The sequence below is a fragment of the Clarias gariepinus genome, chromosome 9, assembly GCF_024256425.1.
Source record: "Clarias gariepinus isolate MV-2021 ecotype Netherlands chromosome 9, CGAR_prim_01v2, whole genome shotgun sequence".
NCBI classification, from domain to species: Eukaryota; Metazoa; Chordata; class Actinopteri; order Siluriformes; family Clariidae; genus Clarias; species Clarias gariepinus.
The window spans coordinates 4,401,806-4,679,631 of NC_071108.1; the positions used below are offsets into that span (position 1 = coordinate 4,401,806).

General features: G+C 39.4%; 9 protein-coding genes and 1 pseudogene across 16 annotated transcripts; 9 read left to right on the forward strand and 1 right to left on the reverse strand.

Annotated features, from left to right (window-relative positions):
* Positions 1–7,450: 7,450 nt before the first annotated feature.
* On the forward strand, positions 7,451–33,797 carry slc6a6a (solute carrier family 6 member 6a). Of its 2 annotated transcripts, XM_053503611.1 has the most exons (15): positions 7,461–7,608; positions 13,224–13,417; positions 18,020–18,249; positions 19,371–19,505; positions 23,873–24,107; positions 24,319–24,451; positions 24,712–24,846; positions 26,069–26,172; positions 26,334–26,458; positions 26,577–26,689; positions 27,342–27,479; positions 28,251–28,353; positions 29,287–29,387; positions 29,475–29,645; positions 31,025–33,797. In XM_053503611.1, the coding sequence occupies exons 2-15, from the start codon at positions 13,380–13,382 to the stop codon at positions 31,175–31,177; spliced, it is 1,914 nt and encodes a 637-aa protein (XP_053359586.1). In that variant the 5' UTR covers positions 7,461–7,608; positions 13,224–13,379; the 3' UTR covers positions 31,178–33,797. The 2 variants fall into 2 exon arrangements, with proteins under 2 accessions (XP_053359587.1, XP_053359586.1); XM_053503612.1 differs by lacking the exon at positions 13,224–13,417 and having other exon boundaries at positions 7,451–7,608.
* A 3,291-nt stretch (positions 33,798–37,088) lies between these two features.
* On the reverse strand, positions 37,089–73,189 carry grip2a (glutamate receptor interacting protein 2a). 5 transcript variants are annotated; one of them, XM_053504580.1, is made up of 25 exons: positions 68,398–68,704; positions 66,657–66,737; positions 63,467–63,547; positions 62,125–62,260; positions 57,542–57,687; positions 56,687–56,773; positions 56,470–56,545; positions 55,309–55,454; positions 53,529–53,676; positions 53,259–53,413; positions 49,709–49,837; positions 49,357–49,527; positions 48,041–48,224; positions 47,079–47,224; positions 46,839–46,919; positions 46,347–46,410; positions 46,067–46,212; positions 44,631–44,775; positions 44,214–44,353; positions 43,826–44,017; positions 42,998–43,148; positions 41,457–41,571; positions 41,021–41,185; positions 39,531–39,677; positions 37,089–38,332 (listed from the first exon to the last, which is right to left on the reverse strand). In XM_053504580.1, exons 1-25 carry the CDS (start codon positions 68,402–68,404, stop codon positions 38,099–38,101), a joined length of 3,273 nt encoding a protein of 1,090 aa, XP_053360555.1. In that variant the 5' UTR covers positions 68,405–68,704; the 3' UTR covers positions 37,089–38,098. The 5 variants fall into 5 exon arrangements, with proteins under 5 accessions (XP_053360555.1, XP_053360556.1, XP_053360554.1 ...); XM_053504581.1 differs by having other exon boundaries at positions 57,542–57,705; positions 66,657–66,741; XM_053504579.1 differs by lacking the exons at positions 66,657–66,737; positions 68,398–68,704 and adding an exon at positions 72,868–73,189.
* A 2,200-nt stretch (positions 73,190–75,389) lies between these two features.
* On the forward strand, positions 75,390–87,455 carry LOC128530421 (protein SSUH2 homolog). 2 transcript variants are annotated; one of them, XM_053504367.1, is made up of 14 exons: positions 75,390–75,416; positions 75,542–75,625; positions 79,274–79,345; positions 80,571–80,643; positions 81,471–81,600; positions 81,899–81,959; positions 82,942–83,063; positions 84,089–84,151; positions 84,255–84,337; positions 84,436–84,525; positions 84,650–84,742; positions 85,842–85,947; positions 86,116–86,223; positions 86,456–87,455. In XM_053504367.1, the coding sequence occupies exons 2-14, from the start codon at positions 75,601–75,603 to the stop codon at positions 86,594–86,596; spliced, it is 1,167 nt and encodes a 388-aa protein (XP_053360342.1). In that variant the 5' UTR covers positions 75,390–75,416; positions 75,542–75,600; the 3' UTR covers positions 86,597–87,455. The 2 variants fall into 2 exon arrangements, with proteins under 2 accessions (XP_053360342.1, XP_053360341.1); XM_053504366.1 differs by having other exon boundaries at positions 75,396–75,416; positions 79,271–79,345.
* On the forward strand, positions 87,372–98,231 carry LOC128530059 (protein SSUH2 homolog). The gene is made up of 11 exons (XM_053503768.1): positions 87,372–87,459; positions 91,618–91,675; positions 93,326–93,455; positions 93,879–93,939; positions 94,297–94,418; positions 95,461–95,523; positions 95,633–95,715; positions 96,022–96,114; positions 97,542–97,647; positions 97,768–97,875; positions 98,091–98,231. The coding sequence occupies exons 1-11, from the start codon at positions 87,372–87,374 to the stop codon at positions 98,229–98,231; spliced, it is 1,053 nt and encodes a 350-aa protein (XP_053359743.1).
* A 7,615-nt stretch (positions 98,232–105,846) lies between these two features.
* Positions 105,847–114,173, forward strand: LOC128530061 (protein SSUH2 homolog). The gene is made up of 9 exons (XM_053503769.1): positions 105,847–105,887; positions 107,788–107,917; positions 108,630–108,751; positions 110,425–110,479; positions 110,603–110,664; positions 110,842–110,934; positions 113,516–113,618; positions 113,765–113,872; positions 114,033–114,173. The coding sequence occupies exons 1-9, from the start codon at positions 105,847–105,849 to the stop codon at positions 114,171–114,173; spliced, it is 855 nt and encodes a 284-aa protein (XP_053359744.1).
* A 5,583-nt stretch (positions 114,174–119,756) lies between these two features.
* On the forward strand, positions 119,757–193,738 carry LOC128530693 (protein SSUH2 homolog). Of its 2 annotated transcripts, XR_008361145.1 has the most exons (14): positions 119,757–120,155; positions 120,263–120,327; positions 129,413–129,502; positions 130,657–130,732; positions 132,617–132,746; positions 134,668–134,728; positions 135,151–135,272; positions 135,877–135,939; positions 136,057–136,139; positions 136,295–136,387; positions 136,721–136,826; positions 136,915–137,022; positions 137,117–138,855; positions 193,555–193,738. XR_008361145.1 is itself a non-coding variant. In XM_053504756.1 (13 exons), exons 1-13 carry the CDS (start codon positions 120,133–120,135, stop codon positions 137,255–137,257), a joined length of 1,161 nt encoding a protein of 386 aa, XP_053360731.1. In that variant the 5' UTR covers positions 119,757–120,132; the 3' UTR covers positions 137,258–139,620. The 2 variants fall into 2 exon arrangements, 1 of the variants encoding a protein (XP_053360731.1); XM_053504756.1 differs by lacking the exon at positions 193,555–193,738 and having other exon boundaries at positions 137,117–139,620.
* On the forward strand, positions 149,875–165,947 carry LOC128530062 (N-acetyllactosaminide beta-1,3-N-acetylglucosaminyltransferase 3-like; annotated as a pseudogene).
* Positions 179,670–193,561, forward strand: LOC128530695 (protein SSUH2 homolog). The gene is made up of 13 exons (XM_053504759.1): positions 179,670–179,954; positions 180,041–180,096; positions 181,967–182,056; positions 183,834–183,909; positions 186,739–186,868; positions 187,126–187,186; positions 187,615–187,736; positions 189,026–189,088; positions 189,206–189,288; positions 189,495–189,587; positions 190,847–190,952; positions 191,048–191,155; positions 191,250–193,561. Exons 1-13 carry the CDS (start codon positions 179,932–179,934, stop codon positions 191,388–191,390), a joined length of 1,152 nt encoding a protein of 383 aa, XP_053360734.1. The 5' UTR covers positions 179,670–179,931; the 3' UTR covers positions 191,391–193,561.
* Positions 193,739–226,206: 32,468 nt separating the features above from the next.
* LOC128530063 (protein SSUH2 homolog) lies at positions 226,207–252,350 on the forward strand. Its single transcript, XM_053503770.1, has 21 exons — positions 226,207–226,294; positions 227,201–227,276; positions 229,278–229,407; positions 229,967–230,027; positions 230,995–231,116; positions 232,201–232,263; positions 232,362–232,441; positions 232,592–232,684; positions 234,119–234,224; positions 234,348–234,446; positions 234,676–234,812; positions 244,049–244,138; positions 247,232–247,358; positions 248,026–248,086; positions 248,297–248,418; positions 249,020–249,082; positions 249,711–249,793; positions 249,930–250,022; positions 251,411–251,516; positions 251,603–251,710; positions 251,934–252,350. The coding sequence occupies exons 1-21, from the start codon at positions 226,207–226,209 to the stop codon at positions 252,072–252,074; spliced, it is 2,049 nt and encodes a 682-aa protein (XP_053359745.1). The 3' UTR covers positions 252,075–252,350.
* An 8,723-nt stretch (positions 252,351–261,073) lies between these two features.
* On the forward strand, positions 261,074–274,072 carry LOC128530694 (protein SSUH2 homolog). Its single transcript, XM_053504757.1, has 12 exons — positions 261,074–261,112; positions 261,258–261,322; positions 263,835–263,892; positions 266,111–266,240; positions 269,801–269,861; positions 270,226–270,347; positions 271,747–271,809; positions 271,900–271,982; positions 272,128–272,220; positions 273,304–273,409; positions 273,557–273,664; positions 273,910–274,072. Exons 1-12 carry the CDS (start codon positions 261,090–261,092, stop codon positions 274,048–274,050), a joined length of 1,053 nt encoding a protein of 350 aa, XP_053360732.1. The 5' UTR covers positions 261,074–261,089; the 3' UTR covers positions 274,051–274,072.
* The last annotated feature ends 3,754 nt before the right edge of the window (positions 274,073–277,826 follow it).

Below are 277,826 nucleotides of genomic sequence, written 5' to 3' on the forward strand. Positions count from 1 at the left end.
TGATAAGTCTTTATTTCTTGGGATACACCTACCGACTTCAGGAGAGACACAGTCAAAAATACACACATGATGGGTGTCAGAAAGTTTTTCGTTTATTGTCAAAAAGAGAGCATATGTAAGCTCTTGGTTAGTTGCTCTGGAGATCCGGAGACAGACAAACAATAGGAGGCACATTAACATGATCGGGTTAGATCAGGGGTTCCAGCGAGCCATAGGATGTTTTACAGGACAAGTTATAATAAGAAAGGCAAAAGGGTTATATTATGGACATATGACACACAAAAAGAGAGATGTAAGTGAAAGAGACATGAGAAAGTTCACACAATATCAGAAAACCCTAACAAACTCAAAAACATGTAAAAAGAATTTATTTAAAAATTAATTGAATTAAGTAAGAACCTAAACACAATAAAGAATTAACATAACAGGAGGTATTGGTTGAATTGGTTGGAATGTGTGTTATTTTGCAGTATGCAAATCAATTCATGTATCAGGATAATAAAACAGCAGCAAACATTCAACCTGCAAACATTATTTTAACATTACCTGTAACTACTGTAACATTCCCAGCTTAAGTTCGTGTTTGCACGTGTTGTACTTCCTAAAAAGATTTTTTTTTCTTTCTCACAATGAAATAATGAAAAGAAAGACAAAATAAACAAATTAGCCAAATAATTATTAGTAGTGTTGATTGTAGCTATACAATACTTTGATAAAGTGTGATCAGGCAATGCTGATATTTTCCCAGAATACCAAGCAGGCTACAACGCTGAGCTATAAAGCACTTTTAAAGTATTATACTGCTTCAAACCCTTTTTTTTTCTTTTTTTTTTTTGGGAAATGGAGTTCCAAGTTTAAAGATTCAAAAGAACTTCTTGTTATTATCTGTCTTGTGTTCCCCTATGACTTTTTGGAGCTTCATTTACATTTACAGCATTTGGCAGACGCCCTTATCCAGAGTGACTTACGTCTTATCTCATTATACAACTTTGCAGCCAAGGATTAAGGGCCTTGCTCAAGGGCCCAACAATGCCAACTTGGTGGTACGAGGTTTTTGAACCCTGGGACCTTCCGATCAGTATTCCAATGCCTTAACCAATGATCTACCCCTGCCCTGGGTTTCATCCCACCTAACCCTCCCTCCCGCCCAAAAACATGTCAGTAGGCGAAGTGTGTGATTTACGTACTTGAGTCTTGCTAGACAATGACATCTAATACCTTTTAGCTCACATGCCCTGTGAGCGACACATAATCAGTTTTTATCTTGAGCTTCTGATAAGAACGAGGCCTTGAAATGAGAAACAGCTGTAATTATGTCAATGACCTCCTGGTAACTCACTCATTTATGACACTTTTGGGAACAACATGGGTGAAGTAAAGATAACCGGTGCAATGATTGTGACACTTCACTAAGATCTGCCTGTGGGATGGGAGGAGGCCCAGATGTTTTGTAAAAAGACCTCAGAGTTCTGAACATACAGTATCTGTTATACTTGTTAACATGAACAAGGAGATCAAAGTGAAGAATGAGTTACATAAGTAGCAAATCTATATAAATTCGTCAGTTGCTTAGCAAGCTACTGTAGTGAAATATAGAAACCATTAAAAAGTTTCATAAGTGCCTGGATGATTTCTTGCTCGAGCTTCGTCATCATCATCATTGTAAAATTGGTAAAACCCTTACACTGATAACTGCCATATTTGCATAAATTTCTTCAAATAAACCAGTTGTGAACAAAAAGTAAAAAAAAAAAAAAACAGCTCAATAACTACAAAAACTTCTGCAATGTGATTGTAATATGGTAATAACTCGAGTCGAGATGCTAAATCAACATTTTTCAATACAAAATAAACTAGACATTTCTGGTGCATGCTTCTGTTTTTTATTGTACTCCCACGAACGGTAGAATAAAATCTGATTGTCTAATTTAATCAGCAACCTACTGAAAGCCGCTGTTGTTTAGTAACCAAATAGCAATGGCAATCCATAGTGCATCGGAAAATGGTTTGTAAGCATAGGAATGTTTTTCTGTAATACACTAATTAAACTGGCACCAAAAGATTTTAAGCATTTCCCTGTACAACCAAACAAACATATACCTTTACAAAATATACGATCGTCTTGGTGTACATGGCACTAAAGGACATACAAAAACCTCCAAAACACCTTTTTTTTTCCTTTACAATAATCATTTTAAAGAGCTTGAAAGAGACATACAGTAGGTTATCCTGTAAGTGAATAACAATGGGTTTGTCACGTGACTTCAGCGCAGCACTGCTGTGTGTTGCAGCTGAGCTACAAATGAAATGGAAATGGAAAGATAAAACCGCACAAATAGGAAACGATCCCATGTGTAATTGAAGATCTGGTGATAACACACCCCATCGCTTTGGTTTCCAAGGCCGTGACGCAGCACGTGTTGCTCCTCTCCATGCTCGTGCTCTTGTGTCTGATTGGCTTCGCGCGTGCATCTCAAGTGCCACATCTTAGCTGAATAACATGTGATCAAATTCTTCCAGGTATTATAGTATAAAATGTTATTATTATTATTATTATTACTATTATTTTAAGTTTTTTTTTTCATGCATCAACATTTGATGCTTTGAGCAATTTCCCTCTAGGATTAATAAAGTTCTTTCAATCTTGAATCTTAAGAAAAAGTATTTTTGGTATCAAAGAAACATCAAAAATTTTTCGCTTACATGATTGATTATGATTTAAAAAAATACGAAAAAGGTTTGAGAGACTTTAAATACATGATCATAATTGTATATGATATTACAGAAATGTAAACTATTTATACAGTATAATGAAGTAGCTTTTTACTATATAATCCCCTGCTACACTAATGCACTTATCCCAGTGTTTCACTAGTGCTTTGATACCATCAAAGTACAAAGTTTTCTCAGGATGCCAAAGTCATGATCCATGATCGAACTGCCAGCGTTATGTCTGAAACACTAGCCTCCCAGGAACTCCTTTAATGCCCCGAACATGTACGCAGAAATGGCTTGGAGCGAGGTCTGGAATGTACGGGGTAAGTAAAGTATCATGAGAAAGTGAAGTATTCTGTAACAATCAGTTTTTTTTCTTCATTCATGAGAAATTTCATCACAAATCCCAGTTTAACTTGAACACCCCTCGTTTTATATATGCAGTCAGGAGTTTACATACTTATCATGATCATGATTCTCATGGCAATATTGGGCTTTTTAATGACGGTTTTTGTTCCAGGGAAGAATGATGCTACAACACAAGCTCCAAGAATTTGGTGCTTTAAGAATTTATTTAGGGTTTTCTTAAATTAACTCAGGGTCAAAAATATACATAGAGCGATGCACTTAGATATACATCGAGTATATCCATTACACAACCACCATACCCGTATGTATGCTTAAGGTAACTGCTCTGTTGGCCTGTAATTTCGTCCAAAAGTCTAGCTGATCATTTGAGGTTCTGCTGAAGAATTCTGATGTTCTACTCCTTCTTCCTTATTTCATCCACTTTGGTAAGCAGTGACACTGTTACTCTAGCAGCTTTCAGTCCATGACAGGCCTGTAGCTAGATAGTTCCCGGTCTGTTCCTGGCCATCAGAACCGATTTAAATTTGTAATCTGTAGTGACATCTGTAGTGTAAATCCACCATCCTCTTTCTCAGATCTAAGCTCCTTGGACTTTCCCATTCTACTGTGTGTTGCTCAATCCAGTGAGTTTTGACTCTGTATGTAATATTGTGTTGAAATCAGAAAAGCCAAAATAAAATAATAAGCAAGCAATGATGAGCGGCCCCAAGCACCTGTGCCATCGCCACCCAAGCGCACCACACAATCTTTAGAGGTTCTGCTGAAGAATTCTGATGTATTCCTCCTCCTTCATTATTCCGTCCACTTTGGTAAACAGTGACACAGTTGTTCTAGCAGATTCTAGTTCATGGCAGGCCTTTTGAGCATGTTAAGACCTCCAAAAAGGCAACGCCACCCAGGTGCACCGAACAACCTGTTTGTCTTTTGAGCATGTTAAGACCTCTTTTGAGCACGCTAAGACCCGGATGCTGATGTCACTGAATATGCTACAAGTTTAAGGCAGCATCATGGCTGGACACGTTTTTCTGGTGCCCCCGGACAGCGGTGGCACAGGTGCTTGGGCCGATCATCATTGCTTGCGTGATCGGCCCAAACACCTGCGCCATCGCCAGCTGTGCGCTATAGCCTGTGTGCTTATGAGCAGGCTAAGACTTCTAAAAAGCCCTGGTTGCTGATGCCACTCAATGGTTTAATGGCAATTGTAATGACGCAGGTGCTTGGGCCGGTCATCATTTGTTTAGGATGTGTGTGCGTGTGTGTGTGTGTGTGTGTGTGTAGGATAGGTGTGTAGGATGTGTAGTGTTTTTTTTAATATTTAATCCTGATGTCATAAATGTGCATTTTGCAAATTACCCAAAATATCTGACCTCGTGTCGAGTTGAGCCCATGACATACATAGTGCAAATTGTTCAGCTTAATGAGATCTAGAAGTGTACAGAGTTTCACATGTGTATGTGCAAGTGTGTATGAGCTATGCAGCGAAATCTCCTGTGAAGATCTTTCACATTTATGACATTAGTACTATTAAAACAGCATCATCAGAGCGATGGAGTCATAATCATGTCGTCATCACGTTAATGTCATAGCGCTTGGGCCCTGAATATAGTTATTCAACTCAATGAGAGTTTACTGGGTTATACATGTATATGTGCAAGTGTGTTATGTAGCAAAATCTCCTGTTAGAAATTAGGTGGGTAGACTTTTCATAGCTAGTGTATATCCTTTTATAGAGTCTGAATTGAAGATTTTACCTTTTAATACTAGAACTAGAGGGTTCACGCGTGCAGATCCTGACAGATGCGAGCTACCATTATGTGTGAAAGGAGTGTGCGGTCAACTCACCGCCGCTCCTTACGCTACTTCAATGTACCGTCAGCCCTTAATTCTGCCTGTTGTATGTGCTCTCGGTGTAGACTCGCTGCATTGTGATCCACGGTTTCGGTGGGTGGTTGTATGCACCATCGCTGTAGGTGCCCTACACTCTGACCCGGGGTTTCTGTATGAATGAGCTTAGCCTGGTGTACCTGTTTTCGCCACTGTTACTTTCAGCAAACAGCATCCTAACAGCTTGATGAGACTCAGTTGTGTCATTTGGTGAGCATGTGGGGTGTTAACACCAGATCCTTTTGAGAGAGAGAGATAGATAGTTAGAGAGAGAGAGAGAGAGAGAGAGAGAGAGAGAGAGAGAGATTTTAGGTTACTTAGGTTAACAGAAAAACATTAGCATCAACATGGCTGTGCCGGTATTGACACTAAGCAACACCACATGATATCTCCATTATTAACTTTCTTTGCATCAGGGTCGGAAGGAAAATTATTATTCTGTGTTAAATAATTTCTCAATGCTCTTTCTTTTATTTATTTTATTCTGTGGCTGATTGCTGTTTGTACACTATACCACAATACACTACACTATGCAGCACAACACATTACACTAAACTATACTCAGCAAAAAAAGAAACGTCCCTTTTTCAGGACTGTGTATTTCAACAATAATGTTGTAAAAATCCAAATAACTTTACAGATCTTCATTGTAAAGGGTTTAAACAATGTTTTCCATGCATGTTCAATTAACCATAATCAATTAATTAACATGCACCTGTGGAATGGTCGTTAAGACCTTAACAGCTTACAGAAAGTAGGCATTTAAAGTCACAGTTCTAAAAACGCAGGACACTAAAGAGACTTGTCTACCGACTGTGAAAAACACCCAAAGAAAGATGCCCAGGGTCCCTGCTCATCTGCGTGAACGTGCATTAGGCATGCTGCAGGGAGGCATGAGGACTGCTGATGTGGCTAGGGCGATAAATCTCCATGTCCGCACTGTGAGAAGCCTAAGACGGCGCTACAGGGAGACAGAAAGGACAGCTGATCATCCTTGCCGTGAAGACCACGTGTAACAACACCTGCACAGGATGGGTACATCCGAATATCACACCTGCGTGACAGGTACAGGATGGCCACAACAACTGCCCGAGTCACACCAGGAACACACAATCCCTCCATCAGTGCTCAGACTGTCCGCAATAGGCAGTCCATGAGGAGGAGATGCACTGCAGTACTTCAAGCAGCTGGTGGCCACACCAGATACTGACTGGTACTTTTGATTTTGATCCTCCCTTCATTTAGGGACACATTGGGAAACATTTTTAGTTTATGTCTTATGGTGTTGACTCTTTTAGTGTTCATACAAATATTTACCCATTAAGTTTACTGAAAGTAAAAACAGTTAAAAGTCAGAGGACGTTTCTTTTTTTGCTGAGTATATATTACTCTACACTATACAAACCCAACATCATATTACACTACATCACACTACACTACACAATAATCTGCATTACACTAAACTATATTACACTACACTATAAAAACCCCCACATTACATTACACTACACTATAATACACTTTACACCATAGTATATTACACTATACTAACCCAACCCTGAATTGGGCAAGTTTATTTGTGTAGCACATTTAATACTCAAATGTAATTCAAAGTGCTTTACTTAAAAGAGAAGAAAATAATTATAAAATAAAATCGAAAAAACACAAAAGACTTTCAAAATGATTTAAAATTTTCTTTAATAATAAAACAGTTAAAAAAAGAAGAAGTTGTACATAAAATACTGTACAGTCAGTGTGGACGTAGCACAGTGCTCATTTAATAAATGCACATTTAAACAAGTCTAGATTTAAATGTGACCAAAGTTTTAGCACATCTGACCTCTTTTGGAAGCTGGTCCCAATGATGGCATAAGAGCTAAAAGCAGTCCCCTTGTTTTGTGTGAACCCTTGGTATTTCCAACCTACTCGATCCTAATGATCTGAGAGGTCTGTTAGGTTTACTGTATATTCAGTGAGCATATCTGTAATGTATTAGGCCATTGAGTGGTGATGTAAGGACCCCCGGTGTAAGGACCTGAGGACTGGTGTGATGTGCTCGGATTTTCTGGTTCTACTTAGAATCTTGGCAGCGGGGTTGTGGTACAGTAAGCTGCAGCTGTCTAATGGTCTTCTTGGGAAGGCCGGTGACGAGACCATTACAATAATCCACCCTGCTGCTGATAAAGGCATGGACAAGTTTATCCAAGTCTTGATTGGAATCAAAAACATTTAATTCTTCATTACACCACAATCACTACACTATACTGTACTACACTGCATTACACTACAATAGAGATGAACAGGTCCAATGCATTAACTTTGTGTTAACTCGGATAAAACAAAACGCAACAGTGTGTGTGTGAGTGTGATTGTGTGCGCGCGAGCGTGCGCGTGCGCATGTCTCTTTAAGGAAAAACACTCCTGTTGCGTGGAGAGTCTGGTGTTTTTCCACTCTCTCCGATATTACCCATATAAGACACGAAGGGTAGAGGGAGAGGGCGTGAAGATTATTTGTAGTTGCCTCGCCGGTCGCGCTCGCAGACAAACACAGCGCTTCATACACACACACACACACACACACACACCGCACAAAGAAAACGGCAGGACGAGAAGGAACTGAGCAATAAATCCAGGACACAGGTAAATGGCATCCTGTATCATTATTAAATAGGGGCTTTAATTATTCTTCTAATAATAGTAATAATAATGATAATAGTACACCTGTTTATTATGAGCGCAGGCATGTTTGTGATTGTTACACTTTCAGCTGGTCTAGTTAAACTGTTTCTTCTGATCTTTCTACATGATTGAAGTTCACTTTATCCTTGACTCAGAATCCCTATACCCTCCCTCCCTGTTCTTTCAGTCTTTCTTTGAAAAGGTTCTATTGATAGAGTCTTGTGATGCTTGGTGCGCTCACGTGCTTTCATTTGGTTAAATCCTGTCTTTGATGTCTAGATTCTGATACAATGTAGATACTGATACGGATACATTGTAGCTACTGATGTCTTTCTTTGATGCAATGAATGAATTAAAAACTGTGCATGCTCTGTGCTTTTATCCGAGCTCATGCTAAGGATATAATTAGATTATAAAGTAGGTTAATAGCAGGAATCGGATTTGTGCGTAAAGCGCGCCCGCTCCCGTGTTCCGCACCTCCGCGGGGGGGCTGAAAGGTTTTAGAGCAAGGATGTTTTTGCACGCCATGTAAATAAGAAGTGTCACCTGGGTGTACAATGTGTGGTGGTGCTGTTTAACACACACACACACACACACACACGAGCGCGCGCGCGCGCGCACGCATACACACACACTCTTTGTGTTTGATGCCTGGCGGTGCGTCTGGTGCCTGTTAATCCAGGATGCTTCGTAAACAAACCCACAATGACTAGGTAGTGCACTAATAACTAAGAAGCACCGAAGTGCACCCTGCGTAGTGGACTAGCTTGAACAATACCAATATATTTAGGATGCGGCCTGATGGCTGGTTAAACGCGCGATAGACACGCTGGTATTGTTTATCACAGAGCTATAGAGGACTAGTGAGTTAGTACTCTAGTGATATGTGTAACAGTTTAATTTAGACTGAAAAGGTGCTAATTATCAACTCTGATATAGGATGCGCCACGTGACTCCGTCTCCTTTAATGGATCTTGTCAAAGATTCGAATCTATTAACTTGAAATGATTCCTTCTTCTGAATCATCAGCCCAATCGATTCCTTTGTGCACCCCCCCCCAGACGCCCCTCCCCCCCTCCCCCTAGACGCCCCTCACCCCCCCCCCCCCCCCCACCCCTCCACTCCACCATCAGGTTAGGATTATGCGACTTCTCACAAATAAAGGATTATTATTGGTCATTTTAACATTCAATAAAACACCCTATAGTATATTGTAAAATTAACAACAAGAGTTAAGATAATATAAAAGCCAAGTATTTTAACCCACTCTTGTTGTTAAAAGCCAAGTGGCACAGATCCATGCTAGCAACATGACATGGACCAGCGACGATATACTGTATATGCTTACTGTATGTGGGAGCCTTGCCGGTGTGTGTTAACCAGAAGGCGTCAGACGTTATGTCTGGTAGAACGAAAAAAGTATCATTAATTTTATAACGTGTAAATTTTACCACCACCTTCAATATTAGAATGAGGTTGGAAAAATGTAGAACTTTCCAAATCTGCATTTTTAATATATATATATATTATTACAGAAACAACTGAAAACATCCATAAAAACACGTGATCATGTTTATCTGTGCTATTTTATTGCCTGTGTGATTCATTATTTGCTCTGGCATGTTTGTATAGTTTGTTAAAATGAAATTCAGTTCATCATATTGCCCAGGTTGTGCTAAAAAAGTAAGCTATATCACTCTATATTGTACAATCCTGAGCCATATATGTGTTTTATAAAAAATCGCAAAATAATGCTTTGAGTTGTAAGGTCTAAAGCTTATACTGTTCAGAAACTAGCCTAGTATGAATTATTCAGTAACTACAGTGAAACTAATAGCAATGGGTAGTTACACGTGTAAGGAATCCGGGTCTGGAACTGCAGACGTGTCCTTCAGCTTCTCTGGGTTAACAAAGTATTGCCAGTAAATAAGGAACTGCATGGTGACACTTTGCCTCCAAGGTACAGACTATTTAGACATACCCTCAAAGGCACAACGGTGGTCCTTAAGGCCCAATTATGTACCTTAATCATGTTCCTTTGCCATCATAATTCTCTTGATAAGGGAACAAATGATGTGTGGGCAATACTGTATAAGGAGCACATCGGCAAGCATTTCCACCTTTAACCAGAAAGATAACACAAAAGGTTAAAATCTGATTTACAATAAATAAAAAAGTTCTAAATTGCTGGATGACTGTTTATTATCTCCGTACATGCACAACACAGAGCCTGATCTTAGCAAGTGCTTCCTTCTTCCTTTAAACGCAGGGTAAGTTTTACAATCCAGTGATCAGTAATCAGTAATGAGCAAACTTGGCTTACAGTATATAATGTGTATTATATACATTGTTCATCATTGGTAAGTTGGTTCTGCTTGTCCTTGATCTGACACGCCCCTGAATGTTCTCACATGTAAGTTTCCATATAGCCCTGGGTGGAAATATAAAATATATCGTACCTATTGAGAAAAGATAATATTTTGCAAAAGTTGTCAGAACAGTGTCTGATATGACATTAAAAGGGACACAATCACACAAGACACATACCCCAACCACTAATCCTACATTGACACTTTATCTTGGAATTTGGCCAAGAGAAAGGCATATGAGGCCAAATGCCTGACACAAAACCAGAGCTATTTTAATCTGTTCTGATACGTCACTACATGGCTGCTTGTCTTTGCTTAGTCAGATGAGAATTAAATAACCAGATACAGTCATTTTCACTGTCGGATAATGTGAAGTAAAATTCCCATGTTAAATTAGGTGTTAATTAAATTCCTCACACTGGCTGTTTTTGCAATGCTTTTTCTTTTCTGTTGAACTTTTTTTGTTTAAAAGTACAGCTGGTGTGTCTTGTCCCTACTGCCTCACTGATCCACATAGTACTGTTAAATTTGTTTATACAAAAGAGTGAGCGCTTCTGCTTTCTATGCCTTCCTCAGCGTGCCAGTTTGGCTATAGTGTCATAATGCAATAAAATCTAATACCCGCTTTAAACCTCAAGCTATTGCCATTATAAAGCCAAAATTCTTGCCAAAGTACCGCATCATAAACTTGCAGCACAACACATTTTAATAATAATACTACCTACAATATTATAACTCTGCTAATGCTTTACAACCATGATTAAAGGTCAGGTTAGTGTAAACATTATTTTCCAGAATGGTCATGCACTTAACTGCACTGAATCCACATGACATGCCCGTGCTGATAATACAAAGAATAAATTAACACCAGTTTAATGCAAGCGTTTATGAAAAGGTCTAAGTTGAAAATCCTATATTCTGACCGCAGGTTAATCTCAAGGGGTTAATTTGACTTGAAAGGTAAATCCCTCTAGGAATCCACCCTACTGTATGCATGTGTTTTGCTTTTCCTCTTGTAAGTTGGTTAGATCAAATATATAATTGCAAACATGTTTATGATATGTAATGTGATAATGATAGTTTTCGAATTAAATCCATGCTATTTTTATGTTTTTAAAATAAATGGTACTAAAAAAAGAGCTTTTAATATTTGTTAACCTACCTCATGTTTAACTCGTCAATACTACAAAAGTAGCTGAAGTACAATAGCTGAAGAACCCGTCGTTAACGGGAAAAGAGTTTGTTAAATAGTTAAAGCTAAAATGGGCAGATCAGATTTAATGTAAGTAGTGATGTTGTTATTTTAGGTTGAAGCCCACGTACATGGACGTATGGATTGGTTGCTCAATATTAGAATATATATAATATATAATATAATTAGGAAACTGTACAACATTGACCTAGTTCATGGCAAAATTTATCTTATTACACTCAATGGGAAGGAGAGGATATAGAGAGGTTTGTTTACGCTTTGTTTACACTAAGTTGTACTTCTTTTGTCATCAGCCAAATACACTTTCTGTTCGGGAATCGGGAATGTACAGACAAAATCTTTTTTTATTTATATGGATACATGTGTCTTTTTCAACATTTCCATGTTTAGCCGTATTAGCTAACAGCAAAGAAATCTAAATGCTAATTAGCTAATGGATGTAGTTCAAAACAAGTTGTTTCAGAAATATAAAAAATACATGTGTTTTTAGGAGGTCTAACATTAATAACAAGGTAGATTGCTAGTTCAGTCAGACCTTCGTTTTACTCAGAAGTAAACAAAAGAGTTGGTTTTAATGCTAAAGATAAAAAAAGCCCTCTAGCTAGCTAATGTTTAGTTGTCAAATTGATATACAGTATGAGAATTATATGAGAATTTATGTCCTCATACATTCCAAATACATTGCCAGAATAATTACCTGAGTAATAGGCAAGGTTGCACAAGTGTTTTAAACACCTGCGTTTTTCCGTTATTAGCTAGTTTCCCCAACATGACAGGCATGAGATCTGAAATTGAGCCCTAGCTAAAGGGCTTGTATTTCAAACTAAATATTTTCTTACACATTTTTACAGAAATCTATGTTATTATTTCCTTAGGGATGACAGATATTAAAATATATATATATATATTTTGGATTTTCCCCCGATTTTCTCCCTAATTTAGTCATGTCCAGTTCCTCCTTGTCACTAGGGGGCTCCCACATTAAGCTATTACCACTCAGTCAGGAGGGCCGAAGACTATCATGTGTTTTCATTCCAACCAAGTGATGGCAGCCTACCACGTCTTTTCAAACTGCTCGCTCACTCGGAGGACAGCGCTATCCGCTCCTTACACTTGCGCGAGCTCACAGACGCCCCTGATTGGCTGTAAAGCCGCGATTAATGTGTGAGCACTAAGTATCTCTCATCCCTCCCCTCAGAGAGAGCTCGGCCAATCAGCTCTCTCTAGGTTTGTCTATTATTTAGTACAACCTGATATTTAAACATTTACTAAGAGCAGGTCCACATGTAGCCGGGTGTTTTCATTTTTATACTTCGATTTAAAAAAAAATTCTGTCCACACAATCTACATTTGAAAAATATCTTTGTCCACGTGGAAAGGCAAACCGCCCTGTTAAGTGCTGTTAGGAGCATCCCTAATCAACACGGAGCCAATCAGAAGCCTACACAAAATGTCAATCCCGGTTCCGCTAGGCAGAAGTCCGACATGTCTGGTCCAAAACCACCTGCGGGATCTGTGTCGTCTGAGTTTTATATGTAGCTGCAGTGAGCTTCGTAATACGTTTAGGCACCTCTGTTTGTTAACGTAATGTGCGAGTAACTACTCGTGTATGCGCATGCATGTAAAAAGTCCAGTAAGTAACATTAACACAGTCCCTAGTTTTAAAAGTGTAGACAGTGGTAATATCAAAACATATTGGCACACACAGAAACACACAAAACGGATAGAGTATTAAATCATAAGAAAATGCAAAACATTTTAATGAACACTTATTTTTTTATGCCTTTTTTTTGCCTAAACTCGTGGTAATGACCTCCAGGGTTTATTTTAAATGACTTCAGAAATTTAAAACTGTATTTTGTCTTAAAATGATTATCTGTGGACGCCTGACACGAAAGCCGGCTGTTTAAGTGTCCTCAACTAATTTTCTGTATTTTGTTTCACATGATGCTATGTGCAACTGCCATGTTTCACACCATCTGTGCTGGTGTCAGGATTATGCTGTCCTTCTCCTGAGCTGAACTTCAGCCTGGTTTTGACTCTGGTAAACTCAAAGAAGCCTTGTGAATTTCTGCATTGGATTAAGCCTTGGGGTTGCCTGCTCCAGCCGAGTGATTTTGCCTTCGCTCTCACAGTAAAACCAATCCGATATGCCGATCGTCAGCCACCACGAGGCCGCCATGGCTGAGTAAGTCTGTGCTCCGTTTCTTCATTGGTTATGGCGATGCAGTTCAGTCCCACGATCAGCAGGCTGACTAGGTGCTTATGTTTCTGTGGGAGTGCTGATCTCTCTGACCCCCATGTTTTCCCTAGACGGTACGGCTTTTGAAAGGACATTCTTTTGGGATTTTCTCTGGATAATCACCGGGTTTTGCTATGGTCTTACATTTCTATCTGGATTCCTTCCATCTGATCTTTCTGCCAGCCTCCTATGGCTAATTGGACTCATTCTCTGTCATCTCACTCACTCTTAACAAAAAAATAATCCACCATGCACAAATGTGATAAAGTCCATTTGGAAATATCAGACCCTTTATCTCCTACATGTTTTCAGCTGGGAGAAATAGAAGAACCTTCACTTTGTTGCTCTTTGTAACTAAGAAGAGCCAGTTATTTTTGGTATAGTAAATCCTGACCTAATTCCCAGCCAAACGTTCGCAATACCAGTACAAGCAATTTTTTAACATTTAATGGGAAGCCTTTAGCGTATTCTTATTGGAATAATGTTAACCAGATCTCCAGAACCAGGAAATATGAACGTGACAATTTATATGTAGCATTGTGAATACTTCTTTTACCGCTGTACACCAAATGTAACAAATTGATACAATATCCTGTACATTTTCAGCATTTCCGTAGATTTTAGAGAAACACCTAAATTTATACAGCCTGAGATGGGAGGTTGTAATGGTTTATAGAACCATACCAATCATCCTAAAGGATAGTCTGAAGACTGGACCAAAAGAGAAAACAAGAAACGTACCATGAAAAAAGCTTCGGCTTTTTTGCACATCTTTAATGTGGACAATTTGTAAAATAGAATATTTATGAAATAACTAATTTAATGACACTATTATAAGAACCCTATAAGATTAATAGCTTAAAAGCTTCTCATTTGCATGTCCTCTTTGGTGGCGGGGGTCTTTACTGTTTACCAAAAACACCAGGCTTACACATGTGTACGAAATCCTGAAGTGTACTGATTTCTGTGCTCCCAAATTACACCGATTCTTTTTCACGACTCGTTACTAAGTGAATGATTATAGTGATTATACCCTATCCTGCCCTCTTTTATCCTTAAAGCCATGCCAAAAATAGAAATCTTTTAACCATAGATAAGTTTCTTTTCCGCAATAATCAAACCAATCTTCCCTGATAATCTTTATGACCTTATCCACTATGATTTATAATGGTGGCTTAAGGGTAAACACTGTTGCCTTGCACCTCCAGGTTCAGGGTTGGATTCCTGTGTGCACGCAGTTTGCTGGGTTTTCTCCGGGTGCTCCAGTTTCCTCCTACAGTCCAAAGACATGCATATTAGGCTAAGTCCTGTTCCCAAATTGCTCATATGGTGTGAAAGAGCGTGTGACTTTGTTTGTGTGTGCCCTGCGATGGATTGGCACCCCGCGACCCTGTCCGTATAGACGATGAGAGCGAGTAAGGTAAATACAAGTTTGACTAGGGACATATTTACAGGGATACAGGGGATTGGATCCGTGAAATACTGTTGAGCTAATTTTATTTGAAAATACTAGGGCAAAAACTACTCAGGCAGGTAGATACAAAAACATAATAACCGAGAAAATAAAAGAAAGAAAAACACACCTCTTTAGTTGATACCAACTATGTTTTTGAGTGAATAATTGTATAAAAATCGATATAACTCAGGTTGAGTTTTTTTTAGCATGCATGGTTGTGCCATTCATATTTAATTAGAATTAATTCTTAGTCCAGAATGTTTTTTGGTGATAAAGGAAAAGTTTGTGGCAAAAGCAAGCAAAGCATACGACGAAGACCTCCAAGTTTATTAAAGACTCCAACTAGAGTTTATATATCCCGAAATGTAATGCGTTTTTCTCCCACTACACCACATACTCATCATAAAACACTTCACTTACTGGGTAAAGCCAAGAGTCCATTTTACCCCAAGGGTTTATGGGTAAAGTGTAGCTGTAGGACCTGTCAAGTTATTCCCAATCTCGCCCTGAGCACCCTCATCAATAGTTTCTTGCACACTTTTGTTTACCAAACTCTCATGGTCTCCAGTCAAGACATACAGCTCCAGTATTATCATTTCAAACAAATACGACCACATCGGATCCCTACGGATCTAGAATAACTTCAAACCTACCTGTAGGGGGTAGGGACATTCCCAGACATTTGTTATTACAATCACACTCGCACTATTTGTTTATGCTGTTGTTATAGATTTTTTTCGAATTCAAAATACATTTTCAGAAACAAGGCGCCCTATGGTGATGTCTGCCGGTGACACTCATGTCGGGGTCTGTGAAATCTAAAAGGATATTCTGAAGCTACAGTTTTTTGGAGAGTTTTTTGTGTGTGTGTGTGTGTGTAGATCTTGAATAGGGACAATTTGCAAAACGTAGCATTTAGGAAATATTTAATATAGTGATACTATTTTGTGTTCTCTTTTATAAAATTTACCTGTAGGGGTTAGGGACGTTCCCAGTGTGACTTGTTATTACAGTCACACCCAGTTTATTTGTTAATGCTGCCATAATAAAGTTTTTTACTAATTCAAAATACATGCTTATGTCCTCCAGTGCCCCACCTGTAATGTTTTGGGGCAATTTAACCTGAATTCTGATTGCTAAACAATAAAACACAACCCCTGCATCTTTACTTTGATTAAAACACCAACATAGATCCAACAAGAAAACCCCTGAATTCCCTTAATATGTTAAGGTCAGCAAAGGTCAATTTATTTGATCAACTTTACAATAAATGGAATGCCTCGGTAAGTTCATGAACCCTACAGACACTTGATCACCTATAATTCACCAGGAAACATACAGTGCAGTATCCTGCAACCATACAGCCATGAAGAAATAGGACTGTAGCAATAAATGGCCATGAATACCCAGGATCTTGGTAGCCCACAACTCTATCTATATATCTACAGTATACGTTCATGACAGGCAACGGCCCAGGGAACAAAGAGCTTTGGGTACATAGGAGTCTCAGTACCGAGAAAGTTCAAAGGAATATAGCAATCTAGTTGCATACTGTAGGGCTTCGAGAATAAAGAACCCTCAGTTTATAGGGCATTAAGGGCACTGGTGGCTCAGTGGTAGGTGTTTCGCCTGCCATGCGGAAGGCCCGGGTTCGGTTCCCAGCCAGTGCCCAAACCCCAGTGCCGGTCCCAAGCCTGCGTTAAAAAGGGAGGATTGCGTCAAGGGCATCCGGCGTAAAACCTGTGCCAAGTTGTAGTGCGGACTGGGTATTCCGCTGTGGCGACCCCTTGCTGGGAGCAGCCGAAAGACCAACAACAACAGTATAAAAGACATTAGACACAATGTTTTTGTTGGTCTTTTGGCTGCTCACGGCAAGGGATCACCACAGTGGACCACCTGGGCCGCACATACAAGCTTAGCACAGATTTTTATTTCGGATGCCCTTCCTGATGCAACCCTCCCATTTTATCCAGGCTTGGGACCGGCACTGCAGCTAGTGGCTGGGGTTTGGGCACTGGCTGGGAACCAAAAACACAGCAACATTGATCCCCAACTATACAACAAACTGGTTACAGGATCATAGAACCCAAGGCTCACCCATGCCCACAGGGACCGAAGCCCAGTCCATCTGGTCCAATCCCATAAAAAAACTACATCAGTGCAGGCCATGATAGAAACACTTAGTGCACCACAACCTGCCATACACAGGCACCAGCAGACAAAGAGGCCAAGTCCATCGGCATGGACTCTGATCTCTTTAGATCAAAATCCAAATAAGCACCCATGGGATGCACCAGACAAACAAGTCTAATACCCCATTAACTTACAGCATCCAACGGGTCCGTTGCCAACATCCTGGTGCCAGAGTATACAGGTCAAATGGAATACACATCGGCCTCTGGGCTTAACCCTTGGTAAATTGGTGTCAATTGGTTGCAAAACAAAATATGACTTTTGCAATAAAGTTCAGTCTGAAGATTTAGCAAATCGTAACATTAATAACATTAAGGTTCACTTTAAATTATGATGGGACTTTATATTAAACCAACAGGCCAACCTCTAATCAACATGCAAACATTATTGGTATACCCCACCCTACAAAAACAGCTAAAAAACATTGAGAAGGTCATTAGATGAAGAAAAACCAACTCATGAAGCTCACTGCTATCTGCTGTAACTTCCCCAAAAGTTCCTCCCAGAGCAATGTGTCTCTCGAAACAATGGATCACCTTCAGTCTTACCTGCAGATATGTCGTGACCACATCAGGCTGACTCTCAGGCTGCGTCTGACGGAATCACTTTCCACCTTCATGTCCCTGACTTTGCTTTACTTATTCATTAAGCGTCTTTTCTTTTGTGGTTGTCCTTTTGGTGGATTTGGGATTTTTGGCTTTAAATATGTTCTTTTCTTTTTTTTTTTTGCATTGTTTTTGGAAAAAGTAGGTCTTGGACTGGACTGTGGGAAATAAGGGATGATGGGATAATATGACAAAATAATATCGAATTGTTGAATACTTTCGCAAAAGTACACAAACTCCAAGAGGCACTCGATGATTGTTGGTTTACTTTAAGATTTCTCTCTCTGTCTTTAGTATGGCACAGAAAGAGAAGCTGCAGTGTCTGAAGGATTTCCATAAGGACACGCTTAAGCCATCTCCAGGTAAAAGTCCAGGGACGAGGCCAGAGGACGAGGCAGAGGGAAAACCGCCACAGAGAGAGAAATGGGCCAGCAAACTGGACTTCCTGCTCTCCGTAGCTGGCGGCTTTGTCGGATTAGGGAACGTCTGGCGTTTTCCGTACCTCTGCTACAAGAACGGTGGAGGTTAGTGTTTACCAGTGATTTTTTGATGTTATTGTGTCTCATGTGGGTGTGTGTCATTATACTGTAAATGTGTCTAATATGGATGCACATATCCGTGTCCTCCACATACAGAAGTTGTATTTGTGTTTGTGTGTGTGTGAGAGCTTTCATCCATCTTTCCCCTATGATTTGGGAATGACCAAGGTGACTTGTGCTTCTCAGCAGTGACACACAGCTCACTCTGTTTTTCATAAATAAAGTTAACGAGGCCAGGTCTTTTTCAAACTCTGTGGTGTAAACATGATCTAAATATACTCATTCATTTCACCTTGATGTGAAGGGTGGCGTTAATGGGCCAAACCGACAGCCAGCCTTATGGGGAGAAAGAAAGCTCCAGTCTCCAGCATCCCTGAAACCACCCGTACCTCATCCTCACACTGAACTGTGTCATTATGTTAAACGTTTTTATTTCTCTTCAGTTCATTATTACTTCACTGCATCTATACAGTATGTCCGCCAATGTGTGCAACTATTCGTTACTATTTGTTATTTGTCGGATTGCGATAGAAGTCGTCACCACAAAACAAAGTGATTTCCCTTAAAAAATTGGTGTGTTTTTTTTTTTTTTTTTTAAAGAACATTAATAAGCCTTAATAGAAAAATAAATATAACATTTTGTTATGGAACAAAATAATAGAAAATGTAGAATCTAAATGAAAATTTTTTAATAGAAATGGGTGTAGAATTGATTTTAATTTAAAATCGAAATAGAATGTTTTGTTTATAGAATCAATTCCGATTCAAGGTAGAATTTTTGTTTATAGAATTGATTCTTATTCATAACCTAAATAGAATGTTTTGTTATGTAAACAATTCTGATTTAGATTTTTAGAAGATTGATTTATTTTATAATACATTCTGATTTAGATTCTAAATGATCCCCCAATTTTTTTTAAAATATAAAATCTTATTTACAAATTCGACTCTTAAGTCCTAAATCTTAAGCAATTTTTTCATTCCCTTATTATAATGTTTGTTTTCTCATTGTTGATTGTTTCTCACCGATACTCTTCACCTGTCTTACTATCCAAAGAGTTTCTCCTTCTCTGAGTCTGATCTCTCTCTCTCTCTCTCATTCGCAGGTGCGTTTCTCATCCCATATTTCATCTTCCTGTTTGGTGGAGGACTTCCCGTGTTCTTCCTGGAGGTGGCGCTGGGCCAGTTTACCTCTGAAGGAGGGATCACCTGCTGGGAGAAACTCTGCCCCATCTTCACCGGTGAGAGAAAGAGATCCATCGACTCCAAATCAGGGCGGGAGACAGAAAGCACAAGACGGGATGCGAGATAGGAGAAACAGATGGATGTTGTACAGGAGAGTTTGGCACCGTGTTTAAATGATGCATGAGATTTCTTATCCGCTATGACACTGCACGTTTAAAATAGGTCAGCTGTGTAATCATAGTCTCAGAAGAGATCATGATTACACAGAAATCGTTTCCTGTAATAATAACGGTCACGGTGTGACATGTTTGGTTTTCGATAAGCTCACGTCTGCCCAGAGCTGCTGGTGATATGACCGTCCAATCAAACACCCAGATTAGCAAACAAGCACTGATTAGATTATTTCAGTTTGGAAATCAGGCCATAATTGGTGAGCATTGTTGGTTGTTGTATTGTGTTTTTTATGTTTGTGTGTGACTTCCAGCGCCGAAGCGGTGCGAGCTGTGTTACTGGGGCAGTTTTGGTTTCCAGGCAGCAGCAGGAGATGTTGTTCTCTCTTTAGAATTAACTCTCAGCAGTGTTGTGTTTTGTATACACACTTTTGTTCACGGATTATTAGTTCCACCTTGCGTGTACTTTCACCCTGGAGTTTTTTTTGCGTGCACGTTATTATTGTCACATTATTCAGACCGAACGGATGACGCGCTCTAAGCGAACACAAATACGAACAGGAGGCACCCTGTTTATGTTGCAATGTGCTTTCATGTGGTTTTGAAAAAAAGAGTTGTGCCTCATGGGCTGTAATCACATGGGACACAACAAAAAAAGCTTATTTTGTCTTACATGCAGCAGGGTGAAGGGTTCCATGAGTAGGTTTTCACTCCCGCTTCCACTGGTAGTCCCAGGACCGAACAAGTTAGGCAGGGTTGTCTCAGGAAGAGCATGTGGTCATATTAGACATTCAGTACAGTGCTGTGCAAGCCCAGCAGCGACCTCATTTCCCCTCTCGTCTGTTCCAACCACTCAGCATTCAGCATCAGCAGTGAACTAATCACCAGCCTAAACATCTGTCATCATCTGCATCTGTTTCTCACTTAATCATGCCTTTAATTAATGTTTTTTTTTTTTTAAATGATTGACTGATTCATATGTCGCCGTGTGGATAAACAAACAAAAAAAACATTTTTCTAAAACTTTTCAGGCACAGGGACTGAACTGAAAATGACCCCTTTTCCACCAAAGTGAACCAGGTGCTGGTTTTCAGAGCTGGTTCAATAGCGAACTGCCTAAGAACTCGCAAAGCCAGGTTGAAGTTCACCATTGTAGTAACGTAGCACATGGACAAAGAGCCCATAACAATAACCAGGTGCTAGTGCTAGTGCTGTTGCTGGTCCAGTAGCGAACCGCCAAAGACCTGGCTTTGTTTTTCTAAGGGCTACGTAACAACAACGGCCTTTATCATCACTAGAAAGCGTTTGAGCTGCCCGCTGCATATCGAGTCCGTTTTTCAAAGATGGGGTTACAAACCTTCCATTGTTCCTGATAATCCCAACCCCAGCCCTATAAGCGGTTCTTTGTTCTAGCCCGGCAAAGTATTGGTGCCGCCATGGAACCATTTTTTTTTGTCTAAAAACAAAAAACTGGTTCAAAATTGGGCACTACCTCCGGGAACGTTACATCATCTTTTTTTAACCGCCTGCGCAGGATTGCTGCTAGTCCGTTAATATTTTAAGATAAAGAATAGACTAAATGTATTAGACAATATCACAGGTAATACAAAATAATACAAAATAGTAACTTGAAATGACAACAAACATATAACAAAACATCTAAGACTCATTGGTGCGGGAATTATTTGGTATCTGGTTCGGGCCACACCCACTTTCCATTTTATTTCAGATACAAATATTTGGCGCAATAAACACACACAGATAATCATTATGTTACACTCACACATCATGTAGGAATACTGTATTGTTCACATAATTTATAGGCATTACATTATGTTTGCTATACTGTAGCTCCTTATTCTTGCACAGTGCGTGTTGATTGTCCGCTACCGTACACCAGGGTCAGATTTTAGCCACAACATTGTTTTGCAATCGTGTAGATTATCAAGGTGCTCAGAGCAGTGAAACACACCCTACCGTGCCACTATCACTATCCAGTATGTACCTTTGAACCCTTGACCCATTTAAGTAAAGCATAAATACATAACCTACGCGAGAACACACACTCAAACGGACACACATACCTGGTTCTGTTACTATAGTACGGTCTCTGCTCTTGTCCTGTTTCAATGGTGCACCCACACACATATGCTGACTAACGCCCAGACCCCGGTATTCAGGACATTTTGGAATCTGCATTGCCATGGCAACAGCAGCCACCGATGACTAAGATAGATTTCTCGATTGGATCTCATCTGTTTGCAGCACGAATAGGAGTGAGAGACGGAAAAATGTGTTTTTTGAGCCCTTTCATTATTGTCCCAGTGCACATGGAGTCTCACACCCAAGCGATCATCATCGATACATCAAAACCCCTCAAGAAGCAAGAGCGCAAACATTAAAATGGGAGGCAAGGTCGCATGTTCCTGTACAGACTCCCCTTTTTGTTCTGGTAGGTAGAATGCCGTGGTAAAGAAACGTCATGGAAGACTGAAGCAGCTGAACATCCTCACAGGCTCACGCACACACTCGTACACACACATAATCACGCACTTTGGATTAGAGTCAGCTGTCGCAATTATACCTGGCCCAGTGCCTTTTGGCTGCCCTCGACTTTTACGGAAACGTTTAGAGGTCGTCAGGGCAGGAAGGCTGGTTGGTGCTCAATAGCAGAACGAACCCACCACACAAGCTGAAAATAAAAGGTGCAGCTGTGGCGCGCGTGTTAACAGATCTGGCGCCTGCTGGTGGCATGCCCTCTACATGGCTTTGGAAAACTCTGACTCGATCTGACACATCGCCGTCCTCAAACTCGACCCCGGTTCACCCCGTCTGGGATGACCCTGAACAGCGGGATGATTGCAGATAATCCGGGCGAGTCCGCTCTCCAGAGATTAGCGTCAGGGAACCAGCTGTTTAAAGACCAGAACTCGCTGAATCAATCCTCTTCGGTAGATACGACTGGTTGTCCAGATACAAATGTCCTGCATTGCCAGTTGGCTTTCCGAGCTCTCCACAAAAAGAAACCGATAAGCCAAACGAACCAGTGTGAACATGCATACTGTAAAGAGAACTCGCTGCAGACTTGTAATGTCCACACCCAACATTTGTCGGACAGTTTGAGGTCACTCTGACCTCTTGAGGTTATAATGAGACTTTTCAACCAGTTTCAACCACTAGTTGCTTTGTGATTAGAGTGTTAGCAGTAAGGCAGCACAATGGCGTTGTGGGTATCACTGCCGCCTTGGACCTACAGGGTTCGGGTTCGATTCCTGCCTCAGGTCTGTATCCATGGAGTTTGCATGATCTTCCCGTGCTTGGTGGGTTTTCTCCAACAGTTTAAAGACATGCAGGTTAGGCTAAATGGCGTTCCCAAATTGCCAGGAGGTTGTGTCTTTAAGTGTCCCCTGAGATGAATTAGCATCCCGTCCAGGGTATTATCCCGCCTTTTGCCCTAAGACTCCTGGGATTGCGTGACTGTGTACACAGGATAAGGTGGAATAGACAATGAGTGAGAGTACTTAGCACAGCTTATTTATAAAATAATTCCTCTTTGCAGGCAGCACAGTGGCCTCGTACCTCCAGGGTCAGGGTTTGATTCCCACCCTGGGTCTGTGTGTGTGGAGTTTGCTTGTTCTCCCCGAGCTTGATGGGGTTTCCTCCCAGGATCCAAAGACGTGAAGATTCGGTAAATTGGGGTGAATGTACTGTACGTGTGGTGTGTGCATGTTTGCCCTACGATGAACTGGCACCCTGTCCAGGCTGTACCCCACCTTGTGCCCAAAGTTTCCTAGGATAGGCCTCAGCAGTGTAGAAGATGTAGAAGATGAATATATGACTGAATCTTCAGGGGTAGCTCAGTGGTTAAGGCATTGGACTACGGTTCGGAAGATCCCAGGTTCAAACCCCGCAACCACCAAGCTGCCACTGTTGGGCCCTTGAGCAAGGCCCTTAACCCTCAACTGCTTAGATGTGTAATGAGATAAAAATGTAAGTCGCTCTGGATAAGAGCATCTGCCAAATGACTAAATGTAAATTTAAAGACCTTCTTTAAAAAAGAGACTTCAAAATCTACTAACGATACCACTCCAGTGCAGTAGATGGTGATGATGTTGATAACATGGTAAACATTTCCCTTGAATACCGCAAGACACAGATATGTTATAAAATGCACAACGCAAAGGTCATGCAACATAACGTTAGCTCTTGACTAATATTCTACATGTGTGTGTGTGTGTGTGTGTGTGTGTCAGGAATTGGCTACGCATCCATTGTGATCGTGTCCCTGCTGAACATCTACTACATCGTGATCCTGGCTTGGGGTCTGTATTACCTGCTGCAGTGTTTGCAGAGAGAGCTGCCGTGGGCGCGCTGTCGCCACAGCTGGAACACCGAGAACTGCATTGAAGACACCATCCGCAAGAACAAAACCCTCTGGCTCTCGGCCAACGTCACCAACTTCACCTCGCCCGTGACCGAGTTCTGGGAGTGAGTGCACGTGATAACATCACACACGTCACACAGTATACGTATTCAAAATGGACTGTGATTTGAATGAATAATGACTACATTCACATTATAAGCCACATTATCTGTTTTATCTCTCTCTCTCTCTCTCTCTCTCTCTCTTTCACGTTCCCTCTGTATCGCTCCTTCTTGTGCATGATTATCCTTTTTTCTCTCTCCATCTCTGTATCAGACGTAACGTGCTGAGTTTGTCGTCTGGGATTGATGAGGTGGGCGAGCTGAAGTGGGATCTGGCTCTGTGTCTGCTCGCCGTCTGGGTCATCTGCTTCTTCTGCATCTGGAAAGGAGTGAAATCCACTGGCAAAGTGAGACAATAGGACATAGGGAGGGAGGGAGGGAGAGAGGTAGGAAGGTATGGTGGGATGAAGAGATGAGGATGAAGGAACAGATGGACAAATTAGACATTGAACCCAAAATGTGTGTGTTTCACCAAAACAATGACAGATAGACAGATATATACAGAAAATACAGATGTAAAACTATACGTCTGTTTGTGTACACACACTATACTGAGTCATTACAGACATGTTTAACCCGTCTGGTTTAATCTGCGTCTCTCCTGTAGGTGGTCTACTTCACCGCTACCTTCCCCTTCCTCATGCTCATCGTGTTGCTGGTGCGAGGCGTGACTCTGCCTGGTGCTGCCGAGGGCATTAAGTTCTACCTGTACCCCGATCTGAGCCGCCTCAAAGACCCTGAGGTCTGTGTGTGTGTGTGTGTGCGTGTGTGTGTGTGTGTAATAACACACAACCAATAACAGTAAAAGTTTTTAGAAATTCTTCAGTAAAAACATAAATTGTGTGATAAGAGTGCTACAATTAATTAATTTAGATTTTTACTTAAAAGTAGCTGATAAGTTTTTCTATTCCTTTCTTTCCATCTTGTGCATTTTTTCTTTCTCTCTCTCTCCCTTTCTGTTTTACTCTCTCTCTCTCACTCGCTTTCTTCTTGAATGTACATTTTCTCTTTCTCTCTCCCTGTCTATCTTTATCTCTCTCTCTCTCTCTCCTTCGTATGCGTACTTTCTCTCTCTCTCTCTCTCTCTCTCTCTCTCTCTTTCTTATGCGTACTTTTCCTCTCTTTCTCTCTCTTGCTTTCTTCTTGAATGTACATTTTCTCTTTCTCTCTCCTTCTCTATCTTCAGCTGTCTCTCTCTTTCTCTCTCCCTGTCTATCTTCAGCTCTCTCTCTCTCTTTCTCTCTCTCCTTCTAATGCGTACTTTTCCCCTCTCTCTCTCTCTCTCTCTCTCTCTTTCTCTCTCTCCTTCTTATGCATACTTTCTCTCTCTCTCTCTCTCTCTCTCTCTCTCTCTCTTTCTCTCTCTCCCTCTAATGCGTACTTTCTCTCTCTCTCTCTCTCTTTTTCTCTCTCTCTCTCTCTCTCTCCTTCGTATGCGTACTTTCTCTCTCTCTCTCTCTCTCTCTCTCTTTCTCTCTCTCTCTCTTTCTCTCTCTCCCTCTAATGCGTACTTTTCCTCTCTCTCTCTCTCTCTCTTTCTCTCTCTCCCTCTAATGCATACTTTCTCTCTCTCTCTCTCTCTCTCCTTCGTATGCGTACTTTCTCTCTCTCTCTCTCTCTCTCTTTCTCTCTCTCTCTCTTTCTCTCTCTCCCTCTTATGCGTACTTTTCCTCTCTCTCTATCTCTGGCTTTCTTCTTGAATGTACATTTTCTTTTTCTCTCTCCTTCTCCATCTCCCCCTCTCTCTCTCATACACTGAATTCTCTGTCTATCCTTCTTTTGCATGATTATTTTTCTCTTTCTTTGTCTGCCTCTTTCTCTTTTTCCCTCACAACAAAGTTACATAATATTTAAATGTAAACATGTATGCATTATAATGAAAAGAATAATAAATTAATCTGGGATATTTAATCTCTCCCCCCCCCCCCCCTCTCTCTCTCCCTCTCTCTCTTTCTGTATCCCAGGTGTGGATCGATGCAGGGACTCAGATCTTCTTCTCTTATGCTATTTGTCTTGGTGCAATGACTTCACTAGGAAGCTATAATAAATATAAATATAACTGCTATAGGTGAGCACTCGGCCGTGGCTCCTTTCGAACTCCTTAAGCTTCAGTGTCAGAGGTCAGAGTGTCGATACCTGGACACTGTTTAGTATTCAGGCCTGAAGTTCACTATAAGTATTTATTAGCCCAGAGTATACATGTGTGTGTGTGTGTGTGTGTGTGTGTAGGGACTGCTTGTTGTTGGGATGCCTGAACAGCGGGACCAGCTTCGTGTCCGGCTTTGCCATCTTCTCCGTCCTGGGTTTCATGGCGCAGGAGCAGGGCGTGGCCATCGCCGACGTAGCTGAGTCAGGTATACCGGGGGTTAAAGGTCAACAATGCTCTAATCCTTTCGGAGACTTTGATTAACAGTAATATTTACAGTAGCCTTTATTAGTGCGTAAAGGTATTTCGGTGTGTATCACTCTCAGGTCCCGGACTGGCCTTCATCGCGTATCCAAAAGCAGTCACTATGATGCCACTGCCCACTTTTTGGGCTATACTCTTCTTCATCATGCTTCTGCTGCTGGGCCTAGACAGTCAGGTGGGTCTCCTGACGTGCACATGAGCATAAAATAAAGCACCCCAGGTCAAGGGTCACTAAGATCAATTTTGCAGTTTATACTAATCAGTAGAAACACAAAAAAAGAGGATGATGCCAAGAGATTCGAGTCATGTGGTGTGAGGTGTCTGATTGTGCTTGTTCTGCCAGTGTGCCACACAATGCTCTCGGGACACTCGAGCCGAATAAATGAGCCCTGGAGTGTGAGTGAAATGGTATATGCGTGTGTTATGACAGGCATTCATAACTCTAACATACACACGCTCAGTGAGGATATGAAATATTACCTCCAACTCAAGCCCTAAGCCTGCGACCAGACATCGGAGGGTGTGTGTGTGTGTGTGTGTGGGGGGGGGGGGTTATATATAGGTCTGGCTTCAGTTAGCCACTTTGCACATGACTTGATGAAGAGCCGAGGGTGTTGCAGCAGTTTGACAGATTGCACCATCGCACACACACACACACACACACACACACACACTGCGGTCCAAATGCCTCGGACCAGGTTGAAAAAACATCCTCAGCATGATTTGAGCGGCTGTTTAAATATAAATATCACTAAGTAAAAGTTTAGACAGTTTACTGTAGTTACATGTGTGTGTGTGTGTGTGTGTGTGTGTGTGTGTGTGTTCAGTTTGTAGAAGTGGAGGGTCAGATCACCTCCCTGGTGGACCTGTACCCATCCCTCCTAAGGAAGGGATACCGGAGAGAGATCTTCATCGCTGTCATCTGTGTCATCAGTTACCTAGTGGGACTCACCATGGTCACTAATGTAAGCAATTAGTCTGTGTGAGAGTGAGTGTGTGTTTCCCTAAACTGTGCATGAAAGATTGACCCTCCCTCAGACACATGGGCCACGCCTAATTTGCCAAAACGTACAGTCACATGGGCCACGCTTACTTCACTAGAACTTAAAGACACGTACTGTAGGTCGTACCTCCCTCACTGGAACTTACAGACACATAGGCCACGCCTACTTCACTAGGACTTACAGTCACATAGGCCACACCTACTTCACTAGAACTTACAGACACATAGGCCACGCCTACTTCACTAGGACTTACAGACACATAGGCCACATTAAACTTTACTAGAACTTACAGACACATAGGCCACGCCTACTTCACTAGGACTTACAGACACAAAGGCCACACCCACTGCACTAGAACTTACAGACACATAGGCCACACCTACTTTACTAGAACTTACAGACTCAAAGGCCACAACCACTGCACTAGAACATACAGCCACATAAGCCACGCCCACTTCACTAGGACTTACAGACACATAGGCCCTGCCTACTTCACTAGGACTTACAGACACATAGGCCCCGCCTACTTCACTAGGACTTACAGACACATAGGCCCCGCCTACTTCACTAGGACTTAGTCACATTAACCACGCCTCCTTTATTAGAACTTACAGACACATAAGTCACGCCTTTTTCACTGGCGTTAATAGACTTATAGGCCACACCCCCTTCACTGGTGTTAATAAAGGCATGGGCCACGCCCCTTCAACCGTTCTCTTTTTTTTCCTCCAGGGTGGCATGTATGTGTTCCAGCTGTTTGATTACTATGCAGCAAGCGGTGTGTGCCTTCTCTGGGTTGCATTCTTTGAATGTGTGGCGGTAGCCTGGGTTTATGGTGAGTTTTCACGTACACACACACACACACACACACACACATCAGAAAGCTATGTGAGTGAAACCAAATGACTCAAAGCACATTTTGTCCTCTATGCATGTGTGGGCGATGGATTTGAACCAACATTTGGCCATCTTGTTAATGTGCTCACACACGCACACACACACACACACACACACATTCACATCAATCACTGATGCGAGGTTCGCAGTGAATGTGACCTTCTACTAGAAGAACCAAAGACTTCAATTCACCCTCTCCTACACACACACACACACACACACGCACACACGCACACACACACACACACACACACACACACAAAACAAAGCATATTGTATTCCTGGAAGTGTAACTGTCAGTGCTGTGGTTTATAAGTTCTGTTTGTTTACTGCATAAATATTACACTCCCCTCTTCCCTCCATCTCCCACTCTCTGCTTTCTCATTCAATCTCTTTTATATATGATCATATCATATAAATATAAATATATCTGTAAATATGCGAATCAATATATATATATATATCAATATATATCATTGTATATCGTTAAATAAATGATTTAAAAGTAAACTTAAGTTGAAAGTTATCATCCGCACAACTCCTCACTACAGCTCTGTCCTTTGGTGAGGTTTTATTTATGATTCTTTGGTACAATATACTGTAGACACAGTGTGTCCCAAAACACATCAGAACATCGTTGAGGTAGACCTCCAATATGAGTTAGCTTTAGCTTTATAATCAGCTTTGTTGATCCGCCCTGGTTTATGATTTCTGGATATTTTAGTCATTACATCATATTTAGGATACACTTTGATGTAAATCGTTCTTTGATCTTGTATCATATGGTGGTAAGGATATTCATCAGCACTATGAAGACGATAAGGCTATTGGACAAATATGAATGTAAAGGTGTGTGTGTGACTGACTGCAGGCGCTGATAATTTCTACAATGCTATTGAGGAGATGATTGGCTACAGACCGAACGGTTGGATGAAATGGAGCTGGATGTTGATTACCCCTGTGCTGTGTGTGGTAAGTCTGAACAGTGTGTGTGAGCGTGTGTGTGAGATCCAATCAAGGAATGCATTCCAAGGACTTTTCTTCTCTTTTGTGTTTCAGGGCTGTTTTGTGTTTTCGCTGGTGAAATACAAACCGCTCACGTATAACAAAATGTACAAGTATCCCGACTGGTCCGTCGGAGTGGGTTGGTGTCTAGCTTTGGCCTCGATGATCTGCATCCCCATGGTGGTCGTCGTCAAAATCATCCAATCGGATGGCTCGCTGATCGAGGTGAATTCTTTTAAGGAACTTTGCAGGTGTGCTTTTAGAGGAAAATGATCAACCACAGGTTTGTGTGTTTAGGGTTAAAGTTACCATTGCAAGGTTTATGATTATTTATGTCATAGGTTTTATGCATTTATCGCTACAAATCAGTCTTGTTAAACGTCTGTGAAGCGCAAGGTTAACATTTACGTTATAGCGGCAATAAACAAGAGCTGACTCGTTAATGGAACTAGATCGTCTCGCAGATATTCTCATAACAATAAACAAAATCATAAACAGATAAATATTATGGCGCGTCTTTCTTCTATAAATCGAAAATGTTGTTAACGTTGGCAAACTGCTGATATGGAAAAACAATTAACCCCGTGGTGACAACAGTAGCTCCACTTTATGGTGGATTGTTTTTCCATAACTGCAGGCTGCGCTGTTTTACTCACTCACTCACTCACTCACTCACTTACTCACTCACTCACCCACTCACTCACTCACTCACCCACTCACCCACTCACCCACCCACTTTCTATACCACTCAGACTTAAGGCATGAGCAGGGGAAAACAATGGACGGGGTGCCTCTAACCTTTACTCCTCACCTAATAACTAAAGGAAGTTGCACAGGCTGTACAGTACATATCGCCCCTCCCCCTCCCCTCCTTCTTTGATCTTACCAGGAATGACATCACACAAGGCGGAAAACCTGACCAGTACGTTTATTGACAAAATAGAAAAAGGAAAAAGGTAGTGCTGGTTATGTCCCTCATGTGTGGACATGTTTTGTCTGAGTCACAGGTTTTTTTGTCACGCTGGAAATCCATGGGGACATCCCAAAATGATCGAAAAGTCGATTTTGCATAACATGTGCCCTCAATCAAAAACAATATGTGCCTTTATCAAAAACAAACAAACCAACTGTGATGCATAAAATTGTGAACTTTGTGTATTTCCTGTTGAATTGACTAAAACGTAAACGTTGTTCATTCATTTATATATATATATATATACACAGTACATGGGGCGTTCAAGTCAAACCAGGACTCAAGATGAAATTTCTCGTGAATGAAGGTGTAAAACTGTTACAAAAAGTTACAAAAGCCTTCAATCACAGTACGCTGATTTGTACGCTGGGATAAGTACAGTACATTAGTGTAGCGGAGGATTATATAGAGAACTAAAGGGGGTTTTTACTCTCATAACTTGTGTTCTGTTTTTTTGCACAATTAGAAGTCCCGGCTTGATTTAAACGCCCCTTGTACGTCTTCCATTCAAAAGCATTTTAAAATGCGTTGAAGTTTTGAGCTCGTGTATACTGTGCATGCCCGGCACGTCCTACTACAGTAGCATGAGTCGGACTTCTTGATTATCTTGTGTGTGTGTGTGTGTGTGTAGCGGATCAAGGCCGTTGCGGCGCCAGTGAAAGGAGCGAGCTCTCGTCCGAAAGAATGCGTCCTGAAGAACAGCGAGCTGCTCCACCCGCTCGACCCTAATGGCACTTACGCCCTCACCAAACCCGCTCACACCATCGTAGAAACTACAATGTGAGACTCTCTATGAGAGAACTGTGTTCCCTTTTATGCTCTTTTAATTGAAATGCCTTTTCTGTCATTTAGTCTGATCAGACTGCTTCATAGTGTGTTGTAGTTGTATTTTTACACAAGAAGGAAACTTTCCTAATAATATCTTTTACTGTTTAGGAATTGTATTATTATTATTATTATTATTATTATTATTATTGTGGTATTATTCCTGTCGTTATTATAATTTTTTTTTTAAAGATAGCTTCACTAATCAGCAAGTCCGTAGGTGACCGTTTGTCGCAGTGACCCTTATCGTACGTTGAGGTTTCCTGTACAGCGTTCTTCGTCTTGATGAAGCTGAATGTACCTCCGCTTTGTGCGGAAGCTCTTGCACTGCTTACACACACACACTCACACACATTTGATTTTTTTTAGGAGAGGGTTTAAGTCCTCATGTGTGTGCCCATTTTCTCAATGGTGCCCTTTTTAAAATCTTCTGTGCACTTTAGTAATCACTGCCACACACACACACACACACACACACACTCGCATACAGTATATATTCAGCCATCCTGTTGCTCTAATAAAGTAGGCAGCTGTGCTTTTTATAGACGCTAGTTATCACACGCTGCTCTTCTCATTTAAGAGAGGAGTTTAAATTAATTTCGTTTTAATTCAGGAGTGCCTGACCATCCTACTGCTGACTCCGAGCTATTTACCCGTAGTCCAGCAATATCTGTCCCCTTTTTAAAAAACAAGACACATTCTCATCAAATACATACCTTTGTTCATCTTTACCTAGTTCTAAGCCTTGATTACCCAAAAGCCCTCACGTTACACCATACAGCCTTGGGTCCAACATCCCTAGCGTGCACTGCCAGTCCGGGCCTTTAAAAACCTTCTTCTTTATGCTTTCTTATAATTTAATTACATCCTATACCAGGAAAATCCTTGTTTCTATTTGGCTGGTGCAAATGACTGACTTTTAAAGTAAAACCAATACTGGAATGATGTCATCTTCAATGATGATTAGTCTCTGGAACTGTCCTGGAGCAGTGAACACCGTTCTTCCAAAAGATGTAACTTTATTTGGTATTTGCAGCTAATGATAACAGCATCAATCCACTAATTCTCTCGAAGGTGTCCATCTGTCCATCCTTTACATTATACCACGTGTCCTGTACAGGGTGACGATGTGTATGGAGCCTATTTTAGGAACTTCCAGTAAGAACCCTAAGTTAAAGCGTGGGAAGGACGCTGAAACACAGAGTGGAGATGAGATCAGATCCAAACCTCATTGGCATTGGATGACTGATCAGAAGGTTGCAACCCGAGCACCCCCAAATTGCCACCGGTGGGCCCTTGAACAAGGCCCTTATCGCTCAACTGCTCAGATGTATGACGAAACAGATTGGAATGCCGATAAGGGCGTCTGCCCAATACTGTAAAGGTAACCCTGGAGGTAATGAGGCGATAAGGCTAAGCACGACATCTCCCACAAGTGTTCGTTCATTTTCAGCAAACTGTTTAGTGAGAATGCTTGTCCTGAAGATGGGGACAGGGAACATCTCACACCCTTCTAGAAGGGTAAATGTGATCGATCAGAAGACGTTTTGTTTTTCTTTTCAGTCGTTATATGACTACTGTACAGATGGCCCCAAGGGATGAAGTCTAGAGGTGTTAGGTCTGGTTCTGTCCAGTCTCCTGTGGCTGGTCCAACAAACTGGTCTGGAAAAGAAGTGTAGGAGTTTGAATTCTGGAAACAAGACCAAAATAAAATCTTTATTTTAATATATAATATACATATCATACCTGGACAGGGTGCCAACGACATAACCACACACACACACACTGAATCACAGTAGGCAATTAGAGCATGCCATATAGCTTACAGTGAATTTCTTTGAGCACCTTTGAGGTGTTACGGCGAACCACTAAGCCAGAGTTTAACTGATCAAAGAACAAATAAGGAATTCAGCGTATTCAACTAATTAATGTTTTCTAACCAATGATCAATAAGAGTAGAAACTGATACACTCGTACACTTATAATTGTAACCCAGTGTAAATCACCATAAACTGTATGAAGAATTTGATAATGTTATGTTGCTTTTCCATAAGTAGATTTGGTTCTAATGGCAGCAAGCACACTGTAGGACACACATCATGGCTGTATACTGTACCCAAACCACACACACACACACACACACACTCCTTCTATACTCTATACACTGTTCACTAAAATGCAATTTGCTCACTAGTATTTCCTCTCCGATCACATTTGCCTTCTGAATCATCCATGTTCTATGGTGCACTACGTCAGTGATTCGCCTCTATTTTTCTGAACACGTTCACAGATTTTTAGCAAAATGCTAGCCTAAACATACATTGTGCAATATTTGTAAAGAAGTGGTTTTGTCTTTTTTTTTTATTATTATTATTATTATTAATTATAATTTTCCGCTTAAACATGTGTGAAATTAACAATTTGAACGAGCGTTTAAAACAAGGTCCATTCAAACAAATACTGTTGTAACCTGAAACCTTTTGTGTAACCAAAGTAGCTTTGTTATGAACTCGTTTCAAGATGCATATTGCATCATTTAGATCTTAAATAAAAAAGATTTTTTTCCCCTCTGGGAATAAGAGTGTGTGTGTCTCTATGTTCTACTCATAACAACAACAAAAAAACAAAAACGTCCTGCACTGTAATATTGCAATCGCATCGGACTGCCTTCTGCTTTGATTACAGTCGTGGCATCGTTTTGATAAGCTGATGCAATGTCACATTAATTTTCATTCAGAGTCGCATTAAGATCTTGTATTGATGATGAGAGAGTCAGACCAGTGTGTGAAGCTTTTTCCAGAACATCCTTAAGATTCTCAATAGGGTTAAGGTCTGGACTCGTGTAAAAATGATGTCTCATGCTCCCTGACCCACACTTTCTCGATCTGAGGTGATTAATCCCAGCATCATCATCTTAAAATATGGCCCCTCCATCAGGGCAGAAAAAAATCCATTGAATCAGTCATTTAGTGCATTCAGCTGACCTCAAAACCTTGCTGAACCTAGACCTCACCAACTGAAGCAACACTGCCCCTACAGTAGCAGTGGTGGAAGGTTTGGATCATTTTACTGACTCGGTTCTTTGAATCTTAGTCGCTAAAATAAACGAATCTTTTTTTTTTTGTTATTTAGGTAATTTCGCTCTTTTGATCAGAAATAAAATAAAATGTTACATTTTCAATACCCCCAACACGTTTACATACACACATTTTGGCAGTAGTTTCAATAATAAAAATATTACAATGCAGCTAAGAACATATTATAATAAACATAATGAGCAGCTCACCTCTCATATCTTCTGGTCCGAATCGTTCGCTCTTTTGTCACGTGACTCTCAGACTCTATGCAGCGCATTACACAGGAAACAGAATTAAACGGTTCTTCTCATGAGTCTTCTAGACTGAGACGTTCGTTCTTTTGAATCTATTGCACTGCATGGCGTCTATGGGAGTCATGTGACAAAAGAACGAACGATTCGGACTAGAAGACTCAAAGGTAACTTACGCAATTCTGTTTCCTGTACATAACCTACGGAGGTTTTGCAATGCTTAAAATGCATGCATTTTTTATGTAAAAAAAATGACCGAATCACTTTCTGAGACTACTTGTTCTTCTGAGTCACGGTAAAAACTCTAAAAAGAACGAATCGTTCATGAATGACCCATCACTACGGCCCACAGGCTTATACCATAGGCACTAGGCGTAATGGGTGCATCACTTCATCTGCCTCTTTACTTACCCTTACTCTGGAACAGGGTAAATCTGGACTCATCAGACCACATGACCTTGTTCCTGATGCTCCATAGTCCATTCTTTATGCTCCCTTTTTAAATGTTATACAGCTGTTGAGTTCCAGTCCGATGAGTTCTCTTTGCACAAAAAATAAATAAATACCTTTTTTTAAACAACTAATTTAGGGAAATGACATTCTTTCATCTTGAGTATGCCCTTGATGATGGGTAGCGCTGTGGTGGATCCAAAGTCTATATGAATTTCCGTTAAGCTAAGTTGCACTTACATCCAGGAACCGTTCATAAGTTGTTCACGTCAGTGGAAAGCCAAGCAAAGCAAGTTCACATATTTTTTGGTGGGTTTATTTTGCATTTTGTGCAAGATTTAGTGAAGACATAGCATCATGGGTCCCAAAAATGCTATCAAAGACGGTAGCAAGAAGACAAGGGAGCCGCTTTCAGTTTCATTTTTTAAATGCCAAGAGGAATCATAAATTAGGATTAAATTGGGTTTAATGTGCATTTGTTTAATATTTGACTTCATTTACATGTCTCTAAATGTTTTGATTGTACAAAAATATGATTATAGTGTTGGAAATTCATAATACTTTAAACACTACTGTAAGTGTCAGGCAAGAATACAACCCAGATGAAGAGTCAGTTCATCATACACACACACACACACACACACACACACGTATTCCCACTTGTATTTACCCCAGAGAGAAATCGGAGTTGCCAGTCCATGCATGTTTTTGGAAAAGTGAAGGAAATCGGAGAACCCCGAGGTAATCGATACGGACATGGGGAGAACATGTAACGCGAGCTCGCGATAGATCCAGGAACCCTGCAGCTGTGGTGAGAACATCAATGCACCACATGCCACCCAACTCCGGGAAAAGAGGCTAGAAATGATTTGTATAAATTGTATTGAATGCTGTTGATTGTTGCTGATATTAAAAACAGCTTTGTCAGCAATAATAACTACCATTCACTGGGTTTCAGCTTCTTCTAACATGAGCTTTTAAACGAGTTCATCCACAGTTCAGTCCCCACTGCAGGCCTGTTCCATGAACTGACTTTCTACCTAAAATTAGCGAGTGTTTCAGTGGAATACTCAGAGCAGGGTGCGGGTTTACGATGGCACGTTGGCCTAATTGAGCTAACACTGGCAAACCTGTCAGCGCTCCTGGGTCCTGGTCCCACTGGGTACCTTGGGTCGTTACCTAAATGACTCTGACGCACCGGAGCACTCCAATTATAATAAATGAAGATTAAAAATGCGTAGGGAAGTTGACTGGGAAGTCAAAAAGAGCGAGGCAGAAACGCATCAATGTTCAAGTTGCGTCAGGCTGGAATTCAATTGAAATGTTTATTAAAAAATATATACTTATAAAAAAAAAAAAAATGAAACACTTAGTCCCAATTTGACTTGACCCATGCATACACATATGAGAGGTGTTCAAGTCAAACCGGGACTAAGTGTTCCCTTTATTCTATAATTGTGTGGAAGAAATGGCTAGAACTGTAAAATGTTTGTATTCTTTTCATTCTGTTTTTATGCACCATACCTTATTTAGTTTATTTAGTTAGAAAAAATATGTACATTCAATACCAAGCGAATAGAGTTAGGGATGAAGACGTCTTATATACCTCAAACTGTTAATACAAGAAGAGATCTAAAGAGTTTATCATCAGGGACTGGAAAACTGGTCCAGGTGGGTGGAGATAATTACAGGACAATCCTAGAGAAATTATTTTCATAATAGGTTTCATTAAATATTAGAGCTTGCCAAAAAGAACGGGATGAAGACGGCTAACATTTAAGGCTCGGGGTTATTGATCGGAAGGTTGGGGGTTCAATCCCCAGCACTGTCGAGCTGCCACTGTTGAGGATCAGATCAAAAATGTGCAAAGCTGATCAAGACATATTGCAGATAAGCTGCAAAATTGCTTTCCATTTTTTAAATATACCCTGAACACCTTTTCTAAACCGCATGTAATTAATCTCAATAAAGACTTTGATAATTATTGAATAATTTCCATACTTTTTCCAAAATGTCTTCTATCTACAGTATGTGTCGGCCTTTCCTCATGTCTGATATATATTATATATATAAAAAAAACTAAACAAAAAACAATGGCTTATATTCTTTATTTTGTTTAAAAAAGAAACAAAAAAAAAGAGGAACTTTTGCATCCATTAATAAAAGCATTCATTTCCATATACACATGATCAGATTGTACACTCGGACACTTACTGAACAGTGAAGGAATGTTCGTAAAACCACTGACCGGGGAAATCTGTCCCACTTTTAAAAGAGGTACAATTAAAACTAATCTCACACTTTAATAACGGACTTATCGCACTTACGGTATAAAAATGATCAAGCGAACACAGCCTTGTTTTCTCATAAGGACACATACACCTTTACATATAATCATTATGTACAGTACTCTTTACAGTACACATTCCCTCACACATTTCTCTGTATACATATAATATATTTATATAAAATTTAGACTCATTTTAATTGAGTCTAGATCCGCTCTCTCGGCCTCTCGAGCCAGCTTGAACTGAAGCAGGTTATATATATATAAAAAAAATGTTTTGAACACATTAAAGAAGCACCATAAATCATTTGCATTTACACATAGACAGAACAATAACCGATGGTGCGTAAAAGTTAGCAGGAGAATCTGTTTTTTTTTTTTTTTTTTTTTTTAAACATGACAAAGAATCTGAAGGTGAGCGTGAATCTGCTCTCTCTTTCTGTTTGTGCGTCATATTGTTTATAACCAAATGCATAAAACACTTCAGGACATTATAACCTAAAGTTAAAGTGTGTAATGGTGCAGGTGTGTGTGTGTGTGTGTGAGAACCTAAAAAACCAGTGAGCAAACCGAATAAAAAACTAAAATTAAACTGGATCCTTCAACAAAGTGAAACGTTTGAGTGGGTCGGAGTGAACCTGGTGATCTTTCATTTTTTTATTTTTTTTTAAAGTGGTGTCATGGAAACTGACCAACTGCGTGCAAGCGGTTTTAGTTGTGTAAGAAGTGAAATAAAAGAAGTGTGTGTGCACGTGTGTGTGTGTGTGTGTGTGAGAGAGAGAGAGAGAGAGACAGAAGACAGAGCGTGCTTTCTTCTACAGTGACCCGCCACTCAGTGGTATGACCTCCGACCCGAGTTCCGTCTTCATCGGGCTGCGGACAGGGACAGGAGGAAGCGTGTCCGAGAGGTCCCGGATGTCCTTAGGGGACCACTGGGGTGGCTGTGTGAGGGGGTTCCTGCTGATGACAAGCTGGAGCTGATCTCCTGACTCGGCAATCAGGGGCACGGCTAAGCAGCAGTCAAAATCCCGCGTGCGCACGTGATTCACCTGAGATGGAGAAACAAAGGCTGCGTTCACTCTCACACGGCGTAAATATGTAACTGTCCCCCATTAAAGTAGAATCATTCTCTATAGACAGACAACACGGATTAACACAGTCCATTTTTAGATTTATAAACATGTGACTTAAGGTTAAGTGCTTTTTGGTATCTTGTTTTTTTTTCTTCTCACAACATGTATGAAGGGGAGTCAAAAATTATCCGCACTCAGGTTAATATTATAATAATTGGTATATATTAAAACCTTTGTTGGCAAACAGAAGAGGTGTGTATATCTGCAAACAAAATCTGGAGTGAACGTTTCTTAAAGAGAATCATTACTGGTGATGAGACGCGGATTCATAACTATGAGCCTGAGAGTAAACAGCAGAGCACGCAACGGAAACATCCGACCGAGAAGTAGTTCAAAAGTCAAACATCAGCTGGAAAATTCATCAACGCTGACAGTTTTCTGGGATTCTCAAGGGCCAGAAGTATTGGAACATTAAAAAAAAGGGGGGGGGGGGGGGGTTCAACAATCAACAGTGCTTGTTACAGTGAGACGCTTATTGAAGAGCTGAAGCTTAAACTTAGGATTAAACTTAGAGGACTGATATCCAAGAGCAATCTTCTCCGGTCAACACTCTTTGAACACACTTTGTTTTGAGGTGTTAAAGCGTCCTCCCCATGGTCCTGATTTCGCTCCATCAGACTTTGACCTGTCTGGTCCCCTGAAAGCAGCAGTAGAAGAGCGAAGATTCACTTCTGATGAAGAAGTGAAGACAGCGGTGCATTCGTGGCTCACGGCTCAGAATAAAACATTTTAATGAGGGAATACGAAAGCTTTGTGACAGATGGACAAATTGTATTGAAAAGCGGGGAGACTATGTCGAAAATGTATGTTTTTGTCATTTCTAAAAGTTAATTGAAATAAATTCTACAGCCAGCCAGAGTGCGGATAATCTGAACTAAATCAAAAAACGACAAGATTTTAAAATGTTCCCCCATAATTTATCCAAGTGGTATTCACTTACTATTGAACATACCCAACTACCTAATACCATACCCATACCCAACCCTGACTAGCCATACAGTACGTCAAGGATTATCCTAATCTAGCAATTATGGAGCTTATCTAGCAATTATTCCTTGCGATACTGTTCTTGGAGTACACACTCCTGCGTGAGCCTTAAAAGAAGGTCTTTTACCTGAAGAATTCGGTCGTACGGCTGTAACCCCGCCTGATCTGCAGGACCGTCCGGCCGGATCATGTTCACATACACACCCTTCTCCAGCAAGCCATCGGACACACTGAAGCCAAAATCCCTGCTGTCTTCATCCTTCAGGACGCTGATCTGTGAGAAGAGGGAGGTAAAATAAGCAACCAGAAAAACTGACCATGAAATGAAAGTCACAACGTAAGAAAAGTTTATTACAAAGAACTAAAAAAGTAAGAAAAAGTGCGTTCCCGTTCATCCCCTCCTCCGAATTAGGGTGATAGCTGCTAGCTATTACGATGAAAAAAGAATAAAAAAAAAAATTATCCTTTGACTAGGATCCCCAAGGACACATGAATGTCTTTTATGATGTAGCAAAAAGAGCTCAAGTCAGTTTGATTTATTTCCTATAGTGCTTTTAACTTTGCAGAAATCAATCAAATCAGAATTCCTGACTTAACTGTTAGTCAGCACTTGGTCAGTACAGTAAGTCAGGGGTGTGTTAAGTGACTACGTGCTTCATGATTTGTGCACTAAATATGTAGCTAAATCCGTCTCAAACTAAATCCTGTCCATAAATATAGGCAGCGTTCAAGTCAAACCAGGATTTTTGATTGTGCAGAATAACAGACCACATTTATGAGAGTAAAACTAAATTTATTTCTTTATATAATCCCCTGCTACAGCAACGCACTCATCCCAAGATACCATCAAGGTTGATAGACTTTTTTTTAAAGACTTTTTTTTTTTTTTAACACTGGCCCCCCAGGAACTCCTTTAATATGGAAATGTTTTGGAGTGAGGCCAGGATTGTACTGAGAATATGGTAATAACACCCAGCTGATGTTCAGGTGGTGTTGGGGAATAATTGTGTGTACAGTTCACAAAGACGGATGCCTTTCTTCCGCAAGTTGGCATTTCAAGGATCAGGTGTTCTAATCGGTGGATTATTACCGGGACGACTGCAGTGGGCTCCGCGCCACCTCGGCTGGATCATCATTGATGTACATCTTTCTTTAAAACACTTGCACCATTCAAATGTGTTACTGCAGCTACAGTAAGAGTCTCATCACTGTACTGTGCTTAAAGCCCTCTGTAAACGCCAATCGCTTTTACACCTTCATTCACCAGTCCCGGTTTGACTCGAACACCCCACAAATGTGGATTTTTTTTTTTAAATACACTTTAAATATTGTTCAGGACATTGTTAAGGTAAAAAATAACAGTGAGAAAGTTTATATTTTGTAAGTAAATGGCAAAGATAACAAATAAGGACATACTGATCGTCAAAGATGGTCACCAAGATATTGTTAAACAGTTATAGGATTTTTTTTATCCTGTGATTATATTCATGTTTATAGACGACTAAGTGACATTTAAAAACCAGATTAGTAAGTCTGTGTGACATCAAGATATTTCTGGATATTTTCCTTTGCTCCAGGTGTGAGGATACTGTAAATCAGTGATGAAGTCGTTCGTACCTTGTGTAGCTCTAACGGCACGGCGGGGTTCGAGTCGTTGAGCTCAGTTTCTGTGCTGCAATCCCAACACTGCTTCAGGTTCAGTGGTGGAAGGTTGAGGTCACCGTCGTTACAGATCTCACTCTCGTCCCCTAAACTCAGCGTGCTGCCTGACATCATGGTGGCCTAGCGGGTATTCGAATAAGGAAAATAAATCACTGAATAAAACCAGAAAAATAATACAAATTATACAGTACATTCATATTTAAAATGACATTTTTTATACATATAAAATATTTTTCTATATTTTAATATTGTATAAACAATGATCAAAATTTATAGTTTTAAAAACAATTTTTTAAAATAGCATATATCACGTCATTTTATTACAAATGTTTTTTTCTTTTAAATTGTTTAGCATTAGAAATAAAAGCAGTTGAACTTCATGATTGTTTACCTCCAGCTCTCGGAGGATTTCTGATTGGCCGCACGTCTCCAGGTCCTGCAGGGCTTGCGACCAATAGCTCTCCTGAGAGTCAGTGTTGCCACGGCGACGCATTGGGCTAACAGATCTGCGTCAATGCAAAGGATCCTGGGTAATGCAAGTCCTGGTGCAGGAGATTCCCCCCCCTTCTTTCATAACAAGCTCTCTAAAACTCTAGCACCCTCTACTGAAACACTGCTGTCAAATCTCTAACATGCTTTACACAGCATGAGGGGAATAAGCAGGATATTTAAAAGCACACACACACACAGACACACACACACACACACACACAGTCGCAGTTGCCATGGCCTGTTCTGAGGCATGGCCAACATGTTGGAAAACAGAAGCGATAGGAAAGGATGATGCCGGAGAGCCGTGGGTGATTAGTAAGGCGGATGAAGGACAGAACACCTGAGAAAGAGAGAAAAAGAAGCACAGACAAAGAAAAAATAGGAGAAATAATTGTTGTTCTGTGCCACATACTGAGATTCAGTATTCATATTCACATCGTCTGGCACAGGAAACTAAAGAGAGAAAGGAAAATCAAAATGCACTGGTGCACAATCTTCCACTGAGTCAAAAAGACTTGAAACCTGAAGTAGGAATTGTATATATAAAATACAATATATAGTCCGGACCATACATTTTGAAACAGTTTTTTTTTTTTTTTGGCATTTGCACCTCTGCACACCACCACATTCAATTTAAAATTAAAGACTTCAAGACTTTCAGATTTAATTTAAAGGCTTTGACGGTAACCATTCAGGAATAATCGCAATTTTCTTGGAGGGTTCATAAATAATGGAACAAACATCTGACGAGCAGTTGCATGGCCAGGTATGGCTGGTTCCCATGACCAATCGAGGAGATACAAGGCCTGGAGGTGGTTCTGAGTGCTACATTTGCATTTGGTATCTGGTTATTTGAATTCTTTAAAAAATATATTTTTTTATTAAATAATAATAATAATAATAATAATAATAACCTTCAGGCTTCAAACCCATCGGGGCTGATTTGAAGTAAAGTGGAAAATTGCGTATACTTGTTTTTGTTGCCGAATAATAAGTTAATGATCAGAGCAGGTCCATGCAGTTAACACCAGAAGAGCAAAAGTCAGTTCCAACAAAGTTAGAGCAAAGTACAACATTCCCTTAGGCTCAACTATTTTATTAAGTGATTTATGGCTTTATTCTTGTTCTGTCAAATTTCGGTTAACTGAACACACAGATAAGAGCCCAAGGGAAAGCAGGCAGATCTGAGCTGTAAATGAGTGTGAGTAATTAAAACTACACACAACCGGTCAATAATGGTCTAGCAGGGATGGAGAAATCTCTTGATACAAATATGTTTAATAATATATTTAATTATATATATATATATATATATATATATATATATATATATATATATATATATATATTGGAGAGTGCAAGGAGGGGAACGCATGTTGAAAACCAGCATTGAACGAGTAGCTTATAATTTAAAATAAATAAATCTTTAAATAATCTTACCCATGATATTTCCAGCCTTCCTCTCCTGATTTCTCATCATGCACCGCAGCTCGGTGCGCGTCTCTCCTGGAGGTCAATGGGCTTCTTTGATTGGTTCGTTTCCACTCATTAGGGTGGACGGTCAGGTCAGATGTCCGATGGATGTAGGCACCTGTCAAGTACATATATTTTCTGGCTGAAATACTTCTTTAATATTCTTTTATATTTTTACAATTATGAAGCAATAGCATCATCAACTTTATACTGTATATACTTTTATATAGTTTTTTTTCTCCATTTTGGGTGTTTTAATAATAAAAGAGAACACTGAGAAAGTACTAAATAAATAAAAAAAGATAAATGAAATATTTTGATATTTTATTTTGTTACAAAAAGAAATGAAGAACATTAAATTGCACTTATGAGCTAAAATAATACAATAGAAATGCAAATTATATTATATAAGTATTGGTATTATAAAAGTGATACCAAATGAAATTTAAACAATTGAAACAATTAAACAAATGAAATTAGGCATTTTGTGGATGCGTACCAATTTTCATGGATGGGAATTGGATCGATCCTTACACTGGTTACTAACTAGAAGTACCATTAGTTAAACACTGTCAGGGAAAGCTTTTTGTTTGTTTGTTTGTTTATTTTTTCATTTTCTTTATATTAAATTTTAAAATACATTTAATATTCATAATTTTAAACAAATGTTTGGACAAATAAAATATAAATCCATCAAACACACGTCTCAGGATCTAACTTCAAAATAGATATTATTATTATTATTATTATTATCTCTTATTATTAACTCTTACTCACAATCGAGCCTAGCCTCACCTTGACTCCTATACTCAGCGTCGAGGGCGGAGCCATCCCATGAGTCCATGGCTGAGTCCATGCTGGGGGGCGTGGCTAGGTGGCGAAGCCCAGAGTGTTTACAGTGCCTGAGCGAATCGGAGCGGTCGTCTTCGGTGTCACTTAGACCAGATCCCGCCCTTATAGGACTGCCTGAGCTCGACTCGAACACAGCTGAGAGAGAGAGAGAGAGAGAGAAAGAGAGGAATGAGAACATGAGGCTATGAAGGGCACATCAGGATCTTCAGTAAGATTGCAGTAACCTACACACACACATACAGTCAATAATCATACACATACAGTACACTCGCATATACACCTATTTGTGCTGAAGATACCTGCTGTAAGTGTGCCAGCGTGTTTGACTTACATTCAGTTCGTTTTTTGATCTTGAGCGTTACAGAATCTCCGGCAGTCTGCAGCAGATGAATGGCTTCGCTCAGCGGCTTCCCCTTCAAACTCACGTGATTTATGGCCAACACACGGTCACCAACGTGAAGAGCCCCAGTCCTGCTCACACACACATATACACACACACAGACCTCTTTTGGATTTGACTTCCATGGCAACAGCAAAATAGCAGCAGCAGAAGGAGGACACCCCCCCCCCGAGACTTCACTGCTCATTCACACCCACATTAACGCAGAAAAGCCTGTTTATTAGCTGATTAGTTACATCAGGTTTGCTGGGAGCTGAGAAACACTAAGGCCAGGGGGTCCTCCAGGACCAGGGTTGAGGCCCACTGCAACATGTGTACATGTACGTACATGAGTAAGTGTGTGTGTACCTGTGTGCAAGACCGTTACGGGTCAGGCTGGAGATGAGAATCGGGTTAAAGGGTTCCTCCGTGCCAGATATGGTGATCCCTAGGGGACCGCCGTGTCTCTTCAGCTCCACGGTGAAAATCACAGAGCCGGACGACTCCAGCTCGTCTATGGAACATTACAGAAGATTTCACACTGGCTTGCAAAAGTATTCACCCGACCGCGGCACACGCATATAAATAGGTGCATTTCAATAAATTAGAATATCTTTGAAAAGTTGATATTTCGGTATTTAAATTCAAAAAGTGAAACTCGTATTATATAGATCCATTGAAATTAAGACTGATGTATTTCAAGTGTTTATTTCTTTCAATTTTGATGATTATGGCTTACAGCACGAGAAAATCCAAAATTCAATATCTTAGAAAATTTGAATATTGTGAAAAACCTCCATATTGGACACTCATGGTGTCACACTATAATCCACACAGACGTAACCGGGCCATGTGCTACAACTGTCGCATCCTGTGTGTCAAGCCACTCTTGAAGCGCTGTTCTGTTGAGGCAAAATTCTGGAGTGCTGTTCAGGGGGCCAAAGTCCTCCTTTTAAATGAAAGTAAATTTTGCATTTCATTTGACATCAAGGTCTCAGAGTCTGGAGGAAGAGAGGAGATGCACAGAATCCAAGTTGCTTGAGGTCCAGTGTGAAGTTTGCACAGTCAGTGGTGGTTTGGCTAGTCATGTCATCTGCTAGTGTTGGTCCACTGCTGCAAGGTCAGTGCAGTCGTCTAATGGGACGTTTTAGAGCACTTCATGCTTCTCCCTGAAGACCAGCTTTATGGAGATGCTGATTTCATTTTCCAGCAGGGCTTGGCACCTGCCCACACTGCCAAGAAGTTCTAATATCTGGTTTAAGGACCATGGTATACCTGTTCTTGATTGGCCAGCAAACTCGCCCGACCTAAACCCCCATGGAGAATCTATGGTGTATTGTGAAGAAGACGACGCGAGACACCAGACCCTACAACGCAGACGAGCTAAAGGGCAACCTGGGTTTCCCTAACACCTCGGCAGTGCCACAGTCTGATCGCCTCCATACCACACCGCATTGCTGCAGTAATTCTAGGAGCCCCTACCAAGTATTGAGTGCTGTACTTTTTAGTAGTCCAACATTTCTGTGTTATTGGTCTTGAGTAATATTCTAATTTTCTGAGACACCATGCACACAGGCCCCGAGGCAGAAATCAAACCCTGAAGGTGCAAAGCGACAGTCCTAACCACTAACCCGCCATATTATATAAGGCTGAGCCAGAAGCACATAGCAAGAAATGTAGCAAAGAGGGGGTGAATACTTATGCAAGGCACTGGAACTAAAGGTGACAAGCTAATAAAGTAAAAATAAAATATATATTAAAAAAAGGAAGATATTAGTATAACCCATCTTGAGTACGACACACACCCAAGTTGTCCTCGTCTTTCTGAATGCGCAGTCTGACCATGTCCTCAGCCTGCTGGAGGACCGCCATCGCCTCGTCAATTCCACAGTCCTCCAATTTTACATTGTTGATGCCCAGCAAACGATCGCCAGGCTCCAGGGTACCTGTTCTGTGACCATGCGTATGCATACACACAAACACCCCATACAGTACACAAGCATTAGCTGAAGTGTTAAACTGCATGAAAGGTCAGTGCATTGTCTCATATCAAAGGTCAGTCTCATTGTCTCATATCAAACCTACCTGTGAGCGATGCTCCCTCTCTTTATCTCGGAGATGATCAGAGGTCGGCCTGCCTTCTTGCTGGCTACGATGTTACAAACTTACTGTCATTTTAGAAAAACCCTTCAGTTTATATGGAAATTGCATAATATGAGTGGTGTTCAAGTCAAACCGGGACTTGTGATGGCATAAAAGCAATTGACATTTACAGAAGACTTCATGCACAGTACAGTGATGAGACTCTTAGTAAAACATGGTGCAAATGATTTAAAGAAGGTGGTATGTTCGTGAATGACGAGCCCGGCTGAGGTGGCCCGGAGGGCAGGGGGAGCTCAGTGGTTGGACTACTGATCAGAAGGTCATAGGTTCAAATCCCCAGCACACCCCAAGATGAGGATGTCTAGGAAGGTCCCGGTTTGACTTGAACGCCCTTCGTGCATTGGCGGATGAAGTAAGAAATAGTAGATCTTATGTATTATTAAACAATAGCGCCACCTCTTGGTCACTACTTACCACTAATAGTAATGCCCACCTCCACACCACGCCTCTTTGGCAGCTTCACGTGAAACGTACCACTGCTTGGGATTACAGATTCTGACAAAGGAAGTAGAAATAAATGAATATTTTTTATGGTTAACATCAGAAACTCGCTGACAAGCACAATCTTACAAAGGGTTTAATACAGGTGTACTTTTTAGTGTCAAAACCAGGTGTAGATGCAAGAATAGACACAACATGATTAAGGTACAGTACCTGCAACGTCAAACTCGACTTCTAGCGTGACCTGATTGGACAGAGCTGCGTCTCGGAGGAGCTGATTGGCCTCCTCCAGCGTTCCGTCATCCGTTGGGATTCCGTTTATAGAGAGGATTCTGTCTCCAACCTGCAGCACTCCACACCTACCATATAACCGAGTGTATAAATAACAACGTCTCTCACAACAAACAAACAATGATTTAACGACTAGCTTTTTAAAGTAATCATACCGTAGCCATGTTGAATTCCTGATTCCTGGTCACAAATAGTGCTAGTGATGATGCTAGTGATTGATTTGCATATAAATTAATTTAATATGACTCATGCATCAAAGGGGGGCATTTATTTTTTGCTAGCATGGTTTGGCGGTGCTTGTCCTCTTAGATCAAAGCATCACTGTTATCAATCTGCAGCTTCTCTTACATAGATCTATCCAATCCTAATGGGCGTGGTCGCTTCCAGTATGACTCCGCGTCGACTTGCAAGGCATGAGTGCTAGCTAAAAGATAAAAATGATCTAAATCATATGCTCTGGACGTCACGGTCACCTGACCCCAAACTTAAACAATTACGTAAGACATCGGGCCAGTCTTGGCTCTCCACCACAATCACCACTCAAACACTGAATACTGAACTAGAACCCGAAGCACTGAGCTTGTTTTAAAGTGCATTCATGTGCCTCCGGTCTTTAAACAGTGAAAACATAAATTTATGAAAAACATCCTGTTCTCATTTTGTTAATATAATCTGCATCTTGGGTATTGGATAATTAGCTCAGAGTGTTGTGCCTTCATTACATATCCTAGAGTCATATCCTATGGTCTTTGAACTGATCTACCATCTAAACCTTTAAATGAGGAACACGAATAAGATAACCATCGAAATCTAAACTATGATTAAACCATTTTTATATCCTAAAGAATGTCACATATAAGCACGTGTATATACACACACGTCACCTTTCAGCAGGTGAGTCCGGGTCTATGAATCGGACGCAGGCGGGTGCAGACAGCGGCTCCGTGGCAAACACTCCCCCCTGGAGCTGCAGGCCGAAGCCGGTGAGCGGATCTCCTCTGAGCACCACCTCATTGTTCTCGACGTGCACCACCTGACCACCAACACCCACCGTGCTGGAGAGAGACACTGACCATGCAGCAGAAAGACAAAGGAAAAAAAGCATAGAGAGAGAGAGAGATAGATCAAAGAGAGGAGAGATCAAATTGGATCAAAGAGAGATTAGACAAGACGGCAAGATAAACTATACCGAAAACCACAAACAGCAAACCAACAAGAAATAAACAGACTGAAGAGTGATGAGATGACATTGTGTGGCGAGAGAGAGATCGATATAGTGAGAGAGATAGATCAGACAAGATCGAAGAAAGAAATCAGATGAAAACAGAATCGATAGAAATAAGACAGAAGAAAGAGATCAAAGCAGAGTTAGAATAGAGAGACAGGAAAGTGATCAGTCAGAAACAAAAACAAGGGAAAGAAAAAGATCAGACAGTACCATAAGGAGATCAGACCAGAGATACAAAATAGAGAGAGAGAGACCAGACAAAAAGAAAGAGATCAGACAATATCGAAAAGAAAAATAAAGTGCAGAGAGAGATTAGACATTGACTTGATTAGATCAAAGAAATATATGACTAAAGCAGAAAAAGAAATCAGACCAGAGATACAATCAGACAAGAAAGCCACGAAAGAAAAGACCAGACAATAGCAGAAAGAGCAGAGAAAGAAGAGAATCAGACAAACAAAAATAAAATAAAGAACGAGGTCAGACAATACGACAGTAGAAGGAGATCAGACCAGAGATACAGAAGAGAAAGAGAGACCAGAAAGTGATTATACAATATAGGAGAGAGAGAGAGAGAGAGAGAGAGAGAGAGAGACCAGTTCTGATTTGATTAGATCTGAGAAGGAAATGATAAAAAAAAAAAAAAACACAGAGTGATCAGACAGGAAGCAAACAAATCAAAAGACCAGACAATACCAGAGAGGTATGGCCTTAATTCATTTAAATTAAATCAAAGAATGATATGATAAAAGCAGAGAAAGTCATCAGACAAAAAAGGGTAAAAAAAAAAGTGAGCAGAAAGAGATAGAGACGGACAAATTCCTAATTTCCATGCATACACATTCCCCTTGTGCATTTCAGTGGGATTAGACGGGTGTATTATGGTACACAAACTGTTTTGAGGATCTGTAGGAACAGTATGATTATAGTTGTTGGAAATTGAAGGAATAAAGGTAGAGAATGTTCTCTTACATGAGCTCTTGTGCTCGGCTCTCCTGGGCTTCCTCCTGGTGGTGGTGGTGTTGGTGCGTGGACTCGAGGGGTACGAGGGCAGAGTGCTGCAGGGGTACGGGCTTGAATACGCAGAGCCGCTCTTACCACTGTGAAAGCCTGACGTCTGAGACGAGCTGCCTGATGCCACAGCTACAGATCAGATCGGATCGGATCAGACATGTTTATTTAGAAAAGTTGTGTGTTAAAATGCTAAATCTTGGAAACATCCAGGGATGGGGTTGGGTTAGAGGATGTCACGCATGCATGCAAGCTACATAATGTATACAGTGCACACTCACAAACACACTAATATGCGTGATGGTGCACTTACATGTGCAGTGGGAGTGTGTTGGCGTGGTGTTGCTCCAGGTTGATGGGGCTTTGCTTTGGGTTGGCGCAGGGCCACTGAAGGGGTTAACACCAGACTCCCACTGCTGCTGGTTGCTCCTCTGGATACGCACTACACACACACAGTCATATCTGTGAGCCACCACTCATACTCATGTACAGTACCAAAATCAAACAATCATTTCGACAAGATGATCTTTTAGACATCGGATAAGAAATCCTGCTCAGGGAAAATATATATTTTTTTGTATCGAGAAGATTGTCCACACTGCTTAAGGCACATGTTCTGCACATTTCATCTCTCTCTCTCTTTCTTGTCTCTTACATTTCCTCACCAGCTTGGATAAAGCTGAGAGCAATGGAGGAATATACATTTTTTTGTTTTTTTTAAAAGAATAAATAAATAAATAAATAAAAACACGTCTATGATAGCTTCAACATAAAAGAAAACATTGGGATTAAGCTTTGTAAGAACAGACGTGTATGTTTCAGAGAGAATGGAAGAGAAAACACTAATGATGCTAAATTAATCACCAGCCTGCTCCACTAGTTAGTTAAAGCCACGCCCACCAGGACTAATCAAGGTTAGAAATAGTTTTTTTCTTTGGAAAAACCTTTTTTTTTTTTTTGGTGTACCCATGGTCACAAATCAGTGCAAGAAATTTCCATTTGGAGGAGCGTCATTAAAAAAATTATATATAAATATATATATATATATATATATATATATATATATATTGGCACCCCTCATAAAAGTGTTATTATATGCAATCATTTAAACCCTTGAATTTAAATTGAATTTATTAATTTATTCTTTTTTTATATCACTTTATCCAGCCATAAAATGATAACCATAGAAATCAGCATTACGCAGCAAGTGGACATTTTTTTTCTTTTTTTCTTGTAATTCATTTATTGGTGTGGCGGCAGAGTGGCATAGTGGTTGGTTAGCACTTGGTTAGTGTCCAAAGACATGCAGATTAGGTTAACTGCCGTTCCCAAATTGCTCGTTGTGTATGAACCCTACAATGGATTGGCACCGTGTTCAGGATGTACCCCACCTTGCACGCTCTCTAGGACCCCAGGACCCTGTACACGTGATAAAGCAGTATAGAAGGCACAGGGCTCAAAGCTGCACCAAACTGTGTGTGTGTGTGTGTTAATGCTCTAGCTGAAATGACTCTCAGATAGTGCGTTAAACGCCTTTTATTTCATTCCTCCTACTTTTGATCTGATTCTGTGTCTATGTTAAAGATCTACTCCCAAGCACCACGAACATGGGATGATAAGTTTGGGGATGGAGAGGGTTTCCATTAAGGGGAAAATCTACCTGGCTTGCAGAACTTCCTTATTCAATACAATAAAATAAAAAAAGGTAAAAAAAAAACAGTGAATTATTTCTTTCTCACTATTTTACAAACACCGGAATGTCAAAAAAAATACTAAAAAGTGAATTTCGCTTGCGTTTCTGAACCTTGGAGGATCTGAGTCACAAACAGGCATCCGTTCTGTCATTTCAATCCACTCTCTCTCTCTCTCTCTCTCTCTCTCTCCCTGGTGGCTGAAGCCCAGCACAGACTCCTCTCTGTGTCACATCTCCAGACTGGAAGCAGAGCTGTAAGACGGTGCCAGACATGCAGCGGGCGCTGAAGCAGATGCCCAGTTTTATCATCTGACAGATTTCTCGGTTTAGGTGGTAAACAGTGTAAAGAAAAACCTGGTTTGTGTTTGCATTATAGCTGAGATCTGTCACACACTCTGAGTGTTACACACTCCAACACTGGCTCTAGAGACACACACAGACTGCAGTGTTGAAAAATGAATACAAGAAAAGATAAAGATGCCAAAAACGAGTCAAAAATGATCCGCACTCCGGTTTTATTAAAACTTCTGTTGGTGTCTCATCAGCGCTTTCCCAGTCGCTGCGGTGCAGGTGTGTACGTATCGCATTAGGTCATTTGTAACTACGGTGCGAGCGAAAATGGATGCCTTGATGATCTGTATTGAAAGAAGAGCTGAGTGCAGTGATTTGTTTTTGTGGTCTGAGGATGTACAGAACCTGGAGCCGTTATTTATAAGCCTTTAAGAGCAGTATGGAGAAAGTGTTTTGTCACGTGAAGTGTGTATGCATGCAAGTTCAACACACACTGTCGACACACTGCGAAAACTTTGTTTTGAGATGTTAAAGCATCCTCTCTATAATCCAGAATCTCTAGAATCCTCTCAGAGAGCTCCTATCTTAGCTTAAAAAGTCCTAGCTGGGAGTCCTAGACTAAAAGTGATTTAGGAAACTTCTGAGTAAGGAAAGTACAAAAAGACCTTTATCTTAGTGAGGAGGTGTGGTCGACCCCGTTGCTAGGGATGACGCAGTAATTCAAAAACTGTGTATAATGTTTGTATATGAAGAAATTGTATAATCATGAGTCCAGGCCAACTAAAAGTTTCTGTTATAGGATAAATATCTTAAAGTTAATTAAAACAGCCGAATGTTGAAAATGGGTCTACTTTTGAAGCAACCGATTTTCATGCAGTCGTTAAGTTCTCACGTTTATTTACTGTATCATACTGATTTTATTACTCGTGATCCATTTTAGATTGATGGGAGAAAAAACGGCTGAGATCTTTACCAGTTCACATGAGTACAGGACAGTCGATTCCAAGAGAGATGGAAGGAATTAAAAACAAGAAAACCAAATTGGACAGAAGAGCAGTGTTTACTTTTAGCTTTACGTTCATTTCTTTCGTTCGCATTTCTTCTTTCCGCCATTGTGTCCTCTGCTATAGAAACTCTTAAGCCTCTAAAAAGTCCTCGTCTCTACTCGAGACAATTTTCATCTTAGGAGCTGTTTTTAGGTCTAAGACGTTTCGTAAATCAGTTTTATCTTTTCTAAGATTAAGTCCTAAATTTAAGGGGTAATTCTATAAAAATTTCATAATTAGAGTAAATAAATTTTCTTTACTTGGAGCAACTTTTAGGCTAAAGAAGGTCGAAGGTCGAGTCGGCTACATGACCTGTATTTAGTCTTCCAGCTGTGTTTGTCTTGAAACACAACTCTGTATCTGATCCTGATGTTCTATAATATGCCGTTATACATGTACAGCTGTGAACTGTAGACTGTTGATTCAGTTTGATATTATTTCTGTACATTGGGATTTTCTATTTAATTCAACAGCCTTTATGTCTCAAGCAGCATTAAAGCATTAAAAACCACAACAAACATCGACAGTAATAAACACTGAAATGCTGTGTGTTGATTGTTTAAATGTCGTGTGTCGTTGATCTTTTTCTCCCTCTGCAACCTTCTGCTTCACCTCCAGTCCAGCATCGTGGTCTTATATACTGTGTTCCGTGAACATGCTTGCGGTGTGTGTGTGTGTGTGTGTGTGTGTGTGTGTGTGTGTGTGCCCTGAGCGTTCTGTAGATTAGGAATGATTCACTGCACATACAACAGTAGCCCTTTAGCCACAACAAACAGTGCCAGCACAGAGGTCCAGGAGGAGCAGTGTGTGTGTGTGTGTGTGTGTGTGTGTACCCGTGTCATGTAAGCTGTGTGTTGAAGGCAGGATCTCAAGCTTGGTGACTTCGGAGGAGTTGGCCAGCAGCTGCTGAGCTTCCATTAAAGAACAGTGCTCAGTGCTCATGCCGTCTATAGCCAAGAGAATATCACCTACATGCAGAGCACCGCACCTGAAACACACACACACACACACACACACACACACACAGACAGAGGAAGAGACATTATAAAACAAATGGTGCTCTGTGTTTGTGTGTGCGTGTGTTGGAGAAGATGATGATGTACCTCTCTGCAACACTGGCAGGTTTGATTTTATGGATTGTAATGACATGTTTGTTCTTGTAGAGGGCACTGGTGAGGCTCAGACCCAGCACAGAGCCGGCGCTCTTCGTGATCTCCACCTGCAGAGGTCCTGAAGACTGTTGCACTGACTCTGGCCAAACACACACACACACACACACACACACACGCAGACATGTTCAGGAAACAAGTGGGAATTTTGTATGCTTTAGGCCACGCCCACTTGCCTTCTCCTTGCTATTCTAATCCAATGCACTTTTGTTGCACTTTTGCAGCGCTTGCCCTGCCAAATCTGTTAATAACAATTTTTTTTAGGGGGGGGATTTTTCCAATTTTCTCCCTAATTTAGTCGTAGCCAATTCCTCCCCGTCACTAGGGGGCTCCCACATTAAGGCTACTACTACAATTCAGCCGGGAGGGCGAAGACTATAAAGTGTCGTGACGTCAGCATCTTTTCGGACTGCTTGCTCGCGCACCTTCAGGGCCGGAGTAACACACTCGGAGGAAAGCGCTAGCCGCTCCTTCCGCGTGCGCGAGCTCACAGACGCCCCTGATTGGCTGTAGAGCCGTGATTAATGTGGGAGCGCGAGTACCTCTCATCCCTCCCCTCTGAGAGAGCTCGGCCAATCAGCTCTCTCTGTGCCTCCGGCTGTGAGGGGGAAAACAGCATCACCCGGGGTTCGAACCAGCGATCTCCGGACGAGCGCTTTACCACTGCGCCACTCGGAGGCCAAACCGGGACTTTTAACAATTCTGAGACAGTCCCTGCTACACTCATCCCAGTGTTTCACTAGTGCTTGGATACTATCAAGGTAGAACGTTTTCTTAGTACGCCCAAGCCAGGTTCGGACTGCTTGTATGATTCACGCCGGCCTCCCAGGAACTCCTTTAACATACTCAAACATTTAGGCATTTGGCAGACGCTCTTTTCCAGAGAGACTTAATTTATTTTTTATCTCATTATACAGTACATCTGAGCAGTTGAGGGTTAAGGGCCTTGCTCAAGGGCCCAACAGTGGCAACTTCGTGGTAGTGGGGTTTGAACCTGGGATCTTCCGAACCGTAGTCCAATGCCTTAACCACTGAGCTACCCCTGGCCCAGCTGAGTTCCTGTAATGTTTAAGTGGTGTTGGTGACTGATTGTACAGAAACCAGAGACAGACATCGCTTCCACAAGTTGGTGACAAGTTATACGTCGACTTTTAAGGATCAGGGGTTCCACTCAGAGAATGTTCATGGGAACGACTACGGTTGGGCTCTGATCCACCTCCACCTCCACCATTCAAATGCTTTTCTACAGCAAAGTGTCTCATAATCATACTGTGCACTGTATTGCTTTCATTCGCCAGAAGTTTTATCACAAGTACCGGTTTGACTTGAGTATTTACTTTCCATATGCATGGTTATAAATTTAACCAGCGATTGTGTGGATGTTAATAAATCTATAGCAAATCTCACTGTAACCTAGGTAACATTGTCGATGGTGTGATTGGTCCTGTTGATTTGATCTTGTGATGTGATCTCGAGGCTTGAGTTATAAGCTTCTACACAGCATTAAGATAAACATCAGGATGCAGATGTAAATATTTGGAGACTCGGGTTAGAGATCCAGATCCAGATGTGGTTGTGTTACACCACTGGGGTGTAGGTACTGATGATGTGTCTTACTGTATGGAAAGGTACCGTAAAGCCAAATTATAAAACGAGATGAAGCAGGGCTGAGTGGAGGTAGATTGTTCGCGCTTGAACGTGCACGTGCGCTCACCCATGACCATGATGTCGTACTCGATGAGGAAACAAGCCTCCTGGCTGCTTTGCATGAGTATAGTGAGAGCGTCGGCATGTTTCCGTCGGTTCAAAGCCACTCCGTTTACGCTCAGTACCCGATCCCCGATACGCAGTGTGCCCTCCCTGAAACAGTGACAGAGAGAGAAAAAGGGAGAGAGAGAGAGAGAGAGCAAAAGGGTTAAATAGATATGATTAGAAATGATTTTAGGAAAATGGAGGGGGAAGGAAAGATTGCATTGCACACCCACAGAGTGTGAGTTAGAGAGAGATAGAAGTTGCTTGTTGTAAATAAGAATATAGGACAGTCGAATATACAGATTAATGTACTATATAATTTCCCTTTTTGCACGGAAGATTCACGTAGCGACTGGCAATGTCGACTGGCACCTCCAGGGTTGAGAGTTCGATTCCCGTGTCAGGTCTGTGTGTGTGGAGTTCGCACGTGCTTGGTGGGTTTCCTCGGGGCACTCCTGTTTCCTCCCACAGTCCAAAGACATGCAGATTATGCTAACTGGCGTTTCCAAATGGCCCCTAATGTGAGTGTCTATGTGTGTGTGTGTGTGTGTGTGTGTGTGCGCCCTGCGACGGACTGGCACCTCAATCAGGGTGTCCCCCAAGTGCCTGTAGCTAGCATCTAGCTTCCAGTTTAGCATTGTGCAAAGTAAACACACACTCGCTTCAACACACATCATCGTTCCTCCAGAGTGTGATCCGTCCCCCAGTAACACTGAGCCGTGTAATGAGGAGGAACGTGATTCAGCTCGGCTGTTTTTAGCTCTCTGACGCCGTTTTGTCTATTTTTTACAGGATAAGAGTGTCACACAGAGTCAGGAACGGTTTAAAAACTTAATGTGTGTGTGTGTGTAATGCTAAAGACAGTCCTTACTTGGTCGCAATGTTAGCTTTATGGGGCAATCACAACACTAAAGGTATCAAACATGTTTTAGCTAATAGATTGTGTGTGTGTGTGTGTGTGTGTGTGTGTGTTTGTGCACTTCTCACTTACTACAATGACAGCAATGTATGCAACAGCCAGAGCAACTGGCAAACTAACCTCACAAACACATGCTCACACACACACACACACGCAGACACACACACACACACTCATGTGCACATGTGACTCAGATTCTCTCACCTGTCTGCAGGGCCCCCTGGTCTGACGTAGGTCACCACTAGAGGACGAGCCTTATGCCAGTCCTCATGAAACCCACCTGCACACACACACACACACACACACACACACAAAACATTTGTTTATTCCAGTATAATGAGAATTAATTTCCTGTTTTTTTTTTTTGTTTTTTTTTAAAGGCTTTGAGAAGAAAAGGGAAAAGCTACGAACACAGCTGTACCTCGGAGCACGAATCCGAAACTGTTCCCTTCTTTTTCCAGACACACCTCGATGGTTTTGGAGATGGCGCTGCTGGGACTGCTGGGAGCTGAAACACACAGACGGAGCGAAGCAGCTCAGCAACAACGAGACAGAAATAACAGTTGGCACCGTTCTCCGGAATAACACTCACCAACCTCCTCGCTCTGATACTGAGCCTACACAGTGACACGGTGTCCTGAAAACATGGTGCTACTGTAGCGCTAGCTCAGGGGTTCAAACCACAGGTGGGTTCCCACATCGGGGGGTGTTCAAGTCAAACCGGGACTTTTGATTGTGCAGACAGGACTGTTATGAGAGTAAAAACTCTCTATATAATCCCCTGCTACAATAGTGCAGTTCTTCCAATGTTTCACTAGTGCATCAGGGTATGATCAGACTGTCTGATGCATTAGTCTGAAACGCTGGCCTCCCAGGAACTCCTTGGCCCAAATATGTGGAAATGATAGTCTATCACAGGGCATGCACACACACACTACTGACAATTTGGAAATTCCAAATTTGCATAATCTGCATGTCTTCGGACTTGGTTTGAAGGAAACCCAGCAAGCACAGGGCAAAGACGCAAACTCTACACACCCTAAGGCGGGAATCGAACCCTCGATCCTGTATGTGCAAGGCGACAGGGCTAACCACTACGCCACCGTGCCACTTGGTTATGTAAGAGTATAAAGTTTTTATTTGAAATCTTCTGTAGACATCAACTTTCATGCACTAGAAAAAGTACCGGTTTGACTCGAACACCCTGTTGCGTTTTTGTGCACTGGTTTCAGGAGCCAGAAGTTTATAAGTGCTTTATAAGTCTCTCGGGACGTACCCAGAGGAGGCAGCTCATACTCGACCTCCAGCACCACCCTCTCTCCAATGTTTTTCAGCATGCTGATGATCTCGTCGTGCCGCAGCTTCGACAGGTTGATGCCGTTCACGGACTTTATGTAGTCGCCCGTGTTCAGCTGGTCACTCCTGGGACGAACACACAGACTGGGGTTTATAAAAAAAAAACACAACAAATTGCTCTGAATGCCTTTGATGATGAGCAGATTGAGCTGAAATGCGACGATGGTGTAATTCTGAGATTCTTTATTCAGATGGGAAGCAGGATTAACACAGCTTGTTCTGTCCGGGGCTTCACTGTGTCTTGTCGTATGTACTGTAGCTTGAGATCTGGCTGTGGGTTTGAACATAACATCATCCTTTAGGAGGAACTGTACTGTATAAATAAGGCAGGTCTGTGCGAGACGATAATATGACTTGTCACAGTATGACAAATCAGCTTTAAAATGCAAAGCAACATACTGCTATATGTGTATAGTGTGTAGTGTGTGTGTGTGTGTGTGTGTAGTGTGTGTGTGTGTATAGTGTGGCCTGAGCTGACACATAAACTGCTGGCATGGATGCTAATTTAGGCCTTTCTATCTCCCCTCCTGCAGCACTGTGCAATTGCCCGTTAGCACCATTAACACACACTCTCTCACACACTCCGCACATTCACTCTGCATTAAGAAGCAATTTACTGTAGCTAAACATGTCTATTTAGAATTGAATACAAACAAACACTCTAATTTTCTCCACTCTGGTCACAGATTCAGCTTTAACAGTATACTACGAAATAATACGATAGGGGTGATATGAGAGACGAGTGTTATTGCATCAAAAAATATAACAGCCAATCACATTTTAATATGCAAATGCAGGCGGGGATAGTGTTACTACACCTTAACCGAATTTGGAAATAGTCTTCAAGTTGCTTTTAATGAGCTTCGATACTATACGTATAAAATAGATGTATATATTTGAAAACATATCCATTACGTATGAAATAAAAATAGCTCATTAGATTTGACTTGTTTTACGGTTTATGATTTTACGAAGTTTTTTTTGGCCTGTTTTTTGTGGCTGGTTTGTTAAATCAGTTGTACTTACTGCACACTCAAACATACATATGGTCTACATGATTCCTGACACTTTGTGAATCATTTTGTGAATCCCCCTCCTGTTTTAATGACTTCCGCCCAGTTGCAACCCCCCCCCATTATAAAGTGTTTTGAGCGGTTAGTCATGCAGCAGATCAAGTCTGCCCTCCCCCCCTCCCTGGACCCCTTCCAGTTTGCTTATCGGTCCAATCGCTCAACCAATAATGCCAATGCTACGGCCCTCCACTGGAAAACAAAGACTCTTATGTTAGAATACTGTTCATCGACTTCAGCTCAGCGTTCAACATGATCATCCCACAACAGCTCACTCACAAACTGATCCAGCTGGAGCTCAACACCTTTTTGTGCAACTGGCTGCTGGACTTCCTGAGGACTGACAGACCTCAGGCAGCACGGGTCGCAAATAACACTTCCAGCACCATCACTCTGAGCACTGGGGCCCCCCAAGGATGTGTGCTGAGCCCCCTTCTCTTCACGCTGTTGACACATGAGTGCACAATATCTCACAACTCCAGCCTCTTTATCAAGTTTGCGGATGACACGGCTGCATTAGGTCTCATTAGCAACAAAGATGAGACTAACTACAGGACTGAGGTAAGTGGCCTGGCCAGGTGGTGCACAGACAAAAATCTCTCCTTGAACATGAAAAAGACGAAGGAGAAGCACATACTCAGCACTCTCCTCTGACCATCAATGGTATAATTGTGGAGAGGGTGAGCAGGACCAAGTTCCTGGGTGTGCACATTACAGAAGATCTCTCCTGGTGCGACATAGCTCTCAACATCGCCTAATTAATAACATAATAGCAACATAAATAAGCTGTATGCACTGTACATGTAGACGAATTGACAATAATGTTGACTTTGACTTAGTCAAGATCTGGATTCACTCCTTATTCTTTAGCTTTAGTTGAGTCCGTAAGTTCATTGAGTACTGTTTGGCTTGCATGGGCATTTCTAAGGGCATTTAACCACTCAATTTCTAGATTAAGGTGTTAAAGTGTTGTACTAATGATCCGAGGGCGGTGCCACTACCAAGTTGCCACAGTTGGTTAAACCTTATCCAAGACATTAATCACAGGACCAGGTTAATGTTAAAAGTGTCCACCTGAGTATGAAAGTTACAGAATATAAGTATAAAGGGTAAAGTAGGAAAAGGCTGTAATGTGTGCCAGGAGGATAATGTTCCCTGCGCTGTCCACCACGGAGCCTTACGTCATTGATCCAGACTTCCTGTTCTCCTGACAGTATTGACAACGCTGACACCTGACACGCCCCAGCGCCTGCCGCTCTGCCCACATCCCATAAAGCCTCTACTGTAATACCTTTCAGACACTTATCTGGCCACAAGGTTCAGTATCATGGAGCTCGCAATCTAAATGACTTTTAAATGGCTCTTGATAATAAACCTTTAGAGCATGCTATATACTGTATATATAGAGTGGGTATGGAGAAAGTATTCAGACCCACTTAAGTTTTTTACTCTTTGTTATATTGTAGCCGTTTGCTAAAACCATTTAAGTTCATTTTTTTTGACATTTTTGCAGATTTATTAAAAGAAGAAAAACTGAAATATCACATGGGCCTCAGTATTCAGACCCTTTGCTCAGTATTTAGTAGAAGCACCCGTTTCATCTTATACAGCCATGAGTCTTTTGGGGAAAGATGCAACAAGTTTTTTACACCTGGATTTGGGGATCCTCTGCCATTCCGCCTTGCAGATCTTCTCCAGTTCTGTCAGGTTGGATGGTAAATGTTGGTGGACATCCATCTTTAGGTCTCTCCAGAGATGCTCAATAGGGTTTAAGTCAGGGCTCTGGCTGGGCCATTCAAGAACAGTCACAGAGTTGTTGTGAAGTCACCATCATGCTTCACTGTTGGGACTGTATTGGACAGGAGATGAGCAGTGCCTGGTTTTCTCCAAACATACCGCTTAGAATTAAGGCCAAAAAGTTCTATCTTGGTCTCATCAGACCAGAGAATCTTATTTGGAGTCCATTTAGGTGTTTTTTATGTGTCTTGCACTAAGGAGAGGCTTCCGTTGGGCCACTCTGCCATAAAGCCCTGACTGGTGGAGGGCTGCAGTGATGGTTGACTTTCTACAACTTTTTCCCAGCTCCCGACTGCATCTCTGGAGTTCAGCCACAGTAATATTTGGGTTCTTCTTTACCTCTCTCACCAAGGCTCTTCTCCCCCGATAGCTCAGTTTGGCCGGACGGCCAGCTCTAGGAAGGGTTCTGGTCGTCCCAAACATCTTCCATTTAAGGATTATGGAGGCCACTGTGCTCTTAGGAACCTTACTGTAAGTGCAGCAGTTTTTTTTTTTTTGTTTTTTTGTAACCTTGGCCAGATCTGTGCCTTGCCAGAATTCTGTCTCTGAGTTCTTCAGGCAGTTCCTTTGACCTCATGATTCTCATTTGCTTTGACATGCATTGTAAGCTGTAAGGTCTTTTATAGGCGGGTGTTAAATATATGTCACAGCAAAGGGTGTGAATACTTAGGCTCAGGTGGTATTTTCATTTTTTGCTTTTTTAATAAAACCCACTCAGTCCAATGGACAATTCTTGTGAAAGTAGGCGATGTACAGTGACAAGAAGAGCCAAACTTTTCTGGCTTACTGGCTTGATATTTACATCTTTGATAAAAATAATAAATAAGTAAATAAATATCAAAGTGACCATAAAATATTGATTTCAAAGCTAATCAATTAATTCACTTTCTATACAGCTTATCCTATAGAGGGTTGCAGGAAGCCTATCCCTAACCAGGGTGCACATTTTACACTGAGGCATTTGCCAGATGCCCTTATCCAGAACTTACGTTTTTATTTTATTATACATCTGAGCAGTTGAGGGTTAAGGCCCCTTGCTCATGGGCCCAACAGGGGCAACTTGGTGGTTGTGGGATTTGAACCTGTGACCTTCTGAACCTTAGTCCAATATCTTAATCACTGAGCTACACCACACACTCACAGACCCTAAGGCGGGAATCGAACCCATTCAGTCTGATGTTAAAGTGTTTCTTCATTACACACGCACAAGCTCTTTTTTTTGGATGCCGGTACTGTTCATCACATTAGATAGTAAACTATTTGTCGACTGCATGTTCTGACCTAAATAAGTAAAGGTGAAAGTTAACAAAGTCTATCTGCAGAATGCCCTCATTCCAACATCACCTAGTGGGCATTTTTAATTAAATGGTGAGGTCTGGGTGACGTATTGCCAAACAGTAAATGCTCTCTGTGCTATACCTTGCCAATGAAACTTTATATATCAAGTCGAAATCATCCAGATGTACGGTATGTGTGCTGTTAGAGACATTTATGACAACTTACTGGCCAAAACATGCTGTACCTTAACAAATTTGTATTTGCCAGGACTGCCTCTTTTGAATATGAGTGGTGTTTATCACTCATGGAAAGTAAACATGAAGAGAGAGAGAGAGAAAGAGAGAGAGGCGTAACTTACCTTGCTGCCAGGCCTCCCGGTCTGAGGTTCGACACTCGAGGCTTGCCATCTTTATCCGAGCCTCCGGAGATGGTGAGGCCCAGACTGGAACCTTCTCTCTTTATCAACTCCACTGTGGTCAGCCCTCGAATCTCATCTATATTCACACACACACATAAATCATTTGTTTTTGCTTACATTAAAAGGCAGCTATTATGCAAAATGTACTTTTCCTGTTTTCAAAATTTATCTTCAAATATTCAAATTGTGAAAGAAAAATTAATTCCCTTTTTTTTCCTCTTTTTTTCATTTTTGTATTGGGTGGTGCTTAAACAAGCCAATTAAATTGTTCTCCTATTGTGACCTCATATGAGGAGAAACTCTGCTCCAGCTTGTTGCTCAGCTCCAGCTCTGATGTTCTTTGGAGGGGCGTGGCTCAGCAGTTGCTCATTTACACAGACACTATAACAGCATGTTCGGAGGAGGTGTGAAACAGAGCGGGAGAGATTACGGTATAAAAAACTGATATATAATCTGAGATTATTTTAGATGGAGGATTAACACACATACTGAAATAGAAAAATATGTGACCTTTAAGATTTAATCATGAAATAAATTGCTCTGTATCCTCCTATGTTCTATTTATGACCTCTTAAGCCTACCTTATAATTTCTTAATACATTATGACCAGATAGACAAGGACATCACCGGTGTTGTTTTTTGAAAGCAATTAAATTCTTAAATCTGATTGGCCAGATATCAATAAATTTTCCATAACAAGTAGTTATGAGAGTAGTATGGATTGCATGTTTTATATTAATGTGTGTATTATATAGGATCTTGTGTGACTTGACGCTCCACAGAAATCAAAAGTTGTGTCCACATCACACTACCTTGCTGTTGATTATTTTCCTATAAATGCATATCCTGTTCTGTTTTATACCTTGGATACTGTACTTTTAATCCTTTAAGAAAAACATCATCAGTACTATCGACAGCTACGGTATACACATCTATTTACTATTATACACATCATATGAATTTAGGTTATACGTGGATGAGGAGCATTTTAAAGATCCTTTCTTATGATCATTTCCCCTGTCTTTGCTGATCTATAAACAGAAGTTAATTTGTTCTCGCAAATCCTCAGGGAGCAAGAAAGTGTTAGAGAAACGAAAAAAGGGGACAAGATTTAAGCAGAGACTCTGCACTCTAAAGAGACTCTAAAGGAGTTCAGCATGAGCACTGGTGCGGACAAGCTGTCTGTTCACCTCAGCACACAGGACTGATCACAACATCTGTGTGTGTGTGTGTGTGTGTGTGCATACAGAATCCTGTTAATCTTATTTAACGAGAATTTTACCTGGAATGCTTCGCCTCTTTGGGACCACGCTGCTCTCGTTGGCTGCGCAGTCTTTATTCCCTTTAGGATAAGGGCCGTCATCTGGAACAATGAAATAATAATCATAATTAGTGCTGCAAGAACATCTGGAATTAAGGGAATGGTTTGGACAAATGTCCATAATTTTCATTTTGAACAAGTAGAAATGTTAAGGCATCTGTACATCTTACAGCTTTTGTTTATTGTAATCTTTAAATATTAAATAGCGAATAAATTTGGGGCAGCACAGTGGCTTAGTGGTTAGCATTGTCGCCTGCACCTCCAGGGTCCGGGGTCCCCCGCCCAACCTCTCTTTTCTCACACATCCACAATTTATTATTATTATTATTATTTTAAATAATTTTTTTAGTTTTTATGATTTTTTTTTTTATTATTATTTTTTTATGAATTTCTTTCATTTTTGTGAAGCTGCTTTAAGACAATGACCATTGTTAAAAGCGCCATATAAATAAAATTGAATTGAATTGAATATAAGGCAACATAAATAATTGTTCATAGCGCCAACTTGCCAGGGGCGACACTGACTCAGTGTGTTTTATATAGACACTCATGAAATCTGCCCGTTCTGGTGTAGTGATGGTGCTAAGTGGAGGCTGCCTGTCGCCCTACCCCTGCCATGTCCCTCAGTCTAGCAGTGAAATTTTACAGAGAGTGCCAAGTGCTGTAGGTCAGAGCTATCACTGCTACACACACACACACACACACACACACACAATGCAAGGAAGCACATGCCACACATGAGGAGCTCTAGACTGGCATCATTTATCTACATTGGAACAAAAAAGTATTTTTAAAAAATGCTCTCTGTTTATGTGTGCAAATAATCTGCTTATTTAAACCAGCTGTAAGTAATAAAAATTTAATTACAGCTTGTAACTTATACAGAGCTATATATATATACACAATCACCTAAAGGATTATTAGGAACACCTGTTCAATTTCTCATTAACGCAATTATCTAATCAACCAATCCCATGGCAGTTGCTTCAATGCATTTAGGGGTGTGGTCCTGGTCAAGACAATCTCCTGAACTCCAAACTGAATGTCAGAATGGGAAAGAAAGGTGATTTAAGCAATTTTGAGCGTGGCATGGTTGTTGGTGCCAGACGGGCCGGTCTGAGTATTTCACAATCTGCTCAGTTACTGGGATTTTCACGCACAACCATTTCTAGGGTTTACAAAGAATGGTGTGAAAAGGGAAAAACATCCAGTATGCGGCAGTCCTGTGGGCGAAAATGCCTTGTTGATGCTAGAGGTCAGAGGAGAATGGGCCGACTGATTCAAGCAGATAGAAGAGCAACTTTGACTGAAATAAACACCCGTTACAACCGAGGTATGCAGCAAAGCTTTTGTGAAGCCACAACACGCACAACCTTGAGGCGGATGGGCTACAACAGCTGAAGACCCCACCGGGTACCACTCATCTCCACTACAAATAGGAAAAAGAGGCTACAATTTGCACGAGCTCACCAAAATTGGACAGTTAAAGACTGGAAAAATGTTGCCTGGTCTGATGAGTCTCGATTTCTGTTGTGACATTTAAATGGTAGAGTCAGAATTTGGCGTAAACAGAATGAGAACATGGATCCATCATGCCTTGTTACCACTGTGCAGGCTGCTGGTGGTGGTGTAATGGTGTGGGGGATGTTATCTTGGCACACTTTATGCCCCTTAGTGCCAATTGGGCATGGTTTAAATGCCACGGGCTACCTGAGCATTGTTTCTGACCATGTCCATCCCTTTATGACCTCCATGTACACATCCTCTGATGGCTACTTCCAGCAGGATAATGCACCATGTCACAAAGTTTGAATCAGTTCAAATTGGTTTCTTGAACATGACAATGAGTTCACTGTACTAAAATGGCCCCCACAATCACCAGATCTCAACCGAATAGAGCATCTTTGGGATGTGGTAGAACAGGAGCTTCGTGCCCTGGATGTGCATCCCACAAATCTCCATCAACTGCAAGATGCTATCCTATCAATATGGGCCAACATTTCTAAAGAATGCTTTCAGCACCTTGTTGAATCAATGCCACGTAGAATTAAGGCAGTTCTGAAGGTGAAAGGGGTCAAACACCGTATTAGTATTGTGTTTCTAATAATCCCTTAGGTGAGTGTATGGCCTTGGTGGTCTACGGCATTGGTGGTGTAGTGGTTAGCACTGTCACCTTGCACCTCCAGGGACCCGGTTTGATTCCCGGCCAGGCTCGATTGCCGTCTAATCACTAGTAATGAGTAATGGAGTTTTCATGTTCTCCCTGAGCTTAGTGGGTTTCCTCCGGGTACTCGTTTCCTCCTACAGTCCAAAAATATGCAGATTAGGCTAACTGGCGTTTCTAAATTGCCCGTATGGAGTGTGTGTGTGTGCCCTGCGATGGATTGGCACCCTGTCCAGGGTGTACCCTGCCTCGTGCCCTAAGCCTCCTGGGATAGGCTCCAGGCCCCCATGACCCTGAATACAGGATAAAGTGGTGAGAAAGTGAGTAAGAGAATACGAAAATGAGGTGATTAAATGGAAAAATGATGCATTTGTCTTTTTTAAAAGTTAAATAAAATAAATTCTACAACCAAAGTGCGGATAATTTGTGACTTACCCTGCTTAGTTTTTTTAAAAATTCTTTACACAAGGAATACACAAGTGACTTTACACAAATCAATTAATAAGTCATAGTAATTTAGACTGTCGCACTCTGGCAGCCCGGCTTGTGATGACACCGTTTCAGATGTAGGTTAAATGCCGGATGTTCCTACTATGCTGGTGGCGCCTATTTTCAGACCTGGTTTTATTTATAGAGCCGACACAAGACCTGGTTAATATGTCTCTCTCAGATCTCCAAAGTTTTTCATAAGCACCCACAAACATCAGCGAGGAAAGTTCTAGACAGATGGTTTCATGATAAAAATGAAAATAAACTAATAAAAAAAAGAAGTTTGTCTGATCAATAACTAGTCATTGACCACATACCCTACTGTAGGAATAAGGCTTTCAATCCGTAAAAAATGCTATAAGAAGACCCGGTGTAGTAATTATTACAATATTTATAGCAGTTTTTTATTCTATTTCAAATAAAAAGATTATTATAGTGTATTGGTTTTATAGATAAAGATATTACAAAAAAAAATAAAAAAAAATAGACCAGACTCACCATTGCGGCCTTCTCTCCATAAACCACACAGCATGGCTGAAGTGTCACGTCTCCATGCCGTTCCACGCTGAGTTATGAGGCCTGTCTATATTCCACATACACGTTTGCTAAGCCACAGTGCAGTTCACAGCATCACACTAAGCATGCCACAGCATACGCATTCCAAATCAAGCCCAAGCTCCTCACTGTGTCAGGTTTAGGTTAAATTTGGCGTGTGCGTCAAGATCACTTTTCATTGACTGTGTGGAAAATTAAAATTTTTCAAAAGCAAATTTTCTTTGTGAGTGTTTTATAGTATAGTTTTAACGATTGAAAATAATCAAGTATATACTGTATGCATGTGTGCTTGTACTTTCATTAAAGTAGTAATAATCTCAATAGCTCTACAGTATTTATAAATGTGTTTTTCAAAAATTCCATAGCTAAATTAGTTTTAGGCTACATTTAAGTATTAGTTTGTAAAGAGATACCAATTCTCAATTTTGTTTCCTTAACAATTGGAGTATCATAAGAGATACTGGCTATTCATTCTCCAATATCCAAACTCTAGTTTATAAAGAGATACTGGCTTTTCATAATCTAATATCCAAACTCTAGTCTCTAAAGAGGTACTGGATATTCATACTCTAATATCCAAACTCGAGTTTATAAAGAGATACTGGATATTCATTCTTTAATATCCAAACTCTAGTCTCTAAAGAAATACTGGCTATTCATAATCTAATATTCAAACTCTAGTCTCTAAAGAGATACTGGCTGTTCATAATCTAATATCCAAACTCTAGTCTCTAAAGAGATACTGGATATTCACACTCTAATATCCAAACTCGAGTTTATAAAGAGATACTGGATATTCATTCTTTAATATCCAAACTCTAGCCTCTAAAGAGATACTGGCACATACTTTAATACCCAAATTCTTGTCTCTAAAGAGATACTGAATATACACATTATAATATCCAAACTCTAGCCTCTGAAGAGATACTGGCTATTCATAATCTTATATCCAAACTCTAGTCTTTAGAGAGATACTAAATATTTATAATATAATATCCAAAATCTAGTCTCCAAAAAGATACTTGATATTCATTCTCCAATATTTAAACTCTAGCCCCAAAGAGATACTGGCTGTTCATACTTTAATACCCAAATTCTTGTCTCTAAAGAGATACTGGCTGTTCATACTCTAATATCCAAACTTTAGCTTTTAAAGAGATACTGGATATTCACACTTTAATATCTAAACTCTAGTCGCTAATGAGATACTAACTATATATTCTCAAATATCCCATCTCTAGTCTCTCCACTATATAAACTGTAATCTCTAAAGAGATACTTCTTATTCATACTCCAACATTTAAAGTAAGTCTAAGTGTCTAAGTGTCTCCACAGTGATTATGGCTATTCATTGTCCGATATCCAAACTCCAATATCCAAATTAAAGTTTATAAACAGATGCTTCTTATTCCAACCACGAGTCTTTAAAGAGATACTGGATATCCATGGTCAAACCAAAATACAAACTTCAGAATCAAAACAATAACAGTGGATATTTTAGTTAAAATAAATTGAACGCACTATTCATTCTGAATTTAATGTTGAACAGTTAAATTAGATTAAGATACTGACAGCTCATGCCTTTACACCAGTTTCTGACTAGTCGAAAATTGGGAGAAGTACAATCCAAACCTATCCACCGCTTTACAGTATTGTATAGACAGACATGCAGACAGGTACTCACTATCCATACTCCAGTATCCAAAAATAGACTACTGTATTGTCCAAAGACAAAGGCTGTCCATGCCACAGTGTCCACACTCCAGAGTGCACTGTCTATCCGAAATATCCAAACATTAACCCCCAAACAGATCCTTCACCATCTATGTAAAGTCCAAACTGTAGACTCCAAACAGGAATAAATATCCACACAACACACGCCTTATCTCTTCCTCAGTCTCCAAACTCAGTGTCTTACTTCACCCTGCCTGATCTGGGTATGAGAGCGGAGACGAGCACGAGTGGGAAGCTCCATCTGTGATGGGAGTGTAACATGAAGAAGCAGGAATAAAGACACTGCTGCAATGAGACTCCAAGTGACTGAGCAGAGTGAGAGTCCATCCCTCTCTTTCTCTCCTCCTCTCATTCCCATCGCTCCTCCCTCACTTCCCGGAGATATTCACTCATTCACTCATTCACACATCTCTGTCCTTACTTTATTCTTCTCTGTTTATCACTGTTTAGACACACACACACATACACAAGTCATATGCCATGAACATTCATACTCAGTGTACTTAACCAGAACCAAACACACACACACACACGCACACACACACACACACACACACACTAAAGTCATGTGCCACTAACATTTATACTCAGTGTACTTAACCAGAACCAAACACACACACACACACACACACACGCCCACACACACACACACACACACTCATAGAAACGTAACATAGTGAGTCAACAGAGGGTGTTAAGAGTCAACACTTATTGTGATGGGCCACACACACACACACACACACACACACACACACACACTAAAGTCAGGTGCTACTAACATTCATACTCAGTGTACTTAACCAGAACCACACACACGCATACACACTCATACACACACACACACACACAAACTAAAGTCATGTGCCACTAACATTCATACTCAGTGTACTTAACCAGAACCACACACACACATACACACACATACACACACACACACACACACACACACACACACACTAAAGTCATGTGCCACCAACATTTATACTCAGTGTACTTAACCAGAACCACACACACACACATACACACTCACACACACTCATACACACACACACACACACACACATTAAAGACAGTGTATGTGTGGATCGGATGGTCCTGGAGCAGCCAAAAGAAAAAGAGCCAATGGTAGTTGCTATTTTTAAATATTTCTAGATATTTTTTAAATAAATTCATATTTTCTTTAAATCCCAGGACATATTTGTTGTCAAATCTTTTGCTTCACTCTTTTTATTTTTGCCCTGGACCATTAAAGCTAAAGCTAGTAACAGGTAACAAGTCTTTGTGAAAACCTTATGATTAGCATTACCAAAATTATCTGACTTCATCGTACTAAAGATCTGGATGTAGTTTCATTATTAATTACATTTTTGATGAACGGAAACTAAAGAAGGAAACATCAGACAGGATCCAGGGACCTTTAAGTGTACAGTGAATTATAACCAGGCTATTTGTCTTGCTCACTTAGTCACTCATTGTTTATACTGTATCCTGTATACAGGGTCATGGGGGGCCTGCAGCCTATCCCAGGACACAAGGCTGGGTACACCCTGGACAAGGCACACACACACACACACACACACACACACACACGCTAATACACACACCACATGCAATTCTGGAACAATTAGCCTAATCTGCATGTCCTTGGACTGTGGGAGGAAACCAGAATACCCAGGGGAAACCAACCAAGCATGGGGAGAACTCCATACACACACAGACCCCGAGACAGGAATCAAACCCGGACTAGAAATCACCACAATAGTTTTCACACTTACTGACTTATCTGACTGGTCATGTACACTAAATGGATTTATTACAATGTTTAATAATGCGAAACGATGTGTGGGAATAAAAATCCTTATGGCGCTAATAAACAATGAGGCTTTTCTTACACTGATAAAAATTCATTCTGGATTTTCTTTTAAATATATAGTTAAGATGGTCCATGGATGCGCAGCCTTTTTTTTTTTTTTAACATTCCTGTTTTTTTAACCAATTACACTCAGTGCTTATAAATAATCTTTTTATTGCTACTGTATATGACTATCACCACCAGCTAAAATATATGATTAACTAATTACACACATTATTGCGTTTAATTTCAGCCCACTGGAGGACAGTAAATTCAAACTACTGAGCGTAAATCAGCTCTGCTCGCTTTAACAGCACTTGACTGTCTGTTAGGTACGGCTCTCACGTTTCACTGTGTCAGAAGATCTTTCAGCCAGAGAGAGCAACTGGGTACTTCCTTTATTGACACTATGTGTATGTGTGTGTGAGTGTGTGTGTGTGTGTGTGTGTGTGTGTGTGTGTGTTGGTTTAGGTGGTGGTACTGGGGGATGATGATGATGATCTAGGCACTCCAGCGCTCACACCTGTCACTCCATTTGTCCATTTGTCTCTTGAACATTCCAGACCCAACACACACACACACACACACACACACACACACACACACACACACACACACACACACACACACACACAGTCAGCTCCAATACAGTCACTGCATACTCCCTGTCCCCACTCCGACATGTTGAGCACAGATAAAGAGATCGAAGAGACGTGTTCTTCTTCTCTTTCCTCTCCTCTATGATTTTGTCAGACAGAGATCTAAATCTGCAGACACTCCCGTCTGGCTCAAGCACTCGATCTCTGCTTAAGTGTTATGTCAAAACAGAGTAGATGTTAATAAAATTGTAATGAATTAGGCATCTTATTCGTTTGGTTCTTTGTTTATTTACATTCAAATTAATAGTCATGTTCATTCACAGCATATAAGGACCACACTTACTTTGCAACGTGTGGCCAAAAGTATTGGGAATGACACAGATATTTATTTTCACAAAGTCGGCTGCGTCAGTGTTTTTAGATCTGTTACTCTGGTATACTGACGTACAAGCATTTCATAAGTGTCACAGGCTTTTATTGACAATTACATTAAGTTTGATATTACCTTTCCTGTTATACTGAACGTTTCAGGCTCATAATACACAGTATGACTACAGATCAATGCCCGCTATCTGTTACCACCCATATGAGGATGGGTTCTCTGTTGAGTCTGGTTCCTCTCTAGGTTCTTTTCGATTGCCATCCCAGGGAATTTTTCCCTTGCCATAGCTTGCTCATCAACAATTAATAATTATATCAATAATTATGATTTATACATATTCCTTTACACTTTCCAAACTCATTTCCATAACGTTCTATACTGTAAATCTGCTTTGCCACAAAGACCATTGGTAAAATGACCATTGCTTCTAGTATAAATAAAATGTAAAGAATTGAATTGAATTGAATCCGCTATATGATTCAATAGATGAATGGCTGGATACATACTGTATAGATAGGTAACCTTGTTCAGCCATGCTTGAATCGTTGATAAATAACCTAAACGCTTGTTATGACCTTATGATGAAATTCTAAGGCTCTCCTAGAAGTAATTCTGGAGATATATTTCTGGTCAAGTGGTATTTTAGAATATATTTATTTAAACAAACCTTGTTTTCCACTTCATGTTATACTTAAAGTTATAAGAACACTGTTGCTAAGCAGAGACTAGCAAACGACTGAGGTTAGTTTTAGCTCGCGGTGACACGCTTGCTTAGAGGCTAGCACTGTCGCCTTGCACCTCCAGGGATTTGATTCACACCTCAGGTCTGTGCATGAAGTTTGCATGTTCACCTTGTGCTTGGTGCGGTTTCCTCTGCGTATTGCGTTTCCTCCCACAGTCCAAAGACATGCTAATTAGGCCTACTGGCGTCCACAAATTACCCGAAGACGAAGCTGCATGTGAACGTACAGTAGTACCACAGTCTAAAAAATGGGAATAAACCCAAGGGTAATCACTATTGGCCTTCACGGTCCCTAGATGGACTACAGAGCTTCCGAGATAGTTAGATGAAGGCTTAGCTTGGACATGTGTTGTGTTTTTTTTATTCCTTTCACAGGGACAGAATGTAAAGACAGTATAGATGTGAAATGTCAAGAATAACAAAATCTCTAGAATTATTATAAAGTTTATTAGTATACAGAAAAGTATACTTTTAATACTTTTGAACAGTAAATACATTGTTACAAACACCCCCATATTTAAGTTCTACTCAGGGCTTTATGTGATCCAAGATAAAAATGTTTACATTAACAATTAATTTAATAGATTTTTGATAGCAACACTGCCATCATGTGGTTTTTGAAGGATTGCTGAGACTTATAGATATTAAACATAACCTTTGTTTCTTATACAGGGAAAAAATATTGTGAAAACTTTTAGTATGCTAACACACACACACACACACACACACACCTGCATTGCATTACACGTCTTATTGAATATCATATTCACTTTGCATTTCCACCCTGACTTCATTCTGAGGTCACACACACACTGGTACACACACACACACACACTCACAAGTACCTTTCACTCTTCCTTTGATGACTCCCATGCGGCAGCGCAGAGAGAAGAATACCCTCCTCTTCCCCTTCGCTCCTGCACCCGATCCCTTCTTCACCGAGCTGACGGAGGAGGAAACTCCATCGGGAAAGCGTTTGGGGTTGATGCTGCAACTCAGCCGCCACATCTCAGCCTTTACAACCCACCGAGTGTACAAACAGCCATCTCTCTTCCTTTCCCTTCCCTCATCTCCCAGTCAGAAGATACACAGGAGATCCCATTTTATTTATTATCACATCGTCACTTGATGGGAAAAATGATAGACGTCAGCTCCGCAAGATGAAGCTGCTCGTGGAGCTGTGTGTGTCAGAGTAAATATGCATGTGTGTGTGTGTGTGTGTGTGTGTGTTTATGTAAGACGATTTCTGGCCTGTAGAGTAGAAAGCAGATGGAGAACAGCTCCCCTCTGCAGAGATCCAGTCTGGACAAACCACAGGAGCAATTCCATCCTGAGAGCTTAGCTTACAGCTGACTTCATGCATTACACATTAGGAGACATTACGCAATAGAAGAACTGACTTTATCACTAGTAATATAAATAGAATAGAAGAATCTGTCAGCATTAGTACAGAGAGGCCTAATATGATTATTTTATTTAACTATAATGAGTTATCAGAGATCCTTGGAAGATGAAGGATTACTCAAACACTTTGTCCATCTTTAATGCATGTGTAGAAATTACGTGATTACTGCAACCAAGATTCCTGCACTGAGAATCCCAGTTACTAGGGGCGTTCGAGTCAAACCGGGACTTTGATGAAATGTAGCATAAAAGAGAGTGACATTTACAGAAGACTTCAAGCACAGTACAGTAAAGCTGAAGGCACCTGCGGTAAAGCAAATTCAAATTCAAATTTTATTTGTCATACACAGTACGATATGCAGTGAAATGCTTAGACAACTGCACGTGACCTTAAAATAAAAGACTATGCGTAGGAAATAATTAATAATAATTTGCAGTCAGTGGTCAGCTGAAACCTAAAACCCATAGACATGACCAAGTGCTGCGGTTTCTCACTGTGGCAGGTTTTGCCTTTGCTTTGGACATTCGTTCACACTAGTGGCCACTGCACAACTACACTTCGTGTTTATTAGTTTAATCACTTTATCACGAGTCACTTTAAATAAATCACTTTTAAGCATATTTGCACTGCACAAGACACTTTAAATATGTGGATTGCACAAGCCTGGACATTACCATTTTTTTAATTACCATTTATTCTAACTCCATTCCACACAAAAATGACATATATACAGTATCTACTTGTACAGCTGTTCTTATTGTTCTATATTTCTTCATATATTTTTCTATATTGTGTATTTTTGTTGTACAGTTATTTTATTTTAACTTTAATTTTATATTTTATTTTATTCTTACCTAGTTAAATTTACCATTTATTTAATTTTTCATATATATTTTTTTTAAATAATTAATTATTATTAATATTTAAAAGTGTGATTTAATTACTTTTAAGGATGTAATAATGGAGAAACATTGTTGGCTGTAAATACATTTATTTATTTATTTATTATAATATATGAATCATAAATCATTTTCAGGCTCCAGTGAGTTCCTTTCATCTGTAAAAGTGATGCTAAAATGTCCTGTTTAGGTAAGACGCCAAAGCATGTGACAATTACATTTTATTTTAAAAGTTGTTTTTATAAATTATACAGTTTATTGTTTATGCAAAAATGTAGAATTCTTAAAATGAACATATTACTCATTAATTTTTTTTCCTAAAGAAAGAATCAAAAACAACAATAAAAAAAAGACATGATCATGTGTATTTGTGTTATTTCTTGATTAGAATGGAATCAAATTCAGTTCATCATATTGGCTTGGCTGTGCTAAAAAAAAGAACAGAAGAATAGACACTCACAATCCTGAGCCCTATATATATTTATTTAAAAAAAAAAACAGCAAAACAAATAATGTCTAAAATGCTCAGCTTTTTAAGGGCTACCAATATAATATAATATTATATTATATCTATTTATGGTATAATTTATATTTATATTATATTGTATATAATTTATATCATAGTCTTATTTTTATTTTGTACATACTTATTTTTTTATTTGTCTTTTTATTTTATAAAATTTTCCCTAAACAATCTGCACAGTCTGGAGTTAGTTGTATGTAACAAAGAAAATTCTTGAATCTGAGACATACTGTATGCATGATTAAGAAGATAATAAAATAATAATCTCCATGTCAGATGTTAGCTCAAGCTTTGTTACTGACATACATACAGTCATACAGTATACAGTATATTTAATAACTTGGTGATTGGTCATTCATTCATTGATCACTCATAATGCGTATTTTACTTTAATAAACATGATAGATATACAGTCCTATAGAGCTTGTGTACATTTTTAAGACAGAAAACTTGGTTGCATGATGTAAAAGGAAGTAGTCAGGACTTTCACAAAACAAACTTCATCACACCAGTGTGTGTGGTTTTTTTTGAGGCACCTGACAGTGTGGAGAGAACACCAGTCTTAAAGTAATATCAACTATCGATGCACTTTTATTCTTTGTAATATGTACATGTGGAGTTTTAAACAGTAATTTGATGATAATGGTATTTATTATTATTATTATTATTATTATTATTATTATTATTATTAGCAGTAGTAGTATTTGAAAGGGATTGTGGACCGAAACGTGCGACAGATCACTTTGGGAACATGGCTTTAGAAATTTCAGCACCAGGTAAAGCTGATTTAATCCTGCTAAGTTAAATATATTCAACTGTATAAATATAAGTATGTTCAACTATGTAGATATAAATATATTTTATAGCACATGATTAGTATTTTCACTTCATTTAATAGAATTATTTTACTATTTATTGTCATTTCCTTATGATAACTGTGCTTTGTTAAACGTTTGACAATATGTGGTGCAACTATAGTGGTGAAACGAGTTCGCTTCGCACCTCATAGACGTACAGTCTGGAAGTGGCAGAATGCTGTTGTGTCATTAAGGATTAGCCAATGTTAACACACACAGGAGAAGTTTTACAAGAATGGAAAGTTAGTTTAACAACTGATTTCCTCTGTGTGTGTGTGTGTATATATATATATATATATATCACCCAAAACCTATAGGGGAGGAGCAATGGAAATGTGGAAAGGTTGAGTACACTGTGTAAAGTGTGTAGAAAATGGAAAAGAGGACAAAGAAGAGAAAAGTGTTTAAAGGAGAAGAGTACGAAGAAGAAAAGGAAGGGCTCACGTTACTAAGCATACAACATCATCATCCAGTGATATGGCATGGGTACTGTACACTGTATGTATGAATTGGGTCACTGGTGTTTATTAATGACGTTACTGCTGCGCTTGTGTATACACTGAATATAGGAACAGTGCGTCAATTTATGTATATGTTGTTACATGCAAAAAAAATTTCCTCCTTTAGTGCAATGAATGTTCAGATTCTGATGACTCAGTTTCTGCCAAAGGCAATGTAAGGGTCCTCCACTAGAGGTCACTGTTTTTATTTTGTAGTTTTTGTTGGCCGACTCAGTTTCCCAGCAGGCACCTCGGTCAGGTGAGGCAGTGCACACCTGAACCGAGGTAGCCATCAATAAATCTATAAATAGCTGTTTAGACTGGGAAACTGGGTCGAGCATTTTTGGTACTACTGTACCACTGTCATTTATGTGGGCATTTTGGTTTGGTTTGTTTTGTTTTGTTATCTGTTTAGTTTGTACTTTGATTTTAGTTGTGTTGACTTGGGCTCTCTTATTGGCAATGTCTCTGTGTATGTTTTGTGTGTCTGTGTTTGTGGAGCTGATTCAGTCCTGTCCTCCTGTGTTCTTGTGGTTAGCTAGAGCAGGTAAGTAGTTAGGTGTGTGTGTGTGGCTAGGAGCATGATTAGCTAAATTCTATGTTGAGTTACAGTACAGGTTCAGTACTAGCATGCTTCTAGCCATAGCTCCTCTGTGTCTCTAGCTGTCCTGTGTTTCCTCTCCCCCTAGTGTCCCAGTGTGCCTAGGTTTAGAGTGCTGTCCCTCCTGGCTTTGGAGTAACGACTAGCTTGTGAGTGCCGCCTCGCTTAGTCTTGGAGGGCTGCCTCGCCTAGCCACTGGGTATCCTTTGTCTGTGTTTCTGTGCCCCTATTCCCTAGTGTGTTTAAGCTATTAGGTAAGTGTAGCTTAGTGCATGTTGGGGCTAAAGACATGCTTAGCTAGATGTATGTGTAGCTGACTGCCATGGTTAAGCTTAGCTTAACCATGTTTAGCTAAAAGCCATGCCTAGCTGATTGCCATGTCTTTAGCCCTTGTCCCGTCCCTCTCTTGGTCTCTCGTCTCTAGTCTTTACGTGTCTCCCGTTCTCTCTAGTGTCTCCCGTTCTCTCTAGTGTCTCCCGTTCTCTCTAGTGTCTCCCGTTCTCTCTAGTGTCTCCCGTTCTCTCTAGTGTCTCCCGTTCTCTCTAGTGTCTCCCGTTCTCTCTAGTGTCTCCCGTTCTCTCTAGTGTCCAGTTTCAGCTCCACGCCTCGTTTGTGTCCTGTTATGTGTTTGTCCCCCTGCCTGTGTCTCGCCACAGGACGTGTTTTGTGTCACCCCCTGCCTGTGTCTCGCCACAGGACGTGTTTTGTGTCACCCCCTGCCTGTGTCTCGCCACAGGACGTGTTTTGTGTCACCCCCTGCCTGTGTCTCGCCACAGGACGTGTTTTGTGTCACCCCCTGCCTGTGTCTCGCCACAGGACGTGTTTTGTGTCACCCCCTGCCTGTGTCTCGCCACAGGACGTGTTTTGTGTCACCCCCTGCCTGTGTCTCGCCACAGGACGTGTTTTGTGTCACCCCCTGCCTGTGTCTCGCCACAGGACGTGTTTTGTGTCACCCCCTGCCTGTGTCTCGCCACAGGACGTGTTTTGTGTCACCCCCTGCCTGTGTCTCGCCACAGGACGTGTTTTGTGTCACCCCCTGCCTGTGTCTCGCCACAGGACGTGTTTTGTGTCACCCCCTGCCTGTGTCTCGCCACAGGACGTGTTTTGTGTCACCCCCTGCCTGTGTCTCGCCACAGGACGTGTTTTGTGTCACCCCCTGCCTGTGTCTCGCCACAGGACGTGTTTTGTGTCACCCCCTGCCTGTGTCTCGCCACAGGACGTGTTTTGTGTCACCCCCTGCCTGTGTCTCGCCACAGGACGTGTTTTGTGTCACCCCCTGCCTGTGTCTCGCCACAGGACGTGTTTTGTGTCACCCCCTGCCTGTGTCTCGCCACAGGACGTGTTTTGTGTCACCCCCTGCCTGTGTCTCGCCACAGGACGTGTTTTGTGTCACCCCCTGCCTGTGTCTCGCCACAGGACGTGTTTTGTGTCACCCCCTGCCTGTGTCTCGCCACAGGACGTGTTTTGTGTCACCCCCTGCCTGTGTCTCGCCACAGGACGTGTTTTGTGTCACCCCCTGCCTGTGTCTCGCCACAGGACGTGTTTTGTGTCACCCCCTGCCTGTGTCTCGCCACAGGACGTGTTTTGTGTCACCCCCTGCCTGTGTCTCGCCACAGGACGTGTTTTGTGTCACCCCCTGCCTGTGTCTCGCCACAGGACGTGTTTTGTGTCACCCCCTGCCTGTGTCTCGCCACAGGACGTGTTTTGTGTCACCCCCTGCCTGTGTCTCGCCACAGGACGTGTTTTGTGTCACCCCCTGCCTGTGTCTCGCCACAGGACGTGTTTTGTGTCACCCCCTGCCTGTGTCTCGCCACAGGACGTGTTTTGTGTCACCCCCTGCCTGTGTCTCGCCACAGGACGTGTTTTGTGTCACCCCCTGCCTGTGTCTCGCCACAGGACGTGTTTTGTGTCACCCCCTGCCTGTGTCTCGCCAGAGAGCCCCTGTTAGCACAAAGTTAAGTATTGTTTGAGTTTGTTTGTTCCTTTGTTTGTGTCTTTATTTATACTTTGTGTTTAACACCAATCCTCTGCCTCTATGCCTGCTCCTTCCGCCCACGGCGTTCAACACCTGCCTCAACACCCCAATCATGACAGGCAAATGTTGAATAGTGTTTAGTCTGGTTCTGTAGTCCACATGCCCTGCACGTTTTACTGTTTTCTCTGCTCCATCACACACCCTTTCAATTGAGAGAAGACTGTTATTTAGTCGATGAGTTAAATCTGGTGTACTGAGAGCCTAGAAACACTAAAACGTGCAGGTCAGGTGGTCCTCCTGGATCAGGGTTAAGAACCAAAGTTTTATTTATTTGAAAAATATCAAATTATATATAAAGCATATGGAACCAGACATTTGGGTGACATTGTATGTTCTATATACATTTTGTTTATTAAAATAGTTCTGTGTTCATTTGCTTTGAGAGTTTAAGTCCTTCCTAACAGGTTTGTGTGCTGTTGTTGTTGCAGTAGAATGCAGCCCCAGCGTTCCCCCTGGCTATTACGACACAGTGCCGGGATACGAGGAGACGTTGGCTTATGGAGGTGAAGGTTGTTTAATAAACAAACAAATAGAGAAATTCTCTGAAATCATTTTTTTAAACAATTTTTAGCCTATTATTTAAATGTGTATTTTTTGCTCTGTGAAGCAGAAGCTTCCATTACCAGTTCACCTTTTTAGTCATCATTGGATTAAAGTTAGCATCATTTTTGGGTCTAACAAGAACTCTAAATATGGTTTGTTTCTAAACAATTTTTCTTTCTATTTTTTTTCAATATTTTATTTGGAAATTGTGACTTTATTTGTGTCTTTATTCCAGTGCCATTACTTTAGGTCACTGCTATTGGTAATTGTTACTGGTGTCATAATCACAGTCCTGTTCCAAAATAGCCATACATTTTTTTTTCCAAGATTTTTCTTAAAATAATAAAACCATAAATTTGAGATTCTTTGAAAATTGTGAACACATTGAAACACTTATTGACTGAAATTTTCTGCAATAAATTCTGCAATAATAAAAAAGTGCAATAATCTATAGAGACTCACTAGATGCCCTAAAAATGTTTATTTAGTTATCTTGGAAAAATATTTTATTTTGATTTCTTTTAATTATATATATTTTAATATAAAAAAATAATACAACTAATTAATTCGTGCTTTTTTTAGAATGTCTCTATGCAGCAATAATAAATATTTAATGCTTTATTTTTGTTTATCTTACAGTCAAAATGATAACATTTTGTTTTAAAAAAATCAGTCATACCTGTCTCAGTTCAGCTTTTTACTAAAACATTAAATTAGTCCATTAATTAGCCAGTGAGAATCATTCATAAACATTAAAACCACCACAGTTTGGGTTGTGCCACCGGGGCAGCTCTGACTCTGGGTGTTCGATAGGATTGGGGTCGGGGGAGTTTACAGTATTTGTAGTGTTTCTGGGAGTTTTTTTCTTTTTTTTTAATCAATTCAATTATGTTTGTATGGCGCATTTTAACACTGGACTCAAAGAACCCATCCTCATTTGGGTGATACCACATAATCTAATTTTAAATCCACTACCAGTCAAAAGCTCTGACACAAATGCAAAAAAAAAAAAAAAACCATGCAATAAGGCTAAGAGTGCAATTAGGTTTGCAATCACAAACTGTAACAGAAAACTGTTTTATCAGGTACAGTCCAAAGCCATCAACACACATATTAGTTAGAACCATCCCGAGTTTTCAAATGTTTAAAACTGAGAATTTTTTTCTCTTTCTCTGGTTTTTGCAGGGCTTCTTCCTCCCCCAGTGCCCTTGGCACCCCTGCCTGCCCTGTCCAACCTCCCTGCCCAAACCGACTGGAGGTACGTACTGTAATTCCTCACTAACTCTAATTTAAACATATATACAAGGGACGGTGGTGTAGTGGTTAACCCTGTCGATTCCCGTCTCTGTGTGTATGGAGTTTGCATGTTCTCCCCGTGCTTGGTGGGTTTCCTCTGGGTTACTCTGGTTTCCTCCCACAGTCCAAGGAATGCAGATTAGGCTAATTGGCTTTCCCAAATTGCCTGTAGTGTGTGAATGAGTGTGTATGTGTGTGCCCTGCGATGGATTGGCACCCTGTCCAGGGTGTACCCCGCCTCACGCCCTAAGCCTCCTGTGATAGGCTCCAGGGCCCCGCGACCCTGAATACAGGATAAAGCGGTATAGACGACGATGAGTGAGTGAGTGATATAAGGGATGGTGGGCAAGCGGTTAGCACCTTCAGGGTCCAGTGTTGAATCCCACCTCCCTTTTCCATATTACTAGTATTTGAGTAAGTGTGTGAATGTGTGTCATTGTGTGTCCTGCAATGGATTGGCACCTGGTCCAGGGTGTACAACGCCTCCTGCCCTGAAAACCATTGGGATAGGCTTCAGGCCTCCCATGACCCTGTACAGGACGACACTTAAACATTTTTTTAGGGTCATGTTGAATCAGGATGTTTATTTCACATAATTAATTTATTCTTATTTTAAACTGAAACTGAAATGTATTTTTTTTTTAAAATGTATGTGCAAATTTCAGATACTGTTTTACTTTTTGTGCTCCTGATCATGCCAATCTTACTGTTATGGTTAAAGATGGGACATGATTTTCTCCCTGATTTGGTCTTGTTGTGTTTTTTTGAATGTTTTTTTTTTTCTTCCAGTATAACCACCATTACAAAGGAAACTGCACATCAGGCGTTTATTAGCTACGCATCCGGTAAAAGCTGGTACTGCATGGGGCCGGCTCGAGATGGCATCATCACCAGCTTAGAGCCCTTTAATGTCTACAGAGTAGGAAGAGAAACATCTATATCTATGTCTACTTTACTTTATTTTTTACTTTTCTAAAATGAAGATATTTTATTACATAATTTAATGGAAAATGCAAAATTGTAACCAGTTTAGGTAGTACTAACTGTTTTAAATGTGTAATTTAGGGAAAATATTTTTTTATTCATATTAATGTTAATTCATATTAATGTTTTTCAAGATACTTTATTTATTTAAAAGGTTTATTTAGGTGATGAAAGAAAATGATTGAATTCTCTCGGCTTTAGCTTCATTCCTCTCCCGTTTCTACTCCTCACAGTACCGCTTGGAGACTTTTGCTGAGACAAGATCTACTGAATGGAGCGATGAACCGTATACAGGTAAAGAGCAGCAATTCAAGCTTTGGGTATATGAACAATAGGGCAATCTCCTTTCTCTTGGTGGCATGTGCTATGATTTAAATTTGTACAAAACTAAACTGACAGCTAAAAGCTGGCCTTACTTTTTAGTTAAATTAGCTGAAGATACAAAGTGTTTTTAAACAAAGCATCTTCAAACATGGCTTGTCTGGTGGATGAAGATGTGTTTAAATTGTCACAAAGCAGCTTTTCCAGAATCAAAAGAAAATTATGGAAATGTGTATGAAATGTGAGAAAGTGTATCAATCATAATGATCAGATTGTCCCTGACGAGCAAGCCGACGGCGACAGTGGCAAGGAAAAACTCCCTGAGATGGCAGTAGGAAGAAACCTTGAGAGGAACCGAACTCAACAGGGAACCCATCCTCATCTGGGTGATAACAGATAGCAGGGATGATTGTGCAGGCGTACTGTGTGTTAGGCAGCGAGATGTTCAATATGTCAGATGATGTGTTTAAGTTAGTATGGAGTCCAGTTCGTTATTGGAGGCTCAGGTAGACAGTAGGAAATTCTAGTCCTGACTATGGAGCGACAGCTGTCGAGGGTCCTCAGAGAACAGCTAAATGTAAGAGGTAAAGTAGGACCGTCCCCAATCACCACACGCATCCCAAGCAGAATCCAGAGGGTCGAGGGCGTCTGGATCACTGGGAGCTCAGGAGAGGCATGTGTACCTCAACAGAAAGACAGGGAGAGGGTGAGAGAAGAGAACAGAAGAGAAGTGAAAAAAAAGAAAACGATAGATAGATAATGGGTAGGTATGGTCACAGTGACATACTGTAATATATAAGGTCAATGTATATTTAGTGCAAAATGCAAGCAGCGACTTCGGCAGGACTAACTATGACAGCATAACTAAAAGGGAGAGCCAGAAGGAAACACAGACATGAGGGCTTTCTGAGATGTAAAGCAACCTGTCACTCCATCGTCAACAAATGTGTTTTAGGTCAGCCTGAGGATGCGTTCATCCAGCCTCCTCCAGCACCATGGACGTTCATAGCCCAAGCACCTGCTTTCTTCCAGGATCGAAGGCAGAACATCAGAGTGCCGTATACCTCCTCAGTCAAGGTAGAGAAACCAGGGAACTGAAACTTACTGAACTACTGAAGACAGCCCACTGTCCTCAGTAGTACAGTAAAATATATTTATTCATTTTTATGGTAAATCTGTAGCGAATTTGGTTCATACTGTACCATTAAAGTTCTGTTTGTAAATATTTTGCTTTAGGATTTTATAGAGCAAAATACACATTGTTTTGTGTTGTTTAAACCCATAAAAAGTGTTGTATCATTTTAATATACCTTTTTTTAAAATATATTTTTTCAGTTATGTTTGGTTCGGATGGCAGATGGTGTGATGGTTAGCACTGAGGTCTCGTACCTTGGTCTATGGTCGAGGTTTTGATTCCCATCTCAGGGAAGTTGAGATTCCCTGTGAGTGCATGTTCTCCCCCTAGTGGGTTTCTTTTGGGAACTCCAGTTTCCTCTCACAGTCTAATGGAAAGCGGATAAGGCTGAATAGCATTTCCAAATTGTGAGCTTTCCATAGTGTACGCACTTGTGTGCTCTGCCATGGATAAGCACCCAGACCCGCCTTGTGCCTACAGTGGATAGGACCCCCTATTAAAGAAATAGCACTGTCCCATGTACTGTATATGTATGTCAACACAGGGCCATCAGTACAATGAAATGCTTATTATGAGAAGAGCCAGTCAACCTGTATATGTATATCAGTGAGTGTATCTGTGTGTGTGTGTGTGTGTTATTGCAAGTCTATTAAAAGGATATTAAATAGGGGTACTGTCCCCAACTGATCATTAAAGACCTAGATACCTGTTCCAAACCCATCAGAAAGACCTGCTACACCCAGAATCCTGTCCCAAAATACCCATAATATCCCTAGACTTGTAGCGTGTAGTATTGTATAGTATGGTTTTCAACATACTGTTGTTTTGAATTCCATTCATTACGTTACTGTGCAATATTTCAAAACCAAATGTCTCTCATGGTGGCCACCAGTTGGCCTGATGGCTTTAAATGAACCATTGAATTGTCACTGATGAGTGTCTGTGATTTAAATACGATTATCCATAGACGTGCCACGTCTGTATGGGGAAAGGAAACATCCTCTGCCCGTCCTGTTCAGGCTCTGGGGACGTGAGTCATATTCCTAAACTTAAGTTAGTGTAAGCTATTCCACATTTTTACTCAATCTTACAATGTAAATTATGTATCTGCTGAAAATATGATCCATTTTTAGACAATGTGCACGTCGTGTTATGGAAGTGGGCAGTGCCGAGGAATAAAAATCTGCCTGATGTGTAGCGGCTGTGGAAGGCAAAAGTAAGCTACAGAACGCAACTAATACAGTTATGAGGATGTTTAATTTTTTTCAAAAACTATATACTGAATTTAAAACATGAATAAACATACAACAAAAGTTTTCAGACTATCTGCTGGACATGTGGCGGTTCTGGGTATATCCACGGAACTGAACTCTGCATCCCCTGTTCTGGCAGTGGAAGAAAAATGTACGCTTCATACTGTAACTATGGCACTTATAACAATGTGTCCCAATGCAACCTACTGTATACTGAACTAAATAACATACAGTAACTACACCCAAAGTTTTACAGTGTGTTTGCATGTGTGCAGCTGTGGCAGGTGTTACGGAAAATGCTTCTGTGTGTGTTCAAAGTGTGACGGGAGGGAAAAACTTCTCGTCTTCATCAATCTCAAGATACACTGGTGAGATCTTCAGCATTCAAGAAATTGTTTTTTTCAATAGATTAGACCTGCATTGCTATAGAGAGACTATATGAAACATTCAAAATCTGGTATACAAACAAACACATCACAGTACTTTAAATACAATAGTGTGCAAAAGTCTTGACACCCCCTATTTCTTCTGTTGTTTCTAAAGAGCCAGACTTTCTTGTATTTTTATTGTATATTTAAGGATTAGTTCTCCATCCATCCTAAAGAACTTTTGGTCATTTTCAGTCCAGACACACATTGCCACATATTGATAAATCGTTCAAGCATTAAAAAAAAACTTAAGGCATGAACCAGGTGCAGATGATGACAGATGATCAGGACAGTGATTAATAAACTGCTGATGCTGAATGCTGAGTGGTTGAAACAGACGAGAGGGGAAATGAGGTTGCTGCTGAGGCTGTTACATAAACAATACATTTTAAATTGGTTTAAAATCGCAGTAAAACTGTTCTTGTTTCTCTAATTTAATCTACATCATTTAGTTAAGTTAAGCCATGTACATTACAGCACAGTGAAATCCCTCCTTTGCGTATCCCTTCCAGCTGGGGATCGAACTGCCAATCTTCTGATCAGTAACTCGGGCCTCTGAGCCATCACTGCCCCAAACCATTGCTTTAGAAGCGGTGGGATTCGAACCCACACCCCAGAAGAGCCCGGAACCTTAATCCAGCATCTTAGCCCGCTTGGCTACCTTTATTAAACTTAGTTAAATATGAATCGTATAATGTATTTGTTACTTTAAATTGCTAGAAAGGATTACAACAGTTCTAAAACCATTTACTCTAAAACAGTATGTAGTAAACTTTTTATTATAAAACATGGACTAATATGCTTAAGAGTGATCTGCTCAAACGAATCATTCTCTACCTTCTACAGTGTATAGAAATAATTCATTCTTTGACACTTGTCTTCATCACAAATCTATTCAAGTAAAAGTAAAAAGTATGGTGCAGTAAAACTACTCATAGAGGTACATTTGTTTTTAAAGAACTTACTTAAGTAAATGTAAACTCGTTACTTCCCACCTCTGAATGATCTCAGAATTCAGCTTTTTCTTTGCTCTCCACAGGATTACTTATGAAAATGAGTACGTGACGGAGCAGTCGAGCGGTCTGGATCCAGAGAATCTCAGTAAGGTCTCTGGAACCACGATCTTCACAGACACCCAGTACATGGTAATAAAACTGTTTATACACACACACACACACACACACACACACACACACACACACACACACACAGTTCTAAGCATAGCTCTGGTGCAGATGGCCAAGAGACTGAATTATATTGTGGTGTGTGTGTGTGTGTTTGTGTGTGTGTGTGTGTGCACTTATGTGTTTTAGCTTCCCCCGTTGGTGGGTTTCCCCGATCCTTCAATAAACCAAGAGTCTCAGCGTTTAATACAAGAACATCAGTCCAAGTATTTCCAGACTTCTCGCGTTCTGCAGCAGGTACTGTTACTCTTCAGTACTGATATTAGCAGCACATTCATTTTCCCAGAGCAATTAAAATAAATAAATAAATAAATAATTTGAGTACATTTTTATGCTAGAATTAGAGTAAAGTGTGTGTCTTAGTAGTTACTGATATACGAGCTTCATGAGTACATTGAAACGGCTTTTTTGTTTTTTTAGCATAGTGGTTTTTATCACATTACTGATGTGAGAATGTTTCCCACTGCAGCGTCACACCATCGAGCTGATCCCCGTCACCAAGGTGAACTACACCTGGCATGGGGAGTCCTACACTTACATTGTGTTTGGAAACGAGAACAGCGTGTACACTGACAACTACCCGGCCAAATGCTGCTGCTCTGTGATGTAATCCTATAATTCAGCATGTTCCATATCAAAAGCACCAAATGACACAGAATATTAATCATCTTTACGCTGTTATAGTCTGTTATTGATGTTTGTAGTATGCATGTGTTTATCAAATATACCAAATATAGCAAATAATTATTGCTTTTTAGATATGTAGTTAAAGCAACTGTGGTTAAATATCAAGACTATTTTCTTCTCTACATAAACACTTTTTAATTCATTCACTCATATTCACTCTTCTAGACTTTATGCTTACTGATTAGCGCTTATTTACTCTTTTCAAAGAAGATCTATCCTTTCAATCTTTTATGTTATATTTGAAGCTGCATATTTTTTTCCTAAACATTGAAATATCAAGTCTAGCCTACTGTAGGCTTTAACTAACTGTAAATATACAATATACACACATTATATAAGGTGGTAGCAAAACGTTTCGTAAACAGACAGCAGCACAAGAGATCAGAAAGACCTTCAATGTGCTCAACCCGAAACCATTCAGTAACTTGTGCATGATCGTTATCGGAGAGCAATCCACAACACTGCTGCCGTTGTCAGTGTGTCATATGGAACAGTCCAGTATCCTCACCTGTGAGTTAAACATGCGCCGTAATTTCAACCAAACTGAAGTTTATCCCCAGGCTGATGAACAAGAACTGGGTGGATGACCCATCTTTCATGTTGAGGAATATTGGGTGTATGGGTACAACCCTGAGACAAAGAGCCCATCATGTCTACGACCAAAAAGGGCGAGGCAGGCCCACAGCTCATCCGGGTGCATGCTCAACGTCTTTTTCGACATTCACTGCATTGTTCATCAGGAATTCGTCCCCAGGGGCCAGACTGTCCCGACTGACTTCTGGGAAGGTATTTCACGAGGTTTAGGAGTGTGAATATGGGAATTTTTTACCATTCCTCCAGAAGCGAGAAGTCCTGACTCGCAGTCTCCGCTCTAATTCATCCAAAAGGTAATCCATCTGGTTGAGGTCAGAAAATGGCAGACGAGCTAATAGTTTTGGCAATATTGTATATATGATTATGTATACTCAGCAAAAAAAGAAACATCCCTTTTTCAGTACTGTGTATTTCAACAATAATGTAAAAATCCAAATAACTTTACAGATCTTCATTTTAAAGGGTTTAAACTATGTTTTCCATCATGTTCAATTAACTGTAATTAATTAATTAACATGCACCTGTGGAATGGTCGTTAAGACCTTAACAGATTACAGTAAGTAGGCATTTAAGGTCACAGTTCTAAAAACGCAGGACACTAAAGAGACTTGTCTACCGACTGTGAAAAACACCCAAAGAAAGATGCCCAGGGTCCCTGCTCATCTGCGTGAACGTGCATTAGGCATGCTGCAGGGAGGCATGAGGACTGCTGATGTGGCTAGGGCGATAAATCGTCATGTCCGCACTGTGAGACGCCTAAGACGGCGCTACAGGGAGACAGGAAGGACAGCTGATCATCCTCGCAGTGGAAGACCACGTGTAACAACACCTGCACGGGATCGGTACATCCGAATATCACACCTGCGTGACAGGTACAGGATGGCCACAACGACTGGCCGAGTCACACCAGGAACACACAATCCCTCCATCAGTGCTCAGACTGTCCGCAATAGGCAGTCCATGGGGAGGAGATGCACTGCAGTACTTCACCAGATACTGACTGGTACTTTTGATTTTCAGCCTCCCTTCAAAACTATAAAATAACATATGGGATTAGGTAATTATGTAACAACATCAAAAACAACAGTTAGTTGTTATTAACGCCCTCAGCATTCCTTTACAATGTAGAAAGAAATAAAAATTTGGAGCGATCATGGAGTTGGAAAGTGACCCCAAACTTTTGAACGGTAGTGTATACATGGACGATCACTATGTGATCGATGATATGGACTGAATCATGTGTTGGTGAAGAAAAAGGAAGGTGTATCATTACAAACAAGAGACTCATGTACATTTGTGGGAAAGAATCTAAATGGATGCTAAAATGTCCTATATAGTTAAGATACTAAATCATAAGATGTGATTTCATAACTGATTAAAATAAAGTGGTTTAAAAACCCTATACTTTATGCATCGGTATATCAAACCTGTGACACATATGTACGATTGATAAGATATTAAAATAATAATTTCTATGTCAACTCAAACTTATGTTATTGGCACGCATATACAGTATATCCAAAAACTTGCTGATTGAATACCATCACTTATGTGTATTTTCTTTATGGTATTTAAAGATCACATTTTGCTTTAATATAAATGTAATATACTGTACAGCATTCATACTGTAATTTTTTTTTTAATAACTTGGTTGCATGACGTCAAGGAAGTGGTCAGGACTTTCACACTATAAACCAGTGGGTTCTTTGGGCACCTGACAGTGTGGAGAGGGCACCAGTCTTAAAGATCAACACTCAATACACTTTTGTTCTTTATGTACATGTAAAGTTTTAAACAGTAATGTGATTATGGTATTTATTATTTTTGTTATTATTAGTATTTGAAAGAGATTGTAAAGCGACACTTTAGGATAAATTTTGGGAATATGTCTTCAGCAATTTCAGAACCAGGTAAGGCTGTTTTATTCATCCTAAGATAAATATATTCATCTGTATAAATATATAATTATCTACAGTATGTAAATATAAATATACAGTATGTTACAGGGCATGATCAGAATATTTACCTTAGTTAATGGAAGTTATTAGTATTTATTTCATCTTGATTAGTCTCCTTTGTGGTGCACCTATAGTGGTGAAATGAGCTCGTTTCTGGTAAGTCGCACCAGCTGATGCTAACACACACAGGGGAAGAGTTTTGCACGAATGGAAAGAAATATTAACCTATAATATTTCCTGTGTTTGTGTGTTTGGTTTGTTTGGTTTACCTCTTTTTGATGCCACTATATGTATGTATGCATATTTGCCCCTTCTTAAATTGTATTTTTTTATTTTTTCTTGAAAAAAAATTATATTACACAAAAATAACCCGAGAGACAATGCAGTTTGATAATTTTTGATTTTGATAATATTTTATTTAAAGATTTCAGTTATTGAGGGGAAAAAAGACGTCTAAATCTATCTGGTCCTTTGTGAAAAAGTAATTGCCCATAAACCTGTTGTGCCACAACTGCAATCTAGCATTTGTTTTAACGGCCAATGAGTCTTTTACATCACCCTGGTGGAATTTTGGCCCACTCTTCTTTGCAGAATTGTTTTAATTCAGTCACAGTGGAGAGATTTCAAGCACAAATGGTCTGTTTAAGGATCTCAATTGGATTTAAGTTCGGAGTTGAGTTTGTCTGGGCCACTCCAAAACCTTAATTTTGTTTTGTTTTGCCATTCAGAGGTGGACTTGCTGGTGTGTTTTGGATCATTGTCCTGCTGCATAACTTACTTGAACTTGAGGTCACGAACTGATGGCGTGAACATTTTTCTTTAGGATTTTCCAGTAGAGCAAAGAATTTATGATTCCATCAATTATAGCAAGTAATCTGGCTCCTGAAGCTGCAAAGCCCCAGAGTACCACATTACCACCACCGTTTCTGATTGTTGGCATGATGTTATTTTTATGAAATTTTTATTAAACAAACTAAGATGTAATGTAATGCATAGCTTCGAAAAGTTGAACTTTTGTCTTATCAATCCACAGAATATTTGCCCAAAAGTCTTGGGGATAATCAAGATTTTTTGGGCAAATGTGAGACCGGCCTTTGTGTTCTTGTTGGTCAGCAGTGGCTTTTTCCTTGGAACCTACAGTATGAAGGCCATTTTGATCCAGTATCTTTTTTATTGTTGAATCATTAACACTCGTTCTTTTTATGAGCTCCTGGATGAGTTGTCGTTGTGCTCTATTTTGGAGTAATTTTGGTAGGCCGCCACTCTTGTGAAGGTTCACCACTGTTCCAAATTGTCTCTATTTGTGAATCATGGCTCTCACCGTGGCTTCCTTAAGTCCCAAAGTCTTAGAAATGGCTTTGTAACCCTTTCCAGAACGATACATTTGCCAATTACTTCGTTTCTCATCTGTTTCTTTAGATCGCAGCGTAATGTGAAATCTTTTAGCGTGCTTCACTTTGTCAAACAGGTTCTATTAACGTGAGTTCTTGCAAATTTTTTATCACGTTTGATCATTTGTTTGATGATTTCAATCAATAAAGTTGGATAAATATGCAATCCCCCCCCCCCCCCCCCAAAAAAAAAACACTTTACACATACTTTTTCACAGCACTCTGTGCTTACAAATTTAGTACACAACGGGTCTGGAGTTGATTTCAAATGGTGAATTTTGGAGCCGTTCATTAAAATATGCTGAAAAACAAAACAAATGTATAAAAGAGCGCGCAGAAACATATGAAATGGCCAAATCAACAAAATAAGCCACTGAAGCCACTAAATAATTACATATACTATATTATTATGTGTTTATCATTTATGTGATATCATCTATCCTTGTCAAGAATGCTTTGTGCTGCATTGGTTTTTCTGTGGAACTGGACTGGATGGGCATGGGTGAACTTTGGTGCTCGTTATACTGTCACCAGTGTACTGATGTATTATCGAAAATCAGTGTAATTTTTTTCATAAATAAACAAACAAACCAAAGATGTAGTGTGTTTCATGGAAAATTTGCGGGGTTCTTAATCCATTAATTTTTTTTTGTATAGTACTAATGTTCAAAAGGAAGCTATCCTCATTTAGGTGACACCAAATATTCCAAGCATAAATAAATCCCTTTTACAACTTTGCTATGAGTTGATGAGTGCAATTGCTTAACAAAAATTTTTTTAGTTAACATAAAGTTTAATTTTATTGAGGTTACCTACTGTTCTATTCATAGAGTTTAGGCTACAGTATTGTTTGTTTGAGGATACAGTCCACAGCCATTTTTGTGAATTTAAAATCAAACCATCCTGATTTGTCAAATGTTAAATCTAAAAAAAAAGTGATCAACTGTAGTTTGTTTCTCACTCTGTTTTTTATGGAGTTTTTCTCTCTCTGTTTTTTGCAGGAGAGCTTTCTTATCCCCCTGTGCCCTCGGCACATCTGCCTGCCCTAGACAACAGGAAGTAAGCCCTTCTTTTAGTTTTATATTTTTGTGTAAAAAACATTTTAAAAAATCATCTGATCACAGCGAGTCGTAAAGCAAATACAACCTCAGGTAACAAAAACATGTAATTTTTTTTACCGTGCCTTTATTTATATAACAAAAATGAAGCCCCCCAAAAAACAACATGTGGACAATATTAAGTACCGGTCCCAAGCCCGGATAAAAATGGAAGGGTTGCGTAAAACCGGCGTAAAACCTGTGCCAAGTTGTAGTGCGGACTGGGTATTCCGCTGTGGGGACTCCTTCCCGGGAGCAGCCGAAAGACCAACAACAACAACAACAACAACAATATTAAGTACCTCTTATTGCTTTCAGGATTTAAGAAGGTAAGTTGCAGCCAGGTGTTGCTAATCATTAATCAGCCCTTTGATTAACAGATCATCAGCAGATGTGCAGACCTCTATAAAAGCAGAAGTTTCTGGAGCATTTAGGTGTGTGTTAACACAATGCCAAGAGGGAAAGACATGGAAGGATGGATATAGAGAAGAAATTGTTGCTGCACATTAATCTGGAAAAGGTTATAAAAACCATTAGTTTAACAATCTACAGTGAGAAAGAATATTCAAATGAAAAGCAATCAAGGCAGTTGCCGATCTTCCTAGGAGTGGACGTCCCACCTCACCCCAAGATCAGATTGCGCAATGTTTAAAAAAAAAAAAAAAAAAAAAAAAAACCAAGAGCTACAACTCACACCATAAAGGCCTCACTGAGCATGGTAAATGTTTAATGACTACACAATTGGAAGAAGACTGAACAAGCACGGTTTGTTTGAAAGCATTTTTAGGAAAAACCTCTTCTGTCCAAAAAGAACATGGAAACACGACTGAGGGTTACACAACTGCATTTAAACAAATGTTTCTGGAACAATGTCTTATAGGCAGATGATCCATATTGGCCTTAATGCACAGCACCATGCTTGGCGACAACCACACAGGATTTTATCAGAAACGTGGCTTAGTCAGACCTCAACCCAGTTGAAATGCTGTGAGCAGAGCTGTGCCTGAAAACCACAATGACCAAATGGCCACAATGACTAATGCATCAAAACAATGCAAGAGACTGAAAGTCACCACTTACGTACTATACTGCACCCTTCAGGCCAATGTCATGCGTAGAACTGAACAACAGCAAAAACTATTAAATGAGAGTGAACCATGGGTAGATGAGCCGAGCTCACTATAACAACACAACCATCAATAGTCGAGGAATTCCACTAAGAGGGCAAACACCTTACTGACCAGCAAATAGCTGATCCAACTTGAATGTTGACAAAATCCTGACAGACATAGAAACTTGAACAAAACTCTGAGCAGCAGCAGGTGATGCACATTGTGGACTAGATGTACAGGAACTTCGGTGACAACATAAGAATGGAATTTAGCCAAATGTGTCAATGTAATTTTCATGAGAAGAGAATATGACGTGAAAATGCAGATGTTGCAACTGTTAACTTACAACATCTGGCCGAATGGAGGGTCGTCAATAAATTTTTAGATATCTATTTATGTTCACATGTGATATAAACCAAGAATTTTGCAAATCTTAAATACTATTTTTTTTGTGTCTATTTATGCCACTCTTAAATGTTGTGTGTGTTCTTTGTTTTCAGTATAACCTCCATTACAGCAGAAGATGCACGTGAGGCGCTTATTAGCTACGCATCCAGTAAAAGCTGTTACAGATCTGCACCGGCTCGAGATGGAGTCATCACCAGCTTAGAGCCCTTTAACACCTACAAGGTGTGGAACAAAAGAAATTTGCCAAATTCCCAAATTTCCCAAAATCCCATTTCCCAAATTTAGTTTTTTTCAGTACAGAATTTCATAGAAAATGCAAAAGTCTCAAACTGCAAAGTGTTAACCATGACAGTTCAGGTAGTACTAACTGTTTTAACTAATTATTTTTAAATAATTTATTTAGGGAAAGTACCTCTGCAGTCCTATGTGACTATGGACCATGGAGGCCAATGGTGACCATTGTATTTATTCCTGTATTTACGGCCTCCAGTCATCCTTTTATTTAAATTAATGCTACAGTAATGTTTTTCAAGGTTTTTAATTCATTAATTTAATTGAGAGAACCAAAATAGTTTCTTGCATTTAATGATTATTATTGAATTTCTTTAACCTTTGCTTTATTCCCCTCCTGTTCCTTCCTCATAGTATCGCTTGGAGACTTTTGTTGAGATGAGATCTACTGATTGGAGTCATGAACCATATACAGGTAAAGCATTTCAAGCTTAGGGGCTCCTAACAAGACCCTAACAAGACAAGGTCAAGGTCTTTTTTCTCTGTGGCATGTGCTATGATTTAGATTTGTACAAAATTAAACTGGGAGCTATACATTACCCTTTTAACAACATTTTATTTCCAAGCTGAAGATATTTTTCAAACAAAACATCTTCAAGCATGACTTGCCTGGTGGACTACATAAAAAAAAGTTTAATCAGAGTGATGTTTTTTCTGATTAAATATAAGAAAAACACAGTAAGATGGACTATAATGAACCATGTCATCACTGTGTCATTAATTGTAATTAAATATAATTTTAAATCTCCCAATGGTGTGTGACGTGTTTCAGGTCAGCCTGTGGATGCGTGTATCCAGCGTGCTCCAACATTATGGAATATCAAAGCCCAAGTCCCTGCTTTCTTTAAGGATCAAACGCAGGACATCAGAGTGCCGTATACCTCCTCTGTCAAGGTAGAGAATCCAGAAAACTAAAATCTACTGACTTAAACTCTCAAAACTTTTATGCTGGCTGAACTACCACTGTTCTCAATTTATTTCAGTCCTCCGCTGTCCACAAGAGACCTTCCAGTAGGGGTGTAATGATGCATAATAATAATAATAATAATAATAATAATAATAATAATAAAAAATAAATAAATAAATAAATAAATAAATAAATAAATAAACAAAAATGAATAAATAAAAATTATGTGCATTATGCAGTTTACTTTGAGAGTCAGAATTCTAATAATTATGCATCTGTTTGAAAACTAGAGCTCGTAATCTGCACAACACATTGAGTTAAAATATTGTATCATAAGTACCAGGGAGGATTTTAATAATGTATTTATTCATCTATTTATTTTTCATATTTTCCAGAGTATTCATAAATACTTAAACAAGTCAATTTAGTTCCTACAATATTTTAAACAAAATTTACTCACACATCTCATCCTGTGACCTATACAAGGGGACTCAAGAAAAGTGGGGTACACCCTGGACGGGGTGTCAATTCATAGCAGGGCATGCACCCACACACTCCCTCATTTACTATGAGCTTGTGTGCCCTTTATTGTAAGAACTGAATTGATAGGATTCATGAAAACATTATCATTAATCGAGTCATGATCAGAGTTCCTAATTACACTTACCACCACATTCGACACCTAATGTAGATCAGTTCCAAACCAATCATTAGAGGTATACCTCTATCTTACATTAACCATTACTACTGTACTACCCCAAACCCCTGGTAAGAGACCTAGACTGTTCCAAACTCCTTTATGATGAGCTCCACCACAACCTATTTTTTTAGCCTTGTATTGTAAAGCATTGTTACTGTAGGTTGTCCACATGCTGTTGCGTTTCATGTCATTTATTACACTATGTTACAATGTGGTACAAAAACAAATGTGTCCCATAGTGGTCACTAGTTGGCCTGATGGCTTTACATTAAACACTGAATTTTCACTGATGAATGTCTGTGAATTACTGTCTATATGTTTATCCCTAGACCTGCCATGTCTGTATAGGGGGAGGAAAGAACCAATGCACGCTCTGTACAGGCTCTGGAGAAGTGAGTCATCTACTTACTTCATTATACATTACTCCACACTTACAGTGTACAACTGTATGTATAATACAATGTAAATGATGTGTCTACTGTAAATGTGACCCACTTTTAGCAATTGTGCCGCAAGTGTGGCGGTGCGGGGTTTTCCTTGGGATTGAAAACCTGCATGGCGTGTGCTGGTCGTGGAAGACTTTAGTAAGCTATGTACCAACTTATACAATTATACAGATGTTCCTAATTTAATTATGTACTGAATTTGAAACATAACTCTACATATGACAAAAGTTTTCAGACAATCTGCTTTTCATGTGGTGGTACCGGGTCATGCTACGGACCTAAAATTTGCATGTCCTGTTGTGGCCGTGGAAGAAGAACGTACGCTACGTATTCTAACTAAGTTATACAGATGTTCCCAATACAAGCATATACTGAACAACATAACTACACACAAGACAAGAGTTTTACAGTCTGTGTGTGTATGTGTGTGTGGGGGGGGGGCAGCTGTGACAGGTGCTGTGGACATGGCTCCTGTCAATGTGAAAAGTGTCAAGGGAAGAAAAATCTTCTTTTCTTCAACAAACTTAAGATCACGTGGTGAGATCTCCAGCGTTTAATGACCTTTTTTATAGATTAGACCTATAGGAAGGGAGGCTACATGAAAAAAGCACATCACTGTAAGGTGCATCGCAAAAGTATTCATACTCATTGAACTTTTCCACATTTTGTTACATTACAACCACAAACGAAATTGTATTTTATTGGGATTTTACATGATGGACCAACACAAAGTGAAACATAGTTGTGAAGGTGAGGGAAAATTATAAATGCATTTAAATTATTTAAATAAATATCTGAAAAGTGTGGAGTGTATTTCTATTCAGCAGTCAGATTGAATGGTGAGCGTCCGAGAACAGCAATTTTCAAGTCTTGCCACAGATTTTTAATTGGATTCAGGTCTGGACTTTGATGGGGCCGTTCTAACACATGAATGTGCTTTGATCTAAACCATTCCGTTGTAGCTCTGGGTGTATGTTTAGGGTTGTTGTCCTGCTGGAAGATGCTTCTCCGCCCCAGTCTCAAGTCTTTGGCAGACTCCAACAGGTTTCTTCTATGATTGCCCTGTATTTGGCTCCATCCATTTTCCCATCAACTTGGTCCCTGCTGAAGAAAAGCATCTCCACAAAATGATGCTGCCACCACCATGCACAGTTCCTTAGTTTTCGCTACACATACTGTAGCGTTTTGCATTTAGACTAAATAGTTAGATTTTGGCTTGTTGCAAACTGCAAACAGGAGTTCTTATGGCTTTCCTCCTGCCACTCTTCCATAAAGGCCAGGTTTATGGAGTGCACGACTAATAGTTATCTTGTGGTCAGATTCTCCTACCTGAGCTGTGGATCTCTGCAGCTCCTACAGACTTATCATAGTCTTGGCTACTTCTCTGATTAATGCTTTCGTTTCCCGGCCTGTCGGTTTAGGTGGACGGTCATTCGCAGTTGTGCTGTACTCTTTCCATTTTAAGATAATGGATTTGACAGGCTCCACAAGATGTTAAAATCCTGGGATATATATTTTTTAAATAACCTAACCCTGCTTTAAACTTTCCCACAACTTTATCCCTGACCTGTCTCGTGTGTTCCTTGGGCTTCATGATGCTGTTTGTTCACTAATGTTCTCTAACAAACCACTGAGGGATTCACAGAACAGCTGTATTAATACAGTTTAAATGACACACTTTTTATAATTTAGGAGAATTCTGAGGGCAGTGTATTCAGGGGGCTGCCACACTTTTTTTTTTATGATTTTTATTAAAAAAAAATTATTGAAAACCATTTATCATTTTCCTTTTACTTCCTATTATGTGCCACTTTGTGTTGGTCTATCATATAAAATCCCAATAAAATACATTTACACTTACAGTTTTTAGTTTTTAATTATGATACTGGCAGGTCTTAAACATCTCCTTATTTTTCATTTTTGTGACTAAAGTGTGAGATCTGGTGACGTTTCACTCTCCTCAGGACCACTGATAGAAAGGAATGCTTGGTGAAGCAGATGAGCGGTCTGAATTCAGAGATTCTCTGGAAGGTCTCTGGAAGGACGATCTTCTCAGACTCCCAGTCCAAGGTATTTAAACAGGTTTCACACCCACACACAAAGACATGTATAGTTTTAGTGCAGCTGGCAAAGAGACTGTATTATATTGTGTTTTGTGTTTTTGTGTATGCATGCATATGTGTTTTTCAGCTTTCGCCATTGGTGGGTTTCCCTGATCCTACAATAAACCAAGAGTCTGATCGTTTAATACGAGAACATCAATTTAAGTATTTCCAGACATCTCGCATTCTTCAGCAGGTACTACTACTCTTTAGTACTGATGTTTGCAGCACATTAATGTCACCAGAGAATCAAGTTAAAACAATTTCATTAAAGATTTCATGCTAGAATTAGAGTGAAGTGCGTGTTTTAGTAGTTATTCACATTAGAGCATCATAAGTTCATTGAAACTAAATTTAACCTGCATGGTGCTATTTATCACGTTACTGACCTGAAAATGTTTGCCACTGCAGCGTCACACCATCGAGCTGATCCCCGTCACCAAGGTGAACTACACCTGGAAAGAGAAGCCCTACAATTACATTGTGTTTGGGAACGAGAACTATGTGTACACTGACAACTACCCGGCCACATGCTGCTGCTCTGTGATGTAATCCCATAATTCAGCATGTCCCATATCAAGCAATTTCCCTCTGGGATTAATAAAGTTATTTGAATCTTAAATCTTGAATCTTGAAAAAATATTGATTGTCTTTATGCTGATACAGTCAATTATTGATGTTTATAGTATACATGTGATTAGCGAATCAAATAATTATGGCTTTTCAAATATGTAGATATTAAACTAAATATATAGAATATACAAATGTACATTATACATTACAAGTTCTAATTACTGTACTGAAATACCTAACTGGGGTTTATAAAGTTCGACATTCTATTTAGTAGTGTTTAATATGTGATTTGGGACTTACTGTAGTGACTTTAACTAAACACTGTAGCTTACTTTTTTTTTTAGATGAGCAGCTCTGTAATGTTATTTGCCAATGATGGGAATTTCAAATACTACAGTATAAGTGAGTCAGATGATTTTGCTCAGTTCCCCAATAGGAGGCGACTCTTTCAGCTTTACAAATTAACATTATTTCCAGATTTTCCAGGATTTAATGTTCTAATTTATACGTAAGCATTTTGTCATTGTGTTTTCGGTCATTTTCTACAGTATTTGTGTTTTTTGATTTTTTATTTCCTTTAAACGCTTCTACCTCTCTTTGAGTTCTTCCTTTTTTATTATCTGACAATACATCCTATCGCTCTCTGCCGGAAAGTTATAAAATTTCCTGCTCTTTTTTTCTTTGAATATCAATAGAACTTAAAAATGGCTGATGTTCTTTGAAAAGGTGTATCTGATTCCTCTATTTGTGTTTACTCACGACGTTGGCTTACGCCTTACTGTATATTCCTCTCTGTTCTGTGAATAAACCTTGTAACATTCTGACAGTGTGTGATTGCGTCCCCCTCTCTCTCCATATCAGCAAGCATGTTGACAGATCTCGCAGTTCATTTATCTTTTTTTTTTTTTTTACTTCTTACAGTTTAATGGCAAGGACATTTGTGGTAGGTACCTCGCATGCCATGCTGAAGGCCTGGCTTTGATTCCCACCCAATGCCCAAACCCCGGCCCCTGGACGCAGTGCCAAGCCTGGATAAAAATGAGAGGTTTGTGTCAATAAGGGCGTCCAACGTAAAGCCTGTGCCAAGATGTTGTGTGGATTGGATGGTCCACTGTGGTGACCCCTCGATGAGGAAGCAGCCAAAAGACCAACAGCAACCCATTGTAAAGGCAAAGTGCTGCAGAATCCAGCATAGCAGATAATCAAACAAAGTTTAATATTTTACAAGGATAATTTCACCTGCTATACCCAGGCCTGATTACTGACAGACCTGTTTAATCAAGAAATCACTTTAAAAAAAAAGCAACAACATCTAAAGAAATTCAAGAACAAATGAGAAACAAGGTAATTGACATGTATCAGTCTGGAAAGGGTACCAAGCCATTCCTAAGGCTTTGGGACTCCAGTGAACCACGGTGCGAGCCATTTTCCACAAATGAAGAAAACTTGGAACATTCCCATGAGTGACCGGCCTACCGAAATTACTCCAAGAACACAACAACGACTCATCCAGGAGCTCATAAAAGAACCCAGAACAACATCTAAAGAACTGCAGGCCTTACTTGCCTCAGTTAAGATCGGTATTTATGACTCAACAATAGAAAAGAGACTGGGGGCAAAAATAGCATCCATTGGAGAGTTCCAAGGTGAAAGCCACTGCTGACCAAAAAGAACATAAAGACTCGTCTCACATTCTTCTGGGCAATTATTCTGTGGCCTGAAGAGACACAAGTTTACATGCCTTTTTAAAAGGTGTGCATCCAGTTTCATCTGGTGTAAACCTGACACAGTGTTTCATAAAAAGAACATCATGAGAACAGTCAAACATGTTGGTGGTAGTGTGATGGTCTGAGGCTTTGCAGCTTTAGAGAGAGCAGAATCATTTGAAATGGCCAAATCAACGAATTCTTAAAAACAAAAACAAAAAAGACTTCATTGGTGATCACATTAATACCTGAAGACCACAGAAGCCAACTAAAATGGATTATAATGTGATTGACGATGTGAACTGAATTATGTGCTGGTGAAGAAAAACCCTTGTATCATCTGCACGTATGCAAGAACAATCTAGAGACCCCTCAAGAACAGAAAGGCCAGATTAGATGTTGCTTAAAAACCTGTCTAGTGCTGGAATAAGATTCTTTAGAGAAATGAAAATTCCATTACCTGAATAATTAGAAGAGATGAGTAATAGTGAAGAAATGGAAATGCCTACAATAGGTACCAAAGTATACCACATCAAACATGGTGGAAACTATACGCTATGACATGGGTACTGTATGTACCCATGGAACTGGGTCACTGGTGTTTATTAATGACTACTGTGTTTGTGTGTAGACTGAATATATGAACAGTAAATATTTTTATTTTTCATTTTATGTATATATTGTTATATACATTGTGTATATTCACAGGTATTTACTGAGAGAGTGGGATTCATAACATAGTACCAGGGTTCGAGGAGACAAATCAATTCATTTTTGTGATTTGACTTGATTTGGTGCCAGGTGTGCAGTAAATAACTTCCTTTTTCAATAAAGTGAAACTAATTTATGTTGATAATGTAACAAAGGGGAAGGGGGGCTGTACATTTGTGGGGAAAAAATCTAAATGGATGCTAAAATGTTCTGTTTACTTAAGATACTAAAGCATGTGGTGTGATTTTATTGCTGATTAAAATAAGGTGGTTAAAAAACCCTATACAGTTTAATTTTTTATACATCAGTATAACAAGTGTGTGACATACAGTATGTATGATTAAGAAGATAATAAAATAATTTCAGTTATTGATATTACATATGATATTACAGTATATTCAAAAACGTGCTGATTGGATGCCAATCACTCATAATGTGTTTTTTCTTTACGATATATAAAGAATACACTTTGCTTTAAAAATACATGTGATATACTGTTGATAACTTGGTTGCATGACATTAAGGAAGTGGTCAGGACTTTCACACTATAAATCAGTGGTTTTTTTTGGGGGCACCTGACAGTGTGGAGAGGGCACCTGTCTCAAAGTAAGATCAACACTCAACCACTTGTGTTCTTTGAAATATGTACATGGAAAGTTTTAAACAGTAATGTTATTATAATATTTATTATTATTGTTATTATTAGTATTTGAACGGGATTCTAAAGCAACACTTGCCACAGAGAACTTTATGAATATGTCTTCAGCAATTTCAGCACCAGGTAAGGCTGTTTTAATCATCTTAAGATAAATATATTGATCTTTATAAATATTTTTACAGTGGGGAAAATAAGTATTTGACACATCAGCATTTTTAACGATAAGGGAATTTCTAAGTGGGCTATTGACACAAAATTTCCATCAGATGTAGCCATCAAGACAAATATTGAATTCATTCAAAGAAATCAGAACATTTAAGTATACAAGTTAAGTCATAATAAATAAAGTGAAATGACACAGGGAATAAGTATTGAACACACTTTATTTAATACTTTGTAGAAAAATTTTATTGAAACCACTTTATTGTTTCCTTGGCCTTTCCCAGGCTCCTCCGAATGGTGTTTTGCAAACTTTAACCGAGCCTCAACATGCTTTTTGTTCTGCAGTGGAGTCTTGCGTGGTGAGTGTGCATGGATCCCATGGCGCTTCAGTGCATTGCTTATAGTTTTCTTTGAAACAACAGTACCTGCTGATGCAAGGTCTTCCCATCTGGTGGAAATTTTGTGTCAATCGCCTTACTGATAAAAATGCTGATGTGTCAAATACTTATTTTCCTCGTTATATCTATGTAAATATAAATATATATTATAGCACCTGATCAGTATTTTCACCTTAGTTATTGGAAATATTTTAGTATTTATTGTCTTTCATCATGATAAGTCTGCTTTGTGGTGCACCTGTAGTGGTGAAATGAGCTCGCTTCTGGTAAGATGCACCTCATGGACGAATGAATGCAAGGGGAATGATGTTGCATCATTAAGCATCAGCCAATCCTAACACACACAGGAGAAGAGTTTTGCACGAATAGAAAGGAAAACTAACAAGTTTCCTGTGTGTGTGTGTAAAACAAGAGGTGGTTTTGGTTTTCCTCATTTGCATGCCACAATTTATTTTTAATTTTTTTTGCATATTTGTCACACCTAAATGATACAGATCATCAAACTAATTTTAATATTACACAAAGATAAGTACAAAATGCAATTTTTAAATGATCTTAATTTTATTTATTAAGTAAAAAGCTATGTGGTCCTATGTGAAAAAGTTATTGTCCCCTAAAACTACTGGTTGTGCCACCCTTGGCAGCTACAATTACAATCAAACATTAGTTATAACTGGCAATGAGTCTTTCAGATCGCAGAGAAGGAATTTTGGGCCGCTCTTCTACGCAGAATTGCTCAGATTTAGCCACATTTTTCACAGTTTTCAAGCATGAACAGCCTGTTTAAGGTCATCTCAATCGGATTTAAATCTGGAAGTAGACGACTAGGCCAGTCCATAACCTTAATCTTTTTTTTTTTTCAGCCATTCAGAGGTGGATATCCTGGTGTGTTTTGGGTCATTGTCTTGCTGTCATAACCAAAGTGCCTGTTATACTGTTACCACTTTACTGATGTATAATTAATAATCACAGTCCATTTTCTGTATAAACAAACAAACCAGAGATAAAGTCTCTGAAATCTTCATATTCAACAAAAACATATTTTTCTCAAAATAATTCAATTGTGAAACATTCTGCTTATTGTTTAAACTTGTATTTCTTCTTTACTGAAGCAGAAGTTTCCATGAACAGACCACATTTTAGTCGTCAGTGTGTTCAACATTATTTCTAGGCCTATCCATTAAACAAGTTCATTCTAAATGTGATTAGTTTCTGATAAAAAAATTTCACATGTACATAAAGTTTAATTTTTTTCGATATTCAATTTTGAAAATGTGACTTTGTTAAAAATCTTTTTTTTTATGTATTAACTAATGCTATTTATCATTATGGCAGTGCCATTTCTTTAGGAACCTGCCATTCGTTTGTCACTGGTGTCATATGCACAGGCCTGTCCCAAAATAGCCTTAACAGCCGAAAACTTTATACCTATAATAATGAGTGAATTTAAGATCCTCTGAAAATTGTAAATTTTTTAGGTGCAATAATGTATTAAAATTCACCTGTTATCTTTAAAATGCCCTAAGACTTGTATTTAGTCATAATTTTTTTCTAGTTATTTTGATAATGACAAACATGTCACGTTATTGTCATGAACGGGGTGTTACGGGCTGATGTACGTGGGCAGAAAGGGCAGGCATAGGCGCAGAGGGTTGGTTCCAACAAAAAGAGACTTTAATAACAAAATATAAGACAAAACATGGAATATCATAAACAGAAACATAAATAGACTCTCTTTGCTGTACAAGAGTAAACAAAGGCTCTATGGCGAAACATAGGCTCTTTAGCTGTACAACAAGAAGCACAGTCTTTATGGCGAAACAAGAGGCTAAGGCCAACAAATCACGCATGGAGCTTAAACGGGTCTAGACGAGACAGAGAGACACGACAGGACTAAAGACACGGAGAGACTAGAAACAGGACAGGAGATGAGACTAAAGACATGGAGAGACTAGAGGAGACTAGAGGCTTAGAGAGACTGGAGACAGGATGGGTTAGTGGGTAGTTGGATTAGTAGCTACATTGTTTATTGTAACGTTGGGTGATGACCTGACCGGGTTAGTATCTCATGGTGTTAATGGCTAACCGGGTTAGTTCCTGACCTACCAAGGGCACGGAGACACACAAGGCTAAGCACACATTAAGCTAATTCCTACTAGAAGTAAACTCCGCTAATGGCTAAACCCACTAGCGGTCAAGCTCACATGTGGCTAAACAAACGAATAACTATACATGAAGCTAAACATACTGGGACCTAAACACACAAGTAGATAAACACACTGTCCTAAACATGCAGAAATCTAAACATCCAAGTAGCTAAACATACATAAAGCTGAACATACAAGGGGTTACACTAACACTAGAGACACAAAGAGTACGGACAAACACAAGACTTCACAAGACCGAATCAGCTCCACACACACTGCAACACTGGGGACTTCCATACGAATAACAACTAGAGCCTTGGGACATGCTCAACGGTTACATGTCACAACTAACCAAAATACAATATAAAACAAACCAAAACATACAAAAGAAAACAAACCAAATTGCCCACATAAATGACAATAAATACGAACAAACAATGCTCGACCCAGTTTTCCAGACTAAACAGCTATTTATAGGTGATCTAATGAGCTACCTCGGTTCAGGTGAGGCGCCTTCTGGGAAAATGAGTCTGCAAACAAAAACTACAAAAAACTCAAACAGTGCCCTCTAGTGGTAATCCCTTACAGTTATCACATCAACATAGGGTCGTGGTTCTCAAAGTGTGTAGCGCGCCCCACTAGTGGGGAATACAGACATGACAGGTTTGGCGCAATGAACGGGAGGGAATTAGTGGAAAAATAATAGGAAAGTACCTATTCTAATTCATGCTTTTCTTTATTGACAATAAAGATCGGACACTCGAAACTAAACAATCACACACAAAGAAATGGATCATTAATACAAGTAAATTAAAATAACATCAGAGGAAAAGTGGAACCATAGTGCAACAATAACGATTTAACGTCGGCATGTTAATTGCAGAGGAACAATATACTGTATAAGGAAACATTCGGTATTATATATGTAATTCTATTTTTTCCAATGTGTACGCTAATTTTTCTGTATTTTTGTTAAAATTAATATTTCATCACGCAGTCATGTCTGGCATTTCTAGTTTCTAGTGTGGCAACAAAGTTGCTTTTTGTTCCTTCAGGCGCTTCAGCCGAAAGGAAAACATGATGAAGCTTATGTTGCGCTTGGATTCATGGTGGGGATGGTGGGGGCAGAGGAGAGACCCATGTGTGTTTTGTGTCTTAAACCGCTGGCAGCAAACAGCATGAGACCCAACAAAGTAGGAAGACACTTAGAGACAACACACCCCAGTCACGTTAATAAGCCACTCAACTTCTTTGAAAGAAAGCTTTAGATAAGTGACGAAGTAAGCCTGTTATAACAACTGCACGTGTATTTTATCTGTTTTGAACTTGGGGTTATTTGATCTTTTTGGTTTTGGAATTTGATATTTTATTAAATAGCAAACTTGGCTGATTTTGTTATCATTTTGTTGACAAGTGGGGCTTGTAAATTCGCCCACCCCCTTAAGTGGGGAATGACAGAAAATGTTTAAGAACCACTGACATAGGGGAAATAAAGCATGAACTCAGAGTAACTCATTTTAATCACATACCTTTTTAAAATGTTAAAGGCTTTATTTCTGTGTAGCTGCCAGTCACAATGTTTTAAAAAAAGAAATAAAATTTGATTTAGTTCAGTTTTTTTAACTAAAGCATTAAACCGGTCTAATACTTAGCCATTGATAATCATACAGTAAAATACACAGAATCGCCATAACATTAAAACAATTAACATTAAAAGCGCCTATGTTTTAGTTTTTTTTTTTTAGGACAGCATTGACTGTTTTTCGGTAATTTGCGTTGCATTGGATTTTTTTTTCTGTGGGATCGGTCCTGATGGGCTGGCCTTTGGTCTCTATTGGTAAGGGTAAGCCAAGGTAAGTCTTGGGTGCCCATAATTCTTTCACCAATTTATGTGTTATGTGTTAATGTTATGGCTGATTAGTGTATGTTACTATTAATTTTATAAGTTGTATCTATATAACATCAGATTTGTTCTTATAAGTTTCTTATTAAGTTTTTATTATATTTTAATTTGTATTATTTTAATTATTTTTATACGCGTTCTAAAGTAGAGATGTTAACTGTAGTTATTGTATTATAATCTGTTGTGTTGCATTGTATTGCCGTGTATTTCGTTGTATTTGTATTGTGTTTCACTAAATGTAGTGTGTTTCATAAAAGATTTTGGGGGGTTGAAGAAAAAGTCAAAAGTGTTTTACTTAACATTAAGTTCCATTTTATTGAGGTTATCCACTGTTCGCTGATGGAGAGAAGGCTACAAAACTGTATCAGGATACAGTCCACGGCCATCTTCTCAAATTTTAATTCAAACGATCCTGCGTTGTCAAATGTTTATTATGAACAAACTGATCAAGTTTAATCTGTTTTCCACTCTGTTTTTCTCCGTTTTTTTTTGCAGGAAAGCTATTCGCTGCCCAAACCCATAGGAAGTAAGCACTTCTCACTAACTCTAATTTAAAGATCCACTATATAGCCTTCCCAGAAGAGTTCAAGCTGTTAAAGCTGCAAACGATAGGCCACATCATATTAAACCCTACGTATTAAGAATTGGATGTTACACAATTTCATATGCATGTAAAGCTAGGTGTTGCTAATCATCAGCTCATGATTAACTGATCATCAGTAGGTTTGGAGTATTCAGGTGTGTCTTAAAACATTAATCTGGAAAGGGTTATAAAACTCATGTCAACCCTACAGGCCTCACTGAGTATGGTAAATGTTCCATGACAGCACAATTAGAGGAAAACTGATCAAGCACGGTTTCTTTGGAAGGGTCACCAGGAGAAACCTCTTCTGTCCAAAAGGTACACAGAAACATGACTGAGGTTCATGAAACTGCAACTAAACAAACCACAAGGTTTCTGTAACAATGTCTCAGAGACAGATGATCCATATTGGCCTTAATGCTTTTAGCAGAAACACATCATACTCACTGCCAAAGAACGGCAGTGGAGTGGTGAGGATTTGGGCTGGTTTTTGCAGTCATAGGACCTGAACTTCTTGCAGTCATGGATTTGACTATGAACCCTTCTGTATACAGAGTAAACAACCCAACAGAATATAGTATAAACTCCCCTGTACCAGATAATTCTAGAAGCAAATGTGTGGCCATCTGTCCAACAGCTAAAACTTTGGTCATGTCACAGGATAATGATCCAAAGCACACATCACAATCTACATCAGAATGGTTAAAAATAAAAGAAACAAGGTCTTGGAATGACCTTGTCAGAGTCCAGACCTTATATATGTCCAAAAACCTTAATGATCTGAAGCAGTTTTACTAAGAAGAATTGATCAAAACTTTATGAGAGACTGAACGTCACCACTTAAACTGTGCCCTCTGGCACCAGCCTTACACAGAACAAAGCGAATGTCATCCATAGAATTGAACAACAACAAAAACAATTAACTGAGAGTCCTAGAACCAACGAAACTCCTTGAGTAACAGTGAGCTTAGGCAGCTGATGCACATTATGCACTAGATGCCCAGGATTTTCATAAGAATGGAGTTTAGACAAATGTACCAATGTAGTTTTTATGAGAAGAAAATAAAAGTAAAAGTAAAATGTAAAAGTAAGATGTAAAAGTAAATTAATAGCTAAAAACTGATTGTCAATCAATTTTTGGATATCTATTTATGTTCACGTGGGATATACAGATATGTTATAAAGAAAATTTATGTGCAAGATTCATATACTTGTTATTACTTTTTGTGTGACTGATCATGCCACTCTTACTGTTCTGTGTTTCCAGTGTAACCTTCATTACAGAGGAAGATGCACATGATGCGTTTATTAGCTACGCATCTAGTAGATGCTGTTACGGACCTGCACCGGCTCGAGATGGAGTCATCACCAGCCTAAAGCCCTTGAGCACCTACAAGGTTTGGAACAAAAAAAACCGCAGCTAAGTTTTACCCATGACGCTTCAATGCTAATTAAAAACTGTTATAATGCTAATTTTAATTGTAAATATATATATATATATATATATATATATATATATATATATATATATATATATAGGAAAAGTATCCTTTTATTCCATCCATCCATCTAGGAACCTCTGTAGTCCAACTTAGCATCATGGAGGGCAATGGTGACCATTGTACTTATTCCTATTTTTCACTATCGTATTGTTTATTTAGATGAATGCTAATGTTTTTCAGGGTTCTTAATTCTCTTTAAAACTTGGCTTAAGAGACAAAAACAAAGCATTCTATTGACTTTTGCTTTATTCTCCTCCTATTCATTCCTCATAGTATCGCTTGATGACTTTTGTTGAGACGAGATCTACTGAATGGAGTTATGAACCGTACACAGGTAAAGAACAGAAATTAAAGCTTAGGATCTCCTAACAATGACAAGACAAGGACAGGACATTTTTCTCTGTGGCATGTGCTGTAATTAATATTTGCACAAGGTTAAACTGGCAGCTACACTTTTTCTTACTTTTTAGCTAAATTGGCCCCAAAGCTTTTTTTAAAGCTAGGGATATTTAAAAAAAAAAAAAAAAAAGAAAGAAACATCTTCAAAAATGACTTGCCTGGTGGACTACATGTGGAAATTAAATATTAGTAATGTGATGTGTTTCAGGTCAGCCTGTGGATGCGTGTAACCAACGTGCTCCAACGCTATGGAATATCAAAGCCCCAGCACAGGCTTTCTTTAAGGATCAAACGAAGTACTTTAGAGTGCCGTATACCTCCTCTGTCAAGGTAGAGAAACAAGAAAACTCTTAGTCTTTCATGCTGGCTGAAGTACAGTACCACTGTTCCCAAATCATTTCCAAGTCCTACCACTGTCCACAAGAGACCTTCCAGTAGGGGTGTAATGAAGAATAATACTAATACTTATAATAATAATATTTAATAAATAGAAATTTATATTGATTGTTTATTTATTCATGTTTAATATACAGTGAAACCTCGGATTGCGAGTAACGCGGTTTGAGAATGTTCCACAAGACGAGCAAATATTTTTTTATACATTTTGATTTGAAAAAAATGAACAAGTCTTGGTTTACGAGTACCGAGTATCATGTATCACGAATGCGCTTCTTGTTTTGACGCCGAGCATCACGTGAACTGAGCCAACGGTTTTTCTCTCCCTTGTGCTGCGAAATTGTGGGTAATCGTCTTCCCTGCTGGGTCTTAGTGCTTGTCTCTCACTGGTATAATCAACATCCGACATGCATGCATGCATGTACTGTTTACTATAACACTGTGACAACGTGTGTGTAAAGCATATATTATTTTGTGTCTGTATGCGTGTATGTACAGCGCGCGTGTAAAGCAAAAGCAAGTCTCATTAGAGAGGTTAAAGATCCATTTTCTCCCTCTCTGTTTTAGCCTGCTCTTTGTGTCTGTGTGCGCGTGCGTTATTGGACACAGTGCCACACACAAACACACACACACACACACACACAGATTCCTCCTTCTTTCGCCGTCACAGACACACACACACACACGCTTTCTCTCTGCTCTACACAGAAACACTGCTCTGCCGTGATTCTTTTCAAAGGTAAAGTGCAGGTTAATTTGTTTTATTTTTACTTTACAGCAGTGATTCTGTTAGTGTGTCGCTCAATCGAGTGTCATTAGAGGGATTTCTTGTTTATTCTTCCAATAAAACAGCATTTACGTTGTGTGCGCGCTAATGTGTGAAAAGAGTGGAGGAAGGGTAATTGCGTAGGATAAGAAGGGGGAGTGAAGGAGGGGCTCCTTACTTTAGCTTGGACGGGGTACCAATCCACACAAGCACCCACACACAATCACTCATTTACTGAGAGCATGTGAGGGTGCATGTGTGCCCTACATCCAGGGTGTACCCCACCTCATTCCTGGGTTCCCTGGTATAGGCGGTAAAGTGAGTGAGAAAATGTTGTAGGAACTGAACTGATTTGATTCATGAAAACATTATCATAAATCGAGTCATGATCGGAGTTTCTCATTACACTTACCACCACATTAGACACCACATTAGACACCTATTGCAGAACTGTCCCAAACTGACCATTAGAAATCTACCACTGTCCCAAACCAATCATTAGAGGTCTACCTCTGTCTTAGTGTTACCATTGCTACTTCCCCAAACCCCGGTTAGAGACCTGGACTGTTCCAAACTCCTCTATGATGAGTTCAACCACAAAAAATACTATATTTATTGTTGTAAAAAAAAAAAAAAAAAAGACTTGTAACTAGAAGTATTGTGAATAATTGTTAGGTTATCAACATTCTGTTTTTCTTTTATGTCATTTATTACATGTACATCATGTTATAATGTTGTACAAAAACCAATGTGTCCCATATGGGTCACCAGTTGGCCTGATGGCTTTAAATTGAACATTGAATTTTGTCTGTGTCTGTGATTTATATGTGATTATCCCTAGACCTGCCATGTCTGTATGGGGAAAGGAAACACCCGATGCACATACTGTGCAGGCTGTGGGCTAGTAAGTCATATACTTACTTCATTGTACATTACTCCACACGTCGATGTACAATATACAATTGTATGTACAATACCATGTAAATGATGTGTCTACTGTGAATGTGATCCACTTTTAGCAAACCTTCTACATATCTGGGGGTGTCGAGGGTAGCTCGAATGGCTACTTTGGAGCAGTAATGTAAGCTATCCAGTTATACACATGGTCCTAATGTAATTATATACTAAATTTGAAACATAACTACACATATGACAAAAGTTAACAGTCTGCTATACATGTGGTGGTACTGGTTTTACAGTGGGTCAGTTTTACAGTGTGTGTGTGTGTGTGTGTGTGTGTGTGTGTGTGTTTGGGCAGATGTGTTCGGTGTTCTGGAAATGGATTCTGTGAATGTGAAAAGTGTCAGGGAAAGAAAAAACTCCTCTTCTTCAACAAACTCCAGATCAAGTGGTGAGATCTCCTGCATTCATGACGCATTTTTTAATAGATTAGACCTGCATTCCTAAAGAGAGGAAGGACTTGACAAATTTGCAATATGATATACATACAAGCACATCACAGTGTCTTATACTTCTTAAACTTTTCCACATTTTGAAAGGTATTTTATTGCGATTTTATTTAATATAGCACATAATTTTAAAGTCGAAGGAAAATGGTAACTGGTTTTCAGTTATTTAAATAAGAATCTAAAAAGTGTGGAGTGTATTTGTGTTCAGACTCTGTAAGTTATTAATTTGAAGAGCCATTATTTACTGCAGTTACAGCTGCAAGTCTTTTGGAGTATGTCTCTACCAACGTTGCACATCTAGAGAGTGCCTTTTTTTTTGCACATTCTTCTTTGCAAAATAGCTCCAACTCAGACAGATTGGATGGAGAGTACTGTACCGGTGAACAGCAATTGACCGAACAGTCTTGCCACAGATTTTTAATTGAATTTAGATCTGGATTTTACCTGGGCCATGAATGTGCTTTGATCTAAACCATTCCATTGTAGCTCTGGCTAAACATCTGGCTGTATGTTTAGCATCGTTGTCCTGCTGAAAGCCGAACCTCTGCCCCAGTCTCAGGTCTTTTGCAGACGCCAACAGATTTCTTCTATGATTGCTCTGTATTTGCATCTTTCCATCAACTTTGACGCCTGCTGTCCCTGCTGAAGTAAATAATCTCCACAACATGATGCTGCCACCACCATGCACAGTTCCTTAGTTTTCTGCTACACATCACGTTTTGCATTTAGACTAAAATGTTCTGACCGGAGCACCTTCTTCCACATGTTTGCTATGTCTCTCACATGGCTTATCGCACACTGCAAACGAGGCTTCTTATGGCTTTCTTTCAACAATGGCTTTCCTCTTGCAACTCTTCCATAAAGGCCAGAGTGCATGACTAATGGTAGTTCTGTGGACAGATTCTCCCACCTGAGCTGTGGATCTCAGCAGCTCCTCCACAGTTACCATCTTGGCTAGTTCTCTGCCAAGTTCTCTTGGCTAGTTCTCTGCCATTAACACTCTTCTTGCCCGGCATGTCAGTTTAGGTTGACGGTCATGTCTTGATAGATTTGCAGTTGTGCCATACTGTTTCCATTTTTGGAAGATAGAGCATATTTTTGAAACATAGCACTCTGTGAAATGTTCAAAGGTTGAGATATTTTTAATAACCTAACCCTGCTTTAAACTTCTTCACAACTTTCTTTGATTGTGTTCCTTGGGCTTCTTGGAACAGTTCAAGGTGTATGAATACTTTTGCATGGCACTGTAAAAATCTAGAAATTGTGTTTACAAAATTTTTTATAGTATGATTTGTTTATTTAAACCATCTCGGAGTAAATGGCAACTTTGTCGTAACATTTTATTATTAACATTTTATGATTACAGTGTGTCATACTGGCACATAATAATAATAATAATAATAATAATAATGATAATAATACATTTTATTTATAATGCACTTTACAATTAAAGCAAATCTTAAAGTGCTACAAATTATTTCAACCCAAAACCTCTGATAAAAAATACGTTTTAAGACCAAAGATATAAAATCATCAACAGTCTGTGGTGTCCTCAGATACTCTAGGAGAACGTTCCACAGTCTAGGGCCGCTGAGCAAAAAGCCTGATCTCCCATAGTATGAAGCTTGGTCTTACGAGGTTTCAGAAAATAACCTGAGACACAACGGAGGTTGCATGTAGATGTACAGTATGTGAAGTAATAAGTTCTTTGAGATAGTAAGGGGAACCCCATAAATGCACTGGTGGGTAAGAAGGGGAACCTTGTATTCAATTCTGAATAAAACAGGGAGCCAGTGAAGAGACTTAAGGATGGGCGTGATATGGTCAAATTTACGTGCTCGCATCAGGATCTTAGCAGCACAGTTTGGAATATATTGCAGATTTATACATACAATGTTCCTAGGTGAAAGAAAGATGTCTTACACAGATGTTTGATGTGAGCCTCATACGTCAAATGAGAGACCATTTTTAACCCAGATGTTTACAACAGATGTTGACAACAGGATCTCCTGACCAGAAAAGGTAATGCTAGTGATGTTAGATGTCCTAACCTGGTGTGGGGTGCCTACTGAAATAGCTTCAGTCTTAGAGCTGTTCAGCTGCAGGAAAAGTTTGCTTGATATTATGACATGATATTTTAAACTTTCTCTTCAAGAATGAGTTCATCAGAGGGACAACCCATGTTAGATGTTTTGGAGATAAAGTCAGAGAGGCCAGATTGAGGTGGTTTGACCAAAGAGGAGATTTATGGATGCAGTGAGAGAGGAAATGAAGATAGTTGGTGTGAGAGAAGAGGATGCAGAGGATAGGGTTAGATGGAGGCAGATGATTCGCTGTGGCGACCCCTGAAAGGGAACAGCCAAAAGACAAGGAAGAAGATTTTAAACTTTCTCTTACCATTTAAAAATAACTGTGGATGGTTTCTTTAGTTTTTAATTATGACACTTGCTGGTCTTAAGCATCCCTTTACTGTTTATTCCTATGACTGAACTGTGAGATCAGGCCGTGTTTCGCTCTCCTCAGGACTACTGATAGAAATGAATTGTTGGTGCAGAGAGGCAGTATGAAGTCAGAGAAGCTCTGGAAGGTCTCTGGAAGGACGATCTTCGCAAACTCCCAGTCCAAGGTGTGGTCTTTACACACACACGCACACACACATGGATGTACTGTAAACACAAAAGTTATGCTTACTGTATAAGCATAGCTTTAGTGCAGTGGTAAAGTATTATTTTGTGGTTTGTTTGTGTGTGTGTGTACGCATGTGTTTTTTAGCTTTCCCCATTGGTGGATTTCCCTGACCCTTCAATAAACCAAGCGTCTAAGCGTTTAATACAAGAACATCAATCCAAGTATTTCCAGACGTCTCGCATTCTGCAGCAGGTACTGCTAGTCTTCAGTACTGATATTAGCAGCACATTAATGTTACCAGAGAATCAAGTTAAAACAATTCAATTAAAGATTTCATGCGAATTAAAGTTAAAATTTAATCTGCATGGTGCTTTTTATCACGTTACCGATCTGAGAATGTTTTCCACTGCAGCGTCACATCATCGAGCTGATCCCCGTCACCAAGGTGAGCTACACTTGGAAAGAAAAGTCCTACGATTACATTGTGTTTGGGAACGAGAACCGCGTGTACACTGACAACTACCCGGCCAAATGTTGCTGCTCTGTGATGTAATCCTATAATTCTGAATTTTCCTAAGAAAACAATCACCAAATCACACAGAATATTACCGCGTCTTTACGCTAATAAAGTCTGTTATTGATGTTTGTAGTATGCATATGATTTTTTTACATAAACACTTGTTATTCATTCACTCATGTTCACTTATCTGGACTTATCTTTATGCCTAGTGCTAAGAGCTCATTTACGCCATTTAAAGAAGAACATTTCTATAATTTTTTTTCCTATATATTGAATTATTTGGTCTATCTTCGGCTTTCAAAATTATTTCTCATTACTTCTTTATCAGATGCATTTAGGTTTAAGATTATAAACCATACATAACCATTTTATTTTCCGATGACATAATTCGTTATTGTCGTAGTTTTTTCTTTAACTATATGCTGTAATGTATCATTTATAAAACTTCTTTATTTCCCTGGATGTCTATAGAACATGAAAATGGCTCATGCACTTGTGTACCTGATACTGTACATATTTACTTTGTTTACTCATGACATTAGTTTAAGACTTACAGTATATACAATACAGCAGCTCTTTGTTCTGTGAATAAACCAAAGAACAGATGTGTATGGAGTTTGTTTTCCCTTTACTTGGTGGGTTTCTTCTTGAAAACTCTGGTTTCCAAAGTCCAAAGACATGCAGATTAGGCTAATTTGCATTTCCAAATTGCCCATAGTGTGAGTATGTGTGCTTGTCCCCTGCGATGGATTGGCACCTCCACCAACATGTACCCCACCTAGTGGCCCAAATACCCCAAGGGTCCAGGCCTCCCATCACTCTAAACAGGATAAGCCCTATAGAGAATGAGGGAGTGAGATTATAGTGCAATGTTTCATGCTCTCTCGTGTGAAATATGAACACAGACTTATTTTTATTCACTGTAAAATGAATCAAATTATAACCAGTAATTTGTGTAAATTAAATATACTTAAATCTTACAATATAATAAATATTATACATACAGTTATATGTTTTTTTTTGTTAATCATATGTTTTTTAATAGATATATGGCAGTATCCATTATTTTCTATTGAACAGATGAGGAACTTTAAAATTATATCCAAATATGTAACAGTTTATGTAAAATACATCCAAATATATTTACATGTTATTGCAAAACACTGATTTGTTCCCAGCACTGCTGTCATGAACTCTTTGCTGGCGTGAGTGTAAGCGTGGCATAGTCGCAGAGGCAAGTTGTTGGTTCAATATATTCTTTTATTAAACACAAAACAAAAAGCCCTTTTTATTAAAGCACCTTGGAACTTTACTATAATAATTTCCACAACAAAACAAACAGCATTACACTCATAAGTATGCCAACCACAACAATAACAATTACAACAAAAGCTAGATGCCTGACTGAGGTTCAGTCAGGCTATTTATCATCAACATAGACCCACTGGGACTTACAGTAAACAAAACAAACATAATCAGTGGGCATTTTGGCACCCTCTAGGGGTTAACCCTTACAGTACCCCCCTTAAAAAATGCTCCTCCGGAGTGTTACTGGCGGTCCAGGACTCCCACCCCAATGTTCCGAGTTTGGTCGGCCCACTCGTAGGCGGAGTTGCAGGACCAGCAGAACTGGCTTCTCTAGGCAGAGCTGATTCTGGGCTGATGTCCCCTACGTGGAGTGAAGTAGCTGGCATTGGGGTCTTAGGAGCATGCAGCCCAGTTGACAAGAAGCCTGCAGAGCTTGGTGGCTGCGGGGCTGGCCGCGATGTCCACCGAACTTGGCGGCAGCGCTGATGCGACATTCGCGGGGCTCGGCGGCTGCAGAGCTGATGCGACGACTGCGGGGCTTGGCTGCTGCAGAGCTGAAGCGACGTCCGCGGAGCTCGGCTGCTGCAGAGCTGAAGCTGAATTGCTGCTCGTGGCTCTTGGAGGCTGCGAAGCTGAAACACTTGCTGAGCTTAACGGCAGCTGAGCTGAAGCGACGTTTGCTGAGCTCAGAGGCTGCGGAGCTGAATCAAAGCTCGCGGCTCTTGGAGGCTGTGGAGCTAAAACGACACTCGCGGCTCTAGGAGGCTGCGGAGCTGAAACGACGCTTACGGCTCTTGGAGGCTGCGGCGCTGAAACGACGCTTGCTGAGCTTAACGGCAGCGGCGCTGAAGCGACGTTTGCTGAGCTCAGAGGCTGTGAAGTTGAATCAAAGCCGGGAGGCGGAGCAAGGATGATGTTCTCCAGGGTGCTCCTTAACTCCCCACACTCGCTTTCCAGCAGAGGTGGCGGAGGTGGAGGAAACGCGTTGTCGTCGCCGTTCAGTAGCGGCGCATAGTCCTCCACGTCGAGCAGAGGCAGCGGAGGTGGAGGGAACACGTCGACGTCGCCATGAGAATAGGCGGAGGCGGGAAAGGGGATGACGATTATGACCTGCTGTGTTGCTCTTCTGAAGCTTCGAGCCTATCTCACGGCTCTCGCGAAAATGAAGCTGTCTGAGCAGGTTTTGGAGCTGTCTAGCCTGCTCCCGCAGGTCTTGAATGCGCTCCTCGTTCATCTTCGCCCAGAACAGTTCTCGGGTCCCTTCCTTCTTCTTCTGTCGTTCCTCCTGGGATTCCCTTTTGCCTCCGACGTGCCTGACCTCCTTAGCCCGGACCTCAGCGTCGGAGCATGAGAACCTGTTTCCTCTAGCTGCGTCACCTCTGAATGGAGTCCGCCGGATGTCGAGCCTTCAGCCTTCCCAGCTCTGCCGCGCCTCTCTCTCTCTCCGCTCCTCACTGTCGTCCAGCACGTCCGCCGGCTCGGGCGAGATGGTGTGTGCCTCACCTTCGAGCGGTGTCCGCTGGCTGGCGAGCCTGCAGCCTTCCCAGCTCTGCCACACCTCTCTCTCTCCTTGCTCCTCACTGTTGTCCAGTAATTCTGCCAGTTTGGGCGAGATGGTGATTGCCCCCCCAAAAAAAACGTCTAGGGGAAAGAACTCTGCTATGCCACTTATACAAAACAAAAAGCCCTTTTTATTAGAGCACCTTGAAACTTTACTATAATACTTTTCACAACAAAACAAACTGCACTACACTCATAACTATGCCAACCACAACAATAAAAATTACAACAAAAGCCAGACGCCTGACTGAGGTCCAGTCAGGCTATTTATCATTAACATAAATTACTTGACTCGATTCAGGTGTGTGCTCTTGTCACCTGACCGATGCCCCCTATGGGAAATGAAGTCCCACTGGAACTAAAACAAAACAAACATAATCAGTGGGCGTTTTGGCGCCCTCTAGGAGTTAACCCTTATAATTGCTCTGTGTAAGTAAGGACAGATTTAGGGTTTGGTGTCTTATGCCTAAAAATAAAAAGGTTGTGTGTAGTGTGTTAGAGGGAAGTATTTTTTGTTTATATAAGTAGGGTGTAGTTTTACACAAGAAGGTCCATTGATGCAAACAACTGCTGAATCAGTAGCCTCAAATGCATTTGATTTAAATAATGTTTAAAAACTATTTACTGTCACAAAGCAGTTTTACAGAAATCCAGATGGAGAGTTATATTTATTCCTAATAGACTCAAAGACCTCTCAGTGGTGAAGAAAGAACCTCTCCACAACAACAGCCCCTTCCTTCCTTCTGCAGCATGGCATGAGGGTGTCTGTGTGATACTGCATAGTGTGATTATTAAATTTTTTTTTTACAGTATTGAAGTGGAGAAGTGTAAGGGCAATATGTACTAAGAATGTCGTGTATGAGCAGATAAAGGTGAATAAAAGTGCTAAGACGGGCACAGGACACGTACATAAATAAAGTGTGTGCAAGTGTGTATGTGAAAAACATAAAAACCACACACTGGTGGCTGCAAATAGGAAGTGAGAGCTGTTTTGGTTTTAGCATCTGTTTAGATTGGTCCAATGTGTGCAAATCAATTCTACACTCATTCTTGGGGTTGTCTGTTGCTTTTGGGGGTTAAATACTTGAATTATGTGATTTTTATTAGATCTGAAATGCATTACATCTTACATACTTACATTTCCAAGGCGAATTCTCTCCATTGTTTAATCTTTAAACCATCAAAATATAATTGTGATATCAAAGGTTTTTTCAATGACCCTATATGATACAGTACATCCATCAAACATGCACGGTTAAGCTCCGCCCAATCAGTTCAGTTTAAAGGTTTCTAATCAAGTTTATTACTGTTGAAAAATACTATCAAAAATCACACCAGTTTGTCCCATTGCCGTCTCATTCAACACAAAGCGTTTAGCGTACTGTAGTGGTGAAAGTAACAATGAGCGCCCCAAAAGTTTAATATGCTGAAGTCAACTTTACTTAAGGTCAAGTAAAGTCTCCTTCGGAAGGGATGGGTTAGGGGTTTAAGGGTTTATTATGAAAAACCCTAATGAGAGCTAATGTACAGTAAACACTGTACTTTACATACTTGAAACATTTAAGGGTAACTACACTTTTACTTTTTATAAAGTCTAGATGTAAATCGGGAACTTCTACTTTTACTTGAGTAATATTTGCCCTAGGAAACCTTTACATTAACTCAAGTACAGGAGTTGTGTCCTTTGCTCTCCTCTGTTAATAATATAATTTGTAATTTTTCAATTATCACACAAGAGCAAAAGCACCGTATAAGGACAAAATGATGTGAAAATAGATTCAAAGCTAGAAGTTTTCTACGAACAGCTCTTTTGTGTTCGTAGTCACTTAGGGTATATGTTTCTCCAGTGGCTTCATGCTGATTGTAGAATAAATCAACATATTCGATTCCTGTTTCATGTTCTGTATGTATGCAGTCGCACTCACTCACTCATCGTCTATCTCGCTTTATCCTGTTTTTAGGCTGGCAGGGCCTGGAGCCTATCCAAGGAGACTTAGGGCACGAGGCAGGGTACACCCATACCTGTATGTGTATACATAATTCAATTTAACAAGTGCAAACAGACTGATATATTTCAAGTGTTTATTTTTTTTTTTCAATTTTTAATCCATGCTTATGGCTTACAGCTAATGAAAACTCAAAATTCAGTATCTCAGAAAAGTTAAATATTGTGAAAAAGTTCAATATTGGAATCCTTTTTTTTATTGAGGATATATTGGCAAACCCAATCATTGACACCCTACATATGTGAGAAAGATGTGAGACACCAGATACAACCAACAACTCAGAAGAGCTGAAGGCCGCAGTGCCACAGACTGATCGCCTCCATGCCACGCCGCATTGCTGCAGCAGTTCATGCAAATAAAGCCCTGACCAAGTATTGAGTGCTGCACAGTAAATGTTCATACTTTTCAGTAGTCCAACATTTCTGTATTATTATTATTTTTTTTTTAGATAGTGAATTTTGGGGTTTTATTAGCTGTAAGGCTATCATCATTCAATGATATTCTAATTCAGTGAGATGCACCTGTGTGTGTGTGGGGGGGCAAATTATTTATACTCATTAATAAAAACAACTGAAGTGAATCGTGTGTTCAGGATCCAGTATTTCCATGTCAGTACATCCTGTAGAACATGAAACGAAAGTGAAAGTATTTTTAATCCCTGTTCGTTTGAGGTTAAAAATAACGAGAAGAAAACAAAGCCCAGGCATATTTAGGATTAAAAAGACAGAATTAAAAAATACATATATTTTTATTTAAATACATTTTCTGTCGATTTTTATTCAAGCAAATACAGTATATTCGAAACCTCGCTGTCTGATTGGATGTAGTTTGTGGGTCAGGGGGTCGCGACGTGTCTTTACTAAATATACAGATCACATTTTACCTTTATGTAAGAAATATATTCAACTATGTATGCATAGATATTATTGGATATACACTCGTTTCCTTTTTTTGCATTTTGTTATAAATTACTTGTCAGTTATTTTTTAAATGTAAAAAAAAAAAAAAACCCTAAAGCTATTTAAGTCATATTGTGATCACATGAGGTGAAGGGAAGTCCTCAGGACTTTCACCCTACACTTCACAGCAGTGTGTTGGAGCAGTTTAATCCTGCAGATATGGAGAGGAGACCAGTCTATAAGTAAGATCAACACTTTAGACACGTTTATTCTTTGTAATATGTAAAGTTTTAAAGGGTGACGTGATGATTTTATTATATAAATGCTATTATTATTATTATTATTATAGTGATTATGGAGCCATAGGAGGTATCGACAACCCTGGGTACATGCCTTCCTCACCTTCAGCGCCAGGTACAGTTGTTTTAATCATCCTAAAATAGATTTATTCAACAATCAGATCACTTTATGTACATAGATTAACTTTCTATTTCTTCTAAAAATGGAGGACGCGTCAGTTGTATTTTGGTCGTTTTTCCCCTTAAAGGGACAGTGTGTGTGTGTTTTGTGTCGTGTCAGGTGTTTTGACACCTTGACAACTTCAAAGTTTGTTTCGCTACAATGGAACTTAGTTACAGCATCAGATCAAAGAAACATTTCGAACGGGTCGCGTGGACATTACCGAGCAGAAACGAATTCACTTTTGGTTAGTATTAATAGGATTGGTGGATTGCTGTGGCGTCATTAAGCGTCAGCCAATCATAGCACAGGAGGCGGGGAAAGCTGGACTAGGGCTGAATGATGAGGAATTTCTCACGTGTTGCACACTCAAAACTGACAAATAATAGGCAGTTTATTTTATATATACATTTGCACTCAAAATTAGGTTTTTGGACAAAATTACTAACTTGCAGCTGTTTGTAATAAATCAGTGAAACAATAGTGATTAATTATAAATATCTCAACACAAGTGCACCAAATTTAACACAAAATGGTCCCTTTTAATGATTACTATATACTACTGTTCAAATGATCGTTCCTGATTATTATTTCTTTCTACATTGTAAAGGAATGCTGAAGGCGTCCAAAAAATGCATTAATCTCCTTTGAACAGTTAATTTTACTATATAGTTTTTGCACATTAATCTGACAATGTTTTAATTTTATGGTCGTTTATTTTCATTTATTTCAGCTAATAAATCTACTACAAGTTTAAAGAACACACAATATAAGATGACACAAGACCCTACACGTGTAGCTTTTCTAATTACACATAAAATCTAAAGGCTCAGTGTGTTAACGTTTACGTTGCTTAAATTCAATCCTAAAAATATTTTTTAAATAATTGTAATTATAAATTTGTAGTCTAATGTTAATACTGTGATTATGAATTCGTTTAATTACAATGGTTCACTTGATTTTATCTGCAACTACATGCAACTATAGCCGAGCTGCGACTCATTAATCCTGGAGGGAATGAACTAAGGCCTGAGGAGTCAGTCTGTAGTTATATAGCGCCACTCAGCGGTAAAAGCCAGCAAACGCACAAACCCAAATGCAGTTGCCGTGCGCGGCGACGGTAAAAGTCGCATACTGCCTGTCCACCTACTGTATATATATATACTAATTCCTATAAATACAGTAGGAAACATATTATACAAGTTCAAAGTTAAAGGAACAGTGGCTACCTGAACGTAGCAGAAAGAGGAAGCTATAACCTTCCTATGCAACAAGATTCCAACAACTGCCTACAGAAAGATTTGATGGCAGCAGGTACTAAAGTTTCACTCTTCACCATAAAGCGCATACTGAACACTGAAGGTCACCCCAAGACGTACGCCGATGCTTCCCCTAAAACACCAGAAAAGTCACGTCCGATATGCACATAAAAACATTAAACAAAGGTTTGGCAATTCTGGTCTATGTTCTGCTGAAACAGAACTTGAACTTTTTAGCCCTATGAATCAGCAGTATGTATAGAAGAAAAATAACTAAGCTTATGCAGAAAACTGCATCCTGCCGACAGTGAAGCGTGGTGGTGGCTCTGTGATGCTCTGGGACTGCTTTGCTCGTTTCGGAAAGCACTGAAGATGTTTCATGAAGGGGTTGAATCATTGTGAGACTGTATTAGTCATTAAAAGTAGCATTTAGTGTTTTCATTTTGAAAAACAACTTGTCATATCAGTTATGTTGAGCTACTACTGTATATTTAAATTGCTCTTGTGTCATTGATTGCAAACAGATGCAAGTTAGTAATTTTAAAATATTTCGAGTATAAAAACCCCCACAACAAATAAAATAAAACAATGTTTCTGATTATAGATAATAAGAATTTAAGTAGTTCTTGTTTATCATGGATTGTAAACCCTACATACATAAAATAGTTTTTAGCTCTTTACTACATTTACTCCAACACTGTTGTACTGTCATAGGCATGAGGGTGCAGCCGGGTGTGGTATTGCATAAACAAGTCACACTTTTTTCATAAACCTAATTACATGTCACAAACCTAATCAGGGAAAAACTGGATTATAAACAAAATGACGAGCCAGCAGTCTCACGTCCTGTCTGCATTATATGTACAAAAGCATTCATTATTTTCAGACATACATTAAAAATTAATACAATTACAGAGGAATATTTGAATGTCTGTAAGATACATATATAAAACGACAGACAGAAGTTTTCAGATGGACATAAAAAAAAATCCTAATGTGAGCTTCTGGGTTTTGCATGAACACATAAAGCAGCGAGTGTAACAACGTTACCAGAAGAACTCTTCCATGTTTCCCAGCATGCACAGTAAAACCTACCAGCTGTATTACATTCAGTACTGTGCAAAAGGTTTTAAAATTTTATTAGTAAAACAGCTGGTTTTACCCAGCATGCTGGGAAACATGTAAGAGTTCTTCTGGTAAATTTGTCACACTTCTCTTCTCCTTTCTATTTTCATGTAAAACAGATGAGCCTACAGTAGGCAACTTTTGTTTCCATCTGCAAACTTGTCTGTCATGTAATATGTTGCTTTCTTTAAAGGCATGCAAATATTCTTGTCAATCATTTATACATTTGATAAAAGTATGTTTGGAAATAGTCAATGGTTTTGTACATAATACAATATTACAATCCAGTATATATTTATATATAGTTCTTAGTGCTTAATTTTTAATCAATTGATTAAATATAGTTAAGGCATAGTCTGTCATTAATCACCATTAATTACGATTTTGAAATACTCTAATTTACTTGTATTATCATTTATGCGTTAATATTGACAGCTGCAATATATCGATTTGAACTTGCAGATTGTCTTGACCATGTCTACATGCCTAAATGGACGCAGTTGCTGTCATGTAACTGGCTGATTAGATATTTGAATTAACATTGGTGAGTGTAAATGTACTATATGTAAGCTGCATTGCGATCGGCAAGTGCAACTACTGACATTTTTAGGGAAAACATAATACTACACATTGCTGCCATAGATCATAGGTCTTACACTACGAGTCAAAGGTTTGGACACGCCTTCTTATTACATGGTCTTTCCTGACTTTTATTAAGTGTGCCAGCGCACACTTATTACCCTTCTCCCCCAGAAATCATTGCGCAATCCATTTATTATATCCCTAAAACTTTGCAGCGTTTCTCGTCCCGCAGTTTCGAGACGACCCACACGTATGTTACACCGTTCCATGCGGCTCGCTCGGGAATGGTGTGCTATGACTTTTGGTGGGGGGCCATCGGGCGGTGCTCCCAAAATCCCCCCCAAAAAAAAGTCCCATAGACTTAACATTGAGGCCGGCCTCTACTGTGACATCATGCCTGTGACTATGATGCACCGGAAGGCTCCACCACGCAATGGATGGTATCCATGCTCATTGGGGGTAAACCGGCCATTGCAGAGGTACACTTATTACTTCGCTCTCTAATTTCTTTTTACAATGTAAAATCATCTCCTTTAAACAATTGATATTGAGATGTTCCAAAACTGGATTTTATTTTTAAAACATGAAAAAAAAAAATCCAGTATTGTTCTAAAATGTAGAAAAGAAATTCTAACTATACATTGTAATTAATATATAATGAACCCTAGTGGGCCAGTAGGCACCAGCAACCAGAAATAAGACAGAAATAAGGATTACATTTATCACATATTTTAAGTTAGCATTAACTGGCGATGTTTTCTTTGTTGACCAACGTAACCCAACAAAACTTGATACTTGAGTCTTTACAATAAATAAAACCAACGAAGAGAAGTTTTGCCTTACAGATGTTTTATTATTGCGTCACGTCGCATCAGCGGCGTTTGGTGACTTCAGAGTAGCCGCTACATTACGTCAACAAAGAAGTCGTTCTTGGCGAACAGAGCAAAGGGATTACATCGCGTTATGGAGTACAAGATTCTGCTTATTTGGAAAAAATAATTCTACAGCCGAAGAAGGTGAAACGCCAGCGCAAATCGATCAGCAAATCTCCTAGGAGAAGCAATCAAACAATCAGCGCATACAGTAGTTAGGCCTGCTGGGCTTCTTGTTACTCTGCTGTGCTGTTTTGGAAAGTGCACTATTTGATGCTTTTAATCCATTGCGGATAATCGCGCGGTATTATTGTTTTGTTTGGCTTCAGTCGGTTTGTCCAGGAGTCCGTTCTTCGTACGTCGCTAACTCGGTTAGCTGGATTTGTCCTGATCTTGGATTGTTTCGTTTTTCGATGCGCTTCTCGCATTTGCTGTCATAGCAACATATCCGTAAGCTTGAAGAAGGTTTATTTCATGTAAACTGGATTTAGGCTCCTGGCGGGTTGTGATTGGTTGAAATGGCGAGGTCACATCTGATTGGTTAAAGAGCACGACTCACGCGGACTGACGCACGTGGGAAAGGAAAAGTATCTTGCACATACTGTTTATACACACATAATCGCTATAATATATACTCAGCAAAAAAAGAAACGTCCTCTGACTTTCAACTGTTTTTACTTTCAGTAAACTTAATGTGTAAATATTTGTATGAACACTAAAAGAGTCAACACCATAAGACATCAAGAAAAAATGTTTCACAATGTGTCCCTGAATGAAGGGAGGCTCAAAATCAAAAGTACCAGTCAGTATCTGGTGTGGCCACCAGCTGCTTGAAGTACTGCAGTGCATCTCCTCCTCATGGACTGCCTATTGCGGACAGTCTGAGCACTGATGGAGGGATTGTGTGTTCCTGGTGTGACTCGGGCAGTTGTGGTGGCCATCCTGTACCTGTCACGCAGGTGTGATATTCGGATGTACCGATCCTGTGCAGGTGTTGTTACACGTGGTCTTCCACTGCGAGGATAATCAGCTGTCCTTCCTGTCTCCCTGTAGCGCCGTCTTAGGCGTCTCACGGTGCGGACATGGCGATTTATTGCCCTAGCCACATCAGCAGTCCTCATGCCTCCCTGCAGCATGCCTAATGCATGTTCACGCAGATGAGCAGGGACTCTGGGCATCTTTCTTTGGGTGTTTTTACAGTCGGTAGACAAGTCTCTTTAGTGTCCTGCGTTTTTAGAACTGTGACCTTAAATGCCTACTTTCTGTAAGCTGTTAAGGTCTTAAGGACCATTCCACAGGTGCATGTTAATTCATTGATTCTGGTTAATTAAACATGCATGGAAATTACATTATTGTTGAAATACACCGTCCTGAAAAAGGGACATTTCTTTTTTTGCTAAGTATATTATATTAGAACTAATAGGTTTTTTATTAGGTTTATTATTATCAAATATGATATTACTAGTATAATAAACCCTAGGCACGAGACAGCCGTCTGGACTATTAATAGAAATTCTTATATAATGTTTATTTTGTAACACATTTATTTTTCAGGGGTTTGTCATGAATATGCAAATAAACATTTATATATAATAAAAATAAATATTTTTTATAATGAAAAATTGGACGAATCTAATGATACTAATGATAAACTCTTGCAAGGACCAGACCTTACAAGCTCACTCATTGGAGTAGAGACAAGATTCAGAAAGGAACCAGCGGTAATTATGGCTGATGTGAAATCAATGTTCCATCAAGTAAAGGTGCCAGCTGATTATGTTGATTTGTTGCGGTTTCTTTGGTGGCCTGAGGGGGACTTAAGTCAAGATCCAGTTACTTTAGAATGTTAGTACACCTCTTCGGAGCGACTTCTTCTCCTAGTTGCGCAAATTTTGCTCCTAGGAAATGTGCTGAAGACCATAAAGAGCAGTTCAGCAAAGAAGCAGTGGATACAATCTTACATTCTTTTTACGTTGATGATTGTCTTGTTTCAGTTACTTCTACTGAAAAGGCAATACCTTTGTACCAGGAGCTTGTTTCCATATGTGCCAGGGGTGGCTTTTAGCTCACAAAATGGATAAGCAATAGCTGTCAAGTGCTACAGTAGATGCAATACCAGAAGATGAAAGAGCAAAGACCATAAAAGGCTTGAGCATGGATTTGGATTTTCCATCAATTGAGAAAGTGTTGGGGGTGCAGTGGTGTATTCAGTCTGATGCCTTCAAGTTCAAGATTGTAATAAAGGAAAGACCTCTGATCAGAAGAGGAATATTACTGTATTATCAGTTCCATCTCTGATCCGTTAGGAATTGTAAGTCCCGTGGTATTGTCTGCTAAGACAATCTTGCAAGAGCTATGTAAAGGAAATCTGGGATGGGATAATGTCCTTCCTGAATTGATGGCTCAAAAATGGATCATCTGGCTGCAAGAACTTCACCATCTGGTGAAAAACTTTAAACTCGCAAGATGTTTGAAACCTCCGAACTTTGGGGATGTCACTATTGCGCAGTTGCATCATTTTTCAGATGCGAGCAAAGACGGATATGGAACTGTGACATACTTGTTGGTACTGTACATAATGCACATTTACAATCACACTGTGCTTTTATTATGGGAAAATCAAGAGTGGCCCCAGCGAAGTCCATTACCATTCCTTGCATGGAGCTCATTGCTGCTACTATGGCAAGCCGTATGGATGTGTTGTAGAAGAGAGAGTTGCATCTGGAGCTGCAAGATTTTGTCTTTTGGACGGACAGTGCTTCTGGTCTCAAATATATTAAAATTGAGACTTCTCGATTTCGCATATTTGTAGCAAACCAGGTGACAGAAATCCTCAAGGCCTCACAAGCCTCACAGTGGAGATACGTACAGTAGGCTCCGCAAGCAATCCTGATGGTGTTGCCTCGAGAGGATTAACTGTAAGATCATTTCCTGAGAACAAAACATGGATATCTGATTCTGCTTTTCTTCTTTGTTCTGTAAGTGAGTGGCCTGATAATCTCATTGACCTTGAAAAATATAAAGTAAGTGACGTTAAAATCAAGATAAAGATTGTGCATAAAGATTAATTCCACACAGCTTAAAGAAGAGACATAACACGTTTGACTCATCGCTTTTCTTCTTGGTTCCGTTTGAAAATGGCAGTGGCTTGGATTTTGAGATTTAAGAATTTACTCTTGTCTTTTAGTCAGAAAAGGAAACAACTGAACTTAACTCTGTCTGATTCTGTTCTAAATGAAAAACAAGATGGTTCTTTGGAAAGAGAAATGGAGAATTTTAAAGATCAACTTGAACATCCTTACCTTTCAACAGAAGAACTAGAGACGGCTGGATTAGAAATTATTAGACTCAAAAAAAGATGTTTCCTGATGAGCTTTCTAGCCTTAAAAGAGGTGAAAGTGTAAAGAAAAGTAGCCATATCTATGGACTTTGTCCTGTTCTTGGAGATGTTTTACGAGTTGGAGGACGATTAAGTAGAGCATCAATGCCTGAAGCATCTAAACATCCAGCCATTTTGTCTAAGAATTCTCACATTGCAGACATTCTTTTGCGACATGTACACCAAGAAGTAGGACATAGTGGTCGCAATCATATGTTGTCCAAATTGAGGCAGAAATATTGGATTACTGGTGTGAGTACAGCCATAAGGAAAATCATGTCCAAGTGTATTGTTTGCCGGAAATTAAATTCACTTCCAGGATGTCAACAGATGGCAGATTTACCTTCAGAAAGAGTCATTCCAAATGACCCTCCATTCACTCGTGTTGGGGTTGATTATTTTGGACCCTTTGAGATAAAAAGCAGAAAAAGTATTGTAAAAAGGTATGGAGTAATTTTCACTTGTTTAGCCTTACGAGCAGTACATATTGAGGTGGCATCCTCTTTGGACACAGATTCCTTTATAAAGGATACTTCCTCCAGCACTGCTCGCCTCATCCCACCATCTCTCAGGGATCAAGGGCGGCATTCATCCAGGCTCTTTTCTGCACCTAGTTCTAACCTAGTTAACCCAGTGTAAGTATGTATCCAATGATGTAAACATTAATGCACTTTTTGTAAGTCGCTCTGGATAAGAGCGTCTGCCAAATACCTAAATGTAAATGTAAATGTATAAATGCACCTCGCCGTTTTGTTGCAAGACGTGGCCAGAACTCTGATCTGATAATGGAAGGAACTTTGTAGGAGCAGAGAATAAACTAAAAGTAGCAATACAGGAATGGAATCAAAGTAAGATCAATGATGTCCTTCTTCAAAAGGGAAATAAATGGACATTTAACTGGATCACATTACGAAGGAGCATGGGAAAGGTTAATCTGTACATGGCAGATTTGTTCTGGAAAAGGTGGGTTCTGGAGTACTTACAGCAACCTTAAGAGCGTTAAAAATGGGCAAGAGTGAAGCGTAATTTTAAACCAGGAGATATAGTGCTTATAGTTGATAACACAGCATCACGCAACTCTTGGCTTATGGGACGAGTAATTGAAACGTTTCCAGACAGAAGTGGATTGGTTCGTCATGTACAAGTAAAGACGAAAAGCAGCTGCCTGGAGAGACCGATAACCAAGCTCTGTCTTATACAAGAAGCAGAAGAGGGTTAACTTTACTTATTACTTGACACTTTTTTTTTTAAACTTTGACATTGACTTGTGAAGCCTGACAGAGTGAACCTGTAAAACAAACAAACAAACAAACAAAAAACAAACACTTGGACTAGTTAATGTTATGAACACCTTTCTGTTCTTTTTGAAGAATAAAGAAAATTATCAATTTGATTATTTCATGTCTATTTTGATGAATGTAATTATTATTTGATAATAATTGGGGGCTGGATTGTTGTGGACATGAAAAAGGTTAATGTGTTTTGTTTATGTCACATGTTCGTGGTGGAGAGTTACGTGAATTAAGAATACTAATCACCTGTGCCATTAGAGCCAGGTGGAGAGGGGGTGAGCAAGGACGATGTATTCTTTGTTGACTAACGTAACACAACAAAACTTGATACCATCAGTCTGTACAATAAACAAAACCAACGAAGAGAAGTTTTGCCTCACAGATGTTTTATTGTTGCGTCGCAAATGCATTCAAATGAGTTCTTGTTTTAGCCTCTCAGCGGCGTCTGGTAACTTCAGAGTATCCGCTATAACTTGTACAGTGTTTCTTCGATTTGAAATTTGACTAACAGGCTTGGTGTGTTTGTTTCAGCCATGTCTGCACCTGCTGCCCCATCAGCGCCCCCTGCTGGATTTTACGACACAGTGCCGGGGTACGAGGGAACTCTGGCCGGCGGAGGAGGTGAAATCTGTTTATTAAAAAAAAATAATAATACATACATACATACATACATACATACATACATAAATAAATAATAATAGCAATAAAAAAGTATTTATAATAATAATAATAATAATAATAGTAATAATAATAATAGCATAAGTAATATAATAATATCTAGCATTCATCCATCTAGTATCCATCGTTGACGTTTAAAGAGTTTGTAGAAATAGTTAAAAATAGTTAATAGTTACAAAATAAAGCTAACCTAGCGCTAACTTAGCTTGTTTGCCGTTTTGTATAATTATAATTTTTTATTTAATTAGTGGTCGAGATTTGTATTTAAAAAATATCCGAAAACATATTAAAAAAATACACATTGCATTTGGTGAAAAGCAAGCAGGTAATCCCGGGCTAGTTAGCTAGCTAATAATTTCATTTATTTTGCTGCCAAGTTGTAGTGGACTGAGTATTCCGCTGTGGCGACCCCTTTGCCGGGAGCAGCCGAAAGTCCAACAACAACAACTTTATCTTTTGATAATGACATCAATCAATAAGACGGCTAATTATTTCAGGAGAGATAATTAGCCGGGTTAATTATCTTTCCTGACTGGCCTTTCAGGAACTCCTTTACTGGCCTTAACCTGTGGAAATGCACTGTTTCTCCTGTAAGTTGGTGACAGAAGTAATTTTTTGATTTTTATAAATCGGGCATTCCATTCGCTGAATGTTCACGTGAACGACCGCAGTGGGATCATCATTCACGGACATACGGCCTTCTTTATACTATTTGCATCGTTCTAATGTTTAATGTGGACAAGATCGACATCACTGCACGGTGCTTGAAGTGTTCTGTAAATGTTAATCGGCTTCACGCCTTCATTCACCAGAAATTTCACCACAAGTCCCAGTTTGACTTGAACATAATCAATGAATTGGATAATTTATTTTAATCTATATAGCATTAGATTTGTGCTTGTATTCATATATGATCAGCATAGTTTTTTTCCTGTTCTGCAGTATATATGATGTTTATGAGCTGTAGGTACAATATTGTATTATATTGTGTGTTTTAGTGAACATTCTATGTTTTTTGTTTTATATTTTATTAGACAGACTCGTAAAGTCTAGCCTGTTTCTCTCTTTTTTTCTCTCTGTTTGTTTGGTGTTTTCAGGAGGGTTTCTTCCTCCCCCGATGCCCTCGGCGCCCTTGCCACCCACGGACAACCTCCCTGCTCAACGCAACTGGAAGTAAGCACCGTCTCACTCTCTTCTTAGAAACTTTTAATTTATAATAATAACAATAATTTAGTTGATTAATTAAACATACTATTTTGTTCATTAGAAACAAATTGGGGTCTTTGATAGCTTTGGTCTTAATAATCCTTATCCAGGGTTATTTTATAGGGTGTATTGTTTGTTTCTGTCTCTTTGTGTTTGTCCAGCAAGCAGTGTTTGCTAAATCATTGCCTTTTTATAACAAACCTTAATGTACCTTGCACTTCCTCAATACTGTTCTGTTGTTCCCTGTCCCAGCGTGAGCCAGTTATGGGCATGCTCTTAAATCTTTTACATTATTCACTAACGCCAAAGGCTTACTAGATAGGCGTCCTCCTCTTCTGCAGGTGTGTAAAGGAGCTTTACACAATCAAAAGAATTGTTACATTTATATAAAATGTGAATGTTTATTATTAAAAATGATAAGACTGTCCCTGATGAGCAAGCCGAGGACAACAGCGACAGTGGCAAGTAAAAACTCTCTGAGATGGTAATAGGAAGAAACCTTGAGAGGAACCAAACTCAACAGGGAACCCATCCTTATTTAGGTGATATCAGAAAGCAGGGATTGATCTGCATCATACTGTGTGAGACTGGAAGTTCAGTTTAATGGGAATATGTTTAAGTTAAAATGAAGTCCAGTTTGTTATTGGAGGCTCGGGGAGACTGTAGGAAACTCCAGTCCTGAACTATCGAGCAACTGAAGTCACAAGTCCTCAGAGAACAGCTGTCTGCATTAGCCGAGGCCAGAACCGTCTCCCGAGGAGGTTTGGATCACTGGCAGCTCAGGAGCGACATGTATAGCTCGACAGAGAGACAGGGAGGGGGAAAAAGAGGGAAAGAGATAGAGAGCAGAAGAGAAAGACAAGTAGAAAGCAGAAGGGAAGGTTAGATGGCATTTAGGTATGGTCACTGTTACACAATTTATAAAGTGAATGTATATTTAGTGCAGAGTGCAAGCAGGGACTCTGTCAGAGGTGAGAAAAGCATAAATTAGTTTTTCTTCATCATTTAGTGACAATATATTCCTTATCTTGGGAATATTTCTGAGGTGAAAGAAGGCTATCCTGGTAATGAGCTTCAAATGAAAGGCTGGAATCTACTGTATAATCACACCGAGGTCTTTCTGGAACAGAACTTAATGGAACAGAAAGGCCATATAACGTTGCCAGTGTGATAAAAAAGCTTGCTTCTAGCTGCTTGTGGTCCTATAACTAGAACTTCTGTCTTATTAGAATTAAGCTGAAGGAAGATCATTAACATCCAATCTCTTATGTCCTGCACACAAACTAAGCTGTTTTTTTTCTCATTTGGTTTTGCTGAGACATATACAGTAAATGTGTGTCATCAGCATAACAATGAAAACTTATACCATGCTTACGAATTATGTTGCCCAGAGGAAGCATGTAAAGAGAGAAAAACAGTGGGCCTAAAAATGAACCCTGTGGAACACCAAACTCCACTTGAGAACATGCAGACCATCACTACAAGCCAATATCACATCTAAAAGGAGTCCAGCGTGGGAGTCCAGCATTTTAAACGTGAGCAGACAGGCAGTTTGATCAAAAAAACCTTTTACCCTGATAGTGTCTAAGCACTAGTAAAACGCTGGGATTAGTGCATTAGTGTATTAGTGTAGCATGGGATTATATAGAGAATTAAAGGGAGTTAATGCTTTCATAACTGTGTTCTCTTGTTCTGCAAAATTAAATGTCCCGGTTTGACTTAAACGGTTCTTGTTTTAGCATTAAGGACGCGCAATTATCCGGAGTGGTTCATTAGCACTCTTATTAATTCATTTATTTATTTATTTATTTGTTTATTTACCCAGTGTTGTTGTCTGGTCTTTGTTTCCAGTATTACCTCCATCACAGAGGAAGCTGCACGTGAGGCGTTTATTAGCTACGCGTCCAGTAAATGCTGTTACAGCTCTGCGCCGGCTCGAGAAGGCGTCATCACCAACTTGGATCCCTTCAACACCTACAGGGTGAGGGAGAAAAAAAAATGTCATAGAAAATGCTGCAGGTAGTTTGTAATGAGGAGAAGTGAAGGTAGTGCTGTTCTAGTTAAAGCACTAATTATTTGAAAAGTTTTGTCGAGATAAATAATGTTTTTTTATTAAAGGTTTACAGTTACAGTGGAACCACGGATTACGAGCATAATTCGTTCCGGAAGTGGGCTCGTATTCCAAAACACTCGTAAACCAGATTTAATTTTCCCATAAGAAATAATAAAAACTTTAATTATTTGTTCTACAGCCCAAATAAGCATTAAGCCCAAATAAGATAAACGTTTCCCTTTGTGCACGCAGGCACTGTGTATGTGTGTGCGCGTGTGTGTGTGAGGCTAGAGTAGGTGGAGACTCTTGCTTTCAGCCCCTCCTGTCTCCCCCTCCTCATCTTACACATTAAAACTTTCTCCTCTCGTTTAAACACACACACATTTAGGAAAGGCTATTGTTCTCCTCTAAATTATTAAAGCTTCTTCGCTTCATTTATTGTTGCTCGCAACAGTGTAACAGCTCGTTAATTCATGCTTGTGTAATGATCAGATGGACAAACTGGTCGATGCCTGTTCTTTTATTTTCTGCATTGTCAGGTTATAGTACAAACTTTCGGGTGGATCCTGCACTTAAATCCAACTAAAAAAACTACTGGAAAACAAAACTCAGGCTCTATATCCTAGCTTACATCTCGCATTCGCATTCACACAAACCGGACTGCATTACCCACAACGCATCTCCCGCACTGCACTACACTTCCCTAAACAGAGGTCATAAATCAACGTCTCTCTCCCGCTACACTGTTTTATCTAAAAAAAAATAAAATAAAATAAATAAAAATCGCTAATGACACTCGTGTAAGCGCAAACTAACAGAATCACTGCTGTAAAGTAAAACAAACAAACAAATGACCCAGCACCTTACCTCTGAAAAGATTTGCGACAGAGTTTCTTCAGAGAGCAGAGTGTGTGTCTCTTGCCTTCATTTTGTGAATTGGGGTTTCACACACACACAGCCGGCACAGTGTCTAATTACGCTCGCGCGCGCACAAACACACACACACACACACACACACACACACACACACACACACACACACACACACACACACACATCTATTTGGAAGAAAATAGATTTTTAACCTCTATTGAGAATTTCTTTTGCCTTACTGGCGCGCACACACGTGTGTTTTAAAAAACAGTACATGCGCTGTACACACGCGGTTCCGAACACAATCTGTTTTACACACACACGTAGTTACAGTGTTATAGTAAACAGTACACGCGTGCACAGATGTTAATTATACCAATAAGAGACGAGCACTAAGACCCAAATCAAATTCAAATCAAATTCAAATTTTATTTGTCACATACACAGTCATACACAGTACGAAATGTAGTGAAATGCTTACACGACCGCCAGTGACCTTAAAAAGAGAATTAAAACTTATAGGTAATAAATATCAATAGACGAGATATGATAAAAAATTTAAATTTAAATAAAAATTTAACTAGAAAAAAATAGAACATGAAAATAGAAATATATTGTATGCCGTATATATTGTAGACCCAGCAGGGAAGACGATTCCGCAGTGAAAGAGAGAGAAAAACCGTTGGCTCAGTTGTGATCACGTGACACTCGGCGTCAAAACAAGAAGTGCATGCGTGATACATGATACTCTGTGCTTGTAAACCAAGACAATGCTCATTTTTCAAGTTAAATTTATTCAAAATCTTTGCTTATCTTGCGGAACACTCGTAAACCATGTTACTCGTAATCCGAGGTTCCACTGTAATTGAAAAGCTTGTTTAAGCAACAGGAAGAAAACAGTATCTAGCATGTAATGATTATGATTGCATTCTCTTGACTTTTCGCTTTAATCTCCTCCCGTTCCTCTTCCTCATAGTATCGCTTGGAGACTTTTGCTGAGACGAGATCTACTGAATGGAGTCAAGAACCGTATACAGGTGAAGAATAAATCCCCCCAAATACGGGAAAAACATCATTAGTGTCTGCAATGTGCCTGGTAATTCCCTCCCGCCTGAACATGCTTCATCTGAGAAATGTGGCTCAGTGGTTAGCACTGTCGCCTCGCACCTTTAATGTCCGGGTTTGATTCCCGCCTCCCACCTCCCCTGGGAGCTCCGGTTTTCTTCCACAATCCAAAGACATGCAGATTAAGCTAATTTGCGGTTCCAGATTGACCATGTGTGTACTGTATGTGTGCCTTGTGATGGATTGGCACACCGTCCAGGGTGTACCAAGTCACGTGCCCTAAGTCTCCTCAGATAGGTTCCAGGCCACTCGCAACCCTGTACACAAGATAAAGCAGTATAGATGATGAGTGAATGAGTGAGTAAAACTCCAGCTGGTGTGTGATGTGTTTTAGGTCAGCCTGTGGATGCGTTTATCCAGCCTGCTCCAGAACCGTGGGCGATCGTAGTCCAAGCACCTGATTTCTTTCAGGATCGAAAGCAGACCATCAGAGTGCCGTATACCTCCTCAGTCAAGGTAGAGAATCCAGAAAACTGAAACTTACTGATGCTTATCCTACCTTAACCTCTTCTGTCCCAAAGTCAACGTAGACACCTACCACTGTTACAAACTTATTATAAACACCGCTACAGGTATAATGGTGCAAATAAAAAACAATAATAATAATTTATTTGTATGATTCATGTGTCGATTCACATCACAGGAATCAGCATTCTATTAGTTATGCATTAAATGGAGTTGCGCAATTTATCAGGTTCAAATGTTCCCAGTGTTCTGGAAGGAAAATAGACACCTATATTTTTTCTGTTTCAAACCCCTTATAGACACCTACCACTGTCTCAGACTCGTCATAAATGCCTACCACTGTCTCGGACTCATCATAGACAATTAGAACCCTCCTAAACACATCGTAGACGCCTACCACTGTCTCAGACTCATAACTCATCATTAACACATAAATACCAGAGTTTTTTCCAGCTTATAATGTTTCAGATTTTCACCATAAAGAAGTCAATATATGTGACCTATTAGAGATAGGTATTACCAGATATTAGCAGATTGTAAATTAACCATGATTATTGCTGCATATATCATTTTATGTCTATATGATTATGTGTAGAACTGCCATGACTGTATGGGGATGGGAAAAAAGCCATGCAAGGACTGTGCCGGGTCTGGGAATGTGAGTTCAGTTTCAAATGTTACATCAGTGCATACAGTAAATATTAATTCATTCCCCATGTTATCATGCTCTTTCAGTGTTAATGATACAGTATGTCTCAATGCAATCTATTTTCAGAAAGTTTGCTGGGTTTGTAAAGGTAGCAGGAATCGCCATGGAAACGAACCCTGCTCACACTGTCACGGGCAGGGAAGAGAAAAGTAAGCTACGGAACCATTACACTTAGACAGGTTTTCCCAATGGAAACTTAACTACATATAGGTTTTTGTGTTTAACATGAGAAGAGGATGTTGATTTAATGTTGTACTTTAACCAGTTAAATAATGTTATAATAATTGTGTGTGTGTATTTGCAGCTGTGGCAGGTGCAGTGGAAATGGCTACCGTGGATGTACCCTGTGCCATGGAAAGAGACAGCTCCTCGTCTTCATTAAGCTCAAGATTGAGTGGTGAGATCTTGTTTGTAGTCGTACATTATTAAGATTACAGCTTGGGGATTTGTAGTGATTCCTGGTTTGCCAGTCTGGGCTACAAATTCTTGGAGCATTTCTGTAACTTGTAGGAGTGCTGTATGTTTCTGTAGCTAATTCCTGGTCAGATATATAATATAAATAAACAGATGTAACACCTGGGGTCCCGCCTTAAAGGGAAAACACTAAGACAACACTCCAGACAACTGAAGTTATAATATAACTGGAGTGTGAATAATTTCTGACTCACCCTTGATTTAAATATTCCTATGACTAAAGTGTGAGGTGTGGTCATGTTTTTGTTCTCCTCAGGACTACTTATAAAAACGATTTCCTGGTGGAGCAGGCGAGCGGTCTGAGGTCGGACAATTTCAGTAAGGTCTCCGGAAGGGTGATGTTCACAGATTCACAGTATATGGTAATAATAATAATAATAATAATAATGCAGCCACATTTATGCACATGGTAAAGAGACTTAACTAAACACTTTGGTGTGTGTGTTACAGCTGTATCCAGTGGCGGGTTTTCCAGACGCTTCACTGAGCCAAGCATCTCAGCGTTTAATAAGAGAACATCAATCCAAGTATATCCAGACTTCTCGCATTCTGCAGCAGGTACAGCTACTCTATAGTACCGACGTTAAAAGCACATTTTATTTGCATGATGCCTTTTAACATGTTACTGATGTGAGAATGTTTCCCACTGCAGCGTCACACCATCGAGCTGATCCCCGTCACCAAGGTGAACTACGCCTGGAAAGGGAAGTTCCACACTTACATTGTGTTTGGGAACGAGAACAGCGTGTTCACAGAGAGCTACCCGGCCACATGCTGCTGCTCTGTCATGTAATCCTATAAGTCAGCATTTTTTGAAATCAAAAACACCAAATGACACAGAATATTGATCATCTTTACACTGTTATAGTCAGTTATTCATTTTTTTATTACATATATATTATTAAGACTTATTCACATATTCTTATATTAAGACCTAAATCAAACATAAATTGGTAAAAGTCTCTGATTTGCAAGTTGACTTGGAGTTACTGTAAGAGTCGACTCATTCACAAACGGTACATTGCTGCCACCTGGCCAATCAGCTGAAAAGTGCATCCTTAGTGTAGTAGGCCATAATTAAATATCAAGACACTTCCCTTGTTTTCATTTGCACTTTCTTACTTTTTAGCTGGCGAAAATCGTTTTCACGCTGAACCAAATTTCTCGCAAAATTTCAGTTTTTAAGGTGAAAATTCCTAAAGCGGACAGGGCGTTCGTATGCCGAGCTACCACTGTATGAACTTTTTGATATGCTATTTAATACAGCGCAGGATGGTGTAGTGGATAGCACTGTCACCTTGCACCGGAGTCAAAGGTTCTATTACTACCTTGGGTCTGTGTGCTAGGCTAATCGGCGTTCCCCAATTGAATGAGTGTGAAAGCGTGTGCCATGCAATGGATTGGTATCACACACCATGTCCAAAGTCTCCTGGGGTAGGCTCCAGGCCTCCAGGCTATAAAAAATTAAGGTTCAGCATACATGTATGCAATGTGGGACGTACAGTACCCTATGGAGCCTGTCACGTCCTTTTTCTTTTTAATCATAAGCAGCTTTGTAACATTTCTAGCTAGTAATGGAAAATCTGTTGCTGAACCTTGTTTGTGAGTGACTCGGATGATTTGGATCAGCCCACTAATAGGAGTCGACCCAGACGTATCGTTGAACAAATCGGCATACATCTATTGACTAACAGTTATATCAACTAGGACTTAAAGAAAGGGCATTTAAAAACACAATAAGCTATACTTTATTAGTGGTTTTGTGTTCCTGTAGCCATGCTTCATTGCCATGTGTCCTGATGCACAAAGCATTTTTATATAATTTTATATTATGTGCCGTTTTAATGGTACATATTACATTAAATTGTACTATACAGTCTGTTAATCAGCTCTAAATACTAAACTAAAAATTGACTTCAAGACCTAAAAGTTACTCAAAACTCACACTTCTTTTTGACTAAACTGTTCATACGTTCTTTTAATATTCTTGCCAATATGCTCTACCATAAAGTGAGGGAGTTAAACTGATCACATTAATAACAAAACAGGAAAATGAACAAATTGCATTTGCATGCTGTTAAATTGTCGTGACAACTAGCAACACTAATTCTAGAAAAGGGATGAAAATGATTGTATGGCTATGAGTTATCCTTATCAGTTATTAATCATACATTATTTCTGTTATTGTGGTTTATTAGTTATTTTATTCTTGTTTAAATTTATAATGCAGAGTACATGCACGTGTCACATGGCCCTCTTAACCCAGACTTAATGATATTTAGAAGAAGCCTTAATTTGTCACATATACTGTACATTATAGCACAGCATTTGCCATCTTGTTAGGAAGCTGGGGTCAGAGTGCAGGTTAACCACAATATTCTGCCCCTGGAGGTGAGATCTAGTTAAGAATCATGCTTATTGCCCCATCAGTGTAGTCTTTTTTTTCTCAGTGGCCAAGAAGCTTAACACATTTGGATGCCAATTAATCCAAAGAGACGTACGGTTAAGATATACGATTTTCACTATCAATAGCAATCGTCCATTCAGTAACTTTTCAAATGTTCATGTAATGGCAGACTAACAGCTTTTATTATTCCTGTAATACTGTGTTTTTAACTGTTGGTGTTCTTACACAGCCAAATATGATGACTCTGTTTTCGTCATCAAAGTTTGACTTTTATTAGCACTTACAGCAGTAGACAGTAGCATTGTTCAATTCTCGATTGTGATTTGTCAAAAAAAAAAAAAAATCACATATCCACACATCTTCTGACATTTTAGACACATAAAGAAGACAGAGGCAAAACACAGCATTCTGGTTTCTCGGCAACAAAGAGAAAAAATTAAGCCATTTTAATTATATCAATTTACTGTTGATTGTACAGTAATCTTATGTCATCACACCACCTGGGCTTTAATTATTTTCCTATAACAGTTTGTCCAAAGTGATTTATTCCTTACAGTACTTACTGATTATCTACTTATGTTGTTTCTGTACAACTAATGTTTTTTTTTCATTTATGCTGTAAATTTTAGTATTACATTTATTCATTGTGTGTGCATGTACTCAGGAATATTTTGCATTTACATACTGTACCAATGAACATGAATTTATTTTTGTATTTTAATAAAAACAGCTTTGTATGCTTTTCCTTATGACAGTTCTGCATAATTGGTTCTGTCGAAGTTTATCAATGTAAAGTGTGTCAGATCTAAGAATTGAGTCATGTTCATAAATGACCAAGGACATAAAAGGACAAGACAGGACAAGATGAACAGCTTTAGGGTAAGCAGACACAGAGCATTGCTCAGGCTGAAGAACGATTTTGTCATTATGGACATGATGTTTTTCCAAAATATTTTATAATAATTTAAAACATATATATTTAACTGCACAAAGCTGGAAAGCGATAGTGGAGGCAGAGGGGGCCCCATGTTGGCAGCGGCTCCTGCATGCTCCCTCGAATTCTTTCCTTGCACTGATTGGCCAACTGGCCCTGTCCAGCATTGCAACCTACAGTGTGAGCAAGAAGCAACAAAAGATTGAGATGGTCATGCCGTGACATATGGTATAATATAATATGCCTCTGTGAGTCTGTGGGAACTGTACACAAAAGCATTTACCAACACTTGCACATCGAAACTTGGCTGGAAGATATTGTCACATTTTCTGTACAGTCACGACCTTGCTCCAGGCCATTTCCACATGTTTGGGCCATTAAAGCAGTTCCTGGGAGACTGGCGTTTTAGACTTGAGTGAGACAAACTCTTGAATGAGTGGGTGCTGTGCTTTGCGAAGTGCATCAGACATGTTTATTAAGTGCATTTCATGGACGCTTGATCAGATTGGGACCTGGACAATTTGGAGGCCACTAGTGCCCAGATGAGTCAGTGATTGTTAGAATTATTTTATATATAAAGGAGTTATTTCTACTCTCTTGCTCTCTTCCTCATAGATCTGATATTACCGTGTTAAATCTTTCCTGTTGCTATCTTCCTGTCTCCTCTTGCATCTGCTCCTTAAGGTGTGAACGCTCCCACGCTCACCTTCCCATTCTCTCTTCATGTCTCTCTCCCCCTCTCTGTCTCTCCCCCTCTGTCTCCTTCCCCCTCTCCCCCTAACTCGAGCCAACATCTTGTGATCTGTCTCTGGACGGACACCTCTCTATCTTCCTCTCCTTTGATTCTTCAGGATCTCACCAGGACATTTACAATGGTTCATGTTCTTTGTAGTAACATATGTCTATGGCACAGGCGTTTGGTCAAACATATATAAACCCCATCTTTTGCTGTTAATAAACAGAGACCTTTCTGACAGACAACGTGTGTGTGTGTGTGTTTGACTGAGTCTCTCCTGGCGCCAGAAAAGCTTACCGAAGCACAGCGGACAGACCGAGCAACTCGCCTCTCCTACTACGTAACTTTAGAAAAACTTTACAGTGATGTATAAAGGATATGAGTGATTTACATTTAGGCATTTGGCAGACGCTCTTATCCAGAGTAACTTACAAAAAGTGCTTTAAAGTTTACATCACTGGAGACATACTTACACTGGGTTAACTAGGTTAATAACTAAGTGCCATAAGTCCAACACCAACACAATTGGGAAGAGGTTTTTTTTTTTTTTTGGTTAGGGGAGGGGCGGGGAATGGGTTTAGTCCAAGTACTGGAGAAACAGATGCGCCTTGAGTCGTCGTTTAAAGATAGTCAAAGTCTCTGCTGTACGGACATCTAGAGGAAGTTTCTTCCACCACCTAGGTGCCAGAACAGAAAAGAGCCTGAATAAATGCCGCCCTCGATCCCTGAGAGATGTTGGGATGAGGTGAGCAGTGCTGGAGGATCGGAGGGAACGTGGTGCAGTGCGTGGTGTGATTAGAGCAGAGAGGTAAGTGGGTGCTGGGCCATTTTTACCTTTGTAGGCAAGCATCAGCGTTTTGAATTTGATACAGGAAGCCAGTGCATGGAGCGGAGGAGTGGGGTGGTGTGGGAGAGTGATGGCATCCTCTGTTGAGCAGTTTGGTGGTAAGCAAACTGTAATGGACCTAGTTTGTCAGGTAGTGAAGAGATGATGAAGTCCTTGATCAGCAGCTCCAAGACTAAAGTGAAGGGCAGTTGTCATTTAGTAAAGCAGAACGGAGTTTCTTTGGAACAGGAACAGTGATGGACTCCTCAAAGCATGTGAGGATTACCGATTATGATAAGAAGTGATTGAATATTTCTGTGAAAACATGTGCTAGTCTGCGCAGGCTCTGAGGACTGCTGCCTGGTTTCTTTCCAGAACACTGCTTTACCTTCTTCGCCACTTTGTATGAAGTATCTTTGTAGGAGTCAATATTACCCGATGCAAGTCCAGCGTTATAGGCAGCAGTGCATCTCTCAGATCGTCGCGGATAATTTTAACTACCCGGGGCAAAAAAAAAATCAGATTTGTGTTTTTTGCACAGTATCATCCGTTGATGTGACAGGACAATGACAGGTACTGCACTAAGGTATCTGAAGCTAGCCACTCTACCCACTGGGTTCACGTTGATCACGGGTGTCTGGTAGTTCCTCTCCTGCATTGTACTCCATTCCACTATCAGCTCCTGTGTCTTGCTACAGTTAAGGAGGAGGTTGTTCCTCTGGCACAAGTTCTCTGGATTTCCAAACTCCTACAAGTAGGCTGTGTCACTGATGTCAAAGGTCAGGCCCACCATGACAGTGTCGTCAGAAAACTTGATGATGGTGGTGGAGTTGGTCATGCAGTCAAATGTGTACAATGAGTACAGCAGGGGGCTTAGAACACAACTCTGGGGAGCTCCAGTGCTGAGGTGATGGAGGCTGAGATATGTCTGCCCATCCTTACTGCCCGTGGTCTGCCAGTTAGGAAATTGGAGATCGACTTACACAGAGATGGGCTGAGTTTCAAGTGCTCCAGCTTGGTGGTCAGTGTGGATGGAATTATGCTGTTAAACGCTGAGCTGTAGATGACAAATAGCATTTTAACATAATCCTTTTACTAGTGTCCAGGTAAGTGTTATAAATATAGTACTGTATAATTGTATATATAATTGTATAATTAAGTTGTTGAATTTATATGTGGCGGTGTGGTGAGTGTCTTTTCTCTATGTCGGGAAATTTAAACAGAAAATTCCTTTAGACCAACATTAAAAGACTGAATTACCGATTACGCCACCCAGGATTGGTTACCTGGGAAAGTTTAAGACACGCAGGTTTGAATCCCTCAGTAAGAACACAGGGACATGGATACAAAAATACAAGTTTTTATTTATAGAGGAAATTTCCAGAACACGCAATATCAAAATGACCGTTAAAACAGATTAAAACATCCCCAGCAAAGAAAAGAAATTGGAGCTGGGAGATTAACCATAGAGAGGCAGGCTAGGTACAGGACTACACTCCTTCCCGACAATAAATAACCACACGTGCACCAACCTCACACTAGTGAAAATGTAGTACCACTTCACACTTTGTAAATAAGCACGCCACTCTATAAGCAGCTAGCCTGCCTTCTCTCCATTCCCAGCTCCTAAAAGAAAAAGAAAGAAACAAATTTAATTACAAAAAAACAAACAAAACAAAAAGACAAATACAGCTGCAAAGCAACCTCCAAACTTGGACAAATAAAACTGAAGCGTTAGTCAGTGAATTACATTAAAGCAATGGCAGACAACACCAAGCAAAGCAGCACAAAACAAAATATAGAAATAGGCCAGCCCAAGGCAACAGCACAATCAAAGCAAAAAGCTGTTAAAGAAGAAAAGCAAAGCAGAAAAAGAAAACAAAAATAACTGTCACAAGGACAAAAACAAAATAAACCAAAGCAATCGACTGAAGCAAAACAGCAGTGCTGAAGCTGCAAGCCAAGTTGTAAGCGACACAAAGCCAAAGACAGGTGAGAAAAGCACGCTTGCCAGTTGATCAATTCACCTAAAATGTAAAAGGAACATTAAAGTGAAGATACAGCACATACCTGTGTGGCGGGCGCCAACGAAAATAAATCCTACCTACCACGCGATGCAGACCACATCCATCTGGCGGCCACTCCTTCAACAGATCGAAAACATAGGACAGATATACAGGTCACATCATATGCCTAAGGATCTTAAGCCTACTATACAAAGAGAAAATAAATCGGCATACCAACGATACGGTAGCATTCGTCTCCTGCAGTACACGCGCACAAATTGCGCCGCTCTTTTAGAAAGGGTAAATATACATAGACGGCAATACGCTGCTCCTCCACTGCCTCGGACACAATAAATATCCGAAAAATCGCCGGCTTTCCAAAAGAAAATCACTATTAGCGAGATGATAACATTGACAAAAAGGTATTCGGTAAAGACTACTCAAGTACTGAGTAACAGTTTCAGTTATGTCCGATTTATTTATTTTTTTAGAATAATTAAAATTAACATATCATAAAAACATACAATTAAAGTTAACATATAATCACACAAACTTTAAAAAAAAGCATTCTATACTAACCTCAAGATCCCACTAATAGCAGCATGGATTTATTCAATAAAATTTTATTTGTATAGCGCTTTTAACAATTGACATTGTCGCAAAGCAGCTTTACACAATCAAAAGAATTATTTAAGTTTGTTTGAAATGTGAATGTGTATGAATCAATATGATGATTGTTCCTAATTAGTGATGAGTCGTTCATTAACGATTAATTCTTTTTGAATGAATCTTTAACGTGACTCAGAAGAACGAAGTAATCTACTGGGCGCAAATCACCACAAAACCGCCGTAAGTTATGTACAGGAAATAAAATTTAACAATTCTTTCTCAATGACTCTTCTAGTCCGAGTCGTTTGTTTTTTTGTCACGTGACTCACATAGACGTTATGCAATGCAGTACACAGTAAAAACTTTAAACGGTTCTTAACGAATCTTAATGTGTTTATACATGTGTGTTTATACAGTAGGATGTGGGTTAAATTTGTGTTTTTCCCTTGCTCCCCTTCTGTAAGAGTCCTTAAACTAAATCGCGTGGTTATCCTGCCTACTCGCTTTCTTCCGCGTTTGGGTTTACCATCCACGCTACATTGGGCTAATCGCTAAAGCTACGTCGTCTGGTTCCCGAGGTTAGTTTATCCTGACACTTCAAGTCCCAAGTCGTTTGATCTTTCATCCCGTGGCTCCCATAGATGCTGTGCAGCCCAATAGATTCAAAAGAACAACTCAGACTAAAAGATATGAGAGGTGAGCTGCACATTCTTCTTATTATTTTTTCTTAGCTTCATTGTAATATTTTCATTACTGGAACAATAGCCAAAATTTATGTATTTAGACGTATTGAGGGTCTTCCCATCACTGTTACTAATGAGCAAGCCAAGGACGACACCGTCAGTAGCAAGGAAAAACTTCCTAAGATGGCAGTAGGAAAGAACCTTAAAAGAAACCCGAATCAACAGGTAACCCATCCTCATTTGGATGATAACGGATTCATGGGCATTCTGCAAAATTAAAGAAAGATGCAGTGAGCGTATGTAGGACAGATTCACAGGTAGGATGAATATATAGAACATGACCTGACCAGTCAGCTGCAATGACGTGGTTATTGTTATTGCGGCTGATTAGTCAAACGTAGTCATGTGATTATTCTTGCTGCGACTGATTGGTGAAACAGTCATGCAGTACCGGCTGCATGAGTAGAATAAATGGTTGGAAAAGTAATTAGTCGAGTATAGCTGAATGTACAGTAGCAAAGTAAGAGTAGCATGTCTTCTTCACAAATCTATTCAAGTAAAAGTAAAAAGTGTGGTGCAGTAAAACTACTCATAGAAGTACATTTTCCTTTTTTTTTTAAAGTTACTCAAGTAAATGTAACAGAGTACATATACACTACTTACAATAAGTTAGGGATATTGTGAGACACTTAGTGGATGTCATACATACGGTGTTTGGTTCACTTCAGACATTTTTAGGATAGGGAGGCAAGGATAGGTATTGGGGTGATAGACACACCTACATGAAAAACAACCAGAAGCGGGGCACCAGGATGGGTCAGACAGGTCCGGAGGGCAGAGGGAGTCTGGATTACTGGCAGCTCAGGAACGACATGTGTACCTCGACAGGGAGAGGGAAGGAAAGTGAGGGGGAGAGAGGGAAGAGAAAGAGCAGGAAAGAGAGCAGAAGAGAAGAGATAACAGTTAGGTCTGGTCACAGTCATATAATGTATAATGTAAATGTATATTTACTGTAGAGTGCAAGCAGAGACTCCGGCAGGACTAACTATAACAGCATAACTAAAAGGGAGAGCCAGAAGGAAACACAGACATGAGGGCTCCCTGAGATGTAAAGCAACCAATCACCTCACCGTCAAGAGTGATCAATGAGAGTGGGGAGGACAGCATCTAAACATACCAGTTCACTATAATACTCTACATCCAAAAGTCCCCCAGATCTGCTCCTTTACCTAAGGCAAATCTTATAAAAATGCTCGATTAAATAAATAGGTTTTTAGCCTGGACTTAAACACTGAGACTGTGTCTGAGTCCCGAACACTAATTGGAAGACAATTCCATAATTTTGGGGCTTTGTAAGAAAAAGCTCTGCCCCCAGCTGTAGTTTTCATAATACGCGGTACTAATAAGCAGCCTGCATCCTTTGATCGAAGTAGGCGTGGCGGATCATAAGACACTAGCAGTTCACTCAGATACTGCGGTGCAAGACCATTTAATGCTTTATATGTCAAAAGTAGTATTTTAAAATTAATGCAAAATTTCACAGGGAGCCAATAAAGTAAAGATAAGATAGGTGTGATGTGCTCGTATCTTCTGGTTCTAATGAGGACTCTCGCTGCTGCATTCTGGACTAGCTGAAGCTTGTTTATGCACCTAGTTAAACAACCAGACAGTAAGGCATTACAATAGTCCAACCTAGAGGTGATAAAACCATGAACTAGTTTTTCTGCATCGTTTAGCGACAATATATTTCATATCTTGGCAATATTTCTGACGTGAAAGAATGCTATTCTGGTAACATTATCTACATAAGCTTCAAATGAAAAGCGGAATCTATAATCACACCAAGGTCTTTTACTGTTGCACTTGATGGAACAGAAAGGCCATCTAAGGTTACAGAGTGATCTAGAATCTTACTTCCAGCTGTATGCGGTCCTATGAGTAGAACTTCTGTCCTATCTGGATTAAGCAGAAGGACGTTAATTAGCATCCAATTTCTTATGTCCTGCACACATTGCTGTATTTAACTTTAATAAGCTGGTTTATCTCGTCAGGTTTTGCTGAGACATATAACTGTATGTCGTCAGCATAACAGTGAAAACCAATACCATGCTTACGGATTATTTTGCCCAGAGGAAAGGGGAAAAAGCAGTGGGCCTAAAACTGAACCCTGTGGAACACCAAACTCCACTAGAGAACATTCAGAATAGTCACCGTTTAAGTCTACATACTGATACCGATCTGTCAAATAGGATCTGAGCCAGGAGAGGGCTGTACCCTTTATTCCTACTACATTTTCTAATCTGTGAAGAAGAATACTATGATCAATGGTGCCAAAAGCTGCACTGAGGTCGAGTAATACAAGCATGGTTACACAACCTTGATCAGAGGCCAATAGGAGGTCATTTACTACTTTAACGAGTGCTGTCTCTGTGCTGTGATGAGGCCTAAATCCTGACTGATACAGTTCATGTATGCCATTTTTATGTAGATATGAGCATTGCTGCTCCGCTACTATCTTCCAGAATCTTAGAGATAAAGAGGGGATGTTTGATATTGGCCTGTAATTGGACAGCTGACCGGGGTCAAGGTCAGGTTTCTTTATAATTGGTTTAATAACTGCTAATTTAAAAGATTTTGGAACATACCTAATGCTGAGTGAAGAATTAATTATTCTCAACAGGGGTTCTGTTATTGCTGGTACTATCTGTTTAAGAAAATGTGTCGGTACAGGATCTAATGTACAGGTTGATGAATTTGCAAAAGAGATGAGTGAAATTAGTTCATTCTCTTCAAGGGGAGTAAAGTATTCTAAGTTCCGATCTGACATGGCTAGTTTTATGCCTAATATTTGCAATTTTATTATTAAAAAAGTTCATGAAGTCCTCACTATTACACAATGTTGTTGTGGAGATTTCTGCAGTGGTCTTATTTCTGGTTAATTTGGCTACGGTATTAAATAAAAATCTAGGATTATTTTTGTTTTTTTCTATAAGAGTGGAAAGATATGTTGATCTAGCTACACTAAGAGCTTTTCTATAGTTCAGGATGCTCTTCTTTCATGCTATTTGAAATACTAACAATTTAGTTTGACGCCATTTACGTTCTAATTTCCGAGCGGTGTTTTAAGGAGCGTGTATGATTGTTATACCAGGGAGCGAGTTTCTTATCTCTAATACTTTTTCTTTCAACTGGAGCTACATTATCTAAGGTATAACGGAACGTCTAAATATTCAGTCGCCCGATCGAGTTCTGTGGGGTCAGACGGTGATCTAATCAAAGTTGGTAACTCTGGGAGATTACTAATAAAACTCTGTGTGATAGTTGATGTGTGATAGTTGATGTGAATGTACGCTTAGCGCGGCGCTGTGCGTACTTTATTACTATGAGACACTTAAATTGAGACAAGATAGTGACCTGATATAACTTCAGACAATGGACTCGTAAAAAGTTTTTTTATACGTAATCCGAAGAATTAAATCTAAAGTGTGACCTGCTTTATGAGTGGGTCCTACAACACACTGATTTACTCCTACTGAGTCCAGTATGGACATAAATGCTTTACGCACAGGGTCTTCCGGATTTTCAAAATAAATATTAAAATCTCCAGCAATTAACACTTTGTCTACAGAAACGACTAGGTTTGAGAGGAAATCTGCAAATTCACTAAGAAATTCAGAGTACGGCCCTGGAGGTCTGTAAATGACAATTAGTGGAATCGACTGAGCTGACTTAATATTTGTAGCTACACTTATGTTACTATAGAGAACTTCAAATAAATAAAATTTGTGTGCGTGTTTTTGTATAATAGTCAAATTATCATTGTGAATAACTGCCTAGAGCTGCATACTCGTCCTGTTTAATCCAGGATTCTGTTAAACATCAAATTCCTGATCCGTGATAATTTCATTAACTATAACTGCCTTAGATGCAAGAGATCTAATATTTAACAGTCCTAGCTTCAGATCAGAGGTGCCGGCTGCGCATTCAGTGTGATCTGACTTTCTGGGTCTTTCTACATTTTTGCTTAGCTCGGGGAACAGACACAGTCTCAATATGATAAACCCTGAGTGACGACTCTATACAGCTAGCAGACGGTTGGTTTAGCCTGTCTGTCTGCTCCCTGACCTGGGCTCTGGATTGTCACCGATTAACTAGGCCTCATCTGAGACTATGAGCTATACTACAGGAAATGAGAGCAGCACCTTCCCGAGTGGGATGGACACTGTCCCGCCCTAACTGGCCAGTTTTGCCCTCAAAGGTCTTCCAATTATCTATGAAGCCCACGTTAGGTTTCGGAGCACCACCTGGACATCCAGCGGTTCAGCTACCATAACCTGCTGTAGGCTATGTCGCCACGTCTCATTGTGATGGGACCAGAGCATATTACTTCATCGGACATTGCCTTCGCTTGTTTAAACAGCTCTGTAAAGTTATTCTTGCTAACCTCTGACTGACGAAGGCTTATATCATTAGCTCCAGCAGACGACTGTACCAGAACAGTATCTTCCACATTAAAAGGATGTGTGGGTGTTGTGAGGGTATTGGAGTCACATCAGCATTTTGTTTATAATGTTTAGTTAGCCATATGTACATTCAGATCAGTTGTTTCTCTCACGGGTTTGCCTTTCCTCCATGGCACGTGAAAGGGTCTATAATTTAATAATATAATAATATAATTTAATGTGGTGACGTGCACATCTTTTCTTGGTGTCATTCTCATTTCAGCTAGAACAGCAGGTAACAAATCAACCCAGTTTTTACTTTTCATAGTTTGCATTGCTTTAGTCAATTTTTCCTCCAGTGTCCTATTTGTTCTTTCTACTATACCTGATGACTGTGGATGATAAGGAATGTGAAAATGCCAGGACAGTGAAAGATATTTACACAAATTCTGTGTTACCTGTGATGTAAAAGGTGTTCCTTTATCAGTCAATAGCGCGAGGCACGCCATAATGAGGCATTATTTCTTTCACTAAGACTCGGGTCACCACCCTTGCATTCTCTCGAGCACACGGGAAAGCTTCCACTCACCTAGAAAACTTGTCGACCAAAACCAGAAGATATTTAAAGCATATGCATAAAATCAGTTTGCCACTCTGCAAATGGGGCAGTAGGTAACAGAAGACTTTCGTGTTTACCTAAACCCTTAGGTTGTTTGGAGTGACATGAATAGGCAGGATAATCTCTTAATAGGAGCGGTGGTAAAGCGATGACACAGTTCTTGGAAAGAGGAGATGGCGGGAGGTGTGAGTCGAAAAGGGTGAGACCAGGGCCTGGTCAATGCAGTTAATGGAGCTGCAACTGTACTGTAGCCCCGGATAAGGCAACGATAGAAATTCGCAAACCCAAGAAACCGTTGAAGCAGTTTGAGGGTCCTTGATGAATGCCGTCTTCCACATATTGCCCTCTCTGATACGCACCAAGTTGTAGGCGCTCCGGAGGTCCAACTTCGTGAAGACTGTGGCAACAGAGAGGGCGTCCAGGGCTGAGTTGGTGAGTGGCAGCAGGTGTCGTTTTTTTATGGTGATCTTGTTTAGCCCCCGATAGTCGACACATGGACAAAGTTCGCCCTCTTTCTTCTTAACGAAGAAAAACCCTGCGGCCGCTGGTGAGGAGGAGGGCCGGATGGTGCTATGACATAGGGCGTTGGCGACGAACTCCTCCATAGCTTGTGTCCCGGCGGCCGACAGGGAGTAGAGGTGGCCGCGGGGGGGAACAGAACCTGGCTGAAGTTCTATCGCCAGGTCGTATGGGCGATGAGGTGATAGGTGGGTGGCTTTTCTCTTGCAGAAGACTTTAGCCTGGTCTCGATAATCAGGTGGGATGGTGTCAGTGTCGACATCAGGGGCCTTGGACTCCTTGGAAGACGTCCCAGCCTGTGCCCGTAGGCAAAGTTCGGTGCAGGTCGGCCCCCATTGGAGGATACGGTTTTGTGTCCATGAAATGGGAGGGTCGTGCTGTAGCAGCCAGGGATAGCCGAGTATCACGGGAGGTGATGCGATAGGGGTGAGGTAAAACTGCAGCTGTTCCTGATGTTGGTCGAGGATGAAAGTGAGAAGAAGAATATATATATTATTTTTTTTAATATAGTAAATATAATGGTTTTTGTCTGCATTGCAACATGGACCATGCATACATTGCAATATATTATTAATTATAAGCACTATATGGAAATGTATTATTTAAAATATTGCATTATATTTTACAATATATTGCTATATATTTTTCTCTGTATGGGATGGAGTGAGGCATTTATTCATTTATCCATCTTCTATACTGTTTATCCTGTATACAGGGTCACAGAAAGCTGGTAGCCTATCTCTTAAGTATTTAGGTACAATTAGTGTACAGTACACCCTGGACAGGGTGTTAATCCACTGCAGGACACAGTGCTATCTACTACGCCACAAATGCTGCTAACATGAGCTAACTCCATTGTTAGATTTTATTTTTGTAACACAAATTATGCATGAACATTCATAATTATGTTTGCTATATGGTTGGCTACATGTTTTATGTAAGTATATTTTGTTTTCTGCAGTGTGATATATAGTAAATTTTAGACTACTACTACCAAACTACTGCAAAAGGTTGCCATGACAGTTACACCAAAGTAAAAAAAAAAATTATCATTAGTTAACAATAGCAGGAAGCAAAAAAAAAAAGGAAACACCTAACACAAATATTTAAAACAGGAAATACACTAGGCGAACAAGATAAAAAAGGAAAAGGGGGGCTAAAGACATTTAAATCACTCTCACTAACTCGTCGTCTATACCATTTTATCCTGTATTCAGGGTTGCGCTGAGCCTGGAGCCTATCCCAAGAGGCTTAGGGCACAAGGCAGGGTACACCCTAGACAGGGTACCAATTTATCGCAGGGCACAAATATACTCACACTCTCATTTACTGAAAGAAAACCCACTAAGCACGGCGAATCAAACACAGACCCTAAAGGTGCAAGGTAACAGTGTTAACCACCGTGCCACCTGATATTTAGTTAATACCTTAATAACATAATTTATGAACCTGTTATAATATTTGATTTTAGTGAAACTGCAAAATCCCAAAATAAGCTTTTGGCTGCCTTATCCTCACATTATATCTGTTATATAATGTAATTTTACATCATACTCATCATCATAATACACCTGTGTGTACAATATTTTATATATATATTTTTTTGTTTGTTTTCTTTTTTTTTTCCAATTTTCTCCCTAATTTAGTCGTGGCCAATTCCTTCCCGTCACTAGGGGGCTCCCACATTAAGGCTACTACTACCATTCAGCCAGGAGGGCGAAGACTATCACGTGTTTCCTCCGAACCGCGTGACGTCAGCCGACCGCATCTTTTCGAACTGCTTGCTCACGCACCGTTAGGGGCGGAGTAACACACTCGGAGGAAAGCGCTAGCCGCTCCTTCTGTGTGCGCGAGCTCACAGACGCCCCTGATTGGCTGTAGAGCCGTGATTAATGTGGGAGCGCAAGTACCTCTCATCCCTCCCCCCTGAGAGAGCTCAGCCAATCAGCTCTCAGCTCTCTCTGTGCCTCCGGCTGTGAGAGGAAAACAGCATCACCCGGGGTTCGAACCAGCGATCTCCGGATGATAGGGCGAACGCTTTACCACTGCGCCACTTGGAGGCCCCTGTGTGTACAATAATAATAATAATAATAATAATAGTTGCAAGCATGGCACAGTGGTGTAGTGGTTAGCACTGTCGCCTTGCACCTCCAGGGTCCCGGTTAGATTCTCGGCCAGGCTCGATTCCAGTCTCTGTGTGCATGGAGTTTGCATGTTCTCCCCGTGTTTGGTGGGTTTCATCCGGGTACTCCGGGTGTCCTCCCACAGTCTAAAGATATGCAGGTTAGGCTAATTGGCGTTTCCAAATTGCCTGTGGTGTGAATATGTGTGTGTGAATGTGTTGAGTGCATTAGTCTATGTGTGTGTTAACATTTGTGATGTGTATATGTGTAGAATAGGCCGCAGATGCTGAAAAAAAGCATTACCCTATGATGTTACTTAGTGTGATGTGAACGTGTCACTGAATATAATGACACTCAATATAATGCCACACAAAGTTATTAAACACTTTTTAGCATAAGTTTAAGGCATCGTCATGGCTGACATGTTTAAAATATCAAAAATCTCCCTATAGTTTTGCATATAATATATAATATGTATATATAATTTTGTATATAAATGTCTTTGGATCACATTGGCCCAGGTTGGTGGCGATCGTATAAATTTCCTAATTGTATTACATCAAAATAAATCCATTGGGTGCCTTTTGGCAAATGACCTAAAATAACTGACTTCCTGTTGAGTTGAGCACTATAGTTTATGTGTCATTGATATACTAGAGGTTTTACAAATTACTCCCAAAAATTTAAGGAAAAATGTGTAATTTGTGCTGCTAATATTATAGGGAGAGAAAAAAGGTAGCAAAAAGGATGATGTGGATACACGACAGCCGCTGCAACGTATTCCAGAACCTGAGAATCTGAGAGAAGGCAACACAGAAGTCATCAAGGGTGAGCAGTGAGGTGCTGGTAACCTGTAGGGAATATTTTATTTTTTAGTGTGTTTCATGATACTCTGTGTGCATGAGAACAGAGTGCTTTCTTTCATTGACCTCGACACGCTGCGCTATCAGTGTGCAGGACTGAATTGATTTCGATTTTCCTTTGTATTTATTATTTTGTATGTGTATATTCAAGTGAGGACTTTAATTTTGAAAAGCTGTTACATAGCTCCAGTAATAGGAAGTTCAATTAGTACTGCAGTGAGTCAGCAGAATGTTGTAGCGGTTCTGAGGCTCATTCAAAATATCATCTTTATCATCTTTCTTTGCTTCTGTTAGACACAATGTCTGTAAGAATACAATGTTAAGTATGAGATACATACTGTAAGTATACTTATATTAAAGCAAATTTCCCCATAAGAAATAATGAAAACTCCCTCGTTTCACAACCCAAAAATATTCATATAAAAATAATTAATAAAAAAAATTAATCTGCACTTTACCTTTGAATAGAATCGTGACTGTAGTGATTGAGACCAGAGAGAGGAGAGGATGAGGAGCAGGGCCAGTGTGTAGGATGACTTTCAAACACACACACACACACCAATTTACCTATGAAGACTCTCACTCTCACCAGCACACGGACACACACACTCCAGTTTGCTGACTCACACAAGTGTATGCATGTGCACACACACATACAAACATAAAATAAAAAATGCTTTATACGCACACACATGGCCACAGTGTTATACTTAACAATATATGCGCGCAAAAAGTGTTGACTATACGAGTGATGCACGTGCACTGAGACGATTACCCACAATACTGCTTGTATTTCAAGACCTCGCTTGTTTACCATGTTAAAATTTATTGAAAATTGTTGCTCATCTTGCAAAACACGTCAACACAGGGCCAACGGTACATACTGTAAGTTAGGTGATACCAGGCAATAGTAATAATGTCCACTGGATCCAGGCAGGGTGTCTTGAGGATGGGAATAACCCTTGGCTTCTCGAAAGCAGCAAAAACATGACCAGATGATATGGAATGGTTTATGATGGTTGTGGTGAAAGAAAGGGGGTCTTGTGAGATGGCCTAAAGCCATTGTAGAAGGGATTGGTTCTAATGCACACGTGGTGGGATTGAAGGATGAGATGATACATAATCTCATAAGTAAATAGATACTGTAATAGATCAAAATAGATAATCTCATAAGTTGTCAGGTCAGAAAATCCTGGGAGGGACATAGGAGATCCATGGATGAGGAGAGAGAGTAGAGGAAAGTATCAGTGGCAGTTTTTAGTGGTAGAGACAAATAGGAGTCTGGGTTTGGGAGAGATGATAGGGTACAGGAAGACACAGAGGAAGGGGAAATAGTTTGAAGGTTTTTGTGTACAATAGAGAGATTTTGGTGGTTGGCATTAGACAGGATAGGATGGTGAAGGATACCAGATAATAATCAGATTTATGAAGAGGAATAGTAGTGATATCTGTGACTGGTGAGGAAGTATAGATGATTGGAGTTTGTCAGAGGGAAGGTTGAAATCACCTGAAAGATCTTATTATCAGAAGAGAACAGATTAAGAAGCATGTGCATTTCATTCAGAAGGTTTTCTAGAGCACCAGGAGGGCAGTAGATGACAGTTATATTGAGATCAATTTGAGAAGTTACCTTAACAGCATAAAATTCAAATGACAAAAAACTGAGAGGAGACAGGGGGAGAGGTGTCAAGGACCAGCAGACCCATACCGCCGCCTTCGCCAGTTTCTTGTGGGGAGTGAGACAATGCATAGGCAGAGGATAGGACAGCCGGTGTAGCCATGTTCTGAGGAGATATCCAGGTCTCAGTTAGCGCCAAACAATCCAAAGAGTAGTGGGTGGCTATGGCTAAGATAAAACCTGCTTTCTTTACATTAGACTGGCAGTTACAGAGCCCACCTACCACCAGTGCAGAAGAATGAGACAGAAATTATGGGTAGATGTGGTTTTTGGGAGAGCTGCCTCTATTTTGTATGAGAAAGTGTCTCGGTCTGTGAGAATTGACAACAGAGATAGGTTGAACACACATTTTTAACTTCTAGTCAGGAATGAGGTCACTGTCTATGTAAACTATACAAACTGTCTGAAAATGTGGTGTGTTATGTAATGATCATATCACTCAACTTTCCATTTGAGTTAAGAGCAAGGTACTCACAATCCAAGGTTTTACTGTATATGTATTAGTATATACATATGTAACTGATACTGGAAAAAATACCTGTAAGTGCTTTTTAAACATTAAATGACAAATGCAGGTCAGAGAGATCAGAATTCAAAATAGAATTTACAGACACCTCCCCTACACTGTGTTCCATAACAGTATAACAAACTCATAAAAAATAAGTAAATTGTACTTAAAATTGTTTAACAGTTTATAAAACTTAAAACTTTTAAGTGTTTTGACTTCCAATAACTCAAATAAAATAGTTGAAGTCATTTAACTAAATTTTTTTAATTATAACTTCCAAATGATGTAATCTTATTACGAGACTTTCATTATTATTATTATTATTATTATTATTATTATTGTTATGATCAAAAACAGAAAATAATTGTCTTTATAACGCTGGTAGCATTATGACATTCTATTTTAAAAATGATACAAAGAGAAATAGTCTTAAATAGCAAATGCACTTTATAAAAATTTTAAAACAAGTAGGTAAAAAATCTGTACTATAGAAATAATCAACATTTAGTCTATCATGCCATGTCAGATTATTTAATGTTTTACATAAAATACTACACTTAACAGCGGATATAAATATAAAAACGTGCGCACACCATCATTTTGAAATGGTAAAGGAGCCATTGCAATACATGCAGGAGTTTTTCTGAAAATAATATTTCTGTGGTTGCTGCGGTTTGTTTAGCAGTTTTAATTTAGTAATACAGTGAAGGTACATTGTAACACTAGTTTAGGATTTAAAATTTTCATGTACATTTGTGTAAGGGCAGAAAACTGTTCTGTTGTACATTTCTGCAGTTTCTACATATTTATTGTGTCACATCAGTTTTTTTTTTTCAAAAGCTAATGGTAAGATGTTAATGCATGAGGATGGAATGGTCATTTATGAAATGTTGAATTATTATTGCGAAGTAAAACATTTGCTTCTGCATATGGAGTTGAAAAGTTTTTATATCTAATGTTTAAGAATGAGATTTTGTAAATGTAAATTTTGAGGTAATATTTCATAAGGGTTTTTTTTTTACTTGAAAATTTTTATAAAGAAAAAAGAAAATTATATGTTTTAGGGAATTAGGGCACTGGTGGCTCAGTGGTAGGTGTTTCGCCTGCCATGCAAGAGGCCCAAATTCGATTTCCAGCCAGTACCCAAACCCCAGCCACTGGTCACAAGCCCGGATAAAGGGGTTGCATCAGGAAGCGCATCCGGTGTAAAACCTGGGCCAAGCTTAAATGTGCGGACCTAATAGTCTGCAGTGGCGACTCCTTGCTGGGAGCAGCCGAAAGACTAACAAGATATGTGAATTAATAATTTTAGGTATTAAATACTTAAAAAGGAATAACAAACATGTAATACAGTATGTTTCTTTTTTTTGATGAATTTAATTAATTGAGCACGTTAATTGTTAACAAAACAGGTAATTGAAATAAATAATTTTTAGTTAATTTGATTTAATTTGTCCTTATATATTAATAGTTTATCTACTTAAAATTTTTTTTTTAGTTATCTTAACTTGTCTGGGTTTACAGTGTAGCAGATCATTTTTGTATATGGTTAAAGCAGTTGTGGGAAGGCGAGGGTTATCGACTATCATATAGCGTTTGCTGATTGTGATTATAATCTTGTTAGACCTGTGTGGAGCACCATGTCTTTGCAGGAGTATACAAGACCTACATACAAAATAAACAAGGTATACAAAATATTTCACAGTGTTAAACACTATGAAATATCAAATGCTAAAAACAAAATAGAGAATCTGAACACTAACTTGACTTGAGATTAATGGGTTCCACACTGTGGGGAAAAACCCTACTCCTGACTGGCCTAAAACACTAGGTGACAATTATCATAATAATAATCCTGATGCAGACTTAAATCCTTAGAAGGTTATGAGGCATTTACAGTAAGTAGATTGAGCATTATCATCCAGAGAGCGCTGGTTCGAACCCCGGGTGATGCTGTTTTCCTCTCACAGCCGGAGGCACAGAGAGAGCTGATTGGCCGAGCTCTCTCAGGGGGGAGGGATGAGAGGTACTTGCGCTCCCACATTAATCACGGCTCTACAGCCAGTCAGGGGCGTCTGTGAGCTCACGCACGCGGAAGGAGCGGCTAGCGCTTTCCTCCGAGTGTGTTACTCCGCCCCTAGCGGTGCGTGAGCGAGCAGTTCGAAAAGATGCGGTCGGCTGACGTCACGCGGTTCGGAGGAAACACGTGATAGTCTTCGCCCTCCCGGCTGAATGGTAGTAGTAGCCTTAATGTGGGAGCCCCCTAGTGACGGGGAGGAATTGGCCACGACTAAATTGGGGAGAAAATTGGAAAAAAAAAAAATAATAATAATAAATAAAAAAAAAAGTAGATTGAGCATGATGCAAATTTTCTAAAATGCTTTTGTGTTAGTTTTTGTAATGTCTTCTGTGTGCATTAGAGTGTTAATGATATTGTAAAATTCAGTCTTGGAGAGACCATGTCTGATACATTTTCCTAATGTACAGACCCACATTTTAATTATGCAATTAAATATTAATTCTAATCTATGTATTAAAACTGTTATTTTACATTTGCCTGTTGAATTGTACAAAGACAAGGCCTAGGATAGACTGGGGATTCCCCTGATCACTGTACAGGAGGTGGGAGAAAGGAGGATGGTGAATGACCCTCAGCCCCGTATGAAACAGTTTTATCTCTGGGCAGCTCCTTCAGTGACAGATTGTTGTGTCTGAAGAAGCGATATCGAAGGTCTTTTCTTCTGCTCTTATTAGACTGTACAGTCAGAGCTGCTCCCAGTGGATCTGTCACAGTAATGAACACTGTTTATACTGTTATATACTGGGGTTACAATCTTAAATTTCACAACATATTTACAATAGTTGCAATATCTTAAATATAGATACAATATCTTACAAGCTGAACATGACTCCTCCTTTTGCTCCTGCTGTTTTTCCTACTTTTCTTACTCAGCATTCTCCAGTCCTCTTTTAAGTATTTCTGTCTATGACATCATTACCTTCCCCCTCCTCTCTCTCTCTCTCTCTCTCTCTCTCTCTCACTCTCTTATGGGAGGGCTTATTCATTGGCATGGTTAACATTGTTAACACAGAAGAATACACAAACTGATAACTTTCTCTTCTTCATCTAACTGTTTTTAACACATATTACAGGTAAATACAATTTATTTGATTTGTTTTAGGTGTGTGTGTGTGTGTGTGTGAGAGAGAGAGAGAGAGAGAGAAACAGAGAATGAGAGAGAGCTTTCTTTTAACCTTTTTTCTTGTTACTAGATTTAATCTAAACTATTAAACTCAGTTTATCAGTAGATTTAGCTCTTAGTGTCGAGTAAAAAAGAAAAACTTTTTCTGTCAGAGTGAGTGTGAAATCTAAAGATATCTTTATTGACAATATGTTTCTTACTTTCTGTTCATTCATATTATGTTATACCTCATACAGGTCATTCATTCTTCATACCGCATGCAGCCAAATTGTAACATAAGTGCAAAGTTCAAGAAAGGGAAGATTTAAAGTATGTTTCCACCATCACTTTAAAATGTCCCAGAAATCATATTTACTGCAATGTGTGTGCGTGTGTGTGTCTGTTAGAGAGAGAGAGAGAGAAGTGTGTTTGTCACATTATCAAGAAGGACTTTATCAAGAAAAAAAGGTAAATTAAAAAAAAATTATAAATTAAAAAAACATTTATAAAAATTATATATATATATATATATATATATATATATATATATATATATATATATATATATATATATATATATTGTGCATGAATGGGAGGAGAAGCTAAAACCACTTCCGCATAAAGTAATTATTTTCTGTTATGTATTAAAGAATAACAAGTAATAAACTGGTTAATAATTAAATTGGTCCAGGTCAAAAATCAAAGGTCAAAAATTATTTGTTGTGTGCTTTTCTTCGCCCAACCCTGTTACAAACACTCAGGGACCTGAAAAACAGTATATTTTAAAATATTGCTTAATAAATCTTTTAGAAAGGAAAGTCCTATTCACATTAGTTTCTCATTTAATTTCAAATAAGACTTGCCTTAGATGAATTTACACAACTTTTGAAATCAATATTTTGAGACATTTGGATGTTTAATCATTCAAGCACCTTCTTTCTTGCCTTAATCCTCTTATGAACTTTTTTCTGGCACGGCAGCACCTCTGCTTTTCAGCAGCATTAAGTGGCGTGCCATAACTCTGTAGAAATCAATTAAAAAAACATTATTTAAGTCTTTAATTGAAAATTATCTAAACATAATTTTAACATATTGAATTAATAATTCCATCCAGGTAATTGGATTACAACATGTACATTACAACATGTACAGTAGATCAAACTAAATGGAATTATACATCTGATTTTACTATACAAAACACATTGCCCTTTCTAAATAAACCCAATGAAATGCAACCCTGTTACTCTAACCACAGTAAGAGAGCTGCAAATTAAAGCAAATTTTAACATCTATACTCTCTGGAATAGATGCTAGCTGTGGAATGTAGCATTACTTTCAAGGTCAAGGACAAACTTGTTTATACAGTATAACTAAAGAAAGAAATCTTTAAAATAATTGCCTTCCTCTAATAATATGAGTAACAGAGTTGTGTTGGTTAGAGTGACACACTCACTTAAGGTTTAAAAATATGAAAAATAAAAGTGAGGACTTACCTTTGGCAGTGGCTAAATGATGTTATTTCCTCTGTTTCCTTCCTCTGTTGATTGTTGAGTTTTTTCTAAATGGTTTTAGTAACAAGGTTGTGCACATGTTGTGGGACACAACTTCAGGGTATAATTACATTATATTTATTAAAAATGAGTTGATTGTTAAATGTTACAACAATTGCAAGAGACATATAACTGTTCTATGTGAAATGCAAGTTGGTCACCAGGAAGCTTTGACGAGAGAAAAAAAAACTAATTTTGGGGGGTGCTTAAAGGCTATTTGATATGGAATCCGTTTCTTTTTTTTTTTTTTCTTTTTTTTTTTGCAACAATATTCAGATTTTCTCTCTGGGCAAGTACACAACAAGTGCATGATTTAGTATTTTGCTCATGGATTATTTGAAATGACTGGGACTTAAAATTTCCTTCAATTCTGCAATGTATGTTTTACAGTATATATTAACAAAATATAAGCTTAATTACTGTAAATACCTTGTAATTGGATCCAAAAAACTAAGGAGTCAAAACTAAACCTGCATTTAAATATACAATTGTCAATACCATTATCTGATCCTTTCCATGGCTTTCATCTGGGGAGAATTATAAGAGTAGAATAAAAATCTACATAAACATTAGTAATTAAATAATTTAATAGTACTGTAGTTTTGTATGAGTATGTACCAGTCTCTCTCTCCCTCTCTCTCTTTCTCTCTCATACACACACGCGCACACACAAATAATCAAATCACTATTATGGCATTAAAATTTTTTTTTTTTAACCCTATTGTACCCAAGCATGTAGGTGAAAAAAACAAAACAACTTATTTAATGAATAATTAAATTACACAAATTGGGTAAAGAACTCGTCTATTATAATCATCAAAGCTGTCAGTCATTTCGAAAACTCCCTTATTAAACTGAATTCTTTTTCATCGCGTCTCCGCTAAGAGGATTTGTGCGTATGTATCATACCTTCAGTTTTCTTCTTTTAAAAAAAAAATAAGTCAAAAGCTGTGCTTAAACTGTTCTCTTGGCCGTTGCGAAAATGCAAACAGCAAGAAATGATGCAAACTTGCGTGAGCTTGTGAGCAGCACGTTACAATATTGAATTCTGATTGGCTAATTGCTGTTAATTATACTGTAGTCTGTAGATGATCATACTTAAAAAGGTTTAATATTTAATTTTTATGATAAATTTTACAATGGGGTGGTTTTTGTCATTTTTTTAACAGGTGAAATGCCAATCCCCCCTCAAATTCAGTAGTGGTTAACACTGTCACATTGCACCTCCAGGGCCCGGGTTCGATTCCCAGCCAGGCTTGATTCCCATCCATGTGTGCATGGAGTTTGCATGTTGTCCCTGTACTTGGTGGGTTTCCTCCGGGTTCTCCGGTTTCCTCCCATAGTCCAAAGACCTGCAGATTAGGCTAATTGGCGTTCCCAAGTTGCCTGTATTGTGTAAATGAGTGTATGTACTGTATGTGTGTGCCCTGCGATGGATTGGCACTCTGTCCAGGGTGTACCCTGCCTTGTGCTCTAAGTCTCCTGAGATAGTCTCCAGGCCCCCCGTGACCCTGAATACAGGATAAAGCAGTATAGAATAAGGGATAATGATAGGCCACATGACCTTTTTCCTTTGCTCCACAGTTCAGTCTTTATGCTCTTGAGCAAATTGAAGCCTTAATTCCAATATATTGAGTTTGCATTGTGGGTGTGGAACTGCTCATTACATCATTAATTAGAGTGTTTTACAGTTGTAACATATTTTTTTTATTTTAGCAATCTTCTTAATTGTTTTCTTTGCTTGATGTACAGTAGGAAAATAACAATTACTGATAATAATTTGACCCTTCTGAAGGAGAGGAACGTCCTCGCCATGGCCACAGGATATTTCTTCTGATATGGTTATTTAAGAAATGAGAAGCTACTCATAGCATCTGTTAGAGTTAAATAAATTGTTGCCGTTCGATATTTTGAGAGCTGAACATAATGATCCAAGTTGTCACCCAACCCTGAGCAAAGGAACAGTCGATCAACTACAATATTAAATACTTTTGTTCTCATCATGATGGCACTGAAACTCCCCTCATGGACAAATGAAGGGTGGCTACTGTACTGTTTTCCTCTCAAATGTATATAACGTGAGTATTTAACTGAACTGAGGGAGCATCAGAACCCTTATTTAACAACACCCATTCAGTTTCCCTTAGTTTGTCTTTTTAAAATAGCCTAGGAAACTAATTTTATGTGTTAATAGCCGGAGCTTTTCCTGAAGTTTGGGCAATGCCACTTTCAACACTTACCCCCTCCCGTCGCTCTGGGACAACTAAAGCTTGGAAACAGTACACCTTCACTGATTACATTGACACTGAGTCAACCACAGGTAATAGCCCTAGCATTAGATAAATGTGACTAAATTTAAGATATTTTAAGTGGCTGTTATTGTTTCAGTGTATGATTAAACTACAAAGTTTAGACTGTTGATTTTATCTACAATCCTAACCTCAGGAATGTTTTTCTCTGTAGTTTAAATACAATAAACTGTGTTTGGCTGACTGACTGAGAGATCACATTGTTACAACACCTTGACATAACACAACCAAAGCTTGTGATTAAAGAAATGTTTGAAAAGCCATTCCACAGTATTAGAGAACTATTAAGGAGCATCTGGACTAAAACAGGAAGACTTTTATTACAGAAGATGGTACTGTAGGAGTTAAAGCATAGAAAAAGACACTTCAGACCACAGTGTTCACATGACACGTGAGTCCCTTTTGTTATTTCTACTTTTGCATACACATTATTATATTTCCTATATTTTACTTCCTCCTGGCTCCTAAATCTAATTTCTGAAACATTTAGTTTCTGTGCACAGCCACAGTTACACTTTTTTGTTTGTTTGTTTGGTTGGGGTTTTTTTTGCTTTAAACAGAAAGTAACACTGCAGGTGCCACTACAGATTCTGCGTTTCTCAATATTAATGTTTTTTTTTGTGTGTGTTTCAGAATAACATGAAGGTTCTAAAGTGGATTAATGGTAAGTTATTTTTAACCTTATGGAACCATCCTAATGGATGTAAAGGAGGTCTGATGATAGCATAACCAGATGTTGCAGGAACACACAATCCCTCCATCAGTGCTCAGACTGTCCGCAATAGGCAGTCCATGAGGAGGAGATGCACTGCAGTACTTCAAGCAGCTGGTGGCCACACCAGATACTGACTGGTACTTTTGATTTTGATCCTCCCTTCATTCAGGGACACATTGTGAAACATTTTTAGTTTATGTCTTATGGTGTTGATTCTTTTAGTCTTCATACAAATATTTACACATTAAGTTTACTGAAAGTAAAAACAGTTGAAAGTCAGAGGACAGTTCTTTTATATATTATATATACTGTATATATATATATATATATATATATATATATATATATACTCCATATATACAATGCAGAGTTCCTCAAGGCTGAGTTTTGAGCCCTTTACTTTTTTAGCACATCGTATGGATGCTTTTTCTTATCAGAAATAATTAGTAAACATAACATTACTCTTAGTCAGAGAGTATTGCTGCTGAAGGGGAATAGAAAATATTTTCTTGTAGATTTAGAATTCACATTTTGGTTTTGATATTCAGGCATTTGCTCTTATCCAGAGCGGCTTTCATTTTTCTCTCATTATACATCTGAGCAGTTGAGGGTTAAGGGTCTTGCTCAAGGGCCCAACAGTGGCAACCTGTTGGTCGTGGGGTTTGAACCTGGGACCTTCCGAACCGTAGTTCAATGCCTTAACTACTGAGCTACCCCTGATATCTATCAGTGAGCAGTTCAGACCACACACTAAACTCACCTGCTACTTTTAATTCTCGACACTCAAGGATAATGTGTTTGACATATTGGTTTTACTTCTGAATAAAAACCTGATTTGGTATGTGATGTCTCTTTGGCAGGACCAAGGAGAAGGACCTTGAAGCTGGAGACCACTGTGCTGCTCACAGTGGTTGCTCTTTGTTTTTTACTTGTACTAAGGATAGGCTTGAAAAACAAGAAACGACAAAAGACAACTGGCAAACCAAGAATCAAATTTGAACCACAGGCGTTACCAGACCTTTCCTGGAATTTACCTCAGAAATGTCAGAGAAACGTCTCTGTGTCTAATATCACCGGATTTTCCACCTAAAAACTTCTTGTTTTACCGACACTGTCGGCATTTCCCGATGCTGCTTAACGTTCCTGGTAAGTGTGGCGGTCCTCATAACTCTGCAGATGTTTTCCTGCTGCTGGTCATTAAAAGTTCTTCACTCAACTATGACCGACGGGAGGTTCTGAGAAAAACGTGGGCTTCAGAAAGACTTCAGAGTGGCGTGTGGATCCGCACTGTGTTTACATCAGGAACCACAGGAAACGGTTTAGAAAAGGAAAGACTCAATAAACTTCTAGAACTGGAGAACCGTGAGTACCAGGACATAATTCAGTGGGACTTTCATGATTCCTTTTACAACCTCACACTGAAGCAGATCTTATTCCTGGAGTGGTTGGAGAGGTTTTGCCCTCATGTGCACTTCCTCCTCAATGGAGATGATGACATTTTTGCCAACACAGGCAACATGGTCCAGTATCTCAAAGGGTTACATGATAACGATGGAAGCAAACACCTGTTTATTGGCCACTTAATCCAATATGTGGGGCCGATCAGGGAACCAGCCAGCAAATACTACATTCCAGTTCAGGTCCATGAATCAGACCACTACCCTCCGTACTGCGGTGGGGGAGGCTTCCTGTTGTCACAATTCACTTCCAGAATCATCTACAACATGTCTCAATCCATCACCCTGCTCCCCATTGATGATGTTTACATGGGAATATGTCTGGAAAAAGCTGGACTTAAACCTGTGTCTCATATGGGAGTGAAGACAGCAGGTCTGCACATTCCCTCAAAAAAGCTGGACATATACGATCCATGCTACTACCGTGAGGTTCTCCTGGTCCACAGGTTCCTCCCTCATGAGATATTTTCTCTGTGGCATGAAATCCATCAGGTCGATTTGGTTTGTGGAAGGAGAGGATTTACTGTCCAGCCTGAGGATTAAGTGTCCTAATGATGCTCTGAGAAGTGTGAGAGACGTTAAGAAGCAGGAGGGAGATATGTACTTTCAGATCACATCTGTGGTATGTTCAGGTTGGACACCAATGCAATTCTTTTCATTTTAGTTTTTTATTAATGTAACAACAGTCACAGTGAAACAGATCCAAGCTGTTTGCATTAGTGGGACAAACCACAAGAGGAACTGCAGTTCAAGAACAGAACCGGAACTTTTATGAGAAATAGACTCATCCAATCAGAATCCAGCTAGCACACTGCCTCTGACCTCAGCGGAATGTACATTAATTAGCAACGTATTTTAATAAAATGCCAAAAGGAATACTGCACTACAGATGAAGCTGTTCTAGAAAACAAATCCACACTGTCTTGGAGGGATCATTTTGATGCAAAGCTTAACATGTGTCACCTAGGGCTTTTACACAACTGTCAGGGAAAATGTACTGTCTTTTGGGTGTGTTTTATAGCCCATATAATGGGTCTGGGCTCTTTTATACGTATTATTTTGTTATGAACCCCTTTGAGTGTGAGTATGTACTGTATTGCATAATTGCATTAGTTAGAAATTATTTTTTTTTATAAAAATGAGAAATAATGACATAATTTTAAAATAATATAAAAAAATGAAAAGTTGATAATAAATAAAAGCAAGTTTCAGGAACAAGTATCAGAGTTAAGGTATTGATATTATAATGATATTGATAATGAAAACGTCAGCGTGATCCTCAACTCAAAGTGTATGTGCAGTACAGTGACAGGAATACAGGAATGTAAAGGGTGTGAATGTTGTGCAAACAAGCCCAAGGTCTGTATTTAGACTAGATGTATTTGTATAAATAGTCATCCATGTCGACGGCCTGAATAGTCTGTGGAAAAAAGCTCCTCCTGGCGGGGACATTTTGCTCACATTAAGTTTGCTAACAGAGCTTATAAAAGATACATTTGGATAAAGATAAAAAAAAAAAACAGAACTGTGACACTGTGAGGTATGCAATCGGTGTATTGACGAACATTTTGTGTGCCGTCTCTGCAGGTGAATTCTTCTTTACATCTCCTAATAGCAGCAACAATGCAGCCTTGAAACAGTGATGATTTGGGTTTGTCACAGCCAACAGTGTCGGAAATAATACATCAAACTTTGCTCTTACAACAGAATGATCATACGCAAATTCACTACACGGTGTGAAAAAATACAAGCCTTACTCATGCACTCGTTGGTTTCCCTGGAATTGTGACCTTCACACACATTAAAATTATCTGTGTGAATCAAAAACATTATCACAGCATTAACACTCAAGTGGTTATGGATGCAACACGTTCATACATTTAATAGTTACATTTACTATTATTTGAAAAAATTACTGTAAATATAAGTAATATGTTATAAGCAGGACTTTATTAACATGGCATAACCATGGTTTTTCACAATCCTCTGGGTTACATGCAGCAAACTAACAAGTTGCACTGATAGTTTCACAAATTGCCATCCACTAGCTCCCTATCTTTGGATGTAAGAGTAGGGTAAAAAATTTCCTTTAATTGTTTCCTTATGTTTCACTATTTCCTCTGCAAGTAAACGCTCTTATTTTCTTCCCAGTTTTCCACTATTTAAAACTACAAAATCCTGTCAAAACTATAACATTCACTATAATTTCCATCCTTCTGTGTGGCTATCTGTTTTAAAAACAGTGACACACGCTTTCCTAAGAGCAGTCCTAATCCTTGCTGAAAGTAAGAGTAGGAAGCTTTTAAAATAAATTGTATTCCCTACTCTGAGCTCAGAATGTTTTAAGTCCTAAATTAACTTCCTAGAAGTTAATCACATTTATAGGAGTGATTCTAATACAGTAAATACAGGCCCTGATCACCAGGCTTTTTAATCAATAATTAAACCCACCACAACTGTTTAAACACACCATGATTATTAAAATTAATTACAGAACATTCAGTCATCATTAAGCCTCCACATGGTTAGGAGTGTGTGATGTGTTGACATTAAAGCTGTTATACTTGTTTTGTAAGCATGAGCTGGTGAATCAGGCTATTTTTGATTAAAGCAGCAGCTCTCCCGGATCCTGGTGACATTAAACACTGAAGCATAGCTGAGACTTGTGCAGGAAGTGTTTAAGGGTCAATTTACTGAAGCAGAACTGCTTTAGACTTTACTTTATATTAAAGATAAAGGTGCATGTAAGATCAGTAAATGTTTATTTGGTCTTTAGCCAAAATATGCCAGCGGTTTAAAATAGAATAATTAAAAATGACATGGTTAGGCGGCATGCTGTGGAATTCAGCAATGAAGCACGATTACTGACATGTTATGATGTAAACCAAACCACACAAACTAGACAACGTGGCCTCTCTGTGCTAAATGGTTCATAAGGGAATTTATTGTTACACCCAGATTTGGAGGCTTAACACTGGGTGGGCTCTTGGTATGGTTATGTTTCATAGACACAATGCCTTTTAACAAGAAAACATGTCTGCAACAGAGAAGAGAAAATAGAATAATAAGATAAATTATACTACAAAAACTGGTGAATGAAAGAAGGAGGAATATTCAGAAGAAGGAATCTATTAATTAGCTAAAGGCTTGAAAATAATATAAACTCTTCTTAAACTAACACAGAAATAAAAGATCTTTTGGAAAAAATGTCTCGGGTTACTTTGCTGTAACCCTGTTCCCTGAAAAAGCGGGAACGAGATGCTGCGTGAAAACGCTATGGGAACATTTTTCTGTGTTGCCGGTTGAGAAGCATGTGTGTATCAAACACGCCAAATTTTGGCACACATAACCTCGGTCAGTTGACGTCATTTGATGGAGCAGACCTGCAGATTATAAATAGGAGTGAACCGGAAACATTCCTCAGGTCAATTTTGTCTGAATGGACGTCCAGTCACGCAAGCAGTGCGGCATTGGAGCCCTCGTTCCCGCTTTTTTTTTGGTAGAAGAGAGCCTACGCCGTGGTAAAAAGAACGTTTTGAGTGTTGACAAATAAAGAGGCTACACGCCAGTTCATACATTTAATTCCAATGTGTTTATTTAACAAACACCACATGGTACCAGGAGTATACTGTCTTTTGATGCAACAGAGATGGATGCTGTTAAAACACCGGAATCTTTGAAACTCACCGGTAATGTAGATAGCAGCTGGCGGACATTTAAGCAGCAATTCGTGCTTTACATACAAGCAGTTGGCCTCGATGGTGAACAAGATTCACGGAAAATAGCGTTGCTCCTGACAGTAGCTGGACCTCAAGCAATTGAAGTATACAATACTTTTACATACGTGAATCCAAGGAAATATGAGGTATAAAGATGAGGTTATAAAGAAATTTGATAAGTACTGCTTACCAAAGAAAAATTAAACATATGAGAGGTATGTGTTTTGCTCACGTACTCAGTCACAGGGTGAAAGTTTTGATTTTTTTTTTTATTTGAAACTAAAGGCACAAAGATGCAACTTCGGAATCTTGACTGAATCAATGATCAGAGATCAAATTGTCTTTGGAATTTTTGACAAGAAAATAAAAGATAGATTGTTTAGAGAAACTGAGTTAACATTGGATGGTGCTGTCAAGATTTTCCATGCAAGCGAACTTGCTTTGATGCATTCTAAAACTTTCGGTGGAAAAAAAAGTACTTCTGTTGCTGACAGTCCAGTAGTTGGCGCTGTTACTCACAAAACGAAAAGATGGAGTCAAAAACCCACTTCGCAATTAAGCACAGATTCTTTTAGCTGTAAAAGATGTGGTTCAAAGCATTCAACCTAAACAATGCCCAGCATTTGGAAAACAATGTGCAAAATGCAAAGGCATGAATCATTTTGCTAAGCAATGTTTTTCAAAGAAAAAAGCAAAGCAATCAACAAATGTTCACGTTGTGGAAGAGACTGAATTGTCAGACACTTTCTTTGTGGGCATGATCAGTAGTGATGCAGAAACAGTACAGCAAGAGTATGAAACAAAAGAAAGAAATTATTCTGATATGAACTGTGTGTCTAAGGACAAATAGATCGTGTCGCTGCAGGTCAATAAAACTATTGTGCTGTTTAAACTTGATACAGGAGCAAAGGCCAATCTCATAAGCACAAGTGACTTAAAGGAAATAAAAATTAAGCCCCACATAAAAAGAAACCATGTGTCGTTTAAAACCTATGGTTAAAACACAGTGGTGGAAGAGAGCCTACGCCATGGTAAAAAGAACGTTTTGAGTGATGACAAATAAAGAGGCTACACGCCAGTTCATACACTTAATTCCAAGAGTGTTTATTCAACAAACACCACAGTTACAGCCAAGTAACCCGAGACGTTCCCTTTCAAAAGCTACACTCGATGCTGCGTGAAAACGCTATGGGAACGAGAATACCAACACCGCCGCACTGAAAATGTCTGGACCCCCAAGGTTGTGTAGCATGTGCGCACAAAGGCCAAGGAGGTCTCAGAGCTAGCTCTGGGAGGCTGACTCGAGGACCCATGAGCCCGGAGTAGCATGAACATCCAGAATATAAAATCTGACAAATGTGTGCGGAGAGGACCGCATGACAGACTTACTGCAGGGGGACACCTCTTGCCAGCGCAATAAAAGAGGCAATTCTCCTGGTTAGATGAGCCCTGATTCCTAGAGGCAAAGTGAGACCACGCGCCTCATAGGCTAGGGTAATAGCATCTCTCACCTTATGTGACAACTTGTAGTGGCGTCCCCACCACGGTTGCGGTCCCCTTAGCATATGAAAAGCTGCTCTGACTTACAGTATGCCACTGGCTAATGCGGTGGACGTAAATCTGAAGAGCACGTACTGGGCACAGTAAGTAAAGTCTTTCCTGCTCCGGAGCTGTAAAAGGTGGAGGACAGAATGCTTCGAGAACAACTGGGTGCATGGTTGAGAATGGAACTTTCAGAAGATAGTTTGGGTGAGGATGCAGAATAGCTTTGAGCAGCCCAGGGGCAAAGTCTAGCAAGATGGAGAGACTGAGGAGGCCTGCAGAACTCCAATTCTCTTTAGGGAAGTAACAGCCATGAGAAAAACCATCTCAAGAGTCAAAAACCTAACAGGCGCTGACTCTAGTGGTTCGAAAGGGGTGTCAATCAGACCTTCGAGCACAATAGATAAGTCCCCAGAAGGGACAGTGGCTCTAGTGGGCGGCCTTAACCGTTTAGCTCCATAAATAAAACGGCAACTAAAGGGTGCTTTTCCACAGAAACCCTGTCAGTCAGAACATGACAAGCCGAATTAGTAGGGCTAGAAGTAGGGCATAAGCCCGAGGACAACTTTTCTTGGCTAGGAGGGAGCCCTAGCACTTAAAATAGTTTCAGTTACACTGGCTGGTTAAGACCAGTATCTTTTAATTGTGAAGATGTGAAGGTTCCAGAGCTCGGGACGGGGATGAAATATTGTACCCTAAGCCTGAGACAGAAGATCCCTCCTCACTGGAATCACCCACGGTGAGCTGTCAAGGAGAGATATTAGATCCGAGAACCACACTCTGGTCAGCCAACGGAGCGCTATCAGTCAGAGGCGCAAACCCTGTTGACGACCCTCGCAAAGGCTCCCGGGAGCAGAGCTATCAGGGAAATGCATAAAGGCGTAATCTGGGCCACGTATGGGCCAAGGTGTCCAGACACAGGGGAGCGGGAAGAGTCAGAGAGTAGTAAAGGGAACATTTGCTGTTTCCTGCGAGGCAAAGAGGTAGATTTCTGCTACATGAAATCTCTTCCAGATTGATTGACTACTTTGGGGTGGGGTTTCCATTCCCCGTGTCACAGAGCTTGACTGGACAGCAAATCTGCTTCCACATTATATGCCCTGGAATGTAAATCGCCCTGAGGGACAGGAACTTGCCCAAAGCAGAACCTGGTGCGGTAGCTTATCCAAGCGGCGCAAGCACAGTCCGTCCTGGCGATTTATATATGAGACTACTGTAGTGTGGCCGGAAATAGAGCCATCATTTCGAGGCAATTGATGTGCCACACGAGAAGATAACCTCTCCAGCTCCCCAGGGCTGGACGGCCATCTAAGACCGACCCCAGCTCGTGAGGGAAGCGTCTGTCGTTAGCATCTTGCGACAACAAGATGGACTTAGAGTGGGAACCAAAGTCAGAAACCCAGGGTCTGAACCACATAGAAAGGGTACAAAGCCCCTGGAGTGTAACCTTTATTGGGGATTGGCCCTGTAGTGAAATCCCCTGGTTCTTAGCCACAATTGAGATGCTCTAAGTGCAGAAGGCGCAACGGTATCACCGTGGATGCAGCTGCTGTGAGAGCTAAAGATCTCTAAAAGTGATGAACAGTCACTTTCTGGTCTAGCTTGTGTTCCTTGAGGGTGTTGAGAATTTATTCAACATGAGCGGGAGACAGCTGTGCCCACCTTATGATCGAATCCCATTATTCTATATAAAAGTATGCGTTTTTTAGATCAATTGTCACAATCAATCCCTTAGTGGGGTTTGAGATCAATGACTTTGACAGTCAACATTTTAAAGCTGTATTTATTTATTTTTAGATAGCGAATGGCGTACGGCTGATCTACGCACGCCGTGATCCCCCCTCCTTTTCCTTCCGGAAAGGCGTGTCAAGTTTTTACAGTAAACACGCCGATTCAAGCCCTATTTATTTATTTACCTGGTTCCACTACTAGATGGCCCTTCGTTCTCAAGAATACGTTAACACAAGCCAGCAATTTAGCTGCGCTGGAGTTGCAATCATGTGATTTTCCAACCCTCCCCCGCCGAACTGACGCTACCAAACTGCACTACAGAGATGAAGATGGCGGCTCAATGGACTAGTCGCGGTAAGTGGTGTTTTGTTTTATAAAATTTGTTTGGGATTAGTTTTCAGTTTATTTCCCAGTTTATTTTTTTATTGGCCGTTTTGAAAATTACTGGCAGCACCAGCAGCACCTTCAATACTCAGTAAGTTATAGTTTGGCTTCAGAGATGAACTAATGCTCATATAATGCTTAACTTATTTGTATAAAAAGCGCATTAAGTAAATTCTCGGTTAATTTAATGCAGACAATAATACAGACAGACCGGGGTTAACGCAAACAAAGTTCACTGGTTAAAGTTAGCACAGGCAGTTTATTTACATTACAGAATTCCTAAAATAGTATTTTACACACACTGGTGTAGGTTTACTAATATCTTTTATTTTTATTACAACTAGATATTCTGTAAAGTTTATTTATTTTTGTTTTCACTAAATTCTCCTGTTGTCTTTAATCAGAGCTCCGCTGTGGAGGATTGGGGGGTCAGACGGATGACGGTTGGCCTTTTGGAGCTACTGGAGGAGCCTGAACAAGCTGTTGAGGGAGGTGTAGGAGGGATGACGTCACAGTGCAACAGCTTTAGAATGATGTTTGGTCAGGTCTACAGTATATTTTGAACATAGAATTGCAAAACGTCTGATACTTTAGGGGGGGACACAAAGAATCAAACTGTTACATCTTTAATATTTTTTAAAATTGATATTTTAATATAAAAGAACCAGATAGAGACTGATAAGCAGCTGGTGTTATTTTAATGACCTTTAAGCAAAAATACAACATGTATTCACCTGTTTTATACAAATTACTGTTTTAGCTTTGACTAGTTTTGAAAGAATAAATTTTATTTTTAAAGTCATGTGTGCGTGTTTTAATTGTTGGGGGATTGTTTGGGTATTTTAAAATGCATGTACTTCAATGGGCAAAAAATGGGAGACGACGTTGTTTTAAGTTATTATTATTATTATTATTATTATTATTATTAATATTATTAATATTATTACTGCTCATAGAAACAAATAAAAACAACAGTTAAACATCATGTCGCTCTGCCAATCCGCGACGTGCTGAAAGTATTTGAGGCCTTGAATTCAGTGTGTGTGTGTGCGCCTTGCCAGCGTACCTTGTGTTTCAATGGGTTCAACCTTACGTGTTTGAATTTAGTAGTTTCCGGTTGTTTATTGTATTTTATTGGATTGTTTATTATTTGTTGTGTGATTAAAATTTCTCTATAGACTTCTATCGAACTATGTGTGTGTTTACACTGAATGTGTTGGAGTTTGGTTTAGTCTACTACATGGCAAGTTCAACCCCATCATTAGGAAGCATGTTGGTGCTATGCTTTATATTTTACAACTAAATTAGTCAGTAGTTAGTTTAGGTTGAGTGTTACGCCACCCTTGTACTTTTGTTCCTTATTTTAAAGAAATCAGCGTTGCATGCGCTGAAGATTCCGGGTTTATTTTGTATTTCTTTTCTGTTAGTTAGTTAGTTAGTTCAGGATTGAGTCATAAGGGTTTTTTTTTTATATATATATATATATATATATATATATATATATATTTTGAAAAGCAACCTTTCACTGCAATTACAGCTGCAATTTTTTTTTTGGAGTATGTCTATACCAACTTTGCACATCTAGAGAGTGAATCTTTTTCCCATTCTCCTTTGCAAAATAGCTCAAGCTCAGTCAGATTGGATGAAGAGTATCTGTGAACAGCAATTTTCAAGTCTTGCCACAGATTTTTCAATTAAATTTAGATCTGGACTTTAACTGGGCCATTCTAAAACATGAATGTGCTTGGATCTAAACGATTCTATTGTAGCTCTGGCTAAACATCTGGCTGTATGTTGTCCTGCTGGAAGGTGAACCTCTGGTTGTTGTATGGTAATTCTGTGGACAGATTTTTCCACCTGAGTTGTGGATCTCAGCAGCTCCTCCAGAGTTACCATGGGCCTCTTGGCTAGTTCTCTGATTTACGCTCTTCTTGCCCGGCATGCCAGTTTAGGTTGACGGACTTTTTCCATTTTTGGAAGATAGATTGAATACTGTAGCACGTGAGATGATCAAAGGTTGGGATATTTTTTAATAACCTAACCCTGCTTTAAACTCCTCCAAAACTTTATTTCTGACCTGTCTATTGTGTTCCTTGGGCTTCTTGATGCTGTTTGTTCACTAATGTTCTCTAAAAAACCTCTAAGGGCTTCACAGAACAGCTGTATTCATACTAAGATTAAATTACACAGAGGTGGACTCTCTTTACTAATTATGTGACTAATTAGGTGGCAATTGTTTCCACTCAATTTCAGTTAGGGGTATCAGAGTAGAGAGGGCTGAATACAAATGCCCACCACACTTTTCAGATTTTTATTTGTAAACAATTTTGAAAACTATTTATAATTTTCCTTCCACTACACATTTATGTGTCACTTTATGCTGGTCTATCACATCAAATCTCAAAAACATACATTTTCATTTGTGGCTGTAACGTGACAAAATGTGGAAAAGTTCAAAGGGTATGAATACTTTTGCATGGCACTGTAAAAATCTAGAAATTTTGTTTACAGAATTTTTTTATAGTATGCTTTGTTTGTTTAAACCATCTCGTAGTATATGGCGACTTTGTCGTAACATTTAATTATTAACATTTTATTATTACAGTGTGTCATACTGGCACATGATATTTTAAACTTTCTTTTACAATTTAAAAACAACTGTGGATGGTTTCTTTGGTTTTTAATCATGACTTTATTATGACTAATGTGTAAGGTCAGGTCATGTTTCGCTCTCCTCAGGACTGCTAATAGAAATGAATTGTTGATGAAGCAGACGAGCAGTCTAAAGTCAGAGAATCTCTGGAAGGACGATCTTCTCAAACTCCCAGTCCAACACACACACACACACACACACACACACGGATGCAAACACAAGTCGTGCTTACTGTATAAGCATAGCTTTTATGCAGATGGCAGAGAAACTGTATTATATTGTGGTTTGTTTGTGTGTGCTTTCCCCATTGGTGGGTTTCCCTGACACTTCAATAAACCAAGCATCTAAGCCAAGTATTTCCAGACGTCTCGCATTCTGCGGCAGGTACTGTTACTCTTCAGTACTGATATTAGCAACAAAATAATGTTACCAGAGAATCAAGTTAAAACAATTTCATTAAAGATTTCATGCAAGAATTAAAGTAAAGTGTGTAAAATTTAACCTGCATAGTGCTTTTTATCATGTTACCTAAGAAAGTTTCCTACTGCAGCGTCACATCATGTAGGCTGATCCCCATCACCAAGGTGAACTACACTTGGAAAAAGAAGTCCTACAATTACGTTGTGTTTGGGTGTACACTGACAACTACCCGGCCATGTGCTGCTGTTCTGTGATGTAATCTTATAATTTTGAATTTTTCCAAGAAAAAACACCAAATGACACAGAATATTGATCGTCTTTATGCTAATATAGTCTGTTATTGATGTTTGTAGTATGCATATGATAAACACTTGTTATTCGTTTGCTTATATTCGCTAAACTCAACTTATCTTTATGCTGTGCTTATTTACGCCATTTAAAGAGGTCCAATTATGTCACTTTAAGGTTGCTAATATTGCCTAATGAGGTTTACATGTATGCAAGGTCAAAAAACACTTTAGTTTTTTCTCTAAAAATAGATTTAATTTTTACCGCCTTTTTAAATGATTCGTAAACGACTCGTGTGAAGCAGTTGGAAGATTCAGTCTGTCTAAACCCCTCCTTTCCGTGAGGCCTCACTGCTGTGATTGGTCAGATGGTGCGGTGATTTATGACTGGACTACCGCTACAGCGTGTGTCGGAAAACAAAACGCCCATGACCATAACTGAACGACGGCTCTGGAGACCCGTCAATACATAGAAAAGATGGCGTCGGTTTTATCGTGTAACGACCAGCTAATTTTATATTAACTGTGGCTACAAAAATTGAGAGGTCTTTTATCTTTGTGTCGGTGTTGCATTAAAGGCCAGTGAGCAAAAAGGACAAACACAAACAAGTAGATAAAGCAAACGTGTATTATACAAAACTAAATAAAGTAAACAAAAAAGGTGCACCACAACCAAACAAAGATATAAACAATATTTACAAACTATATATAATAAACAGTATGTGTATGTGTGCAAGTGAGGGGAAAATGTTCAAAGTCCGTGTTTATTGTATGTGTATTATCCGAGTGTACCGAGTATGGTTCGGTCTCACCGGGGTTAAGATGAGAAAGGTGAGAAATCCATAGAATATGTATTATTCTTGTATGTCCAGTCAAAGATAATCCGGTTAAAAAAATCTTCGAAAGAAAATGATCCACAACAATCTCTCCTTTCGTCCAAACAAATAACTTCAGCGCTATTCCACCATTACTACTACTCCCCCTCTTCGCCTCTACAGCAAACCCAGAGGAAAAAATGCTTCCGCACACGTGAAGTGCGCATGTGCCTCGCCACTTTACGAGTTTTAAGTTCAGTTTTGGTGAATGGTGAAGAATAAACAGTTAATAAGGGAATTTTGTTTGCTCACGTTTTTATTGTTTTTATATATTAAAAAGTGATTAAGCGAACCTGGCATGAATGCTCGGTCACATTAACAAGAGTGTGGTGACGTTAATTGTAAGATGTTCGTGACGTAGAACGTAGGCGGGCAAGTTGTTCGTGGCGTAGAATGTGGGCAGGCACATTGTTCGCGACATCATGCAAATATGTTACGGAGTGACGTGGATCCGTAACAGAGTAAAAATAGATTTGCTAACGACTTGTTTAGGCGAATGTGAGCCGATTTTTTTTAAAAGACAAAAACTCCATTTATCGTGCACTGTCAGCGTCACAAATAGTGCAGATAGTTTATGTTTACATACAGCTACATGACACACATGAAAGATAATATTTGAAAAAGCATAATAGGACCTCTTTAAAGAAGAACATTTCTATAACTCTTGTTTTTTTCTGTTGCATTTGAAACAACATTGAAAGCAGCAGTTGTTTTTTAAATAATTCAAACAATGTTGAATTATTTGATCTATACTGGGCTTTCAAAATTATTTCTCATCACTTCTTTATCAGATGCATTTAGGTTTAGAGTCAAACTATATATAACCATTTTATTTTTCGATGACATAATTTGTCATTGTAGTAGTGTTTTTTGGTACTTTCCCTTAACTATATGCTGTAATATATCATTTGTAAAACTTGCTGCTCTTTATATCCCTGGATGTTTATAGAACATGAAAATGTCTCCTTCCACTGGGATGTAGTAGAAGGTGTACCTGATGCCGTATGTATTTACTTTGTGTTTACTTATGACATTAGCTTAAGACTTACAGTATATACAGTTCAGCACCTCTTTGTTCTGTGAATAAACCAGAAAACAGTGCGTGGAGTTTGTTCTCGCTGTGCTTGGTGGGATTTTTTCTGGGTATTCTGGTTACCTCCTACAGTACAAAGACATGCAGATTAGGCTAATTTGAATTTCCAAATTGCCCATAGTGTGTGTGTGTGTGTGTGTGTGTGTGTGCTTGTGCCCTGCGATGGAATGGCACCTCCACCAGGATGTATTCCACCTAGTGGCCCAATGACTTTAAACAGGATAAGCCTTATAGAGAATGAGTGAGTGAGATTATAGTGCAATGTTTCATGCTCTCTCGTGTGAAATATGAACACAGACTTGTTTTTATTTACTGTAAAATGAATCAAATTATAACCAGTAATTTTTGTAAATTAAATATACTTTAATCTGACAATATATTAAATATTACACATACAGTTATATGTTTTTTTTAATAGATATATGGCATTATCCATTATTTTCTAATGAACAGATGAGGGACTTTAAAATTATATCTTAAATTGTATTTAAAATACATCCAAATACATCTACAGTAGATGTTATTGCAAAACACTGATTTGTTCCCAGCACTGCTCTGTGCAAGTAAGAACAGACTTAGGTTTTTGGGTTTGGTGTCTTATGCCTAAAAATAAAAAGGTTCCATGTGTGTTAGAGGGAAGTATTTTTTGTTTATATAAGTAGGGCCAGGGGTAGCTCAGTGGATAAGGCATTCGGAAGGTTCGGAAGATTCAAACCCCACAACCACCAAGTTGCCTCTGTTGGGCCCTTGAGCAAGGCCCTTAACCCTCAACTGCTCAGATGTATAATGAGATAAAAATGTTAGTCACTCTGGATTAGAGCATCTGCTAAATGTTAATGTGTGTTGATTAAAATAAGGTTTTTAAAAATATTCACTGTTGCAAAGCAGTTTTACAGAAATCCAGATGGAGATTTATATTTATCCCGACTTCTCAGTGGTGAAGAAAGAATCTCCCCAGAACATCACCCCCTTTCTTCTGCAACATGGCATGATGGCTGTGTGATACTGCATACTGTAGCGTGATTATAAATCGTTACAGTATTGAAGTGGAGAAGTGTAAGGGCAATCTGTACTAAGAATGTCGTGTATGAGCAGATAAAGGTGAATAAAAGTGCTAGGACGGGCACAGGACACGTATGTAAATAAAGTGTGTGCAAGTGTGTATGTGAAAAACATAAAAACCACACACTGGTGGCTGCAAATAGGAAGTGAGAGCTGTTTTGGTTTTAGCATCTGTTTAGATTGGTCCAACGTGTGCAAATCAATTCTACACTTGGTTGTTGCGGTTGTCTGATGCTTTTAGGGGGTTAAATACTTGAATTATGTGAGTATTTTTAGATATGAAAATGCATTACATCTTGCATACATTTCCGAGGCAAAAAAATCCTCTCCATCGTTTTATCTTTAAACCATCAAAATATAATTGTAATACTAAAGGTTTTTTCAATGACCCTATATGATACAGTACATCCATCAAACATGCACGGTTAAGCTCCACCCAATCAGTTCAGTTAGAAGGTTTCTAATCAAGTTTATTACTGGTGAAAAATACTATTAAAATCACACCAGTTTGTCCCATTGCCGTCTCATCCAACACAAAGCGTTTAGCGTACTGTAGTGGTGAAAGTAACAATGAGCGCCCCAAAAAGTTTAATATGCTGAAGTCAACTTTACTTAAGGTCAAGTAAAGTCTTCTTCGCCTCCCTAGTAGAAAATCACTTTATGAATTTTTATTTAAATTCTAATATCTTCATCTTTAAAAAAGGCATGTTGATGTTATATAATAATGTTAACATAGCTACTGTAAAAGGGGAAGATTTTTTGTTTTCTCACACTCAATCAGAGTTTCATTTAATGTAATCACAGAGAGAACATTTATTCTCTACCTCCAAATATTTAGATAAAACTGAGTTTACCGGGTAAATCTTGTGGAGAATCTTACAATGAATTGTAATGGGGGTAGCTCTCATTAATAGATTACTGAAGTCTACAGAGGGTGAGGAACTGCTCGTATGTCAACAGATTGCCAGATTTGTTGAACAAAGAAAGAATGTAAGAAATGTTATTGTCGAACCATCTGGGGAGGAGGGAGATTTATTACGAACCATAATTAGTTCATTGTTCCAAATGGGCATTTTGTGAGGAGAGAAGTTGGGAGAAAAACATAGTTTCCAGGCAAGTGTGTATGTGAGTGTGCGAGAGAGAGAGTTTACTGTACCGAGCTTCCTTTACACACTGGAGAGAGAGATAGAGAGTGTGTGTGTGTGTGTGTGTGAGAGAGAGAGAGTTAGGGAGAGACTCCTGCAGTTTCCCCCTCACTGAGCCCCAGCGCGTCTATTATCTTTACTGAATATACAGATCACATTTTACCTTCATGTACGAAATATAATTAACTATGTATGCATATATATTATAGCATATATAATCGTTTCCTTTTTTGCATTTTGTTATAAATTACTTGTCAGTTATTTTTTAAATGTAAAAAAAAAAAAAACCCTAAAGAAATTTGAGCCATATTGTGATCACATGAGGTGAAGGGAAGTCCTCAGGACCCTACACTTCACAGCAGTGTGTTGGAGCAGTTTGATCCTGCAGATATGGAGAGGAGACCAGTCTATAAGTAAGATCAACACTTTAAACACGTTTATTCTTTGTAACATGTAAAGTTATAAACATTGACGTGATAATTTTACTATTATTTAAAAGTGCTTATGGAGCCAGAGGAGGAATCGACAACCCTGTGTACATGCCTTCAGCGCCAGGTACAGTTGTTTTAATCATCCTAAAATAGATTTATTCAACAATCAGATCACTTTATGTACATAGATTAAATTTCTATTTCTTCTAAAAATGGAGGACGCGTCGGTTTTATTTTGGTCGTCTTTCCCCTTAAAGGGACTGTGTGTGTGTGTGTTTTGTGTCGTGTCAGGTGTTTTGACACCTTGACAACTTCAGAGTTTGTTCCGCTACAATGAAACTTAGTTACAGCATCAGATCAAAGAAACATTTCGAACGGGTCGCGTGGACATTACCGAGCAAAAACGAATTCACTTTTGGTTAGTGTTACTTTGTGGACCAATAGGAATGGCGGATTGCTGTGGCGTCATTAAGCGTCAGCCAATCCTAGCACAGGAGGCGGGGAAAGATGGACTAGGGCTGAATGATGAGGAATTTCTCACGTGTTGCACGTTTAAAACTGACAAATTATAACCAGTTCATTTTATATATACATTTGCACGCAAACATTAGGTGTTTGGCCAAAATTACTGACTTGCAGCTGTTTGTGATAAATCAGTGAAACAATAGTGATTAATTATAAATATCTCAACACAAGTGCACCAAATTTAACACAAAATGGTCCCTTTTAATGATTACTGCAGCCTCAGGATTATTCAACCCCCTGATTAAAGACCGGAACTTTCTAGAGGTTTATTGATTGGGAACTTTGACTGTAGAAATGACTAAAAAGCTAAAAGATAGTGGTCTTGCACAAACTAGTACAATCAATATATACAGTGTGTGTATATATAGAGAGAGATGAGTAAGTGAGCGATACTAAAGGTACTAATTCCTAGAAATACAGTAGGAAATATCTTATACAAGTTCAAAGTTAAAGGAACAGTGGCTACACTACGTGGACATAGCGGAAAGAGGAAGTTATCGCCTTCCTATGCACCAAGATTCCTGAGTAAAAAGTGAACAACCCTCAATTAACTGCCTACAGAAAGATTTGATGGCGGCAGTCACTGAAGTTTCACTCTGCCCAATAAGGCGCATACTGAACACTGATGGTCCACCCAAAACATACCCCGCTACTGCCCCTAAAACTCAAGAAAAGTCACCTCCGATATGCTAAATAAAAATGATACTGTATTAGTCATAAAAAGGTAGCCTTTAGTGTTGTCTTTTTGAGAAACCACTTCTTATATTAGTTATGTTGAGCTACTACAGTATATTTAAATTGCTCTTGTTTTACTGATTTACTACAAACAGCTGCAAGTTTTTAATAATTTTGAGTAAAAAAAAAAAACCCACAACAAATAAAATTTAAATATGTTTTTAATTATAGATCATAATAATTGAAGTAGTTGTTGTTTATTATGGGGTTGCCACAGCAAACCATCCGATCTGGACCAGTTACCATCTGGTAACATTAAAAAATAGTTTCAACCCTGTAAATTACACTAAGTGTCCATCGCCAGCTTCACCAGTCGCAGAAAGATGTTGGTGCAGTTAATTATTTTATTTAAAAATCAAACAAATCATAATCTGTTGATCATATGTTGTGTTTGTGGAACTGTGGTATAAAAATAATATCGCACTCGATGTCATGCTGTAGGCATGAGGGTGCAGCCCGAGTGTGCTATTGCATAAACAAGTCACACTTTTTTCATAAAATTTCTAGATTAATCACGTGTTAATATCGACAGCCGCAATATATCGGTTTGAACTTGCAGAATGAACTTGCAGATTGTCTTGACCATGTCTACATGCCTAAATGCACTCAGTTGCTGTCATGTGACTGGCTGATTAGATATTTGATTAAACTTGTTAACTTGTACAGTGTTTCTGCGCTTTGAAATTTGTCCTCCTGCTCTGCACTAACTAACACTTTTGGTCTGTTTTTTTCAGCCATGTCTGCGCCCGCATACAGATCAGCGCCCCCTACTGGATTTTACGACACAGTGCCGGGGTACGAGGGAACACTGGCTGGTGGAGGAGGTGAAATCTGTTTATTAAAAAAATAAATACATACATACATACATAAATAAATAATAATAGCAATAAATAAGTATTAATATTAATATTAATAATAATAATCATATCTAGCGTAAGTATTCATCGTTGATGTTTAAAGAGTTTGTAGAAATAGTCAGAAATAGTTAATAGTTACAAAATAAAGCTAACCTAGCGCTAACTTAGCTTGTTTCGTATAATTATCATTTTTCATTTAAACATTAAATAAAACATAGGAAATTTTCATTTATTTTACTGCACTTTTTAATTTTTATAAGAACAGACCTGTTATGATATATCATGAACAGCATCTTAACAGCTTTGGGGGAAAAAAGTTAAAGGTAAAGTTTTCCCAGGATAATCACAACCTTAATATTTCTTGTTATCGTTTACATAATCTTGGGAAAACAAACTTTATCTTTTGATAATGACATTAATTAATAATCCGGCAAATTATCTCAGGAGCGCTATGTGGAACGCTTTCAGGAACTCCTTTAACGGCCTAAACCTGTGGAAATGCACTGTCTCTCCTGTAAGTTGGTGACAAAAGTTATTTGTTGATTTTTATAAATCAGGCATTTCATTTGCTGAATGTCCACGTGAACGACCGCAGTGGGATCATCATTTACGGACATGCGGCCTTCTTTATACCATTTGCATCGTTCAAATGTAATGGTGGACAAGACCGCCATCACCGCACTGTGCTTGAAGTGTTCTGTAATTGTTAATCGGCTTCATATGGAATAAGATCACTGTCAAAAATGTTCGTGCGTAAAAAAAAGATTTGTGTGTAATTAGTTTTTTGTCTGAGCTGGATTTCAAAATCTACGGCCACGGCAACTTACAGATACGAGATTTTGTGTGTTTTTTACAATTCGAATCTGACCGTTTACAGACACAAAACTCGTTTTACAACTTCTCTGTTTCACGGAAGAATTGCGAAATCACGGCCACGAACGCTGTGCGTGAAACCACTGTTAAAAATACGTCATCAAGGCCACATGCACAGGCATTACTATCCGAGGGAAGAGGAATCGATTTGGCGATTGCCCCCCGCCTCTGTTTTAAACTCCTAAAATCTTACCTACTATAGTTAAAACATCTTTGTAATTTTACTTCTCTTAAACATGTCCGAATATGTGAAAAAAAAGCTTACCTGAGACGATGAGGGAGCGCTCGACTGCTGGTTTAAAACAGTGATGGGGAGCATGCGCCGAATCGATTCCTCTTCCCTCGGATAGTAATGCCTGTGCATGTGGCCTTGATGACGTATTTTTGACAGTGGTTTAACACACAGCATACGTGAGCGTAATTTCGCAATTCGTCCGTATTTCAGACTTGTATTCGTATCTGTAAGCTGCCGTGGCCGTAGATTTTGGAATCCAACTTAGACAAAAGACAGAATTACACACAAATCTTTTTTTTACGCACAAATATTTTTGACAGTGATCTTATTCCATACTTCACACCTTCACTCACCAGAAAATTCACCACAAGTCCCAGTTTGACTCGAACACAATCAATAAATTGGATAATTTATTTTAATCTATTTAGCATTAGATTTGTGCTTATAATTCTATATGATTAGCATAGTTTTTTTCCTGTTCTGCAGTATATATGATGTGTATGAGCTGTAAGTATTGTATTATATTGTGTGTTTTAGTGAACATTCCATGTTTTTTGTTTTATATTTCATTAGACAGACTCGTAAAGTCTAGCCTGTTTCTCTCTATCTTTCTCTTTGTTTGTTTGGTGTTTGCAGGAGGTTTTCTTCCTCCCCCGATGCCCTCGGCACCCTTGCCACCCACGGACAACCTCCCTGCTCAACACAACTGGAAGTAAGCACCGTCTCACTCTCTTCTTAGAAACTTTTAATTTATAATAATAATAATAATCCAGTTGATTAATTAAACATACTATTTTGTTTATTAGAAACAAATTGGGGTCTTTAATAGCTCTGCTCTTAATAATCTTTATCCGGGATTATTTTATAGGGTGTATTGTCTGTTTCTGTCTCTTTGTGTTTGTCCAGCAAGCGGTGTTTGCTAAATGATTGCCTTTTTATAATAAACCTTAATGAACCTTGCACTTCCCTAATACTGTTCTGTTGTTCCCTGTCACAGCGTGAGCCAGTTATAGGCATACTCTTAAATCTTTTACACTATTCACTAACTCCAAAGTCTTACTAGATAGGCGTCCTCCTCCTCTGCAGGTGTGTAAAGGGCCGAGGCCAGTAGATTGGGCACGGCTGGTGGAAATTAATTTTAATAGATCTTGAGCCCAAGGTCCAAAGACCAGAATGCAAGCCTGTAGTTGTGGGAGCGAGAAGAGTGTGTGGCGGACGTTTAATTAAAAAGTGGCATGTGAGCGGGGTGATGTCATGCGCTCTAGAGACCCGGGGCTCAAAGGCCACTGCAGTGGCGTGAACTGCAGTCATTCATGTGAACAGTCAGAGAGTGGAACGCCTGATTTATAAAAATCAATAGATAACTTGTCACGAACTTGCAGAAAAGATCCATCTGTCTGTGGGAACTGTACACACAATCATTCACCAACACCATTCGAACATTACTCCTTGGCTGGGAGTTATTGTTATGTAACCATATTCAAATACAATTTGCATTGTCGCAAAGCAGCTTTACACAATCAAAATAATTATTTAAGTTTATATGAAATGTGAATGTGTATTAATCAAAATTATAAGATTGTCCTTGATGAGCAAGCCGTGGACGACAGCGACAGGGGGCAAGGAAAAACTCCCTGAGATGGCAGTAGGAAGAAACCTTGAGAGCAACCAGACTCAACAGGGAACCCATCCTCATCTGGGTGATAACGGATAGCAGGGATTGATCTGCATCATGTGTGAGACTGGAAGTTCAGTATAACAGGAGATGTGTTTTAGTTAATATGGATTACTGGAGGCTCAGGTAGACTATAGAAAACCAGTTCTGAACTATCAAGCAACTGCAGTCACGAGTCCTCAGAGAACAGCTGTCTGCATCAGCCGAGGCCAGGACTGTCTTTGTGGAAAAGTGGAACCATCCTCAGTGACCAACAAGCATCCCAAGCAGACCACACGGGGCATCCATGCGACAAGACTTCCATCTAGAAGCAGGGAACCAGGACGAGTCAGACAGGTCCAGAGGGCAGAGAGTCTGGATCACTGGCAGCTAAGGTGCGACATGTATAGCTTGACAGAGAGACAGGGAGATGGGAAAGAGAGAGAGGAGTAGAAAGCATAACAGAAGGAGAGATGGCAGTTAGGTATGGTCACTGTTACACAATGTATAATGTGAATGTATATTTAGTGCAGAGTGCAAGCAGGGACTCCATCAGGACTGACTATGACAGCATAACTAAAAGGGAGAGCCAGAAGGAAACACAGACATGAGGGCTCCCTGAGATGGAAAGCAACCACTCACCTCACCATCAACAAACCTGAGTGATCAATGAGAGTGGGGAAGACAGCATCTAAACATACCAGTTCACCATAATACTCAAAGGGGTTTTCATAGTACGTGGTACTGACAAGCAGTCTGCATCCTTTGATCGAAGTAGGCGTGGTGGATCGTAAGACACTAGCAGTTTACTTAGATACTGCTGCGCGAGACCATTCAATGCTTTATACGTCAATAGTAATATTTTTAAATAGATGCGAAATTCCACAGGGAGCCAGTGCAGTGTGGATAAGATGGGGGTGATGTGCGTATCTGGTTCTAGTGAGGACTCTCGCTGCTGCATTCTGGACTAACTGAAGCTTGTTTATCCACCTAGTTAAACAACCAGACAGTAAGGCGTTACAATAGTCCAACCTAGAAGTGATAAAAGTTTGAACTAGTTTTTCTGCATCATTTAGTAACAATATATGTCTTATCTTGCGAATATTTCTGAGGTAATGAGCTAGAAAAGGCTGGAATCTATAATTACACTGAGGTGAGTTCTTTCACTGTTGCACTTAATAGAACAGAAATGCCATATAAAGTGACAGTGTAATAAAAAAGCTTGCTCCTACCTGCTTGTGGTCCTATGACTAGAACTTATGTCTTATCAGAATTAACCAAAAGGAAGTTTATAAACATCCGATCTCTTATGTCCTGCACACACACTTTAGTAAGCTGTTTTTTCTCATCTGGTTTTGCTGGGACGTAATTGTGTGTTATCAGCATAACAATGAAAACTAATACCATGCTTATGAATTCTGTTGCCCAGAGGAAGCATGTAAAGATAAAAAAGCATTGGGCCTAAAACTGAACCTTGTGGAGCACCAAACTCCACTTAACACATGCAGACCATACGGTCCTGACTTCACTACAAGCCATTTACACATCTAAAAGGAGTTCCTGGGAGGCCAGCGTTTCAAACGTGAGCAGTTTGATCGAAAAAAAAAAACTTACTTACCCTGATGGTCTCTAAGCACTATTGAAATGCTGGGATTAGTGCTTTAGTATAGCAGGTGATTATAGAGAATTAAAGGATGTTAATACTTTCATAACTGTGTTCTATTATTCTGCAAAATTAAATGTCCTGGTTTGACTTGAACGTCTCTTGAATATGTCCAGCATTAAGGACACGCAATTATCCAGAGTGGTTCACTAGCACTGTTATTAATTAATTTATTCATTTATTTATTTATTTACCCAGTGTTGTTGTCTGGTCTTTGTTTCCAGTATCACCTCCATCACAGAGGAAGCTGCACGTGAGGCGTTTATTAGCTACGCGTCCAGTGAATGCTGTTACAGATCTGCGCCGGCTCGAGAAGGCGTCATCACCAACTTAGATCCCTTCAACACCTACAGGGTGAGGGAGAGAAAAAAAAAATGTCATAGAAAATCCTGCAGCTAGGTTGTAATGAGGAGAATGCTGTTCTAATTAAAGCACTAATTATTAGAAAAGTTGATGTGTCGTTTTGTTTAGATAAATTATGTTTTTTTTTTAAGGTTTACAGTTAATTAAAAAGCTTGTTTAAGCAACAGAATAAAAACAGTCTCTTGCATGTAATGATTGCATTCTTTTGACTTTTCGCTTTTATCTCCTCTCTTTTCTCTTCCTCGTAGTATCGCTTGGAGACTTTTGCTGAGACAAGATCTACAGAATGGAGTCAAGAACCGTATACAGGTGAAAAATAAATCATTAGTGTCTGCAATATTGCAATATATGCCTGGTAATTCCCTCCCACCTGAACATGCTTCTTTTGAAAAATGCCGCTTAGTGGTTAGCACTGTCGTCTCGCACCTTCAATCTGATTCCTGCCTCTGTGTGCATGTTCTCTCTGTCCTTGATGGGTTTTGTCCGAGAGCTCCGGTTTCCTCCCACAATCCAGAGACATGCAGTTTAAGCTAATTTGCGGTTCCAGATTGACCATGTGTGTACTGTATGTGTGCCCTGTGATGGATCGGCACACCGTCCAGGGTGTACCAAGTCACGTGCCCTAAGTCTCCTCGGATAGGCTCCAGGCCTCTCGCAACCCTGTACACAAGATAAAGCAGTATAGACGATGAGTGAATGAGTGAGTAAAACTTCAGCTGGTGTGTGATGTGTTTCAGGTCAGCCTGTGGATGCGTTTATCCAGCCTGCTCCAGAACCGTGGGCGATCGCAGCCCAAGCACCTGATTTCTTTCAGGATCGAAAGCAGACCATCAGAGTGCCGTATACCTCCTCAGTCAAGGTAGAGAATCCAGAAAACTGAAACTTACTGATGCTTAGCCTACCTTAACCTCTTCTGTCCCAAAGTCAACATAGACACCTACCACTGTTACAAACTCATTATAAACACCGCTACAGGTATAATGGTGCAAATAAAAAACAATAATAATAATTTATCTGTATCATTCGTGTTGATTCACATCACAGGAATCAGCATTCTATTAGTTATGCATTAAATGGAGTTGTGCAATTCATCAGGTTCAAATGTTCCCAGTGTTCTGGAAGGAAAATTTATGTTTATTTACTTGGTTTTAAAAACTGGTGAACATGTGGTACATTTTGTTTGTAGTATTAAGATTCAAGATTCAAAGAACTTTATTAATCCCAGAGGGAAATTGCTTTGTCTTGGTCATACAGTTGCATTGATTAATTAAAAAATTAAAAAAGTAAAAGTACAAGAAATAAAAATGAAAAGAAAAATACAATAAATAGAAGCAAAAATAAAATTAACTATAGCACACTTTTTACATATTGCGCTAAAAATATAATCTGTATACTGATATTGCACTTGAAATGTGAATAGAATAAGTGAATAGTATAAGTTAATAGAAAATAATATTGCACAAATGTACTAATAAGATATTGCACTTGGACTTGGAACTTATCTTGAGTTGTGGGAACAGTAGTGACCGAAAGTATTATTGAGCATTAACTACTGACAGTCCCTATCCCTTAGTGAAAGCGTTACAGAGATGAGTTATATAGTTTAATGGCCATTGGGAGAAAAGATCTCCTGTGGCGCTCTGTAGAACACCTGGTCAATTATAATTCTTAAGGTATATCTTAATCATTAGAAACCTACAGCTCTCCTAAACTCATCATTCGAGACCTATATCTTTTACAAACTCATCATAGATGCCTACCACTGTCTCAAACTCATTATAGACACTTAGCACCCTCCCAAGCTCTCATAGACGTCCACCACGTGTATTTCTCTTTTAAATATACTGTATACTAAAAACCAACCACTCTCCAAAGTTCATCACAGACACCTATATTTTTTCTTCATAGACACCTACCACTGTCTCAGACTCATCATAGACAATTAGCACCCTCCCAAACTCATCGTAGACGCCTACCACTGTCTTAGACTCATAACTCATCATTAACACATAAATACCAGAGTTTTTCACAGCTTATAATGTTTCAGATTTTCACCAATATATGTGACCTATTACAGGCAGATTGTAAATTAACCATGATTATTGCGGCATGTACGGTATACTTTTATGTCTATATGATTATGTGTAGAACTGCCATAACTGTATGGGGATGGGAAAAAAGCCATGCAAGGACTGTGCCGGGTCTGGGAATGTGAGTTCAGTTTCAAATGTTACATCAGTGCATACAGTAAATATTAATTAATTCCCCATATTATCATGCTTTTTCAGTGTTAATGATACAGTATGTCTCAATGCAATCTATTTTCAGAAAGTTTGCTGGGTTTGTAAAGGTAGCAGGAATCGCCATGGAAACGAACCCTGCTCACACTGTCACGGCCAGGGAAGAGAAAAGTAAGCTACGGAACCATTACACTTCGACAGGTTTTCCCAATGGAAACTTAACTACATATAGGTTTTTGTGTTTAACATGAGAAGAGGGTGTTGGTTAATGTTGTACTTTAACCAATGTTATAATAATAGTGTGTGTGTGTGTGTGTGTGTGTGTGTGTGTGTGTGTGTGTGTGTGTGTGTGTGTGCGCGTGTGTGTGTGTTTGCAGCTGTGGCAAGTGCAGTGGAAATGGCTTCTGTGGATGTACCCTGTGCCATGGAAAGAGACAGCTCCTCGTCTTCATTAAGCTCAAGATTCAGTGGTGAGATCATGTTTGTAGTCGTATATTATTAAGATCACAGCTTGGGGGTTTGTAGTGATTCCTGGTCTGCCAGTCTGGGCTACAAATTCTTGGAGCATTTCTGTGACTTGTAGGAGTGCTGTATGTTTCTGTAGCTAATTCCTGGTCCTTTGTGGCCTTCTGTAGTCAATAGTAGAGACTCAAGGCAGGGCTATGGAAGAGCTAAGGCATATTTACGATAGCACCTACAGTGTATTAAAATATACTATTACACGCAACTGCAACATCTATTGGAGGTGATGTAGTGGCACCATGTCATGTGACAGTGAAGCACCAATCATTTAGTCTCTCTGAAGGAATCAGTAGACTTTAATAGTCACTATTTTTGAGTAATTCAGCTTATCCATCATCTGTCAACAAGCTTTGCCTCATTCCCTCATCATCCCTCATGTTTTAGGCTGAGCTGCGAGCCACGCATGCATCACTGTCTTTACTTCTTCATCAGAAGTGAATTTTCGTCCTCATAGGGCTGCTTTCAGGGGTCCAAACAGGTGAAAGTCAGATGGAGCGAGATCAGGACTATAGGGAGGATGCTTAAACACCTCAAAACCAAGTTTTTGTAGAGTGTCGACAGTGTGGGCAGAAGTGTGAGATGTGCATCGTCATGCAAGATCATAGCATCCTCTGTACTGTATTTAATCCAATGTTTAGACTTCAGCTCTTTAATAGGCACCTCATTGTAACGAGCACTGTTGATTGTTGAACCTTTTTTTTCCTGATAATACCTGTACTTCAATACTGGCTCTTAAGGAATCCCAGAAAACTGTCAGCATTGATACATTTTGTAGCTAATGGTTGACCTTTTAACCTTTTCTCGGTCGGCGATTGAGGATGTTTCCGTTCCGTACTTTGCCATTTACTCTCAATCCCAGAGTGATGGATCTGTGTCTCATCACCAGTAATGGTTCGTTTTAAGAAACGTTCACCTTCCTTAAAGAATCGGTCCAGTACCCATATCCCACGAATCACTGCACTCTGCCCTTCTTTCATGCAAATCACATGTGGCGCATCTATTTTTGCCACCACCGCAGTTACAGATGAACAGATGTAACACCTAGGGTCCCGCCTTAAAGGGAAAACACTAAGACAACACTGCAGACAACTGAAGTTATAACTTATAACCATAATATAACTGGAGTGTGAATAATTTCTGACTCACCCTTGTATTAAATATTCCTGTGACTGAAGTGTGAGGTGTGGTCATGTTTTGTTCTCCTCAGGACTACTCATAAAAACGATTTCCTGGTTGAGCAGGCGAGCGGTCTGAGGTCGGAGAATTTCAGTAAGGTCTCCGGAAGGGTGATGTTCACAGATTCACAGTATATGGTAATAATAATAATAATAATAATAATAATAATTCACGCCACGTTCATGCACTTCGTAAAGAGACTTAACTAAACACTTTGGTGTGTGTGTTACAGCTGTATCCAGTGACGGGTTTCCCAAACGCTTCACTGAACCAAGCATCTCAGCATTTAATAAGAGAACATCAATCCAAGTATATTCAGACTTCTCGCATTCTGCAGCAGGTACAGCTACTCTATAGTACCGACGTTAAAAGCACATTTCATTTGCATGATGTTTTTTAACATGTTACTGATGTGAGAATGTTTCCCACTGCAGCGTCACACCATCGAGCTGATCCCCGTCACCAAGGTGAACTACGCCTGGAAAGGGAAGTTCCACACTTACATTGTGTTTGGGAACGAGAACAGCGTGTTCACAGAGAGCTACCCGGCCACATGCTGCTGCTCTGTCATGTAATCCTATAATTCAGCATTTTTTCAGTCAAAAACACCAAATGACACAGAATATTGATCATACTGTACAGTATTTACGCTGTTATGGTCAGTTATTCATTTTTATATCGCATATATAATTATTAAGACTAATTCTCATATTAAGACCTAAATCAAACATAAAATGTTGACTTGGAGTTGGTCCCAAGGGTTGACTCATTCACAAACGGCACATCGCTGCCACCCGGCCAATCAGCTGATAACATTCTGTTATTAACCTTGGGGTTAAAATGGACTCTCATTTGACGCATGAGGCTTATATCAAACATCTGTGTAAGACGTCTTATTTCCACCTCCGGAATATTGCAAAACTGCATCCAGCACCCACTTTTGCAGATGCAGAAAAGTTAGTCCATGCGTTTATCTCCTCCAGGCTGGACTTCTGCAATGCACTTCTCATCTGTATTACCTGAAAAGTCCTTCAAAAGCTGCAGTATATTCAGAACAGTGCTGCTAGGATCCTGATAAGAGGGCGTAAATACAACCATATTACGTCCATTCTTAGGTCTCTTCATTGGCTCCCTGTTTCATTCAGAATTGAATAGAAGGTTGCCCTTCTTACCCACCAGTGTATTTATGGGGATGCCCCACCCTACCTCAAAGAACTTATTACCTCACATGCATCCGCACGCAGCCTCCGCTCTGCATCAGTACATCTTTTGAAACCTCCTAAGAGTAAGCTTCATACTATGGGAGATTGGGCTCTTTGCTCAGCTGCACCGAAGAATGCATCCTGGTGTAGTAGGCCATAATTAAATACCAAGACACTTCCCTTGTTTTCATTTGCACTTCCTTACTTACAGTTTTTGTGATCTTTAATTCTCAGACACTTAAGGCGAAATTTATTTTTACATTTACATTTTTTAACATTTTTTAAGGTAAAATAAGAAATAAATAGAAAAATTTCTTGCAAAATTTCCGTTTTTAAGGTAAAAATTCCTAAAGCGGACAGGGCATTCGTATGCCGAGCTACCACCGTATGAACTTTTTGATATGCTATTTAATACAGGCCAGCAGGATGGTGTAGTGGATAGCACTGTTACCATGCACCTCCAGAGTCAAAGGTTCTATTACTACCTTGGGTCTGTGTGCTAGGCTAGTCGGCAGTTCCCAATTGCCCGTATTGTTTAAATGAGTGTGAAAGTGTGTGCCCTGCAATGGGTTGGTATCACACATCGTATGCAAAGTCTTCTGGAATAGGCTCCAGGCCTCCAGGCTATAGAAAAATCAGGTTCAGCATACATGTATGCAATGTGGGACGTACAGTACCCTATGTAGCCTGTCACTTCCTTTTTCTTTTTAAACATGAGCAGCTTTCTGTTGCTAAACTTTGTTTGTGAGTGGATGATTTGGATCAGCCCACTAAAAGGAGTCGACTTGTTCGGGGCCCCAGACGTATCATTGAACAAATCGGCATACATCTATTAACTAACAGGTATATCAACTAGGACTTAAAGAAAGGGCATTTAAAAACACAGTAAGCATCACTTTATTACTATCAGTTGTTTTGTGTTTCTGTAGCTGCGCTTCATTGACATATATCCTGATTCACAAAGCATTTTTATATAGTATTATATGATAAGCCGTTTTAATGGCACAAATTATATTAGACTGTACTATACAGTATGTTATGTATAATAATCAGCTCTGAATACTAACCTAAAAATTGACTTCAAGACCCAAAAGTTACTCAATACTCACACTTTTTTTTTGACTAAACTATTCATACACACGCCTTTTAATATTCTTGGAAATCTGCTCCACCATAAAGAGAGGGAGTGCCTAGAACAAATAGCATTTGCATGCTTTTAAATTGTCATGACAACTAGCAACACTAATTCTAGAAAAGGGCTAAAAATGATTGTATGGCTATGAGTTATCCTTATTAGTTATTAGCCATTCATTATTTCTGTTAATGTGGTTTATTAGTTATATTATTCTTGTTTAACCTTATAATGCAGTGTAACCTTATAATGCCGAGTATATACAGTACATACGTCACATAGACTTCTTAACCCACACTTTATGATATTTAGAAGAAGCCTTTATTTGTCACATATACTGTACATTACAGCGCAGCATTTGCCATGTTGTTAGGAAGCTGGTGTCATAGCTGAGTTGAGTTGGAGGTGAGTTAAGGGTCATGCTTAATGAACCATCAGTGTCCTCTTTTTCCTCAGTGGCCAAGAAGCTTAACTGTTGAGTCACCACATTTGGATGCCAATTAATCCAAGGTGACGTATAGTTAAGATACGATAGAGGGGAGATCTTGCAGCGCTATCAGCTTTTCTGTGATTTGTCAAAAAAATTTGTTTGTTTTTTTTCACATATCCACACATCTCCTAGCACTGTGGCCTCACACCTCAAGGGTTAAAGGGTTCAATTCCCGCCTCAGGGTGTGTGTGCATAAAGTTTATAAAGTTTAAATTCAAATTCAAATTTTATTTGTCACATACACAAACATACACAGTACGAAATGTAGTGAAATGCATTATACGACTGCCATTGACCCTAAAAGAGAGTTAAATTTTACAAATAAGAAATAAATATGAATAAAAGAAATACAATAGAAATTAAATTAAAAAATTAAATTAAACTAGGAAAAATAGAACTAAAAATAAAAATAGTTTATAAGTTTATAAACCTTCCATAGTTAAAAAACATGCATATTAGGATAATTGGCATTTACAAATTGTCCCTGGTTGGTGTGTATGCTTCTGCCAATGGAAGGATTGCCACTTGTTTCGGGATGCACCCCACATGTACAGAATAAGCAGTATAGAGAATAAAAGAGGGAGAGAAGGAGTCTCCAGTGTCAGTGTGGTCCCCAGTTTGCAGCAGTTAGAGGTAATGCAGAAAGTTTTTAGACACATGAAGAAGACAGAGAAGTTTTTGCGTTGTTTCTTGGCAACAGAGAGAAAAAATTAAGCCATTTTAATTATATCAATTTACTGTTGATTGTACAGTAATCTAACGTAATCACGCTACCTAGCCTTTGATTATTTTCCTATAACAGTTTGTCCAAAGTGATTTATTCTTTACTTAATAATTATCTACTAATGTTGTTTCTGTAAAACTAATGTTTTTTTCATTAATGTTGTAAATTGTATTATTACATTTATTCATTGTGTTGCATGTACTCAGAAATATTTTGCATTTACATACTGTACCAATGTATTTTTGTTTTTTAATAAAAAATAGCTTTGTATGCTTTTCCTTATGACAGTTTTGCATAATTGGTTCTGTCGAAGTTTATCAATATAAAGTGTGTCAGATCTAAGAATTAAGTCATGTTCATAAATGTCCTAGGACATACTGTAAAAGGACAAGACAAGATGAACAGCTTTAGGGTATGCAGACAGAGCGTTGCTTAGGCTAAAGAATGATTCAGTTTTTTTGGACCTGATGGTTTTCCAACAATATTTTATAATAATTGAAAAAAATATATATAGTTAACTGCAATTCTAAATTACATAATGCAAAAAAAAAAATATATATATATATATATATATATATATAAGGCATTTTATATTTAAATAATAACATGTGTAACGTGTTTAACTCACAGGTGACTCCATAGACACACGGTAAGGCCTTACCGATTATTTTATTTTTAAAAAAGTGATAGGGTTTAAGGAGGGCGGACGGAAAACAGGAGAACAGTTAGGAGGATATGTATATGCGGGTCTGGAGGCAGTGTCCAACTGGCATGCAGGTATGAAGCTGGCGAGCGATAGTGGAGGACAGAGGGGGCCCGTAAACTCGGCTGGGAGTTATTGTCACATTTTCTGTACAGTCCTGACCTTGCTCCAGCCTATTTCCACATGTTTGGGCCATTAAAGCAGTTCCTGGGAGACTGGTGTTTTACCCTAAATGAGACATGCAGTTCAATCATGCCTCAGGAGAATTGAAAAAACTTTCTACGTTGATCGTATTCCAGCACTAGTGAAACCCTGGGATAAGTCCATTAGTCTAGCAGGAGATTATAAAAAAAAATAAAGGAGGTTTTTACTGTGTTCTAAACGTCCCGCATTTAATATACATTAATCAGGTAACATTAAAACCACCTAGGTTTTGTGTTCCCTTTGTGTCAACAGCACAGCTATAGCCCATTCAGAGCATGGCCCCACAGAGTCTCTGGGTATATTGCTGTGGGTTCTGTTGCCAGGGCAGTGGATCCTTTAGGTGCTGTGCTTTGCGAAGTGGATTAGACATGTTTTTTCAATGCATCCCATGGATGCTCGATCAAATTGGGACTTGGAGAATTTGGAGGCCACTAGTGCCCAGGTGAGTAAGTGATGTATGAAGGAGATGAGTAATGGCATCCTCTCTTGAACAGTTTGGTGGTGTGTCAGGAAGTGAAGAGATGATGAAGTCTCTGATCAGCAGCTCCAAGCACTTGCCCGTAGTGAGTCTCAAGCGCTCCAGCTTGGTGGCCAGTGTGGATGGAATTATACTGTTAAACGCTAAGCTGTAGATGACAAATAGCATTTTAACATAATCCTCTTACTAGTGTCCAGGTGAGTGCTTTAAATACAGTACTGTATAATTATATAGGATTACTGTATAATTGAATTGGAGAATTCATACATTTAGCTAATTCTATATAGAATATTTTGTTTACATAATTAAACATCAGCAGAGGTGGGTCGAGTAGCCAAAAAATGTACTCAAGTAAGATCAAAAAGGTATTTGGTGAAAAGACTACCCTTCTAGAGCTGGCTGTCCAGCCAAACTAAGCTATCGGGGGAGAAGAGCCTTGGTGAGAGAGATAAAGAAGAACCCAAAGATGACTGTGACTCAGCTCCAGAGATGCTGTCGGAAGAGAGGAGAAAGTTGTAGAAAGTCAACCATCACTGCAGCCCTCCACCAGTCAGGGCTTTATGGCAGAGTGGCCCGACGGAAGCCTCTCCTCAGTGCAATAGACATTAAAAAACACCCGGAGGACTCTAAAATGTTGAGAATTAAGATTTTCTGGTCTGATAAGACCAAGATAAAACTTTTTGGCCTTAATTCTAAGCAGTATGTGTGGAGAAAACCAGCCACTGCCTGGTTTTCTTCACACATGTCCAATAAAGCCCCAACAGTGAAATATTGTTAGTGGCAGCATCATGCTGTGGGGGTGTTTTTTAGCTGCAGGGACAGGACGACTGGTTGCAATTGAGAAAGATGAATGCGGCTAAGTACAGGGATAACCTGGACGAAAACCTTTTCCACAGCACTCAGAACCTCAGACTGGGTCGTTGGTTCACCTTCCAACAAGACAATGACCCTAAGCACACAGATAAAATAACGAAGGAGTGGCTTCACAACAACTCTGTGACTGTTCTTGAATGGCCCAGCCAGAGCCCTGAATTAACCTCAATCGAGCATCTCTGGAAAGATCTAAAAGTGGCTGTCCACCAACATTTACCATCCAACCTGACAGAACTGAAAAGGATCTGCAAGAAAGAATGGCAAAGGATACCCAAATCCAGGTGTGAAAAACTTGTTGCATCTTTGCCAAAAAAATCTCATAGCTGTATTAGCTAAAAAAAAAAACTACTAAATACTGAGCAAAGGGTCTGAATACTTAGGCCCATATGATATTTCAGTTTTTCTTTTTTAAGAAATCTCCAAAAATGTCAACAATTCATTTTTTTTCTGTTAATATGGGGTGCTGTGTTTACATTATGTACAAGAAACAGAATTGAGCAGTTTTTTCTTAATGACCCTTCTAGTCGTTCGTTCTTTTGTCACGTGACTCCCATAGATGCTATGCAGCGCAATGAGAGGTGAGCTACACATTCTGTTTATTATAATTTGTCCTTAGCTGCATTGTAATATTTTCATTGCGGTATCCCCATGGGTATCTGTGAATTTCTCCATGGGATCTGTGAATTTCCTCATGGGGATGAATAAAGTATGTATGTATGTATGTATGTATCTATCTATCTATCTATCTATCTATCTTTCTTTCTTTCTTTCTCACACACACATACACACACACATACACAGCGCCTGTACACAGGAACAGAAACACTTATCTGTCGGGAATTATTTTTTACCTTTTTGAAAGGTAAAGTGCATGTTAATTTGTTTTATTTTTACTTTATATTTTGTAGTAATTATTTTTATGTATTTATTTTTTTGGGCTGTAGAACGAGAATTTTAAGTTTCCATTATTTCTTATGGGAAAATGAAATTTGGTTTGCGGGTGTTTTGGAATATGAAATGCCTGTGGTGGAGGTCAGTAGGGAGTTGTGCGCATACTCAATTCAGAGGAGTGTCCTGCTCCACGTGGTTGCATCTCGTTAGCCATGCACCACCTTAGAGCCTTTTTCAGTTCCTTATCTGCCCATTTGACTGAGGGTAGTAACTAAAGGATAGGCTGGGTGTTGCTCCGATTAGTCTGCAAATTGCCTTTCAGAATTCTGCTGAGAACTGGGGGCCGCGGTCGGAGACAATGTCGGTGGGGAGACCATGCAGACAAAAGGCGTGGAGGATGATCAACTCGGCTGTTTCCTTGGCTGACGGGAGCTTCGGCAAGAAAATGAAATGGGCAGACTTGGAGAAGCAATCAACTACAGTATGGTCAGTATACAGGTATTGCCATCAGAATTGGGGAGGCCGGTAACAATATCCAGAGCAATATGAGACCAAGGCCGGCAAAGAGCTGGGAGAGGATTCAGTAAACCAGCAGGAGGTTTGTTGGTCGACTTGTTCCTAATGCAAGTGTCACAGGCTGTCACAAACCCCCTGAACATCAGCCTTTATAAATGGCCACCAGAACCATTGCTGAAGGAGGAATAGGGTGCGGGCTCCACCTGGCCTGACGAGCGTTGAGCCTCTTGGCTGATCTGAGGTACTCTAGGTTCTTATGGTCAGTACAGACTAAGAACAGAGCAGCAGTTTCCTCCAACCAGTGTCTACACTCCTCCAGTGCTAGTTTTACTGCCAACAGTTCTTGATCTCCTATGTCATAGTTCCTCTCTGCCGGGGACAGACGACAGGAGAAGAAGGAGCAGGGGTGTAACTTACTGTCCTTGGGTGATGTTTGAGACAAGATGGCCCTGACCCCTGACTTGGAAGCGTCCACCTCCATCACAAACTGATGGGAAGGGTCTGGGATGATCAGTATGGGTGCAGAAGTGAACCTGCGCTTTAGGTCAGTGAACGCATCCTCAGCCTGCCTGCTCCAGAAGAAGGGCACTTTTGTGGAGGTTAGAGCAGTGAGGGGAGCTGCTACGGAACTATAATTTCTGACAAAGTGTCTGTAAAAATTAGCGAACCCCAAGAACCGTTGGAGGTTCCATCTGGATGTAGGAGTGGGCCAGTCTTTGACGGCAGTTAGTGTAGATGGCTCCATCTGTAGGCAGGAAGGGGAGTTAATGAAACCCAGAAATGGCACAGAGTCTCTGTGAAATTTACATTTTTCTGCCTTGACATAAAGCTTGTTTTCAAGGAGTCTCTGCAAGACCTGTCGAACGCGCACTCTGTGCTCCTCTATAAAATGGAAGAAGATTAGAATGTCATCCAGATAGACAAAGACAGAGATATTTAGGAAGTACTTGTAGTGGCCTGTCGGGGTACTAAAGGCAGTCTTTCATTCATCCCCCTCTTGTATTCCCACCAGATGGTATGCATTCCGCAAATCCAGCTTGGTGAAAACACATGCTCCTTGCAAGAGCTCAAAGGCCGTAGACATGAGAGGCAGGGGCTATCGGTTCTTGATTGTGATGGCATTTAGTCCCTGGTAATCGATGCAGGGATAAAGGGACTTATCTTTCTTGGCCCCGAAAAAGAAACCAGCTCTCGCTGGGGAGGAAAAAGGTCGGATGATCCCTGCAGACAGTGACTCAGTTATGTACTTGTTTAGCCTCCCCCTCTGGGGCCGAAAGGGAGTATAAATGTCCTCTCGGGGGGGTTAGTACCTCGGAGGAGATCGATGGAGCAGTCGTAAGGTCTGTGGGGTGGCAGAGAGAGGGCACATGACTTACTGAAAACCTCCCGGAGGTCACTGTACTCAGGCTGGACATTGGACAGATCAGGAACTTTCTTATTAAGAACACTAGCAGAGAGTGAATAAGCAGAGAGTGAATGAGCTCTAGCAGAGTGAAGGCACGAAGACAGACAGGCAGGGCTTTAATCGAGAATGGTGCTTTTGGCCCTATCAATGTTAGGATTTTGTTTGCCCAGCCACAGATTACCAAGGACGACTGGAGCATGAGAGCTCTTCATAATGAAAAAGTCGATAGTTTCTACGTGGTTACCTGAGGTTCTAAAAGTGATGAGGGGTGTGCGATGAGTAATGGGAGATAAAGAGCTTCCGTCAAGGGCCTGGACAGACAGGGGGTTGTACGGGCAGAAAAGGGATTCCCAGCTCCCTACTAGGTTTGTAGGGTGCTCCCGAGAGATCAACTCATCCTTGACGGCCTCACTCAGCCCGTGAAAAAACACATCATACCTGGCACAATTGTTCTATCCGCAAGAAACCGCCAGGGTGCGGAACTCAATGGCATAATCATATGCTGAACGTGTTCCTTGGCGGAGTCTCAACATCTGCCCCCGCTGCCTCTCGGCCTGAGATTGAGCAGTCAAAGACTCTTAATTTCCTCAGTAAATGTTTGGTAATTGGTGCAATGGGGAATGGCATCCCAAAGCGCCATTCCCCATTCATGGGCCTTAGCAGAGAGAAGAGTGATGACATAAGCTATCTTAAAACGTTCAGTAAGGCATGTTGCAATTCGAGAGACAATGAGCATGAGGCGACAGACGAGGTTCTCGGATAGGCGTGGTGGGGAACTTAAGGTGGTGTGACCTGAAGCTGTTCGATCTGAAAAGTTAGTGCAGTGAGAGTGTCTGCCATAAGCTTAAGGTCTTGGTTGACCTGCTGAATTTTCCCTTGGTGTGTGCCAAGGAGGGTGCCCTGGGCCTCCAAGGCGGTTCTGAGCTGTCCTGGGTCTGCTGGGTCTATTGTGGCTGAATTATTCTATCACGGCATGTTCGTGTGAGGCAGGCTTGGAGGACCCAAAAGCAGACACAACAGAGTAGAGTTAATATAACTGATTTTAATGCAAATGTGAAAGTCAGACAAAGGGATAATTATAATCAAAAAACATTACTTGAAGTGAGCAGTGGCATGCCAGTGGCTGTAGGCAGGGGTTAAGGGACATGTGACACAGAGTGGCGCAGTGACCAGCAGAGGGAGCGCGGCTGAAAACGCTCAATTTGAGCAAGAGCTGCAGCAGAGTGAGCGTGGCTGTGTGGAGAGATGTAGGCTGCGCGCGTGCTGAATCCGACGCGCAGGTAGAGAGAGAGCAGCAGCAGAGTGAGCGCGGCTGTGTGGCAAGATGATGGTGTCGTGAAAATTAATTGAAGACTCAGGCTTTGGTTTCAGAAGATAACAACCTTTATTTTCATGCAATAACGTCTGGGGGAGACTGCAGAATCACACTGATCTCTGACTGCTCTTCCTTTAAATACACTCCTATACAACGGAGCTTATTCAGTATACAGTGATGTTACAACAGCTGGGTTTCCTTAAGTTCCCCCGTTCTATGTATATCTCAACTTCTTGGGCAAGCATGTTCCAGGAGGCCTTTTATGGTCAGCTTTTGCAAGTAAGATTCCTCATCCTATGTATAGCTTAAACTCCTAGGCAAGCACTTCTTAAATTTACTACAGAAAATGTCGATTATATTCCGATGGGTACCTTTTGTTCCTTTAAAGTAAGTGAAATCCCATTAAACCAAATAGAAATTACTCCCATAATGGCTGCAGCACACATGCTGAATCCGATGCGTGGATAGAAGGAGAGCAGCTGCAGAGTGAGGAGATCAGAGTTGCAGTAATCCTAAATAGGCAGAATCGGAATCGACAGTGGAAGCAATGGTTCAATGCCGGGTTATTAGTCAACGTAGCAAAAACATTTCCGATTCGTGAGGCTAAAGATGTAACCAGAAGTGAGAAAGGGTCAACAACGTGAGAGGCAAACGGTATTATTTCCAAAAACACTAGACATGAAAACACTGGCCTTGGAACATGCAATATTTTGGCAAGAGTTTGCTGTCCAAGAAAGAGTTATATAGGGTAAAAGTGATGAATGAAATACCGAGCAGGTGTGCTCATGCCGGAGAATGTGGTGGCAAAACCAAAGCCGTGGAATAGAATGTGGAAAGGAGTTGCAGGTGATCATGACTTGGCTCAAGACGAGGGTGTGACTTGGCGTATCGTTACAGTTTGTACATATTGTTAATACACTTAGGCTTATGCAGACAAAAAAAATGCTGTTTATTTCAAGGCAAAGAGTAAGGAGACTTTAGTAATAAAGTCAGGGCTAGCTCAGTGGTTAAGGCACTGGGCTACGGTTAAGTAGGTCCCAGGCTCAAACCCCACAACCACCAAGTTGCCACTGTTGGGCCCTTAACTCTTAACAGCTTAGATGCAGACACAGATTAGCTAATTCGGAGGACCGGGAGAATTCCCGGTGGGCTGGTCCGTTTTTTGGCCGCAAGGGCCGGTTTCCCCTGCTACCTGCACTCACAGCAGTCGCACTTTTTCTTTTTTACCATAGTCTCACTTTTTTATTCATTATTTTACCGCAGCTCCACTCTTTTTATTTATGTTCTCGCAGCCCTATGAGCAGACTGCACCCTGCAGGTTAATAATGACGTAATTATCATTTGACTCCCCCAACAGCTCAATCACTTGTTAAGAGATACGCGAGAGATGAAAAATTGATAATAAAAAGCGCAAAGGTGGCGCTAAAAAGGCCAGAATAAAAAAAAGAAAGCTCTAGAAACTGACGCGGCCAAATGTACTAAGCTGAGTAAATTTTTCGTTAAAACCAGTGGCAAGGAGAGTACAACAACACATGAAGATGATGAAACGGCCGGTAAGTTAACGTTAAGCTAGTTAGGAGCAGTGCAAACCACCGTTCATTTTTATGTATCAAACTTTTTCTTGTACTGTAGCTCTTCAGCAGCAGCTTCTAGTCCAGGTTTCTGCTAACAGTGAAGAGCCAGGCCCCGTAACGGTACCAAGCACCAGTCATGAGACCAACACACTAGAATGGGCAGGTAGGATTGTCATTGATTGAATATAAGAATTAGAAGAATTAATATTAATATGAATGAATATTACACCTGCTCAATGAAAAATGCCCTGAGATAATTAATGACATCAGATGATTCACCACATAAATAAATCTGACTTAGCTTAATCAGAAAGCTAAAATGGAGAAATTTGTGGTGAGAAATATGACCATTTTTAAAGTTCCATTTAGTGTCAGACGCAGAGCCAGGACCCAGTTGTATTATGCAAGAGACTGATGCTCTCAATGTGGAAAACACAGGTAAGCTGTTGTACCACAGTCTGTGAATAAGCGAACATGATGACATTAGTTAAAATATAACAACATTCTATGCTCAAGTGTTCCTAGTGACCTATTGATGCTTTCCACATATGTTAAAGCTTACAGAATGCTTTTTATTGTGATTAAATACAGGTGCTCTCGAGCTAGGAACAAGGCAGATGAAGATGATTCTGTTGATAGTTTTGATTACTTAGCTTGACCTCAGTCACAGGATATAGATTATAGTATCATTTTTTTCTTATTATCTTCAACAAACCACAAATGTTCCTATACCAAAGGTTTTCAATGTTATACATTATTTGATAGTTTGGATATTTATGAGCAGTAATTCCTACAGAAAATAGATTCTGATACTGTCAAACATTACATTGTGTTAGTCGTGATCTAAATTGGGCCGGTCTAAGGCTTGAAACTCCAGGGCTGAAAAGAAGGCCCACTCCAGCCCTGCTCAGATGTATAATGAGATAAAAAATGTAAGTCACTCTGGATGAGGGCCAAATTCTTTCTTTATTTAAATTTCATTAAAAATATTTTAAGAAACTAAATCTTGAATTGAAAAATAAATACAGTATCATGACTCAATTTGTGACCAGAATAAATCTTTACACCCCTGTGTACAACTTTCCCAAACACCTCACATTAAAAAGAATGATTTTTGTCCTCATATTGATTATATATTAATATTATAATACAATTTTACAAAAAATAAATGAAGGTTGTAGATGGAGTTCATTTTATTTAATGGGTTTAACATAAACATACTGTCTCACACTGATCATTAGAGATCTATGTCTGTCCTAAAGTCATCATCAGAGACCACTGCCACGAAACTCTAATTAGAGTCCTAATACTGTGCCAAACTCTTGATTAAAACCTATTGTACCACCTCCACTTTACTTTATCCTGTCTAAAAACCTATTTTTTTGTATGTAAAAAAAAACCCTAGACTAGCTTGTAGTAGGTGGTTAGGTTTTCAACTCGCTGTTAAAAGGTTTTCACAAAGGCAAATAGCAAATGTGTCCCATGGTGATTTACTGATAAGTGTCTATGATGATGATATGATTATCCACAGACCTGCCATATCTGTATGGGGAAAGAAAACAACCCATGCACAACCTCTATGTCCAGGCTCTATAAATGTGAATGTCATATTTTCAAACTTATTTTAGTATACATTACTTATGTTATTGTTATACTGAATATGTTATTTTAAAATGCTCTAACAATGTATATTATGTAATTGGTGGTTGTGGGGTTTGAGCCTTAAGTATCTTCTGTAAATACGATCTATTGTAGAAACCCTGCCGGAGTCGTGCCCCGACTGGGTCACACCTGAGATCGAAAATGTGCATGAGGTGTAATGGTAAGTTAGTTATGTGAGAAAAGTAAGTTATGTAACTAATACAGTTATGCAGATGTTCCTAATGCAGTTACAGTATACACTGTATAACATAACTCCACATATGACAAAAGGTTTCAGACCTTCTTCTATACTTGTAATGGTACTGTGTCACACTACAAAATTGGCTTCCTCCAGGCTTCCTGAAGTACTTTTTTGTTTCTTATTTTCAGTCCTGAGCAATCTCAGATCAGTTTTAAGTTTTGTTCACTAACCTATAAATCATTCAAGCATTCAGTATTATTGAATTAACAGAATCTCAGTAATGTTTCCAATAGACCAATACTCAATATTCCTTTTTTTTTTTTTTTTTTTTACATATGCAGAACATATGCGCGGAACGCAGTGATTTGGACACGAAAACCACTGCATTTTTATCTTCCCTTTAATACTGAAGTAATACTGTAGTAATACTGCAATATTATGTAGTAATACTGCAGCAATACCCACATAATGCAGTAAATATTAAACGCCTACTGCAGTTTATATAGTAATTGTACTGTAAATAACATTTACAGTTATGATTTAAATAAAGCTGACAAATTACAGTACTTAAAGTATTTCTACAACATGTTGTGCATTTCTAAACATGTGATGGAGTGTAATGCATTACAACAAAATTATTGCAATTAATTTTATTAATTCATTTGTAAAAGTCAATTAAGCAACACACTTAAAACATTAAAAACATTAAAAGCAGCTGGAACCCTGGAGACGATTAACTTTGTTTGTCAACTTTGTTTAAAAGTACTTTCAGTTCCCCTTCCTGCTGTTAATGATGTTCTTGAGGTGCTGAAACAAATGAAAAGCAAACAGTGGGACAAATATTCATTAAGAGTTGTGTATAAACCACATTTAAATAATTACAATGGAATAATTCCACACAGTATATATTTATCCTTACGTTTTACTGTGAAACGATCTGTTTCTGTCATTATCATGTTCTAAAATATTCATAAATAATGACTTGAGTTTGCCATAGTTTAGGACATGATGACAGAAACAGATTGTTTCTCAGTAAAAGAATGCAATGTGAATTTGATGACTTAACTTTAGCAGCGGGTGTTGGCTTTTAATATTTAAAAAAATTTTTGTGAACCTTTTTTTCTAAGGTAGTGGCCTGAAACTACTGGTTGATTACATGTAAAATGACCAGATATTATTAAAATATTAACAAATTTACTCACCTCTCACAGCTGCTGTTTGCTGGGCTGGGAGGGTCCCCCATGTCCCCCATTAGTGTCATGTGTGGAGTTTAAGGCTTTGCAGATTCTATTAACAAAAGACAACAAATAAAGCAAATGGTTATCAAAAAAATGCAGAGAAAAGTGTTTTGTTTTCCAAATTAGCACCATTGAATATATAAAAATAAAGTGGACCTTTGGGAGACTGTGTGAAATTTTTGATAATCCTGTAACAGTTTTTTAAGTAAAATCCAACCAAACCTTTGTTCACAGAGTGATGTCTACCTCCTGACGTCATGCTGACACTTGAAGACGTAAAGGTTTAAGTTTGACTAAAGAAATATTAATACGTTTTGAGAACCCCACGACCCCAAAAACAAGTCGTATTAAATGCCCAGGCAAATTTAAATGACCAAAACATGTCATAATATTAGTTTTAAGGGAAGGAAAATAAATATAAGAGAAAAAGTATGTTTCTACAAGGAGTAAAGTTTCCCAAGATCTATTGTTGACCTCTTGGCCTTCTCCCTCTTGCCCTTTCTCAGAAGTGAGGTCTGAGGTGATAAGAGGAACACTGGAGAGTGTGTACAGTAGTGCTACGCAAGACATCAACTTGCACTAATGCGGTCTATAGTTAAACTGGGCTATACGATCACGACAATGCCTTTAACACTGCATAGCCATACAATACAATAACTAGTTGAAAGATGTAAAAATATATCCAATACAATATTTTATGTTGTAAAATAATAAAAGTTACATAAGTTTCCACTCACCACTTAACTGAATGATGTTACAGGGACACCACTCAGGTTTGGCTTTGAAAGTCCTCCTCCACAACATGCTCCTCTTCTAGCTTGTTCCAGCTTGGCAAGTTCTCTTGGTTGAGATGTCATGGTTTCATTCTGATATGTCGCGAACGTGTACCATTTTATTAGCGTGCAGCTCTAAAGGCACGAGAATCACACCGTGCATACACAGGCTACTCGCTCCATAGTTCAAACTCTTGCTGAGGATTAGATGTGATCTTGCACTCTTTTTGGTTGACGAATACAAATTGTGCAGTTGTGCATACTGTATACAAGCACTTTAACACTGGAAGAGTAGTTTGTTTGTTTGTTCATTAATTTGACAGCGACATTGTACATTAATTCACATACAGTATCTGTAAATGTACCAGAATTAGCCAAATGACTATTTATCATCTGCCATCCCTGGAAAATAAAATTTCACCCTAAAAACCATTAACAATAACAATACATAACAATATCATATTATAATCATCAAATCATGAAACTACATAATATACCCAGTAAATTGGGATGTATATGTATACATGAAGAATATATTATATAAAACAAACACCAACCAATTTAAAAGGCCAACATAACATTACAAAGACAAGGAGAAAGTAAAACCAGGATACAGGGGGGGATCTCATTAATTGTGTTAACGTTGACAAGTCTGATTGTTGATAAACCAATTCTTCAGATTAATTTTGAACATTTTATGTTCAGAGTCCAGTTCTCGGATAATCACTGGGACAGAGTTTCATTCTTGTGCTGCATTAACAAACGGCAAAATAACGACTGACTGAAGGTACTTTTCCTGAGTTAAAGATTAAACAAAAATTTACATAGGTAATCATGTTATCCAAACTTAAAAGTTTTTGTAATATCCTACAGTGGTGATTCCTGTCAAGTATTTTCAAGGTTTGCTTATACAGAGATCCTAATGGTTTTAATGTAGAAGAGTTTGCATGTGACCAGGTACAAATAATACCGGCCTTTCTAAAAGAAATTAGAAAGACTAAATTCAACTTGATTACAAACCCTCTTTATCTGTGGTTTGACTGATGAGTCTACCCAAACTCCAAGATATTTATATTCAGACATGACTTGTAGCTGCTCCCTTGTCACAAAGACACCAGGCTTCACCCTGGGACTGTCCGATTTTGTAAAAAACATTGCTACAGTTTGGATACATTAAGTTGTAAGCAACTTTGGTTTAATCATGTTGTAACATGCACCATACAGTAGATTTTGTAAGTTTCTCACAAACTTCCTCACAAAAGTGAAAGACTTTTTCCTTGCACACATGCTGTTTGCTTCTACCTGCTTCCATCTGTTTCCTCTTAGTATGTGCCTGGAAATAAGATAAAGCTGACACTTTAATAAACCAAAAATTCAGAATCACAAACTACAATTGAGCCACACATCAAATTAGTTTAATGAAATTGGGCATTTAGTAGGATCCTATATCTCTTAAACCAAACAATAAACATGTTACCTATTCATATATTGTAATAGTCAGCAATTATAACAGTATAATACGTTTGAAAGCTGTACATGGTCTACATTTCAAGTCTCCTGACCTCATACTGTATGTTTCATCCCAGTAACCTGTACATCCCAGTAACCTGGCTTTCCCAAACTGAGATATTCAACCTCTCTTTATCTCAGTCGGTGATCCCTACATGCTTCAAAGAGTTCATCATAGTTCCTGTCCCAAAGAACCCTCATCCTGCTTCTCTCAATGACTATTGCCCTGTAGCCCTCACCTCAGTAGTAATGAAGTGCTTTGAACGCCTGGTCAGAGACTTCATCATTTCTTCACTACCGGACACACTCGACCCACTACAGTTTGCATACTGCCCGAACCGCTCCACAAACGATGCAATCTCTTATCTTCTCCACACATCACTCACTCACCTGGACACTAGGAAAGGGAATTATGTTAAAATGCTCTTCATCGACTACAGCTCTGCATTTAATACCATAATTCCCTCCACACTCACCACCAAGCTGGAGCACCTGGAACTCAGCTCATCAATGTGTCAGTGGATCTCCAATTTTCTGAACGGCAGACCACAGGCAGTAAGGATGGGCGGACATGTCTCAGCCTCACTCACTCTCAGTACTGGAGCCCCCCAGGGTTGTGTTCTGAGCCCCCTGCTGTACTTTTTGTACACCCACTACTGCGTGGCCACTACCAACTCCACCGCCATCATCGAGTTTGCTGACGACACTGTCAGGGTGGGCCTGATCACCAACAATGATGAGTCAGGCCTACCTAGAGGAGATTGGAAATCTGGAGAACTGGTGCCAGGGGAACAATCTCCTCCTGAACGTCAGCAAGACAAAGGAGCTGATAGTGGACTTTAGTACAAAGCAGGAGAGGAACTACCAGACCCCCATCATCAACAGGAGCCCAGTGGAGAAAGTTGACAGCCTCTGTGTTCACACCCCGCAGGACCTGTCATGTCACATCAACACCGTGGTGAAAAAGGCCCGGCAGCGTCTCTACCACCGCAGACGCTTGAGAGACTTCAGACTGCCCTCTAAGGTGCTCAGGAATTTCTACTTCTGTACCATAGAGAGCATCCTGGCGGGAAACATCACAACCTGGTTTGGAAACAGCATCATGCAGGACAGACGAGCTCTACAGAGGGTGGTGCGATCAGCTGAGCGCATCATCCGCACCGAGCTCCCGGGCCTGCTGTAACAAGGATGGACTCCACACAAAGGTAAGTTTCAAGATGAGTAGTTTTTATTAATGTCAATGTACTTAGCGGCAGGCTATGGCTATAGTGCATCAGCCGAGAAAGATACGATAGCATCAAAGGTTTACTTGTCAATTAGCGCGACCAACGGTTAACTCGATTCTTCTACGTCTTGCCTGAGGGAATACTACAAGACCTGGGGCGAACCTGGGGTTGAGAAGATCCGACGGAGACCCACACACCATTGTACTGCGGCGTTTACTCGTTCCGGGACGGTGATTGGGAAAGCTTCTGAAAACAGAGATACAGGTAAGTACACAGGTAAGTCTTTATCTTCTTACTAGGAAAGTCAGGAGATGAGTCCACACTCATGGGTACGAGCTGGGACGACGACTGAGCCGTGGTGTGTGGTCTTTATGTGTTCCGGTTGATTGGTGTCAGGTGGTTTTGATTAATATTCTGGTGATAGGGGTCGCTGTGTCTGACTGGTTTCAGAGCCTGGCCTGACTGTGACACCTGCACTCAATCTACAGCAAGCAGTGCTGGACCAAGGCCAGAAAGATCGTGAAGGACCTCAGCCATCCCAACAATGGACTGTTCTCTCTGTTGCGGTCTGGGAAGCGATTCCGCTCCCTAAAGGCCAACACAGAGAGACTGAGGAGGAGCTTCTTCCCGCAGGCGATAAGGTCTTTCAATCACACCATCACACAGGAGTAATAATGTTGCATCGTCACTTTTCATGCCATTGCCACTTTAAAAATTATATATATATATATAATTATTATTATTATTATTATTCCTATATTTCTATAATTTGTACAGTTTATTTTACTAGTTAAATTTATTTTCTTCGTATTTCTTTTTATTAATATTTATTCCTTATATATAGCTTTTATTTTCTTTTTAAGGTCACTGACGGTCGTACAAGCATTTCACTGCATATAGTACTGTGTATGTATATTATATATACTGTATATATTTTTTTACAGTATGTACATTATACATTACAAGTTCTAATTACTGCCAAACTCTCCTGGGATTTATAAAGTTTGAAGAGTTTAGTATGTGATTTAGTATTTGATCTTACCCTTTAATAACTAAAGTTATAACCAAAGCTTAGATGAGCAGCTCTGTAAAAAAAAAAAAAAAAAGTATGCAATATATAGAGTATTACTGTAAATTCTAGCATGCCAAGGCATACTTAAGTGTACTTGCAGCCAGATTAATATAATTGTACTTCAAAACTAGTATACTTTAAGTTTCCTGTTTTGGACCAAATACTTTTGGACTAAGTGCATTTAAGTTATTACTAGATTGGACAAAAGCACAATTTTAGGTGCATTAAGTATACTTTTGTGTGCTAAAGTAGAACAACGTTAAGTATAATTAGTAAACTTATTCTAGATATGGCTGTGTGTACTAACATACCTGACAGTAATTAATGAAATGAAAGTATATATTGTAATGTATTATATGTACATTACAGCAATTTTTTTTACTGTGTTACAAATACATAAGTAATATACTAGGAGTATATTCTTATTGCAGCAATAGCATGCTAGCATGCTATTATACATCTGGCCAATTACAAATACAAAAAGAACTACACTTTGTGGTTAATACAAATACACTACTACCGTATTGCAAAATGTGTTACTAGTACACTAAAATAGTTTAGGATAAATTACAAATGCTGAATGCATTTTCTACACTACAACATGTTTTTAACATCCATAATTATGAGGCCGATTTTATGCATGAGTTCAACAGATTTAATTTGCACAAGGTTACAAAATATATATATATACTACTACTATATAGTATACTAACTACTGTATAGTTTATTTGTGTTAAATAAACGTTGTTCAGGTTGTCTCACAAGTACACAAAATAAAATCTTATACTGTTGTCTAAACAAAGACAGACATTAGTATTGGAATATACAGGTACAGTATTAGTTCAAAAGTGATTTTTCTAGCTGGTACACAAAGAGTGAATACAGGCTAAGTGCTACAGAACATTATACCAGAAGCAAAGAACATAAAATTTAGCAATAACACATTAGACCAGTGGTTATTAGACCACCACTTAAGGGGGTGGGCAAATCTGCCTACTTTGTTGGGTCTCATGCTGTCTGCTGCCAGTGGTTTAAGACACAAAACACACACGGGTCTCACCTCTGCCCCACCATCCCCACCATGAATCCAAGCGCAACATAAGCTTCATCATATTTCTTTTTGGCTGGCTTTTTGGTTGATTATGCTTATAGTGCTGAATCGCCTGCTTTTTTGTGGTCCATGTAACAAATGTATCCATTGACGTTATTTTGCTCACTACATACAGTACGCTACTGACCCGGTTTGTGTCCGCGGTAAAGTTAGTTTGATATTTGCATCTCCGAATACAATAGCAACGTAAATAAACCTGCAAATAAGATACCCACATATATTTCCTCTCTATATTGTCTATAAGCTACATCCGTATTAAATTATACATGTTTAAAAGCATTAACACCATTATTCTCTACGGCGCAATGAATGAATTAGGGATCGTCGCAAAATTCCGCACACCAACAAAAAGCGTAGAGCGATATTGATCTTTCAATATTTTTTGTTCAGCGCCTGAAGGATCAAAAAGCAACTTTGTTGCCACACTGGAAACTAGAAATGCCAGACTAGTACTGCCTGATAAAATATACATTTTAACAAAAATACAGAAACATCAGCATACACATTGGAATAAATGAAATTACATATATAATACCGAATGTTCCCTTATATATTGTTCCTCTGAAATTAACATGCCGACGTTAAACCGTTATTGTTGCACTATGGTTCCACTTTTTCTCTGCTTTTATTTCAATTTATTGTATTAATGATCCATTTCTTTGCGTGTGCTTGTTTAGTTTCGAGTGTCCGATCTTTTTTATCAATAAATAAAAGCATGGATTAAAATAGGTACTTTCCTATTATTTTCCACTAGTTCCCTCCCGTTCATTGCGCCCCACCGGTCATGTCTGTATTCCCCACTAGTGGGGGGCGCCCCACACTTTGAAAACCATGGCATCAGACAATACATTCTATAGTTTAAACTATGTACATAATTACAAACTACATAACAAAAAACATGAAATTTACTTTAGGCCAATGAAAATAAAATAATGAAATGAACTAATGAACACAGTGATCCAGACGTGAATTCAAAGTAGTGTTGGGTTGTTCATGAAAATGCAACCACGGGGGGGCGCAATCCAGTGTCTTCTTGTGCCAGTCCCAAGTCTGGATAAATGCAGAGGGTTGTGTCAGGAAGGGCATCCGACGTAAAACATTTGCCAAATCAATGATGCGAATCACGAATATAATTCCCATACCGGATCGGTCGTGGCCCGGGTTAACAACGACCGCCACTGGTGTTGTTGACCTACAGGGTGCTGGTGGAAATTGGGCTACTGTTGGTCGACGAAGGAGAGGAGGAAGGCGTGTTCGAAAGCAGAGAGAGAAGAGGAAAGGCAAGAGTTTAGGAGTGATAATAGGGACTTTGAATGTTGGGACTATGACAGGGAAGGGAAGAGAGTTGGTTGATATGATGCAGAGAAGGAAGGTGGATATACTGTGTGTCCAGGAGACCAGGTGGAGAGGTAGCAAGGCTAGAAGCTTAGGATCAGGGTTCAAATTGTTTTACCATGGTGTGGATAGGAAAAGAAATGGAGTAGGAGTTATTCTAAAAGAGGAGTTTGTAAGGAATGTTCTTGAGGTGAAGAGAGTATCAGATAGGGTGATGAGTCTGAAGCTGGAAATTGAAGGGATAATGTTCAATGTTGTTAGTGGTTATGCCCCACAGGTAGGATGTAAGTTAAAAGAGAAGGAGAAATTCTGGAGTGAGTTAGATGAAGTGATGCAGAGCAGAGCAGAGCAGAGGACAAAGTGGTGGAAGCTGAGAAAGGAAGAATGTTGTGTAGTCTTCAGGGAGGAGTTGAGACAGGCTATGGGTGGTCAGGAGGGGCTTTTAGTTGACTGGACAACTACAGCCAATGTGATCAGGGAGACAGGTAGGAGGGTACTTGGTGTATCATCAGGTAAGGGGAAAGTGGACAAGGAGATTTGGTGGTGGAATGAGGAAGTCCAGGAGTGTATACAGGGAAAGAGGCTAGTTAAGAAGAAGTGGGACACTGAGAGGACTGAAGAGAGTAGACAGGAGTACAGGGAGAAGAAGAGTAAGGTGAAGGTAGAGGTGACAAAGGCCAAACAAAGAGCATATTAGGACTTGTATGCTAGGCTAGACAGTAAGGAGGGAGAGGTGGATCTGTACAGGTTGGCAAGGCAGAGAGATAGAGATGGGAAGGATGTGCAGCAGGTTAGAGTGATTAAAGATAGAGATGGAAATGTACTGACAGATGCCAGGAGGGTAATGGGAAGATGGAAGGAGTACTTTTAGGAGTTGATGAATGAGGAAAACGAAAGAGAACAAAGAGTAGAAAAGGTGACTGTTGTGGAACAGGAAGTAGCAAATATTAGTAGAAGTGAGGTGAGAAGGGCGTTGAAGAGGATGAAGAGTGGAAAGGCTGTTGGTCCTGATGACATACCTGTGGAGGTATGGAAGTGCTTAGGAGAGGTGGCAGTAGAGTTTCTGACAAGTTTGTTTAACAAGATCTTGAAAAGTGAGAGGATTCCAGAGGAATGGAGGAGAAGTGTATTGCTGCTAATTTTTAAGAACAAGGGAGATGTGCAAAGCTGTGGCAATTATAGAGGTATAAAGCTAATGAGCCAGACAATGAAGCTGTGGGAAAGAGTAGTGGAAGCTAGGTTAAGGGCAGAGGTGAGCATTTGTGAGCAGCAATATGGTTTCATGCCTAGAAAGAGTACATCAGAATCAGTATTTGCTTTGAGGATGCTGGCGGAGAAGTACAGAGAAGGTAACAGGGAGTTGCATTGTGTCTTTTTAGATTTAGAGAGGAGCTGTGGTATTGTATGAGGAAGTCTGGAGTGGCAGAGAAGTATGTTAGAGTGGTGCAGGACATGTATGAGAGCTGTAAGACAGTGGTGAGATGTGCTGTAGGGGTGACAGAAGAGTTCAAGGTGGAGGTGGGTCTGTATCAAGGATCGGCTCTAAGCCCCTTTTTGTTTGCTCTGGTGATGGACAGGATGACAGATGAGGTAAGACAGGAGTCTCCATGGACTATGATGTTTGCAGATGACATTGTGCTCTGTAGCGAGAGCAGGGAACAGGTGGAGGAAAATTTGGAGAGGTGGAGGTATGCTCTGGAAAGCAGAGGAATGAAGGTTAGCCGCAGCAAGACGGAATACATGTGTGTAAATAAGAGGGACCTAGGAGGATCGGTGAGGCTACAGGGAGCAGAGGTAAAGAAGGTGCAGGATTTTAAGTACTTAGGGTCAACGGTCCAGAGCAACGGAGAGTGTTCAAAGGAGGTGAAGAGGCGGGTACAGGCAAGTTGGAATGGGTGGAGAAAAGTGTCAGGTGTGTTGTGCGATAAAAGAGTATCAGCGAGAATGAAAGGAAAGGTGTACAGGACAGTGGTGAGATCAGCAATGCTCTAAGGCTTAGAGACAGTGGCGCTGAAGAAAAGACAGGAGGCAGAGTTGGAGGTAGCAGAGCTGAAGATGTTGAGGTTCTCTTTGGGAGTGACAAGGATGGATAGGATCAAGAATGAGTTCATCAGAGGGACAACCCACGTTAGATGTTTTGGAGATAAAGTCAGAGAGGCCAGATTGAGGTGGTTTGGACATGTTCAGAGGAGAGATGGTGAATATATCGGTAGAAGGATGCTGAGGTTGGAACTGCCAGGCAGGAGGTCTAGAGGAAGACCAAAGAGGAGATTTATGGATGCAGTGAGAGAGGACATGAAGTTAGTTGGTGTGAGAGAAGAGGATGCAGAGGATAGGGTTAGATGGAGGCAGATGATTCGCTGTGGCGACCCCTGAAAGGGAACAGCCGAAAGACAAAGAAGAAGAAGTTGGGTTGTTCATGAACAATTTGTTCTTTTTTATGTGACTTTATAGACATTACGCAGTATATTACACAGGGAACAGAATTAAGCAGATCTTCTCATGAGTCTTTTAGTCTGAGTCATTGTTTTTTTTGTCTCGTGACTCCTATAGATGCTATGCAGTGCAAAAGATTGAAAAGAACAAACAACTCAGACTTGGAAGACTCATGAGAAAAGACGCTTATTTTTTTCCTATATAATGCACTGCACAGCATCTATGGGAGTCACGTGACAAAAGAATGAACGATTTGGACCAGAAGATATAAGGAGTGAGCTGCTCATATCATAATATGTCTATAGCTGCATTATAATATTTTCATTACTGGAACAATAGCCAAAATGTGTGTATGTAGATGTGGGGGTCTATTTATTGGAAATGTAACATTTAATTTTATTTCTGATTAAAAGAATGAAATGAACTTAATGACTTTGTTCGTGGCGTGGTATGAAGAGCCGCACTACAAGATGTAATACCATTTATCAGAGCCCTGACGCAGGGCTTTAGAGGGGATCAATGAAATAGTAGATAAAAGTGCTTATGAAAGGCACAGGAAGACCTTCCCATTTGGAGATGGCATGGGATTATTAATTGGGGAACTTAAAAGAAAACAAAAGAAAACTGGAAACACAAAATAAACAGAGCTCCACCATCTACGTGAGAACGGACAGGGCTCTGGTAAGTAAAAATAAAACTAAAGATCCTCTCGGGGCATTCGCGCTTACCAAGGAATTATTTCACCAAGAGGGAGAGTTTGTGTTTTACCTGTTAAGCAGAGTGGTCATGGTGGTCTGATGCAACCTCTCTTTCTTGCCGGCATCTTAGGGAGGCAGAGCCTGGGTCTTTGCCTCTGTCTCTCCACTTTCTGCGCGCTTGAATTTTATTTTTATTTTTTATCTTTCTCTCTTGTCTTTCTTATCTTTCTATCTTGGTCTTACGACCTGATACCTTACCAGTGCTACCTGAATGATCCCTAAACAGTAACACTTAACCACGCTGCCAGGTGCCGCTGACAGCGGCGTTGCCTGGCAAACACGTGTATAAATAATGTGCGGTTCTGCCCCTCGCACGACCTGTGTCGTTCCAGTACCATCCCCCAGGGGTACTGGGGCAGACAGCGCTGGGACTGGGGGCCTTAAGGCAGCTTAGGGCGCACTGACATCTTCAGCACGGGTCGGCCAGTCGATGCCGGAACGTCTGGCCTGACGCTTACAAAGGCGGTTATCCACCCAGATAGCTAGCCTATAAAACTCCTCTAGATCCTTTGGACGATCATGTAAGACTAGCTCATCTTTTAGCCGCTTGGAGAGCCCTTAAACATATGCCCCTCTTGACGAATGGAAAGAAGGGACGACACAGTTTTGGGCACCAGATGTGGTAGTCTAGCCCCAAAAAAAGATTTGTTCATTTTGATCAATGAGATTCAAAGAACCGAGTCACTAAAATGATCCAAACTTTCTGATTGGCTGGTGTTGCCCCTACTCTAATCTCTGGTTGTTGGTAAAGAAAGAAAAAAGAAGCCCAGGCCAGGGAGCAGACAAACAGGCTACTACAACTGTCTGCTAGCTGCACAGAGTTGTCACTCAGGGTTCATCAGCTAAGCATCTGAGCCGTAGTCAAGAGAGGAAGCGTTAGATATGTAATCGGGAATTAAAGATTCCCAAAGAAGTGAGAGATCAAAGCACACCCCAGTTTCCTGGGGCAGAAACAGGGGTATGAGAAAGGACCTGGGCATAGGACGGCGTAACTGGGACACGTGGAATGTGGGGTTGATACGCCACATAGGTAAGGAGAGCAAGAGCTTAACGACGGGGAGTGAGTTTGAGGAAGATGGTCTTCAGGGGAATGTCTTGAGTGGAGAGCGTGAATCTTTAATTCCCGATTACATATCTAATGCTTCCTCTCTTGACTACGGCGCAGATGCTTAGCTGATTAACCCTGAGACCTGCCAGGTCTTCCTGCATCATTGAATTAAAGCTTGGGTGGATGTAACATTAACCTTCTTCTCTTGGGAAGGGTGGTTGATACAGCACTGTAATGGAGACAGGCCGGTAGATGATGTAACCTGGGAATTGTGGGCGTACTCTACCCAGGGCAGGAACTTGCTCCCCAAGGTAATGTCCTGAGATGTTATGCACCTCAGGGCGACCTCGAGGGACTGGTTCTTCCTCTCAGTCTGACCATTAGATTGTGGGTGAAACCCTGAATACAGGCTGGTGGCCCTGATCAGTTCACAAAAGGATCTCCAGAATTGAGGAGTAAACTGTGAGACCTGGTTCGAAAAAGAGATGCAGCTTGTTATCACGCGTGGTCCTCGAGGAACCTCTGGAATTCCTGTCATGAGGTAAGAGTAGGGCAGCTTGTGATGGCTTGGTGCTTGACGGGTTCCATCTTGATGCCTGCAGGCATGATAACGAAACAGGTTGTTCTCCAGGAGCCTCTGTAGCACTTGTCGGGCGTGGTGTTGGCGCTCCTTTAGGTCTCGGGAAAAAATCAGGATATCGTCCAAGTAGAAGATGATCAATGAGTTGAGGAAGTCCCTCAGTACATCATTGATGAGAGCCTGAAAAACTGCAGGAGCAATGGTAAGACCAAATGAGACCACCAGGTATTCATAATGTCCCGTAGGGGTGTTGAAGGCCGTTTTCCACTCATCTCCCTTCCAAGTGCAGACGAGGTGGTATGTAAATCAAGCTTGGTAAAGATTTTGGCTCCCTGGAGAAGCTCAAAGACTGTGCCTTTAGCAGAAGGGAGTACTGGTTCTTTACAGTTGTAGAGCGGCCACATAAAGGGGCATCTTAAATAGCAGGTAAATGATTAAGGAGCTAATGCTGCTCACCTGTACAAGAAAATTCCCTATCTGGTTTTACTTGTCCCCATAGACAGTGTTGGTCATGGGGTTAAGCTCTCGTGAGCATGCGCAAACGCACCGCGAGAGAACCCGGAAGCAGCCGGCACGGAGAGATGTACCTAGCGCTGTTGTTTTTGAGAGAGAGTTAGTTTGTTGCTTCCGAAGGATTATTTTTATTGCTTGGATTCATCTTGTTGGACACTCACAATTCACACAGTTCACAGTTTCACAGTTTCACAGTTCCGTTTCTCGAGCTCCCGGATTTGTCATCTATACCGGTGAGGCCGAGCCATCTCTCCCGTGCATCATTTCACCTATTACAATAACACTGACTCTGGACAATCATACACACACTCACACACCCGCATACATCCTACATATTGTTTATATTTGTATATATTTTATATATATTGGTTTTAGTGCACCTTGTTTGTTTGTTGGTTGGTTTGATTTGTACAATACACTTTGGTTTAGTTTACTACAAGCTATTGTGTCGCGTCTTTACTTGTCCCGCCTCGAATGCGCAATACCGGAAGTGTCATTTATAAGCCCGTATTTTGATTCTCGACCCCGTAGCATAGTAACTAGTGGTTTAATTAAATCCAAACGTTACACAATGATCTTGTTCTGGCTAACCCCTGCGGGCGATATATTTTCTGACCACTCCCTTGAGATTATGGTATTCTCAATTTGTGGGTTGTGACAAGTTAACCAAAGCAGACCCTGGACGATCGTGGCATGTGATCCCTCCATGATAAAAAACGAGGTCTGCTCTGAATGGTTACCTGAGACCCTCAAGCTGTGAAGAGGTGTCTTGTGAGTAATTGACAGGTCCAAGCATGGACCTTGAGATGAGTCTCCAAAGACAGCGAGGGAATTCCAAGAGCCTTGGCTGAGGCCACATTGATTAGCTTGCAGTCTGAACATGAGTTGATCAGTGCCTGCACCAGGTGGGTCTGCTGTCCATGGATGGGGAAGATAGGGAGCAGTCAGCGCTGCTCTAAGAGTCTTTTTGGTGTTCTCCCAGGTGAACTTGAGGGTTCCTCCTCTTAATGCACAGTTTTTAGATAGATGGCCTAATCTCCCACAGTAGAAGCAGGCTCCCCTTATTTGGCAGCACAGTCACTCCCCTGGTGAGATGCGGGTCCTGTTCAGCTGCATGGGTCTTTCCTGTTTACATGTTCTTGGTGAGGAGAGGGCGTTATCTGGGGCGGTGATTTCCTGGAGCCGAAGACACAAATCCACCAGATCCATGAGCTCTTGGGGCAAGGAGGGGAGCTCACGGGAGACAAGTTCATTCTGAAGTGCCTCTGTTGGGCTGTCAAAGAACCTATCACACAATGCTGGATCGTTCCACCAGTTAAGAGCACACTCTATGGCAAAGTCGTAAGCCAAGCAAGAACCTTGTCAGAGCTTCAGTAGTTTACATCCAGCTTCTCTGCCCTAATACCCTCCTTATTTACATAGAGAAGTCCTGGAAGTTGGAACAAGGGTCATGCAATCGGAGCGGGGTTATGATGTCAAAAAAGAGAAAGCACGAGATCAAAGACAGGAAATCAAATAAGACAAACAAATCCAAATCGTGAAACAAAAAATGAGAAACAAGAAAACACAATGACACTCATCTGAAACTAGATAGATATAAGATTTTTCACATCTAAAACATTTACTGATAAATTAAACTATCATGGACCAGGAGTTTGATATACTGTGTTGAACAGAAACATAGATTGAACAGAACGATTATGTAGCTTTAAATGAAACTAATCTGCTTGGGTATAACTACACCAGCCTCGGCTAACTGGTAGAGGAGGAGGCATCGCAGTTATGTTCAATGATAATCTATTCAGTAACATAACAAATGTAGCTACAAATATTACAGTAGCTACATACTGTAAGTCTCCTCAGTCGATCCTGCTAATTGTTTATTACAGACCCTGTAGTTACAGATTCTGTGAATTTGTAGATTTCCTCTCAAACCTAGTCGATTCTGTAGACAAATTGTTAATTGCTAAAGATTTTAATATTCCTTTTGAGAACCTAGAAGAACCTCGAACAACAACAAGAATTAGCTTCCACTGAAATTCTGCACCAAATACTACTTTTGACGTATAAAGCATTAAATAGTCTCATGCCGCAGTATTTAAGTGAACTGCTAGTGTTTAGTGTCCTGACTTTTGGGTTAAGACTGACCCCTCCTCCCACAAGGGTGACCCCATCTGTGGCTTAAATCACCACAAGCATTTTCACTTGCCCTCTGAGGGCTTTGTGGACCACTACGCCGAGGGGCAAGCCTGGCGACACCAAAGTGCATGTCTTTAAGCTCAATCTCTCATTCAGGTTTTAACTCAGGGACCATATATAAAGTCTTAGGCTCATGGGCAAAGATGAGGCTTCATGCCTATAGCTAGGGAAGCGACCAGCTGGGCGCTCGGAAGATATGAAACTCAACTGTGTAATCTCCAACTGATTGCCCCCCTTGACAATTTACTTACGCAGGGCTTCTAAAGGGGTCGGCTATATTGGAGGATGAGAGGGCACATCAGTTATGACCTTCCCATTTAGAGTTAGTGTGGGATTATTAATTGCAAACTACAAAGAAAACCAAAGAAAACTAAAAACAACTGTTTAAATTCAGTAGATACCTTCAGATCTGCCCAATCTGAACAGTTGTTTTAGCAGCAGATAAAATCGAATAAAAGAGCTAGGATGAACACATTTTTAAATCCTTAGACTATCAAAATAGGCCTATCAAGAAGGCCTTCTCTTCTGTCTATCCAATGACCCTATGCTATACAGTACATACCAGTTCGTCCCTTTGCTCTCATCCAATACAGTGTTTAGCATGCTGTAGTGTTAAACGTAATGATGAGTGCCCATCGCCCTACCACAGAAAAAAGTTTTAATGTGCTGAAATAAGTTAAGTTTTCTTTGCCTTGATAGTAGAAACTGACTTTATTTAATTCAAAATGTAATGTTGATGTAAACTTACAGTAGTTAAAGTACACATTGCAATATTTAACTAAGTAGCATAGTTTTTTTGCTAATACCAGATTCGACCAACCTTGATTGCATTATTTACCCTAAGAGAAACGACAACAGCTAAAATTTTAATTTAAACAAAGTTTTTAGGCAAACCAGCATTGTTAGTTTATAACAAAAAGTATCTTTTATGTGACATTGTAATTTACTTGTGTTATATCTCTAGCATTTCAATGTACAAGGTGTTATCAAAAAAATTTAAAACTAGCTCTGTTTACAAGCTCTCTTTTTTTTAACCAACATTCTTCATTAGATGCTTTCGAATGTGCTATTGACAGTCTGATGGGTTCGTCCACTGTGAAGACTGTTGTTTTATCTCAGAGTCGTACGCATACACCCAACACAAGTTTTATCACTGTTAATGATCCTCGATATGTAGGACGGGGCATTTATGGTACTCGGACAATGTTCTTGGCAGACTTCAACTCAATGTTCCTTCTGTTCTTGGGTTAGCAGCCTGGGGATGAACTTGGTAGCAACACGGCAAATGATCAAATCACTTGTGAGGATTGCGTGGATTGTTCAGTATGACACACTGACAATGGCAGCAATGTTATGGATTGTTCTCCGACAATCATCATGCACAAGCTGCCAAATGGTTTCAAAATTTTTGGGGGTTGAGCATATTAAAGGTCTTCCTGATCTTTTGTCGTCTTCCTGTGATGTTCTTCCAGTCTTAAAGTGCGCGTGCACTCAAAAAAACATCAAACGATTCATTGCAGCATTGCGGTGAATTAGCCGAATAATTTCAAATGTCCTTGTGGCAGATTTGCCTAGATCCACGTTCGCTCCTTGTTCTAAGATCAAATCGCAGATGCGATAACGCACATGGTCAGAATAGCACCAGTTGCACAGTTTCCAATGTACACAGGACGATGTCTTTTGGCACACTGACTTGTGACTGTGAATGATGCCTTGTGCTGCCATCTGTTACAAAACTAGTTACAAAACTAGTCTTGAAACTGTTTACCACCTCATATACATCTTCCAGGCATATTGTGTTAATGATTGATAATATACTGTACTGTACAATCTTTAATTTATCACACAAGAGCAGCAAAGCTAACATTATCTAGGATGTTATTCTTACCTAAAGATGTTTTTTAAAGCATAGTCTCTGTGGTCACCACACTTCTTTTTTAAAGACAATGCCAAATATTCTGCTGATCTGGTTAAAACTGTTTAGGGACAGTAAAGTGATGTTCAGTTCATTAGAATTTACCTTATAAGGTTAGAATCTGCTAATTGGTTAGTAGGTTCATGCTGTTAAAACATGAGTTGCAGAACTGTGTTATAAAAGGAGTTCTGTTGTACTACGATGTTGTTCTCAAGACTTTGTGTTCCTTTATTTTCTTTAAACCATTTTGCTTAGTTATCCATATTTACCATATATTGCTTTTCTTTGCTGTAGTTCTAATTAATTGCAATATAAAAACAATAAAAGGACCACGTCTAATCACAATCTGAGGAAACCAGTCCATAAGTAAGATCACTTTTATTCTTTATAAAATGTAATGTTTTAACCGCTGATGTGACGATTTTTATAATAATAATAAAAATAATAATGATGATGATGATGATGATGATTATTATTATTAATATTATTTAAAAGTGATTTTAAAGCGATAACCCTCTGTACATGACCTCATCACCTTCAGAACCAGGCGCAGTTATTTTAATCATTCTAAGATAGATTTATTCAACAGATTTATGAGTGTGTGCACCAGTTGCCTTGACACTTACACTATCAGAGTCTGTGCCGCTAAAATGTAACTCACAATCAGTGGAATGTTTTAGAAAGTCGCATCAGTGGATATATGTTACAGATTCCTGAGGCAGGTATTCGTGGGGCTGTAGTAAATGTGACGACCAGAAAAACTCATATTCTCCACCACGTCCTAACAGCTTTTTTTTAAGGTCTTGGTGCAATAGTCTTGGGTACATACAAAATACCAGCATCAACAAAGATGCTTTAGAAAAATTTTAATATTTAAAAAATTATGCAAAGAACATTAAAGAGTAATAAAGGAAACATTTTGTATGAAAAGTCTTTATTTGAAACAGAATCAGTAGTTTTAGATACAGATTTTTGAGATCCAAAACAGCTGTTAGGTTTTCCTGAGCAGGCTGGAGAAGATCAAATGTTCTTCTGGAACCTTTATCACACTCACTCCTTTCAATGTTCATCCAAAACTTAGGAGCAAACATTTGTGTTTTTTTGTTTGTTTGTTTGTTTCCAACTGAAAACTGGTCTGTCAGGTACAGTAGTATGTTGCTTTCCTTACCGGCATGCAAATATTCTTGTTATTTATTTTTATAAAATCAGAGCACCTGGTGGAAACCCACCAAGCACGGAGAGAACATGCAAACTCCCTCCACACATACATACACATCACAAATGTTAACACTCTCACACAGACACACGCACACACTTATAGACACACATCACAATGTTAACACTTACATCTCTCTCACACATGCATGCATGCAGAAACACACACATACATCACACACATACACTCTTACACACACACATCACATAACAAATATTAACACACAGAATCACACACCACACACACAAACATGTGCAAACACATTTACGTGTCACACACAGACTGACACACCCATACATCTCTCTCTCACACACACACACACCTCTCTCTCTCTCTCTCACACACACACACAAACACCAACAGTCACATGTCACACACACACACACACGTGCAAGTTGTGCGATACACTCGGATGGCAACAGGAGCCCAGTTATTCAGTTTTTTTTTTCAAAACAATTTAATTGAATAATTTTAATTTAATTCTCCTAGGGAATTTATACGATCACCAACAAACCGGGCTTATGTAATCTAAAGACATGAGGATGCAAATTGTAAACGGTTCAGCCGTGACGATGCCTTAAACTTACGCCGAAAAGTGGTTAATAACTTTCTGTGCATTATATTGATGACATGTTCAGTGACATCATATTGAGGAACATCATAATGTGATGCTTTTTCCCAGCATCTGCTGCCTATTCTACACACGTACACATCACAAATGTTAACACTCACACAAAACTCTCACACACTCATACAAACATACACAGACGCACAAACACACTCATATATCACACTTACACACTCGCATCTCTCACTCTCACACATGTACACAAACACACACACACCAGCTTTTTAAGAGGTTAACATAAAATCCTCCCTATTCTACACACACACATATGAAGCTGACACACACCCAAGCTGACATCAGGCCTATTATGTCATATTGTGTCAAATGTGCAAGCTGTGCGGTGCACCTGGGGTCTTAACACGCTCAAAAGACTTGTGTGTGTTGTGTACAGGTTGTGTGGTGCATCCAGGTCGCGATGGTGCTTGGGCCAGCTCAGGGGCGTTTCTGGGATTTTCAGTTAAGGGGGGCTCAGCCCCCATAGATGTTTAACACATATTTGGCTTGTTCAGAATCAGTACTCAAATGAGTCTTCTCGATCACACACGCTGTTTACCGTATCAACCTTTTTCTATGTACAGGTACAATCAGAGAAATTTAACTAGAAAACAGCATATAACTTTAAACTTACATTGAGTAGCAACAGAAACAACACACCTATGAGGCTGGACGATTGGAATAAACTGTGTGGGTGCCAATAATGTTAAACATTTATCTGGTCATTCTTTGACAGTACTGCTGCTTTTTGTTGGAAACTGGCAGACATAAAAAATGTTAAAAAAAATAAAATTAAAAAAAGTTTCTAATGCAATGACTTCAATCAATGTTGGGAACACGGTGTTAATGTGGCTGAGAGGCCGCGCTTTCAGAGAACTGAACTGTAGAACTGAACAGAGAACTGGAGATGAAAGGGTTTTTTAAGTCACAAGGGAGAAGGTCTCCAAATGAGCAGCAGGTAAGAATAAAACATCAACTCTTTTTTTTTCTTTTTTTATGTGACTTGAGAAACCTTCCATCTACAGTTAAATATAAATATTAAAACTTTGATCATCATGTTATCTAGTTTAATTTAGTGTTTTAGCTACATGAATAAGACAGTAGGTTCTCTATTCAACCCCTTAAAATTTCATAGATACTAGGCTATTTATTCAAATTTATTAATATAGACAAACATACTGTATTTGCTGCTTGTTTTTGTCTGCTTTTGATAATTAGGGATAAATGTGTGTGTGTGTGTGTGTGTGTGTGTGTGTGTGTGTGTGTGTGTGTGTGTGTGTGTGTGTGTGTCACAGGTGTCAAGTAACGAAGTACAAATACTTCGTTACCTTACTTAAGTAGAAATTTTGGGTATCTATACGTTACTGGAGTAATTATTTTTCAGCCAAATTTTTACTTCCACTCCTTACATTTTCACGCAATTATCTGTACTTTCTGCTTCTTACATTATAAAAATAGCCTCGGTACTCCTATTTTATTTCAGCTTGTCATTCAAAAAACAACAACAACAAAAAAACATCCAGATAAAATTTGATTGTGGTTGGATGAGAAGTATAAACACACCATTCCGACACCCTATTGGTTGGTACGCGATCCATCGCATCTGCACATGATGTCACGTCACACACTCTAGCAAGGACGTTTGAATAAAATAGCATTTTCGATTGATAAGATTGTGATAAGTAGACAAAGATGTCCGTGATAGAGACTCAAGATTCGAGCGAAATGTCACAACCAAGCACCAGGAAGGTAACAGAAATTTTATATATATATATATATATATATATATATATATATATATATATATAGACAACCATACAAGGGTAATTGTTACTAAGCCTGCCCTGGGTACACTAATTTTCTTGTATGTAAAACATGAAACATGTTAATGCTCAGTAGTACACATATATTGTTCTTTGATGTATTTGCATTGTACAAAAATGCATAATTTTTCAATTTCCATATACAGAATCCCAAATCACTATGGCCGTTGAAAAATACAACAAAAAAAACAACACATTTATCTTTTTTTTTCTTTTTTTTTATGAGGTGTTAGTGCAGTATATAGGCCCGTGGCACAGCCTACGCTTTTATCCTTAATGCTTCCACAACCCCCCCCACTTATACTTTAAGAGGTTTTGAAACCAGTGCTTTTACACTTTTACTTGAGTAAAAAGCTTAAGTTGATACTTCAACTTCTTTTTAAACCCTAGTATCTATACTTCTACTCAAGTAATAAATGTGAATACTTTTGACACCACTGGTGTGTGTGTGTGTGTGTGTGTGTGGGCGTGTGTATAGGGCAGGAAAGCCATAACTGATCCAACGATTAAAAAAAATAATAATTTGTTTGCACTGTACACTTTGCATGTAATGATGTATAAAACAGGCACAAGTTATCTCGTGATCACTTATAGTTGTTCAGTGTTTCTGCGCTTTGAAATCTGCGATTCTGCTCAACACTTGACAGGTTTGCTGTTTGTTTCAGCCATGTCTGCGTTTGCTGCTCCAACAGCGACCCCTGCTGGATATGACGACACAGTGCCGGGGTACCATGGAAATCTGGAAGGTGAAGGAGGTGAAATCTGTTTATATAATAATAATAATAATAATAATAATAATAACAACAATAATAACAACAACAACAACAACAATAATAATAATAATAATAATAATAATAATAATAATAATTAATATAATTTATTATATATTAATAATAGCATTTCTATCAATCGTTGACGTTTAAGGAGTTTGTAGAAATAGAACTCATAAAAAAAGTTTGGACATGGATGAAGTTTTATCTTCAAATGACTCCCGTGCGTCAAAATTCACTTATACCACTTCAGCGTTGTTATTTCAGCGAAAGTGAAAATATGAACTAATCCCAGTAAAATTTTATAATTAATATTAATTACTAATCAATATTAAAACTAGTTAATATCTATTGGTGCAGGTGTTGTAAGCAAGTGTGTAAGAAAGTAGATTATTAGTATCTTATTTTAAAGTAGATCATTAAATCTGGCACAGAAATGTTCATAACATTTGCGAATGATTGTGTGTACAATTCCTGCAGACAGATGTGTCTGTTTTGCAAGTTGGCAACAAGTTATCTGTCGATTTTCAAATAGGTTTTTCATTCACAAGCTAAAGCTCTGAGCCACCTCGATCACGGACATACGCCTTCCTTAAAAACGTTTTCATTGTTCAAATGAGTCTCATCAGTCATCTGTAAATGTCAATCAGTTTCACACCACCTTATTCACCAAGAATTGCATTAAAAGTCCCAGTTTGACTTGAACACCCCTCATTTATTTTAATCTGTGTAGCATCAGATTTGTGCTTATATTTATGTATGATGAGTATTTTTTTAATGTTCTGCACTATATATGATGAATATGAACTGTAGTTATTGTAGGATATTGTATGATTCTGTGTGTCATAGTGAACATTCTGTTTTTTTCTGTTTTGTTTTTAGTGTTTGCAGGACAGTGTCTTCCTCCGCCGATGCCCTCAGTGCCTGTGCCATCCCTGGAGAACCTCCCTGCTCAACCAGAGAGGAAGTAAGCACCATCTCACTCTCCTTTTAGAACCTTTTCATTTATGTATCTTTACTTATTCCTGTAGGTACTAAATAATCATAATAATAATTATAATAATTCAGATTATTAATTTAATGTAATAATTTATACATTATAAACAAATTGGGTTCTCTGGCAGATTTACTCTTAATAATCTTTGTCCAGGTTTATTTTAAAGAGTGTATTGTGTGTTTCTGTCTGTTTGTCAAGTGATTGCCTTCTCGCAATAAACCTTGATGTACCTCAATACTGTTCTGTTCTATCATTACGGTGGCCCTAAAGTGCAAAACAAATGAACAAAACAGAAAACAAAATAACAAAACCCAAAACAAAATAACAAATTCAAAACCAAATTAACAAAATGGAAAACAAAATAACTAATATCTGACTGGCCGAGAAGTGCAATACAAATTAACAAAACGGTAAAAAAAAAAAAAAAAAATGAATAAATAAAAACCAAATAACAAAACCCAATTTTTTTTAAAATTTTTTTTTTTTTGGAGGGGGGGGGGTTGTTGTTTTGTTTTGTTATTTTGTTTTTGGATTTGTTAATTTCGTTTTATTTTTGTTAATTTGTTTTCCGTTTTGTTAATTTGTATTGCACTTCTCGGCCAGTCAGATACAAACCGGAAAAGGTAGGTATAGTTAGCGAATGAAATACTTACCGCTGATTGGACGAGACATCTGTCACTCAAGATATACAGGAAGTAGGAACTTGTTTCTTTATCTTCGTTTCTTGTGTGTTCTGCTTCAGTTTAAACTATGATGGCCGTGAAGTGCAAAAAAATTAGCAAAACTGACTTCAGGGCCACCGTAAGTACACCATATTTGAAACCACAATAATGTTTGCAGATTCATACACACACAAATCTACCGCTACTACAGTACTTCCTGTATATCTTGAGTGACAGATGTCTCGTCCAATTAGCGGTAAGCATTTCATTCACAATCTATACCTACCTTTTCCGGTTTGTATCGGACTGGCCGAGAAGTGCAATACAAATTAACAAAACCGAAAACAAAATAACAAAAACAAAACAACAAAACCCCCCCCTCCCAAAAAAATTAGTTTTGGATTTTGTTATTTGTTTTTTAATTTGTTTTCCGTTTTTTTTTATTTGTATTGCACTTCTCGGACAGTCAGATATTAGTTATTTTGTTTTCCGTTTTGTTAATTTGTTTTAAAATTTGTTATTTTGTTTTTGGTTTTATTATTTTGTTTTCAGTTTTGTTCATTTGTTTTGCACAAAATTTGTTATTTTGTTTTTGGTTTTATTATTTTGTTTTCAGTTTTGTTAATTTGTTTTGCACTTCAGGGCCACCGTAAAAGTGAAATGAAATAGTGTTTATACAACCCATTAATCAGCAGTATTTACAGTACAGTGTATTGTAGATCTCTGTGAAGTTTGTGTGAAGCTGCATCCCGACTTTAAGCACTGTACGGCGATGAGGCTCTTTCCTGCAGTAAAACATTTGAACGGTGCAAACGTTTTAAAGAAGGCCCAGTGTCTGTGAATAACGAGGTGGCTCTGAGCCCACTGCAGTTGTTACTGCGAACATTCAGCAAGTAAAGACGCCTGTATAACTGTCAATGTATAAGTTATTCATCGATGGATAACTTGCGCAAGAGACGCATCTGTCTGTGTGAACTGTACACACAATTATTCACCAGCACCACTCGCACATTACAGGAACTTGGCTTGGAGTTATTGCTACGTACATCCTCCGTCCTGGCCTGACCTTACTCCAATCTAGTTCCACATATTTGCATGTGCTTTAGTGTAGCAGGGGATCATATAAAAGAATGATGAAAGTTCATACTCTCATAACTGTTCTGTTTTTTTCTTAATCAAATGTTTGACTTTAACGCCCGTTAAACATTAAGGACACTCCCTTATCCAAAGTGGTTCATTATTCACTGTTATTAGTTCATTTATTTCTTCGTTTATTTACCCAGTGTTGGTGTCTGGTCTTTGTTTTCAGTATCACCTCCATCACAGAGGAAGATGCACGTGAAGCGTTTATCAGCTACGCGTCCAGTAAATGCTGTTACAGATCTGCGCCGGCTCAAGAGGGCGTCATCACCAAATTAGAGCCCTTCGACACCCACAGGGTGAGAAATTACACAATGTCATAGAAAATGCTGCAGCTAGGTTGTAATAAGGAGAAGTGAGGGTAGTGCTGTTCTAATTAAAGCACTAATTATTAAAAAAGGTGTATCATATTATACGAAAGAATTGTTTTTTAAGGTTTACAGTCAAGTTTACAGTTGAAAATGTTGTTTAGAACAGAAGGAAAACAGTACAGGTAGTCCCCAACATGCAAACATTCAAGTTATGAATTTTTGCAGATACAAACAGACCGCGGTTCTACTTCTAGTTTAATCACAGAAGTATCTTATATGTATTGTACCAAAAATAGACACTACAGTGCAACAGATACCAATATTTATTTCTTTTCAGTATGTAAGCGAATGTTTAAAATGTATAAAGTCTGGTATACTGTATGTGTGTGCGTGTGGGAGAAATGATTCGGCCACACAATGAATCATTCCGGGAGCACGATGATAGAAAATGTTCGTCCTGTAAAGCTGTCCTGATGGTAAATAATCTGAATTTTGAAAAATCCTCAACAAAACAGAGTTCACAGTTTCCCATTCCTCTTCCCCATAGTATCGCTTGGAGACCTTTACTGAGAAGAGATCTATTAAATGGTGTCATGAACCGTATACAGGTAACAATTTCGTTTTACTCCCAACTCCAAATCCATCAGATAAATACATAAAAAGAATTAATACATAATATAAAGTAAAAGTAAAATGAATTAATCTGCACTTTACCTATAAATCACGACAGATAAGTGTTTCCGTTAGTGTTGTATGTGTGCATGCACTGTGTTTCCGTTAGTGTTGTATGCATGTATGCGCTATGTGCGTGTGTGTGTGTGTGCGCGCATGCATGTGTGTGAAGCTAAGAGAAGAGAAGAAATGACACCTTACCCCTTTCCCTCCTCTTGTCTTAAAGAGTAACATTTCCTCCTCTCTTATTTGAGAAAAGGGAGGACTACTGTGTGGGACGACATTCACACACACACACACACACACACACACACAAGGGACACAGCTTTATCGAGAAAATTAACAAGGAACATCTCTAATGACATTTGAGGGTGCACACACACTAATGAAATCCCTGCTGTAAAGTAAAAATAAAACTTTACCTTTAAAAAGAATTGCGACAGAGCAGTGTTTCTGTGTGTGTGTGTGTGTGTGTGTGTGTGAACCCACAATTCTGTAGCACAAGGGAGAGAAAAAACATTGGCTCAGTTGTGATCATGTGCGCTCTGCGTCTAAACAAGAAGCGCATACGTGCTACATGATACTCGGTACTCATAAACCAAGACTTGCTCATTTTTCAAGTCAAAATTATTAAAAATTTTTGCTCATCTTGTGGAACGCTCGCAAACCACATTACTCACAATCCAAGGTTCCAATGTATGAACTTACAAATGCTGACAGTTTGCTAGTGATTGACAGGTGTGAGGAAATGCTCCTCGTACCTAGAGCGTGTAGGCAGTACTGTGTGCTGTGTTACTTTACATTTTTCCTAAATTTGATGCGACCCTGTATACAGGATAAAGCGGTATAGATGATGAGTGAGTGAGTGAGTGAGTGAGTGAGTGACCAGCTGGTGTGTTTCAGGTCAGCCTGTGGATTCACTTATCCAGCCTGCTCCAAAAGCATGGGAGATCGAAGCCAAAGCACCTGGTTTCTTTAAGGATCAAGAGACAACCATCAAAGTGCCGCATACCTCCTCAGTCAAGGTAGAGAAATCCCCCAAAAATTAATTAATTAACATAACTCCCAACTCAACTTTCAGCCTTCTCTGGAACTTCACATACCAGTATTGTATTTGTTATAAAATTAATCCAGTTGCACCGTGTGAACACTAGAGGTTTGCACAACCCATAGGGTTCAAATGTTCCCAGTGCACTGGTGGAAGAACTCATATGATAATTCATTTAGTTTTAAGATCTGGCTAACCAAAACATTTATCTTTATCCTTCTGTAGATATTTTTGAAACTCATCCTCGACACACACTACTCTCCAAATCTCATCATTTAAACCATATCTCTCTTAAACTCATCCTGAACACATACTGCTCTCTCAAACTCATCTTAGAAACATATTACTCACTCAAACTCATTCTATACCCCTGTCACTCTCTCAAATCATTTGAGAAATACAGTGGAACTTTGGCAGATGAATGCCCTTCCTAGCGAATTTTTTGCTTAAGAAGTCAAAGTTTGCATGAAAATTGCCTCAACATGTGAAGCATTTTTAGCATGAGTGAACAAACTAATTAAAATTGGCTGGCGTCACTGGAAATCCAAGCAAAGTGAGTTTATATGTTTTTTTTTTTGTTGTTGTTGTTTTATTTATTTATTTATTTACTTTTGCATTTTAAGATTAAGATTTAGTGAAGGCACTAGCAAGGACGATAGCAAGAAGAAAAGGGAGCCGCTTTCAGTTTCGTTTTTAATGCAGCTGATGCCAAAAGGAATCATAAATTAGGTATTACTGAGATTAAATATCTATTTATTTCATATTTTACTTTATTTACATGTCTTTTCTATGTAAATATATTAATTGTTTTAAATGCAATAGTGTTGGTAATATTTTTGGGTTATTTCAGAGTGCTTCCCGTCCGATAATGTTTCAGATGTTCACCTAAAAGAAGTTGTTACACATGTGACCTGCTGTATAATGGCCATGGATTGTAAAACAGAAGTCAACACATGACCTATAATTGTTGGTCAGATTTAAGGTGTAATTGTATAACAGATGGTAAATTGAATATGATCATTGCTGCATGTGTGATTTTATGTATATATGACTATCTGTAGATCTGCCATGGCTGTAATGGGATGGGGACAAAGACATGCAATAAGTGCAATGGGTCTAGGAAAGTGAGTACAGTTTTAAAAGTTACAACAGTTACATCACTACCCCATGTTATCATCCTGTGTGAGTGTGAATAATGTCTCTCAATGTGATCAATTTTCAGGAAAAATGCAGTACTTGTAATGGTAGCGGGTCTTGCGACGGAACTGACTGCTCAGACTGTAACGGCTTAGGAGAAAAAACGTACGCTACTTAACCATTACAGTTTACACATTTTCCCAATGGAACATAACTTCATACAAGTTTTTGTGTTTAACATAAAAAAGGGGTTGTTGGTTATAATGTAATATTTTAATTGATGTGGTGTGTGTGTGTGTGTGTGTGCGCGCACAGCTGTAGCAGGTGCAATGGAAAAGGCACCTATCAATGTACCCTGTGTCAAGGAAAGAAACAGCTCCTCGTCTTCATGACACTCAAGATTCAGTGGTGAGATCATGTTTGTAGTAGTACATTATTAAGATCACAGCTTGGGGGTTTGTAGTGATTCCTGGTTTGCCAGTCTGGGCTACAAATTCTTGGAGCATTTCTGTGACTTGTAGGAGTGCTGTATGTTTCTGTAGCTAATTCCTGGTCCTCATTTGTGGCCTTGTGTAGTCAATAGTAGGCCAGCGTAGCTGCCTCAGAGACTCAAGACAGGGGGCCTCAGTGGTAAAGTGCTCGCCCTATCATCCGGAGATCGCGAGTTCAATTCCCGGCTGATGTTGTAACCTCTCGCAGCCGGAGGCCTAGAGAGCTGATTGGCCGAGCTCTCTTAGAGGGGAGGAATAAAAGGTAGGCTCTACAGCCAATCAGGGGCATCTGTGAGCTCACACAGAGTGTGTTACGCCACCTCCAACGGTCATGAGCGAGCAGTTCGAAAAGATGCGGTCGGCTGACGTCACGTGGTTCGGATGAAGCACATGATAGTCTTCGGCCCTCCCGACTGGCAGAGCTAAAGCATAATTACAATAGTACCCACGGCGTACCACAATTTACTATGTCAATCAACAGTATTTTTTAGTACTTTGCCTTATCCATTTTCTTACCGTATACATTCATATGTGCATGACTGTGCCATGTGGTATTAAAAAACGTTTATAAATGGTATCAGAAAGTTTTGAAATTAGCTCTGTTTACAAGCTCTGTTGTTAGGCCGTATATCCTCCATCACACCACTTAAAACCTGCCAGTAGAATTTGCTATTGATGGTCTTGTCCCCAGGGACGAATTCACAATGCACTACGCTGTGAATGACGAAAAAATTACTTGCCTTGGTTTTTTTGGTTGTGAAGATGACGGGTTCTTCCACTGTAAAAACTGTTGCTTCGTCTCAGAGTCATACCTGTACACCCAAGTTTCACCACCGTCAATGATCCGCGACATGAAGGTCACCCACGGCACACTGACAGTTCTTGGCAAACTTCAAAGCAATCGTTTTTCTGCTCCTGCGTCAGCAGCCTGGGGACAAACTTGGCCGCAACACGGTGCAAGTTTAAATCATACGTGAGGATTGCCTGGACTGTTCCGTATGACACATCGATAATGGCAGCAATGTTGTGGATTGTTCTCCGACGATCATCATGCACAAGTTGCTGAATGGTTTCTGCTTTTTCTTGGGTTGAGTCAATTATCTTACTGATCTCTCGTCGTCTTCCAGTGATGTTCTTCCCTTCTTGAAGCACACATGGCACTCAAAAAACCTCACACGGCTCGTTGCAGCATCGCTGTAAACTTGCTAAATCATGTCACATGTCTTTGTGGCAGATTAGCCCAGTTTCACACAAGCAAAAGAAGTGTGATATTTGGAAGCATAAAACAATTAAACATGAAAAAATTAAATATTCCTGTGTGTGAGGTGTGGTCATGTTTTGTTCTCTTCAGGATTACTTATAAAAAGGATTTCGTGGTGGAGCAGTCGAGCGGTCTGAAGTCGAAGAAATTTAATAAGGTCTCCGGAAAGGTGATGTTCACAGATTCCCAGCGCATGGTAATAATACTACTAACAATAATAATAATGATAATAATAATAATGCACGTCACATTTATGAACATAACTCCAGGGCGCATGTTGAAGAGACTTAACACATTGGTGCGTATGTGTGTGTTAAAGGTTGGTCCAGTGGTGAATTTCCAAGACGCTTCACTGCGCCAAGCGTCTGAGCGTTTTATACAAAAACATCAATCCAAGTATTCTCACATTCTGCAGCAGGTACTGCTACTCTTTAGTAACAGAGTTAAAAGCATATTAATGCTTATTAATAATCAAATTCAATTTCATTGCAATTTTATTAAATATTTCATGCTTGAATTAGAGGAAAATGTGTGTTCAACTTTACCAGGTGCTCAGGTGTTTGACACTCAAGCATCATGAGTACATTAAAACTACATTTAATTTGCATGGAGCTTGTAACTTTATCTGAGACTGTTTTCCACTGCAGCGTCACACCATCGAGCTGATACCCGTCACCAAGGTGAACTACACCTGGAAAGGGAAGTTCCACTCTTACATTGTGTTTGGAAACGAGAACAGAGTGTCCACCAAGAGCTACCCGGCCGCATGCTGCTGCTCTGTCATGTAATCCCATAATTCAGCATCAAAAACACCAAATGATACAAAGTATGAATCATCTTTGCGCTGTTATAGTCTGTTATTCCTTTTTATATTACATGTGCATAATTGATACTGTAATACTCAAACTGATTCAAACATAAAATGATAAAAGTCTCTGATTTGCAAGGTAACTCCTGGAGGAGTTGGTTCAAAGAGTCGACTCATTTACAAACAACACATCGCTGCTACCTAAATAATTAGCTGATTAGTGCATCCTAGTGTAGTAGGATATAATTAATAATAATATTAAGACACTTCCTTCTTAGCAGTCTTTTCGATCTTCAGTTCTCAGACACTGTTTGGGTAGAGTTTTTCCCCTAATTTGTTTTTTATCGATTTTATGTTGAAACTATGTTGGACTTTTACGAGCTGTAAATCATACAGAAGTGGTGTTGCCCTTAATTTTATGCACAAACACATACACAAACTGTGTACTATTGCTTTCCATTAGAGTGTATGTGACTATTTTGACATGCTGTTTAGTACAGGGCAGCATAGTGACATAGTGGTTACACTGTGGCCTCACACTTCCTCGGTCGAGGGTTCCATTCCCACCTCGGGTCTGTTTGCGTGGAGTTTGGTGGGTTTCCTCCGGATATACCGGTTTCCTCCCACAGTTCAAAAACATGCAGTTTGGGCTAATTTGCATTCCAAAATTTTCCTTAGTGTTTGAGTAAAAGTGTGTGCCCTGCAATAGATTCTACCCCATCTCGCGTCCAAAGTCTCCTAGAATAGGCTCCAGGCCTCCCGGCTATAGAAAAAAAAGTATAGCATATGTGATGTGGGACGCACCCTATATAGCATGATCATTCATGTGAGCATGCTATATAGGGTGAGTCTATGTGCATGTCTCTGCCCTCCTAACCCACACTTTGACTTATGATATTTACATTAGTTTTTTTTTTTTTTTTTTCAAGAAGAAGAAGAAGCCTTCCCTTGTTACATATACTGTACATTACAGCAAAGCATTTGCCATCTTGTTAAGAAGCTGGGGTCAGAGTGCATGGTTAACCACGGTATTCTGCTCCTGGAGGTGAGATCAAGTTAAGGATCATGCTTATTGGACCATCAGTGGCCTCTTGACCTGATTGGACTTTCTTCTTAGTGGCCAAAAAGCTTAACTGTTGAGCCACCTCATTTGGATACTAATTAATCCAAAGTGACATACAGTACAGTTACAGTAGGAAACAATGGAGGTGAGATTTTGCAGCGCTATTCAGCTTTTCGCTATCAATACTTTTTTATTATTATCATTAGGTTTTATTATTCATGTAATACTGTTTTCTTGTAATATTGCGATTTGCCAATAAAAACAATTTTGTCACATACCCTGTAGTTACACTTCTTCTAGCATTCTGGGTCAAGGGTTTGAGTCCTACCTCAGGGTTTTTGTGTATGGAGTTTGCATGTTTTCCACAGGCTTGGTGGGTTTCCTCCAATTACTTAGGTTTCCTTTCACAGTCCAAAGACATGCAGGTTAGATTCATTGGCGTTCCCAGTGTGAGGGTGTGTGTGTGGGCTTGCTTGCAAAAGGATTGTCACTTGGTTCAGGATGTACCCCACCTTTTGTCCTGAGTCCCCTCGGATAGGCTCCAGGCTAACCATGACCCTGTACAGGATAAGTGGTATAGAGAATGAGAGAGAGAGAGAGAGAGAGAGAGAAGGAGTCACCAGTATCAGCACAATCCCCAGTTTGCAGCAGTCAGAGGTAATGCAGGAACTTTTCAGACACATGAAGAAGACAAAGGAGTTTTTGCAATGTGGTTTCTTGGCAATAGAGAGAAAAAAATTTCAATTTCCTGTTGATTGTACAGTAATCTTATGTCATCACACCACCTCGCCTTTTTTTTTCCTATAACAGTTTGACCAAAGTGTTTTATTCTTTACTTACTGATTATCTACAAAAATGTTGTTTTTGTAAAACTAATGTTTTTTTTTTTCATTTATGCTGTAACTGTTTTTATTAATTGTATTCATTGTGTATGCATGTACTCAGGAATATTTTGCATTTACATACTGTACCAATGAACATGAATTAATTTTTGTATTATAATAAAAACAGCGTTGTATGCTTTTTACTATAACAGTTCTGCATTATTGGTTCTGTTTAAGTTTGTCAATATAAAGTGTGTCAGATGTAAGAGTTAAGTCATGTTCATAAATGGATCATATGGGTAAAAGATTTTGTAATGTGTTTAATGCACGGGTTGCAACACAGACACACATACACGAGGTGAGGCCTTTGGGAAAAGGGTCATTTAATTTAGAAAAAAGGGATAGGAAAAGTTTAAGGGAGGACGACGGGGAAAAAAGGAGGAAAGTTATGAGGGTGTGCACGTGCGAGTCTGAAGGCAGTGCCCAGCTGGCATGCGAAAACGAAGCTGGCGAGCAATTGCGGCGGGCAGAATGGCAAAGGGGGACTGTGTGGGCGGTAGTCCTGAGCAATCTCAGCTGAATGTTTTTTGTTTTGTTTAGTAACCTATGAATCAATCATTTAAGCATTCAAACGCACCTAATGTAAGGCATTATGTAACCAGTAATGTAAGGCATGAACTTTTAAGATACAGTATGTACTTACAGCAAATACTATTTTCTCTTTTACATAAACATTTGTTATTTATTCACTCATATTCACTCATCTAGACTTATCTTTATGCTTACTGCTTAATACTTATTTACCCCTTGTAGAAGATCTATAATTCCTGTTCCTGTTTCCTATTCGTTTAATTATTTGGTCTATCCTAGGCTTTTAAAATGATTCTGAAATTTATCAGATGCATTTAGATTTAATATTATAAACAATATATAAGCATTTATTTTTGTGATGAAATAATTTGTCATTGTGTTAGTTTTTTCTGATATTTTCCTTTACTACATAATATAACTATATTTCTAATTCTTTCTCGTTTCTTTGAGTTCTTTTTCATTCATTATTACCCGATATGATTTTATGAATCTCCTCACATAAACCAGAGAACAGATGTGTGTGGAGTTTGCATGTTCGCTCTGTGCTTAGTGGGTTTCCTCTGGGTGTTTTAGTTTCTTCTAACAGTCCAAAGTCATCCAGATTAGGCTAATTCGCATTTCCAACTTGCCCATAATGTGTGTGATTGTTTGCATGTGCTTGTGCCCTGTGATGGATTGGAAACCCGTCCAGGGTGTAACCCACCAAGTGGCCCAAGTGCTCCACACAGTAAATCCTAAGGCTCGATGTAATTAAACTTAAATAATTACACTTAGTTCAAATTAATAGACCTTGAATGATATTTAGAACTTTATGGTATTTATATGTTTGTGGATATGACACTTTTCAAGTTAGCTGAGTCAATTTGATATTTTAAGCCACAGTAACTGTCTCCTTAAAGTTCGACTAACTTACTGTAAAATCTTTTAGCCTAGCGATTTGCGTCTGACGTCATGAATGCACGCGTAAACTGGGCACGTTGACTTGTTTTGATCAAGATGGGATTTAATATAAAAGTGAAGTTGGGCATGAGATTCCTTATTTAACAATTAATTTCCAATTTAAAAAAGGGTATTGCATGTATTATTTTGTATGTGTGTATTTTGCAAGGCTGTTATTTGGACAGATTAAAAACAACCAATTATTTTTCTAAAATGTAATATACATTAAACCTACAATATATTAAACATTATACATATATTGATCGCTTGGTTTTGTTCTTTGTTTTTAATCATTTGTTTTTTAATACATAGATGGCATTACATTTTCTAATGAACAGACAAGGGACTTGCAGAAATCCAAGTGTAGATTTGTTGTATATTCATTTCTAACAGACACACTAAACAAGATAAGAAAAAAAGTCCCCCCAACAACACCCCCTCTTTCCTTCTGCAGGATGACATGATGGCAACTGTGTGATACTGGATGGGGTAATTATGAATCATTGCGGTAATCAGGGGGAGAACTTTAAGGACAATCAGTACTGAGAACGTTGTGTATGTGTTATAGTGTGTAATTCAGTAATGCTGTAATAATATTCATAAGAGCCCTTGCACAAGGCTTCTGATGGAGTCAACGAAATAGGAGGATGTACAGTATGATTGCTTATGACATGTATCGGAAGAACTTCCCTTTTGGAGATAGCGTAAAAGTATTAAAGAGTACTAATGAAAACTTAAAACAAAAAACTAACAGCCACATCTTCAAGACCTGACGGGACTCTGGAAACTAAAAATAAAGGTTTTTGATCCTATCTGGGCGATCGTATTTATTTGTGATTTTACCTTTAAATGTGAGACTGAAAGTGCAATCTGGACTGATGGCGTGCTGCTCTCTCTCACTCACAATCCCACCAGGTGTTTTCAAGACTTCGGCTGGGTCTTTTGCCTTGTCTGTGTCTTGAAAATAAATAAATAATACTAATAAGTGAAATGAAGTGGAATGTAATGCAACATAGTACAATACAATACAATTGAACAACATAAGGTTTTATGTATATACAGTATAAACTTTGATGTTTAATTGTATTGTATACATACACACATACATACATACATACATACATATGTGTGTGTATATAAAAATAAATCATACTCATAATTAAAGTAAATAAAGTGAATCGTGTTTTCAATATCTATTATTTCCAAGAACATCCAGTGGAACATGAAAAGAAAGTGATACTAAAGTGTCCTGTTTGCCAAGGATCATAAAGCACTAGAGTAAAACAAGAGGTGTGTACATATATAGAACAAATCCCAGGCAAATTTAAGATTAGGGTATTAGAATAAAAAAACAAAACCAATATATTTCCATTATTTGGCGTTTGTTATTCCAGCAAATATATTCCAGACCTCGCTCTCTGACTGTACGATGTGGGTCAGTGGGTTGTGACATGTTTTGTCTTTCCTGAATATACAGATAACATTTTACCTTTATGTACGAAATACATTTTGTAATACATAACGTTTTTTTTTAAATGTAATGGATAAAAAAAAACTGTCACATTGTGGTCACATGAGGTAAAGGGAAGTACTCTGTAATATAGTGAGACATGTACACTATATCACATCAGTGTGTTGGTGCCATCCACACTTGCAGATATGGAGAGGAGACCGGTTTATAAGTAAGATTAACACTTGAGACATTTTTATTCTTTATAGAGTTTTGATGTATAGATGTTTTAATGTTGATGTGATGATTAATTATTATTATTATTATTATTATTATTATTATTATTATTATTATTATGATTATGATGATTATTATTATTATTATTGTTGTTGTTGTTGTTGTTTTTAGTGATTATGGAGCCATACAAGGTATCGACAACCCTGGGTACATGACCTCATCACCTTCAGAACCAGGTAATAGAACCAGATAGTGACTGTTTGAACTTACCAAAAAACTTTTTCAGCATGCTGAGTAAAACCTACTAGCTGCTTTATTTACAGTACTTTTCAAAAGCTTTGGGGACATACAAAACAATGCCATAAACAAAGATGCTTTTGAAAACATTTCTGTATAAAAAAAAAAATTTGCGTCACAAATATATGCTTGAAAAATAATCAGTAGTTTTAGATACAGATTTTTAAGATCTAAAACAGCTGTTAGGTTTTACTGAGCATGCTGGAAAAGATAAAAATGTTCTTCTGGTAACTTTATCACACTCGTTCCTTTCAATTTTCATGCAAAACAGAGGCACGTTCGTTTTTTTTTTAAATATGAAAACTGGTCTGTCATGTAATATGTTGCTTTTCTTACCAGCACACAAATATTCTTGTTATTTATTTATTTATTTATTTATTACTTTTTAGGGTTCGGTTGGGTATTTTTTTTAAAATTAATGGTTTTGTGCATTATACAGACATGATATTACACTATTTGCACTACAGATATATATTCATATCAGTTTGAACTTTAGCAGATCATATTGACCATGTTTAGCAGTTGACCAGTGAACCTTATAAAGTGATTGGTGAGTTTATATGTATGTAATCTACGTTTCAATCGCCGATTAGTTCCTTGAGTAGTGGACTGCACAGGTTATTCAGCCATGTTCAGTATGATTTCAAACCACAGCAAGTTAAACTCCTCGCTGGAAGCAAACAGCCAAAATTCCCCATCAGTCAATGCACCTCTCTGGAGCTCAGAAAAAAAGAGATTTTTGGACCTTGAAAAGGGACTTGTAAATTTATTAAACTTATTATTAAATACAGCATATTATTATTATGACACAATAAAAATGTGTAATTAATATAATATTTTAATTAAATTACAATAAATATGTAATTAAAACAATCCATGCAATTACATAGGTTATTAATATTTTTAAAATATAGTACAAAATAATAATATCTCCATACCTCTTATACTGTAAAAAAAACAAAAAACAATATATTTGCATTTTCTGGGCTTTGTTATTCAAGCAAATATATTCCAGACCTCGCTCTCTGACTTGCAAATTAATCATATAACTTATTTACAATTTATAAACATTTCAGTAGTATACGTTTTATAAGAGTAATAGTTTTTGTTTCAATAAACGTTAAATATATCATTTCCGTAGTGTGAAATTTCCAAAGTACCAGTACAGTGGAACCTTGGATTACGAGCATAATTTGTTCCAGAAGCGAGCTCGTATTTCAAAACACTTGTAAACCAAAGCTGAATTTTCCCATAAGAAATAATGGAAACTCAAAGTATCTGTTCCACAGCCCCCCAAAAAATACATAAAAATAATTAATACAATATATAAAGTTAAAATAAAATAAATTAACCGGACCTTTACCATAAAAAAAGTAAAAATAAATCCTAACAGATAAGTGTTTTTCAGACCCTCCCCATTTCTCGTCTCATACAGTAACACTTTTTCCTCTCTAATTTGAGTTTATCACACACACACACACACACACACACTAACGGAAAGACTACTTTATCGGAAAAATTAACAAGGAACATCGCTTACGGCAATCGTGTGAGCGCACACTAATGGAATCACTGCTTTAAAGCAAAAATCAAACATGCATGAGAAGGCGAGAGGAGGGGTGTGTGTGCAGGCTGATACAGAGAGGGAGAGAGAAAATTAATTTTTAACCTCTCAAATAAGATTTTCTTTTGCTTTACACGCGTACACACACGTGTTATAATAAACAATACACTCGCGCTGTGCACACACACATGGTCACAGTGTTATAGTAAACAGTACAAGCATGCACGGATGTTGATTATACGCACACTAAGTCCCAGGAGAGGAGACGATTACCAACAATTCCATAGCGCAAGAGGGAGAAAAAAATTTTTTTGGGTGCAGCTTCGATCGCATGGTGGCGGGCCTCCAGGACTCTGTAGGGTCGTAAGCAAACAATTATACTTTATAGGTATATATTAGGTGAGGTTTTGATGTCATGTTTCTATAAGCTCTTGTTGCTGCAGTGGTGAGAGGTCCTCCCCTCGCTGCACTAACTCACGACTCTGCTTCAGGAGAGAGAGAGGCAAGGGCTGCAACGAGTGGTAATGGTTCAATTAATTTTTTTTTTTAAGATTTATGTCATAAAGCTCGACAGTTTTTCTTTAACGGTTGTAGTCTGTAGTTTACTGCCCCCACTCGCTCCAAAACAGTGTAGGGTCCCTGCCTCTGAGCCATAAACTTAAAGTTGGCACTGGGTAGGAGCAGGAGCACTTGGTCCTGAAACCAGGAGGTGAAACCAGTGTAGGCCTGGGTAGTCTCTCGGAACTTAAAGAGGACGTACAGGAGTAGCTGGTCCCAGTTACGAGCAACTTCACTGATCACTTAAGGTAGCATGTTCTCCCCACCAGGCCATTGGTCTGGGGGTGATAAGCAGAAGTCGGATCTGCTTCTCCTGCCGCCAAATATCTGCCATTAACTTTGACATAAAGCGGGTATTGTAATCAGTAAGGAGCTCCTTCGGTAGACCCACACAACTAAAGAGCTGCACTAGCTTCTTGTCGATGGCTTTGGAAGTCTCTTTGGAAGTGGAATGGCTTTGGAGTAGCATGTGGCATAGTCTATCACTACTAAGATGTACTCATGGACCAAGAGGGTGAGAGTGGCACCAGGATGGTAGGTGCTCTGCTGCCATTGACAGGGAGTTGAGGTGCCCCGCCCCTTGTGTGCATGAGGTGGAACTGTCCATGGTACTCAGCCTATGTTGAGTTTTCGTCTGCTTGGTTGAGTGCAAGGGTGGCAGTAAGAGGTGCTGGCTGTTGGCCCGCCGTAACAATAGCCTATATAAGTTGTTTTCTAATTGTACAGTTGGTACAGTACATTATATTTAGATTTGTGTGTTTATCAAACCATTATACTGATATACACCACATTATGCACTCTCACTCATCATTTATACCACTTTACCTTGTATATATATGCAGGTTGTCCCTACTTATGAACAAGTTACGTTTTAGAAAACATTTTCCAAATCAGTCATGCAAATTATTGACAGGACACCATACCGAATCGGTCGTGGCCCAGGTTAACGACGACCACAACCGGTGCTGTTGACCTACAGTGTGAGGAGAAGGAGAGGAGGAAGGCATGTTTATAGGCAGAAAAAAAAGAGGAAAGGCAAGTGTTTAGGAGTGAAAGTAGGGACTTTGAATGTTGGGACTATGACAGGGAAGGCAAAAAAGTTGGTTGACATGACATGATGAAGGAGGGTGGAGATACTGTAAGTACAGAAGACCAGGTGGAAAGGTAGCAGGGCTAGAAGCTTAGGAGCTGGGTTCAAGATGTTTACCATTGTGCACATAAATTTGGCACATAAATGTTTATAACATCATGAATGATTGTGTGTACTGTTCTCATGGACAGATGTGTCAGTTTTACAAGTTGGAGACCAGTTATCTGTTAATTTTTAAAAAGGTTTTTAAATTTTATTCACACACTGAATGTTCACGTGAATGACTGCAGTGTGCTCCGAGCCACCTCAGCTGACCTTCTTTAAAACATTTGCACCATTAAAATGTTTTACTGCTTTACTGAGTCTCATCATTGTACTGCGTTTAAAATCTCCTGTAAATGTCATCATTTTTATGGCTTTATTGACCAGAAATTTCATCAAACGTCCTGGTTTGACTAAACACCTTGTGTAATTTATTGAAATCTATATAGCATCGTATTTGTGCTTATATTCATGTATTATTAGCTTAGTTTTTTCCTGTTCTGCAGTATATATGATGTATATGAACTGTAGTCATTGTATTATATTGTGTGTTTTAGTGAACATTTCCTGTTTTTTTGTCTTCCTCCCCTAATGCCCTCGGTGCCCGTGCCAGCCCCGAAGAACCTCCCTGCTCAACCCGAGTGGAAGTAAGCAACATCTCACTCTCCTGTTAAAACCTTTTAATTTATGTATCTTTAACTATTTCTGTAGGTACTGTATAGTAATGATAATAATAATAATTCTGATTATTACTTAAACGTAATATGGCACATATAAACAAATTGGGTTCTCTGACAGATTTGCTCTTAATCATCTTTATCCAGGTTTATTTAAAATATGTATGTTTCTGAAATTGTATGTTTCTGTCTGTTTGTCCAGCAAGGCGTGTTTGACAATGCCTTTTCACAATAAACCTTGATGTACTTTGCACTTCCTCAATACTGTTCTGTTCTATCATGACAGTCTTATGTGTATTACCTGTGAACTTTTTCACCACAGTGCAGTGCTGTATGTCACGGCGGCCAAATGGCTTCATATTCACTATGTTTGTTTACTACATAAGAGCATAACATAATGCAGAAACTGCCTAGGTCACAATATACTGTAATCATCACCTGGACAACTTTCTTTATAATCTACAGTATGCAGTTATGCTAATAAAGTGTGTTCGAATGTAAACTGAAGAGTGAAATTAATTAGTGTTTATACACCCCATTAATCAGCAGAAATTACATTACATGTACTTGGATTGTGAGTAACGCGGTTTCCGAGTGTTCTGCAAGAAGAGGCAAAAGTTTTAATAAATTTTGACTGAAATGCAAGCAAATCTTGGTTCAGGAAACATGGTTACAGTCAAGTAACCCGAGACTTTCCCTTCCAAAAGCTACACTCGATGCTGCATGAAAATGCTATTGGGAACGAGAATACTGACGCCACTGCACTGAAAGTGTCTGGACCCCCAGGGTTATGTAGCGTGTGCGTCTTCACTGTCTGCCCCAAGGAGACCGGACCTGAGGAGCATCATCTCCTATAAAGAGAAGTCCTGAGGCTGGTGCGCCCAGGACGGTGGGGGAAGGGGCACATAAAATTCCAACAGAGAATAAGAACTCCTTCCTGGCACCCTCAGGAGGCTGTTGTCCAATCTCCGCCACCACTGGTGTTTTGGGGAGCAGTGGTTCCGAAACCTAGTGGCGACGGTGTTGACAACGTCGCCAAATAGGTCGGAAGGCGAGATGGGGGCATCAAGGAGGAAAGTGCGGTCTTTGTCCTTGATGCCTGTGAGGTTGAGCCACAGATGTCTCTCCGTGAAAACCATGCCAGCCATAGAATGGCCGATGGCACGGACCGTCTGCTTGGTCACACGGAGAGACAAATCCGTGGCTCGGTGCAGCTCTGAAAATGCCTCTTCATTATTGGACCCGCCAGTGCTTAAATCCTTCAGCAGGTCAGCCTGGTACGCCTGCCGAACCGCCATGGTGTGCAGGGCAGCACCAGTCTAACCCACTGCTTGAAAAGCAGTGCTTGGCTTGGTGAGGAGAGTGGCCTTTTTTAATGATGATGAGCTCTCAGGAGAGAGATAGCCCGCAAGCGTCTCTTTAATCTGGGGCATCATCATATAGCCCCGTGCCTTTGCATTAACGATAGTCGAACAAATCGACGTCGATGGCATAAAGACATGGGACAAATAAGGATTACTCCATGATCGAGTCACCTCGTCATGGAGGTCAACAAGAAAGGGGAGAGACCATCGCTGAGGCCCTTCCAACCGGCCATCTGACAGAAACCTGTCAGCTAGTCTTGAGCGTTTGGGGGTCTCTTGCTCCTGCGGCCAGTCGAGGTGTAAGCGTTCGACTGCCCTGGTTACCACTTTGAGTAACTCCTCGTACGCTTGCTCGTCACGAGAGGAGCGCTCTGAGGTGGCACTTTCCATCTCACCGGAAGCAAGAGAAGAGGTCTCTTCCGCCCGATCAGAAGATGCACCAAGCGAATCCGGCAAGAGCGCGAGAGAAAGGGGTGAATCCGTCTTACAGGCTTCGGCCAGATCGACACGCGATCCTTAGGAGAGAGCCGCGGCTCGCGATTGCCCTTTAAAGAACGTGAGCAGGGCTTGAAGCACTCTGGTTGAGAGGAGATTGCAGTGCTCGCATTCTCCCTCGAGTCCAAGGATAGCGTGCTCTTCCCCCAAACACTCAAAGCAGAAAGCGTGGCGATCATTATCAGCGAGAAGTCTCTCACATGGAGGCAAACATCTCCTTTCCAACTCCGCCATTGTAAGTAATATTTACTTTTACTTTTGCTTTCTGTTTTTTTTTTTTTTTTAACTGCCACACAGTATTTAACACACAGATTTTTGCACACACGCACACACAATGCGGTCCTTAAAGACAAAAAGACCTGAGGATGTTTCCGGTTTATGCCTATTTATAACCTATTTTTAGCACATAAATAAATGATGTCACCTGACCGAGGTTATACAAGCCAAACTTTGGCATGTTTGACACACATGCCTCAACAATTGGTCAAACAAAGGCCGTTCCCAATATCTTTTTCAAGCAGTATCGAGTGTAGCTTTTGAAAGGGAACACTGATCGTGAATCATGAACATGTAAATCACCGTAACAAATTTGTAAGCTGTACGACAGAGGAACACGCAGGAACTGAGACCTGTTTACGTTTCAAGTCAAACCTATACTCGTGATGAAGTTTCTGGTAAATAAAGCTTTAATAGCAAATAAAATTAACAGAAGACCTTAAGCACAGTACGGCGATGAAACGCTTACCCGCAGTAAAACATTTGAATGGTGCAAATGTTTTAAAGCAGGCCTATGTCTGTAAATAATGAGGTGGCTCGGGGCTCACTGCAGACATTACTGCGAACATTTAGCGAGTAGAGATGCGTGATCCATAAAAATTGATGGATAACTTGGCACAGACTTGCGCAAGAGACATATCTGTCTGTGGGAACTTTTACACACAATCATTTACCAGCACCACCCGCACATTACAGGAACTTTCCTGGTAGTTATTGCCACATTATTTAGAGAAATAAAGGATGTTTTTACTTTCAGAAATGTTTACTTTTATTCTCAGTCAAAAGTCATGGTTTGACTGGAGCGCCGCTTGAGTATTTCCAGCAATAAGGACACTACCTTATCCAGAGTGGTTCATTATTCACTGTTATTAATTCATTTATTTCCTTATTTATTTACCCAGTGTTGTTGTCTGGTCTTTGTGTCCAGTATCACCTGCGTGACAGAGGATGCACATGAGGCGTTTATTAGCTACGCGTCCAGTAAATGTTGTTACAGTTCTGCACCGGCTCGAGAAGGCGTCATCACCAACTTAGAGCCCTTTAACACCTACAGGGTGAGAAATTACATGACTCTTACATGATGCCATAGAAAATGCTGCAGCTAGGTTGTAATGAGGAGAAGTGCACAAGAACACTGCAGTGCACCAGATACCTATATTTACAATTATTTAAAATATTTTCAGTGTGTAAGCGAATGTATAAAATTTCGGTATATCGTATGTGTGAGCGTGCCGGGGTGTGGTAGAAAGAGTCGGCCTCAGCTGTTTTACTGAATCAGTCCAGGATGATAGAAAATGCTCGTCCTGTAAAGCTTCACAGTCCAATACAGTGGAAAAACTTAAAATGGAGAGAAAACTGCATTCAGAATTGCCCCTGTGATTTAAAGGTACAAAGGCAGCATTTTTTTTTATTCCACATTATTTATTTCATTTTTTATAAGTTTCATTTCCTAAGGTGCCAAAGTGTTTTGGCCACATGATGGCAGTGTTGAGGAAAAAAAGGACAGATTTAGTCAAGTGGATTGGTATGGTTCACATTGTATATTTGTGTCAAAGGCATATAACACTCACTTCATCAGACTGAAGAACAAATTGGACTTAAGGACGTGCTCCCAGAACAGAACTCGTTCGTAAATCTGGGACTACCAGTAACCGGCATGTAATGATTATGATTGCATTCTTTTGACTTTTGCTTTGTTCTCCTCCTGTTCTTTTCTCATAGTATCACTTGGAGACTTTTGCTGAGAAGAGATCTATTGAATGGAGTCATGAACCGTATACAGGTAAAGAACAAATAACAGTGTCACCCACCAGTCCCACCCACCAGTTCCAGAGAATGTGAACATGCTTCTTCTGAGAAACATTTCTTTGGTGGTGTGTGCTGTGTTCCTTTACATTTTTCCTAACTTTGCCTCAAAGATGTGACCCTGTATACAGAATAAAGCGGTATAGACGATGAGTGGGTGAGTTAAACTCCAGCTGGTGTGTTTCAGGTCAGCATGTGGATGCGCTCATCCAGCCTGCTCCAGAACTGTGGGCGATCGAAGCCAAAGCACCTGCTTTCTTTAAGGATCAAGAGAAAACCATCAGAGTGCCGCATACCTCCTCAGTTAAGGTAGAGAAACCCCCCAAAAAATTAATTTCCTGACAAAAACTCTCAGCCTACTATACTACTGCTGTCCGGAAGTCAATATACTATAGACACGTACTGCTGTCGAAAACTCATTATAAACACTATTGTAACAGAATACTTCTTCAGTTTAAGTTGTTGAGTTGGGGTGTTGCATTTTATGTCCGGACATACATTTTGTCCTTGAGGGCACACCCTAGGCAAGTGTGTGTGCATGCTAATGTTTAGACAAGAGAGCCCCCCCAAATTGGTAATATTGGTTGAAAAAGATTATCCACATTTACATTATTTTTCATGGGAAAATGCATTTCTCAATACAAAATTTCACCCTAAGAACTCGAAACTGGAATGAATTACATTCGAATGCTGTCGTACCACTGTGTATCTCTTCAAACTCATCATAGACGCCTACCACTGTCTCAAATTCATCATAAACACAAACATACCAGAGGGCTTCCCATCTTTTAATGTTTTAGATTTTCACCTAAAAGAAGTCAACAGATGTGACCTATAATGGCCATTGATTGTAACTTAAAACATGATCATTGCTGCATGTGTAATTTTATGTATATATCATTATCTGTAGAACTGCCATGCCTGTAATGGGATGGGGACAAAGCCATGCAAGGACTGCGCTGGGTCTGGGAACGTGAGTTCAGTTTCAAAAGTTACATATGGAAGTATAATAGTGCCACAATTCCTTAAAGCAAAATAGCAGGTTGAATTACATGAACTGAAAAAAAAAAAATTCTGCATTGCAATTTAATCTGAATTGAAAAAAATCCTTAGAGCATTTACAATGTTTGAAATTTTTGCCACTGCAATTTCTTGTGGTTGTATATTTCAAGTGAAACCTAAACCTAAATTTTGTCGACCTGAATTTGTAAGATTGAAAAATAATGAAGATTGTATTTTAAACACTTGAAAATATTTTTGAACTGCAATTTAGTCACTTGAACATTTTTTGCATTGAATTTTAAATGCTTGGATTACATTTTCACTTGAAATATACAACCACAATAAATTGCAGTGGCAAAGATTTCAAACATTGTAAATGCTCTAAGGATTTTTTTCAATTCAGATCAAATTGAAATGCAGAAAAGTTAAAAAAATCTTATTGCCACACGGGTTTTTTTCAGTTCATGTAATTTAACCAGCTATTTTGCTTTGAGGAATTTTGGCACTATTATATTTCCATAGGTACAACAGTAACATCATTACTTTATGTTATCATCCTGTGTCAGTTTGAATGATGTCTTAATGCAATCTATTTTCAGAAGGTTTGCAGGGCTTGTAACGGTAACAGGAATCGCCAAGGAAACACTCCCTGCTCACACTGTAATAGCTGCGGAAAAGAAAAGTAAGCTACGGAAATATTCCAGGTTTTTCCAAAGGAAACATACTGTAACACAGGTTTTTGTGTTTAACATGAAAAGGGGTTGTTGGTTAATGTTATATTTTAATCGGTGTGTGTGTGTGTGTGTGTGTGTGTGCAGCTGTGGCAGGTGCAGTGGAAATGGGTGCTGTGAATGTAAAACGTGTCGAGGGAAGAGACAGCTTTTCGTCTTCATGACGCTCAAGATCCAGTGGTGAGATCTTGTTGGTAGTCAATCATTATGGAGATCACAATAATGATCACGATAATAGATAAGATCACGGCTTGGGGATTTGTAGTGATTCCTGGTTTGTCAGTCTGGGCGCATTACAATTTACTATGACAAGCAATGACAACATATAGTATGTAGTGGGCACATGACATGTAGTGGCAAATCACTACTCATTTTGTCTCTCTTGAGGCATCGGTAGACCCTCGTAGTTTTTGCCGGCAGTGGTACAACGCAACGGGGGTGCTGGGATGTAAAAATGTAATTTGTTAAAATGTTTTCATAATTTATTAAAGAACATTATAATGATCATAACAGCCTACTGCATTTATTTCTTTTAATAACGCAAAAACACATCGACATCTGCTGACGCAGTAGCACGTCCTGACAATGTTTTAATTTTTATGGTCATTTATTTTCATTTATTTCAGTTAATAAATCTAAAGGCTCACTGTGTTAACGTTTACTTTGCTTAAATTCGATCCTAATAAGATTTAATTTAATTTAAATTCAACAGTACATTTGTACAGTAATTTTAATAATGTGATTATGAAGTCGTTTAACTACAATGTTTCACTTGCTTTTATCCGCTACTACGTGCAGCTCTAACGGAGCGCGGCTCATTAATCCTTGAGAGAATGAACTGATGTCTGAGGCGTCAGTCTATAATTATATAGCGCCACTCAGCGGTAGAAGCCAACAAACGCACAAACCCAAATGCTGCCACCGTAAGGCGTGGCGGTAAAACCAGAATACCGCATGACTAACATCTGTATTAGAGCATTTTGTGAGTAATTCGCCTTATTCGTGGTCTTACTGTAAAAATTCATCTATTTTTCTGTGCCATTACATTGTACCAGTGTGCCATGTGGTATAAAAATTTGTTTAGACTTTTTTTGGGGTTAAGCTTGTTGTCTTTCTAATCTTTCGCTATCTTCCGACGCATCACTGTAGACTTGCCAAATTATGTCACATGTCTCTGTGGCAAATTCGAAAAGTGTTTTTGTGTTTCACACAGAATATTATCTTTGGATTCGCTGTTTGTTCTAACTTGCTGTCTCCAATCAGAATAGCACCCGTTGCACAGCTTCTGATGTACACAGGACAATGTCTTTTGGCACACTCACTTATAAAGGTGGGTGCTGACTGTTTGTGCGGACTTGTGTTGGAGTGTTACAAAACTAGACCCGAAGCTTTTTGATACCATCTCATATTTTCCTTTAGCGTTTCGTGTAACTGCGCTGTAGCTAATGACTTCAAAACCAGAGCATGCCAGTATTCATAAGAAACGAAGTGTGATATTGGGAAGCATGAAATTATGAAATATTCCTGTGTCTGAATTGTAATGTCTGGTCATGTTTTGTTCTCCTCAGGACTACGTATAAAAATGATTTCCTGGTAGAGCAGTCGAGCGGTCTGAAGTCAGAGGAATTCAGTAAGGTCTCCGGAAAGGAGATGTTCACAGATTCCCAGTGCATGGTAATAATAATAATAATAATAATAATAATAATTACTTCAGTGCAAATGGTAAAGAGACCTAACACATTGGTGCGTGTTTGTTAAAGCTTGGTCCAATGGCGAGTTTCCAAGACACTTCACTAAGCCAAGTCTCAGAGCGCTTAATACGAGAACATCAATCCATGTATATCAAGACTTCTCGCATTCTGCAGCAGGTACTGCTAGTAAAATAGTTAAAAGCATTTTAATGTTGCTAGAAATCAAATTAAAGCAATTTCATTAAATATTTTGTGCAAGAATTAGAAGAAAGTGTGTTTAACTGTACCAGGTGCTTAGGTGTGTTGGTAGTTACTGACACTCGAGCATCATGAGTACATTAAAACTAAGTTTAATTTGCATGGAGCTTGTTACTTTATCTGAGACTGTTTTCCACTGCAGCGTCACACCATCGAGCTGATCCCAGTCACCAAGGTGACCTACGACTGGAAAGGGAAATCCCACTATTACATGGTGTTTGGGAACGAGAACTATGTGTACACTGAGAGCTACCCGGCCACATGCTGCTGCTCTGTCATGTAATCCCATAATTTGCCATTTTGCATTTTTCTTATAAAAAACATCAAAGAGTACAGAATACAGATAATATTTAGGCTGTTATAATGTGTTATTCCTTTTTGTATTAAATATATACATAATAATACTCAAACTGAATCAAACATAAAATGATTTGCAAGCACTGTGGCCTTGCACTTCCAGGGTTGAGGGTTCGATTCCCATCTTGGGTCTGTGTGCGTGGAGTTTGTGCCTGGTGGCTTTCTTCCGGGTATTCCAGTTTCCTCCCACAGTCCAAATAGGTTAGGCTAATAGGTAATAGGTTCCCAAATTGTCCGTAGTGTTTGAATGAGTATGTAAGTGTGTGGCCTACAATGGATTTTACCCCACATTGTGTCTGAAGTCCCCTGGGATATGCTTCAGGCCTCCTGGCACCATGTACAGGATAAACGCTATAGAAAATAAAGTACAGCATAGGCAATGTGGAATGTACCCTATATAGCCTGTCACTACCCTTTTTTTTAACATACCTTTTTGTTTAACATAAGCAGCTTTGTAACATTTCTAGCTAGTAATAGAAAATCAGTTGTTGAACCTTGTTTGTGAGTGACACTTACAGCGTTAAACTGATCACATTAATACCATAAATGATGGAAGATGAACAGGAAGATGAACCTTGTTATCCTTATTAGTTATTAATCATTCATTATTTCTGTTATTGTGGTTAATTAGTTATATTATTCTTGTTTAACCTTACTCATAATGCCGAGTCTATGCACATGTTTCTGCCCTCTTAACCCGCACTTTAATTTATAATATTTAGAAGAAGCCTTTATTTGTCACATACTGTATACTGTACAGTACAGTGCAGCATTTGCCATCTTGTTAGGAAGCTGGGGTCAGAGTGCATGGTTAACTATGATATTCTGCCCCTGGAGGTAAGATCAAGTTAAGGGTCATGCTTACTGGATCATCAGTGTCCTCTAGGCCTGAGTGGACTTTCTTCTCAGTGGCCAAGAAGCTTAACTTTTGAGCCACCTCACTTGCATGCCAATTAATCCAAAGTGACGCACAGTTAAGATACTATAGAGGAGAGATCTTGCAGCGCTATCAGCATTTCGCTATGTGTCTGCATGCTTGTGCCATGCGGAGGATTGCCACTTGTTCCAGGATGTACCAGACCCTGTGCCATGAGATAGGCTCCAGGCTTACTGTGACCCTGTAGAGGATAAGCGGTATAGACTCTCAAAAGAGAGTCTCCAGTGTCAGCGTGGTCCCGTTTGCAGCAGTCAGAGGTAATGCAGGAAGTTTTCCGACACATGAAGAAAACAGAGGAGTTTCTGTGTTGTGGTTTCTTAGCAACAGAGGGGGAAAACAAAGCTTTTTTAATTCCATCAATTTACAGGTGATTGTACAGTAATCTTACATCATCACACCACCTGGGCTTTAATTATTTTCCTATAACAGTTTGTCCAAAGTGATTTATTGATGATCTACTAATGTTGTTTCTGTAAAACTAATGTTTTTCCATTTATGTTGTGAATTTTATTATTAGATTTATTCATTGTGTATGCATGTACTCAGAATTATTTTGCATTTACATACTGTACCAATGAACAATTTATTTTTGTATTCAAATAAAACAGGTCTGTATGCTTTTTACTATAACAAGTTTGCATTATTGGTTCTGTTCAGGTTTGTCAATATAAAGTGTGTCAGATCTAAGAGTTATGTCATGTTCATAAATGGACCATATGGGTAAACCATTGCTGATGTCTCCAGGACAAGACAAGACGTTATAAACAGCTTTAAGATAAGCAAAAACGAAAAGGCTTCGGGTTTTTTTGGCCTGATGTTTTTCCAATAATTTTTTTGAATAATTATAAACATACATATTTAACTGCAATTATTAATTACATGGTATATTTTATAATCATATGATGTGTAACGAGTTTTAGGCACAGGTGGCACCGCAGACACACAGACTCATAATGGAGGCCTTATGCAAAAGGGTAATTTTATTTAGGGTTTAAGGAGGGGGACGTAAATATGAAGGATCTCAAGATCCACTGGTGAGGAAATTTTTTAATAGATTAACTTGCATTCCTAAAGAGACCTACTGTACATGGAATATTCAAAATATGATAAACAAACAAACAAACACATCACAATATATACATTACTGTGCAAAAGTATTGACCCCTGCTCATTTCCCATTTCCTCATTTGTAAAATTATGACACTTATGAGACTGAAAAACCCCTCAATTTTAATGTGACTGAAGTGTGAGGTCTGGCCATGTTTTTCTCTCCTCGTGGTTACTTATAAAGATGAATACATACTGTAGCAGAGCAGACAAGTGATCTGAAGTCAGAGAATCTCAGTAATGTCTCCAGGAGACCAATATTCACAGACCCCCAGTCCAAGGTGATAAAACTGTTTTCACAGACACACACACACACACAGACAGAAGTCATGCTTAGATTTAGTGCATACTGTACTGTAGCTGTAGTGCAGAGGCAAAGAGACTAAAGTCTGATGAGACTCATCAAGTCTTGATGAAGTGTCAAAACTGCAATTTTTTATATGCAGTAGGTATGCAGAAAACGCAGTGATTTGGGCACGAAAACACTGAATTTTTATCTTCGCCTTAATACTGCAGTAATACTGAAAAGTTTAGTGAAAATAAAATATACACAATTATACACAATTCAAATAAAGTAAAAAAAAATACTTACAGTATTTATACTAACTAAATGCATGATGTAGTGTAATGCAACTACATTACAATAAAATTATTATTAATTAATTCATATATATATATATATATATATATACTGTACTATAAATAATTAATTAAATAAATAAATAAGCATTTTTCGAATGTAATGTGAATATGATGACTTAATCTTGGCAGTGGATGTTGGCTTTAGAGATTAAGACTAATATTTTTGTAGCCTGGAACTTCTGGTTGATTATATGTGGAATGATCAAATATTATTTAAACAATAACTCAATTTACTCACCTCTCACAGCTGCTGTTTGTTGGGCGTAGAGGGCCTCCTTAGTGTCATGTGCAGTGTTTAAAGCTTTGCGGATTCTATTAATAAAAGACAAAAAAAAAATGCTTAACAAGAAAAAACTCAGTGATAAGTGTTTTGTTGTCCAAATAAGCACTGGATTCATAAAAATAAAGTCGACCTTTCGGAGACTGTATGAAGTTTTAGATAATCCTGTAATATTTTATCAAGTAAAATCCAACCGCACCTTTGTTCACAGAGTGATGTCTATCTCCTGACGTCATGCTGACACCTGAAGACATGAAAATTTAAGATTGACTAAGCAAAAATATAAATGTGTTCCCTTGGCAAAATTTTCTTGCTCAAAATCTTTTTCTAGTCTCATGAGACTGAAGTGAGCTTTCTCATTGCAAGCTTGACTTTGTCTTTTTTATTTCTCCTGAAGCTAACTTAGGAGAAACAAAGAGACACAACAGAGATACAACTCGTAGAAATCTGAGACGTACACGAGAAACATAACTGGAGAAGCATTAAAGGAGAAGCAAATGAGCCATAAGACTATACTGAGATTAAAGCCAGATACAGTATAAATGAGAAGCATGAAGCACAAGGGAGAAATATTGTAGTTTTATTGAACATAAAAACTGAACAAAAATTAGTCTTTCCAGCCTGGTGCAGGTCTACAAATTTTGTTTCTGGTGTCCTTTAACAGCTCGTTGGTCTTGGCCATAGTGGAGTTTGGAGTGTGACTGTTTGAGGTTGTGGAAAGGTGTCTTTTATACTGATAACAGATTATTATTAATACAGGTAACAAGTGGAGGACAGAGGAGCCTCTTAAAGAAGTTACAGGTCTGTGAGAGCCAGAAATCTTGCTTGTTTGTAGGTGACCAAATACTTATTTTCCACCATGATTTGGAAATAAATTCTTTAAAAATCCTACAATGTGATTTTCTGGATTTTTTTTCCCTATTTTGTCTTTTATAGTTGAGGTATACCTATGATGAAAATTACAGGCCTCTCTCACTGACTAAATACTTTTTGTCCCACTGTACCTACGGTGGTAGCCAGCAGAGCAGGCCACGCTACCTGCAGCACAAAAGTGGTCTACTATACACAACTAACAACAAATACCTATGACCTTTAACATAATATTTACATTTTTATTTTCTATTAATTTCACATTTCAGAGATCCAACCTACTGACTGTAAGATGAAGAATATAAACATAGTACTAAAACTATTAGCCATTAGTATGTTTTAATAAATATATAGAAGTCAGGATTGTGCAATATAGAGTGACAGTTTTTCAACACAAACTAGGCAATATTATGAACTCAATTTTAACCAACTACACACACATGACTAAGCAAAAATTTAAAAAAGGATCAAACGGGCCAAGAAATAGAATAGATTTATGAATGTGTGACCATAATAATAATAATAATAATTATTATTATTATTATTATTATTATAATAATAATAATAAGCCGAGGAATTCATACATTAACTATGCAGTCTAAAATAAAGTGACACAAGTGATAAAACCCTCTTTGTCAGCAAACATACATTTTATATCAGAGACATAATATATATTAATATAAGCATTTTGTGATTTCTACAACCAAACATCATACCTATTCACATATAGTTATACTCAGTGATTATGATGGTATCATACATGTTTGAAATCTGTACATGGTCCAAATTTTACATTAAGTCTCATGATCTCAAACTGGTTTCCTCCCAGTAACATATACTAATTAATCAGCAGACTATGCATCCTTAGCACAGGCTGTTTTTTGGTATTTGTCAGAAACAAACAATCATAATAGTCTATCATACATTATCATTTACAGTAACTTCAGAAAATAAACATTTTAGATAATAACTATAAAATTAAAAATATAATACTGTAAATACTACTACTAATACTAATATTAACAATAATAATAAATGAAACTGCAGTTATGTTTTGTAAGGGGCATGCTGCTGCTGTGTCATGTAATCCCATAATTCAGCATTTCACCTACAGTATCAAAAACATCAAATGACATGAGTATTGATCATCTTTACACTTTGATCAAATATTGTATGACTTTTCAGATATGAAAAGTTACAGCATAAGCTATTTTCTTTTCCACATAAACACATTCACTTAAATTCTCATCTAAAAATTATCTTTATGCTTTATGCTTTGTTCTTATTCACCCCCTTTGAAGACGATCTGAAAATCTTGTTTTTGTGTTTTATTTGAAGAAATATATATTAAATATAATAATTTTAAAAATTTTTATACATTTAAATATTTGGTCTAGCCTAGGTGCTCACAAACTTTAAAAATACAGTATATGATATATGTACATTACAAGTTCTAATTACTGCAATACTCTCCTAGGATTTATAAAGTCATAAAGAGGTTTGACATTCGTAGATTCTTAGATGTATTTTTAGCAGCTCTGTAATGTTATCTGCCAATGATGGGAATTTTAACTTCTGTCAGTGAGTCAGATGATTTTGCTACCCCGAGATGATTGTTTCCCAATAGGTGGCAACTCTTTCAGTTCCCAAAATCATCTTTCAGCTTTGCAAAGTAAAATTACTCACAGCTTCTTTTTTTTTTTTTTTTTTTTATCAGATGCCTTGAGATAGATTTAGGGTTTAATACAAAATGTTGTTTTTAAATTATAATTTGATTTATTAAGGAAAAAAAAACTGTTCAAACCTACCTTGCCCTATGTGGAAAAGTAATTTTTTTATGTTCTTTTTACAAAATGCTGTGTTAGTTACACTGGATGTAACGGAACGCACATCTTGGGCAAAATCAAAACTTTTTTGGCAAATTGAGATGAGCCTTTGTATTCTTTCTGGTCAGCAGTGGCGTTCGTCTTGGAACCCATGAACGCCATTTTTGCCCCCAGTCTTTTTCTCATTGTTGAAACATGAACAAGGACCTTAACTGAGACAAGTAAGCCTGTGATTCTTTGGCTGTTGTTGTTCTTTTATGAGCTCCTGGACGAGTCGTTGTTATGCTCCAGGAGTAATTTTGGTAGGGCGGCCATCCTTGTTAAGGTTCACCACTGTTCCGAGTTTTCATCCTTTATGGGTAATGGCTCTCACCGTGGTACCCTTGAGTCCAAAAGCCTTAGAAATAGATTTATAACCCTTTCCAGACTAACACATTTCAATTACTTTGTTTCTCATCTGTTTCTTTAGATTTTGCAGCATGATGTGAGATCTTTAAGCGTGCTTCCCTTTGTCATACAGGTTCTATTTAAGTAATTTCTTGATTCAACAAGGCTTGCAGTAATCAGGCTTGTTTCAGGCTTTTTTTGGTGGGCGACTACTATCTCACATAGGGACAGGCAGGTATGGACAGATTTTTTACCTGAAGAAATGAAATTATCATTTATTTAAAAACAGCAATTATTATATTGTTGGTTTATCCTGGTGAAATATTAAAATTAGTTTGATGATCTTAATTGTGACTAATATGCAAAAATAAACTTTTAAAATAAATAAACATACAAACCAGGGACGTAGTGTGTTTCCTGGAAATTTGGGAAGCTCTTAAGCAATCTCCAGCCACAAAACAAATACTCTTTTTCACATTGCTTAAGTCTAGGTATAGTATTATGGTGAACTGGTATGTTTAGATGCTGTCTTCCCCACTCTCATCAATCACACAGGTTTGTTGACGGTGAAGTGATCGGTCGCTTTACATTTCAGTTCCCCCTCATGTCTGTGTTTTCTTCTGGCTCTCCCTTTTAGTTATGCTGTCATAGATAGTCCTGCCACTCCGGCAGCTCTGCTTGCTCTGTGCAAAAAATCTTCAATTCAATTAAATTCAAATTTTATTTGTATAGCGCTTTTAACAATTGACGTTGTCGCAAAGCAGCTTTACACAATCAAAAAGATTATTTAAATTTGTATGAAATGTGAATGTGTATGAATCAAAATGATAAGACTGTCCCTGATGGGCAAGCCGATAAAAGCTCTTACGCAGGGCTTCTGAGAGGGCCAACGAAATAAGAGGATGTGAGAGAGCTCATGACATGCATGGGAAGAACTTCTCGTTTGAAGATAGCATGGAATTATTAATTGGAAACTAAAAAGGAAACCAAAAAAAAATAAAAAATTAAGTGATCGTGCCCCGCGTTGCTGCAGCAGCAGATAAAGGTGAATAAAAGTGCTAGAAAGGACACAACCAATACAAAGTGTGTATGTAAAACAGAAAAACCATACACTGGTAACTGCAAATAGGAAGTGAGAGCTGCTCTGGTGTCCGCATCTGTCTAGAGTAGTCGAACCCAGGCTAAATAAAATCTGCACTCATCCTTGCGGTTGTCTGTTGCAATCGGGGGAGTTAAATATTCGAGTTATGTGAGTATGATTATATCTAAATGCATTACATCTTACTTAATTGCATTTCCTCTTTCCATTCATCCCCTTCATTGTAAAGAATGTTGCTTTGTCTCAGGGTCGAACCCATGCACCCAAGTTTTGTCACCGGTAGTTGCCTGAACTGTATGAAACACACAAAGTGGTGGCGAAATTGTGAGTTGTTCTCAGGCGATCATCAGGGATAAGGTGCCGAATGTATACTGTAGTTTCAACATTTCCGGGGGTTAACCTTATTGAAGGTCTTCCTTATCAATCATCGTGAGTGAACAGTGATGTTCTTTTGCTCTTGAAGCAAAATGAATAGCACTTGAATAGCACCGGTTGCACAGTTCCCGGTGTACACAGGATGATGTCTTTTGGTACACTGACTTATGAAGTTCGGTTCTCCTTGTGACTGTGCGTGCAGCCTAGTGATGCCATCTGTTGGCATGTTACAAAACTAGTTTCGCAACTTTTTGATACCACCTCGTATACATCTCCCAGGTGAATTGTATCAATGATTAATAATATACTGTACTAAATATCTTTCATTTATCACACAAGAGCAGAAGACCTGTATGTGCACAAAATTATGTGTTTGGACGTGATGAATTTAGAGTGCTTATTACAGTATATTCGAAGCTAGGACTCATCTACTGTAAGAACAGCTTTTTATTTGTCACTAGTCACTGAGAAGATGAGGTATTCCAGTGGATATGTGCTGATTGTAAAATGTCCAATCGACTGTTGTTACATCCATACTGTATATAGCAGTAGCACAGGAAAGCCGTCACTGGCCACGCGGTCTGAAGACACAAATAGTCTATTCTACCCCTTTTATTTATTAAACAATTTTTACCCAAGGTGCTATTGTTGGCAGTGTAGGACACAACCTCAAGAACTAAGATGAGGAAGGAATGGAGAGAAAATGTCTTTATACTGAACTTGTTCTTATTCAGGTTTCAGCTTCTTGACGAAGGTTGGAAGTCATGACTATCGTGTAATTGTCCCTCTTCAGCTTTCTCCTGATACAAATTCTGGTGTAAAACAATATACAGTACAGCATAAGTCTGAGTTTTAACTAAAAAAAGCTAAGATGGATGGATAGATGGATCCTGAAGGAAATTTCATATATGCAGCAGCAACAAGATGGAGACGAGTTTGTAGATGTGATTGCACACTGTATATCTTACATATACATGTAGTTAAAACACATAGCTTACTGTAAGAAATAAAGTTACTACTGCAATGCAAAGAACAAAAAGAAAACTACAAGATATATACAATAGTATAATAATACAAATAAAGCATATTAGTCACAGGTAAAGGGCATAAATGAACAACACTAAGAAGTGAAATTAAGTGAAATGTAGTGCAACATCAATACACTCAGTCACTTATCGCCTATACTGCTTTATCCTGTATTCGGGGTTGCAGATTTTAAGTTTTTTGTTTTTTTACAAATTATTTATTGCAGTTTTTTAATAAATTACTGTCAGTTTTTTCTTTTCATGTAATGTAAACAAAAAGCAATCTGAGTCATATTGTGATCACATGAGGTAAAGGGAAGTAGAAAGAACATTTACCCTAAACTTCACCCTACACTTCACAGCAGTGTGTTGGAGCAGTTTACACCTGCAGATATGGAGAGGAGACCAGTCTATAAGTAAGATCAACACTTAAATTTTTTTTTTTTTTATAGAATGTAATGTTTTAAATGCTGACGTGATAATTATTATTATTATTATTATTATTATTATTATTTATTATTATTATTATTATTATTATTATTATTTATTATTATTTAAAAGTGATTATGGAGCCATACAAGGTATCGACAACCCTGTGTACATGCCATCATCATATTCAGAACCAGGTACAGTTATTTTAATTATCCTAAATTAGATTTATGCAACAATCCAACCACTTTATATACTGTATATTCTGTTTCTTTTAAAAAAGGGGAATGCGTCGTTCTTATTTTTGTCAGCTTTCCCCTTAAAGCAGTGGTTTTCAAAGTGTGGGGCGCCCCACTAGTGGGGAATACAGACATGACAGGTGGGGCGCAATGAACGGGAGGGAATTAGTGGAAAATAATAGGAAAGTACCTATTCTAATTCATGCTTTTCTTTATTGACAAGAAAGATCGGACACTCGAAACTAAACAATTACACGCAAAGAAATGGATCATTAATACAAGTAAATTAAAATAACATCAGAGAAAAAGTGGAACCATAGTGCAACAATAACATTTTAACGTCCGCATGTTAATTGCAGAGGAACAATATACTGTATAAGGAAACATTCGGTATTATATATGTAATTTCATTTATTCCAATGTGTATGCTGATGTTTCTGTATTTTTGTTTAAAAATGCATATTTTATCAGGCAGTACTAGTCTGGCATTTCTAGTTTCCAGTGTATTTTTGATCCTTCAGGCGCTGAACAGAAGGGAAGATTAATATCGTTCTACGCTTTTTGTTGCTGTGCGGCATTTTGCGATGATCCCTAAATCATTCGTTGCGCTTTAAAGAATAATAGTGTGCTATAAAAAATGCTTTTAAACATGTATAATTTAAGGCGGATGTAGCTGAAAGACAATGTTGGGAGGAAATATATATATATCTGGGTATCTTATTTGCGGATTTATTTACGAGGCTATTGAATTCGGAGATGCGAATATCGAACTAACTTTACCGCCGTCACAAACAGGTGTTATTCGCTAAAATGCCCCCCTGCCACGGATTGCCCCCCTACATAATATTTATCAAATATTATATTAGGACATACATTCAAAGGTTTATTATTATCGAATATATTATTACTATTATAATTAACCCTAGGCACGTGACAGCCGTCGATTAATACAAATCCCCCAAAATGATTATTTTATGCCACATTTATTTTGCAGGGGTTTGTCAATGTACAAATAACAAATTATTTATCACAAGTTACACCAAATAAATATTGTTTGTTTTAGAGCATAACATCGGGTCAGTACATGGACCACAAAAAAGCAGGCGATTCAGCCGAAAGGAAAATGATGAAGCCTATGTTGCGCTTGGATTCATGGTGGTGATGGTGAGGGCAGAGGAGAGACCCGTGTGTGTTTTGTGTCTTAAACCGTTGGCAGCAGACAGCATGAGACCCAACAAAGTAGGAAGACACTTAGAGACAACACACCCCAGTCACGTTAATAAGCCACTCGACTTCCTTGAAAGTAAGCTTTAGATAAGTGACGAAGTAAGCTTGTTATAACAATAGCATGTGTATTTTACTGTATCTGTTTTGAACTTGGTGTTATTTGATCTTATTGGTTTAGAAATTAATATTTCAATAAATAGTACACTTGGCCATTTTCGTTATCATTTTGTTGACAAGTGGGGCTTGAAAATTCGCCCACCCTCTTAAGTGGGAAAATGTTTGAGAACCACTGCCTTAAAAGGACATTGTGTATGTATGTGTGTGCATGTGTGTGTGTGTGTGTGTGTGTGTGCGCTTGTCAGTTGCTTTGACACTTACAACATCAGAGTCTGTTCCGCTACAGTGGAACTCATGATCACTGGAATGTTTCAGAATGTCGCGTTGTAAAAGAAAAGAATTCGCTCTTAGTAAGACCAATAGGATCATATTCTCCAGCACGGAGTACTGTTCAAAAGACCTGGGCACATACAAAACAATGGCATCAACAAAAAATATTTTAAAAACGTCCGTAAAAAGTAATTTTATTTTGCCACCTTGCAAAATAGACGCATCTGTTTAAGGGAACTGTACACACAATCATTCATGATGTTATCTGTCAATTTTTAAATACGTTTTTGGGGTTTTATTTACATACTGATTTTTCACGTTATTGACTACAAGCCACCTCGGTCAAGAATGTACAGCCTTTTTTAAAAGGTTTGCACCGTTCAAATGCATACTGCAGCTAAGAGTCTCATCATCGTACTGTGCTTGAAGTCTTTTGTAAATGTTACTCACCAATTTATTCAGCAAAAAAAGCCATTTATTTTAATCTATATAGCATTAGATTTGTGTTTATCCTCATATATGATTAGTTTTTTTTTTTTGTCTCTGTTCCACAATATATACACTCACTCATCATCTATATCGCTTTATTACGTACACAGGCTCGCTGGGGGACTGGAGCCTATTCCAGGGGACTTAGGGCACAAGGCAGGGGTACACCCTGGATAGGTTGCCAATCCATTGCAGGGCGCACACATACTGTACAGTACACACACTCACACTATAGACAGTTAGGGAAAGCCAATTAGCCTAACTTGCATAAGTATTTGGACTGTGGGAGAAAACAGTATAGCAGATAACAGACTGCTATAACTACCCTGTTTCTTACGCTATTTTTCTCTCTATTTGGTGTTTGCAGGAGAATGTCTTCGTCCCTCGATGCCCACGGTGACCGTGCCAGCTCAACCCAATTGGAAGTAAGCTCCATCTCACTTTCCTTTTAGAACCTTTTAATTTATAATAATAATAATAATGATAATAATAATAATAATCATAATAATAATAATTCATATGATTAGTTAAACATAATAATCATGGCTAAAATTTCTCATCAGTAGTTAAAGAAAACATTGATGGCTGATTATAATAAGCATATCATGGTTCACTGTTGAAGAGAAAATCGTGCACAAGGTTAAAAGAAACACTGATTGTAAATCATGAACATGTAAATCACCGTAACGAATTTGTAGCTATAAGACAGCGGAACACGCAGGAACTGAGACCTGTTAACATTTCAAGTCAAAGCGATACTCCTGATGAAATATTTGGTAAATGAAGATGTAAAAAGGAAGACGTCATTCCTGAGCTGCCAGTGATCCAGCCTTCCTCTGCCCTCCGGACCTGTCTGACCCATCCTGGTGCCCTGCTTCTGGTTGGAGATCTTGTCACATGGATGCCCCATGTGTCTCTTTGGGATGCGTCTGGTGTCTGGTCTGGGGATGGTTTCACTCTACCTAGAAGACGGTTCTGGCCTCGACTTGTGTTGACAGCTGTTTCTCTGAGAACTTGGCAGTTCGATAGTTCAGGACTGGAATTTCCAACAAGTCTACCTGAGCCTCTAATAACTACCTGGACTCTATATTAACATCAATTAACATCAACTGTTATACTAAAATGCCTGCCACCTAACACACAGTATGAATGCAGATAAATTTTTGCTCTTTGTTTCACCCAAATGAGGATGGGATCCCTGTTGATTATGCTACCTCTCAAGGTTTCTTCTTATTACCATAGGAGTTTTTCCTTGCCACTGTCGCCCACAGCTTGCTCACATCCAGGGACTATCTGACCATTTTGATTTATACACATTTACAAATAAAAAAAATTCCATACAAACTTAAATAATTCTTTTAATTGTGTAAAGCTGCTTTGCGACAACGACAATTGTTAAAAGCGCTATACAAGTCATCCAGAGATCGCTGGTTCGATTTCCGGGTGATGCTGTAACCTCTCGCAGCTGGAGGGCTAGAGAGAGCTGATTGGTCGAGCGCTCTTAGAGGGGAGGGATGCACTTAATCACGGCTCTACAGCCAATAAGGGGCGTCTGTGAGCTCATGCGAGCGGAAGAAGTGGATAGCGCTATCTTCCAAGTGTGTTACGCCGCCCCCAACAGTGTGTGAGCAAGAATACGCCCCTGATTGGCGTTGCGGTCGGCTGGCGTCACGGGGTTCGGAGGATCACGTGGTAGTCTTACTTAGTTATTAACCTAGTAAACCCAGTGTAAGTATGTATCCAATGTTGTAAACATTAAAGCACTTTTTGTAAGTCGCTCTGGATAAGAGCGTCTGCCAAATGCCTAAATGTAAATGTAAATGTAAATGTAGTCTTTGGTCCTCCCGACTGAGTGGTAGTAGTAACCTTAATGTGGGAGCCCCCTAGTGACGGGGAGGAATTGGACATGACTAAATTAGGGATAAAATCTGGAAAAAATCCAAAAAAATAATTAAAAAAAAAAAGCGCTATGCAAATAAAATTGAATTTAATTGAAAAGCAAATGACATTTATATAAGACTTTAAGCACAGTACGGTAATGAGACTTTTCCAAAACAACATAAAACATTTGAACGGTGCAAACATTTTTTAAAAAAAGGCTATATGTCCATAAATAACGAGAGTCTCCTGATCCATAAAAATCGAAGGATAAAGTCAGCAACTTGCGGAAGGGACTCATCTGTCTGTAGGAACTGTACACACAATCATACACACATTACAGCAACTTGGCTTGGAGCTATTGCTACATCCTCTGTACAGTTCTAAACTCGCTCTAAGCCATTTCCACATGTTACAGGAGTTCTTTGAAGGCCAGTGTTTCAGACGTGATGCAGGAGTCCGATCATGAGTCCGATCATGGCTCCGGGGTACTTAAAAAACTTTTTATCTTGATGGTATCCAAGCACATGTGAAACACAGGAAAAAGTTAATTAGTGTAGCAGGGGATTAAATAAAGGAATAAAAGGAGTTTTTTAATCTCAGGACTGTTGTTTTTTATTCTCAATCAAACGTCCTGGTTTGACTTGAACGCCTGTTAAACATTAGGGACACTCCCTTATCCAGAGTGGTTCATTATTCACTGTTATCAATTCATTTATTTCTTCATTTATTTACCCAGTGTTGTTGTCTGGTCTTTGTTTTCAGTATTAACTCCATCACAGAGGAAGATGCACGTGAGGCGTTTATTAGTTACGCATCCAGTAAATGCTGTTACAGATCTGAGCCGGCTCGAGAAGGCGTCATCACCAACTTAGAGCCCTTTAACACCTACAGGGTGAGAAATTACACAATGTCAAAAAAAATGCTGCAGCTAGGTTGTATTTATGAGAAGTAAAGGTAGTGCTGTTATAATTAAAGCACTAATTATTAGAAAAGTTGTATCGTTTTAGAGATGTGAAGGTTCCAAAGCTTGGGTCGCTGATGAAATATGATCCCCCTGCGCCTAAGACAGGAGATCCCTCCTTACTGGAATCACCCAGGGTGAGCCATCAAGAAGAGAAATTAGGTCAGAGAATCACAATCTGGTCGGCCAATGGGGCGCTATCAATAAGAGGCGTAAATCCTGTTGACCATGTTGACCTGGAGGCAAAGAGGTCCACCCCTGCTACATAAAATCTTTCCCAGATTTGACTGACTACTTCGGGATGGAGTCAAGCAGTGTGTCACAGCTTGTCTGGATAGCAAGTCTGCTCCCACATTCATATGTCCCGGAATATAAATCGCCCTTAGGGACAGGAACTTGTCCTGTGTCCAAAGCAGAACCTGGTGCGCTAGCTTGTTTAAGCGGCGCAAGCACAGTCGGCCCTGGCGATTTATGTATGAGACTACCAAAGTGTTGTCCACCCGCACTAGGACATGGTAGCCTCTTAACTGCTGGAGAAAATGCTTCAGGGCCAAAAATGGAGCCATCATTTTGAGACAATTGATGTGCCATGTGAAAAGATGGCTCTCCAGCTCCCTTGGGCTGGACGGCCATCTAAGACCGCACCCCAGCCTGTAAGGGAAGCATCTGTTGTTAGTATTTTGCAATGACAAGACGGACCTAGCATGGGACCCAAAGTCAAAAACCTGGGTCTAAACAACATAGAAAGGGTACGAAGCCCCTGGCGCGTAATCCTTAGTTGCCTTCGGGAATTGGCCCTTGAGTGAAATCCCCTGGCTCTCAGCCACAACTGAAACGCTCTCATGTGCAGGAGGCCCATAGGTAATACCATGGATGCAGCTGCCATGAGGCCTAAAAATCTCTGAAAGTGATGAACAGTCACTCTCTGATCTAGCTTGATTTCCTTTAGGGTGTTGAGAATAGATTCGACATAAGCGGGAGACAGCTGTGCCCGCATAGTGATCGAATCCCATGTGACACCAAAGTATGTTGTCCTCTGAACCGGAAAGAGAACGCTTTTTATGGCGTTGAGTCTCAATCCTAAAGAATGAAATGCATCCATGCATTTTGTATATGTGCGGGGTGAAAGAGCTAGACCAAACGGAAGAACCCGATACTGGTAAGCTTCGCCCCCGAAATCGAACCTCAGGAATACCGACTGTAGTAGCCTGACTCTCTGTCTGGTAGGGGAACATGTTCTATGGCCCCTTTTTCCAACAACATAGATCTGCAATTTGAGAGTCAGCAGATGCACCCTTTCCAGTTTCACGGAAGTGGAGACCATGCCATTGACCTTTCTCTACAGTCCTTAGTATGCAAGGAGATATACCTGGCAGTAGATTCCACGCTGCCAGTTTCTCTGAAAGGGGCACGAGTTCTAGCACTTCGGGTAAACGGTGGGTGGGGGGTTAGAAGTTCTGCATCCTGAGCTACAGCAGGAAATGACCAAAAAGCTAACCTCATGTTGGAGACTGGTGTTGCCCGAAACGGTTGCCCTGGCGGTGGAGCATAAACACCGACCTCCTGGGGGTGCCAGGGAAAGCACTTTATTCTTAAAGGAAATTCTACATGAGTCTCAGGACTTCTTCTTAGTGAGGAAGACAGTCGCCGGTCCGACCTCTTTGAGGCGGCTTACGAAGGGCAACAAGCCGTACCCCAGTCTTTACGAGGGGGTGTGCAGCTGCTAATGCTCTCTTTCTGCGCCTCTCGCCCAGTGAGAGTCAGACCTGGTTGACCCTGGGTGGCCGACAGTCCGGATTCATGGGCACAGCGGGGAAGAAATTTACTGAAGGCCTGTTCATATAATCTCGCCTCCCTAAACCTGGTGGCGACGGAATTAACGGCGTCGCCAAACAGGCCAGAGGGCGAGATAGGGGCATCGAGGAGGAACGCAAGATCCTTATCCTTGATGCCCATAAGATTTAGCCACAGGTGCCTCTCCGTGAGAACCAGGGAAGCCAAAGAATGGCTGATAGCACGAGCCATCTGCTTGGTTGCGCGAAGAGACAGGTCTGTAGCTCATCCACAGTGTCGCCAGTGCTCAAGTCTTTTAGCAGATCAGCCTGGTATGCTTGCAAGACCGCCATGGTGTGCTGTAAAGCACCAGCCTGACCTGCTGCCTGAAAAGCTTTTTCCATCAGGGCGGATGAAAGTCTACATGGCTTGGAGGAAAGTCTTGGCTTTTTCAGGGAGAATGATGTCCCAGAAGAGAGATAGCCCGCAAGCGTCTCTTCTACTGTATCTGGGGCATCATGATATAACCCCGCGTTTACGCATCAACGATATTCGAATAAATCGAAGTCGATTTACACGAAAACACAGGATGAATAGGGCTTGCTCCAAGAGCAAGTTAACTCGTTGTGGAGGTCGCTAAAGAAATGGAAAGCGCGTTGTTGAGGCTCCGCCCCCGGCCACCCAACAGAAATCTGACGTCTAATTTAGAGCGCTTGGGGAGAGCTTGCTCCTGCGGCTAGTCAATATGCAGCCGCTCCACTGCGCGCGTTATTACTTTAAGTAGCTCCTCAAACTCTCTGTCATCAATAGAGTAGGGTGCTGAGGGAGCTACTTCCATTTCCTGCAGAAGCAAGGGAGGAGGTTTCTCCTGCGCAATCACAAGAAGCGCTGAGGCACGCTTGTGAAGCGGACGGAGAAACTTCCCGATCCGGTGAGAGCGCGAGAGAAAGAAGGGGAGACTCCGTCTCGTGCGCCTCTTCCAGATCTGCACGTGAACCCCAGAAATGCGCCGCTTCTTGTGGTTTCTCTTTAAAGAAAGCAAGCCGCGGGCGAAGCACCCTTATGGGGAGGAGGTCACAGTGCTCACAGTTTTCTTGAAACCCAAGGAGAGCGTGATCTTTTCCCAAACACTGGAAACAAAAAGTGAGATCGCCTTCCGAAAGAGGTCTATTACACAGAGGCACACATCTCACTTGAAACTTAGCCATCTTATCAATGAGTTAAACCCTTCTTTTTTTTTTTTTTTTTGATTGTACACCCACACGCAAACACATTGTGGTCCTGAAGACAAAAAGATCTGAGGAATGTTTTCGGTTCACTCCTATTTATAACCTGCAGGTGCGCTTCATCAGATGACGTCACCTGACCTAGGTTATATATGCCAAAATTTGGCGTGTTTGATACACACATGCTTCACAACCGGCAATACAGACAGATGTTCCCATAGAGTTTTTCCCCAGCATCGAGTGTAGCTTTTTGAAAGGGAACAGAAAAAAAACAGTACAGGCAGTCCCCGACTTACAAACATTTGAATTATGGATTTCCGTTCACGTGTATTGTACAAAAAATCCACATTGCAGTGCACCAGATACCAATATTTACAATTATATACACTATTTTCAGTGTGTACAGTCAGTGAATGTCTAAAATGTCTAAAGTCCGCTATATTGAATGTGTTTTGATTTTTGCTTTGTTCTCCTTTTGGTTCTACCTCATAGTATTGCTTGAGGACTTTTGCTGAGAAGAGATCTACTGAATGGTGTCATGAACCGTATACAGGTAAAGAACAAACAAATCCATCAAGGCATCATTACTGTCTGCCATGTGCCTGGTAATTTCTCACCCGCCCACCAGTTCCAGGGAATGTGAACATGCTTCTTCAGAGAAACGTGAAGCACAACTGAAACACAAGAATTCATGTTTGTTTGGCCCTTTTATGCATATATGAGCTTACAAATGCTGTCAGTCTGATAGTGATTAAAAAGTAAGATGATATGCTCCTCCTACCCAGAGAGTATAACCAGTACTGTTGTCTTGGCTGTAGAATCTTCATCAAAATTTTAAAGCCATGACCTCGTATGCATGATAAAGCGGTAAAGACGATGAGTGAGTGAGTGACCATCTGGTGTGTGATGTGTTTCAGGTCAACATGTGGATGCACTCATCCACCCTGCTCCAAAGTTGTGGGCGATCGAAGCCGAAGCACCTGCTTTCTTTAAGGATCAAAAAAAGACCATCAGAGTGCCGCATACCTCCTCAGTCAAGGTAGAGAAAACCCCAAAAAAGAAATGTTCTGATATAAACTCTCAGCCTACTATACTAATGCTGTCCGGAAGTTAATATAGACACCTACAGCTGTCAAAAACACACATAAATACTATTACAGGTGTAACAAATGCAAATACGTTTTTTTGATTTGTTTCGTTCAAGTGTCGATTTACATCCCTGGAATAATTTTTTTAGTAATAATGAATTAAATGCAGTTGCACCATTTAAACACTAGAGGTCTGCACAACCTATAGGGTTTAAATGTTCCCAGTGCTCTGGTGGTATCACCAATTGGTTTTAAGATCTGGCAAACCTGTAGTAAAAAATTTTTACACTAAAAAAAATATATATATATTACCAATATTTCCAATTTCCAACACTATAATCATATTTGTGCATTTAAAAAATCAAAACATTAGAAAACATGTAAAATAGTAGATATTTTTTAAAACTTATCATTCAACACCTACTGCTCACTCAGTCTCATCATTTGAGACCTATATTTCTGGCAAAATTATCCTAGACACCAACCACATTCAAAAACTCATCCTTGACATCTACTGCTCTCCAAAACCCATCATTGAAGACATATCTCTCGCAAACTCATCCTGAACACATACTGCTCTCTCACACTCATCTTAGAAACATATCACTATCCCAAATAATTTGAGATACCCCGTCTAGTGATTTTTTGCCTTAACAACTAAAATTTTGCAATAAATTTGCCTTGGCATGAGAAGCATTTTTGCATATGAGTGAACAAGGCGGTTGCGCATACTTCTGGTAGCCAATTAAATTTTTTTTGCATTTTGTGCAAGATTTAGTGAAGACATAGCATCATGGGTTACCAAAATGTTAGCAAGAAGAAAAGAGAGCCACTTTCAGTTTTGTTTTTAAAGCAGCCGGTTTCAAGAGGAGTCATAAATTAAGGTTAAGTGATGTTTAATATCTATTTATTTCATATTTGACTTCATTTACAGGTCTTTTCTACAGTATGTAAAATGTTTTGATTGTTTTAAATGCAAAAATATAAATATAGTGTTGGAAATTAGAAATATTGGCAATATATCTGGGTGGCTGAAATGCTTTATCTGCATTTACATCATTTCCCATGGAAAAATGCGTTTCTCAATACAAAATTTCACCCTAAGAACTCGAAACTGGAACGGATTAAATTCGATTGTGACGTACCACTGTATATCTCTTCCAAACTCATCAAAGACACCTACCACTGTCTCAAACTCATCATAAACACATACTGTATATAACAGAGTGATAATGTTTTAGAGGTTCACCTATAAGAAGTGAACACATGTGACCTATAATGGCCACGGATTGTAAATTAAACCTGATCATTCCTGCGTATGCAATTTTATGTATATATGATTATCTGTAGAACTGCCATGCCTGTAATGGGATGGGGACAAAGCCATGCAAGGACTGTGCTGGGTCTGGAAATGTAAGTTCAGTTTCAAAACTTACAACAGTAACCTTATTACTCTATGTCATCATTCTCTGACAGTGTAAATGATATGCAATCTTTTTTCAGAAAGTTTGCAGGGCTTGTAATGGTAGCGGGTTTTGCAACGGAACTGATCTATGCTCGTACTGTGGCGGCCGCGGAAGAAAAAAGTAAATTATGTAACCATTACAGTTATACAGGTTTTTCCAATGGAAACATAACTTCAAAACACAGGTTTTAGTGTTTAACATGAGAAGAGGGTGTAGGTTAATGTTATATTTTAATGTTTGTGTGTGTGTGTGTGTGTGTGTACAGCTGTAGCACGTGCAATGGCAATGGATCCTGTCAGTGTAACCTGTGCCGAGGGAAGAGACGGCTCCTCGTCTTCATGAAGCTCAAGATCAAGTGGTGAGATTTGTAGCGATTTTTTGTTTGACAGTCTGGACTACAAATTCGTGGAGCATTTCTTTGACATTTAGGAGTGCTGTTTGTTTCCATAGTCTATTCCTGGTCATTTGTGGCCTTCTGTAGTCAATAGTAGGCAAACATAACTAGCTGCCTTAGAGACACAACGTCATACTACAATTTACATTTAAGCATTTGGCAGACGCTCTTATCCAGAGCGACTTACATTTTTATCTAATTACACATCTGAGCAGTTGAGGGTTAAGGGCCTTGCTCAAGGGCCCAACAGTAGCAACTTGGTGGTTGTGGGATTTGAACCTGGGATCTTCCGAACCGTAGTCCAATGCCTTAACCACTGAGCTACCCCTGTTCATTTACTATGACAAGCCACCAACAAGACCAGATGATGGGCTCTTTACTGTGAAGACTGTTGCTTTTTCTGAGGGTTGTACTCATGCATCCAAGTTTCTTCACTGTTAATGATCCTCGCCGTAAAGGACGGCTCATTCACAGCACAGTAACGGAGTTCTTGGCAGACTTTGACGCAATGTGCCTAGGGATGAACTACACGGGGCAAGTTCAAATCACACGAGAGAATTGCCTGGACTGTTTTGTAGGACACATCGACAATGGCAACAATATAGTGGATTGTTCTCCGACGATCATCATGCACAAGTTGCTGAATGGTTTTGACTTTTTCTGGAGTTGAGTTCGTTGTCTTCCTGATCTCTTATCGTCTTCCAGTGATGTTCTTCCATGTTCTTCCGTATTCTTTCATAACACCAGTTGCACAGCTTCCATCAGGATGATGTCTTTTGGCACATTGACTTATGAAGGTCCGAGCTGACTGTGTGTGTGTAGCCTTGTACTGCCATCTGTTGGAGTTTTACAAAACTAGACTCGGAACTTTTTGATACCACCTCATATTTTCTCTTAGGAATTGATGTAACTGCGCTGCAGCTAATGACTTCCGAGACATGGCATGCCAGTATTCAGAACAAAAGAAGTGTAACATTGGGAACCATGAAAATATGAAATATTTCTGTGTCTGAAGTGTGAGGTGTGGTCATGTTTTGTTTTTCTCAGGACTACTTATAAAAACGATTTCCTGGTGGAGCAGTCGAGCGGTCTGAAAGTAAAGAAATTCAAAAAGGTCTCCGGAAGGATGATGTTCACAGATTCCCAGCACATGGTAATAATACTACTACTTCTTCTAATAATAATAATAATAATAATAATAATAATAATAATGATAATAATGCACGTCACGTTTATAAACATAACTTCAGGGCGCATGTTGAAGAGACTTAACACATTGGGGCGTATGTGTGTGTTAAAGGTTGGTCCAGTGGTGGATTTCCCAGACGCTTCACTGAGCCAAGCGTCTGAGCATTTTATACAAGAACATCAATCTAAGTATAACAAGACTTCTCGCATTCTGCAGCAGGTAAAGCTACTCTTTAGGAACAGAGTTAAAAGCATACTAATCTTACTAGAGAATCAAATTAAAGCAATTTCACTAAATATTTCATGCTAAAATTACAGTAGAAGAAAGTTTATGTGTATAACTTCACCAGATGCTCAGGTGTTTTGGTAGTTACTGACACTCGAGCATCATGATTACATTAAAACTACATTTAATTTGCATGGAGCTTGTTACTGTACTTTATCTGAAAATGTTTTCCACTGCAGCGTCACACCATCGAGCTGATCCCAGTCACCAAGGTGAACTACACCTGGAAAGGGAAATCCCACTCTTACATTGTGTTTGGGAACGAGAACTGTGTGTACACTGAGAGCTACCCGGCCGCATGCTGCTGCTCTGTCATGTAATCCCATAATTCAGCATTTTGCTTTTTTCTTATTAAAAACACCAAATGACAGAATATGGATCATCTTTACGCTGTTTTTCCTTTTTATATTATATATAATTGATAATACTCAAACAGAATCAAAACTAAAATGGTAAAAGTCCCTGATTTGCCAGTTGACTCCTCAAGGATTTGGTTCAAAGAGTAAACTCATTTACAAACGACGCTGCTACCTGAATAAACAGCTGATTAGTGCATCCTAGTATACCATAGTAGGATATACTTAGTAATAATGTCACGACACTTTCCATATGTAACATGGCCGAACGCAAGACAGGCGAATGCATGGGGGTCCATTCCTCAGATTTAGACAGGCAGAGAGATGCTAGGCAATACACCAGGTCTGGAAACGTCGCTCCGGTATTTCTTCTCCGGCAAAGAAAAGAGAAACTGAGAAAAGATTAAAAATAACGAAAGAATAAATAAAAACTTGTAAATAAATGTCACAAGAGAAGGAGGGGAAGCCAAGCACGAGCTTGGGAGGATTTTAGTTGGGGGTGGGGCAAAGAAGTGAGGCTGTACTCGCGCTCCTCGTCATAGTAGAAAATATACCCCCTGATGAGTTGTAAGAGTCAATATTAAAGAAGTGCCCTCACCTCGCATTACATAGCGCTGAGAAAAAAACCTCAAACCAGCACGTGTCTTAGCCCCCATATGCTGGGCCATTGAGCAACAGGTCAGGTAGGCACAGCGCCAGGAACCAGATTTGGGAGGGAGACCCCCCGGAAAGTTATACATTCCCGCCGCCATCCACCCCCAGGGTCTAGCATGGGGACACATGCCCCCACATACATGTGCTGCTAGAACCCAGGATTTCCTCCGCCGGTGTCTTTGGTGGCCCGGCATGGAGAAGGATGTTTGGACCTATGTTGTGGCCTGTCCGACCTGCTCACAGAACAAAGAATCCCGCACACAGCCCACCGAACTACTGGGTCATTACCATACCATGAAAACCGGACTTTGTTACAGGTCTTTCTGTGTCCAAGAGGAACACGGTCATTTTGGTAGTGGTACACCATTTTTGCAAAGCCTGTAAGTGTATTCCCTTACCAAAACTTCAATCGGCTAAGAAGACGGCTCAGTTGATTCTCCAACAGGTGGTTCATGTGCCCGGCCTTCCAACTAACCCAGTCTCTGACCACGGTCTGAAATTCGCTAGTCGATTTTGGCCAGTGCTCTGCAGCACATTGACCCTATTCACAGTTTGCTGAATCCTGGACTCTAGACAGGTCCAGAGCACCACACAGTACCTGGTGGACTAGGAGTGGTACGGTCCAGAGGAGTGCTCTTGGGTGCCAGCCCAGCACATACTAGATCCCAAACTTGTCAGGGCGTTCCGGGCTAGCCGTGAAGCTGGCACAGGAATGTCAGGGGTCACCCCTGTAACATTGCCTGAAAGACAGGTGAAGCCAGGGTGTCCACTCCGCAGATATACAGGCAGGCAGAGCCATTCTGGCAATCAAAGAAAATGCCATGTGGAACGTATACTATATAGCCTGTCACTTCCTTTTTCTTTTATAACACGAGCAGACTTGTAACATTTCTCCCTTGTTTTTTAAATGAGTCAGATGATTTGGATCAGCTCACCAATAGGGGTTGACTCATTCGGTTCAGGTCCCAGGCGTATCATTAAACGAATCGCCATACTGTCTGATCTATTAATTAATGGTAAGATCAGCATGTTTTTAAACAGGGCATTCAAAAACACAGTAAGCATCACTTTATTAATGGTTTTGTGTTTCTGTAGCCGCGCTTCATTGCCATGTATCCTGACGCTAAGCATTTTGATATAATTTTCTATTATTAATGGCACAGATTACATTAGATTGTACTGTATGTTAATCAGCTCTGAATACTAACCAAAAAATTTACTCCAAGACCCAAACGCTTATAATGCAGAGTCTATGCACATGTCTCTGCCCCCTTAACCCGCAATTTGATTTATGATATTGAGAGGAAGCCTTCATTTGTCACATATACTGTACATTACAGTGCAGCATTTGCCATCTTGTTAGGAAGCTGGGGTCAGAGTGCATGGTTAAGTATGATATTCTGCCCCTGAAGGTGAGATCAAATTAAGGGGCATGCTTACTGCCCCATCAGTGTCCTCTAGGCTTGAATGGAATTTCTTCTCAGTGGCCAAGAAGCTTAACTTTTGAGCCACCACATTTGGATGCCAATTAATCCAAATTGACGTACAGTTAAGATACGATGGAGGTGAGATCTTGCAGCGCTATCGGCTTTTCACTATGTGTATACCCGCCTTATGCCCCTAATCCCCTGGAATAGGCTCCAGGCTTTCCGTGACCCTGTACAGGATGAACAGTATAAAGAATGAAACAGAGAAAAGGAGTCTCCAGTGTCAGCGTGGTCCCCAGTTTGCAGTCAGAGGTATTGCAGGACGTTTTCAGACACGTGAAGAAGACAGAGGAGTTTTGGTGTTGTGGTCTTTTGGCAAGAGAGAGAGAAAAAATAAAGCCATTTTAATTCCATCAATTTACAGGTAATCTTGCATCATCACACCACCTAGGCTTTAATTATTTTCCCATAACAGTCAGTGTTTTATTGATATTCTACTAATGTTGATTGTGGAAAACTTATTTTCATCATTTATTAAACATTAAACATGTATTCATTGTGTATGCATGTACTCAAAAGAATTTTGCATTTACCTACTGTACCAATGAACATAAATTTATTTTTGTATTCTAATAAAAAAACAGCTTTGCTTTTCACTATAACAGTTTTGCATTATTGGTTCTGTCAATATAAAGTGTGTCAGATCTAGGAGTTAAGTCATGTTCATAAATGGATTGTATGGGTAAAACATTGCTGATGTCTCCAGGAAGAGACAAGACGTAATGAACAGCTTTAAGGTAAGCAGAGACAGAGTGTCGCTCAGGCTGAAGAACGATGCAGTCTTTTTGGGCCTAATATTTTTTTAACAACATTTTATAATAACTACAAAGATATATAGTTAACTGCAATTAATAACCACATAATACAAAAACACTAATGTTATTATATGTAAATGCTAATATTGTATCATTTCTCTTTGTCTGTGGAAAGTGTACACACAATCATTTACCAACACCACTTGCACTCATCGGCTGGGCTTTATTGCCAAAAAGGAGTTCCTGGGAGACCAGTGTTTCAGACGTGAATCAGACAGGCAATCGGATCATGGCTCCAGTGTACTAATAAAACTTTCTACCATTATGGTATCCAAGCAGTAGTGTAACTCTGGGATAAGTGCATTAGTGTAGCAGGGGACTATATTATACAGAGAAATAAAGAGGGACTTTTAATGTATATTAATCAGCCATAACATTAAAACCACCCAGATTTTAGGTTCCCCTTGTGTCACCGGTACAGCTCTGCCCCCTCAGGGCATCTCTGGGTGTGTTGCTGTGGGTTCTGTTGCCAGGACATCATCAGCAGATCCTTTGGGTGCTGCGGTTTGCGAAGTGGTTCAGACATGTTTGTCTAGTGCATCTCATGGATGCTCGATCGGATTGGGTCCTGGGGAATTTGGAGGCCAAGTCGTGGTCGTGACCTTGGTCTCTTTGCTTGCTGGGTTCCATCTATAAATGTTTATAAATGCATCTTCTTATTTGATTTAGGCAAATGTCTTTATTTTAAATTAAATATAGTTAAACTGTTGACTAACATAATCTAACATTTCCACCATGGAACAAGGAATTATCCTGACTTTATGGAGGCAGGATTATGATTATG

What these genes read in the sequence shown, in the direction of transcription:
- grip2a (XM_053504578.1), bottom strand. Translation starts at nt 73,030, where the DNA reads ATGTGGCGGCTGAGTTGCAGCATCAACCCCAAACGCTTTCCCGATGGA. An exon ending in AAAGAGGCGAAGCATTCCAG is followed by an intron (nt 62,261 to 63,466) that starts GTAAAATTCTCG and finishes GTGTGAATATAG; the next exon opens with ATGAGATTCGAGGGCTGACC. An exon ending in TTTCGGATTCGTGCTCCGAG is followed by an intron (nt 56,546 to 56,686) that starts GTACAGCTGTGT and finishes GTGTGTGTGCAG; the next exon opens with GTGGGTTTCATGAGGACTGG.
- LOC128530694 (XM_053504757.1), top strand. Translation starts at nt 261,090, where the DNA reads ATGGAGAGGAGACCAGTCTATAA. An exon ending in CGCATACCTCCTCAGTCAAG is followed by an intron (nt 270,348 to 271,746) that starts GTAGAGAAAACC and finishes GATTATCTGTAG; the next exon opens with AACTGCCATGCCTGTAATGG. An exon ending in CTTCTCGCATTCTGCAGCAG is followed by an intron (nt 273,665 to 273,909) that starts GTAAAGCTACTC and finishes TTTCCACTGCAG; the next exon opens with CGTCACACCATCGAGCTGAT.
- LOC128530693 (XM_053504756.1), top strand. Translation starts at nt 120,133, where the DNA reads ATGGAGAGGAGACCAGTCTATAA. An exon ending in TTCCTCACCTTCAGCGCCAG is followed by an intron (nt 120,328 to 129,412) that starts GTACAGTTGTTT and finishes TGTTTGTTTCAG; the next exon opens with CCATGTCTGCACCTGCTGCC. An exon ending in CACGGGCAGGGAAGAGAAAA is followed by an intron (nt 136,140 to 136,294) that starts GTAAGCTACGGA and finishes GTGTATTTGCAG; the next exon opens with CTGTGGCAGGTGCAGTGGAA.
- LOC128530421 (XM_053504366.1), top strand. Translation starts at nt 75,601, where the DNA reads ATGGCTTTAGAAATTTCAGCACCAG. An exon ending in TCTGGCAGTGGAAGAAAAAT is followed by an intron (nt 84,526 to 84,649) that starts GTACGCTTCATA and finishes GCATGTGTGCAG; the next exon opens with CTGTGGCAGGTGTTACGGAA. An exon ending in ATCAATCTCAAGATACACTG is followed by an intron (nt 84,743 to 85,841) that starts GTGAGATCTTCA and finishes TGCTCTCCACAG; the next exon opens with GATTACTTATGAAAATGAGT.
- slc6a6a (XM_053503611.1), top strand. Translation starts at nt 13,380, where the DNA reads ATGCCGATCGTCAGCCACCACGAGGCCGCCATGGCTGA. An exon ending in GGCGGTAGCCTGGGTTTATG is followed by an intron (nt 28,354 to 29,286) that starts GTGAGTTTTCAC and finishes GACTGACTGCAG; the next exon opens with GCGCTGATAATTTCTACAAT. An exon ending in CGGATGGCTCGCTGATCGAG is followed by an intron (nt 29,646 to 31,024) that starts GTGAATTCTTTT and finishes GTGTGTGTGTAG; the next exon opens with CGGATCAAGGCCGTTGCGGC.
- LOC128530695 (XM_053504759.1), top strand. Translation starts at nt 179,932, where the DNA reads ATGGAGAGGAGACCAGTCTATAA. An exon ending in ATCCCTTCAACACCTACAGG is followed by an intron (nt 186,869 to 187,125) that starts GTGAGGGAGAGA and finishes TCTTCCTCGTAG; the next exon opens with TATCGCTTGGAGACTTTTGC. An exon ending in ATTAAGCTCAAGATTCAGTG is followed by an intron (nt 189,588 to 190,846) that starts GTGAGATCATGT and finishes TGTTCTCCTCAG; the next exon opens with GACTACTCATAAAAACGATT.
- LOC128530061 (XM_053503769.1), top strand. Translation starts at nt 105,847, where the DNA reads ATGGGCTGGCCTTTGGTCTCTATTGGTAAGGGTAAGCCAAG. An exon ending in CGTATACCTCCTCTGTCAAG is followed by an intron (nt 108,752 to 110,424) that starts GTAGAGAAACAA and finishes GATTATCCCTAG; the next exon opens with ACCTGCCATGTCTGTATGGG. An exon ending in GGCTACTTTGGAGCAGTAAT is followed by an intron (nt 110,665 to 110,841) that starts GTAAGCTATCCA and finishes GTGTTTGGGCAG; the next exon opens with ATGTGTTCGGTGTTCTGGAA.
- LOC128530063 (XM_053503770.1), top strand. Translation starts at nt 226,207, where the DNA reads ATGTCTGCGTTTGCTGCTCCAACAGCGACCCCTGCTGGATATGACGAC. An exon ending in AGTGCAATGGGTCTAGGAAA is followed by an intron (nt 232,264 to 232,361) that starts GTGAGTACAGTT and finishes ATCAATTTTCAG; the next exon opens with GAAAAATGCAGTACTTGTAA. An exon ending in GAGTCATGAACCGTATACAG is followed by an intron (nt 248,087 to 248,296) that starts GTAAAGAACAAA and finishes GGTGTGTTTCAG; the next exon opens with GTCAGCATGTGGATGCGCTC.
- LOC128530059 (XM_053503768.1), top strand. Translation starts at nt 87,372, where the DNA reads ATGCTCAACGTCTTTTTCGACATTCACTGCATTGTTCATCAGGAATTC. An exon ending in GAGTCATGAACCATATACAG is followed by an intron (nt 93,940 to 94,296) that starts GTAAAGCATTTC and finishes GACGTGTTTCAG; the next exon opens with GTCAGCCTGTGGATGCGTGT. An exon ending in TCTGTACAGGCTCTGGAGAA is followed by an intron (nt 95,524 to 95,632) that starts GTGAGTCATCTA and finishes ACCCACTTTTAG; the next exon opens with CAATTGTGCCGCAAGTGTGG.